At 36.5% G+C, this 284,052-nt stretch overlaps 2 protein-coding genes, 1 long non-coding RNA gene and 3 pseudogenes across 5 annotated transcripts; 5 read left to right on the forward strand and 1 right to left on the reverse strand.

Moving 5' to 3' along the window:
• Positions 1 to 84,648: 84,648 nt before the first annotated feature.
• LOC149783725 (uncharacterized) lies at positions 84,649 to 127,706 on the reverse strand. The gene is made up of 3 exons (XR_016414063.1): positions 127,566 to 127,706; positions 90,949 to 90,979; positions 84,649 to 89,932 (listed from the first exon to the last, which is right to left on the reverse strand). It is a non-coding gene; the product is annotated as an uncharacterized LOC149783725 (long non-coding RNA).
• A 910-nt stretch (positions 127,707 to 128,616) lies between these two features.
• Positions 128,617 to 223,549, forward strand: LOC149783726 (uncharacterized). Of its 3 annotated transcripts, none has more exons than XM_089931975.1 (22): positions 128,617 to 128,826; positions 129,584 to 129,844; positions 147,451 to 147,489; positions 148,956 to 149,071; positions 154,795 to 154,853; positions 164,194 to 164,411; positions 172,740 to 173,129; positions 174,551 to 174,688; positions 177,356 to 177,605; positions 181,499 to 181,788; positions 183,919 to 184,081; positions 186,544 to 186,719; positions 187,951 to 188,088; positions 198,166 to 198,276; positions 200,503 to 200,623; positions 202,037 to 202,144; positions 203,552 to 203,592; positions 205,805 to 205,976; positions 208,153 to 208,448; positions 212,137 to 212,285; positions 221,216 to 221,372; positions 222,086 to 223,549. In XM_089931975.1, the coding sequence occupies exons 2-22, from the start codon at positions 129,679 to 129,681 to the stop codon at positions 222,121 to 222,123; spliced, it is 3,336 nt and encodes a 1,111-aa protein (XP_089788101.1). In that variant the 5' UTR covers positions 128,617 to 128,826; positions 129,584 to 129,678; the 3' UTR covers positions 222,124 to 223,549. The 3 variants fall into 3 exon arrangements, with proteins under 3 accessions (XP_089788101.1, XP_089788099.1, XP_089788100.1); XM_089931973.1 differs by having other exon boundaries at positions 128,618 to 128,826; positions 147,448 to 147,489; XM_089931974.1 differs by lacking the exon at positions 128,617 to 128,826 and having other exon boundaries at positions 129,008 to 129,844; positions 147,448 to 147,489.
• A 41,364-nt stretch (positions 223,550 to 264,913) lies between these two features.
• Positions 264,914 to 268,412, forward strand: LOC149783727 (uncharacterized; annotated as a pseudogene).
• Positions 268,413 to 270,486: 2,074 nt separating this feature from the next.
• LOC149783728 (uncharacterized) lies at positions 270,487 to 274,424 on the forward strand (annotated as a pseudogene).
• A 1,537-nt stretch (positions 274,425 to 275,961) lies between these two features.
• On the forward strand, positions 275,962 to 276,574 carry LOC149783729 (uncharacterized). The gene has a single exon (XM_089932893.1). It carries the CDS (start codon positions 276,026 to 276,028, stop codon positions 276,572 to 276,574), a length of 549 nt encoding a protein of 182 aa, XP_089789019.1. The 5' UTR covers positions 275,962 to 276,025.
• A 359-nt stretch (positions 276,575 to 276,933) lies between these two features.
• On the forward strand, positions 276,934 to 280,436 carry LOC149783730 (uncharacterized; annotated as a pseudogene).
• Positions 280,437 to 284,052: the final 3,616 nt, after the last annotated feature.

Here is a 284,052-nt window from a genome sequence, read left to right on the forward strand (position 1 = left end):
TTTTTCTCTCGCACAGTTCAGTCTCATACCAACTCCGCTCATCCTCACATTAAAAACAATATATTGTACTTTTTTCCATATTGCGTACATTCTTCAAGGTTACGGTTGTGCGGGAAATCATCTTCGTGCTTACTATACCATTATTGTACTACATATATATAGTCACTCTTATTAAGCTAACATCATTTAAAAGTTAGCATTACTCTCGTCCTAACATTGTTATTATTAATTATAGTATGTATACGTATTGTTATTATTATTGTTATTATCATTGTTATTATTATTATTCATATTACTATTATTATTATTAACTTTATTATCATCAATATTATTATTATTATTATTATTATTATTATTAATTATTATTATTATTATTATTATTATTGTTGTTGTTATTATTACTTTATTATTGTTATTACTAGTAGTAATATCAATGTTTTTATTATTAATATTATCATTATTATTATTATTATTATTATTATTATTATTATTATTATTATTGATGAAGTTGAGTTAAAATTGCAAAACATCCTATCGACAAAACCACAGACATAATAAATCATGTCTGAAACACCGAAGCAGGCATTTTTGCATAATTGTTCCTTTTGGTTTTATAATTGTAAGAAAATTGCAAAATAACCATAGGATATTTGATTTTCATGATAGGAGCTAAACAGTTATGAAATAGAGGAGATGGTCATTTTCAATAATAACGTATACAATGCGCTGAGAAGATAATACTGTAAAATCCAGCTATTTACCAAAGAAAGTCTGTGTTGTTTCACACTCAGATAAAAGATGATCATTTAAAGATGTAACTTATACGATGAGTTGACAAGATCGCAATTTAAAGGTTAAGCCTACCGATGCGGCTATTATTCAGATGATGACAATGTTTATCGGTCACATTTTTTATCAAAAGTTGCATCTTGAATATATACGTTAAGCAATAACGACAAAGGGATGGTAGAAAAAGTATATTTTCTTCCCGTCGCGTCTCAACATGTATTGTGTACTTGGTTAGGAATAAGGAAGATTTATCTCAATAACATTTTAAGCTTAATTTTAATTTCATAGTTGAATGAACATTGCCGCCTATTGGTAGTTGTTTTCCTCTGTCTTACATATCTAATTCAGTTACACTCGCCCATCAAGTTTCGTAACAATTGATTCCAAGCCTTGCCAATATTGAAAGCAACATACTTTATATTTACCATATTTATATTTACATGTTCTTTAAGTTTAAGGTTTCCAAACTTTGTGTAAGGTTGCATATTAGTGAGCAGTAATAGGAGCTATTTGTGACGTATACGACGTGCTTCAATCATCATCAACATTGTCGTCAAATATTAGACAGACATTGCTAGAGAAAAGGCGGTTCGAATATAGTGGGCCTATGTGTTGTTTACCATGTATTTTAATTTGTTTCGTGTATGTATCTTAGTCCTAACCTATCCAAAGTTATTATCTGGACGGACCGTATTGAATCTAATTACACTGTACCACAAGCTGGTACACGTCTAGCAAACTGCTACTCATATAGGTCAGTGTGACGTAGCATTTAAAGCTTCAGTAAACCATTTTTACCTCCAAGACGATTTTAAAACACTAGTTGTATGCATTCTGCAAACATGTTTTCGTTCACATGTATTGCTGTTAAATACGTAGCCTTGTGTGTCCTATATGTAATTATTTCAGTGACTGCTATTGTTCATACCACTATCAGTGAAAAATGAAATCCTTTTCAAAGTACGATTTGCTGTTGTTTCTATCAGCACAATATGCTATCATATCAAACAACAAGAAATAGATTGGGCATGTCCATGTAAATAACCATGCATATTCCTGGGTTTCCGTTCGTTTATATAAAAAAAAATATATAAAGCCAAAAATATACGTTATACGTCATAATGGACGACTGCCACTTTAACCAAAACATAATCCTTAAGTGGGTAATATTTACATTTGACATTCAGATGATCCTAATCACTGTTTTCCTAACACTCTTTGAACTTCAAATATAGCAAGATCTATTGAAGTCAAATGACATTATTCCAAATGCAACTATGTGTGTCCTGTATTTTATAATTTTAAACAATTCAAGCGTACCATTTAACAGGAGGAACATTATGAGCATTTTCGGCGGGCGATGATCATAGAATTTAGATAATAATCTGATTTTAGTACAGTTAAATAACGAAATACTGGTTTCATGTTGTTTAGCGTTAGTGAATGTTTGTCAGCACGTACCGTTCTAAGTAAATCCATTCTAAAGATATTACCTCTATTGAATATAAGAATTTGAAACAATTGTTAGTTAACCAATTATTCATTAGTAATGTCCATATATATATATATATATATATATATATATATATATATATATATATATATACATATATATACATATATATATATAGGTATAAACATATATATATATATATATATATATATATATATATATATATATATATATATATATATATATATATATATATATAACCTCAACCAGTTATACTGGTCGCCATGTATATCATTTATTGTGCTGAAAAATTGCGTGTACAAGTTAGACAATAAAACAGTAGCAACCATCTCCACCATGGCATGGTCAGACCCCTCCTCCACTCAATGATCAACCACCAACACCACCAAAAGTTAAAGCAAGCATGATGGAAAATTTACAGAGGAAGGTATTGTCACTAACATGGATTAACAACATATTTCATATTGTCTCGTTTTGGTTGGCTGAAAGAAAACAATTTATGAAACCTGTGCATATTAATCACCCGAAAGTCGTAATGAATGGCTTAAATATACATCCCTCATTTTCCTGTTGCTAACCAGGCCGGCTTTTATATACGCATGCTAGTAAAGCATATGAATAAATGACAAAGAAAAACAACGAACAAAGGATGAAAGCCAGTTTGAAAAATAGAGAGAAGAAAGAAAAAATCAACAGAGGGAAAGGACAATCTGGATCTGAGACACTACATAAGCGCTCTCAAGATCCCCAGGACAAATCACCGGAAGGATCAGCTAGAAGTGGGCATGCCACTCTCGATCTACGTCGCAAAAGTAGACCTTGCCTGTGATCTGTGATTAACTTTCTCCAGATAACATTCTCGCTGACATTGATCGATTGTAAATTTTGACTCATGGATGACGAGCCTGCAATAATTCCTACAAAAGCATTAATGCACGGTTGAACGACTTAGCTGGTGGGCCATCTCTGACAAAACAAGCCGTCGCGATGATCAAACAATATAATAGAAAACCATATAGCGGGTATTGGTCTGGCTTCGTCGTCGGTATTATTGATCGGCGTTAGAACATCGTTCTAGACAGCAGCGAATATAATTAAAATGTTGAAGCGTGTGTCTGATCCCACATTTTACATAGATGCACACATACTCAAAGATGAGTCAATACGTGATCATCAGTATTATTCGTATGAAGGACGAATACGAAGCTACCGTGGCCGAATCGAACTACACGTCCATGATACGGCCAGGTATTGCCTACCCGCCGAGATATTATTAAAGCTCAGGGCAGACTTCATAAATTGGATGGTTATCCATATGGTGCACAACAAGTTAGATTTGGTAAAACCAGATTTGTGGCATTATTTAACAATGCACGACATATTATCCAAGGCCGAGAAATTGCCATAATAACGCTGTCTTTACCGTGACAATATTGGGTCTGGCAAGATATGAGGATGATTATTCATGGTTATCTGGCCCGTCAATGATGTTTGCAATATATACCGTTCATCATGCTGATAGTCAACCTCATACGTCTCGCAAACTTAGAAAAAAAATCGGTAATACAGAAATCACTGGCATTGAAATTGTATAACTTTCAAACGCTGATTTTAATCTAAGATTCGCATCACGTAGAAATCTAATTGATACTTAAGGAAGATTTAGCTGCGCAAACCGCTGTCACATGTCTTTGTATTCTGAAGAAATGTTTAAAACGTTATCATCGGGGTCAAACACACACATGCACTTGTGCAAAAAGCCACGGATGATGATGATATCGGGCACTCTGAAGGAGTTGATCCAGCTGTCTCCAGACACCAGAGACTCGATTACAAGCTCAAAACTGTTGGTACATTTGCATGACAGATCAAATCACAACATCGATTTCAGTACCACGACATGTATTTATAGCTTTTCAGGATATCAGACGACAGTATTCTCAAAGAAGAAATCATATGGTATTTGACTCACTTGGGGCTAGTAAAGTCTCTCTGACGATAACGAGATATCAATGACAATCTGAATAAGTGATGCTGCGTTTTGACAATATTCATGTTGGATGTACGTATCATTGTTTGATGACATTTATACGGTGCGATCAGAATGTTGATTTCAGGTAGCAGATCTCTTTGTGTCATTTCTCAACGTTATATCCGATCTGCTATTTCTCGTTGGAACACCTAGATTTTTTTAGGCAATCTGTCGTTAACATACATTTTCGACCTCTAGTTAGTGCACTGCTATATGATGTTTTATAGTTATAGATCAACCACACTGCTAATATTGGACTAAACAATGCTATTTGAAGGCGTTTCTGGACCAATGAGAATCATTGATACGCCCGTAGACAACATGTTCGGCAAGACACTGAAAAAATGCAAGCGGACAAGGATTGGTACTGTAAAGCCAGTATTCTGCTGATGTGCTATTAAACCTATACATACATATATACATATATACATACATACATACATACATACTTGACTTGTGGGTACGTGAGAAAGATTGCCAGCAGCTTCCCATGGGGACAATGGCTCTTCCTGGGATTTTTTCCAGTTTTTTCCTCCACCAGTTATACTCACAAGTGACCAATGCAAACTTGATGTTCAAATAATCTCTTTTATTGTTTGATAGATAGGGTCATATGTCAGAATGGGTCATCAAGCTCACTGTGGTCATGCTGGCCACCATGTATAGCCACTTATGTGATGAAAAAAAGTTGTTAAACCCAACAACAATAACAACAATAACAACATATGTGACTAAATGTTTCATAATATGATCAGGACATTTCTTTAGTAATCATACAGAGTTAACAACACCATAAGCTTGTGTACTGACCACGACATATCCTGCCTGTGCATTCAGCACTATGTGCTCAACATTTTTTTCTGAGGAGAAGTCTTGTTTGATAAATAGAGTTTGCTCTAGCTTTTTGGCTGAATGTGAATTTAATGCATTAATGCAATACTTTCTGCAAAATACTTGTTCAATGGTGTGTGTGTGTGTGTGTGTGTGTGTGCGTTTGTGTGTGTGTGTGACTCCATGTAATTGTATCCCCAAAATGTCAACTTTTGAGGCTGATGCTTTAGCAGAGAATTAGAGTTTCGTCCTGGGCCAACAACGTTCATTAAATATATCAAAATACGTTCATGAATTTTTATTTTTCAATAAATTTCCTATTGCTTGAATGATACCAATGTAGTTTTTCATAGATCATTCAGCAGACATCAGGGATTAAAATACAGTCATACAACATTAAATTCTTCATACAACAGTCATCAATTAGGATTAAAATATAGTTATAATACATTAAAGTCTTCATACAACAGTCATCAATTAGGATCAAAATATAGTTATAATACATTAAAGTCTTCATACAACAGGCATCAATTAGGATTAAAATATAGTTATAATACATTAAAGTCTTCATTCAACAGTCATCAATTAGGATCAAAATATAGTTATAATACATTAAAGTCTTCATACAACAATCATCAATTAGGATTAAAATATAGTCATAATACATTAAAATCTTCATACAACAGTCATCAATTAGGATCAAAATATAGCTATAATACATTAAAGTATTAAAGTCTTCATACAACAGTCATCAATTAGGATTAAAATATAGTTATAATACGTTAAAGTAATCATACAACAGTCATCAATTAGGATCAAAATATAGCTATAATACATTAAAGTATTAAAGTCTTCATACAAGAGTCATTAATTAGGATCACAATATAGTTATAATACATTAAAGTCTTCATACAACAGTCATCAATTAGGATTAAAATATAGTTATAATACATTAAAGTCTTCATTCAACAGTCATCAATTAGGATTAAAATATAGTTATAATACATTAAAGTCTTCATACAACAGTCATCAATTAGGATTAAAATATAGTTATAATACATTAAAGTCTTCATACAACAGTCATCAATTAGGATTAAAATATAATTATAATACATTAAAGTCTTCATACAACAGTCATCAATTAGGATTGAAATATAGTTATAATACATTAGAGTCTTCATACAACAGTCGTCAATTAGGATTAAAATATAATTAAATGCATTAAAGTCTTTATACAGCAGTCATCAATTAGGATTAAAATACAGTTATAATACATTAAAGTCTTCATACAACAGTCATCAATTAGGATTAAAATATAGTTATAATATGTTAAAGTCTTCATACAACAGTCATCAATTAGGATTAAAATACAGTTATAATACATTAAAGTCTTCATACAACAATTATCAATTAGGATTAAAATATAGTTATAATACATTAAAGTCTTCATACAACAGTCATCAATTAGGATTAAAATATAGTTATAATACATTAAAGTTTTCATACAACAGTCATCAATTAGGATTAAAATATAGTTATAATACCTTACAACAACAACAACCAGCTAATGAGGTGATATTGGGTCTGATTAGCTGAGAACTTTAATAATTATTTTTGATCTAATTTTGATCAAACTTAGTAAACATGCTTATATTATCAAGATATCCAATCAGCATTTTTATGAGCTGTAAAGAAAAGTACCTCAGACCACTCAGAGCCCATTGATTTTAATTGCTTCCTAGATGTATTTCTAAGTTTGAATTTTCACTTCAGTGGCATAATATTGTCAGAACATCCATGTCCTTTGGACACAATTCTAGTCCAGTATTACTGTTATTACCAAGATCATATTTAGTCATGTCACACATTTCACACCAGTATTGATAATGTAGAAAGGAAGGTGAACAATGCTTCATTGTGTATGTAACTGTTACTGTCAATTATCTTTTCCATACATCATACATATGACCACCTTTTCTGCATAGAAATGGCAAATCATTTAATGAATAAGCATTTGGCATATGATCTTTACCTGCAGATGGGTACTAGGTATTGATTTATACCTCAGAAACTATTCATAGCCCCACCCTTCAGTTATATACACTTACTTGGCATTACAAGGGGAGTTAATCTGTTCAGTCAGCAGGGACTGTCCTTATCATCCCATGCAGTCATAAACTGGGAACGAATATCACACCCACCCCCAACTTACTATGGTAACTCAGTTGTTAAGTTGTTGGTATCATTGCCAGAAGGTTGCCAGTTCAATTCCTAACATCAGTTCAGCCTGGATGGATGGACAAGGGTAACATGACATTACCTTATTACTGTCATAGTAGGACATGCCTGACTAAAGGTGTGATAGGCAGATCAACAACATACCCCTAATATTGTTAGAATGAGTCATATAATGCTAATTAAGGTGAGATATATAAAAATATGAACAAGGCAAACACTACATGCCCATATTATTGTTGTGATGGTGTCTAACACACCACATGCAGTGGATTGTTATCTGTAATACATCTACATGTATTTACACTGTGCTTCATGTCCTCAGACACACCTACATTGTCAAGGCAGACATTGATTTAAAGACATTATCTTCCTGAAGTTTGGTTTGCAATTATCTATCTTTACATTCATAGCACTTGAATTTTAATTGGCACAATGCATCCAGTATTGTGTTGACATGCGAGTAAACCCTAGACATACATAAATATAGACATTTTTCCAAAAGCGTAGACATGGTTAGGTTTGATTAAAGAATTTAATTGGCATTTACAGGAGATCAGTGTTCTGTCCAGGTAAGTAAGCTATGACCTTATATACAATAGATCCCCGTGTCCAGTCCAGGTAAGTAAGCTATGGCCTTATATACAAGGGATCTTAGTGTTCTGTCCAGGCAAGTAAGATATGGCCTAGCAGCAAGGAGGGCGAACCGCCTCTAATTGATTCACTCATATTTCGTCAAATTAAGCCTTCCTACAAAACCAACAAAAAATCTTAAAAAAGTGCGTATCCAGCGTAAAAGAACTCTGTTTACCCTTATCGGTGGTATGTTTTTTTCTCTTTGTTGTAACTTCGAAGGAAAAATGCGCGATTGTCGGTGACAATTTGGAGGCATGTCCTCCCTGCTGCTATCCTCCAAAAATCGTATCTAACCCGACTCGATATCGTGTTCGGGGATCATGTAAATGTATTGTTAAAAATCCGTGCGGGGTTGATTGGGCATGACTAAATAAATTTCTAAACTTATTTATATCCATATCACCACTGCACCAAGTCTGATGTATATTTCGTGACGTGTGTGTATCAACACCGTTAAACACTGCAAGAATATTACAGTTATCCCTGATCACTTTCGGTATCTGGGTGTATCGCTGGGTTACATAAATCACATATGTGTTTTTGTGCCTACCTCTGGAAAATATCCTGGCAGGATTTGATTGTTTATCCAACATGACATCATCGTAACAACTAAATTATTAATAAATCCATCAACATCATCAACACTTGGCGCTTCATTAATGTCAGTTATAAATTCAACAACATCATCACCGTCGTTTAATGATTTTGCACTTTCATTAAAATCTTTTAACACTTCGTAGCATCGTTGATCGTCCACATATGGAGCTACCAAATAAAACGTATCCCACTTCATCCACTTCATTATTAAATTAAGTAACAACTGTGTCTTACCACTCCCAGATGGTCCAATTATAATCATACGAAGAAAATTTGGTAGCGCTGCGTGATGCTTAACTGGTTCTCGTTTCCTTGTTGCAGAAAAGTCAGTGATTTCCATTAGAATAATATAAAATAAATATGGATTTATATTGTGTGAAATGCAGGGCGCGCACGCCAACAAGTGATATAACAACCATCACAACAAAAAATAATAATTTTCAGTGGCAAGTCAGCGCAGTCAGCGAAAAAGCGAAAGTCAAAACCAGCGTCAAGTAAAAAAAAAGGAGGTGATATTGCCGCCAAGTTAACAAAATTACCAGGGACTCTCTGGTCTAAATATCCAGGAGAAAAACATCACCCAGGATATAATTACTGTGGTCCTGGAACCAGACTTGATATCAGACTTGATGACCAAGATCAACCAAACCCAGGTGAGTATCCGATAAACGCTACTGATAAAGCATTTCATACGCATGATGTAGCTTATGAAAGTAAAAATCTACAAGATAGGCATCTCGCGGATGTGAAATTAATTCACGCGCTAAATTCCATACTGATAAATCTTTCAAGGAGAGGTTAGCTTGTTGGTTAATAAAATCCGCAATGAAAGGTAAATTAGCGCTAGGTGCTGGTAATTAATTATAATGGAATCGATTTATTATTCCCCAAAAGGATACTGGAAAGGTAGCGCAGCAATTAGTAAACTCGCTGGAGCAGCAAAAGTCACACGTGATACTGCAGCAGATTAGTTATCCCAACAGGTAATATGGCAAATTTATCTTCCGCATCCTAAGAAAATTAATTTTGCACATTTCAATGATAGTGTGCGAAATGAAGTTCATCAAGCTGATATATTATTTCTCCTACATGTTACCGTTCGTCGTCGAACATACAAGTATGCGTTAACTGTAGTTGATGTTGCAAGTAAATAAAAAGATGCAGAACCGTTAGCGACTAAAACAGCATCTGAGGTTGCTTCTGCTTTTGAACGAATTTATCAACGAGGACCTCTACGATGGCCAAATCTATTACAAGTTGATCCTGGCAAAGAATTTCAGGGTACAGTATCATCGCTAATGAAACAACATAATGTCAACATCAGACAAGGGCATACTGAAATTCACCGTGATCAGGCAATTGTTGAACGATTTAATCGAACACTTGCTGGGCGGTTATTTGGATATCAGTACGCGAAGAAATTCATTCAGGACAAGAGATCGCTTGAATGGGTTGCAAGAGTACCAAGCGTGATAACTGCATTAAATAATGAAATAACTCGAACAACCAACATGAAACTTATTAATGCAATTACCAAAAACAAAAATATACACAACGACGTGATTTTTCAGCACAACCAATACTTGGTGATGTCACTGTGAGATATTTATATGAACCAGGTGAACTTGAAGGTGGTAAAAAATGAGCGACTGATCCTATATGGAGCATCAACACACACAAGATATCTTACATAACTTGATCTACTGGTAGACCAGCAATCTACAGGCTGGATTCAACTGCTCCTCAACGTGGATTCACACGTGAACAATTACAAGTAATTCCCGAGGACACACAATTACCGCCCAGATCACTTAACTAGCACCCCGACGTCGATTGCACTCAAGACATGTCAGCATCACATTTTGTCGTGCATGACCGCGATTACTATCTTTTCTGTCTACTGTGAATTGTCTTGGATTATTACTCGAATACTGCCACAACATTATACAATTACAGCTCGCACAGTGATTATTCTGCTGTTGTTTCAGTGTCATGATAAATTCAACATCAAGATCAAAATCGCGATTATTTTTTTGATCACTCTGTTTGTAGCCGGCAAATTTTTTCTTATTATATTGACTTGACATTTATCGTTGTCATCAGCCATTAACTCGTCAAGTAAACTAAGTTTGACCACTCGATTCGATCATCAACGATCCAAACAACTGTATCAGTAATAGTCAGTCCTTGAGAAGAATGAATTGTCATTGCGTATCCTAGCGTCCACGGGGATATATCAGCGCGTAGTGCATCTTCAACAACATTGACATCAACTGTGATAATATCATTGAATACTAAATTCTGTTTTTCGGTCTGTATATCAACGTTAATATTTTGTAGTCGTGTATCAGCTGGAAATTGGAAATTTCTCCCGTTGTAATTGAAATAACTGCTATTGAAGTGTGTCTCTGACTATCTTTTTACTTGCCACTATCAAATCGTTTGGTCTCTACGTTTTCCAAAAGTCGCTCATTGAAGTCTCTGAAATTATTTTACGCATAATTTCACATTTAATTTTAGTCGGTTGTAATCTGATTAATGTTTTAAATTCCTTCAACGTTGCATGAAGAGATCTATAATCATCAGACACTTCTTCATAATAATCAACAAAATCTTTTAACCACAAATGCGGAGATGGACCAACAAAAGGTGGTGGCTGACCGTGATCGCCGCACATAACAACTGCAGTATTTTTTGTTAATAGCCAATCAAGAAATATTTTTAATGTTTCTAACGGCACTGTCTGTACACACTTCATCCCAAATAATAATCCTCGGAATATATTTCTCTCCCATTCGATCTGGAGTCCACACACCACCGCTGTATTTAAAAAAGCTGTGATAAGTAGAAGAATTAACTCCTCGTTGTTTCATCTCCCTGGCGAGTCTGTGTAGGTGTTAGCACAATCATATCTGAATTTCGAAATAATTTGAATCGCCCGAGTTTTCTTACCAGAACCTCCCGCCCCGTTCAAACAAACGGTTTTGTGTCTGGTGATTGGATCATACACAGACGGCGCCAACGACACTTCTGATAATTCTGATTTGCAATAACTATCTTTAACTACAACATCAGCGGATTCACAATAACAATGTAACATTTCCTTTTTATTCTCCATGAACCCTATGATTCATCATTGCTTACAAAACAAGTCAGTGATTCTAAATATTTACTATCGATATAAAATGAATCCGTGGCAACTCTGACTGCAGTGTCAGGAAATCTGTTTATCATCGATAATAAGTTAATGGAAACATAAGCCAGCATCGAAGATGTTAAATGTGTGTACTGAGGCGATTCTCCTTCGATGTAACTAACAATTGTACCAAATCGTTTTCCATCAGACAAGTAAGCGTCTTCACAATTACAAAATATGTTTCTCGCAGTGGTATCAGCATTTATAAAATTTACTTCAGCATCATCCATAATCACTCGTGAGTGATGTCGTTTATGATCATATGAGCCGCCTTGAGTAAACTTGCCAATTATTTTTCTGCCGAGTTTTTTTTACTGAGTCTTCACTGTTGTTGAGTTTAATCTTAAGAATAGTAGGAGCTTCACCGACGATAACATCCATGGTCTGATGAGGACACTCTTATGCATATTCTTCAATGACTTCATCGAGACTGATAGGCTCAGTTGTTGGTAACCAAACCGAAATCTGCGGCCGATATGATATGATCGCTTCACTGACAACCAACGATATTAATATTTTACTGTCAAGCATATATCGTAATAACACTATTGGTGCCCAACGTTTGATCAAGAAGTGACTGCCAAACCAAACATAACAGCACGGATGAAGATTCATAGTAAATTCAAACGATGTCACACGAGCAAATCCGGTCATATCAAAATCGGGTAATGGACCATTAATTGATACTCTAGTCATTTCATGACAAGGATGACCAAATCTTTTAAAATATTCAGCACACTCACCCATCCCTAGAAAACTTCCCGGATAACACGCAGCCATGTCTACGGAAATCATCTCGCTTATATTATACTCGGTGTTCCACAAACCGCCGTATCCGTATTCGATACAACTTAACTGAACATCTTCAAGGAACTCTGCGCGTGTTAGTCTCCATAAATTTCTCTCTCGAGCGGCGTGGGCAGCAACCGACGGAACTGTAAAACAATTAATTAATAATTGCTCAGTGTTTTCTGAATATTTCTGTGCCAGTTTTTTCATTTCTTCATGCAGAAATTCTTTACGATATAATTCGCCGTTAGGTCTTACAAATTGATCATATTCACCATCTTCGGAACTTTTAAACAACCACACCGACACAGGGTCGTTTTTGCTTATCCGGCTGATAGCATCAAACATTCCACCCTCGGACGAGTAATATTTCACAACACGATTTCGTGGAAACATTGTTACTGCGTTAGTCCAAGCGTGAGCGTTATGGTCAATAATTTCAATCGGGGCCCCCTTTGACTTATTCGCTGATAAATATAATACCTCTCCGGTTAATGTTTTCACGGTTATTGGAAACTTTAATTTACTTGATAATTCATCGACATCGTTTATTGACGCTCCTGTATCCTTAACCGATTCAGCCCATTTGTTTATTTTTTCACGTCGCAGATCGGTTAAACCGTTTCCACGCTTCGCATTTGTAAAATATTCCATTACTCGCTCGGCTACACAATTTAGCCTTGACTTTGTCAAGGATGAAAATCTCATTGGGGCAAGTTTATTGATTTTTGTTTTTTTATCGGATAGATTGCATAAATGACCGCTGTTACAGGATACGCTCGAGCGTAATATGGTTTATCAATCCCAGTTAACATTCCTGGTTTGGAATCTTTACTTAACAGAGCGGTTTTTCCATTAGCAAGGACAGGGTCACGTTTGGCACGTATAATCCACGTATCAAAATCTCCTTGCACAATGAACTTTATTCTGAAAAAAATATTTCTGATTATCAAAGAGATAATCGATAACTTTTTTCGCTAGTGCATCATTCATTACAGCATCAATGACTTCGTCAACGTCGCGTATAACTTTGAATGTAGACCATACGTGAGATGCTCCATCATTACGAAATTCTTTTTTGGTATTCCTGATAATATCAAACAGATCAGTCAGGGCTTGTCTCCGCGAGTCAGTGTTAGTCTGTCAAGATCGAATCTAGAAGTTTCCAGGCTTTGATTGCAGATAATCTTTCAAACTCCCCATATTATATTTAAGACAAACATTTAAATAAGAAATATTATATATATATATATATATATATATATATATATATATATATATATATATATATATATATATATATATATATATATATATATATATATATATATATATATATATATATATATATATATATATATATATATATATATATATATATAGATATATATAGATATAGATATAGATATAGATATATATATATATAGATATAGATATAGATATATATATATATATATAGATATAGATATAGATATATATATAGATATATATATATATATATATATATATATATATATATATATATATATATATATATATATATATATATATATATATATATATATATATATATATATATATATATATATATATATATATATATATATAATGAATCAGTGCAAGTGGTTTAAGATGGGATCTGTAACCTTTCGTAATAAATCCTGCAGAAAAGAATTCTGCGGGGAACATTCCCAAAGCATTAGAAGGGGGAGGTTACGACCAATATCATGTCTACGATGTGGTGTTGGGGTCAGGGGTAAAACACAGTTATGTGCAAGACGCGTGGGGAAAAGACACCGTGAACTTAAATGATATAATAACAAAAAAAAAAAAATAACAATGATGCGCTAAAATGTGAGCGCGATTATATAACTAAGTTTTCAGACAAATTATGAATTAGACAAATACATTATTATATAAAATGAATCAAGAATTTGCCCCACATTCTATCATTAAGAATTACGAAGCGAATCCTAATGGAATAGTCAGAAATTGCAGGTTGAAAAAACCAGTTGGTGTTGTTACTAATGCTGGTTATCTTAGATTTACTGTTGGGAAAAAGAAGTATCTCTGTCATCGTTTTGTGTTCGAGGTATTTAACGGAGAGATCAAAGACGATCTGGTGATCGATCACATACACAATATTAAAACCGATAATTCTTTATCCAATCTGAGAATTGTAACACAAAGTCAAAATTGTAAGTCTGGTAATACTGGCTATAGTGATAAAAGAGCCAAAGCATCTTTATCCATAAATTTAGATACGAATGAAGAAATAATATTTTAATCAATAAACGAGGCTGGCAAGTATTTTGATAATTGTGCGCCTTCAGTACGAAAAGTCGCAGAAAACATATACAAATCTACCCTCTCAAAAAATATAAGCAAAGGATTGTTTTTCATTATTGCTACATCTGAGGGTTTTATATAAATTTAAGGGAGATAACTATGTTACGGATATGTCATGCAATTAGTTCCCTCCCCCTTGACTTCGTCAAGGTGATTGTGCAACACCATGGGTAATGATATCCAGCGCGGCAGAGTGGTATACAGTTATTATTTTTTTACAGCCAATTGTAACCGTCTTATTGCATACACACTGCGCCACAGTCTATTTCCGTGTTTGATATTGTCAGTACAGGTAAGTGTTATTTTTTCAAGGGTAATATTTAGAATTAAAATCCAGTTGAGAACTTAAATTTAGTAGTAATGTTTCAAATCCAGTTCAGAACTTAAATTTAGCAGTAATGTTTCAGAACTTGCTAACTGTCTGCCAATAGTTACCCATATGGTAATTTTTAAATCCTGTAATATTAGATAAGACCGTGGTGCAGTTGTAAAGCGTCTGACTCTCGTCCCCGACTCTATCAAATGCCAGCGGTTCGACTCTCGTCACGCACATACTGTCGACGGTCCCAATTTATAGGATTTTATAATAAAATTGGGGGGCTCCAGCAGGGGCCTCGTGTACATATCTCATCCACGTCGAATCGTGGGGGTGTGTTTTTCACCCCTGGGATTTTGATCTCGGGTGGGTATGTACCACAGATAGCCTAACATTTCGTTTCACTTTCGCCTAGGCGTTGCGCCTAGGAGGGTGGAGCCCCCAAAAATAAACAGTAAGCTTGGATGCATAAAGCTCTAAGTCCCAGAAAGAATGCGGCCAAAAAGAAACGGTCACCAGGATTGCCGAGAATCTATAAGAAAAGATCTGTAAGACTGAGATAAAATCTCCAAGATAAAAGTCTCTAGGATAAAAAATCTCGAAATTAAAGTCTGAAAGGACCTCGTGGAGTACACATAGGCCAGTGCATGACCCATGACTGCTAGCCGCTCATCATGATTACTGTTTATTTTTTCTTTTAAATATATATATATATATATAAATTACGGAAATATCAATAATGTGATTGTTGCTATTAAAAAATTATAAGAAAACGGAATTAATATATCCGATAAACTAAGTCCTGAAAAAATCATGTCTGATTAGAAACACTACATGAGGATAAATGCTCAGGGCGTTATATTTTGCCTGCTCAGTACAGATTTATAAAGAAGATCCAGACGGACTTATATAACTCGCTGGCTACAGTAGAAGAAGCACAAATAAATGAATTTGTTTCGTTGTCTGGTGCAATTGAAAAAGTTAGGTTGGAATTAGCCCAAGAAAATGAAAGAAAGAAAATAATAAATACTCGCGTAAAACAACTAAAAAACTTTATGTCAGATTGTGAAGTCAAGTACTCGCCTTGATTTCAGCAAGGAAGTAGAATGTCACTGACGGTAAAAAAATATTTTTTGTTCGCTTCCTTGACGAAGTCAAGGTGACTTTGTCAAGGTGATACAGGATTTCGTCAATCTGATAATATTTCCCTTAGTCGATCTGATTTAATGCAAGAATGCGCGTAATTTAGAATCTGGTCTTTATTACACTTGATCATAGAAATACGTTCTTGCTGTAGTTTATCCAGCTGTGAATGGGTCAAAAAGAAGTCTTCGTTACCGTATACATCAATAACCAAGTCAACTGGGCCGACTATAAACTGTGTAAATATCTTTTTGATGTAGTTTTCAAGTACTTCCTTGTCGTGTATGAAAATTTTTACATGTTGGTACATTATATAATACTCACTTGATTATTTGTCAGTCCACCTTGTGTAGATATTTTTTTTTACCTTCCGAAAATCTTCGATTTGGAAGTGGAAATCTACGATTTCTATGACTTCTACGATTGAAAGTCTTTAAGACTGAAAATCCTGAAAATCTTCGATTTGGAAGTGGAAATCAACGATTTCTATGACTTCTAGGATTGAAAGTCTTTAAGACTTTACAAGTAAATTTAATATTTAATGTTCACCTCGAAAATCAAGAAAGTGACCAGACTGGTCTGTTAGTTTGAAATTTATTCTGGTCAGCCACGGATTATGACATCGTAGATAGCCTGGATTGATCGGCTCATGCACGATTAGAAATCTAGGTGGTATATCTTTCGGAGTAAATGAATAAAGAATAAATCCTTGCTGGACTTGATTTGATACTGTCGTGTCCGTGTTGTAATTGCCATCGATTACATCACACACAAGATTGACCGCGACCACTTCGGTTATATTTACGATTTTCGGGGATACATGTCGGCCTTCTCCGGTTGGGCTATTGTTGTATTTGAGGACAGTTGGATCCGGTTGTGTTTTTTTTTCCACGCTGCGAGTATGTCATCAAAGAACTCATTGAGTATGTCGTTGACGGATTTTCTTAACTCGGCTGCGTTGTGGCCGGGAAGTTTGAAATTCGGCAATTCATCTTCTGTTAGCGAGTATGCAGCTAAAAATTTCCATTTGTTGTCGACGTCATTTCTTGGATTAATTATTGCCTGAATTGCTCGCTGGTTAAGATATTCCATGTCTGAACAAGCTGATTTAATATTTCTACGTGTTTGATGATTTCACTGCGTAGCGATGTATCAAAAAGATGTTCTTGGAAGCTCTGCCGTAGCCGCTCTAGTTGTGTTTTGTGTTCTTGATTAATGATTTTAAAAATATCAATAATATCACTTAGGTCAATGCTGAGATATTTGAGGTCCTCGTTGCTGCGGATTGTCGAGCTGCGATTCAAAAACCACCGAATATTGTCCTTGTCGAGGAAACCAATACTACTATTCCCCGTTGCATTTTTTATATCGTGTAGATGCTGTTTATACGACGGGTCAATTTCGTGATATGATTTATTGTCCGTGACATAGTCAGACTTTTTCGGTTCAGATGGATGCGGTGGTGCTTCCGGTGGAATTTTAGGCCATCCTAACACTGTTCTGATCTAACTATTATATATATCCACGGCGTAGTCTGGAGAGTTTATCTCAATTTCAGAAGACAGTGTTGGCTCATGAACAGTTATTGTTATTTTGGATTCTTTTCCTGTGATATTTTTTATTCGACGTTGTAATTCCTCACTGATTTCTTCGATTTGATAAGACCCGGTTGGTAAGCCAATGACATTCCAGTCGGGAGTGCCATCTTGTTTAATTTTATTTGCAAACACAAACGAATTATTCGCTGGCAATCCACCAAATGATTTTGATCTGATATTGGGCCAGCTGTGATATACTCGTAATTGTGCTAACGCGATCTCGTTTACTGGAATCGCAGTTGGAAAATTAATACCGGATTCTGGTTTAGTCGAAATTATTGTTATCATTGAAGTTTTCACGGGGTTTATATTTGTGGCTATATCGAGCAGAGCTCGATGAAGTAATTCTGTCATTATTTATCTTTTGTCTTTTCAAATGACTGGCGTAGTCTTCGTATATCTTAACCATTAGCGTGAATTCGGAATCTGATATTGCTGTATCGTCGAGACTTGATGATATCAGCGACGATAATTTCGAGTAGGCGCTCGTGGCCGCATGTTTAACTTTATCATATTCGTTTAATTTTGTGCTCGCGCATGAAAATATTTTTTTCGCGATGATGTTAGCAACGCCTGCAATTGTCGTTGATGCTGAAAGTGTAATTGTTACCGCGATTGCAGTTTTCACTGGTGTTAACGCTGATAATACTACTCCAGTAGAAGCAACTATCGCGGATACTGAATACACTAGCGTATCCAACACGATTACACGCCGCTGTATTTTTTTCTTTTATTGTGCATTTGTCAATGGTATTTTTAAACTCTGATTGCCATTCGCGTACTTGATCGTATCTATATTGCGGCGCAGTTGACTGTGACATCGCCATTTTATTACATTACGCAGTAACCTATTGAGGAGTTTCAGCTACAAATTCCAAACACCACCAGTAAGATGTTGCGGTTAATCTCTTATCAGCTGCTTCCAGTATAAATGTTTCTTTGGTTCCCTTGTTTAATATGATAGTCACAACCCCGGAAAACTTGTCGGTGGAATGTCGCCAGGGATAGGTTGTAAATATCTCAAATTTAGCAGCACTGAACACAGACAACCTGTACACGCCAGTGACTGTTGCGGTATATTTGATAGTATTATTTTGTTTAGACCATGTTGCAAATCCAGATGATACCGTGTATACTATGTTGGTAAAATGCCCGGGAGTAACTCCAGATGGGATTTTAATCAAACTGGTTTTGTTAACGATATCAGGAATCTCACTTACGATATCTTGTTGTGTTTGTTTGATCGTGTCAATGTTGGTCATGATATCAGAAAGTTTCATGTCAACGGTGTGCGGAGTGTCAAAGAATTCCTCTCCGGTTTCATTAATTTTTCTAAAGTTTCTGCGAAGATTTGCAAAAGCGTTTACGTGAACATCATAGTCGGCCCGCAACGCGGATAGTTTACCGTCAACGGCGTCAACATACCTTTTTGTTGCGGCATCTTCCGGTAATGTTGGATCTCTTAAAACCACTATTTTGTTACCGTTCATGCTGAGTTCACCTGTCATTTTGTCGCCGATCTTTTTTACGCTTTCCCCTGCAGCTTTTTGCGTATCATCTCTTAACGCCGCATATTAGTGAATCTTTGATTTTTCCGCTGTCAGTGAACACAGGGATGTTACCCGGAGTAGCTCCATTAACCCTACGAATTATTTCATTCCATTTGATATTTTAGTTTTCCGTGTCGGTCCTGAAAAATAACAACCTCATCTGGGTCTATCCCGGATAACGATAAAAGATTGTCGATTTCATCCTTGGTCGCATATTTTGATAAATCTACATCACCGAGTTTTTTTGTCTTTGAGAGAAGAGATCTTCCGTAAATATCAATCATTATTTGCTAGGGAATTGTTTAAATCGACCCGCGGTATACTCGTCCACGACTTTGTGAGGTGGTTTGGTTGATTTTGATATCACGTCAAGTACATTTAATACTTCACGACCACATATCGGAGGATCGGTCAGTGTTTGTGTTGGTAGCGTTGAGTACCAGACTGTGGATGGAGTGTTTTGCACATATTTGAGGAATTCAACTGGTGGTGCTAACCCATACGGATCGAAATAGGTAATTCCACGTGGATCGATCGCGTAAGCAACCCAGAGAGTTCCTGGACCATCGCTGTTATCGAGATTAATAATTCCAGTTTCTGGATTATTGGGTTGTTGCGGTAACTGATCTCTCATAAAGACACCCTTGAAATTTTTTTATATTTAATTGTTTAACAGCATCGAGCAAATCAAAATTTGACATCGGTGTGGTTTTCAAAACCGTCTTGGGTACCATGAAGGCGGAGTTCCTGGAAGTCTTAGACCATGTCCTTTTTTTGTACCCTTTACCTGTGGCTTTCTTTAATGCCATTGCAGCAGCGGTTCCAACAGCTCCTAACGCGGCGGCCTTAGCCACAGCTGGGGCGGCGGCAGCTATCAGTTCTGGTATCGCGGCGAGAAGAGGAAATATACCACCGGTTTTAACCATATCTTTGATGGCTTTTGGAGCGAAATCAAGCTGAGTTCCAGTTTTCGCTTGCTTCGCTTTATTGAAATGTTTTAGTTGGATTTTAGTCAACGATAACTTGTTTGGACCACCATTAGCGATTTGATCTTGTTTTAGTGTTATCGTTGCCCCACATGCGCTCGCGTTTTTCAATTGTAATTTTTTCGTCTGACCAGGAGTCAGAGTGACATTAACGTGATTATATGACATTTATTTAATATGAGAGTGATCTAATTGTCGAAAGTTTTCCACTGGTGCGTCAACGAATCTCATTCGGCCACTAATGCCTTCAATTAACATTGCTTTGTCACTGAGTATGACCGCGATTGCTCTGTAACCAGCGTCGGCACCAGATGGCGGGTCATTAATATGAGCTCGGAAGTGTATATCAACGACAGATTGTTTGGATAACTCAAGATGCTCCAGCGAAAATTAATAAATCGGGTACAAATTTGTAAAATCAAACTGCAATATTAGCGTCCCAGTATCTATATTCATATTACGCGCCAGAAATGTCAGCCAGCGATTATATGCGAGCGCCACATGATTATGTGTAAAACTTAATGATATATCTTCAGACGGTTCTTGTTCTCCGTTTATTCTCAACGAAACATCGGTAACGTTAAATTTGTCAAATATCATATGAGATTGTTTCTGATTATTCAATCGGGTTTGATTTTGCAGCGCAATAAAAATATGTCGTGGCGCAGAAATACCCTGTTGTGATGCTATATGCCAAGCAAATGAAACTCTGACGGTACTTTGGATGGCATCTGTGGTTACTGTTAACCACGACAGCAATGATTTACCATCTTGATTCATAAAAGAGAGTAATCGCTGTTCTTCTGTGACCGATGGAATTAATAGCGGCATCCACAGTGAAAGTTTTGTTATATTTACTCTGCCAGAAAGAGCATCATCACCATCACCATCAGCAACAACACCAGCTCCTCTCCCGATCGCATCATTGTCATCAGTTTTTCTTACGAGCACAACTGTGTGTTTAACTCCAAAGATGACCTTTCTAACATCTCTGCAAAATCCGAAGATGTGAGAGAGCGGAATCGCGCACGAAAAACTGTTATTGTTTCCTGACAACATTGCTCGGCGTGTTGCAAATCCTAAGTTGTGAGTCTCGCTAACTTTTGTAACATTAAAAGCAGCAGCCGGTTTAGCTATGACCTTAATGGGGGCATCAGATGGTCGATCAGCTGCAGAAGTGTCTTTTAATACCACTTCAGTATACTGAATATGATCGGCATTGTCGGTAATATCTTTAGCAAACATCATTGATGGACCAGCTGATCCTGTGTAATCATCGGAATATCTTGCTAGACCAATTATTGTTGTAGCAACATCGACATCCTTCTGAATCGATTCGATATTTCTTCCATCAATCATGTAGATAGCACTATCAAATAATGCCATAATTCCATTTTTGACAAAACCAACTCGTGTATTGAGATTGTCGTTATTACCATCCGCCTTTACAAGTTCGCCTTCTACTTCAATAAACGCCTCAGCGGGCAGGAAATATCCAATTGTATCATGAACTTGAAGTTCGATACGCCCTTGTTGATTTGGGTTTCGTGCGTCATATGAATAAAATTGATAATCACGCACTGAGTTATCTTTTTGAATCGGCGCATCTATGTTAAATGCTGGGTCGGATATGAACATTTTATATAATTGCTTATTTTTGAAATAGTAATCATTATCGTCTCACACGAAGTCTACTTCCTGCTATCAAATTCGCTGTTATATTTCTTTGTGCGTCAGATTCCTGATCTATCAACGCCGCTAGTTTCTGATTTGCAGCTTGATTTATCACCTTACTAACATTCGCGGACATAATTTCTGTGCTTGGTAATTTCACCGGTGGTGGTTTTCGTCGCATTAATCACGCTAGTCTTTCTTTGATTGCCGAGACCGCCTTACCAGCAACATCGACGATTGCACCAGGAGCTTTTTCACCAACAACATTAATGGCTTTCATTGATAATTGTTTTGCAAGAGGACCAATGTTTGGTGCTAACCCCGCAAATAAACCCTGAACCACATCGCCGAGTCCGTCTCCGTAAGTTGCTCTATAGACTGGTAATCGTGAGTTTACTGCTCTGACCTGCACGGGTATATAGTGTCTGTTGTATATGACCATGTTATGTTATTTACTACTGTTTAATCGCTATAATCGTCAACGAGTTCATCAATGAGTTCTTGGTAAATACTAGCATCCATGACATCACCTTGAAATAATCGCCGACAAATATCAGCGGCTTCATTAATTATTTCTTGTGAGTTATTCCCAACTCGTTTTCCTCCTATGAGAACTTCTAACCGCGATACATCATTGAAAATATTATCAGGGCAGGGAAAAAAAAACACTCCCCAAACCTTTGCCGGATGTTTTTTTTTATGCTAGTCGGTTTGTGTTATTATCGGAGGTGTTTTTAGTGGTGCTGACACATCTGCGATCACAACAGGGCTTGCAACTCTTCTTGCTTTAACATCTTTCTTAAATTTGTCAAAATCATCTTTGTATTTTGCCGTGACCCGACTAATATCGTTATGTGTAGTAAACACCAACCGTTCCCATTGGTCATACCTTAACAATGGTGAACCCGGCACCAGGTAGTTTTCATAATTGTCAAATTCACCTACAAGTTCAACCGCGTTTTCGTAATTTTTCATCTTAATATTTTTTGCCGTATCCTCGTTGAGTTTTGCTTTACTAGGTTCGTATTCCGCCGGAGCTTCGGCTCCAAGCAGCGTTTCTGACGCATCTACGAAAACTTCTTCGGGTGGTCTTGTTGCAACTACGCCAGCCGGAAGATCTCGTAAAATCTTTTTTGTTTGTTTGGTTCTCCTCGCAATTTTTTCAGCCTGCGCAGCGGTTTGTTTTAGCACTGGAAGAATACCCTTTCTTCGTTCCTCTTCCTCCTTAATATCATCCTTAGGATCTCCCAATAAATCTCTTTCTGTGATCGCCGCAGCTTTCTCAGTAGCTGTTGTAACGGGTTTAAATAATTGTTCTGCGCCTGTAGCATATTCAACTTGTGCTTGTTGCTCCGATTGCACATTTTTTTTGAAATCTTCCTTTACAGGGATATATTTCTTAAGAGCTTCTTCTCGCTCTCTAGCTAGTCTAGCTGTGTACGATTCCGAATGTGCCATTATTTGGTATAGCAATTTTTAATTTATGACAACAGACGCGCAAATGTTTTTGTTTTTTTGCGTAATCATTTTTTTGTCTGAACATAACAAACATTTAGACAAAACCATATACATATATGAACGACAAAAATTATAGCATCAATCAAAACACACCTTGAAAATGTACACAGTAAATACTGGCTCAATTTGATGTACCCGAAAAAACTAACATGTACGAACGCGTAAAAGAGTTGCGTGACAGTCTTGCAGAAGGAACGCGTGTCTACTACGAGAAAGAGATCGACCATTATGTCTGGAATAGGAGAGAAGGAATTGTTGTGATGAACTTGCAAAATTTTCACAAACTCGAAAATGAAATTTGTGAATCAGAAATGATAGATAAACGTATACGCGATACGAGCCAGCAAATAGAAATCTCAGAGTGGGAAATCATTAAAATGCAGCAGCAGAGGGGGCGGGGGGAACAGACCTTTGCCTGAAAGGCGTCGAAAAGTCGAAAATAAACCTTCCTACGAACGATTGAAAAATAAAAAGCGTCGACAGAGTTTAACAAAGCGTCGACACTTTACTGAGAAAAATCTCTGGAATTTTTCTAATTAATATTACTCCATTGTCGTTGGTGATTTTTTCTAGTTTATTATGCATGTTGTTTACGCAATTACGCCTTCGTTGAGGTCATCACCCCCTCTGCTGCTATAATTAAATCATTATTTTACAATAAAATGGTACATCCGGAATCTCATACTGCAAGAATAGCTCGAGAACGATTAGAAGCAATCAAAAAATTTCTTCCTGTTAGAGATTCATTTAGAAAAAATCTACAAGCGCAACAAGAAGCACAAATTGAGTGCGAAGAAGACACTAAAAAACTGTTTAAGCCCGTTACTGCAGCTACTGAGAAAGTTACAGCAGTCATCAAGGAAGATCTTCTTCCGGTATCAAAACAAACAGCAGAACAAACCGAAAAAATAGCAGCGAGAACTAAAAAAACAAAGAAGATTTTACGAGATCTTCCACCTGACATAGCCAGGGAAATAGCTGCAGCTCAACCTCCACATGTCGGTGAAGAAATACTTGAAGGCATTGGAAAACTTCGTACTGAAGTCGCCGGCGTGAGAAAAGAACTTGCATCTGAACCCAAACCAGTAGAAGAAAACTTAGAATTGATTCCAAGATTTAACGAAGGAATTGTCGAAGATATTAGAAATACTGAAGAAAAAAAATTACCTGGAATGATATTATTTGGTATATTTAATAAATCTAGTATTTTAAAACCACGTCATGAAAAAACAAATGATGATAATTTCATTAAATGGATATATCGCGTATATTACAACAAAAAACAAGCTAGAGGTCCAGAAAACAAAAGTCTTGATAGAGAAGTAAAAAGACTTTATAGAGAGAGACTGGAACAACTAAAACAAGAACAACCCTCCCAGCGGAAACTTCCTCCACCTTTACTTAAAATAATTTCTGCACCGGAAATGACATTTACACCGATAGATTCACCACATGGATTTCGAAGAAGTGACTCCCCGGTCGCCACTGAAGTACTTTCTCCGGTAATGCAACCACCAGTATTTAAAACACCTCAAGATGAACCTAAAACAGGATCTGGTTTATGTCCTGATAATATCATTAATGATGTGTCACGGTTAGAAGTTCTTATAGGGGGAAAACGTGCCGGAAATAATTCACCAGAAATAATTAATGAAGCAGCTGATATTTGTCGGCAATTATTTCAAGGTGGTATCATGGATATTGGCGTTTACCGAGAGCTTATTGATGAGCTCGTTGATGATTAGTCACCGCGATTAGATAAATGGTAAATAAAATAAGATGATCATACACAATAATCATCGTAAATCCGTATCGGTCAGAGCGGTGAACTCACGATTACCAATCTACAGAGCTACTTACGGAGATGGACTTGGTGATGTTATTCAGGGATTATTTACAAGGATAGCTCCAAAAGCAGCACCTATTGCAAAACAATTATTGATGAAAGCTATCGATATTGTTCGTGATAAAGCTCCTGAAGCAATTGTCAATGTTGCTGGTAAGGCATTCTCGGCGATCAAAGAAAGACGAGCACGATTATTGCGACGAAAACAACAACCACCTGTGAAACTGGCAAGTACTGAGGTGATGCCAGCAGACGTAAGTAAAATAATAAATCAAGCTGCAAATCAAAAACTAGCGGAATTATCTGAAGAAGCGGAAAAAAATATAACAGCAAATTTAATAGCAGGAAGCGGGCTTCGTCGACGATGATCATCATTTGGAAAAATGGTAATTATAATAAAAATATTCAGGCGCGAATCAGACCCAGCATTTGATATGGAGGCACCTGTCCTTAAGTATGAATCTATACGTGATTATCAGTTTTATTCTTATGACGCAATACAACCAAATCAGCGGGGGAGAATCGAATTACAGGTTCATGATACAAGTAGATATTTCTTGCCCGCTGAGGCATTTATTGAAGTGGAAGGTAGACTTGTAACGAATGTTGTAGCTAATACGCCATATGCTGCTAATTTGCGTGTTGGTTTTGTCAACAACGGGATTATGGCGTTGTTTGATAGCGCCACATACATGATTGATGGAAAAAATATTGAATCAATTCAGAAGGATGTTGATGTTGCTACAACAATAATTGGTCTAGCGAGATATTCTGATGATTACACAAGATCAGCCGGTCCAACAATGATGTTTGCCAAGGATATTACCAACAACGCTGATCATGTTCAGTATATTAAAATACGGACACCACGAGATACTGCACCTGATCCACAACCGGCTGACTTTGAGCACGCAGACAGACCAGGTGCTGCTTTTGATATTATAGGAAGTGTTAATGCGACTTACAACCTAGGATTTGCAACACGCCGAGCAACGTTGTCAGGAAATGATAGAAATTTTTCATGTGCAATTCCATTATCTCACATCTTTGGATTCTGCAGAAATGTTAGAAAGGTCATCTTTGGAGCTAAACACACAATTGTGCTCGTAAGAAAAGGTGATGATAGTGATGCAGTCTGGCGAGGGGCTGGTGTTGCCGATGGTAAAGTGAATATATCAAAACTTTCACTGTGGATGCCAGTAATGACTCCATCTATTACTGAGGAACAAAAATTACTTTCTTTTATGGATCAAGGCGGTAAATCATTGCTATCATGGTTAACAGTAACCACAGATGCTATTCAAAGTAATGTTAATGGTTTATTTACATGGCATATAGCATCACAACAGGGTGTTTCTTCACCACGACATATTTTTATTGCGCTGCAAAATAATGACCGGACGAATAATCAAGAACATTCACATATGATATTTGACAATCTTGGAGTTAATGAAGTTTTCTTACGGATAAATGGATATCAAGAACCAGCCGAGGATATGTTGTTAAATTTTGATCAAAATCATGTAGCGCGCATATCATCGTTTAATGTTATTCATGGGACGTGATCAAAATATAGATACTGGTTTGCAAATATCACAATTAGATTTTGCAAGTCTATATCCGATTTATTATTTTTCACTAGAACATCTTGATTTATCTAAACAATCTGTCGTTGATATACATTTTCGAGCTCGTGTTACTAACCCACCAGGTGCTGGTGCCTTCTACAGAGCAATCGCGGTCATACTTAGCGATAAAGCCATGTTACTTGAAGGTGATAGTGGTCGAATGAGGGTCGTTGATGCACCGGTGGAAAATATTTAATCGTGTTATTTAGAAAAATATATTTTATATAAAAATGTCGTATGGTCACGTTAATGTTACTCTGACTCCTGGTCAGGTAAAAAAGCTTCAATCAAAAACCACCAACAAATGTGGAACTAAAATATCACTAAAACGAGATCAAATCGGTGGAGGTCCAAACAAATTATCGTTGACAAATAATCAGATTAAACATTTCAATAAAGCCCTGGAATCAAAAACTGGAGTTCAATTTCATCTTTCTCCGAGCGCCATCAAAGACATGGTTAAAACGGGTGGTATATTTCCACTTCTTGCAGCTATTCCAGCGTTAATAGCTGCTGCTGCTCCAGCCGTAGCGAAAGCAGCCGTGTTAGGTGCTGTTGGAACAGCTGCCGGAATGGCTCTAAAGAAAGCAACAGGGCAAGGATACAAAAAAAAGGGACGCGGCTTAAGATTGCCAGGATCTCGTTGGGGAAAGGGTCTGAGGCTTCCACGTTAGACGCTCCAGCATCAAATTTTGATTTACTTGATGCTGCTAAACGATTAAAAATAAAAAACTTCAAAGGTGTTTTCATGCGAGATCAATTACCAAAACAACCAAACAAACTCGAAACAGGTATTATTAATCTCGATGAACGTTCTGGACCTGGTACTCATTGGGTATCATACGCGGTTGATCCACGTGGAATCGTTTATTTTGATTCGTACGGGTTAGCTCCACCTGTTGAATTTATCAAGTATGTCGCACCACTCCACGCGAAAGTTTGGTATTCAACGTTACCCACACAAACAATGACAGATCCGCCAATATGCGGCCGTGAAGTAATTAATGTACTTAACGCTATATCAAAATCATCCAAACCACCACATAAAGTCGTGCATGATTATACAAGCAACCGATTCGTTGCGCGTAAAGCGTTTTAAACAACAGGTCTTATTATAATGGTTGATATTTACGGAAGAAGATCCTCACGTGTTAAGAGAACATCCGGCGATGTTGATTTGTCAAAGTACGCAACTAAAGATGACCTCGCTGACGTTATGAACCTGGCTGGAGTTGACCCAGATGAGGTTGTTATTTTTCAAGATCGACATGGTAAACTAAAAACAAGCAATATCAAATGGAATGATATAATCCGACGAGTACTTGGTGCAGTTACGGATAATATTCCTGTGTTTACTGACAGCGGCAGAATCAGGGATTCAAGTATGTCACTTAAAACCATCAGAGATGAAATTGCAAAAAGTGTTGCTAATCACGTAAAAAATACCGGGGACACAATGACAGGTGAACTTAGCATCAACGGAAATAAAATAGTAGTTTAAGAGATCCAACATCCGACGAAGACGCAGCAACAAAAAAATACGTCGACACCGTAGACGGTAAATTAACCACGTTACGGGCCGAGTATATGTTCACGTAGGCGCTTTTGGAAGATTTCGAAGAAATTTTCAAAAAACCGATGATGCCATAGATTAATTCTTCGGCACTCCGCACGCCATTGACATGAAACTCGTTGATATCAAAACTAACCAAGACACAATCAAACGAACACAGCAAGACATCGTAACGGGGATTCCTGAGATTGTCAATAAAACCAGTCTGATTAAAATTCCAGCTGGAATAACTCCCGGACATATCACAAACATCGTATGCACGGTATCATCGGGATTTGCAACATGGTCCAAACAAAATAATACTATCAAATATACCGCAACAGTCACTGGCGTGTACAGGCTGTCTGTGTTTAGTGCTGCAAAATTTGAAATATTCACGTTTCCATGGCGTCATTCCACCGACAGGTTTTCCGGGGTTGCATCTGTTATATTAAATAACGGAACTGAAGAAATATTTATTCTGGAAGCAGCTGATAAGAAATTAACCGCAACATCTTACTGGTGGTGTTTGGAATTTGTAGCTGAAACACCTCAATTGGTTACTGCATAAAAATATATGGACGGTGCACAATACAGGTACAATCAAGCGCGTGAATGGCAGGCGGCGCTAAAAGATCAAGTCGAACAATATACAGTAAAAGTAAAAAAATACCGACGACGATTAGTTATCGTCGACGTGATTGTTTATTCAGTATCCGCTGTTGTTGCTGAAACCGGTGTAATATTATCAGCGGTGACAATGATGGCACCAGTAGCTGTAACTATTTGTATTTCAGCAGCAACAACGATTGCAGGTGTACTTAATATCATTGCAAAAAAAAATATGTACTTGCACGAACGAAAAATTATCCTACTACATAATAAAATTACACACAGCGACGGTAGCATACTCGAAATTGTCCTCGTTGTTATCAGCAAGTCTCAGTGATGAAATTATATCTGATTTCGAGTTTTCAATGATAACTAAAATATACGACGAAGGTATCGGTATTAAAGATACAAGTATTAATAATGACGGAATTACTCCAGCAGATCGTGACTAACACAACCCCGCACAAGACAACGATGATCTCGGTAAGCTCGATTAATCCTGAATTTAATATCAATTTTCCAACTGCAATTCACACTAATGAAATTGCACTAGCGCAACTACGAGTATATTACAGCTGGCCAAATATCAAATCAAAATCATTTAATGGTACACCAACAAATAATTCGCTCGTATTTGCTAATAAAAACAAACCCGATGGAACACCTGACTGGGTTGTTGTTGGAATACCCACTGGTAGTTATGAGATCGAGGAGATCAATGATGAATTTCAACGTAGAATAAAATCAATAACAGGAAAGGAAGCAAAAATATCGATTAATATTCATGAGCCGACGCTGTCCTCGACGATAGAGATACATTCTCCTGATTATGCCGTTGATATTCATCAATCTTCAATCAGATCCGTACTAGGTTGGCCTGATGTTTCCCCGGTACATGAAGGACCACCAGAACCAAAATTAATTGAATTTCTTACTGACGAAGCTAGTTTTATAACAACTCCAGAATACCGAGGTTCGTATCCATGGGCTCGTAGGGATTTTCGTATTATTAAAGATGGAAAATATTATCCTATGACACCGTTTTCTATCTATGATTTTGATGCAAAAACTTCAACTATCATCGTTTATGAAGCATATCTCAAATTATATGCTAACGATATTAGAATTGAATACACAACTACATTAACGATACTAGCACAGTTGTTTAAAAACTATATCCTGGAGTATCCTAATGACGATCTAAAACATCAGATCATTGCAACGATACAACATTTAAATCAAATTGTATTAGTTCTTAAGTATTTTAATCAGAGCGTTATTGAGATAGTAAATGCTCATGATTATATAGGTATAGGAGGAAAAAATAGTATCAAACAAGCATATATTGATCATTATAAAATAACTGAAGCAGAATTATTAAAATTTACACTACCAGTATTTGAAACCGGCTAGTTGATAAGATCACTCAAAGATCTTATCACGAAAAGTTTTTCTGAAATACTCGATGTGTGGAGAAAACTAGCCCCACCAACAACTGTTCTTAGATATAATAATGATCCACTCGGCGGTGGAAGACACGTATCTCCGGGAATCGTTAATATAACATCGACAATCGCGGTTAATCTAGTTTGTGACGTGATAGAAGGCAGTTATCAAATAGATCTTGGAAAATCAAATCAGGCTCAACAAGGATATATTTTATATACATTTACACCACAAGTTCCCCCTTGGGATTTGATCGTGCAAGTACCAACCAAGCCTGTTTATTTGCGCACGCATAATCAATATTTGTCACGAATAAATTTCAAACTCACAGACCACCTCAATCGCTTAATTGACCTACGTGGAGAAGAGCTTGTGATAAATTTATATGTAAAGTCTTAGATCTTTGATCAAGAATCTTCGATTCTAAATTAATCCAATAAATATTATATAATGTACCAGCACGTGAGGGTTTTTATACATGACAAAGAAGCACTTGAAAACGCCATCAGAACATGGTTTTCACAAAACACAGAACAATTTAACGTTAATATAGTTATTGATGAATACGGACGCGAGGATTTCTTATTAACACAAGAACAGTTAGATGAACTCCGTCGAGAACATATTATCGAGATCATTTGTGACAGAGATCAGGCACACTCCTGTATTAAATTCGATCAAGTTAAAAAAATAATAAATAAATAAAAATATTGGTGCAAAATATATCTAATGAGGTAATTGTGTTGAAAAATTCATCTTTTTTGAATATTTTTTTTTCTGAAAATTTGATTATTTCACATAAATCTGAGTCATCAACTAACACATCAAATTCAGAATAAATAATAATAATTCAGAAATAAATATAATAATTCAGAAAAAATAATAAATCTCTAACCCATCCGAATTATAAATTTGATCATTTCACATAAATCTAAGTACCAACTAACCCATCAAAATTACAAATTTGATCATTTCACATAAGTCTGAGTACCAACTAACCCATCAAAATTACAAATTTGATCATTTCACATAAGTCTGAGTACCAACTAACCCATCAAAATTATGAAATTTATTAGTTTGCATGATTCTGAGTACCAAGCAGCCCATCAAAATTATGAAATAAATAATAATTCAGAATAAATAATAATAATTCAGAATAAATAATAATTCAGAAATAAATATAATAATTCAGAAAAAATAATAATAACTCAGAAATAAATATAATAATTCAGAATAAATAATAATAATTCAGAATAAATAATAATAATTCAGAATAAATAATAAATCTAAGTACCTACTAACCCATCAAAATTATGAAATTTATTAGTTTGCATGATTCTGAGTACCAAGCAGCCCATCAAAATTATGAAATAAATAATAATTCAGAATAAATAATAATAATTCAGAATAAATAATAATAATTCAGAATAAATAATAAATCTAAGTACCAACTAACCCATCAAAATTACAAATTTGATCATTTCACATAAGTCTGAGTACCAACTAACCCATCAGAATTATAAATTTGATTGATTTGCATAAATCTGAGTACCAACTAACCCATCAGAATTATAAATTTGATTGATTTGCATAAATCTGAGTACCAACTAACCCATCAAATTCAGAAATAAATAATAATTCAGAAATAAATATAATAATTCAGAAATAAATAATTCAGAAATAAATATAATAATTCAGAAAAAATAATAATTCAGAAATAAATATAATAATTCAGAAAAATAATAATAATTCAGAAATAAATAATAATTCAGAAATAAATATAATAATTCAGAAAAAATAATAATTCAGAAATAAATATAATAATTCAGAAAAAATAATAATTCAGAATAAATAATAATTCAGAATAAATAATAATGATTCAGAATAAATAATAAATCTAGGTACCAACTAACCCATCAAAATTGCAAAATTGATTGATTTGCATAAATCTGAGTACCAACCAACCCATCAAAATTGTAAAATCGATCATTTTACATAAATCCAAGTACCAACTAACCCATCAAAATTGCAAAATAAATAATAATTCAGAATAAATAATAATTCAGACTAAATGTAATCTCAGAATAAATAGAATCTCAGAATAAATATAATCTCAGAATAAATATAATCTCAGAATAAATATAATCTCAGAATAAATAATAATTCAGAATAAATAATAATTCAGAATAAATATAATCTCAGAATAAATATAATCTCAGAATAAATATAATCTCAGAATAAATATAATCTCAGAATAAATATAATCTCAGAATAAATATAATCTCAGAATAAATATAATCTCAGAATAAATAATAATTCAGAATAAATAATAATTCAGAATAAATATAATCTCAGAATAAATATAATCTCAGAATAAATGTAATCTCAGAATAAATATAATCCAGAATAAATATAATCTCAGAATAAATATAATCTCAGAATAAATGTAATCTCAGAATAAATAATAATTCAGAATAAATATAATCTCAGAATAAATATAATCTCAGAATAAATGTAATCTCAGAATAAATAATAATTCAGAATAAATAATAATTCAGAATAAATATGATCTACACGTGGTAAGGCCAGTCATTTTCATTTTCATTTTGGATCGTTTCACCAACTAGGTTACTCGCTAACATAAGTTTTCTCAATAGTCTTATGCGAGTACTAATTGTTTTCTTTTCCTCGTACTCGTGGGATAACAACGATCTAATTCTTTCTACTGCGGCAGAGAGAGGAATCAATTCCTTCACCTGATTATCTTCTACGGTAGCTAGCGACTGAAACATTGCCGCCTGAATCCGTTTCATGAGCTTGTATTCAGATGATAGTGTGTGTATTCCTTGGTTTTTGCGTTCTTGTAAAATCTCAAAATCAGAAACTATTTTTTCAGGATTTAGTTCATTAGATATATTAACTCCGTTTTCCTCTAGTATTTTGATAGCAACAATTACATCATTGATATTTTCATGGTTCATTATTTAGTATATAAATCTTTAAAATAAAATAAAATTATCCCAGAACCCCTATCGAGTCTTTAGCGAGTTCGTCGGGATGTTTCAAGGACAACAATGAATGAAGAGCTCCTATCGAGTGTATTAGCCAGCTCAGATTATGAATGAAGAGCCCTTATCGAGTGTATTAGCGAGCTCAGATTATGCATTGGACGGCACAAACATATAACTTAATTAAGGAAATGAATATATATAATGATGAATATACAATGAAATGGATATATGCAATGAATGAAGGACGGCACAAACATACGCTCAGCAAAATCCCACCCACAATTAATCCAGTGGGTGATACGAAAATATGTATCAACCACCAGTCAATATTGTGGTTGAATTTTGCTGAGCGGGGGGTTTTTGCGGTTCCCCCATCATTATAAAAATCGCAATTATGCGCACCACCGACAAATTGTCAGCCATGGGGATTCGATCCTGGACCGCGAGCGTCACAGTCCAATACCATACTGTTTGAGCTATCGAACCTTGTTACGAACATATGTTTCGGAAGTTAATATATAGCTAAGGAACCAATACAATTCTGAGTTCAAGAAATACGTTTTCACCAAACAAGTTTTTATAAAAGCTGGATTATTTACTATACCACGCCATCTAACTGTTAGATGTTTTCATCCTTCCTATGGCTATACGAGGTTTTCAATCCTCTCTATCTCTGTTCTATGGAGAAATATATATTACGAGATTTCCCACTCGCAAATCTGTATCGTGGTCAAGGGAGTATTTAGTTGTTAATATTACTCGAACCACACATACGCATAAATACAAACGTACACAATCTCGCATTATATTTCTGCACTGAACAAGGAAAATGCAACTGATTTTTAATTCCAAATACTATATGCACGTATTTCTGTAATCGAGTAAATGCACGCAGGATCCCTGTGCTGTACTGTAGATCTAAAATTTAACCCCACGATCGATACAGACTAGACGCTGGATTCTGCACTCAGTAAGCTGGAATATACATTCGGTTTTCTGTAGGTTAGATGTAATGTTGCTGTCTATGTGTTGTGTTGTTCTAAATGTTTCACGAATAGAACAGAAAAATACACGAACTGTACAGTTTTGTAAGTTAGAAACCGTAGATAATTATGACCATAAAATTACCTCCCTTTCATGAGTCAAAAAATAAGTAGTGTATGGGGGAAATACTATGACAAATTTAAAAAATTAATTCGAGGTGGTGATGATAGTTAACAATACTGAAAGGTGATTTTCTGTTTATATTTTTTCGAGAAAGCAGATCTGGTTATATTTTCTGCTACTTTTTGTACTGAAGACGGATTAATATCAAAGTATTTCGCAGCAGAACACATCGAACGAAATAAAATTTCTTCGCCAGTTTCTCTGTTCGCAGAATTTACCACCCTTCTAGAAACTGTCTTACATCTTACAGTATTACCACGTGCACAGTTTTCGCAATATGTAATAACCTGAAGGTTGGATAAATTATTGTTTTGAGTATCCCCGTCAGTATGATCGATCACAAGACCGTTTTTGATTACTCCAAAGAAACATTCGTAGATGAAACGATGATAATGATAATGTTTTCTCTTCCCAACAGTAAACATTAGATAACCAGCATCAGTAATATAACCAACCGGTTTTTTTAACTTACAGTGTCTAATGACACCGTTAATATTTGATTCGTAGTTTGTTATGACAGGATGTGGGATAAATATATTTTGCTCCATTATAATAATATTATTTATTTAAATCATTGTTTGTCTGAAATCTTGATATATAATCCTCCACGGATTTTATAGCGTTTTCACTATTATTTTTTTTGTCATAATATCTTTTATGCTCTCTGAACCGTTTTCCCCCGCACCTTCCACATAATTTTGTTTTGCCTCGCACTCCAACACAACACTGCAGACACGGTATTGGTCCTAGACTCCCCCGCCGTATGCCCTGTAAGTGCATCCAACAAAATTCACCTCTACAGGATTTATTGCATCGATTTACTGAACCCACCATGAGCCATTTGCATTGAGACATTGTATACATATTCTTTATTTAAATATTTGTTTGATATATATGAACGAATTCGATAGATTATCCCGAATAAAACCCTCAGGTGGAAATAGATTTAATCTTGACAGAATATCTTCTGACTTACCGATGAAATATTTGGTTGATCCGAAAAACAGAGGTTTGATTAATAAAATTCACGACGCCAAGAAAGAATTTCACACAGATGGTGCATCTCATGTCTGGTCAACGTTCAAGATTATACGCAACAAAAATATCATTAACGCTATGATGAACGACAAACGAGCAGCAACTATCATTAACTATCTTGATAATCGCAAGTATCTTTTCAGAATTAAATTCGTCGTGTTGACAGAAACAGATGATTGGATTATCCGTGACAAATATGATCCTGTCCACGGTAATAAAAAAAACTGTCGTACTAAGTAGAAATTCCAAACCAGGCCTATTGACTGGCATTGACAAACCGTATTATGAACGAGCATATCCTGTGACCGCGGCTATTTATGGAATCTATGTGATAAATGAAAAACCCAGCGTTGATAAACTATCACCGATGAAACTTTCAAAAATAAATTGTGTGGCTGAACGAGTAACAGAACATTTTACGAACGCGGCCCGTGGAATCGGCTTAACGGATAAAAGACGTAAAATAATAAACATGTGGGGAGATATGGTTAAAGATACCGGTGCGCCTATCAAAGATGTAGCTGGGTTAGGAAAAATATTAAAATTTCCAATAACCGTAGCGACGGTAACAGGGGAGATTTTGTATGAATCAAAATATAAATCAAAAGGAGCCTCAATTACAATTATTGATCATAACGCACACGCGTGGACCAACGCAGTAATAGTGTTTCCACGAAATCGAACTGTTAAATGTTATCCCGGAGGTATGTTTGATTTTATTAACGAAATAAGTAAAAACGATCCTGTGTCAGTATGGTTATTTCAGAGTTCTAACGACGAATCAGATATGAAATTTGATCAGTTTGTGAGACCAAATGGCGTTATTTATCGAACAGATCTTCTTCACGAGAAAATGAAGAATCTTGCACTGCAATATACTGATGACGCTGACGAATTATTGAGCAGCTGATTTACTGTTCCGTCAGTTGCGGCTCATTTTGCTAAAGAGAAAAATTCGTGGAAACCAACTCAGTTTGATTTTCTCAATGACATAGTATCTAGTTGTGTCGAACATGGACACGGCGGATTGTGGAATACTAAATACGATCACAGAGATGTTATTTCAGTTGATATGGTTGCATGTTATCCCGGAAGTTTTCTTGGATACGGAGATTGTTCTGTGTATTTTGAGCGATTCGGTCATCCGACGCACGAAATGACGCGAGTATCGATAAATGGACCATTACCGGATTGTAACAAGATAACCGGGTGGGATATTTCGGATTAACAGAACACGTTTTGACGACACATATATGGTTTAATGTGGCGATTTATATGAATAGTGGATGATGAAGATGTGTGCGTATTTATAATCCAAATATTGGATCTATTTAACAAAAAAACGCAGTTTCAAAGATGAAAAAAATATACAAATAAATTTAGTTCAGTAACCCTAAAATACAGGATAAATGATTTCACAAATGATTCAATAATGGAAAGATGAATATAGTTCACTCAAATAGTAAACAATGTAAGCGTTTACACATAGTAAAAAAAATGTATTCGCTCAGGTAGCGAAATTATGTCACTAAACAAGAACGGATATACAATCTATCCTTCCAGTCCTGAATAATACACTGGGTCTTACTAACCAAAATTAGCATACAGCTAAAAATACATGTGTGGAGATGCACTCCGTCACCCGTGCACCATATCCGCTCCACAGCTCCTCGGAATCAATTTCACAACCACTATAGACTCCGGACCCTCGGAATACTATGATCACTTGAAACATTAGACCCTCCGGACACTTGAAATATTAGACCCTCCGGACCCCCTGGTCTTTTGACAGCTCTACAGCTGGGTCACCTTAGTCCCTCTGGACACTCCGGACGCTAGACATTAGACGCTCCGGCACCTTAAACGCTCCGGACACACGGACGTTTCTACCCTCGGACAACACCGGACACCCCGGATATTCCTACCATCAAAACCTCACTCACACTCAGCTGAAAATATACCCGATACAGTGTACTACACTTGATACAGACATAACGTAAGGACGTTATACATGGTAAAAAAGATTATATTATTATGGCAATTACAAAACAGAGGTTCAATAGTAAACCTAACCCTGCTTGACAAGACAATAGTAAACAATTCTTTTAAAAAATGTAGCTTTACATTACCAATATAAGTCCTGCACTACATCGCAACAAGAATAAAAAATGCACGCATTATGGTATGTAAAGAAGACTATAACAAACATGCAAAGGCAAATATGGTAATACACTAGTTATCACTTAAAACCCAAAAATTACCTACCCCTACAGCTGGAGTTGTGCGAATCCTTTTAGCAGGCCGCTTGCTGACAAAACCATTAGTATTGTAAATGTCCTTTACATGTAGTAACGTATTTATACCTTTAGAATTTTCGTTATTCTTTATCAAAAGCACCTTGCACGTGTGGCACAGGACGAATCGTACTCACGATTTCGAAATACATAGACCATGTTATAATCACCCTCGGGTATCGTTGTACAGAGAAAAGAAACGAAACCCGAGTACATGTATTTAATTAACAACATTTACACCATTCCGTGACACGGATTTTGACCTAACTGGATTCGCTCGTATCGAATCATTCGAAATGTCTAAAGGACTTCATCCAATTTGTTATGTTTGGTTTGGAAAACATTTTTCAGAAAAAATGTGGACACCAATAGTACTATTACGGTATATGCTCGATTATACAATATTAACACGGTTGATTGTAAGTGATGCAATTATATCATATCGAAAACAAACCGAGGTTTGGTTACCACATTCGGACGAAACCGATTCGAAGGATCTTGGTAGAAAAATAATTGGCAAGTTTACACAAGGAGCAGCATATGATCACAGACGACATTGTGCAAGATTGATTATGGACGATACTGAGTTAGATTTTATAATCGTTGATACAACGAACAAGAACACGTTTATAAGTCGAGAAACAGTTTTCTTGTCAAATGGAAATAAATTAGGTACAATTGTGAGCTACATGGACGGTGAGTCACCTCAGTATACTCATTTAAGATCATCGATGCTCGCGTATGTTTCAATAAATCTATTATCGATGATAAATAAGGTTTCTACGCATGCCGTCAGAGTTGCTACTGATTCGTTTTATATAAATAAAAAACATTCAATACTGTTAGAAGGATTAAACATAGGCACTCATACATCGTGGGGTTCGTGGAGAATAAAAAACGAATATATGCTCGATTATTCCGAATCCGCTGATGTTGCGGTTAAAGATATTTACTGTAAAAAATGTCAAACGTTGACAACTTCGTTGTTACCATCGGTATACGATCCAATAACCAGACACAAAACGGTTTATCTAAACGGACCTGACGGTTCTGGTAAAACCACTCGAGCTATCGAACTATTTCAGAATTCAGATATGATTGTTCTAACACCTACACATAGACTAGCGAGAGAGATGAAACAACGCGGTGTTAATTCCTGTACTTATCACAGCTTTTTCCGATGGAAGGGTGATGCATGGACATCTTTAAGGATGGGAGAGAAATACATTCCAAGGATCATAATATGGGATGAAATATGCACTGTACCGCTAGAAACATTAAAAACATTTCTTGATTGGTTGTTAACAAGAAATACTGCCGTGATAATGTGCGGCGATCATGGTCAACCACCACCCGTAGCTGGACCATCTCCACATGATTGGCTGAAAAATTTCGTTGACCATGCTGAAGAAGTATCTGATGATGATAGAGCACTTGATGCAGCGTTGAAGGAATTTAACAAATTAATCAGACTACAACCGAATAAAATTCAGTGTGAAATAATGCGTGAAATAATTTCAGAAACACCCATGAAAAACTTTCTGCAAACGTGGCGACCAAACGATTTGATAGTTGCAAGCAGAAAGATAGTTCGTGATAAACTTCAACGGGAATTGTTTCAGTTACAACGAGAAAAGTTTCCAACGTTGTCAGTTCCGTTATGTTATCGACCAGCAGATACGCGACGGCAAAATATCGACGTTGATATACCAGGACAGACCGAGAAACAAAATTTAGTGTTAAATGATATTGTTGCAGTTGATGTTGATGTTGTTGAAGATGCTCTACGTGCTGATAAATCCCCGTGGACGCTTGGATACGCGATGACGATTCATTCATCTCAGGGATTAACTATTACTGATACAGTTGTTTGGATCGTTGATGATCACATCGAACGGTCGAACTTGGTTTATCTCGCAGTGTCTCGAGTTAGAAAAATATCTCAATTGAGACGAATCGTCATGAACTCGTCAGTGATTAGTGATGACCTCGATGAATATCGAGGTGATATAATAAGAAAAAAATTATCTGGTTATGAACAGTGTGATAAAAAAAATAAACGCAATTTTGATCTTGATGTTGATTTTATTAATGCGCTGAAACAACAACAGAATAATCATTGCGCAAGTTGTAATTGTATAATGCTATGGCGGTATCCGAAAAATGATCCAAGACAATTTACCGTAGATAGAAAAACTAACAATCTTGGTCATGCACGAGAAAATATAATGTTGACCTGTCTTGAATGTAATCGACGTAGAGGCGCTGGCGCCTTGGGTGCTAGTTAAGTGATCGCGGTGGTAGTTGTGTATCCGTGGGGATTATTTGTAGTTGTTCACGTGTAAATCCACGTTGAGGAGCAGCCGAATCCAGTCTGTAGATTGCGGGTCTACCTGAGGATCTTGTCACGGTGGATATTTTGTGTGTGGTAACACTCCAAATAGGATCAGTCGCTCTCGCTTTACCGCCTTCAAGTTCACCAGGCTCATATAAATACCTGACTGTGACATCACCCAATATTTTCTGTTTTTCAACATCTTTTCGTTGTGTTGGTATATTTTTTTTTTCGTAATTGTGCTAGTGGGTTTCATGTTGGTTGTTCGCGTGATCTCATTATTTAATGCAGCTATCACGTTTGGTAATCTTGCCACCCATTCACGAGATCTCGTATCCTGAATAAATTCCTTCGCGTACTGATATCCAAATAACCGCTCAGCAAGTGTTCGATTAAATCGCTCAACAATTGCCTGATCACGATGAATTGTAGTATGTCCTCGTCGTATTTTGGTATTATATTGTTTCATCAACGATGATACTGGACCAAGAAATTCCTTGCCAGGATCAACCTGTAGCAGCTGTGGCCATCGTAGACCACCTTGTGATCCACCACCTCGTTGATAAATTCGTTTAAACGCGTCGGCTACCTCAGTTGCTGTTTTAGTCGTTAACGGTTCTGCATCTTTATATCTACTTGCAACATCAACGTACAGTATCATGTGGTAAAAACAGAATATCAGCTTGATGAACCTCATTAGGAACACTGACACTAAAATGAGCAAATCGAATTTGCTTAGGACGTGGTAGATAAATTTGCCATATTGCTTGCCTGGATAACCACGCTTTAGCAGTAGAATGTTTAACCGCTGCTGCATCAGCGAGTTTACTAATTGCTGCTTTACCCTTCCAGTATCCGATTGGTGAATAATAAATCGATTCCATTTATATATTACCAGCCCCTAGCGCTAATTTACTCTTCATCGCGGATCTTACTAACCAATTAGCTAATGATTCTGTGATATTTTTATTTTTTTATGGAATTTAATGCATGAATTAATTTCACATCTGCAATATGACTATCTTGTAGATTTTGACTTTTATAAGCTACATCATGAACATGACAAGCTCGATCAATAGCGTTTATTGGTTCCTCGCCTGGTTTTGGTTGATCCTGATTATCAAGCCTGATATCGAGTCGAGTACCAGGACCGCAATAATTATATCCTGGTAGATGTTTTTCTCCGCTGTATTTAGCCCATGGAGCACCTGGAAACTTTGACATCAAATTTGCAATATCACCACCGCGCCTATTAGGTAAAAACGAAAATTTCTTTCTACCGCATATAGAACATTTTCCACCATAAGCTATTTTTTATTTTTTGTTATAACCGTAGCTAAATCAGTAGTTGGAGTTTTAACTTTACAGCGCAAGCAATATAAATTCATAGATATTTTATACAACATGGATATAATTGATTTCTCAGCGACAAGAAAACAAGAACCTGTCAAGCACCATCCTGCGTTACCAAATTCCATCAGAATGATAATAATAGGACCATCTGGAAGTGGAAAGACACAGTTGTTACTTAATCTTATAATGAGATGGTTAAAATGGGATAAATTATATTTGGTAGCCCCGTCAGTTGATGATCAGCGATGTTATAATGTACTTAAGGATTTTAATGAAAACGCTAACGACGTTATCGAGTTTATAACCGATATTGATGAAGCACCATCAGTTGATTCCATAGACGGACTTATTAATAATTTAGTTGTATACGACGATGTGATGCTGGACAAACAATCAAACCCAGCCAGGATTTTTTCTCGAGGTAGACATAAAAATACCGACGTTATTTATGTTACTCAACGATACACACAAATACCAAAAGTGATCAGAGATAACTGTAATATTTTAGTTGTGTTTAATGGCGTAGACACACATACGTTGCGAAATATTCATCAAACCTGGTGCAGCGGTGACATGGATATAATTAAATTCAGAAATTTCTTTTTACGAGCGCAAGCTACTCCGCATGGGTTTATAACAATAAATTTACACGATCCTAGAACAAGATATCGTATTGGACTTGATAAAATATTTGGATAAATTAATAGCAGCAGAGGGGGTGATGACCTCAGCGAAGGCGTAATTGCGTAAACAACATGCATAATAAACTAGAAAAAATCACCAACGACAATGGAGTAATATTAATTAGAAAAATTCCAGAGATTTTTCTCAGTAAAGTGTCGACGCTTTTTTAAACTCTGTCGACGCTTTTTATTTTTCAATCGTTCGTAGGAAGGTTTATTTTCGACGTTTCGACGCCTTTCAGGCAAAGGTCTGTTCCCCCCCTCTGCTGCTAATGCTTACAACACAGTGTGAAATTATAATTGTTAGATATAATCAAATTCACGAGATTGAACCGTTATATAAGATACTCGATACAATCAAACTTAAATTAAGAGATCGTATACGTGTATTTGATAAACTTTTTAAGATTTTTATCGAGAAGGTCAATGCCCTTGAACATTATGGAAAAATTTAGTGGAATGTGATTCTCCAGCACTGATAATTTAAATTTTTAATTTATAGCAGGAAATTTATGGCAGCAGACGCGTAAATAATTTTTTTTCGGACCTCGATAAAGACCTTAGTTTTCGAAAAGGGACGCAGAAAGCAGCAGGGAGGGTATGCCTCCAAATCGTCACCGACAATGGCGCATTTTTCCTTCTAAGTTAAACAAAGAGAAAAAAACATACTAGCGATAAGGGTAAACAGAGTTGTTTTACGCTGGATGCACACATTTTTATGATTTTTTGTGTTTTTATAGGAAGGCTTAATTTGACGAAATATGAGTGAATCAATTAGAGGCGGTTCGCCCTCCCTGCTGCTGGCCTTATATACAGGACATCCCATTGTTCTATCCAGGTAAGTAAACTATGGTTTTATATACTGTAAATCCCAGTGTTCTGTCCAGGTAAGTACACTATGGTCTTATATACTGTAGATCCCTGTGTTCTGTCCAGGTAAGTAAAGTTTGTCCTTATGTACAAGGAGATCCCAGTGTTCTGTCCAGGTAAGTAAGCCATGGCCTTATATACAGGACATCCCACTGGACTATCCAGGTAAGTAAACTATGGCCTTATATACAGGAGATTCTGTTGTTCTGTCCAGGTAAGTAAACTATGGCCTTATATACAGTAGATCACAGTGTTCTGTCCAGGTAAGTAAAATATGGCTTTATGTAACGAAATCCCAGTGTTTTGTTCAGGTAAATAAGCAAAAGCCTTATATATTGTAGAATCCAGTGTTCTGTCCAGGTAAGTAAACTATGGCCTTAAATACTGTAGATCACAGTGTTCTGTCCAGGTAAGTAAAATATGGCTTTATGTAAAGAAAATCCCAGTGTTTTGTCCAGGTAAGTAAGCAAAAGCCTTATATACTGTATTCCCAGTGTTCTATCCGGGTAAGTAAGCTATGGCCTTATATATTTTAGATCTCAATGTTCTATCCAGGTAAGTAAACTATGGTCTTATATAGAGTAGATCCCAGTGTTTTGTCCAGGTAAGTAAGCTATGGCCTTATATACTGTAGATCCCAGTGTTCTGTCCAGGTAAGTAAGCTATGGCCTTATATATTTTAAATCTCAGTGTTCTGTCCAGGTAAGTAAACTATGGCCTTATATACAGTAGATCCCAGTGTTTTGTCTAGTAAAGTAAGCAGAGGCCTTGTACACAGGAGATCCCTGTGTTCTGTCCAGGTATGTAAGCTCACGCAATCGCTGAATTTTCCAAACCAAATTTCTGTAAGCATCAATCTTTTCCTATACGATATTTATCCCAATAGTTACCAATCAGCTACCAAATCCATATTACTTGAGTACTGACTATAACATATACTTCTTTCACACTGATCTTTACATGTGCTACTTACTTACTGATGGATACTCAAAATGTATGTTTATTGACCTCCACAAATACTGTGGGCGGGAAACTCATGTTTCAATAATTGATTTTGTTCCTACTTGGAATGTCTGATGATGAACCTATTTACACAATAAATTATGCATTTCTGTACCATATGTCTGTTTGGCTAAGGTTTCACATTGTTGAAGTCCCAAGAAGGTGGTGTTAAGGTTCTATGTTCTAGAAGTCTGATGAAAGTGGTTATTCAGGTTCCATTTCAGGGGCAGTCATAATCTGATTAGCCCCTGCACCAGGAGTCTCTGATGGGCAAGAGTTAAAGTTCAAACATACAGGAGGAGTGAGAGGTGGTTTAGGAATATTGGCTTAGGAACTTTCACCTCACCTGGAATATTTTGCAGTAAAGATCTGACATGTTCAGTATTAAGACTGATATGTACTCACTAATATGTAGATCGTATGTCTGACTGGCTGAGTTTGTAATGATCACAGAAGACATTTTATTTCTGATTCAAATTTGATACATCTTGGAATATGTGCTTACACCATTAATATTTCAGATAAGGTTCATAATGAGTGAGATCCAATAATATTGATGAGGTGATTTGATTACATGTGCTTGCTAACTCACCTGGCCATAACTGAGTTTATGGTATGCTGCTGTGTCCATCATTTGTTGTCAGTCAACTTTTGCATGTTGTAATTATGTTGGCTACATTATTATCTGATTTGATTACACTGGAATAGAGAGCCATATTATCAGTATCTCTAAAATGAATGAACATAAGTGAGACAGTCAATGCATATTAATGACTTGATCTTAATTTTCATTGGCTGATTTTGTTGCCACTCTGGATGCCATATTTCATATCAGATTTTGAATCAGTCCTGAAATATATCCTGACATTATGAAGATCACAGTGCACATTGATAATAACTTAGATCCATGAGTAAGATGCATGTGTATGTATTAGGTGATCCTGCATCTGATTGGCTGAGCTTGTTACCTTCTAGAAACCATATTTTCAATTCTGACCAAAGTTGAAATATGGCCTCATATCATCATCGTTGCAGACAAGTTTGATAATGAGAAAGATTCATGCATATTAATGAGGTTTTCTTGTGTATGTATTTGATTGACTGAACTTGTTATCAGTCTGGAGATCATATATCTGCAATAAGTTTGGTCAAATGTGAAATATAAACATATACATCTATCATCAAGGTGGGTGAGACAGATGGACAGTAATGTAGTGACCTTGCATCTGATTTGGCAGAGTTTGTTGCCATTCCGGAATCCATATGTTTTGTCTCATTTTGGTCAAACCTTTAAGACAGGCTTGTATGAGGAAGATCTCACTTGAATTCAGTAATATGCAGGATGCAATAAAATAGGTGAAAGTAACATGATATAAAATTTGCTAGATAGTTTACTTAGGTGTCTACATATCCTTTCTTTGTGAATGGTCAACTGTTATGTTAGCAGGTAAATGATATCTGGCCTATTTGGGTCTCTTGTTACTACTGCAAACACCATATTTAGTGTGTGTGTGTCTGTGACTTGAATTTTTAAGGTAGCTTTACTGTCTGCAGTGTGGCAGTTTATAGTGATGTATACGACTGAGTCATCATGCCTTATTTGTGAATGATCAACTGTTAAGCTATGTTAGCAGGTAAATGATATCTGGCCTGCTTGGGTCTCTTGTTACCACTGCATAAACCATATTTATTGTGTGTGTGCGTATGATATGAATTTTTAAGGTAGTTTTTGCTGTCTGCAGTGTGGCAGTTTATAGTTATGTCTAGGACTGAGGAATCATGCCGTAGACATGCAGCACAATGACCCACCCAGTCACATTATCCTGACAGCAGGCCAACCAGTCCTAACACTAACCTCTTAATGCTGAGCACAAAGAGAGGAAGCTGTTAGCACATTCTTTGTAAGTCTTTTATAGGACTTGGCTGGGGTTTGAATCCATGTCCTCCAGCATATAAGACGGACACTCTAACCACTAGTCCACCAGAACAATCAAACCACATTTTGATCCAACTGATCAGAATTGGAATACATACTCAAGACCCAAGTTGAATTTGCAGAGTTGCAGTATAGGCTTATATGATCACCATCTCACTTGAGTTCAGTAATTAGCAAGACCCACATATATTGATGAATCAAATAATTAACAGGAACCACAAATATTAATGAGTCCAGTAATTAGCAAGACCCACAGATATTGATGAGTCCAGTAATTAGCAGGAACCACATATATTAATGAGTCCAATAATTAGCAAGACCCACATATATTAAGTCCATTAATTAGCAGGACCCATAGATATTAAGTCCATTAATTAGCAGGACCCATATATATTAAGTCCAGTAATTAGCAAGTACCACAGATATCAAGTTCAGTAATTAGCAAAAGCCACATATATTGATTAGTCCAGTAATTAGCAAGAGCCACATATACTGACGAGTCCAGTAATTAACAGGAACCACATATAATGAGTCCAGTACTAAATTAGCAAGAGCCACATATATAGACTAGTTCAGTAATTAGCAGGAACCACAGATATTGAGTCCAGTAATTAGCAAGACCCACAGTATTGATGAGTCCAGTAATTAGCAGGAACCACAAATATTAATGAGTCCAGTAATTAGCAATATCCCACAGGTATTAATGAGTCCATTAATTAGCAGAAACCATCTGTATTACTCATTTATCTGTGCAAGGATAAGATTATTCAAATTAGAAAAGTTTTTAGTTTTCAGTGAGTTTTGGCTGAGGGACAGTTGTATTCCATTATGTACCACTTACATATACTACAGTATTTTAGGATGTGTTAGCTGTGAAATTCAATGATATGGTTTAGAACTTTGCATATTACTTTGAATCATGCTTTTAAAAACTGCACTCAATGAAAGTGCACAATAAACTTTTTTGACAAGTACTTCTGAAAGTAGCCAGCCAGTGAAATTATCAAATTTGCAGCATGCAAAAACCATTTTATGCAACAGTTCATAATTAGATACAGTATATGATGGAACAATGGACACAATTTGATTTGTAATCTTTCCCACAGTAACAATAATAAAGGCATGTAGTGTTACCCTTGTCCATCCATCTGACTGTCTGTCACACTTTAGTTAGGTTTTAATGCTTTACTATACAGTAATAAGGGCATGTAGTATTAGCCTAATGTCCATCCATCTCTGTGTCATACTTTAGTTAGGTTTTAATGCCTCATTATAACAGTAATAAGGGCATGTAGTGTTAACCATGTCCATCCATCTGTCTATCACACTTTAGTTAGGTTTTAAAGCCTCATTATAACAGTAATAGGGGCATGTAGTATTTGCCTTGTCCATCTGTCATACCGTGGTTAGGATTTGCATCAAGGTAAATTTTCAAGCACCATGATGGGTCATCCATGTTCTGTGACTACATGCTTTTTCATGTTAAGCCAAGACTAAAGGAGTAGCAAAATAAAGCAGTCACTTTTACAGCAGGTTAGTCATGTTAAGGATTTTGATTTAAGACTTTTTGAGTGAATACAATTTCTATAGCATCTTTTGAGTGAATACAGTTTCTATAGCATCTTTTGAGTGAATACAATTTCTATAGCATCTTTTGAGTGAATACAATTTCTATAGCATCTTTTGAGTGAATACAGTTTCTATAGCATCTTTTGAGTGAATACAATTTATATAGCATCTTTTGAGTGTATGTTGGGAGGAGTTTGTATTTTTAATTCACCTGGTCAAAGATCAAGTGAGCCATACATCCATCTATCCTTGCATCCATCCACATTTGCTTGTGAACTAGAGCTTTCATTTCTGGTAAGATATCATTCAGATATGGCATGTATTAACTTCAATCAGCAAAACATTGGATGAACTTTGGTGCATTTGACTATGAACTACATACATGTATGTTAATGTAGTCATCTTGTATGCTATTAAATAACCTGGTTAAAACAAGTAGCTTAGGTGCCCCAAGTGGCCGAGTGGTCTAAAGTGTTCCCCATTATAGGTCACTGCCATCTCACCTCTGTCTGCATGGGTTCTAGTTTCAGGCTCGGCCAATGTGGGTACATGAGAAAGCTTGCCAGTAACTTCTCGTGGGTTGGTGGCTCTTTTCGGGGTTTTTCCCAGGTTCTTCCTTCACCATTTATACTGGCCGCCATGTATAGCCTATCTTGTGCTAAAAATGGTGTTAAACCCTATAACAACAACAACAACAAAACAAGTAATATTAAATCCATGATGCATCAGTTACATTAGTTAGGTTGCATGTAATGTTAATTCAATGATATAGAACTTACTTACACTTAACAATCTGATACAAATGGATTATAAGTAATGGTAAATCTATAACATCATGTAATCATCATTTCATTTGGAGATGCAAAGTCAATTTGATAAAGGATAGGTTGTAAAGGGGTTCAGATTTTCAAGGTCCTGTTTACTTTTCACTGACTTTCATTTGTGTGACTATTATTGCCATTACTAAAATTGTATAGTCAGTTTTTGTTTCACACTGTTTATAAGATACATTAGTCATTACCACATCCTTTACTGTAAAATCACTGCCAGAGTTTGTAGCAATATGACACACTTAGTGGACAGGTTATGTCATATCAGTGACATCACAATGCAATGACCACATTATTTTGTGTACCGAGGTAAATGTTCATTTATTCACAAGTGGTTATCCTTAATGCAGATGAATTTTTGGGTGATATCAAGGTTACACACATATGCTAATTAAAAAAAGTGACATAACAATAAATTACTTATTACTTGTTAATATATTGCATCCCTTGAGGGACTCTTCTTTGATATATGTAAATGAATATGTAAAGGGCATGTAGACTAGGAGGAATCACAACACATATAGCACTATATATGTTAATCAGTGGGCAGTCAGTCCCCTTAATTAGGTCAAAATAAATATAACACTAATTAATTGTTAATCAGTGGGCAGCCAGTCCCCTTCAGTAAGTCAACAAAAAACTATATCACTAATTGTTAATCAGTGGGCAGTCAGTTCCTTTAAGCAAGTCAAAATGAATATAGCACCATAATTGTTAATCAGTGGGCAGTCAGTCCCTTTAAGTAAGTCAAAATAAATATAGCACTTATTAATTGTAAATCAGTGGGCAGTCAGTCCCTTTAAGTAAGTCAGAATAAATATAGCACTTATTAATTGTAAATCAGTGGGCAGTCAGTCCCTTTAAGTAAGTCAAAATAAATATAGCACTTACTAATTATTAGTCAGTGGGCAATCAGTCCCTTTAAGTAAGTCAAAATAAATATAGCACTATAATTGTTAATCAGTGGGCAGGCAGTCCCTTTAAGTAAGTCAAAATAAATATAGCACTATAATTGTTAATCAGTGGGCAGGCAGTCCCTTTAAGTAAGTCTTGTTTGTTTGATATCAAGGAATAGACAACTGCTAATTAAGAAGAAGAATCAAAAGAATCATGATCATTAATGCACTTTGTAGTTGTCAATCAGTTGAAAGTGAGTCCCATCAAGGGACTCTTGTTTTCTTTGATATCGTAGAATAGAAGCCTGCTAATTAAATTACAAAAAGAAGAACTGGAAGAATTGCAATATTAATGCCTATTATTAAAAATACAAATAAATTAGATCTGTGTGTACAATGCTACTACTACTACTACTACTAATAATAATAATAATAATGTAGTTTATACTATATTATTTACCATTTGTATGAGTTATTGAAGACAGATATAGTAGGAAAGATTTTAATATATATATAAACACTCATTATTAACCAGTAGAGAGTCTGTCCCTTCAAGGGACTTTTCTTTTAATATCCAGAAATAGGTGTCCATAATTAAAAGGCAAAATGATGAATATAATAAATATAAATATCATAAATTGTTTAAACAATAGAGCAATATTCCTTTTGAGGGGCTCTTGTTTGTTCAAAATCAAGGAATATGTATCGGTAATTAAATGGCAAAATATAGCAATTAGTAATTGTTTAAACATCATTCCCCTCTAGGGACTGAGTTGTTCATTTGATATTAAGGAATATGCATCAGTAATTAAAAGAAAAGAAAAAGAATGATAAATGAACCACAATAAATATAGAACATAATTGTCAAATAGTTGAGTGTCAGTCCTAGCATGGGACTCTTTTTTTTTGGTTTGATATTCATCATAAGTATCTGTTATTTAAATGGCAATAAGAAAAATTACAATAAAAATGCCACTTTTAATTGTTTAGCAAGAGTGATTAAATCACTTTGATGGACTCTTGTGTGTTTGATATGCATCCTAAATTTGATATTAAAAAATTGGTACCTGTAATAAAAATGCAACAAGAAGAATAAGTTAAATATAGTCCTTACTAGTTTTTAGCCAGTAGAGCATCATTCCCTTCAAGGGACTCTTGTTCATTTGTTATTAAGGAAAAACTACTTAAAAGACAAGAAGAAGAATCAAAAGAGTCACAAAAATAGAACTTGATTGTCAAACAGTTGAGTGTCAGCACCAGCATCCATCTCTTGTTTCTTTGATATGACATAAGTACATGTATCCTCATTTAAAGTACATGAAGAAGGAACACACTAAACCTGCCACTTTTTAATTGTTAACTGCAATGAAACTTTGTTTTCTGTTTCTTACAGGGTGCAGCAAACATGAACTTAGAGGCAAGAAAGAAAAAAAGAAAAGAACATCTGGGCCATCAGAAAGATATATTTGCATTCCAAGAGGCACCCACTGCCATGCATGTTCTGGAGGTGGGGAAGGGTATGATACAAAGATGCAGTCTTTGAAAGAAAATAATCTGGACTCACATAATTCATTTTCTCAGGGGACATTCCTTTCTATCATACAACAATGTCATAAACCTTGAGATAATGGCACTATACTTCTACCTTCTGTCTTGTAATTTTTGGATAAATAATTATTATGCATGTATATATAATTCTTTTTCTTCTATATATCATTGTTAGGGAAGTTTACATTACAGTCTACATGAGACTTCATTGTCATGGAAGTCTACAATACAGTCCACATCTGGATTTCAAGATGATCTATTGGCTGATAAAGGGAGACAACAGAAAATGTGTATCAGCATAGAATAAACTTGATAGTTCAACCAAGGGACATAACTGCATTAGAATACCATTAACCAATGGACTTCAAAATCAATTGTCTTAAGCAATAGTGCTGCTTCCAAAGGAAATCAGTCTAATAAAGTTCATAGTTCTTCTAACAAAATGTACATAAAAAATATGAAATGTGTTATATTATTTCTTTCTATTTAAGAGGTAATATGATTGTAAATTTCCTATTCAAAACTATTCTCATATGTTATAGTACATAATTATGTACTATAAAATATGAGAATACAAATATATATATATATATATATATATATATATATATATATATATATATATATATATATATATATATATATATATATTGTATGAGTGTAAGGGTGTTTGTGTGTGTGTGACATTGGTATATGGAGATTGTTTCATGGTATGTGTTGTTTTCATGGTTTTGAATTGTTTTCAGATTATCTCCTAAATATCTCACATAGCTTATCCCTCCTCCACAGTTTTCTCCAGTTATGTTCTATGGGTATGTGTATGTGTGTGTGTGTGTGTGTGTTTGTGTGTGTATGTGTGTGTTGTGTGTGTATGTGTGTTTGTGTGGGGCTGAGTAGTCTGTAAAGTGTATCTCTGAAATCAGAGACTACCCAGTGACTTGTATTGATTACACAAACTCCATTGATGTGAGATGACACTGTTACTTTATTAATAACACAAACTCCATAGATGTGAGATGACATTACTTCATTGATTATACAAACTTCATATGATGTGAGATGATGTTACTTTATTGATTATACAAACTCCATTGATGTGAAATGACGTTACTTCATTGATTATACAAACTCAATTGATGTGAGATGATTGATTATACATTCATTATTCATTGATTATACAAACTCCAAGGATGTGAGATGACGTTACTTTATTGATTATACAAATTCCATTGATGTGAGATGATGTTACTTCATTGATTACTCAGACTCTATTGATGTGAGATGACAATGTTACTTTATTAATTACACAAACACTACTGATGTGACATGATGTTACTTTATTGATTATACAAACTCTATTGATATGAGATAAACTCTACTGATGTAAGATGACATTTTTGATTATACAAACTCTGTTGATGTGAGATGACAATGTTACATTTTTGATTATACAAACTCCATTGATGTGATATGACAATGTAAATTTATTGATCATACAAACTCCAATGATGTGAGATGACAATGTTACTTTATTGATTATACAAACTCCATTAATATGAGATGACAATGTTACTTTATTGATTATACAGTTTCCAGGGTGTGTCATGTTAAAGGTCTTTATCTCCAGGGCATGAGATATTAAAGGTCTGATGTTTGCCATGTTTTCGGTTAAGTGAAAGTCCTAGAAATAACAAACAGGACACATACGTAAAAGGGTTTATATCTCCTGGGCTTTGGTTTGGTTTTTCTTTTCTTTTATTTTAAGGAGGAAATTGTTTCCCAACTTACATATTTATCTGTGAAAGAAGACCACTCCAGTGGTCAAGTGGTTAAAGCATCCACCTCGGATGCGGGAGGTCATGGGTTCGATCTCTGGCTGAGTCATATCAAGGACTTATAAAAATGGTCCTAACAGCTGCCTCACTTGGCACTCAGCATTAAGAGGTTAGTGTTAGGACTGGTTGGCCTGGCGTTAGGATAATGTGACTTCGTGGGACATCATACTACATATTTGTGGCATGATGCCCCAGTGCTATTCATCACTATAAACTATCACATTGCAGACATCATATACATTCCATACAAGTCATGCTATTATAGTCTATTATGGGATGCATATACTTTAAAGTAATTGTTTTATACTCCTTGTTAATAGTATGTACATGGGTCATTCTATACATCCTCATGCTATTATAGTCTATTATGGGATGCATATACTTTAAAGTAATTGGTCTACACTCCTTGTTAATAGTATGTACATGGGTCATTCTATACAACCTCATGCTATTATAGTCTATTATGGGATGCATATACTTTAATTGTTCTATACTCCTTGTTAATAGTATGTACATCATGAGTCATTCTATACAACCTCATGCTATTATAGTCTATTATGGGATGCATATACTTTAATTGTTCTATACTCCTTGTTAATAGTATGTACATGGGTCATTCTATACAACCTCATGCTATTATAGTCTATTATGGGATGCATATACTTTAACATAATTGCTTTATACTCCTTGTAATAGTATGTACATTACACATTCTACACCACCTCAGGCTATTTTAGGATGCAGATAATTTGAAGTAATTGTTTCATTTTAATTTACTGGTCTATATTTTTAATTTATTATGGAAATATGTATAGTAACTGGTATGATCCCTGAATCTGGATTGCATATCAGTTTTGGGACATGGATGGTATCAGTTTTGGCATGTGGATGGTATCAACACTTAAGTTATGGTTTACATTTAACTCATTTTATCAGACACAGTTGTGCTTACAGATAGATACATCAAATGAGTTTCAAAGGAATACAAAATCTATATTATTAACAGTTTCTATGATGAAGAAGGCATTGCTAATTGTGAGATCTCTTTTATCTTTATTTAAAGTATCATTTGCAGTCATGGTACACTCATCAGTTACTTATATTTGTTATCCTTTGTCTGTCTGTCTGTCTGTTTGTAATACCTTGCTCAATTATCTCACCCATGAGAATCACATTCTTGGTGGATTTAATGGCCTAAATGTTAATGTTCATGTTGTTTTTATGGGTTTAACACCACTTTTTCAGCACATTATAGGCTATATATGGAGTCAGTACATTAAGTGGAGAAAGAATCCAGGAAAACTGTGGGAAGTACCATTGTGAAGTTGGGAAGCTAGTGTCAGATGAGGCAGTAGGGAAAATACAGGATAGAGAGTATATTTAGTGGAGGAAGAATGCAGGGAAACCCCATGAAGTTGGTCAAGCAAGACTGACAAAAAATAGTGAGTTGGTTTTGTATATGATTGTGTGAAAATATCTTGCTATTTTGGAGAATGTATTTACAAAATTCTTAATACTGACTGTAACCATAAAATGAAAGAAACACAACACTTTGATATATGATTCAATAATTGTATTCATGATGAACTTATTCTGGATCTGACAAATTTTTAAATCAGATGGTTCCCCTGGAGGCAACCAAGAAATGAACCCAAAAGGTCAGCTTGAGTTGAGTAGTCGTTCTGACTTGTATGAGTCATTTCTGTTTATTCTCTGTTGGCAAAGAATATGACCAGATCTAGCCCTGTCTGAATAGTGGAGATGTGTATAGGAATCTCCGTGTCCATACTTCCTTCTAGCACTCAATCTAGTTAGTGCAACTAGGACTACAGTTTTTGTTTGGCATGCCATGTAACTTGGTAAATAATATGGTCATCACCTGAAGATGCACATGTGGTCAAGTTACTTTACTCTGAAACTTTTAGATTGCCTGGCAGTAAGGCTGAGTGAGCTTATGGCATCGCTATGTGTCTGTTGCTTGCTACTCCTCTACAAGCCATGTGTTTGATCCAATTTGGGATCTATGATTTTATCCTGATTATCATTGACAAGTTTTAATATGCGTGAGATATATGCAACTTACTAATGTTGTTTTCCATCTCATTGGTTGTTATCACTGTGATGGCTGAGCCTGTTAACACTGTGATGGCTGAGCCTGTTATCACTGTGATGGCTTAGCCTGTTACCACATTAATTGCCAGAGTTTGTTTTACCACTGTAGAGGCCATATTTTCAATCTAATTTTGATAAAGCTTGGAATATTTGCTTGTACATCATAAAGAATTCAGAGAGGTCCTGACTTAAGAGAGATACATCCCTGTTTATGTCATGATACATGCCTTTTAATGTGGTAATCATGCATCTGATTGAATGAGATTCTGGAAAACATATTTCTGATCCAGTTTTGATCCAGTTTGGAATATATACACTTACAACATGCATACGTTGAATGACTTCACTGAGAAGCAAAATCCAATATATTGCTGAAGCGATCTTGCATCTGATTACATGTACTTGCTAGTTTATTTTAGCTGAAAATGAGATTATTTTATGATCATGTGTCCATCAGTTTGAAATATATATGCTTACAACTACAATAATTCCTGCTTAGTGAGATATAGTCAACTGTTAAGTGATGTAAGCCATGTGAATGATATCAGGCCCACATGGGTCTCATGCTGCTACTTAGGATGACACATTGTTTTATCCAGCCTTAATTGAACTTGGAATTCAGGGTTATATATAATTCAGATCACAAACAAGTTTAATAACAAGCAAGATATATACACATAATAATGAGGTAACTTTGCATCTGATTGGATAATATGTTACCACTAAACAGGTTATTTTTCTGATCTGACTTTCACCAGACCTAGGATATATTGTTATATTATCACGATCATGGCTGGTCTGATAAAGATCAATGCATTTTAATGATGAGATGATCTTGTATCTGACTGGCTGAATATGTTACCACTAAACAGGTTATTTTTCTGATCTGACTTTCATCAGACTTAGAATATATGGTTATATTATCACGATCTTGGATGGTCTGATATAGATCAACGCATGTTAATGATGAGATGATACTTGGCTGTTATTGTAACCAAACCTGGCAGCTATAATCATGATCCAGTTTTGATCAGACTTGTACTAGAGACTTATTTCATCAAGATCTCACTTGAGTTTAGTACTTACCAAAACCCACACATTAATGAATTGATTTTGCATCACATTGTGTCAACTTGTTTTAAGTCGAGATATGGTATTTGTGGTATGATTTATAGCAAAGTCAGTAAAATGCTTAAAATAATCAAGATCTAAGATGAGTTCAGTCTTGTGCAGGATTAGCACATATTGATGAGGTGATACTGGATCTGATTGGCTCAGGTTGTAAGCACTTTGGTGATTATTTATAATTAGATTTGTATCATCAGAATATCCAATTAGCAACCTGTAAATCAAGTGAATTCAGCATATGTAGAACTCAGTTTCTTCTACATAATAATTTGCTTCCTATATTAAATGAATTTCTTCTGTCACTAAGGAAAGAAAGGGAAGAAACCCTTGTATATTGCATATTACAGGCTTATTTACAGTTCTTCCTCTTGCAAGCCATTCATAAAAAAATTCAATGCAAGATGAATACCAACATGCTTTTCACACTTCCTTCATTTACCAAGAGTTAAAAACCATGGCATTAGAAAAGAAAAGTAAATTGTGAATTATAAATTCAGTTTGTGTGAAGTCACATGACTCTTTAGGCTATAAATTAAATATGTGTCTATCTTTGGAAAACAATTGGTATCAGACTGTAGTAAAAATGGAAAATTAACATACTACAAAAGTCAACTGTTAAGTTCTTTAAGCCAGGTGAATGATATGAGGTTCACTTGGGCCTCTTATCTAACAAATATGCTCATCATATTTTTCCTTATTATTCATTTTATTTGCATTCATTCTGCATTCTGCTTGCATTCTTTCTTTATTTGCTCTACATTCAAGATATTTCCATGAGGCTTAATATTTTCTCTGTGTACATTTTTAATATTTATGAAGTTAGTATCGACAAAATTCTGAGCAGTGAAAATTTTCATAGAGTTTGCCTTAAAACATGTTTGCTTCATGTTTGATTTTGATTCTTTTTCCAGCTGCATTACACTGAGATATGTCCCATGCTAACTTAGAATGTTTCACCTTTAATTGGTATCAGATTGTTGGGAGTATCCATGTCTTGTGGAGACATTTATTGTCCTGTGTTGGCTTATTTAGCTATGTGCATAATATTGTAAGTGCCGTAAGTGCAACAGTGATGACAGAAAATGATATGCAGGTGTATTAATGTATGAATATTTACAGTTGAGTGCATGATATCAATGACTTAATGCATTATAAATTATAAATGTTTTTATTGGTTTTTTGTCAGGTTTTGCAGCTGTTGAGTCCTAATTAGACAGCTGTATCAAGATGGGACTGTCATGAGATTTGATCTTTAAAATGGCTGCCTTGACAATGCTGGTATTTAACAGGGTATGGTGCATAACGTAAATAGCTGTCAGTTTCCTGGATGATAATTTACTATATGTGGATTTTTATTCTCCACCAAGACATTAATAGGATCATGCAGTGTTACCCTTGTCCAGCTATCCAACTATTACACTTTGGCTAGATTTTGCATCTAGGTTACTTTTCAGACATTATGATGAAACAGCCATGTTTTATGAGCACATTTGTTTCCTTCTTAAGCCCACACTAAAGGAATAATATATAAAGACATATCAGTCACTTTTCCAAAAGGTTAGTTATGATCAAAGGTTTCGTTGAAATCCTTTTATGGATATGAAGTTCATGTAACAAGTTTTGGCCATCTGTCTTTATAATTTTGCATTTTTTAATAACTTTTTCTTTGATTTTATTTACTTACAAGAAGTTTGGCATTTTATAGTGATGTCTTGCATGGGGGCATCAGGTCACAGACATTTAGCATCATGTCCCACCCAGATACACTATCCTGACACTAGGTCAACCAGTAATAATACTAACCTCTAAATGCCTAGTAAGGCAGCTCTTAAGTACCATTTTTTATAAGTCTTTGGTATGACTCACCTGGGGTTCAAACCACAACCTCCTTCATCCAAGGTAAGTGCTCTAACCACTTAGGCCACTGCAGTGGTCATCCATGATGTAGACAAGAGGTCTAATAGCATATGATGAGTCAGAAGGGAGGGACAAAATCGTATGTGCATGTTGCCGTGGTGACCACATCTAGTACATTGATAGTCCTAAATTAGGATTGGAATTTGAATTTCTTGTGCAAAGTATTTTAAGAATAAATAATCATGAAGCACTTTAACTAAACATCTCAAATTTTAATCCTCACTGTGAGACTGAATATCTTTCCTAATGCAAAGTTGGAAACAATGTTTTACAGAACACTCACAAGGTATCATGGATTAAAATACATGTACAATAATTCCTTGTTAAATTCTCAATGTAAGGGTCTTGTTTTTATCCTCAAGCAAATTTTGAGGACTTGCTCATATTTGAGGAGGTCAGCACTTGTTTTATTTAAGATTAAATGGTTTTTGTGGTGTCCAGTTTTGAAACTAAAGTTATTTTGTGTGTTTTCAACTCACTATCTTTCATAAGAGTGCTGATATTTTCTGATATATCATAACCATGATAATGCAAAATTCCAATTTGAGGTGAAAGTTTTAAAAATTTGTTGAAACTGGGGACTGGTCACAAATTTTACATATATTGAGTTGAGCATGGGTTTTACAAGCAGGAAATGGACTTTCTGAGTTACAAAATCATGCAAAACTGTTATTTATACTAAATTCATATATGCAGGAAATGGACTTCTTGGTTTACAGTATTAAGCTGTTTTTTATAGTAAATTTATCCATAGAGCAAATAGACTTCTTGGTTCACAAAATCAAGCATTACATGTAAAGATAAATATAATATGTGTTTTGTTTGTTCATTTAATTAAGAGGTAATGTAAATTGCAACATTCAGTTGAAATATTTTTTCATCTGTTGTTTTATACATGAGCACTGGTATGTATATTTATGTGTATTTGTATGTATATGATTTTACATCCATATTGGTATTATGTAAATTTGTGTGTGTATTCAGAAATGGTGTATTTCACCTTCGTGTTACGTGCCAACATTTATAGCTTGAATGTGCATATTGTTGTTTGGGAAATTATGTTCATGTTTTAATTGGTGTATGGTGTCTGTTTTTGTATTGGTTTTTAGTGTACTTCATCTTTGTGTTTATAATGGTATATGACATATTTTGTTTGTTTGTGGGTATATTGATGCATGGTGTATTCTGTTTGTATGTGAGTATATTTGTGCATGGTGTATTATGTTTGTGTCTATATAATGATACATGGTCTCTTCTGTTTGCATGTGTATATTGGTGTTGGTATATTCTGTTGGCACTGTTGTATGTGTATATTGGTGTTTGGTGCATTCTGTTGGTAATGTTGTATGAGTATATTGGTGTTTGGTGTATTCTGTTGGTACTGTTGTATGTGGATAATTATGTATGGTTTATTCTTTTTTTGGTATGTATATTTGTTTATATGTATATTTGGTATGTGTATATATTGGTGTACAGTGTATTTTGTTTGTAAATTCATCTTTATATTGTATACCTTTGATGATTGATAGTCCTTTGAGAGTGACAAATCTAATGGTTACATAAAGTATATGCTTGAGAAATGGACACACAACTTTGATGATGTCTAGTCCTTTGAGTGTGACAAGTTTAGTGGTTACATAAAGTATAAGGTTGAGAAATGGACACACAACTTTGATGATGTCTAGTCCTTTGAGTGTGTCAAGTTTAATGGTTACATAAAGTATATGGTTGAGCAATGGACACACAACTTTGATGATGTCTAGTCCTTTGAGTGTGTCAAGTTTAATGGTTACATAAAGTATATGGTTGAGAAATGGACACACAACTTTGATGATGTCTAGTCCTTTGAGTGTGACAAGTTTAGTGGTTACATAAAGTATAAGGTTGAGAAATGGACACACAACTTTGATGATGTCTAGTCCTTTGAGTGTGTCAAGTTTAATGGTTACATACAGTATATGGTTGAGAAATGGACACACAACTTTGATGATGTCTAGTCCTTTAAGTGTGACAAGTTTAGTGGCTACATACAGAATGTATGGTTGAGAAATGGACACACAACTTTGATGATGTCTAGTTCTTTGAGTGTGAAAAGTTTAATGGTTACATAAAGTGTATGGTTGAGAAATGGACACACAACTTTGATGATGTCTAGTCCTTTGAGTGTGACAAGTTTAATGGTTACATAAAGTGTATGGTTGAGAAATGGACACACAGCTTTGATGATGTCTAGTTCTTTGAGTGTGACAAGTTTACTGGTTACATGAAGTATATGGTTGAGAAATGGACACACAGCTTTGATGATGTCTAGTCCTTTAAGTGTGACAAGTTTAGTGGCTACATACAGAATGTATGGCTGAGAAATGGACACACAACTTTGATGATGTCTAGTCCTTTGAGTGTGTCAAGTTTAATGGTTACATAAAGTATATGGTTGAGAAATGGACACACAGCTTTGATGATGTCTAGTTCTTTGAGTGTGACAAGTTTAATGGTTACATAAAGTGTATGGTTGAGAAATGGACACACAACTTTGATGATGTCTAGTCCTTTGAGTGTGACAAGTTTAATGGTTACATAAAGTGTATGGTTGAGAAATGGACACACAGCTTTGATGATGTCTAGTCCTTTAAGTGTGACAAGTTTAGTGGCTACATACAGAATGTATGGTTGAGAAATGGACACACAACTTTGATGATGTCTAGTCTTTTAAGTGTGACAAGTTTAATGGTTACATAAAGTATATGGTTGAGAAATGGACACACAGCTTTGATGATGTCTAGTCCTTTAAGTGTGACAAGTTTAGTGGCTACATACAGAATGTATGGTTGAGAAATGGACACACAACTTTGACGATGTCTAGTCCTTTGAGTGTGACAAGTTTAATGGTTACATAAAGTATATGGTTGAGAAATGGACACACAGCTTTGATGATGTCTAGTTCTTTGAGTGTGACAAGTTTAATGGTTACATAAAGTGTATGGTTGAGAAATGGACACACAACTTTGATGATGTCTAGTCCTTTAAGTGTAACATGTTTAGTGGCTACATACAGAATGTATGGTTGAGAAATGGACACACAACTTTGATGATGTCTAGTCCTTTGAGTGTGTCAAGTTTAATGGTTACATAAAGTATATGGTTGAGAAATGGACACACAACTTTGATGATGTCTAGTCCTTTGAGTGTGACAAGTTTAATGGTTACATAAGTATATGGTTGAGAAATGGACACACAACTTTGATGATGTCTAGTCCTTTGAGTGTGACAAGTTTAATGGTTACATAAAGTATATGGCTGAGAAATGGACACACAGCTTTGATGATGTCTAGTTCTTTGAGTGTGACAAGTTTAATGGTTACATAAAGTATATGGCTGAGAAATGGACACACAGCTTTGATGATGTCTAGTTCTTTGAGTGTGACAAGTTTAATGGTTACATAAAGTGTATGGTTGAGAAATGGACACACAGCTTTGATGATGTCTAGTCCTTTGAGTGTGACAAGTTTAATGGTTACATAATGTGTATGGTTGAGAAATGGACACACAGCTTTGATGATGTCTAGTTCTTTGAGTGTGACAAGTTTACTGGTTACATAAAGTATATGGTTGAGAAATGGACACACAGCTTTGATGATGTCTAGTCCTTTGAGTGTGACAAGTTTAATGGTTACATAAAGTATATGGTTGAGAAATGGACACACAGCTTTGATGATTTCTAGTCCTTTGAGTGTGACAAGTTTAATGGTTACATAACGTGTATGATTGAGAAATGGACATACAACTTTGATTTGGAATCTTGCCATAAGTCATAGCATATTATGTTATAATGTTGTCATTCCATCCTACAAACTGTCTATTACCAGTTTGGTTTGTGCACAGTAAGTTTCCCTCCATCTTCATTTAGCAAATACTGATGATGGCTTGCATTGGGGAAAGGAAGAATACTACTGATTACAGGGTCAAATGTCAGGGTGCTTCAGTAAGAAGAAAAATTGTTTATGTACATTAATACAAGTTCTCCACTATTTACAGTTGCCAGATTTTATGGTTGTCTTGCACTATACATAAGGAATAAATGTGTGTATTTTATGTTCGATAGCTCAAAGATCAAGACCACTGACTGAAATATATTTTTCTGCATAATAACACCAGTTTTCCTTAACTAAGGTTGCCAGCCTTTGTACATGGATTACATTTGGTGTGAGGAAGAACCCATTTGAATTTGGAGTAAAAATGAATGTCAAAGGTTAAGGTCACTGACTGAAAGAAGAGGAAAACTTTAGTTCTACTTGACATACTCATCCAGACATTATGGACTGCTTGCATTTTGGGTCAGGTAGGAGACAAATCATTTAAAATTTTGTAAAGGTCAAAAGCCAAGGTCACTGGATGCAACAATAAGAATGTTTCCACACAATGTTAGTTTCACATTACAGACCTGGCCCAGACTTTGCGGATGGTTTGCATTTGGGAGAGGATGAAAAATCCTCTTAAATTTGTGGTAGAAGAGTCAAGGTCACTCAGACTGGAGCAAGGAAAATAGTTTATGCATATACATTTCAGTTATCAACTTAGACAACTATTAAATATAGACATGTGTATAATGTCTCATTTATGATACTCTTTGTATTTTCCAAATGTCTCCTTTTTTCTTCAATTTTTTTATTTCTAAATGTAACTTTTCACTTGTAGATGGATCTGGCCTACAAATTTATAATGTATTTAAATTCATTGTTACAGTGAATTTTAAGCTTATTTTTGTATGATCTGTAATCCAATTAATGTTTCTTATTTCATCTCTGATCTTTACTTGATGTGATCTTCTCACAGGATCCATCATAAAATGTATGAATGTATTCATTTTTTGTCTCATATAATCTGACACTTATCATATGTTGCACTATGCTTTTTAAATACCTAAATTTCTACTCCATGTACAATTCTGTTACATGATATTTATTTGAATGAATAGGTTACCTCCCCTAGACCATATGTCTGTGGTTAACATCCACATGGTACATAATTTATACATGAATATGTCAGACAAACAGGAAATTAAGAACAACACAAGTCAGACTATTAAAATTACTGCATTTTATTCAAATATCTAAACCTATAATGTGTGGACATGGAAAACATTTATTCTGTTATCTATATCTATATTGTATGAATATGGAAAACATTTATTCTAGACTGTTATCTGTATCTATATTATATGAATATGGAAAACATTTATTCCGTTATCTACATCTATATTGTATGAACATGGAAAACATTTATTCCGTTCTCTATATACTACATCTATATTGTATGAACATGGAAAGTATTTATTCAGTTATATATATACTACCTCTTTATTGTATGAATATGGAAAGTATTTATTCAGTTGTCTACATCTATAATGTATGAACATGGAAAGTATTTATTCTGTTATCTATATACTACATCTTTATTGTATGAACATGGAAAGTATTTATTCTGTTATATATATACTACATCTTTATTGTATGAATATGGAGAGTATTTATTCTGTTATCTATATACTACATCTTTATTGTATGAACATGGAATGTATTTATTCAGTTGTCTACATCTATAATGTATGAACATGGCAAATATTTATACAGTTATCTACATCTATAATGTATGGACATGGGAAACATTTCTTGAAATACATAATTCATTCTTATTATCTGTTGATATTATGTACGTGTCAGTTATTATCAATTTATGTGCCCAAGTTAACATAGTGCATACATGATGTCTAAGGTTATCAATGCATAGAAATGTAAAAAGATTAAATTCAGTATAGGAATTGGACTACTAATTATTTTACAACCAGAGAACCATTTGAATAGAGTACTAAATATTTGAATATGTACCCAGCAACATGTAAATTAATTTAATTTTATGAATTATAAACTGTCAATTTACTACAAGAAAAATTTATTTTCTTTTATTGTAATATTTACTAACATTTATACTGACAAAATAGCATACAATCTCTTGTTTTATTATTAGCTGCATACCAAGTAGTCCCCTTGTTTTAGCAGCATGAGGCTGAAGAAAATGCTCCAAAACACTTGTTTTTCAAAGCTGAAAAACTATATTAAACTCTAATGAATGGAAACTTATGTATTTTGCATGCCAATCCCATAAAGAAATTACTTTTATTTTTTAATATATTAAGATTAGTTTACTGCTCCAGTGGCCTAGTGGTTAGAGCGTCCACCTTGGATGAGGGAGGTCGTTGGTTTCATCCCCGACTGAGTCATAACAAAGGCTTACAAAAATGGTACTAACATCTTCCTTGCTTGGCACTCAGTATTATGAGGTTAGTGTTATGACTGGTCAGCCTGGTGTATACAGACCATGATATTCAACAGTACTGTATACAGACTATGATATTCAACAGTACTGTATACAGCTATGATATTCAACAATACTGTATACAGCTATGATATTCAGCAGTACTATATACAGACTATGATATTCAACAGTACTGTATACAGACTATGATATTCAACAGTACTGTATAAAGCTATGATATTCAGCAATACTGTGTACCGATTATGATATTCAAAATTACTATATACAGACAATGGTATTCAGTGGTACTGTATACAGACCATGATATTCAGAAGGACTGATGTTATACCATATATACCATTATCCTGGTATTATTACCATACATTCCAGTATCCTGCCATTATTACCATATATCTCAGTATCCTGCTATTATTAACATACATCCCAGTATCATACTATTATTACCATAAATACCATTATCCTACTATTATTACCGTACAGACCTGTATCCTGCTATTAATTCCATACATCCCAGTATATGGATATTATATTCATACATCCCAGTATACTGCCATTATTACCATGCATACCAGTATCCTACTATTATTACCATACATCCAAGTATACTGCTTATATTACCATACATACCAGTATCCTGCTATGATTGTTATACATACATGTATCCTGCTATTAATTCCATTACATCCCATTATATTGCTGTTATATTCATACATCTCAGGATCCTGCTATTAATTCCATACATCTGAGTATATCGATATTATTACCATATATCACAGTAGACTGCTATTATTACCATACATTCCACTGTCCTGTTATTTTTACCATAATTCCTATTAAAGAGACAGTTAACAAGATGAAGCCATTCAACTCTTCACAGCACTGGAAAATGTCTCCAGCTTACATAAAAAATTAAAGTTATATTAAAATTTTAATCTACATGTAATTGTTGCTAAACCTAATTTGAAAAAAAAAAGTTTTATTGATGGAAAGATAGATGGCCTTTACATGTGGTACACTGTGGATGATATTTGAACCACTTTTCCATAGGACAAAATCTGTTAGCATTTATAAACAGTTATCTTGTCTTACCTTAAATTCAAAGTAAAATCTTATGAAAGATAAAGTCAATATGAAAGAAAATTAAATATTGTTTATTACATGACTTCTCTGTTAATTAAATATGTAACACATTTAAAAACATAACATGACATCACAAAATATCATAATTTCATGCAATGGAAAGATGTAATGACGTATGTTACAACTCTATGGTCTTAAAATAAGTAATAGAAAAGAGTGAAATCCATCAAGATTATAAAAGTGAAAATTTTTAAGGACTTTACAGTATTGTGAATGAACTCCCAAATATTTTAAAAAGTTTTATAACAAGACAAAAAGTATAAAGTATTCTGCATGAATTCCTGTGGTGTTATGAATGTAGTCCAATACTGAATGTGCTTATGTGCCACTAGCTTCAAATGTGCTAAGGTGTCAACAGTCTTGTTGTATCACAATAATATGATCCAAAATGTCCTTGAACAAATTCACAACAATTCTAAAATATTGCTTTGGTTGCAAATTAATGAGTACTTTGCAATTCCAATGAATAATTTAAATAAATAATTACTCTCAATTATTAAATAAAACACATTCAGTATTGATTCCTCTAAAGACTGATGCTAAAATAGAATGAGTAATTCTAATATAATCAATCTTAATATAAAACCCTAGGGCATAATAACATAACCATGATGATGTGATCATTTTCCCATCAGTGTCATAAACAAGATCCCTTCTAGAAATGTCCAAGGTCAAAAGGCCACATAAACATGTTTACCTCCAAATAGTAAGGATTTTAATATATGACATAAAATCATTGACAAAAAATAGTGATATAATATGTTGTTGATAAAAAAGACATTATTCAGGTAAGCCCAACTCCAGCCCTTAGTTATGAATTAAGATCATTTCCACAATTCAGATTAAATATACCAACAACAGATATACATAACACTTAACATCATGGCATTAAGTCTGACAAACTGATATTAAATTTGACTACCTGGTAAAACATTTTACAACTCGATATTATATTGGACAAAATGGTATTAAATGTGACATACTAGTAATATCCCAAATAGTACAGAAACAAAATGGCTGCCTGATCACATTGGTAGATGTAAAGAAGGGCTGATTTAGCAGCCAAGGCTTCCTTGCAGTCATCAGCATCTGAATATATGTTTTCTACAGAGACTTCAAATATTATATTAATGCATATTAGAAGTCTACTTGGCAAATATGTGGAACGAAAACTGCACAGATAAGCTTTAGAACATTACATCAACATTGGCATCCTTCATATGGAACAAATTGTAGAGACGTGAAGGTATGGTGCCACTTACGTATTGGAAACATATGCCTGACCCATGCTATTGTCCACTATCAATGGAAGACATTTTTGTAAGTGTATCGACTTGGACAGCATAGCAATAGGACACATATACCTGGTCCAAAGCAGTAGGACACACATACCTAGTCCATAGCAGTATGACACACATACCTGGTCCATATCAGTATGACACACATACCTGGTCCATAGCAGAATGACACACATACCTGGTCCATAGCAGTAGGACACATACCTCGTCCATAGCAGTAGTACATACATATGGTCCATATCAGTACGACACACATACCTGGTCCATAGAAGAATGACACACATACCTAGTCCATAGCAGTATCACACACATACCTGGTCCATAGCGGTATGACATAGATACCTGATCCATAGCAGTAGGACATATATATATGGTCCATAGCAGAATGACACACATACCTGGTCCATAGCAGAAGGACACACATATATAGTCCATAGCAATATGACACACAAAGCAACTCTGTACAAAGACCCATTTTCTCTGCAATCTGCAGTTATTAAATATCTAGTCCATAGCAGTAGGACACATACCTGGTCCATAGCAGTAGGACACATATATTGGGAACATAGTAGTAGGACACACATATCTAGTCGATAGCAGAAGGACACACATATCTAGTCAATAGCAGAAGGACACACATATCTAGTCCATATCAGCAGGACACACATACCTGGTCCATAGCAGTATGACACACATACCTGGTCCATATCAGTAGGACATACATATATGGTCCATAGCAGAATGACACACATACATGGTCCATAGCAGAATGACACACATACCTGGTCCATAGCAGAAGGACACACATATCTAATCCATAACAGAATGACACACATACCTGGTCCATAGTAGCATGACACACATACCTGGTCCATAGCAGAAGGACACACATACCTGGTCCATAGCAGAAGGACACACATATCTATTAAATAACAGAAGGACACACATATCTAGTCCATAACAGAAGGACACACATACCTGGTCCATAGTAGTATGACACATATACCTGGTCCATAGCAGTAGGACACACATACCTGGTCCACAGCAGTATGACATACATACCTGGTCCATAGCAGTAGGACATACATGTATGGTCCATAGCAGTATGACACACAAAGCAGTTCTGCACAAAGACCCAATTTCTCTGCAATCTGCATGTATTAAATATCTAGTCCATAGCAGTAGGACGCACATACTTAGTTCATAGCAGTTTGACTCACATATTGGGTTCATAATAGTAGGACACACATATCTAGCATATATCATTAGGACACACATGTCTAGTCCATAGCAGTAGGACACACATTCCTGGTCCAGAGTAGTAGGACACACATATCTAGTCAATAGCAGAAGGACACACATGTCTAGTCCATAGCAGTATGACACACATACCTGGTCTATAGCAGTGTGACACACATACCTGGTCCATAGCAGTATGACACATTCCTGGTCCATAGCAGTAGGACATACATGTATGGTCCATAGCAATATGACACACAAAGCAGTTCTGCACAAAGACCCAATTTCTCTGCAATCTGCAGTTATTAAATATTTAGTCCATAGCAGTAGGACGCACATACCTAGTCCATAACAGTAGGACACACATATTGGGTCCATGATAGTAGGACACACATATCTAGTATATATCATTAGGACACACATGTCTAGTCCATAGCAGTAGGACACACATTCCTGGTCCAGAGTTGTAGGACACACATATCTAGTCGATAGCAGAAGGACACACATACCTTGTCCATAGCAGTATGACACACATACCTGGTCCATAGCAGTAGGATATACATATATGGTCCATAGCAATATGACACACAAAGCAGTTCTACACAAAGACCCAATTTCTCTGCAATCTGCAGTTATCAAATATCTAGTCCATAGCAGTAGGACACACATATCTAGTCCATAGCAGTAGGACGCACATTCCTGGTCCAGAGTAGTAGGACTTACATATCTAGTCCATAGCAGAAGGACACACATACCTGGTCCATAGCAGTAGGCCACACATAGCTGGTCCAGAACAGGAGGACACACATACCTGCTCCATAGCAGTAGGACATACATATATGGTCCATAGCAGTATGACACACAAGGCAGTTCTGCACAAAGACCCAATTTCTCTGCCATCTGCAGTTATTAAATATCCAGTCCATAGCAGTAGGACACATACCTTGTCCATAGCAGTATGACACACATATTGGGTCCATATTAGTAGGACACACATATCTAGTCGATAGCAGAAGGACACACATATCTAGTCCATAGCAGAAGGACACACATATCTAATCCATAGCAGCAGGACACACATACCTGGTCCACAGCAGTAGGACACACATACCTGGTCCATAGCAGTAGGCCACACATAGCTGGTCCAGAACAGGAGGACACACATACCTGGTCCATAGCAGTAGGACATACATATATGGTCCATAGCAGTATGATACACAAAGCAGTTCTGCACAAAGACCCAGTTTCTCTGCAATCTGCAGTTATTAAATATCTAGTCCATAGCAGTAGAACACATACCTTGTACATAGCAGTAGGACACATATATTGGGTCCATAGTAGTAGGACACACATATCTAGTTTATAGCATTAGGACACACATGTCTAGTCCATAGCAGTAGGACACACATTCCTGGTCCAGAGTAGTAGGACACACATAATTAGTCCGTATCAGTAGGACACACATATCAAGTCCATATCAGTAGGGCACACATATCTAGTCCATATCAGTAGGACACACATACGTGGTCCATATCAATAGGACACACATATCTAGGCTATATCAGCAGGACACACATATCTAGTCCATATCAGTAGGACACACAAAGCACATATGTTCTGCACAAAGACCCAGTTTACATCATCCATAGTTAAACAAATGGCTTACACTAAGGGTAAGAAAGAAAGGGTACAAAAGAAGCTTACTTTTTTGTGTGTGTCAAAATGCAAAGTTCATTGTCACTAACTGAAATGAGAAATGGGTTTTTACACAAAACTTTCTTTTACTTATAAAGGAGACCACTAAACACTGAGTTTGGAATATAATCTGCCTTTTACTATACTCTTGCTGCAAACATTACTGACTATTTTACATTTAGGTTTGAATCCTATAATTTGTATGCTGAACAAGCTGTGTACATGATTAAGGTATTTAATTGCAAAACATCGTGTCAGCTTCTACATGTAATTATATTGCCAGAACATCCTCTTAAAATTATTGCATTTCAATGCACAACACACAGACTAAAGGGAATAAAATGAAGTGCATCATATTTGGAACTAAAGTAGCACATTAGGTGGAACACAACAACTAACATTGTTAGGACTGTATGGTCTTAAACTGAATAACAGAAAAAATGAAACCGGCAAGTTCACTAAAATTCAACAAATAATTTTATCTGTAGAATATGAAGTGAAAATTTAAATGGAACTTACAGTATTGACAAATAAATCCCAGATAATCCTAAATGTTATATCAGAAGTCCAAAGTGTTGAGTTTTCTGAATGATTTCCAGTGGTTTTCAAAATGAATTTCAGGTCTTAAATGTACTGACAAACCAATAGTCTTGAATGTTCTGATGTGTCCACAGTCTTGATATGTCACAATGATATAATCAGGAATATCTTTGACCAATCCAAAAGCAATGATGTAGTCCAAAACGTCAATGAGAATTTTGTAATTCGAGTGACAAATTTAAATAAATAATCCCTCTCAAATTATAACTGAACACAATGAAAAAAGATTGATTCCACTAAACAGATGTTAAAATAGGAATAAATATTTATGCTGATCACAACCTTTATTAAAAACATAATGCACAATAAGAGGACCAGGATGTGGGTCCCATTCCCACAAGGTCGGGTCTGTTTACATAAAGTCATCAAATGAACTGACAAGGACCAGGTAGACCATTCCTTTTCTCAAGAGAATAAAACAAATTTCCTTAACTCATATCCTATGTAAACAGATTGCTTATAAATCTCATTATCTTGAAATACATTCTATAATCATGGACACAAACTAGTTATGTATATGTTGTACACAAATTATCTGTGCAATCTACACTCATTGCCACACATTTTGAAAGGCAACATGGCATTGACATTGTCAAACCTGCCACGAGATTAACATTACTTCATTGTCACATGGTTTTAGTTAACCAGCAACATCAGCGATTTGCAAGTAACCATGCACGAGTAATATCAAATATGCATACTAATGAGTAGTCTTACACTACATGATATCATAGTGAAGTGAGCTTCTGGTGTTAAGTAGTATTAAACTGCATGATGTGTATCACAGTGAAGTGAGCTTCTGGTGTTGAATAGTATTAAACTGCATGATGTGGATCGTAGTGAAGTGAGCTTCTGGTGTTGAGTAGTATTAAACTCCATGATATGGATAAGAGTAAAGTGAGCTACTGATATTGAGTAGTATTGAACTACATGATATGGTTCATAGTGAGGTGAGCTTCTGGTATTGAGTAGTGTTAAATCTATTGGTCTATATTATAACAGAAGCGAGCTTCTGATACAGAGTAGTATATACCATATGATCTGTGTCACAGCGGAAGTGAGCTTTTGATATTGAGTTATATTTACTACATGCAATAGTTTAAGAGTAACTGTGATTTCATTGCTATTTCCATTGGGATAGACTAGTGACATGAACAAATGAACATATTTGTTGGTAGAGATTCCCTTATAATATCTCTACTATTATTTTGTATTTTTATTGCATATTGTTTCATCATTTATAGTCTAGTCATGTATTTAAAATTTCTATTTATTCTTAATGTACCTTTTTCAGGTGATATAGCCAATACCAACCATACATGTATGTTCAGGCAGGTACCGTGCTGACCCCTCAGTCAAATGTGACCATGCCTTCTCTTGTCCCAGGCTATACAGTATCAGTGTGAGTTGATGCAAGGCCGGGCCTTGTGTATAAGTATTGTAGCCATATTAGGCTTAGTATTAGTTTGGACCTAAATATGGTTTATTAAAACACACGTAATTGTATCCATGACAACCAGGGGACCTATATACTTAGGGAGCACTGGGGTAGTGCACTCTGTATTCATGTGACAGAACGAGGGTGACAGAACTAGGATGTCAAACCAGTATATTTATAAATTTTGTTTTGTAGTTTGGCTTCTAAATCGGTATATATTTTACCAGCATAAATATTACATTCAAAAAGAGATTGAAACAAAGCAATGCATTTTTCACCATAATATCACCATAATATCTATTCTCATCATACTGAAATAAAACATGAAGTTTTTAACAGGAATGAGATCCAGGTTCTGATGTAAAATGTTACAATATTAATTAATTAATATAAGTCTATATATTTTCAATAATGAAAGACTTGACTCTCTTATAGTTAACTGCAAATATTTATTGTGATTATTAAACTTCAAACATGAAACAGGATCTCGCTCTTTTTGAATCATTTTCCATTGTGCAAAGAATGGACAATGTTCTCTTTGTATCAGCATTGGAATATTGTAATGACAGGACAGCCACACATAGTTTGCAGTGAATTTCTAACTTCATTTTCCTGTTGCTGGGTTTGTGAGGTTGCTAACTGCTCTCCAATACTCCTCCAAACTACTGTACCTCAATGAGGTTGTTCCTAAAGTGGCCTTAGGATTTATTTTTGAGCCTCATCTGGAGGGGCTTTATTGTCATCATAGCGAAGATTCAAGACTCTGCTTGTGAGTTTCATCAATATAAATAAAGGTTTATTTAGAACTGAAATAAATAAAAACAAGTTGTATCAATGCTATTCACAATAAAGAGGCCCAACATTAAAAATAATTATCGTGTGATCTTTGTCTAACTGATATATTGTATCTAGGGTTTATGAAATTCAAAAGATGCATGCCTTTAAGCACAATGTGAACATCAGACCTTTGCTACGCATCGGCACACTTAAACTTTGATGTCTAATCATATTGAACTTGAAATATTTCTTAGCTATTGGTTTTTTAACACTCCAGAAGCACAAAGTTTGGCATGTTTACATGAATTAAAGAAAATATTCAAAAGTGTTATCCTTAAATAGACCCTATTAAAATATCTGTAACAATGCAATAACAATTAAACAAAACAAAAAGAAATACCTCCTCAGTGTGTCTGCTAAAATCATATTTTTATGGTTGTTCTCTCTATTTTATCTTCCCTCTTCCAAAACTCAGCTTATTTTCAAAAAAGACTCAGAAGACATCATGGACTGCCTTTTATCACTTAATTACCTATCAAACCACAGAAAACATCCTGCATATGGCAATATGGCAGTACGCTACCCCAGTTCGAACAATAATTAATCAGTTTAAAGTTTATTGTGTGCACATATTCTCTAACACTTCTATTTCTATCCATCTTCTACATCATCCCACCAGTTGTTGTTCTGGTGGAACATTTCCATTCCCCAGTTATGACTGATCTAGCTAGTTCCTCTAAAATGTTGATAGTGCTTGGGTCTTCTTAGTAATTACTTTTGCATAATTCTTTTTAATTTTTAAAAGTGGTAGTTATCATTTATAAAATAGTAAGTGCATTATATGGCCTTTAATATGGTATTTTTGGCCTATCAGCAGTAGAATCACATGAATGTTCCAAAGCCCAGCTGCTTTAATCCAGCTCGAATACAAAGATTGTCAAAAGGAAGTAGTTTGGATATAATGTCATAATGATAGTTGTCCTTCATTATCATGCTTTCCATGAGAGCCATAGAGCATACCACCTTGTAGAAAGACTGCCTAAGTAATGCTCAAAAACAAGGGACACCATTTAACTACCACTTAATGAATAACAACAATAGTAATAATAATAACCACTTTTTTTGATAAGGGTAACTCAGTTAGTATTTTATACTATTCTTCCCTGAGACCTTTAAGATGAAAAACACAAGAAACATAATCACATATAGTACAAAAACAACAATTATCTATGAAATGCATTAACAGAATAAATTGGAGTACATGTATTGCAATATTAACAATAACAACTACTTGTAATGATGGTATTCATAGGCTTTTGGTTTGAACACAGTGAGGTTTGTTTCTGATCTAATTGCTTTGAGAAGTTCCTTTTATAGAATAGCACTGGAGTAGGGAAATGATTTTTAAAAAGTACTTGTTTTGGGGAATGGTGTATTGCATGGCCATATTTGCTTTAAAACAAGAATTGTATAATAATGAGATCTCTTATAATGTTAACTTTTTTATGTCTTGGTGAATAAAAGCACTATCCAGGCTAAAATAGGTCATTTTTGCATGCAGAGAAGTTATGCAAGTTTGTGTCATGGTGAGTAAAATACTAACCTACCTAAGGCATGCCATTGTTGGCTGCAATTAAATAATGTATTCCTGTATCTTGGTGTTTAAAGCATTTTTCTTACCGAACACATTTTCTAACTCATAGTTTGTTATGATTTATTTCCTATGCCTTTTTTCAGTTCTTAATGCATATTTAATTTCAGTGATCCCTGTAATTCTAAACTGCTTCAATGTACATCGATAGGCAAGTACAATTATTCATTCCTGTCCAGTTTTTAGAGGACTCAAAGTTAAAACTGAAATGGACCCTTTACATACATGGTATGCTAATTACTGATAATTATTAGTGGAATAGTTATGCACTGCAGAACTTATTCACTCTGCAACATTTCTACAATAGTATAATGTCACACTGTGGCATGGTGGACACCTGTATTATTATTATTATTATTATTACTATTATTATTATCATTATTATCTATTAATGTCCAATTTTTACAGGTTTTTAAACTTATTTCCTTTTAGCACAAGACGACATCATCTTGAGCCATTTACCAAAATAAAATCACCATTTGTGTGGCATAAATTGCCCACATATTAAAATATTTTGACCTTTGTTTAAACACACTTGTTCTCCTTTTTGGATTCCCGTTCCATGTTGAATGCTTTGGAAAACCTTGAAAGGGACAATCTGTTGATACCACAAACCCTAGGGAAAAATGATACAATCTAGAGAAAAGTATTCTGTTAAGTTACAGTGTTGTCAATGATCATGAAATCTTTTGCACAATTTTGCTTTAGTCTCTTTTGGTGATATACAAACAAGCATCTTGGATGGACTCATGTCCTCTTGTCCATCATGATCCATCAATCCATTAAGACAATGATGTTATCAGTATTCCTTCTAAACTACTTAAAGGATTGCTATGATAGTCTACACATTATCCTCCAAAAGTTTAATTTTTGTTAAATAAAAAATCGTGCTGAGATGATGTCCCTCATGTCGACCATGGCAGCCATCTTGAATATTATGCTGCTACTCTTCTTGAATTGATGATCACATGAGCATGTGATTTGCAATAGAAGACATTTTATAGTTCAACTTTGAATCCCAAGTCTTCTTATCATGTGTTCCTGGTCCTATATTTAAAATGGTTCTGATATGGCACCTAAGTGTGGCCGCAGCATTAATCATCTAAGAAACATTATGATCACTATTCATCCTGAACTGAAATGAATATAAACATGGTGCTTCCACCAGAAGATTTCTTATTGTGTCCAGGTGGTCATAAAATTAAATTGTGCTAATCTGACATTCAATATAGCCACACAGAAGCCATCTTGAAGATCTTGCTACTGTTGGTACTCCTATGATGAAAGTCACTTTAGATATTCACCAGATGACTGATATTTAGCAGCTCCTAAATAAAAATGGCATCAATCGGATATCAAATATGGCCAAGAAGGAAGCCATTTTTCATTCTTATTAAACTGTTCCCCAAAATCATGTCATATCAACTCCGGGTTTTCACAAGAAGACTGATGATGGTATTGAGTTGGAACTGAATGAAAATGGTTTGGTTTGACCTTTAAGATGACCTACATTTAAGCCGTCTGAAAATCATGCCGCCAGTTCTCCTTCAAATAGAAAGTGATATTAACATGGGGTTTTAACATGAAGACTGATGATTGTACTGAGTTGGAATCAAATGAAAATGGTTTGGTTTGACCTTTAAGATGACCTCTATTTAAGCCATCTGAAAATCATGTTATCAGTACTCCTTCTACATGGAAGTCATATCACCAGAAGGCTATGTATGTTGTCTAGCTGATCATGAATGAAAATGGTGTCAATCTGACATTCAAAATGGCCACCATGATGGTCACCCTACAAACGCTGTAATAGTGAATGTGATTTCAGCAATATATTTTTCATCTTATGTTATTGGTTAAATGAAGATATTGGCAATCTCACAACATAAATGGCTGTCACAGCCATCGTCTTGAAAATCTTTTCGTTAATTTTCTCCTGAATGGATGCTCATATCAGCATAGGCCTTTCAAATAAAGTTTTAATATGATTTACTACATCAGTTATGTCTGCCACACTTTTGAATTTGAAACTACTGTCACTCAAGAATATCAGACATTATTTAAAATCACAGCAGTTAAACAGAAGCAATGCTCTTACCTTGAATTCCTGGAAATTCGTTTGGAATAGTAAAGCACAGGTTTAGCACTATGTTTAATTGGCACTATATGACCATTTTCTTACTGGTGTGCTCTTAAACATTAATATATGCATTTCATTGTCAGCCTATTGTGTGCTTGTGTCCAGTGCTGTGTATTATGCAGGGTCTATATTTGGAAATTCATGAAGGAAATACAGCCTGCTTTTTTCAACTTTGTCCTCTGCCGCTGACATTATCACTAACCTTTCACCTCATAATTGCACGATAGTTTCATCCAGTGTATGGGGCCCCAAGTGGCCGAGTGGTCTAAAACACTCACCGTTATAGATCACTGCCTTCTCACCTCTGTCTGCGTTGGTTCAAGTCTCGGGTTTGGCCATTGTGGGTATGAGAGAAAGCTAGCTAGCTTCTCATGGGTCAGTGGTTCTTTCCGGGGTTGTCCTGGGTTCTTCCTCCTCCAATAATACAGGCCACCGTGTGTAACCTATCTTGTGCTGGGAAATGTTGTTAAACCCTATAACAATAACTATCATCCAGTGAATATTTATCAATAGTTTGTCAAGCCAATTTCTATACAGTCCAAAATGTGTTGAGGAAGAAAAGTCAAACAGATGCTTAATACATGTTCATTTCTTCTAAAATGATGTTGACAACTTTCCTAATTGAGCTGTTAAACATCGTCGAATGTTTAGTTGTGGCCAAAAAGACACTGTGTCGTATTGCAGGAAATGTTCCACATTAATATATGAATGAATATTGAATATCCGAATAAAGAAGCAAATATAATTAATATTTTTGAAATTTATCTCATATAAGCATATTATGATTTTAATATAAATGGAATTATTCGATATAAACTGAGTACATATTATATATGGCTGATTGTCATCTCTTCCTTTGGAAGAGAGACAATGCTATAATATATATGATCAAATGTTATAGGGTGATCATTTCTAATACCCTCAAAACTTTCAAAAGACTCATCAATCAGTTTGGATCATCATAATGCGCACCTGATCAGGCATTGCGAGCTGCATATTCTAGTGTCTTGCTCTATAATGCCTAATTGAAATCTCTCTTATGTCTTGTGTATTTTAACTAAATTCCTCTTATGTCGATAATTTTACCAACAAAACAGCACAGCCACTACCAACACAGTAGCCTCTACCAGAACCACAGCCAGTAGCAGTACCGGTAAGTGTGGAAAATATAACGAGGCCACAACATCCCCGACTTCAAAACAGAAGACAGAGGGAATTCTTCACTATCCCTGGAAGTGAAGGCTGGGAAAGTGAAGCGAACCAACCCCGCTTTGCACTCCCAACAACAAAGATGAATTGGGTGAATGATTGGAGCCGACGTTGTATCTGTGTTGCCCGGCCTGGGAGGTGTCATCACTGACAGGTGTATCTGAAGTTTGAAAAAAAAACTGCCATTTTCAGGGCTAACCAAATCTTTAGAAAAGAGACTATGGTGTAAATGTGGAGTAGTGTGATTATAAACACTCATTCCCTTATCCCTTACTGATGAGATTGTGTGTGTGTGTGTGTGATGATATGAGCTCGCATTCGTTTGTGTAGATAATAGATAATGGTTTTGTTTTTGCTCCTTCCCGTGTGTGGATAATATAGTTGTGTTTTGTTTTTTGCTTCGTACAGTGTGTGTATAGTAATTTGTGTTTTGTTTTTCTTCTACCTCGCGTGTGTGGATAGTATATTTGTGGTTTTTTTTTTGCTCTGTCCAGTGCGTGGATAGTAATTTTTTTTTTTATCCTTCCCGTGTGTGGATAGTATATTTGTGACTTGAAGTTTGCTCATTCCCATGTGTGGATAGTATATAATGTGAGAAGTGAGTGTAAGGGATGTTTTCCTTCACGTCCGTGCTTGACAAATATAAACTCAAGCGTCCGTCATTTGAGCTATTCAACATTTGAATGACCAAAGAAGAAGATGGAAGCAGCCTCACATTTGTTTACCAATTTGAGACAAAGTTATTTCTGGATGATGGATGCCACCTGTGTGGTGGAAATGCTTAATAGGGAATGGAGTTTCCCAGGTATCCTGGACTTTGTGACCAGCCTAAAAGTAGCCAAAGACCTGGTAGTATGTATGATAGAGGATGAAGTGAAGAAATTAAGAAAATTCATTACACTAGAATATGTGTGAGTGGGAAGCTTGAAGGAGGCACTTGATAATGTAATCAAAGGCATGTGCTTTCTAGAAGACTCATTGTATTGGACAGAGTGATCCTATGTAAAGTGGGGACTGGACCAGCTCAAGAAAGCAGAGGAAATGATGAGAAAAGTGCTGGAAGAAGAAGTGAATAAGATTAAAGATACCTCGACAAAGGAGAGAAGGGAACAAGACAACATAAAGTAGAAAGAGGACTTTGACAAACTGAATCAAAACTGGATGAAGGTACAGGAAAAATTTAGAGCCGTGGGATATCGTGACTGACTGGATGCAAGAGACGGAAAAGAAGAAGAAGAAAGAAATCATTGGGAAAGTGAGGACCAGTGGAACAAATGGAGAAATAAAAGAACCCAAAAGCACTTTTCAGGGCCATTCATATGCCTCAAAAAATGTGCGCTTTTGCCTAAATTTGTTTTTAGTCAGTTGTATACGTGTTTGTGACTGTATGTTGTATGTTGCATGTGTTATATGAATATAAGTCCCACTCGTTATCCCCGACTGAGGTCAGCCCGGTGCACACCTGTTGCAACATTGTTTCCAATCTCCCATACGATGATGTCAGACGCTATACAGACCCAACTATCCCTTGTCCGTAAACAGGCCCAATATACATAATATATAGATTCCATGTTATATTCCCATTGTCCGTAATCGTGCCCAGGGTGATTTTTAAACCTTGTCCGTAAACAGCCCCAGAAGGGGTTCGTAGTATATGTTCCCATTGTCTACTATACTACTGGCAGCACTGGGGGGAATGCGTGCGGGGATGCGGACCGAGTGACACCGTCAGAAGGGGTGACACCAAAATGACTGTCTATAAAATGTTTGAATTTATGTGCAGGAAGGAGGTCCATGGGAGTGACACCACAAGTTACCGCACATGACTGTCTATAAACGGTTTGAATTTTCGTCCAGGAAGAATGTCCATGGGGGTGACGCCACGAGTTACCCCATATGACTGTCTTAAAGGTTTCTGAATTTTTGTGGAGGAAGAAGGTCCATGGTGGCGACAAGATGAGTTACCGCACTGGGTGACACCAATCCTAGTGACGCCACTGTGTTTAGAGCATTAACTATAGTTTGACTAAGCCGTCACAGTTCAGAACTTGAAACAAAATTTGGCCCAAAGCTGATAATCACTGGCTAAATCCCGATGTCAAAGAAAAAAATTGTTTTTATCTTTGTTGATACAAAACATTAGCTTGATATTGTCTAAGCCCTTATCGTCCAGAACGTAGCCTAAATTTTGATATATTTCTGGCATTTATGTGAAATTGTTGGCCCGGTAATTGCCGTTATAACAGTCAGTGTGGGGATGGGAACAGTCACCAAACGCCTATGGGTGTAATAAAAAATTAAACCTTATTAAGAAGGTTGTTGCAATAATTTCTAAGCATTTTAGCAAAATTTAAACAAGGTACAGACTGAATAGGTAGTTAGGACACAATAAACGTGGATTTCATCAATTTAGCATCAATCATCTTTTTCTGAAATTTAAGAAAACCATGTCTTCTCGATTATGTAGTGCCTCGATGTTGAATGGCAACACTAATTTGACTTGAATTTAAACGATCAATGTGACATTTTACAATCGGTATATTTTCTTGTTGCCCAGGAAACAAATGTGGTTTAAATTAATTATCTTTGAATGTATCTAACAAATCCTTACTATCGTTAATTCACATTTTAATATGTAAATCATTTGCAAGTGAGTTTTATATATGAAAAAGAATAAATTGAAGGTGTTCCGATTTTCTGTGATACCTTCACATGTATGTCGTTCTCCAATCACATGCTAATGCACTATTCTTAGCGTACTGCACCCATATGCCACAGAGGTGTGTCCTGAGTGGATTTCAGTGTAATAAAGGTTGTAGTTTCAAAAATTATTTGCCCGTATTTTAAATAATACTCAAACTGTATAGAATGAAAGCAGTTTGCATCGTGAATTATTCTCTTATAAAAGCCTGGGGTGGTGTTTTTCTTTAAAATATTTTAATTAGATCATATGATTCTCAGTTTGTAGCATTATGTCAGAGGTGGGATGTGAGGTCCCCACTCATTATGCTACTTTGGTTAACGTTATCTAGGAGATGATCAGCAACAGATCGATTGAACAATAAAATAAAATCTGAAATAAATTGATAGAACAACAGAGGTCTGAGCAATACTAGAGAATAAAAACAACACGAGCCCCGGTATGCTAAATATAACCATATAATCAATTACATAAAATGAAATTAAATATGACAATTGAATGATTCACTTTCTCTAAGAAATAAAGTAACAAAATTGATGTGAAATTAAATTAGCCGTTCTGTTATACTGACAAAAGAAATTTCGTCTTGAAATCGAGTGTATGATCAAACTCAATTTGCCGGCATGTCCGCATAACCTGGTTCCTTTCGGTCTTTTCCAATCACCGTTTGGGACAGGTCAGCGTCGTAGTATTTCTTTTTCTTCTCTCTTTCTTTTTCTCCCGCCTCCTCGGGTTATCAACCGTCTTGGTTGAAGACTGCTTTTTTTCCTCTGTACAGTACAGGCATTGAACTATAATTTCTTATCTTTTAATATGCAGCCTCTGGTTCTGGGACTCTCAAATTCTTTCGGAACCATGTACCTTCGACAATTAATTTAACGAGAAAAATTACTTGTTAATTACGTCGGAGTCTCTTAGAATTCCCTTTCGGCATAACATCTTGGACTGGCTAATTTCGAAAGGGAGTTTGCTTAAAATATTAAATCTCGTATCTCGTATGGAACACTCTATTGTTTAGATTAGCCAATCAGGTTTAACATTCTCTAACCCCCACAATTTTAACCCTCCCATCAAAATCTGATTATTTCTCGCCTTTATTAATAACTATTCTGGAAAATATCATTTTATGACACCTATTGCAAATAGTCGTAGACTTAAAAAAAAAAAAAAAACATTTCTCTCTGGCTTGTCTCAACATGTCGTTTGCTGCTTAATCTTACGTCAATATATCTATCTTACAGTGGTCCGAACTTACTCTAATTAAAATTCACGCATGCTTCCAGGCAAGTGAAATTGACCATTACAAGCTACCAATCAATTGCAAATCAAGCCCATACTTTCATCTCAATGTTAAGGAGGTTAGTTATACAGGAATGTTATTGTCATGTTCAGCAGGCGTGAAATAACGTTAACGTGGAGTCTTGTATGTCTTGTGATATTGAAAGCAATTGGCCTTTTAAGGACTTAGGGAATTATTATATCATCAAATGTTATTGTGCAAAATAGATTTCCTCTATAATTAAACATTTTACATGTAGTCAATTTCTTTGAAAATGCGTGGGCCTTTGGTAAGTTATTATGTTTCCTATAGTCCTCATTCATGAGTGACAAAATATATCTTTTTATAGAATACCACTATGTCTAGAATGATGATAAGTGGTCACCGTGTTTTAGTGCACTGATAACTATTTCTTCTGCTATTCCACTTTATTACTCCATATGCACTTCACAGTCTATTACAGGAATGGATGTGGACATTTTTTATTTAAAATGACGTGTTAAAGGGATCTCCAATATAGATCTATACGATTCCAAACATTTCAAGAGGACAAAACGTCATTTAAGTAATGCACGTTATATATTTTTCTCTTTACCAATTAGATTAGTATAGAAAACAATGAAGAAACTAAGATATAAGAACACATTTTAAATTTTATTTTTATAATTTGTATTTTAAATATCGTAACTGATAAGACTGAATAAATAAAAATTGTTCTGTGATACATGCATTCAAGCAGGTTAATAGTATCACAAGTTGTTTCCCTTGCACCCAGATCGCTCACACCATGCCTAATGCCGGACGATTTTATTTATTACCAAATTAATCAGAAGCAAAATATGCAAATTTAACGGTATTAAGAATTATGATTCTTAAGTGTCCTTTTAATTGCTGAGTGCAGCGTGCATTGACATACAATGGTGTCATTATTGCCCTCGGCAGCATATCATCCCTACCGTTGTGTACTAAAATACCCACGTAACAATTTCCACCTGTTTTGTTCTAGAAGCAATGCTATCCGGTAATATAGACTTTCCCATTGCTGAATCAGCATCTCAGAGATCTGAGATAAGGCTGACAGATAGGGTGCTTGATGTAGGTCTGACAAGCAAGTCATCTATAGTTTGTATGCTATGGAATAAACATGGGTTTGTAGAAACAGGTGTTTTCCTCTCTCATTACAGAACCCAAACATTACACCTGCGAATTGCGACTGAGACAATTTTAGCCAGCTAAAAGTATCATAAGAAGAACATGCATGCTTCGCCTGCACCATCAATAACTGAATGCTGTCCCGGTGTGTTTTATCACTGGGTGCCTTTTGTACATTGATTTCAAGTATATATGTCTCAAAATGACTAGCATTGTTTCCAAAATATATAATCTTCACGCCTTCACGTGATCTAATCAGAAAAGATAACCTAACTGAGCTATATTTTTTAATGTTCCTTTTGTCAATTAGTCGCTTCACGTGACCTTACACTTTATCTTTGTGTCTGCACGCAACCTTGTATTAACTCCTGCATGGGAGATAAACAGTGTTTTTGTTTCTAGTGCACACATTACTGGATTGAATACAATCTTTCTTGAGTGAGGCTTTAATATATCAGAGTATGTTTTTTCTTTAATTCAACAGTTTACTGGATTAAAGAAAAAATGCGCGCACTTTTCTAAGAGATGATTATATAAAAGGTGTATTTTATTTGACTGTATATTGTTATTGTTGCTGCCATTTAATCAGTACCAACATGTTACAAATCTCTGTCTCTGTCACCTTCCCCTTCACTCTCTATCTCTTACTCTCTCTCTCTCTCTCTCTTCCTATGAGCAGACGACACAAACAATCCTACCGGTATGAAATCAGCAGACAGTAAGGTTAAGGCACAATGAACAAGATATAGATCGTTTCAAACCAAACGGTAATGTTCTCTCCGCTCAGTTTAAAGTCGTGAACACAGTAGTATAATGTTATATATATATATATATATATATATATATATATATATATATATATATATATATATATAATAAAGTAAACCATTATGTTCAGAAATCAGAGCTGTTTTCAAGAACTGACACGGGGAAGGCTTACATTTGGTAAATAAGAAGCTTTAAGAAATTGAGGAAACGGTGTTATATGCAAATGGCAAATATATTTCTTAATGCAGCTATAACCAGGTTATGATACCAAACAACAAACACACATGCAAATATATGTTCATGCAAATATCAGCTTTTCTAATGAAGGAAAGCTGTTGATTGCAGTTGCAAATTTCGGTGCTAAATAGCTCCGCTGCTATGTGCACACACTATAGGCTTTGATGCATATATTAAATTATTCTGTCTCTCTGAATTCAATATGTACTAATAGAATATGAGGCTTAAGAGAAAAAACAAAAAGAATTTAAAACAATGTATCAAGTCCATATCAAATTCCTCGGGTCACTGCTTCCATTTGTTCAGTGGCCCATGTGTTTTTGGACTGAGACGTTGTTCGTCATGGTACACATTTATTTACACTTGAAAATAGTCACGTGCTTAGGTGTATCATGTGTGCAAAGTGGCTGTCTTCTTTAGATCTCCATCATAAAGTTTGATGAAATAAATATACATTCTGTCCTACCATGTCGTTCGTATCACACACAGTCTTAGAGAGTAATATTAAATGGAGACGAGTACATATAAAAGTTATAAGTACTCTGCAGCATTGAAGAGATAGAACTCTGTCGAAACTAGGCAAAGGTAAGATATGTATTGTCACAGAAGATATTGTCACTGACGTGTATCAGTTGTGTTGAAAATGAGTCATTACAAATGCAAAACAGTCGAAACGATAATTATTTTAATGTCATATGTAAGCACTAGACCAAGCCTTTCTAAGTTATAGAAATTAAAAAGAATTATATAACTGCATGATACCATATTATTGTATAAATACAAAGAGTTTCACAAATAGATAGCTTTATTATACCTTATTGCATTATAAATAAAAATGTAACAGTAACATGTTTGCAATAATGTTACTGTATTTTAGTATAAATAAAAATGCATCAGTAACATTTTTGCAAAGATATAACGCTATTAAACCATATTCTATTATTAAAAAAATGTAACTGGAACATTTTCGCAAAGATGTAAGTTTATTATATCGTATTATATTATACATAAGAAATGTAACAGTAACATTTTGACAAAGACAATTTAAATATGCTGCTAAAGATGCCACTTTGCTGTCAACCTAATGCAGACCAAAACGAGAAAAAAGAAGGAGACTATATCATCTCAGTCAGCATGGATATCTCACTAGAAATGTTTAACTTTTGAAATGTTAACAAGAAGTAAAATTTCTGCAGTTGACACGTTAATTCTCAAACCTGATTTGGTAATTTTCATTGTCATATGTGCAACAAATATACAGTTCAATGACATTCGTAACAGAATGGAGTTTCCTTTGTGATATATGCCAGAAATAGCACTTGAATTAAGACAAAACTTGTAAAAGATGTTAATTACCTATGACTCAAGCACAATAATGCTTCATTATTGAAAAAGAAACAGGTTTATATGTAGTTATCAATATAAACATAATGAAATGTATTTAAAAATCGTCATTAAAATATTAACATAGATTTACATATATAATCATAATCAACTCAGTTCATCAGTGCACAAATCAATCGTCAGATCAAATATTCGCACAAAAAGACATTTACAAAGATTTAAATAGATTATACATTTATTTATTGTTTACACATTTAACCTTACGTGCCTAAATTGGCATTTGATTCAGCTGTTCAATTTATGAGTCTGTATCGTACTTTGTGTATCGTACAATGTGCAGTATTGGTATTGCACACCCAGCCTGGTAAAACCTTTGCCACTTTAAATTGTCAGCAATGATCTACTTATAAAATATAAGAAACGGCAAGAAAGACTCTGGAAGTCATGAACAACGTTAGCGCATGGTTAGAAATGTCCTCACTTTTACATTTTCGATATGTCCCCTGTCGACGTAGATACTTATATAGGTGCCTACATTAGCACTTTAATAAAACCGGACAGTTCGTGCTATGAACCAGGTACACTTACTAGTTTCCATAGAGCAATAGATAAATATATAAGAGAAAATAACTATAGCTACACAATTTTGTCTCCGGTGAATTTGCTACCAGGTACAAAGTTCTAAATTATTGCCGCAAATATAGTAAACTAAAATAACTAGGAAATCGCCCAAATAAAGCTATACCTATCACAAGAAACAAAGAAGAAATTTTCTGGAATTCTGGTCAACTTGGCATAGTAGTGAAAAATAAATATGTAAAAAAAAGTTTACTCACGTTATACATCCACAGTGGTTTTAAAGCACCGTGAAAACCAGTACGACAATTTTTTAAAGTTGGCTGCGGGACTTAAATTCCTCAAACTAATTTTTTGAATAAGGGTTACGTATCTGATCCATTGCAGTTCAGTTGAAAGTGACGCTAATTACAATTCAGTTAATTCAGTTAACTGCGCATTTGCAAGCCACAACCAATGATTGGAAAATGAAACCCATGTAACCACTAAGGGGCTATTCAGATGGCCCTGTCTGGCTCAGCTCATTATTATAACCCTGTACGGTAAAAATTAGACACAACCTCATTCATTACACCATCCATAAATGTACTTAAGCAAGCGTAAGTAGTTATATATATATATATATATATATATATATATATATATATATATATATATATATATATAGACTTAAAGTGTTAATCCTCTCAAACAGTCCATATAATTAAAATTTGCTTTTCAATTATCCTGTACATCTTATATAGTCGTTCATATAATTTATCACAATATGTGCCTATTTGTCTGCTATTACCTATCCCTCAGGCAACAGAGATCTCCAACATTGTGTACCTTCTATTTACAATCTGATCATTCTTTTATTGATCATCAAACAAGAATTACAGCAGCTGTAAATTCTCTGTGCGAACATTACTCCTTCTAAAAATCTTTTCTCGACAGGTAGTCGGCAGTTCCATGTATTGCTCCCTCTATATGCTGTATTTCAAAATGATATTGAGCTAGTACTACCAGCCAGCTTGTTATTGGTCTGTAAAATAAATGTGTGATCTTAGCATAATATCTGAACTGTATGATATCAATTTAGACAGCTGACAATTCTCTCTTTGTTATACTGTAACGTTGCTGATGTCTGTCTAGTTTCTTTATTCCATATGCAATCACTTGTGTTTTCTTATCCTGTATATGTAATCTTGATTTTTGATGTTTCTTTGTGAGCAAAGTAGTTGACCTTTCTTTGGGACATACCAATGTGAGTTTATTATTGTCTCTTTCAACGTCTTTGTTCCCTTTTTAATAATCTTCATACTATTTGAATCGACGTTTCTTCTTGTCTGCATGCTTATAGGCGATGAACTTGCGCTTAAACCTTTGATAAAACGGCACAAACATCGCTGTGCTCGTGGAGACACTTGAAATGGTATCGGAATATTTCTTTGACATTTGTACAGGTACAGGTCACGAATGTTCTGTGGTAAAACATATTTTAGCCCCATCTCCGCTATTATCTCTAGCTTCTACAAAAGTGTCTTTAGAACATTCATCTGGAACGTCTTCTTTTCCCATCTCATTTTTATGAATACTATGGTGTAGATCACCAAGTAAAAATCCCTTCTTCGGTATTGCAAGGGACTTTGTCAAGTTCAAGACATTGCAAGGGACTTTGTCAAGTTCAAGACATTGAATGGGATTTTTTTTCCCAACAGGATTAACTACTGCCCTTGCCACTATCGGTATGCGTTTACCTTCAATTGTTGGTTGAAACTCTGAAAACCAATTACTACTGAATCTCTCCACATCAAGGTCGCACTCAAACGTGACCATGTTCTCCGATTTTGATGGAACTGTCACATTCTTTTAATTAAAACTTTAGAGAGTGTATCGTGATTCACAGTAAATCAATAACTCTTCAACATCAAGACCTCTCATTGTGTTCACCGTGATATCTTTTTCGCCTATACTATTACATCCTAGGAAAAGATCGTCTCTTGTTGGATCAACATAAAAATACCATGCACATTATAGACTCCCAGTATTACAATCGACCCTCACAAGTCGTTGTTTTACTCATTTTAGACTCCTCCTCAACTGGACTTCTTGATTGTGTAATCACTGGTCACATCTCTTAAGGATACGACTTGCGTAACCGATCACTAATCACAGTGACCTCTGCCCCTGTATCAATAGCGGCCGTTACCTATCATTTCAATACACGCACATTCACATTCTTGGTCGCTGGACTGAGTCATTCAGTTACAATTTGACTTTCTTCCTGAAGTATTATCATCACTAGATCAAAGTCTTTGACATGACTTGTTTCACAGCCTTAATCATCCGATAACTCTCTTAATACAATCTCTCAAACCTGATAGTAGTAAGTCCAAGCCCTGAGTACTTTCAACTTCTGCCTTTCCTGTTTTTTTTTCTTTAACGTTTCTCTGGATATACTCGTAATGTCCTGAAAAGCCTTGACGTCACTGGAATCCTCAGAATATTTCAGTTCTTTTAACTGACATCAGTGCTCTAATCTACATATAAATGATTAGAGCTAACATATACATATGGTCCCCTTATCATGCTATCAATCAAGTACATTGACTACATCACTAAAATGATTTAAAGTATGGACTGGAGTTAGGCCGATATTCACAGCTCGTTCTAGTCTTACTTCTTGATGATAGAGGCCATATGTAAAGATTATGCCATATTTTTTGTTAGAGTTCTCATTCTTGGTTCTGCGAGGATAGTCGCTGTTGTTGTTCCTTTCTCTTTGCATGTTTAACAAACAACATTTACTGACGTTGTTATGGATTCTTCACTGTCATCTTCGACTGTCGAGCTTCTTTTCTCAAACATTTCATCTATCACTTTTTTTCGTAACGTCTCCTGCTTTCTTATTCTCTAGAGACGTGTTTGAAGCGCTCTTACATATCTATTTTCATTTACTCAGCTGATTTCAGATTCAAAACCATTCAATCCCTCTTCATTCCATTTCTAGTTTTCGAATAGTCGTTTTTTTTCTGCTAACTCCACCCTTGCAACATTCATGCCGCAATACCATGTATTTCGTGTCTTCTACTAAACAAGGTTACCTTCTCATCACATCGTAAGCATGGTTATGATGTGGCACACCTTTCAGAAGATGCTTAGTTATTAAGTGGTATATTTTCTAGACACGAAAATGCTTTGCTCACTTGGGTCTTCATTCGGAGATCATATTCCTATATGCTCTCTTTCTATAGTTTCTCAGATTGTAAATTTGTACTAAACGTTTCTGGCAATACATGACCTTTGTAACGGTGCTACATCGCTGAATGGAAAAATGATATGTTGTTTCTCGTTTCTGATGATAATTACACATCGATGGTCAATGCGACATATCCGAGGCAAACATAAACTGTTCACACCTTTTTTATTCCTCAGTCTGTTGCATCTAGCAATCAGATTAAATTGGATCTAAAGCGGTTCCTTGCTGCCCAAGACGGGTAACATCGGTTTTGGCTCAAGGGGCCTAATTCTTTCGGGAAATGGGATTTCTTCCACTTTGTGAGCAGCAGTCCTTCCTGTGTCATCCCTTTAGATTCAGAGTCGCTTCTATTGTGATAATCAAACAAATCGTTTAGTTGTGGGTTTCGATCTTTTGACGCGGCCTGTCGATTATATTGATATCATCATGGGGGTCATACAAATTACCATTCAGGGATTCATTCTCGTCGGGCGGTTGAAATTGGAAGCTTGGCTGTATTGTGCATTTACCTTGGGAACAACAAAGACTGTCTTTGTTATTTTGACCTGTGTGTGAGAGTACTAGACGCTAGGCGACGGAAGTGTTGACATACTGGGATTCATTGTCAATGGCACAGAGAACATACCCTCTAGCTTTCTATACGGGATGGTTTGGTATCGAACTACGGAACCATGCCCTAGTTTGCGTGTGGTCTCGATCTGTATTCAGTAAAAGAATGTTGGTGCATTCTATATTCACAGAGCTCCTGACCAGGGTATTTCTGACCGGTGAAACTCCATTAGTACTGCTTGATCTATGAGAAAGACAAGGATATGTGATTGTTTTAAACCATAGCCTCACTAGTATCTTTCAATCCAAATAAAATATATGACCTAGCTAGCTCTATACCTTATATGCAATTCCTAAAATATAAATACTAAAGACGTCGTTTAAGACTGGTTACACTTTAATCAATAACACTTCTGACACCAATTATAGAGTAAGTTTTCTTCAGTTGACCATATTGTCACAAGTTCTCCTGCAAATTAAATGTGAAACGAATTTGCCTTGAATAGTCAACCGTAATCAACAAAATGGGGATTTTAACCTATATATTTAGTGCATCTAAAATTATTAACCAAACATATCAACAATACACATCAACAGCAAAACACTGTATTTTCTTCATCAAAATATCATTGATGTTCACAAAATGAATCAATATACACAAAACTTCACGAAAAAATAATTTATGATTAACGAAAAATAAAATTAAAAAAATTTGCAATGGCTTTCATTGAAACTTTTTTATCATACGCATATGGAGAAACGACTGCATTAAACTTACAACGCAACATCTAATAGTCACATTTTCAAATAATAATGTCTCAAAAACCAATATTAATCTAGAAATTATTTTAAGGGATATAATTAGCATTACCCTATTTTTAGCATCCCCAACATACGCTAACCGAATAAGAATATATAGATTTATTCCGAGACATGGAGGAAGTTAGGATTTAGAATTTAATAAGATGATGAATGTTTTTAGCATTTCGCTATTTATTTAACGGATTAACCGAAATTTAGAGGTATGAGAACAACATATAAATTGCTACACCAAATTAAAAAACACATATGGTTTAAAGTGTACATAATATGTTCCTCCGTGTATATATGGCATAATAACATCTTCTGAAAGTCTGATACATGACCAGCAGCGAGAATACATGAAAACAACACGATTCGAAATAATTGTTTTAATTGAAGAGTGAATATCTCTTCTAGTTAATTTACATGACTGTTATTTTATAATACTATTTTTCTCACCTATAATGAATGTGTTACGTCGAGGATGAATCTAGAGGGAATAAAATAGAAAACGTATTATATTAATGAATTGATTATACATATTATGCCATTACAATGTCCAAAATAGTCTGGGAATTAAAAAAAAATAGGATGGCCTTTCACCATATTAAAAAGCCAATATCCCAGAAAATAACACTAAAATCGAAATATATTTATACAATATAAACTTTGCTTACTTGAAATGATACAAATGAATTTAAAATGGTAGTATGCCAATTACGAGACCATGTGTTCTCTTTTACCCATGATTCGAGTAGTCTTGTAAAAGGGGGATTCAGACCCAAACCCCTATATTTTACTAGGACGACTACATGATTTTCACCCCCTATTTCACCCTCTGACTTGTCTAAACAAAAACGAAAATGATTTTGTTGAGGCAACATAGCTGATTTCATTCACTATTACCCAACTAGAATACCTATCAAGGAAAAGTATCATTGTCGTCAAATAAAATAGGGTTGGCTCAGACAGTATCCATTTACAAGGCTACTAAGATTTTTTATTTTATATTTCACAAAAAGATTTCACTGTTACTATTTTTGACAATCACAAACAATTTACTGCAATAACCAAACTAAAAAAAATCCACCTTGCTAAAGTCAATGTCAGATTTGTTTATCCTAACGCAAATATACTGATCCCATTAGAGTAGTATCTTTTGTCCACAAAATTACACAGACCAGATTTTATGATTACATCAGTCTCAATATTATAACAATTTGATCGTGTTGCCATCATCTCAACATAACCCGAAAATCCGTCTAAAGCAGCCTTATAATTATCGAATTGTAATTACCTTATTAACTACATTTACTTTGATTCCTTTAGCTCGTTTTTTAACTTTGTTATCTGACAGCTTTAAACAATACATCTTACGTCACAGTCCTATAAACTCAACGATAGGAACAAAATTTGTTTCATTCTTAAACATTCCGATGACATTTATGTTATTGTCACAGTGAAATCCGCTGTATGTTTGGAATCTCTGAAAGATCGAATAGTTCTCGGCTATCATAATGTTATTAATAAATATCATCAGATTATATATTGTACATTAGCGAGTCAGTGTCTGTCAATAACAACTCTGCATTAGGCCACTTAACCACATTAAGATCTTAGTGGAATCAGTACATTAACTTTTTTGATATCTCATGTACTGCCATACCGACATAAACTGGCTTGTCCGACTTGAAGTTTGTTTTTCTTTTATGAACGGCTCCTATATTTTCATTGAATATTTTCATACTAACACAATCATCAGATATAACAAGTTTATTACGACGTTCCACGTTATGAACGATCTCAATATTGACCAACGTTTTGATATTTTCCATAGTATTGCCGAAGACGAGCTTGAAAAAGTTTTTTCTTCTTTCCGAATTCCGTTTAAGCAACGGCTCTTAACGTCGATATAATCTTATTCCAACTTGACTGATATTTAATCTTTTAGACCAACTGCTTGTTTCAGACTTTTATAGTGCAAAATATATCACCCTTTGTCAAGTAGATTAGGAACAAGTTTATGAACAACAAAACTGTTCGAGATAGATTTACCCTGTGAATAATTACTCTGTTTATGAGATAAACTGTAATCTATCAACATTGGCTCTGGACAAAATGGATAATAATTATGCTTATCATGAAGGTCAACGGTATAGTCATGATAAACTCCAACAAAATAACTAATATCTAATGTAACAATTTTATCAGTTTCATCAAAAAACTGTTTTTCACTGAACCAACTGAAACCACCAACCGGCATAGTCTCAAACATGGCATATTCGTAAAGATTGTTACTATCGAGATAGGTTATCAAACAGTATGGCGCTGTACTATCATAGCAGTGCAAATATTTATTGTTGGCGGTAGCATATTCTTTTGTTATGACACTTATTCCGCCTCTGATTTCCCGCTCGATGAAACAGAACATAGGTGGGACTGTTAACAATTCCAGATAGGTGGGTCTTTTAACAATCCCAATTTTATCTTGCTATGTTTCAGTAATGCATCCCAGCTTAGTCCCGGTACACAATAGTACCAGGCTGGGTCAAGTCCGTAGTTATCGGCGCTGACATCTCTGAAATGGTTAGATATATCTGTGAGAAACAGCGCATCTGTGATAAGATATAAGTCCCATATCGATTTAGCATAAGCATAATCAGCATCACTCATGCGCTCAAGATTTAGCCTAGAATAAAACTTATCTTTGTCAGGTAAACCTGTTCCATCAAATTTATCCCAATTATCAAGATAGTCATAAGGAAAAATTTCTTTTCGTGTCAACAAGCTTGACTTACCCCAAAAATGGTCTGTCACATTATTCAACTTGCTACCGCCTTTTGCTAGCTCGTCTAGCGACGCTGCCATAAGCTGCAAACTATCAATATATCTTATCTTACCTAGTGTAGCAGACATACACTTTTCTGTGTTATTAGGGATGCATTTTATTGTATCGTTGTTGTTAATCCGTAAGCCTAACGCTTCAACCATAATATGATAATTATAACCATGAAAATTGTGAAAGACAACAGGAACAAAATTTAGTGCGATATATTTTAAAATTAAATTTGTCGTGTGCTGGATAGCGATATTTTCCAGTAATGTGACAGTGATCTTTTACACGATATTGAGGTGCTAGCACAGGGGTAAATGCCTGCTTACAAATATGACATATTTCTGCTGCAGAAAAATCAGCTTCTTGTTTTTTTGTGAGCGGTTTCATGGCTGCTGTCTTAGAGAGTAACATCAGGATTAAACGAATCACACTGATAATATGTTTCAAAAACCAAACAGCAGGATCCTATCCACGATAAAGTGTTTTTGATTTTGCTAAACATTTATCAACAGCTGACAACTTTAAATGCTACTCCACAAGAAATATGCTCTCGTATTTTTCTTGTCAAAGAGTTATCAGGGTTATTTTTTTCTGCTCCTAGCACTGGCAGTAATATAGACTCGAAATCAGCATAAATTAAAGGCAATTTCATCTTGTGTCTGTAGTTTGTAAATTGTAATATATTTTCGTCTTCGCCAGATATAGATATATTCTGTACATTAGAGCAATACTCGATATGTCGATGAAGCTCCTCCTGAGACTCACAATAATATAAGCATCTGACAAAGAAATATGTCTTTTTCTATGCTTACTACGTTGACCTCCGACTAGTCTGTTAAAGACCGTTATCAGAACGTTATAATGTTTTATAAAATAGCAAATGTGTTGTTGCTTGTGATGCTTGATCGCTGACATATCTTGGACAGATCTTTTGTGATTCATCAACTCCAAATATATTAATAATTCCTGTTAACAGGAAATATTTTCCACTCTCAAAGTTTGGAATTTGATTCTCAGCAACATGAAAGTCAATTTTGTAAAAGTTTAAATTGTTAACATGACAAATATAATTAGATACCCTACAAGGATAATCTCGTGCTGCAAAACTAACGCTTATTATATTTCCCATTAAAACACATGTCGTCGCTCTTTTGAATATTTATTCGCCATTTTAAGGGTTTTTTTTGTAGTTGACAGTTCGAGATAAGGTCTACCTCGCAGAGGATGGTATTTCATAACGTGAAAGAACATTTATGTTATTTCATCAAATCTATAACCTGATACTGATGTTGTTTACTCATCGATTTTTTCCCATTATTCCTGATGTATTTCATCTAGCAACGACATTAAAGTTGTCCCAGTTAAAAGTCGAGGTGATCTTGATACGATATAACCATCAGCAAATTATTTATGTGGTTGAGACGCCTGCTTTGCAGCAGGTTGCTGTGATTCTTGAATCTCCGCATAAATATCTTTTAGTTTTGAAAAACGAATATGAAACTGTAAAATAAGTTTAAGACATTGTGCGCAGCTAGCTCATGTTTTACAGTTGGCAGAGGCATATAATATAAGGTTGTGACGGGGACGTTTGCTACTAAACATTTGTTATCAAATTTCCATCTTTTATCAAAACCTGCAAATACAGTTGCATTTATGTTTTAGGCTGGTAGCCTGTTATATGCACCAAACCTCCTTTTGCTATATCGGCGAGTTTTAACATTGCTATATTTACTGTTTAATTTTCTTTAATTGAAAATGATATGAAAATGTTAATTAGAGATTAAAGAAACCTGTATAATATAATGGCACAAAATTTTTACCAAATGCTGTTGATAACAATCGATCTTGCTAAACTTCAGGAAATATTCTGGACACATCTAAATTATAACATTTTTGCTGGTAAAGAACTTGAAGTGAAATGTGATGAAGATGCAGAGCATAAAGAAATATTCTTACACGAATCGATTTATACTTTATTTTGTGTGGAGATTCCAAATGGGATGCAAGTGTATCATGTGAACGGTCATGTTAATGATAATAAGATCACAAATGTGTCATTGCAAGATGAATTTAAACCACATCCGATTTATGATAAGTATAAAGCTAACGATAGAGGAATTATTAGGAATGTTAGAACAGGGAAACTTGTTGGAAATTTTGATAAGTTAGGTTATTTGCAAATTGTAATTCAAGGAACTAATAAAAATTATGTTTGTTACCGATCACAAAGGTTGGAACTATTGATAAGTTTAGTGATTTGCAAATTGTAATTCGAGGAACTGATACAAATTATGTTTGTTAAAGATCAGAAAGGTTTGTTTATGGAGTGTTTCATGGTGTTATTCCTAATGGTTTAGTCATATGTCGGAGGAACGGAATTAAAACTGATACTCGATTTAAAAATCTCAATCTTATTACTAAGAAATAAATCAGCAGGTGAGGTAATGCTGGAAATGCTAAAACTTTACAAATCTTAGATATAATGTATCAATTAGCTCTGTCAAAAGAAAAGAAATATTATTTTCATCAATCTTCAGCAGCAAGACAATATAACATAAACCAGCATCAGTCAGACATGTTGCTGATTGCACTACACAATTGTATTTCGTTGTTTACCTGCTATTTAAAATAGTTGCTACCTTTCTTTTTGTCAAACAACAATTTACATATGTATTTAATGATTTTTTGTATTCGAAAGAGTTCCTGCTGTATTTCAAGATATGATCATGTTCTAGATTGCTTAACAAAATCAAATTATGTTCTTCCGTCCTACTTTAAAATGAGCGACAACACTGCTGTTGCCACGGAACAAATTCCTCATAGCTTCTTCTAGCTGTCAGTGATTCACCACATTAGCTCGAGCAAAAACTCTTTCCAAGCTATTTAATAATCGACACAAAATTAGGGTGCTTTGCACTCACTGCTAACAGTTTATTCACAGATCAACTTAAGACAATTTTATATCTTGCTCTGTCAGAACATTGGGTCAATTTCATCACAGTGTCTCTCTCTTATCTAACACACTTTTTTATATTTCGATCCCACAGAATATAACAGTTACACGCTAAATGCTGGATACCGATCATATGCAACTATACTTTTTGATCCGGTTTTTTCATTAATAAAACATATTTTAACAGCCTCTAGCAGCAGGTTCATATTTAAAATTTAGCTCTGACGATGTTTCTTATTTCGTCCGGCATTGTATTACATTAATTAGTTACAAGACTTGTGTATACGTCGTTGATAAAAAGATTAGAAGATCTTCGAGCTGACATTGACAATGGGATCTCAGTTCAATGCAATCAGCTACCATCACAGAATCAGAGTGCAAAGCACTCAGAGTTCGATCTTGAAATTTATCTAATTCCTGTCTTCAAGGATAAATTTACTGATAAAACAGGTATAGTAAAAGAAGTCGAACAAGGTTATACAGCAACAAAATCACGGTACAATGTATAATATCACCTCGCTAAAAAGTTCAAAAAATAAATTTTACTGTTTCTGAGTATCAGATATTTTGGAGATGTTAAGACTGTTTATGAAACATGGACAGCTAGAAGCTTATGGTCGTCAAAAAATATAAAATTTGGTTGTCTGTTAAGATTTTTAACCTGATGGGCAAGTGCGAGCACTAGACGATGACAACAATTCGAAGACAACATTTGATACCATTGTGTAGGCCAGTCAAATGCAAGTCTTTCCTTTTGAAATATGACAATGTTTACTGTGATCTGATTCTAACTCCGTCACTGATCTTAAATTTTTGTCTTCAGTACATATTCTCATTCACCAGTATCGGGTTGTTAAATGCTTAGTTGGGAGACATTCCAAATATTTCAAATTTAGTGTTATAATATCCAATTCAATCTTTGGCAGATCATCAACATACATGTTAGGACTTTTAGATGTGAGATGCCTGTAGACCTTTTCTTTTAACGTGCGATTAAATCTCTCCACATTAACGCTTTTCCCCTCATTTCCGATGACGTACATGATCATGTTATTTTGTTCTAGGAACTGCTCGAATTGTTTATTGAAAAAATCCCCACCCGGTAATCAGTCCAAATTTTATTTGGTTTTCTTTCTGTACTGACAATAATATCTCTGAATATGTTAGATATAATTTTTACTGTTTTATCTGCAACTGAATGATAAACGCGTATTTACTGGAAATACCAACTATTTTCATCACGTACCTTTTATTGTACTTTTGTTGTCCTTGTACTGGGCAATGTTTGACACATCTTCACGATCTATCGCCCAAATATCATCAACTGCGTTGCATACAACCTTTCGTCGAAGAAACCTTTTTTTTGGTTTGTGCAGTTGAGACGCCAGGCCCAAGTTTATATTTTGTTCCAATGATACCTTGCACTAGCCTACGATCAATTCGTTCCCGTGTTCCGTTTGGTTGCATATCTCTTAGTTCGTCACGCATAACACGATCAGAACCAGGTGTATCGTTGTTGTTGTCGCGGTAACATAAGTCATCACTTAATGCAATAGCATCGACCTTATTATAAGGATTTTCTTGCTAAATTCGGTTGTCATTTTCATCAACTTCTTTATCGAGCTGATTCGAAGGACCAGTATACTTATGACGTGGCAATGTCCATCCTTTGCTGGGTATAGGCAATTTGCCATTTGACTTGAATATCTACGCTGCATCCGATTACAGTTAGACAAAATTTGTAATGGCTATGTGATCGTTTTCTGCAATAGGTCGTTGAGTAAATTATACGAATTTTGGAAAATCACACGCCGTTAGCTTTGCACTCGTGGCTGTTTGTTTGATAGACATAACAATACTATCCACAAGTTTCAGTTACAGCTGGCTGAAGTTGATTAGAAGAATAATTTATTTTTTGTACTTTTTCGATGATAGCAAGTACTGTTTGATAACATCACTAGGTTGAAGCCCAGACGAATCACCATATTGCTTTTATAAAGAGCTACGCAATGCGTGCCTGGTCCGTCGTTAAAATTTGGAATATGTATTACAGAGCTTACTGCAACTGTTGGCAGAGATCAAAACTATCCGGGGTGTGTTGCTAACTCGTCTTTAGAAAATACTCTGATAAATCCATCGACATCTTCTAGCTTATCTAAGATCTGAAAGGTGCTCAACGGCGAATACCGGGCAGCATCAGGCCTTGCCTACGCACTGTAGCAGATTCGGAGGTAAACGTCCCGCTATTCCGGTTAGCAGTGGACCTATGGATCTATCTTGTTTTGTCTTTGATACACTTTGATTCCTCTTTTTTATTTTAGTTGGTGTTTAACGTTTCGATGCTGTTATACGTTTCCCAGCACTTTGTGTTTCAGAATTTTTGTATTACTCTTGTTAGAAAAGAGTGAAATGCTTTGCATTTTATACAAGTTCTTTGATTCCGTCTACAGACACAGCCATTTGTTTTCGCACCGGATATGGCGCCTGATGCTGAAGCTGTTCATAATGTTCCTAGTATCGGCAATAATTCCGGTAGTACCGCCTTTGCAATAGTTCCTAGTGCAGGTTCCAGAAATCCTCCACGTATTTCTTTACATATTTCTTTACTTCGAGCAATTGCAGTAACGTGTGCTGCTACAAATTTAAAATAAATCGCGTGAGCAATCGCTCGCGATCGTGTATTTTATTGATTTGTCATTTTTTAGCATCAGACTTGCTGGTAGAACGCCTTGCGTTCCTAAATCTATCTTCAATAAAAAAAAAACATTGTCGTTTAACAATAGCTTGTGCAAGTTTTCTAACTTGTCCCGGCGATAAGTTTATTTCGTGTATAAGATATTTCATCGTATTTTATTTTCCTTTCGTTGAATCAAATTATGCCGCTTTCTGTAAAAGCACCTCACACCTGGATAGTAATTCTTGCTTGAAAATCAATACATTCCGCACCTTGCTAGAAAATAAATAAAACGCCTGCTGTAAACCTCAAGGCACTTCAAGTTCAGAGCACCTCACACACACATGTTTACACTTGGATAGTTATTCTGCCTTTTCTAGAATCGATTGTATTGAATCTAACAGTAACAATTGGCGCATATGCATCATAAGTAACAGATGAACAAATTAAAGCTAGGATATATTGTGTCTATATAACCTCAATATTAGTTGTTCATCCAATATCTCGTTCTGAATGTTTTGATGCGTCTTCAAATGCAGATACTATGTAATAATTTCGTTATTGCGATTTAACTGTCGCCCTGATTGTCCAGTCAGCGTCATTGTGATATAAAGTATTTGATTTTCGACACTAACATGATAGTAGATTATTTGCCGTGGAGTTATTTGCGTCAGCAATTCCGAAGGAACATCAGGAGAAAAACTAGATAACAGTTTACTAAAATCGTATTTATTTTTGTTATATCCACTTGTAGTTCGCCCTCGTATGACACTGAAGTACTTTCCAATCTAGAACCGTACTGCTGTCGAGCAAACCCTACGAACGAGCTATAAGCTTCCTTAGCATCATCGACTGTTTTGGCTTTATAAACATTTTTAAAAAATAATCAGATTCTTCTGGTAGTTTTTGATGGTTTTCAAACTTGTTATTTTTATCAGGTTTCCAATGTTTAAGGATTTTATGATGATATAATTTATTTTTGATAAATTGTTAGCATATATACTCAATATCATTAACACGATCCTGAAAATTTCTGATCTGTTGCTGTTCAATTTCTTCTTTCTGTTCTTGCACAATATATTTTATATATTTTTCTTCTTGCTCTTGAGGTAATCGCTTCTGCTCTTCAAGTGTTCGCATATTCGCAGCTTCTTGTGCAGCTGAGTCTCCTATTTGCGCAGCAATTTGTTTTGCAACATTTATTCTGTAGTTCTTCAACTAGACAATGTGATCCTTTCTCCAATATTTTTTTGCGATCTTCTGGTGATACCGAAGTAATATCTGGCTGTTTGCCAATCACAACTTCGGTTACTGGTTTAAAATGTCTAGCAGTTTCTGTTGCTGTTTGTAGTTGCCCGCGAGGTTCCTATTCAACGTTTTTCTTTAATGCGGCTCTCGTTGCAACAAGTTTCTTTAGAACTTCTATTCGTTTCGCGTCAGTATCTGTTAGATTAATTTTACAATCTAAAACCTTGTCTATTCCACATCTCAACATGTGATTTCGATCTCGTGCTAGATTATCAGATTACAATAAAATGTGCTTTCCCTGGGACGCTAGAGTCCTGCCAGTAGCGTCATGATAAAGTTCATCAAATTTGTCTTGTGTTACACCTAGGCAATGTTCTAGTGCTATATGTTGTACACCAATGTTGTCGAGTCCAGCGCATAATGCAAAACAACCCGTATTTCGCCTGACAAATCGATCGACTGTATAGAAATCCTGTGCTAGATAAATTGCATTACATTTTCTGTTGCGCGACACTAAATATGAAGATTTTATTTTACCGATGTCGGCGTTGCTGTGCGGGTTGTCATCAAACACACGTATTTTATGCTCAGCAACTGGAATTAGATGTTCCGGTTGTTTTATGATAGAAATATCATCACCAGCACCAAGTTGTTTTTGTTTTCGCTTTTCGCTGTACTCACTAATGCGTTCGTCCTGCTGTGGATTTATTGTGTAGATAAAAAATCGGTCGTAGTTGAACATGTCATAAAGTAACAGATTCATCAGCAGGTTAGTTTTGACTGATCCAGTTCGTCCTAATATCAGATAATGACAGTCTGGTAGGCCGTTGTTTTGTTGATGTTTGATTAATTGCTCCGTGTCAGAGTTAATTCTGCTCATTCTATACTAGGTATTCACAAAAATTTATCAGGCGGTCAAAGTTACATTTGTATAGCGCGGTAATAATGATAATGAACTATTACACAAAATTCGGCACGTTAATTGGCCGCTCCACAGAAGAAAAAAGTACAACCACTACAACTGGTGCAGATTTAACAAACGATATAAAAAATCTAGAGATACAATGACATGTAATTTAAGTATGTCAGGTCAGCGAGCGTTAGACATTGAAACAACCTATCCACCTTTCAACGTAGATAAAACACAAGCAGTAAGGTATTCTCAGCTAACGACGATCGATAATAGTAAGTTATTGTTGAGAGGCGGAACGATGACTGGATCGATAAGCATGGCAGTTAATACAGTAGTAAAAAGGGAAGCTGAATACCCTCCTGCTGACATAAATAACACAAACAGTAAGTTATTCACCGATTAGCGCCGTATAAAATGACAAGTTGTCACTAATTGGTGGAACAATGATTGCAAATACATATATGGGCGGAAAATTAATACTGAATACTCAAATCGATAATATAACTTTGACCAGCAAAGAATTTGTAACAAATGTGAAGTTTATAACGGATAATGTTGTGATAAAATCCGTAGATACGATGACAGGCGCGTTAGATATGGGAGTAAATTAATTAACTACTACATATTATCCAACCGCTGCATCTGATATAAGAACCAAATCTTATGTTGACTTGAGATCAATTCCTGCAAGAAATAATGCTTTGGATATGTCAAGTACAGCTGCTGATGCAGTTTACGTTAAGCAAACCGGTGGCACAATCGCATGTGCGATCGACATGGTTGCTAATAAGATAACTTCTACTTATGTACATGTTGCTTAATCCGCTCTTGTGAGTAAACAGTACGTGGACAGTGTTGGTCACATTCCACATTTCGCTGATGCTGTAAATACTCGTTAGGGTTTTATTGCAATTGCATCAAGTCATTATCCGGGAAATGATCCAAGTTATGCGTTTGCGTTTAACAGACCTGTTGTAGGGTTAAAGTTGATCACAAACGGAGAAATAAGTGAATATATGATCAAAATACAATGTCCAGCGGTCGCAGCAATATGAACATTTCAACTACGAGGTCGATTCAGTTATAGCTTGGGATCTAGTTTTACCTGGAAATTAGAAGGATCGAATAATTACTCGACATGGACTACGCTGTATAGTACATTAATGGGTGATTTTAGTCTTTTCCGTCAAATTACACTTGATCCAGAAGTAACCACAAACAAGTACTTGTGTTTCCTTATTTATGTTTCCAGAGCTAAAGGTCATTATCCTGGATTAAGTATGTTTCAGATATATACTGTAATATATAATGTCTTTGATCCTTCATCGATCAGAATCGCAACATAATTTTATAATTTTATACAAAACCCTAAAATAAAGATCGAAACAGCTGATGTTGATTCGCTAAACCCAGAAAGTACTGAGAAAGCAAGAGGGGTAAATATAATTGCTCGAATAGAAAAAAAAATTCACCCGGTTCAAATGAGAACAATGACAACTTTGTTAGCGCTGCTGGAATAAGAGACCTCAACTAAAATATGCAATCAGTGACTTTTATATAATTGACAATACTGTCCTGTAAGTGACTGTCAGGAATAGCGATTATAGGTTGAAAAGTTCCTGTTAAATACGTTGCTTGAGCTAAATGAGAAAATCTTTTGACGATCGACATATATAACCTTGTTATAACAAATTATCATGGTGGTAAAAAGCTATAACAAAAACGACTGTCAAAGACTCGCGAACAGCTTTTCAAACTATCTGAAACAATAAAACATAAACACGGATTATTATTTTAAAAAGACGTTGTTGGATATGGTATATAATAGTGTTGATACTAACCTGCTAACAACAACATATCTAGTTGTAATAGACTCTCCCACCGGTGATAAAAAGGTATAACGCATATCATATTAATGCAGCACTGAACCATTATCAGAAACTGAGCGTAGCAATAAATCATATGATGTTGAACGAGACATATTTTATCAGGAGCTTAACTATATTACAACTGTAGAACCTGGTAGTGATGAAGACAAGAACTATGACGCGCTTCATACTTTGAAAACGGTTTCGTTGAAAAACAATAAAAAAAGGAAACTAGGAAGTTACTGAGAAAATCAAAATACTGAAATATCATGAAGAGTTCATTGCTGGATACCTAAACCTATCCGTCAATGACATAAATTTAAAAAAGCAGATATTCGCGGTGTTTTGAGTCTTGTAACAGCATATGCAATTATCAGGCAATATCTAGTTCTTAAATTTTTATAACTGCGACAGTTATGTTATGTTGTTTGCTATATGGATAAAGCAGAAGATAGTTTTCCTGGTAGAGGCAATAATATTACTGAAGTTCCAACAAATTTTGATACACCATTTTCGTCCTCAGATAGTAAAGTTTTAACAGATAACATAAGTAATGATAAGTAAATAGATTTCCTTGCTGATGCTGTTAATAGTAAATTTAGTGCTCTGGTTGATAACGCTAGAGCTGAGAATACCTTTACTACGTCAATTGAAATAATACCTGCAACAATTTCGTAATGACAAAAAATAAATTATTGCTTTCAATACAACCTTATCAGGACTCATTGACAGCGACAGAGACGAGCTGATCAAATACTACAAATAATATCATTGAACATTTTACTGTGTCCGATGTGCGAGGAAATATTACAGCAAACTAATAGGCGCGCTAAACTACATTCCAAAGTTACTTACAATTGGAATATCATCAGCATTAGGGACATCAAAATCCATTGCTCCTAATAGTTTCAGGGGCAGGTATTGTATTATCAGTAGGAAACAAAAGAATCGAGCCAAATTATAAGAACAAAAATACTTCGTGTAAAATAGCAATAGCAACCTATAGTCAAATTCTTAATTAACTTTGAGCCTATCTCAGAGGTGAAAAGTTTATTATGTTAGATCTGATACAGGAGCTATGTGTCAAAGACGATTTGCTGGTTGATATGCTGCCAAACAAAGTAGTAACATGAAAAAAATATTCAGTAATTTTTGTGTGAAATATGAAATATTGAAGATGTTACAGTACATGATACAGCGTTAAAGATGAAAATAATACTTTTACGCGGTAAGCATATAACATATATGTTTGACAATGAAAAGTAAAGCACGTATTTCAAAAGCAGAAATAAGATAAAGTTGTCTCTGGTTCGCGAGGAGAATTTATTTTAGTAAGCTTGCTTGGGTTACAGACTCACCTTCTGATGCTCTTGATAATGTTTACAATCCAATATCACAAGACTAATACACAAAGATCATAGTCGATGACGAACTAAAAAGAAGTTATGTCAATAAATCAATGGAAACTTTATCAAAATGATAAAACCTGGTTCTCTTATCAGCGGTAAGATTGATTTGTACTTTTTGTCATGATGATGAGAGCTATATAATAGCAAAATTTGAGACTTTAAAAATATCTCGTCTAGTGGCTGTGTAGTATTTTGTGTGAACGTCAAAAATAAGGATCGTACAATTTTGTGTGGAATATAAAATAACAGCAGCAGTAGTCTATTTTGTTCGACGACGATGATAATTTTCCCTGATAGATCCTCGAGTTAAGTAATTGATAATGAAATCGACGCTGTGTCTCAACAAAGTCGTTTTCGTATTTGCTTAGAATAACCAGGTGGAGAAGTAGTGGGGTAAAAATCATGCTGTCGTCCAAGTACATACTATGGGTTAGGCTCATAAACCCCTTTCATCAACACTACTATTCCATCTGTGCTCTGCATTTCGCTGTTGTTTTCTCCTATGGTTTTTCACATGGTGATTGTTTTTATACATGGGCTATGTGTACAATATAATCTTCTTTGTTTCTTTACAAGGATAAAAAGTAACTCCTCTGCTCTGAAGACAATCTAATAATAATATTTCTTTTGCATGACGTAATGTCGATAAATCAATCGGAAAGAGTCTCGACCAATACGATGTAACCAATATGGCTGATCCCAGCAAAATACAGCTGTACACATATAGTGAATCAACGAAATTATATAAGTCACCCTAAGCCAAACTCTTCGAAGTATCTGCATCTATCAAATTATTGCAGGTTTATAATGGATATGTTAACATGTCAGTCTGTAAAATACTGCATACAACATACCCATGGTATAAATATTTTGTGTAGAAGTTTAAAAGATTTATTTATTTTCTCATTTTCGCAAATATATATTGTGACGAGACGAGAATCTACTGTATCTATTCAGAGACATATACGGCTGCGATTTGTGAAAGATATAGTAGGCTTCCACCAGCCATAAAGAAGGCGAGTAATTACAAGACTGAATGGAATAGATGCGACTGTTTTGTGTCTTTTATGGAGAAGTGGCTAATGCTACTATCCTGAAAAATCTACAAAACAAAAGCGAAAGAGAGACAGAGAGAGCGAGAGAGAGAAAAAAAAATACAGGCATATTGCGTATAGATGTTTGAGAAAGAGTGTAAAGAGGTGTAGGGTTTTCACCAGAAGTCTACCACGTCTGGATTATTGACGTTTCAACTTTTTTGAAATTTCCGGTGTGTGAGGAGAAATATATCGATCAAACTTTTATTGAAATTTAATATTAATTTGTGCCGAATATTGACAATTATTAAGACAATTATTCATTTTTTGCTTTATTGTCTTTTCTAAATTCACTCCACTTCACGCCAGCTCTCAAGAATGTCACGTATCATTAATAAACACTTTGACTGTAGGGATGCGACCTGACAGCAGACCGCCGATCGAGGGTTATATACTATGACCCAATCCTTAACTCCATTTAACTGTGACGTCACTAATGTGAAACACATGCTCCAAAATATTATGGGATACGCTCAGTTGATATATATATATATATATATATATATATATATATATATATATATATATATATATATATATATATATATATATATATCGAGAAAGAAAGTGGAGATATAAATAGAGAGAGAGAGAGAGAGAGAGATGGAGGGAGAGAGAGAAAGGACATATAAATAATGATGGATATATATAGTGTCCATCTAAGTTCTCTTGAAATCATAATTTTACTCACACGAGGCTATTTTCGCTTTAAGCGGAAATGATTTTAATTTATATACTGTGACGGTATAATCCTACGGGAAGAACTAATATCTACTATTTAGCACATGAATAAATTGGGCCTGAGAATGGCCATAGCCGATATCGAATACATGGAATCCTTTAGTGGCCGATGTTTATAATTTAGAATGATCCAATTACGACTCTAGGGCTTAAACATTGCAACATAAAGAAGTGAAACTAACAATTTACGTAAAATCGGATAGCTCTTTATTTCTCTACAAAACGAATTGGCAATTCAAGACACATTTTAAGTATTCTGAATTAAATCCTAAACATTCTATGAAAAGTCGAGATATAAAGAATAGTTCAAATGAATTCCAATGGTTTTGAATGTCCTTAAAAACACAATTTCGAAATCCAGAATGTCTCTGAATGATCACAAAAATCAAAAAGTCAATGGGCACTTTAATAATTCCAATGAATATGTTAAATAATTAAGTCTTCTCGAGCAATATTTGCACAAAAGAACAACATACTCTTACAAAGGATCCTCACAGGCTAATATGGAACAGGAATTATTTATTTGTTTAGTACCTATTTATACATATTTTAACTGGACCTGTAAAATAATAGACTGTGAAGATTTCCAACGGAAGAAAAGCCTAGTCTAACTGTAAACAAGACTAACCTTGAATTAAATCAAAACACGTTAACAAGCTAAATTGATTATAACAAAGCGCGTTGGGAGCTTGGAGCAAAGGTGAGCCTGTGCACTTATTTACAGCTTAATTTAAAGATGATTTAGCATAGTAATTCCTATGCCACGTGTAAACTCACACACCAGTCTATTTGTCGGCCTGGCAACTCCCCTATTTCACAGTGACGGATTTAATAACAATTCCAACTCATCCTGCATGAAATGAATAAGCACCATGTAGCCCGACACTTCAGTCACTAAGTGGGTCGGCCCGTTCCCCTTTATCGAAGTAAGAAAAACATTCCTTTCGACCCTGTTTTGAATAGGGGTGTATCTGTATAAATCTTAAATCTGAAACCTGTTATTTCAGTTCCTTGCATGACTTAACAATTGTTTAAGTTGGTCGCGACTCTGTGGTATGTCGTAAATAGCTACTTGTTACTTAAAATTAGAAACCTTTCCATGTACGTGTAGATTCACCTGAGATATATAACGTTTTTTACATGATTTAATTTTTAAGAATGGATATATTTAAATGAGGAGTGATCTTATTTTTCACTTTTCTAAAGTTACCCAGCATAGACAGTATAGAATTACGGGAATAACAACTTTGTGTTGTACCAGTCATATAATTATAAATATAAGAACTAGTGTACTTGTGTTTGCCTAAAACGAGGGAAACATACTTTAAAGTTTTGTGACACTTAACAAAATGCAAACTATCTGTCTAAAAATTTGCTCTCCCTCACACTTTTGGCACAATAATTGCTCTCTCTAAGCATAAAATGAGTGGGTTCAATACTGATCGACTACGTCAAACGAAATCCGATATAATGATATAACCTGCACAGATAAATACAATCTTTTGTTCCGAACTCCTGGGAGTAGTTAAGTGGGATACTATAGGGACAATGGAACTTAGCATTAAAAAGACCCCTGGGACACTTTAGGGACAATGGAAATTTAACATGGAGAAAAATCGTGGGTCACTTTAGGGACAATGGGAATTTAACATAGACTTTGGGTCTGTCTAGGGACAAGGGAAATTAACATGGGAATAGAGTTTGGGTTTGTCTAGGGACAAGGGGAATTGAATATGGGATTTTTTTTTTTTTTAAGTTTTTTTTAAATTTAAATTTAAATTTAAATTTAGAAAAGGGGTAAGCAATGGAAAGGCTATCTCTTTTCGAGAAATATGGCTGGCCCTGAAAAGGGCCTTTGGGTTTATGTTAATATTAATATTAACATAGATGGCATCTGTCACATCTTCTTCTTCTTCTTCTTCTTAAACTCCTTCTAACTACCGGTCCATACACAAGTACCCTCTTGAGACATCCTTGTCTTTCTATGTAAACTCTCCTCATCCATTGACTAGTATCTGTCCTATCAACAACAGTCCACTTGGACCTGACATACATGAGCATGTCCGTCCTAAACATCATGGAAGACACAAGGGTGGATGACTCAACTGTGGTCCACATCTTGAAGCGACGAGAATAGGTGAATCAATGCAGTGAACTGTGCTTATTTATAGGTACAGGAAGGATTGAAACGGATTGAATTCATTCACCAATCCGAACACGCGTTACAAAATTCAGTCAGCTCGCATCCAATCCGAAGAGAGCAGTCTGTGACGTCACGTGGTCTATATAGATTCGTTAGCGCTTGTGTGCAGTCAATCTATGCGACAGTGATTCAACATGACGGAAACTCAGAAAACGATCCATTGGGGTGCACCAGCAGGGGAGACTGCCCAAGGGAACCCGGACTTACTTTCAGAAGAGGTGCACTGGGATTTTGTGGATTTTCTTACCTCGCAAGAATTTGTTCCAGAACCTTCGTTACCTTCTTCATTACCGCAAGTGGAGAATTTTAGACAGAGACAGAAAGAAGAATTGGAGAAATTTATGCAACGACAAAAGGAAGCGGAACAAGCTTTTCTCCTACAGCAACAGCAACAGCAACAAGAAGAGGTAAGAAAAAAACAACAGCAACAACAGCAAGAAGAAGTAGCAGCAAAGAAACAAGAGGGTGAAAATCAAACGGCTACGGTACTGTTGGACATTTTAGCGGAGTTAAGAAGTCTGAAACAAATGTATCAGACTTCTTTATCACGACCGAAGAGAATACGACATTCCCGAGCTAAACACGCCAACCCTGTGACTAAGCCTGTCGTACCACCCTTAGTGATTTGAACCCAATCATCAGATGTAGGCCTTGGCCGTGGCAAAGGCTTAAGGCAGTTAAAGTTGATTGGTTAAACTCACTCCTACACCAAAATAAAAAGGCCCTTTTCAGGGTCACCCACATTTCTCGAAAAGAAATACAATTTCAATTTGCCAATAACTCAAAAATAAACCCCACCCATTTTACCCTTATAGTACGTGTCTGTGTATGAGTGCGTGAGTGTAGCTTCTTATTTTAAAATCAAAACTCAAAGACACTTACCTTATATCATTCATGTATTCTTTTATCCATTTTTTTACAATCCAATTCACAATTCACCACAGAACATTTTAATTAAAAGTTCATTGACTTCTTCTTTCTCCTTGTTTAGTCTCTCTGTTTTTTGAATTTCTTCACCGTTTTTACCTCATTTTCTTCCCTTCTTCTTTTCTTCTCCTGTTTCTTTGCTTCTTTTAAATAGAATTGTCTTCTTTCTTCCTCTTCTTCCTCTGAAGAATCCCTCTCTTCTTCCGAAGAATCCCTCTCTTCTTTTGAAGAATCCTTCTTTTCTTCTGACTCCTCTTGTTTCTTTTTTGGGCAATCTGGAGACCAATGTCCTTTTTCTTTACAATAATAACAGGTATCTTGACTTTTGTCTCTTTTAGTCCCTGTTTTTGTTCTTTTTTGACGGTCTGGACACTCTGAAGACCAATGCCCTTTCTTCTGACAGATATAGCAAGTATCTTGACTTTTATCTCGAAAGGAAGGAGAGTAGTCCGTCGGCTGGTCTGAAGAGAATTTTCTAATGACCCCTCGCAAAGCTCTGACGAAACGTTCCATCTGGGTAGTCTCTTCCATCGTTGTGCTCAGCTTGAGAGTGAAATGAATAGTGAAAGGACAAGACATACACCCTTTTTATATACGCTGGTTTGCCAAGACTATAAATTAGTCTGTGGTGTTTAAACTTGAGTCATTTGACGTTTTGCACTCAAGATGAAACGATCCCATTCATTCGAGAAGAAAGAAGAAGAAGAAAGTAAGAGGCAGAAACGTGATCTATCGCCTCGTACCAGGGCTGAAATCTTGGCACAAATTCATGCCAGTGATTTTTGAAGAGGACATGAGTGAACCAGAATCCGAACCCTCTAAACCAAGTTCACCACCCTTAGTCAACCCTGAAAAGTACTATTCCATTCGAGAGACGGAAAAGCGCTCCTCTAGAAAATTTAGAACCACGGCTTACACCTACACGGTGAAGTTTAAAGATTTCAAGGCTGACGTACCCTTGGAGAAAGCAGAAGGGTTTATCACCGAGATGTGGGATTCTTTGCTCATCTCACTCAAGCGACAATGTCAACCCAAAGAAGACGATCGCTTGACACTATCCATAGATCACGACGGTTTGAAATCCCCTGTTTGGATCGAGTTTAGCAGACCTGCAGAACTAACCCCTTCCAAAGTCATGGACAAGATTCAACACGTACAACAATCTAATGACCAGTTTGACATCACCGATGGTAAAGCCACACTGAAAATGGCTCACGTCTCTCTTCCTCAAGGGACAGGACGCAAAAAGATGTTATTGGTGGACGACCTTCGCAACATTAAGCGTAGTCTTGTCCGAATTAACAACCCTCAAGACCAGATGTGCTTAGCCCGTGCCATCGTGGTGGGACGAACCTATGCCAACAAGAACGACACGGTAGAATGGAAAAGAACCTGCGAGAACATTCGAAAATCGAACCGAACCAAACAACGAAACGAAGCAGAACTCCTGTTGCAACAAGCTGGCCTGTCCAAAGACACACCCTGTGGCATTCCTGAGATGCAAAAATTGCAAGATGCCCTAGCTCCACGCTACACCTTGAAAGTGCACCCTCAAGAAATGCGCGGGTCTCTGTTGTTTCGAGGCCAAGACTTTAAGGACGGAAAATACATTCATGTCTATCATCACGATGACCATTTCGATACCATTACCAGTATCACTGGATTCCTGGGATACGGTTGTTATTGCGAGAAATGTGATTATGGTTATAACAATCGAGAGCAACACAAGCATTGTGGATTGAAATGCCCAGGATGTTTGGCCTCTCCACCCTGTCTGAGCGAAGAACCAGTGCCTTGTTCAACTTGTCTGCGTACGTTTGTCAGCCCTGCCTGTTACCAGCAACATCTGAAGACGCAAGGTTCACAGCAGAAATGTGCTTGTCAACTCTTGAGATTGTGCCCTACCTGTGGACAAGGCATACTTACCAACAATGCCAAGGCACACGTATGTCGAGGAAACAAAAAAATGTCACATTTGTCACCACATCGTGGACTTGGAACACGAATGCTACGTGCAAAAATACCAACCCCCACCAGAGAAAGAGGACGGTCACAAGAAGAAAGGCAATTTCATCTTTTTCGATTTCGAATGCATGCAGGAGACTGGCATTCACATCCCTAATTTCTGCGTGGCTCATCGAGCGTGCGAGAAGTGCATTCAAGAACCTATCTTCAGTCATTGCCCTCACTGCAGCAAGATTCCTGGAGGGCGTGAAAAAATCTTTCGGGGACCAAACACGTTAGCCGATTTTGCCCAATGGGTCTTAGACCCCATCGACAAGACGTGGAGCCAAGATGACATCGAACGTTACGGAGATTGTCATCGTCATGCCACGGTGATGGCTCACAATTTCTCCGGATACGATGGACAGTTTCTTTTGAGGTACTATACGGAACATGGCACCGAACGTCCTAAAGTGATTTTGAACGGAGCCAAAATCATTTTCATGCAAGTGGGACAAGTACAGTTTAAAGATTCGATGAGTTACTTGGCCATGCCTTTGAGCCGAATGCCTAAAACGTTTGAAATGACAGAAATGGCTAAAGGGTACTTTCCACACTTTTTCAATACGGAAGCCAATCAACATGCTGTTCTACCCCATTTGCCTGAGGCTCACTATTACGACCCCGACAACATGCGTACCGAACAACGAGAAGCTTTCTACGCTTGGTACCAGGCTCACGCCTCGGACCCTTTCGACTTTCAGGAAGAAATGTTAAAGCATTGTCGTTCCGACGTGGACATTTTACGGCGTTGCTGTGGAAAATTTCGAGAACTGTTCATGGAACACGGAGGGGTCGATCCTTTGAAAGAAGCTTGCACCATTGCCAAAGCGTGTTCCTTAGTGTACCGCCAACGATTCATGCCTGAAAACACCGTGGCTGTTATCAGTCCTCAAACGACCCACTATGTCAAGCGTCAATACTCGGTCAAAGCCCTACATTGGTTACATTGCTTGTGCGACAAGGAAGACAAATGGATTCAGCATGCCCGCAACGGAGGAGGCGAAAAGACCATCGGAACGTATTCGGTAGATGGCTGGGACTTAGAAAACCCCAAGATCGTGTACGAGTTTAACGGTTGCTTATTTCACGGATGTCCCGTCTGTTACCCTGACCGTGGCACTAAAAATCAGTTTTTGCAACGAACCATGGAAGACTTGTACCAGGACACTTGTCAGCGAGGCCTAAAGTTAGAACAGCAAGGATACCAAGTGGTGGAAATGTGGGAACACGAGTACGATCACCGTTTGAAAACCGATCCCGAGCTTAAACGCCTCGTGGAAAGTTACCAGTTCATGGACCCGCTGAACCCGAGGGATAGTTTGTACGGAGGAAGGACCAATGCCACCTGTTTGCTGTACCAAGCCGACGAAGAGAAAGGAGAAGAAATCAAATACTTGGACGTGTGTTCGCTGTATCCCTACATGTGCAAATATTGTCGCTTTCCTGTAGGGCACCCGCAATTGTTCACGGAACACATCGACCTGAAAAACATTCGACAATACGAAGGCTTGATCAAGTGTAAAGTTTTGCCTCCCACGAACCTATACCATCCCGTCTTACCTCACCATTGTCAAGGCAAACTGATGTTTCCCTTGTGCCCTACTTGTGCCGAAACGTGCAACCGGGACCAACCTTGCCATCACAGCCAGGAAGAACGTGCCTTGACGGGAACCTGGGTCAGCGTGGAATTGTTCAAAGCTCTGGACATGGGATACCAACTGTTAGAAGTGTACGAAATTTGCCACTTTCCCAAGACACAACAGTACCACAAGGGTGACCCTACTCAGAAAGGCATTTTCGCTGACTACGTGGATGCCTTTTTGAAACTGAAACAAGAAGCCAGCGGCTATCCTTCCTGGTGTCACACTCCCGAAGACCAAATACAATTCAAAGAGAAATACCACGCACAAGAAGGCATCTCTTTAGACCACATCGAAAAAAACGAAGGCAGGCGATCGTTTGCCAAAGTGATGTTAAATTGCTTGTGGGGTAAAATGGCACAACGACCGTGTTTACCCAAGACGGAATATTTGACAGAACCTTCCCGCTACTTCCAGATGATTCACGACAAAACCAAATACATGAAACACGTGGACGTCGTTCGAGAGGATTTGATCTTGGTCAATTACGAAGAAGATCTGGACTTTGTACAAGACGACCCTTTTGGAAACGTCATCATTGCGGCTTACGTGACAGCTCATGCTCGCTTAAAATTGTACGAAGCTTTAGAACTGTTAGAAGAACGCGTCCTGTACTTTGACACGGACAGTTGCATTTACATCCATCACCCGATTCAACAGCACCCTGACATCGAAGGAGACCGTTTAGGAGCCTGGACAGACGAGCATCCCGACGACAAGATTCTAAGTTTCGTCAGTGGTGGTCCCAAAAATTACGGCTACGAATACCGTGACAAACAAGGAGAAGTGCACACGACGTGCAAAGTGAAAGGACTGACTCTGAATCATCGTACCAGTCGAGTGGTCAACTTTGGGGTATTGAAAGAAGCCTTGCAATCGGGAGAGGATGGAAACTTTAAAGTGACCACCTATCAACCGAACAAGATTGTACGTTTACCCACTCACCACATCGTCAGTCGACCCTTGGAAAAAGTCTATCAAATTGTATACCAGAAGCGAGTGCGACTTCCCAATCACTTCACCTTACCGTACGGTCACGTTGGTATTGGTCTGTATATGAAAAGGAACCCTAGGCAAGATCGATAGTTCATTGTTCATTGAAGTAACTTACCATGTCGTTGACGAAGAAGAAACCAGATTGGTTAGGAGTCAAATGTTGGACATCACCGAGACCAGGGTTTTGAGGCTTGGACACAAGAGGTGGCTCAGTATGCACGAGAGTTATTCAAGGAAAAAAGTTACTTTTCAACCTGTGTTAGTGACGGTGCCAGAAGAACCCGTCACCCAGGACAGGACTGTCGTGGACAGGTCTGAAAGACCCTTTCGGGAGGACACTTGTGTGACCTTACCCCTACTATAGAACTGGTTAGAACTTTACCCAAAACATGTTGTACAGACACTTGTGTTTATTCCACGTTCATGGTTATCATGTGCCTTTTATTCTTGTACTTAAGCCTTTGGCTTTTATGCATTTTTGTCTTTCGTATTCATGTTTGAAACATTCAATAAACGTGTTCTGAAAAAGTATATAAACTCTTGTCTTGTTTGTTTTTCGTGTCACAAGTGACATTTCTCACACCATGGCTACCTCTGCTGTCTCTGCTCCCTCTTCCTTTACTGTCAAAGTCATCGACGAACACTTAGATCGTGCCAGTTGGGAGGCTTTGTATCTTCGCCATCCCTTTAACATGCTCATTGCTGGACCTAGCGGTTCAGGCAAAACCGAATTCGTCAAACGTTTGATCGAACATAAACATCATTTGATCGATCGACCCCCTCAACGAATCGTGTGGTGTTACAAAGAGTGGCAATCGGCGTACAGCCTCTTGCGAGAAAGTCAAGGCGATTCCATCGTTTTTGTGGAAGGCATTCCTAAAGAAGACGATGGCATCGTCTCTGACTCCCGTCTAACCCATTTGGTCATTTTCGACGACATGTTAGGAGAAGACGAAGAAGAAATTAAACTGTGGTTCACGCGCAAAGGGCATCACCGTAATGCCAGTGTCGTTTACATCACTCAAAATTTGTTTCAACAAAGTAAAGCCCATCGCACCATCAGTCTCAATGCGCATTACGTGGTCTTGTTTAAAAGCCCTCGAGATAAATCGCAAGTACAAGTCTTAGCCAAACAGTTAGGAACGCCTTGGCTGGCTCAGGCGTACGACGATGCCACTCAAACGCCACACGCCTATTTACTCGTCGATTTGAAACCTACGACTCCCGAGGATTTGCGATTTCGTACCCACTTGTTTCACCACTGGTGCCAAGACGGAGGGCCTGTCCTGTACACGTCTCCGTCCTCGACTTCATTTCACTCCCCATAAAAAAGTCTATAAAACCTCAGACCCTTTTTCGTCTGTCTCACTCTCAGTGCGAACATGACGTCCCTTCAGTCGCATCTTCCCGTCAAATTGATTCGTGCCTTGTATGGCATCAGTCGAGAAAAAGATCCACAAACACGAGCTCGTGTCTTAGAAGCTAGTCTCAAAGAAGTCGTACGATGGTTCACGGTGACGGCACGTCAATTACTCCAAGGAATCATTCAGATTCCTCATCAAACCAAACGCTTTTTCGATCGAAACAAAGTCGCTTTGGTCCAACTGGCCGATCCCCGCATCGACACTCAAACCAAAAAACAAATCATTTTGAAACCTGGAGGGAGCGGTACTCTAGGAGGGGTCATCATTCGCTCACTCTTAAGATGGGATCCTAATGCCCCCAAAGTTATCCCCAAGACAAAAGTCCAACGAAGCCCCAAGAAGAAAAAGACCAGGTCCCCAAGGAGAACTTCTCCAGTGGCAGGACCCTCCTCTGACCAGACACCACCACCACCCCGGAAAAAGAAAAGAAGCCCCCAGAAAAAGAAAAGTCCACAGAAAACTAGTCGCAAGAGAGGCACTTCGGCCAGGACGCAACCTTACACTCGCAAACCACGACCTGCCACGGCGGTGACTGCGTCTCCGGCAGCTTCACGTTTGTCCACTTCTCCGTTAATGACACCCAGAACTGAAGAGTACTTGGAGACGTTGATCACACCAAGAACTTCTCCGTTGATGACCCCCAAAAGAACTTCCCCAGTGGCAGGACCTTCCAATTTAGTGGCAGTGGCTGTTGCTCACAAAGTACCTTCTCCCAAAATCAAAGTTCAAGAAAGATCGGGCATGTTACAAAGTTTACTGGATTTGTCCAAGCAAGAACTGGCTCGATTTAGTCCGTTACGTACCCCTGCACGACGTGTCATACCTGTCCTCAAACTGATACGACGTAAAGACAATCAGTGGCGACGCGTTCCAGTATAAAAAAGGCCTGTGACCAAGTCGGGTATCAGTGTTTTTTTGGTGCTCTTGAAGACTCAAAGATGTCACCCTCCAGAAAACCCCAAGGAAAGAAAAGGAAAGGACTGCCACCACGTTTAGCCAAACATGGGGACATGTTATCTGTCCTGTCCAAAGCTTCTCCACCCCTACGAAAAAAACTCATTCAAACAGCCTCCAAAGAGGTCATCGATACCGTGTGCGAATGTTGTTTGAACGTTTTGAAAGGCACGATCCCTTTGTCCAAACACCAGAAACAATGCTTAGGCAAACATCGTCACGTTCTTCGCCAAATGGTTCAAAAGAAAATTCCCATTCGTCAAAAAAAGAAGATGTTAGTGCAACGTGGAGGTATTTTACCTCTCTTGTTAGGCCCCATACTGAAAGGAGTCTTGGTAACCATGTTGGGAGGACTGGTGGGAGCAAGATAAAAAGGCCTCGGAAGTTCCAAGATCTCAGAATCGACCCCTGACAACCCCATGGAAGGACGAAAACTAGCTTTAGTGCCTTACAAACGATGGATGGAATACCATCGGTGGCAAGAACAACACACCCCGCATTTACCTCCCAATCCCCATTTGAGCGAGATATCCCAGTTACAACACGAATTGCAGTCCTTAATGGATCGCCAAGATTTGTCCGAAACAGAAAAATCGCAAAAGTACGGTCAACTCTTGCAACGACTGCAACTCTTTCACCAGAAAGCTTTAGACGAAACAGCTCTACCCACTCTGAAAGATTTTAAGACCTTGATGAAAAGTCCAGCACCATCACCAGTACCAGTACCAGTACCAGTACCACCAGTACCCGTGACCAAGACAGAAAAAGGAGAAGAAGAGGAAGGGTTTCAAACTCCACCAGAAAAAGTACGCAAGTTAACAACACCACCTACCTCCAGAATTGGGTGGATTAAAAAGATGATGGTCACCCCTTCTTCATCACAAGAGAAAAAGAAAGTGAAGACAGAAGTGAAGACAGAAGTGAAACAAGAACCGATATCCCCCGCTCAGACATCCTTCTCCTCTTCGACACCTATTGCTGGCCGCACACGCAAAGCATTGCAATCCAAGAAAATACCCCAAGATAAAAAGAGTAGCATCCTCCAAGAGTGGGTGTCTTATTAACACACCAACCAACACAAAAAATGGAAAAAGTCTTAGCCAGCATTTACTACGATCCCTCCCATCCTGCAGGTTACGCAGGAGTTCAAAAATAGTATCGTGCTGCCAAAACGCGACTGAAAAGTCTCCGTTTACCTCAAGTGCAACGATGGTTACAAGAACAAGCTACCTACACTTTACACAAACCCATTCGACGCAAGTTTGCCAGAAGTCGCACCCGAGTGGAAGGCATCGATCATCAAAGGCAAGCCGATTTAGCCGATGTCTCTCATTTGGTCAGCTACAATCGTGGCTACAAATATTTGTTTTGTGTCATCGACGTCTTTTCCAAATTTGCTTGGGTCGTACCCTTGACTTCCAAATCGAGCAGCGAGTTAGTGCGAGCCCTGCAACGGGTGTTGAAACAAAGCGGTCGTCACCCTCTTCGATGGCAAACGGACAAAGGCACCGAATTTCTGAACCAAGCTTTCCAAAAAGCATTAAAGAAACGTGACATTCATTTTTTTACCACCAAAAATCCCGAAACCAAAGCCAGCATCGTGGAACGTTTTCAACGCACTTTGAAAGAACGCATGTGGAAATATATTACGCATCACCACACTCTGAAGTACATCGACATCGTGCCGCACCTGGTGCAAGCGTACAACCAATCTTACCATCGAAGCATCGGATGTGCCCCGCAAGACGTGACTCCCGACAACGAAGTGTTGGTGTTTGAGCGCCTGTTTGGTACGTCCCCGACGAGGGCTGTCCCCGAGAAAAGTGGAATGTTGGCCGTAGGAGATTGGGTACGCATTGGCAAAACCAAACGCACTTTCGACAAAGGTTACTTACATAACTGGACGACCGAATTGTTTCGCGTCACTGGACGAGTGCATGGCCGTCATCCTGCCGTCTATAAATTGGAAGACATGAACGGAGAAGTGCTCAAAGGAACGTTTTATTTGTCCGAGTTACAACGTGTCACCAAAAAAGAAGACGACGTGTACGACATCGAAAGCATTCTCGAACGCAGAACCCTTAAAGTGGGCAAACCACGTGTCAATGAAGTCAAAGTACGTTGGAAAGGATATCCCCCAGTTTCGATTCTTCGACTATAAAAAGAAGTGACCATCATGCCCTTTCACACAGCAGACGCAGCTACGTCGACCACTCGTCCTTCACCTAGTTCTTCTGTGCAAGATTTACAAAAACAACCCTTGTGGATGTGGTGTGGAGAACGTGTGCCTAAAACGCAAATCGTCTTTTTCTGCCAAATGTTCGTGGTGTATTGTGTCATCGGGGCAGCCATCGCCAATTTGAGTTTGCAACAAGGAGACAAACAATTGTGGACCATTTTATTGAGCAGTTGCATCGGTTACCTGCTTCCTAATCCCTCCCTGAAATTCACCTCGAACGGGAACCCGGGAACCTTGTGTCCAGTGCCAGTGCCAGTCACCACTTCAATCACAACCAGAACCCCATTTTAGAAGGAGACACGCCTCTGACGTCCACTAACCCCTCGGACAGCCACAGAACTCTGGAATTATGAGTCACCAAAACCAATTTTACTTAACCTTACCCAGTGACAGTTCCATGGAGGTGTTTCCCAAGAACACGTTGTGCTGTTACACGGCCAAATTACCTCAAGCCATCCCCTTAGATCACGAAGCCCATTGGGAAGTGGCTTTAATAGAAATGATTCACCCGACTCAAGTCCTCAATGTCCTTCCCAATCAAAATTTTTTGATGTGGAAGTTCATGACGAACAATTGCAACAGTGGATAGATAGCAATGTCAAATATGACAAGAAAACCCGTACACAAAAGTACACCACCTATCACTTGTTCATTTCCCCGGGCTAATATTTTAGTGGTCAACATTTGGTCAGCACCATAGCCTCCAGGTTTAATGCCGTGTTTCTGAAAGCTTTGGAGCATGTTAACAAAAGTGTCACCATGGAGTACCACAAAACAGCTCGTCGCTTCTTGATGAAATTTGAACGGAGTAAAATCCTGTCCATTTTATTTTGTCCTGAATTGTATGACATGTTGGGCGGAGACATGAACCTGAGAATGAGCATGATGAAGAAAAGCGAATTACCCATCGTTTACGACAACGAGTCTTTTAGCAAGTTATTTCGTGCCCCGGTAGAACTGAACCAAGGACTGAATTTGATGTTTGTGTACTCCGATGTGGTGGAGTATAACGTGGTGGGACACACCTCCGTACCGTTACTGCGTGTCATTCCTTTCAAAGTGGATTCTGCCACGAACACTGACGAGGAAGGTGGAAACACTTACCACGTCCACCGCGAATTTGTACATCCTCACTATTTGCCTGTCAGTAAGTCGTATTTGGACACGGTCAACATTACTATAAAAGGAGATTTGGGACAAAATATTCCATTCACCAAAGGAAAAGTCACGGTGAAACTCCATTTTCGAAAACGGTTTTCTCACGATTCGTAAGTCATGTATCCAGTGTACCGAGGCGTTGCTCGACAGCGAGGACACGGTTTAGGAGATATGTTAAAATCGGCCTTTCGTTCGGTGGCCCCGGTCTTGAAACCGATGGTGACACGCGGATTGCACGCCTTGAAAGATGCGGCACTGACGCAAGGCAAAGAATTTCTCCAAAATGTCATCATCGACAAACAAAACCCTAAAGAAGCCTTCATGAGGGCAGGCAAAAATGTCTTGCTGCAAACGGGCAAAGACATTTTAGGCCAACGAGAAACACCTATAAATGCCCTGCACGCTACCGAGTCAGGCATTCAGCAAGGACAAGGCAGAAAGAGACGACGAAGAAAACACCCTTTCACCAGACTTCAAGCGAGAAAGGCCAAGAAAAGAAGAACCGTTGGAGACTTAGACGTTTTCGATTATTGAGAAAAGAGACCAAAAAAATGATGCATCGAGAATCTTGCGCTTGTTCCAAGACGGAACTGGATCTGTTTGCCATGCCCCCCACGATGATGACGATGCAAGAATCCCAGTGGATGGAATTTCACCCCGTCTCCTCACTGACCGATTCCGCTCCCATCGAGTTTGAAATCAAAGGACAGCCCGAAGATTACATCGATCTGAATAGCAGTTACTTGTACCTGAAAGTCAAAATTCTAGATAAGACTGGAGGTGCTATAGACGATGAAGCAGTAGTTCCCGTCAACAATTTCATGCATTCCTTGTTCAGTGGAGTGGACTTGTACTTGAATAACAAACTGGTCAGTAGCAGCATGGATACTTACCCTTATCGTACCTACCTGGAAAATCTCTTGACGTACGGAATAGATGCCAAGAACACTCATCTCAATGCCTGTGTGGTATTGGAAGCTGACGAACCTACCAAGTTTGAAATATTGGAAACTGATGAAAAGAAAGACAACAATGATGGATTTGTAGAACGAAGAAAGAGAATCACGGGAGCCGACACAAGTTTAGAACTGATGGATCGTTTGCATTTGGACTTGTGGTTGCAAGAAAAGTATTTGCTGAACGGGGTGGATGTCCGTCTGAGACTGAATCGTAGCAGTGCCGCTTTCCATTTGATGGCTGATAGTGACGGTTACAAAACCAAAATCCTAGAAGCCAGACTCTACGTACGCCGTGTGGAAGTGTTACCTAAAGTGGGAAACGACATCAGTCAGACGTTGAGCAGAACGACCGCCAAGTATCCCATACGACGCGTGGAAGTGAAAACCTTCACCATTCCCAAGGGACAGCGATCCATGATCGAAGATCATCTGTTCCAAGGACAGTTACCCAAACGTTTGATCGTTGGTATCGTCGAGAATACAGCCTTCAACGGAGCTGCCGAAAAAAATCCTTTCTACTTTCAACACTTTGGCGTGTCCAAAATCGAAGTCAGTCGCGATGGCAAGACCTTGTGTACCCGACCTTTCGAACCTGACTTTACCAAGAAGAATTACTTGAGATCGTACTTGTCCCTGTACGAAGCCACCGGACAGTTAGGAACCAATACCAGTCACGGTATTACGTACGAGGATTATGCAGGATGCTACGCTTTGTGGGCTTTCGATTTCACTCCGGACCAAGGCAGCGACGAGGGACATTTCCACCCTATAAAATCCGGCCAGATTCGTGTGGAAATTCAGTTTAAAGACCGAGACCCTGATGAAACGGTGAACGTCATCCTGTATGCAGAATTCGATAATACCATAGAAATCAACAGTTTGAGAGAAGTCATCCTAGATTACTAGAAACCATGGAAGACTGTTATCCCTCTTTACCTAGTGGAGAAACTTTTAGTGTTGCATTGTTGTTAAAAAATGTTAGAGTTGTTGTTTAGTGTTAAGTGATTTTTGAATAAAAAATGTTGTGTTTTGAAAAAAATGCCTTTATCTTTTGTTTAGCTATAAGAATGTTGGATTGGTGCTCTTTCATTTCTTACTATCCCTCTCATGACACTCACTAAACGTTGCGACTCAAAAACCGTGTGGGGGATGTTTTCCTTCACGTCCGCGCTTTGACTTTAAGAACCGGGTTGTTTCCAGTCTAACCATCCATTGTCGACTCATCCTCCTAAGAAGATGTGCTCCAAACTAGCTAAACTCAACGAAGCCTACGTGAATTTGCATAGGGTCAGACACAGTCTGATACCGAAGCCAGAAGAAATAGAGAATGTGAGAATGTTAAAAATCGCTGAAGACCTGATAGAAGAGCTCTTCAGAGAAGAAATGAACAGGGAGAAAGAAGAATGGACAGAGAAGTACAGACTTCAGAGACAGCAGCTACAGCAGCAACAACAGCAGCAGCAGCAGCAACCTGAACCTGACAGAGGCTTTGTCGATTGCCGTGTCGACACCAAAGAGTTCTTCTTTTCTTTCCAAAGAAGCAGACCTATCGCCAGAAGGTCTATCCTCAGAGGACATCGCATTCTTAGAAACTAAAAAAAAATGCCATAGCAAACAAAAAAAACAGCCCTTTTCAGGGCTACCCCAATACTCTAGAAAAGAAATAACGATCGATTTGCCAATGTGTGTAGGTAGAGTAGTGTGAAAATAAACACTAACTCTTTTTTAAAAAATGTGAGGGCATGTGTTTGTGTGTTAGTAAGTGCTTAAGTAAGTTGGTATGAATAGTAGATTAAAATCATGTTTTTTTGGTGTTTGAGGTGTATATTTGGAGTTAGATTGGATTGCTTTGCGTATGTGGATAGTCTATTGAAGTGATTTATAAAAAATTTTAAAATAGTGATGGGTAGCATAAAAAAGTGAGTGAGTGTTTCTTTTAGGTCCGCGCGTTGTTGTTTTTGGTCATGATGTAGGCAACATCAATTTTATGTTTTTTTAAGGGGATGTTTTCCTTCACGTCCGCGCTTTCACTATAAATTGAAACTCGCTGGGCAGTCTAGCTACCCTTGTTGATTGATCAACACCAAAAATGAACACGAGACTGTCTAACCTGTTGGAACTTCATGTGCATCTGGAATATGCCAGGCGCCTGTTGAATGAACTCGCCGCGGAAGCCATTGTGGAGGAGGGAAGGATAAGAGAGGAGGAGGAAAGAAGAAAAAAAGAAGAGGAGGAGAGAAGATATAAAGAAGAAGAAGAGGAAAGAAGATACAAAGAGGAGGAGAGAAGAAACAAAGAAGAGGAGGAGGAGAAGGAAAAGAAGAGAAGAAGAATAAATTTCAGAATCCCAGAGAGCGAAAATTGGGATTCTGAAGCGACATATCCTGCCTCTGCTCTCTCCCCCAAAAAAGTAAAAAGTAACTGGGGGATAAGATGTGTATGTGGCGCCAGGCCTGGAAGGTGCCACCATTAACCAGGTGTCCATGAAGTTCCAAAAACAACAGCCCTTTTCAGGGCTACCCAATACTCTAGAAAAGAAATAACCATCAATTTGCCAATGTGTAGGTAGAGTAGTGTGAATATAAACACTAACTCTTTTTTAAGATAGTGTGAGGGTATGTGTTTGTGTGTCTGTGTTTGTGTGTTTGTGTTTGTACCCGCTCACTTACGATTGTGTGGATAGTAGATTATGGATTTGTTTATCGTTTCTTAGCGTATGTGTTTGTGTGTTTGTGTTTGTGTGTTTGTGTTTGTACCCGCTCACGTAAGATTGTGTGGATAGTAGATTATGGATTTGTTTATCGTTTCTTAGCGTATGTGTTTGTGTGTTTGTGTTTGTGTGTTTGTGTTTGTACCCGCTCACGTAAGATTGTGTGGATAGTAGATTATGGATTTGTTTATTGTTTCTTAGCGTATGTGTTTGTGTATTTGTGTTTGTGTGTTTGTGTTTGTACCCGCTCACGTACAATTGTGTGGATAGTAGATTATGGATTTGTTTATTGTTTCTTAGCGTGTGTGTTTGTGTGTTTGTGTTTGTACCCGCTCACGTACGATTGTGTGGATAGTAGATTATGGATTTGTTTATTGTTTCTTAGCGTATGCGTTTGTGTGCTTGTGTTTGTGTGTTTGTGTTTGTACCAGCTCACGTACGATTGTGTGGATAGTAGATTATGGATTTGTTTATTGTTTCTTAGCGTATGTGTTTGTGTATTTGTGTTTGTGTGTTTGTGTTTGTGTGTTTGTGTTTGTACCCGCTCACGTACGATTGTGTGGATAGTAGATTATGGATTTGTTTATTGTTTCTTAGCGTATGTGTTTGTGTATTTGTGTTTGTGTGTTTGTGTTTGTGTGTTTGTGTTTGTACCCGCTCATTGAGTCATCCACCCTTGTGTCTTCCATGATGTTTAGGACGGACATGCTCATGTATGTCAGGTCCAAGTGGACTGTTGTTGATAGGACAGATACTAGTCAATGGATGAGGAGAGTTTACATAGAAAGACAAGGATGTCTCAAGAGGGTACTTGTGTATGGACCGGTAGTTAGAAGGAGTTTAAGAAGAAGAAGAAGAAGAAGAAGAAGATGTGACAGATGCCATCTATGTTAATATTAATATTAACATAAACCCAAAGGCCCTTTTCAGGGTCAGCCATATTTCTCGAAAAGAGATAGCCTTTCCATTGCTTACCCCTTTTCTAAATTTAAATTTAAATTTAAATTTAAAGAAAACTTTTTAAAAAAAATAAAAAATAAAATCCCATATTCAATTCCCCTTGTCCCTAGACAAACCCAAACTCTATTCCCATGTTAATTTCCCTTGTCCCTAGACAGACCCAAAGTCTATGTTAAATTCCCATTGTCCCTAAAGTGACCCACGATTTTTCTCCATGTTAAATTTCCATTGTCCCTAAAGTGTCACAGGGGTCTTTTTAATGCTAAGTCCCATTGTCCCTATAGTATCCCACTTAACTACTCCTGGGGAACTCAACAAACCTTGTACTTTACCCAAACCAAACAAATGGCTTAACATAAAGTTTTACATTATCGCTCAACTTATTATATCAAATGAATAATTAAGTCCCATTTGTAATTTTAACGCGTACCACGGACTGCAGCCATATCCAATTTATCTATGTGAAAACTATAAGTGATCCCTTTTAACAAGGATATTTGCATTTAAAATGTAGGCACGGTGTCATATTGCAATCATTGATAAAAAGAGCATTTAACATTTACCTAAACTAGCTGGGGAATGATTTAACAGCGAGTAAATAAATGATCAAAATAGTTAAATGTATGACTATTAAGGCGTGCGTGCTATTAACCATTTATTGCACGCTTTCTAATATTATTCCCGTCATAATGGATTTATTTGTTTCGCTGAGTAGTTCTAGCTAATTGTATCCATTATCGCCGGAAGCCAGTCCGGATAAAAGCATATTTAACACGAATAATAGTTACAGAAATTAAGAGACTATACAAATGTATCAATCTTTCATAGTCAAGAAATATACAACAAAAAGTTAAAGATAAATGAAGTTACCTTTAAAACAATATGTAAACACATACTTCATCTTCAACTTCCTACTATTAGTATTAATATTATTATCTGCTAATGAACGTTTATAAATCGAAGACATCTGATTTATACAACTGTATATCCAAAATGGAAAAAAAAACAACAACAATATGTCTTCTTAAAATATCCTAAATATTTGTAACACGCTGACACATGAGTGATTCCCATGCTGAGAAATGCTTCATACAGATGAAGCCGAAAATAAGATAAATTGGCTTTGGTGCTAAAAGTAGATGGTCCACAGAAACCAATTTCACCTGTTTCTGTTTGGTTATGGCTGATGTACCTACTATGACAAAAACTTTGAGACAAAGCTTTTCCGCAGACTTTAATATCGTTAATGCTACCGTCGCTTTCAAAGCCAGAATTAACAGTATTTATACTGAATTACCAGTAGAACAATGTTAATCTGAAGTTATATTTTTTCTTTTTAATTCGTTGCAAAGAAATTCGAACAACAAGTCATGCAGTCTTTTCCAATGAGCCAGCCGTGCCTAAGATATATATATATATATATATATATATATATATATATATATATATATATATATATATATATATATATATATATATATATATATATATATATATATATATATATATATATATATATATATAATTCACATCTAAGTTTGAAAAAAGAAAAAGATGGTCAGAAAAAATATGCTTAATTTATTTCTCAGCAGACAGGATAAGTATATAATAATAGAATATATACAATACGCCTGATATATTTACAGTACCCTCCAGAAAACGTTCCAATCCATATGGCTCTAATGGGAGCATACTTATCAGCAATAACCCATACCTGCCAAGTTTTGTAATATTAAAGTTGCAATTAAATTCTGAAGCAATAGTGTACTGTAAACATTTATAAAGTGCCTTCTAACTGAATGTTTTCTGCTCATGGTTATTTAGAAGCTCTACTTGGTAAATATTGAAGTTAGCTGGCCTGCTGCCATAGGCCTGAATAAGTTATTAATTACCTAAGCAAGGAAAGACAAGAATTGTTTTAACTTTTCCAAATGGTTTCAAATTAAGAGAAGATCTATCTCTTCGTTGTGATGTCAACCACACTCCTTGTTAATTACTGTAAACTCTAAAGCAAAATATAAAATTAAAACACCGCAAGAAAGCACACACTTGAGTGTGTTCATTCATTATGTGCCAAAGGCAAACACTTTCATGATGAATCACATTGTAACTGAACATATTAAATAAGACATTTGTTTTTTGTAACATCTAGTCCAACAAGAGCGAAGTAGAGTGCATTGGGGGACCGGAAAAGGTGCCATACTCTGTATGAATGCCGGTGAAAAGGCTTACTGTAGAAGGGCCCTTAACTCTCTAAGGTTGAAGGCCGGCGAAGACTCGCCACACAGAGGTGACTCATACCACAACGAGATAAAAGTTTCATTTGAGATATATATTGCGTAGCATATACCAACATGACGAAGTTGCACACATTGTGAGTGGCTGCTGCTGGGAAGAGCAAGAGCTATACGATGTGCCGTGTGTCACGAAATAACGCAGGTTGTACAATAAATGCTTGAGAAAGGGGTACGCGCTACCAGTGCCGTACCGAACAATTGGACAAAGAGACACATGCAAAGACCCCGCTTAGTCGGGTGTGTGGTAACGACAAATTTAGATTCAAGCTGCATCATAATGAAACATGTCATACAGCAGTTTTAAAAGGTGCTTCACTATGCTCACACTAGGAAAGTAAAAGTTCTTTTTTTGTACGGGAAAAGAAGCAATGCGACATAAGCTATAGCTATTTAGAGCTACTCTGCATAAAGCATACAGTATATAAAACAAGATATGTCACAGACGCAACGATCGGGTTCATGGGATTAATATGGGGATTAGCGAGGGTCCGGCTACCTTACCTCAGGAATCACAAAGAAATGCAGAAACATTGGGGACAGTTTGACCTCCTGTGGCGGCTTGTGCGGCAGAACGACACATGCCAGGCAAAAGACGTCAAATGGACATTGGACGCAAACAGCACAGCGACTATGCGGCACGAACAATAGGCTGGCCAAGTTATCTCAAGATCCTCCAATCTATACAGCATATACTCACCGATTGGCCGCCGCCGTTGGAGGAAAACGGGCAGCCGGGAAAAAGCGGCTGCATTTGGCGATGCTAATAAATAGCTTTTTTTATATATCAAACTAACATAATATTATATCCATTGTATTATCTGGTAATAATGAATTGTGTTGGGATAAATGCAAATAAAATATCTTACCTCCAAAAAACATTGCAACTCCAACCAAATTAAATGATCAGTACATTTTCGTAGGTTAGTTGTCATCTAAAACACGTACAGTAGGGAGATCACGCTTACACTATAGCTGATACATGGTGAAAGGCATTATGCTGATATTAGAGAGCTTGTTAAAAAAAAAAGTGTTGACACTGAAGCCTAAAATATACTAGCTACTCTACTGGTATAACAGGCAGGGAAAGTTTGAGCAGAATGCCAACATCCGGGCAAGATATTTATAAGAGAGGCTAGTAAACGATCTCACACTGACACAACACAGAAAACATTTAGTGGTCTTGCTAAATTACGCAAATTGAAAAAATTGAACAACTGCTCTCCTCAGAGTATTAACATGATTCTCAGTCTTACAAAGGAATACTAAACACATTAACGTACGCTAGTAAACAACAAATTAAAGTATATTTGTTAAATTCCTGATATTTTCCAAAAGGTGAAAATTCCCTGACCTTATTTCACATTTGGTCACCTTGAGAGGACAAGTGACATATTCATGTATTTAATTAAAGGATCATAAATATAGTTATAATTGTTATATTTTTAAAAAATGTGACTAATAAATACTACTGTTTTCCAAAAATAAATACTAATCTTTTCAATTATTTGTCACAATATTTAAACAATGAAAACAAGATGTTATTATCATTGAATTCGCAACAAAATTAATTGACAATCTGCGTAAATTCAACACTGCCGGTAAGAACGAAGTACCGGTACAATGAAAAAAGTACCTTGATATTTATCACCGGACAAGATCGGCGCTAAACAAGTATACCGGTAATGCAACTTCTAGGTACAAACATATAATACCTGACACAAGAGAACATTCAAAATGAAGTTTATTCAGAGAGTAGAGTAAATTTTATCTTAAATTGAAACGAGCACAAATATATATATATATATATATATATATATATATATATATATATATATATATATATATATATATATATATATATATATATATATGGACAATTCGGATATTGTTAAGAATTTCATAATGAACAGCACATGTATAATGCACAACTCGGCGCAAGGTGAACCAACACATATTCAGTTCTACAAAGCCAGGTGTTATGTTACTAATGCTATAACATTACTTAAATGCTAATGATTGAACGAGCAAGAGGTCCAAATTGGTGTTCGTAGTGAGCTGGAAATTCAGTTCAACCTTTGATATAGGATTTAGTTTGTTTCAAGACATTTACATTGAGGAAAATACCAGGTTAGTACTCTAATCAACGTTAATATGGAGATATAATGTTATCTTATTTATTCTAAGATCAATAACCATAATCATGTCTCTGATCTTTTGAGCTAGGTAAAAGCTAAATTCATCACGCAGGGAGCACATATCAACGCAGTAGTCACGCGATATAAAAAGCCGCGCTAACACGTAGTGACTTTTTAAAAATATTTTCGAATTTGTCATACGGGAAAATAGGAAAGTGCATATTCTTGGTATTACCTAATTATATTGGGCCTCTGATGTTATGCACACGTAGGTCGCAATATTTGAAGAGTCATATGACTAGCAATGCTAAATGGAGATGACCATGTCCATTGATGTCAACGCTCTAGTTTCGCCTGGTCTGTTAACGCATTTAATATATTACGAATGTTATTCTAAAAATTTGAGCGTACATATTATTCATATTAACAGCATGCAGATGACGAAAGGTCTATACAGTGTGTGCGACCATGTAGTAAGCGACATTCCTGTGTCGACACCCCTGGTTGTTTGCGAATTCCATCTTTACAATTGTGAATGCGCTTTAAATTCATACCTCAGTATAACTGTGAACAAACAAATTAAAATGGGGTGGAAAATGTTTTGAGGAAACCTTAATACCAACACTGAAACGTGTAAAATACTTTCTTTAAGTTGTGAATAATTGTCGCTCAACTAATTACAGTACATAAAGCTAAAAGTTTAATTTATATTTGGAATGATATATATATAACATATCGCCTTCTTCAAGAACCAGTAAACCAGCCGTTGCACGGAGAGTGATACTACGATACCCCAGACTACTTTCTAAGAAAACCTCCAGAACTTCGATTTTTCTATCCCGCCATGGGAAGACGCAGTTTTGACTTATCATCCACCACCCTGGACCAGCTGGACTCGAGGCAATGTTCATCTATCAGCAACAATAGGATAGCCATAATTGTTGCAGTTGTTCTTGTGGCAGGTGCAGTAATTGCTGGAATAGTAGTAGCAGTATATTTTACAAATATACGTAAGTAATTCTGTGATTATCAAAGTGTCGGTCTAATTGTCTGTTTTCCGTCCTTGTTTATATCAATATAATATTGAATATAGCTGCAAATATAAGCAATCATGACTAACGTGGCAACACGCATATATCCAAAACTGTTTGTTAAAGGTGTTAAGATTCTGGTTAAAGATATATATATATATATATATATATATATATATATATATATATATATATATATATATATATATATATATATTTGATAAATGTCAATAAGTGGACTAATATGAAATAGGTTGGTAAGTTCCCATTATAACTGACATCAAGCTAATAACACAATTACAGTAGTTTATGTTCGCGCCTCTTTTTCCTATTGGTCCTGGTCTCAGTTACATAAAATTTGACTTAAGGTTTTCGTTAATGTTGTTTTCATTTCCTAATATTTCTTAACCCGATGATGTCAATAAAGTAGGCGGGACCGATAACTAACATCCCACGCCTGAGCTAGTAGGTTCGAGACATGGGCTCTGCCAACGTGGGTATGTGCGTAAGTTTCTTAGCAGCTTTCCGTGGGTCAGTTGTTCATTCCGTGCTTCTCTCAGGTTAATTCTCCATCAGTTATAATATCCGTCATGTATAACCTATCATGTGTGGCAAATGGTATTTAACCCATAAACTCGTCATACTTCTCAAAAATGATTATAGAACTTATCGTTAATGAATCTTTAGCTGACTCAGATAAGGCTGTATGTCAGAAGCCAATACAGTTTATTCTAAGATACACTTAATGGCCTCTATGACAATAAAATCAAGGTATCAGTAGTATAGCGATCTGCATCACGGTTTAGGTTAAAGTGTTTTCAATTACTAAAATTAAGTTAATAAAGTTAAATGAGATGCTCTCTTAGTCTTTTGTCCTTGGGGTCAATGTTTTACAGTAATACTGTCATCATAGGCTCGACATACTAGCCCTTGCCCTTGGAAGATCAATCATGTACCATTCAATATATACAATGCAATGTGTTATGTCCATCAACAGAAGATACTGTGCACACAATGTTTTATGAGGACGACCTGAATTATGATACTAAAGATGACTAGGCTTTAGAAAAACACAAAACAAAAATGGTTGTCATAGTGCGTATAACTACAATGTTGAATCTTTGTGAAAGCGTGAATGCTCTTCATTATATGCCACAGACTAGTGGATGGGTTCAGCTTGGAGCAACGAACCAGGTACTGTATTCGATATACTCCTGTACCTGATTATACACTGTAGCTAAATTTTCGATAGCGCACACTAAGTGGAATATTATGAAATCAAAATATTTTATAATTTCCGTTATATATTGTCTATTGCTATAAAGAACTTCCATAATACACTATATATGACATAACACTGACATGGTCATGATTGCCATCACAGTGGTTAAATTTCCCTTCCCATTTAATGCACCTCATTATAATGTAGCTTAGCACGTAACATGATACACTTGTATGTCATCTACCCCAATCAGTGTACAGTGATATAGTGAATGAGAATACTATATTTAAATACCAATATCTGGTAACTATTCTCAATTAAGGTCCTATCAGTGTAAGAACTAGACTTTTCAGGATACGAACTATTTATTCTTTCATATGAAACTTGATAATATATTTCAAGGATTTTTAAAAACGTTTCATTGGTACACTTGTTAAAAGAATGTTATCATGTTTCCGTTTATTTTAAAGGGAATATATTCTGAAACATACAGTTTTTAAATTCTACAGAACTTAAATCGTATTCAGGTATATATAAGCAAGTTTTAGCTGATATGCAAGCATATATACCTATGACAGACGCACATTTTCACATACTCAGGAGACATGCAACGGAGAGTTTGAATATCTATACAGGTGAATGAGCTTCCCGTATTACAAATTAAAATAAGAAATAAGAAACATAAGGCAGCGCCCAACTCTAGCTAATTAATTAAGTAAAATATATTCACTAAACTATGTTTCACACGATTGATTTGATTATGCATTATGCCTCCCCAGCGATCTTGAGCACGGAAAAAGACCGACAGTTGTCAGAGTAGACTGATCATGTAATCCTTTTTGCTCTTAGACTAGATAAATAATAATGTTCTTGAACGTGTTTGATAGAGTGATATACATGTGAACAATGGAAGTTCTATTTTGAAGTACACATGTTCCCGTTATCATTATTATGTATGCCTTTCTATGAAACATTTTCCTTTCATACATCCGTTATAGCAGCCTCAGAAGCATGTTATGTAGTAATGAGAATAAATAGATCCAGTCTACACCAAGGAAACACCTTAGTTTTGTTGGTACTATGAAACCTTCTTAAATGATCCTGTCAATATAAAGGACGCCTGCTAGTAGAGAACAACACTTTTCGTCTCACCTTGTACATTCATGATCTTGTCAGTTTTATCCTCCGTATTTATAATACCTTTCCTCAAGAAAACATTTTTTATGGATCTTTGTTTTATAGACAGTTGCCATTCTGTTGGTCACATTCACTGTAAATCATAATATCCTAGCACCATTTTCGGGTACATCAGCACGCTAGTGGCTATATAGGGCAGAACATGTTTAGTCCGCATGTGTTAGTTAAGCGTGTGAAACAAATATTGTTAAATAAAAGTGTTGCTATAGTAGATATTGTTTCAAAAGGATAGTTCATGAAAATGTGCTGTCACTTGGTTTAGTCTTCAAGTTATTGTGATTGGAAAAACCGAATCAATTGGTAGATAATGACGGAAACATAACAGACAAAACATTTGATTTTGTAAGATTATAGATGATATGAAAACTACAACTTTGGCCTTCCGTTGGTTCTTTTACAATTTCTGTTGGTTTGCCAATTAATGAAATACTGTATAAGTTCGCGTAGAAGGCAAATTCAAATGCAAATAAATTAAGAGTCCCCTAAACGGATGGATGCTCTACAGGCTGACACTAATTTCCTAAACCAGGATAATATCTTTTCTTCTTGATAAATGTTGAATATTCAGACCATCGTTGGTTATGTATGATGTAAGATCGGCACTATTTGCACTTAGGGTCAAATACACGTAATACAAATATTTTAGTGAGATCAATATATCACGATAGCTATCAATCCAGAAGAGGAAGCGACCCCGCAATTTAAATGCGGCTATATTGGAGGTAACATCGGCATCATTTCCATTAAGGACCAACAAGACATCACAGGAAGTCTTCCAGTGAAAACGTTACGTCGATATGATTATTCAGTTAGGAATAGCCGCCAAATGCGTATATGTGTAGTTAGGAGGCATATCGGCACATAATTTAGGAGGAGATTCGACACAAACGATGTGGCTAGCTATGACGTACACTAAACCTCGGACACAATATTATTGCATTAGAAAAAATACTGTGTTCTGCAATAGCCATGATAAGCCTGCAGAAAAGGGCAACCTTGTTAATTTGAATGAATTGTCTTAAACTAAATGGACCCAAATCTGGCCGCCTAGTTGGATTTGACCTATCGGCCAGTATATACGGTGCATATTGGATAAGACAATTTACATTTAGTTGAGAGACGACTCTTATGTTCGTCCATTATGTCATATATAGTTTGGAAGGCGTTTCAAATCAGCCCATATTTGCAACCAATTGTCAGGGAAGGGACACTAATGCACATAGATTTATTGCAAAGTAACGTCATATTTACACAGCCATGGGTGTTACACGATTAACTATCTTTGCTTCTCGCAGTTGATATATATTGTCCCTTAAAATTGCTTTTAGCTCGCTTATTATTACATTTCTCCATGGACCGTCCCCTAATCTGAACTCGAGTGTATATGTGAGTAACAAGAAACAGGACGAGTGCTTGATCGTCATATATTGCAAATGTTAGTTTCCACATGAATACATCATAACAATATAGATTTTATGAATGCGCGGCTGTTAAACAGTGGTTGTGCTTGTCATTGACACATTAAATGCATTTGGCTGAAAATAGCTTAGCCGTTTATAAAAAAAAAAAAAAATAAAAAACTCACGTGTCAAGTCCATTTGAATTTGATCAATATGTTTTAAGTAGGCAGCGTTTAGGATTTGAGTACGGCAATGTACAAACATAAAACCTGACTACACCTAGTATACATTGCTATCTAGCAATCACAGGCTTCACTATAAATGTGTTATATTCCAGAATTGGCTATCTAGCAACTTTAAGTATTCATCCATAATTAAACAATGTGTAATTTAAAACCTCTTCCATGCTCAGCCCCTCTCTTCCTGTTATGTCATTTTGATTTTTGGCGCTTGGTATTTACATATATTAAATAACAGATCCTGCAAATTTTGGAGTGTTCTCGTCTCTCTCATGGCTCAAATGTGAATGTTATTAGGTCATTTGACTTTCATTTAACTTGCACGTAAACTGGAAAAATCTGGAAATCACAATCCAAAATATGTTTGTCCTCCTCATTGTGATTAGTATAAATCGTCGTTCGGATGCGTGATTCGAAAAGCAGCAAGGGTGGGGGGAGGGAGCGACCGAAAAAAAGGGCGGCCAAATTTTTTGGGGAGCCTCTCACCATGGTACGTTGTGCAAAAATGTTGTTTTAGGCCTAAAAGTGTTGAGTTTTTAAACTATCCAAAGGCCAATCCGAGTACGCTACAGATTTTCTTTGGTGGGGGTGAGAACAAAAAAAAAATAAATGGCGGCCGACAAATTTACCTGACCTAAAAAAATAGCATAAGGAAGTACCTGGGACCCGATTAAATGACATTGGATATTTCTTAAATCTTAAAGAATTGTTATATTTCTCTTTTTTCGAATGCAATTGTTGGATCGCGGAGTACGAAATTGTAGAGATTCGGAGGTTTTTCTTTTTCCATATTTCTTTTCCTATTGCAAATGTTGGCTTGTTAATTTATAATCCACCCCACCCCCAGTGATCCCTGGGTGCATTATAGTTAACACCCCTTTTGGGGCTCGGAGAACTCATGCAAGTTGGACCTAGGTTAGATTTTGCAATTTTACAATTACCAATTTACGTATATTTCGTCTTTTTTTCTATGCTTCGCGGGTTCCCGCCACTATAATATCATCTATCGCTGACGATGACAATATGTTTATCGCGTTTTTCATTTTTTTTACTCGAACCCATGAAGTTGTTTCCACTAGTCGATCGAAAGTTTGCTTGTACTCCTTGACCACTTCAACCACTGTCTTAGTTAAGAATATACAATAATATAATTTATATGAGCATACACGCTTATTGACCAGACAGACACAAATTAAAGATATACGCGTATTTAGATAGTATAATTTATCAATATTATTTATATCATTGTAACAGGTAGATTTCTCTACAGAGTGCACAATAATCAATTTTACTTTGTAAATACCAGCGATTTATAGCGCATTCAACCACGTGACCTCATTTGGGAAACCCTTCGTGTTGTTAATAGAGTACAGGTACTTTTAGTGCAAACGCGTGGCCGCGTCAATGTCAAAATTCTGAGTATAATTGCGATTCCGGCAATTCGCTGTTGCTGACAACATACTTTACGCTACTGTATCACAGCAAAACTTTGCTTATCAGCTGACTTAGTGATCTGTAATTAAATCGTTGTTGTAATAATAATAATGAACGATTCTCTGCTTACTATGGAATATCCTGCGGCAAAATTAGCTTGACAACGACTAGATGCAACTAAGAAGTATCTTCCAGTCGTTAATTTTGTAAAACAACAACTACAAGAAGTCCAGGGAAACTCATGTGGAAATCAAAGAGGGAACAGAACAGTTATTTAAACAAATTGTAGAACCAATCCCAAATAATGTTGCTGCAACTGACGCGACACAAAATCTTTTGAGACATTACCTGATGATATTGTTGGCCGTCTTCTACCCCCACCACCGGTTCAGCCACCACCCGAAGTTCAGCAACCACCACCATCAAGAGTTTACACAGGCATGATAGATAAATGTAATGAGGAAGGGATTGGAGCTATCAAGGATCCAGACCAAATGCTTGACATTGCCGGTGTAGCAGGCCAAATTAACCCCTGTCAAGTTTTCCACAGAAAGCTAAAATTTTTGTGCATTGACACTACCACGATAGTGTACCACATGATTAACACTGCCTCTGGACATGAAAAGTATATATATATATATATATATATATATATATATATATATATATATATATATATATATATATAATCTTATCTTGCATGTATATACCTGGACAGACTACGAGTACGACTGAAACATGTTACTTAACTTACCTGACAAAGCTGAATCCTCAAAAATAAATGTTGAAAAATTAAGTAATTCTTGTGTATATGGCTCAACACTATTGATATCATGGAGGTATTATTTGGCCTGAGGGGTATGACTTGGCCTAGGCCATAATATACCCCAGGGTATGAATTAGCCTAGGCCATAATATGCCCTAGGGGTATAAATTGGCCCAGGCCATAATATACCCGGGTATAATCTAGCCTAGGCCGTTTTAACCCCAGGTATACTCCGTACTGGGGGTATACTATTGCCTGTTACACCGAGATTGGGTGGAATGAAAAATAAAATCTGTGAAACCCGAAGATATTAAATATGTAGTTCGTTCTGATTGGCGTAAACACACATATGACATTCATTTCGGTGTTCAACAGGTCAGAGGTGATGATGAATACGTTTGAATTTTAACTGGGTGGTAGATGATCATGTTGAACCATTTAAACAGAAAAGGGAAGAGGAACCAAACAATGAAGTGTGGCCTTGAAAAAGCGAGAGAAGAAAGAAGTAAAACTTGATCCAAAACAAGGAAGGAAAAGAGAAATTGAAGTTACATCGATGAATGAAAATTTCAGCTTAGGATTCGCAACACGTGTATCAGTGTTAAACGGCGATGAAAAATAAATTGTCTTGTGTAATTCCGCTGTCACATATATTTGATTCTGAAGACATGTTAGATATTTTTTTTTTTTTTGGGGGGGGGCCAAACACACAATGGTACCAAAAATGTATTTAATATGGCGACTCAATACGGTTGATGCTGGTAAAGCGATACTGACAATAATTTCATTGAGGATGCCAACGATGACGCCAGCAGTCGGTGAAGAATATCAGCTGCTTTCATTCAATGTCAACGGCGGAAAGTCAACACTGTCATGGTTGACTATGACAACCGACAGTGTCCAGAGTAATGTTCCTGGGTTATATACATGACAGATAACATCACAACAGGGAGTGTCGGCGCCACGTCATATATGTATAGCGGTTTAGGAAAACGTCAGCGTAGACTCACAAGAGACAATCCCCAATAGTATTTGATAATCTCGGAGTTAGTGAAGTTTCTCTGAGAATAAATGGACATCAATAACCATCCGAAGAAATGTTATTGAATTTTGAAAACAATCATGTTGTACGTGCGTATCATCGGTTGATATCATTCACGGGGCGATATCAGAATGTTGATTCTGGTTTGCAGATATATCCTAGCGGTTTATCAACGCTGTGTCCTATCTATTTTATTCTCACAGGAACACTTGAATTTGTTTAGGCAATTTTCCGTCGACATACACTTCTGATTTCGTGTAGCATGATAGCCAGCTGGTACTTACAGAGCAATCGCTGTTATTCTGTCAAATAATTTATATCTCACGTGTTGTTTTACCAGAATCACCTGGACCATTCAGATATACCTTGCTATGTCTCGTGAGTGGATCGTATACCGACGGTGATGATGAAATCTGTGATAAATTATCATTACGATAATAAAGCTCAGGTGCTTTAACGTCAGCTCGCTTGAGATATTTGCTCATTTTTTCACGTTTTATTAACCACGAATAACAACCGGAATCGCTATAATTAATTACCGATAAATTATTTCACAAGATTCATTTTACAACGACTAATATAAAAATAATCTGTGGCGACTCTACCAAAGTCACTGGGAAATCTGTTGATGATCGACATGAAATTTATTGACGAGTATACCAATATGGATGATCGCAAATGAGTAAACTGTGTAGAATTGCCGTCGCAGTAGCTAATGATCCTGCCAATACTTATTCCATATCACGTGGTTGTATTTCTTCATAACACCAATATACCTTTTGTATCTGTGTCCTTGAGGACAAAATCTAGTTCTGCTTGATCCAAAATTAATCTTGTACAACGAAGTGATGAATACTGTGTAATTTTGCTAATAATGTTTCTGCATATTTCTTTGTGATGTTGCTGTAACCACACTTGTTTTCCAGTTTTGTACGAAATTATCGCAGAGGCTACAATCAACGATGTGAGATTCATAGCATTGAGCATGTTTGGTAATATCACTATTGGAGCCCAACCACACTGATTGTTTTTCGCAGCAGTCGTTGAGAATGATGTTTGTACGTGGTTAATAACGTGTCTACCAAACCAGATTGGTATACCCGGATGACTACTCGCTGAAAATTTGAATGATTCAATCTAGATTAAATAGTAAGATAGATTTTTGGTAGTGGCCCGTTTATTGCAACTCGTGTTCGGTGCCCGAATCGTTCAAAATAAAGAGTCTCGCCAAATCCAAGAAAATCCACCTGACAAGCTGCGATATTGTGGACAGAAATCATATCGGAGGAATTATATTTTGTGTTCCAAAGACTGACATAAGATTGTGATACATGATCGAGAATTATTTTGAAGTTAGTCGCCAAGATGTTTTTTGTTGGGTGAAGCACAGAAGAGCGGAGGACGCCGTAAAACAGTTTTTGAGTAATTCATCGTTGCCTATGTTATATTACAGCAAAATATTTTTCATATTTTGTTGAAGTGACTCCTTGCCATAAATAATTACAAATGGTAATATCATCTGATCAAATGTTGATTCATCTCCATGAAATAACCAGACTGAGAGAGTTTTTCCATTGTGCTATCTTATTTTTCTTGATTCTGTAATTTATATTTCCAAGTTTTGAGTTTACAAAATGCTGCACTATACGTTAAGCAACACAATTTAGCGAGCCTGTATTCATCGGAGCATGAGCATTCATATCTTGTTCATTTAAACAATAAATTGCGTAAACATCTGTGGAAATTGGATTAGAGCTATTATAGTATTGTTTGTTTAATCCAGAAAAAATAATTGGTTCAGAATAGTTGTTTATCGTGACGACATTAGTATGTCTACGTGATTCTTTAACAGATTCGAGTTGTTCACCCATAATCCAAGTCGGACCATCCTCGCTGATATGTTAGACAATAAATTGTATCCTGAATATGTACTTGTTTGAATTATTCATAGTAGTTGCCACTCATTTGTCATCCATTTGTCATCCATTGTGGAACCGAAAAATGTTCCATCGCCATCAATCTGAAGTGATGAAAAAACATGAGACGCATCATCGTTGATAAATTCTTTCTTTGCTTGTTTGATAAAATCATGCAGCTGTAGTTCAAATGGTATCTGTTTCTTTTCTTGCTTAATCTATATAGATCAAATCTAGTAGTGAGTTGTGGTTCAATCACCGATTATCTTTACATTCTTGTTCAAAAAACTTGTCTCTGCTCTATTCTGTTTTTTGTTTTTTTTTGTTAATCTCTCAATTTTACACGCGGGTAATAACGATTTTATATCATTTCGTATTTGCAATTGTCGACCTTGAGAAAGCTGGTTTTGTCCCGGTTATAATAAAATACTGTCCTTGCAGTTCTTTTGCATCAGTAAAACTGGTTAGTTTTATATATAAGAAAATCATTTTCTTCAATTGGACGATATCAAATAATATATTATGCATCTGGCCAAATATAGTTTTCGATGGCTCATGATCGGATCAGTCATACCTTGTGGAAAAAACTGTCATGGAGAGTACTGTAGAAATTAAAAGTCCTAGTGTTCGAAATGGAGTACTGGGTCACAACCATTTCTGAAGTGTGGGGTCGGGGTCAAGGGAAAGACCCAGGTATGTGTTTCTTACACCAGACGAAAATATCTATATTACGAGAAGAAAAAACCCACTTCATGACGATATAAAGGTAAAAGACGCCAAAGATTATCCCAAGAAGTATTCTTCTGCTGAAAAATAATGTTATATTAGAAGAAGAAAATATTATATCAACGGACCAAATTGAGAAAGATATTGATCTTGATGAATTTGTGAGGCATCAGAACTATGATAAATATGAAGCTAGCAGAGCTGGGATCATCAGAAACTGTCGTTGTGAAAAACCTCTTGCAAATGTCAGTAACATGGGTTACATGATGATCAGTATCAGAATTACCACTGTGACAAAATAAAGAACTATCATTCACACAGATTTATTTACGAATGCCGCAATGGTATGATAGACGAGTTTTGTTATCGACCGTTATAACTCCGATAGAAAAAACAACCATCTTGGAAATCTTCCAGCAATCGCACAAAGTGAGAATAGTAAACGTGGAAAAAACGTAAAACATAAAATTACACCTAAGCCAATTTAATCAATTTATCTAGCAACCGGTGAAATAAACGAATTTAAAAATATTACAGATGCTGAAAATTATTTTCATATTCACCCCTACTCAGTACAGCTTTCCGTAAATTGTGTAGCTAACTTAGCTACATCAAAATTGTTTAATGGAAAAATAAAAATTTCAGTATGTCTGATAACGTAACGTAAATTTTCAGCAACAGGGAATTGCCGGAATTTCAATTATACTCACTATTTAGACATTGTCATGGTCATGTTTTTGTGCTAAAAATGCATGTCACGTGGTTGATTGCACTATAACTTGCTGATATTCACAAATTAAAATTGATTATCTTACAATCTGTAGAGAAATCATCCTATTACATTAAATGTAAATGCTTGATACATTAGTTATACTATCTAATAACGTCTGTATGTTTGATGTCTCTCTGTCTGTCTGTTCAGTAAGCCGGTATGATCAAATACATTTGTTTATCATATAGTCTTTACTTAGGCAGTGGCCGAAGTTATTAAGGAGTAGAGATGAACTTTCGATCGACTGGTGGAAACGGTTTCATAGGTTCGAATCCAAAAACGAAAAACGCGATAGACATTTTGTCAGCGTTGGCGATAAATGCTATTATAGTGGCGGGAACCCGTGACGCATTGAAAAAAAGGTAGGACTTGCCTGCGACCCCGAGCCCCAAAAAGGGTAATTATAAACCAACCGGGGTTCATTTGGAGTGGAGTTAGTGTGCTTGATAATAAATTAACAAACCAAAAACACTCTTTCGTACTTAGAGATCAAATAAGTGCAACCAAAAAAAAAAAAAAAAATATTGGAAAATAACAAATCCTCTCAATCTCTAAAATTTGGCATTTAGCGATGCAACAATTGTAATGGAAACGAAAAATGTAACTATTACCCAATATTTAAGATCATTCAACCTGGTCGCTGGCAGTTCTTTTTTCCATTTTTTCATAGTTCAAATAAATTAGTCGGCCGCCATTTTTATTGATGCCTCCCCCAGAAAATGTCGGTAGCGTACTCGTATTGGCCATTAGATAGTTTAACGAGTCAACACTACTTGGCTAAAACAACAATTTTTAAGACCTTCATTTTGCAAAACGGTCCTTGGTGAGGTGCTCACCCGCAAAATATCAGCCGCCATTTTGTCTCGGTCTGCTTTGCTTAACCGTCATGTGATGTGGTGCAACGTTGAACATCATGTAGTGGAGGGAACGAATGACATCTGTGATTATGTAGTTACATTAACAGTTGTTAAACAACATCTTACAAGTGCCAAGCAGCTTGGAGAAAATGACTAAGCAATGGTACACATGTGATTGAGAATGATCATTAAAGAAAAACATTGTTAATTAAGGATTAAACTATATTAGTCATAGTTATGGACTCCTTACTGCATTTTTTGTATTTAGTTTATCTTTAAAATAACTAATGTTTGAATCAGATATATTGGGAGCGCGCTATTGGACTGGTTATAAACGACTTGCAAAATCACTATACCAAGACAATTGAGAGAGTTAGATTATATGTGCTTGAGGAGACATAGCTATATATCATTAGATGACTAATCAGTTATGTGAATAAGGATTCCTTAGCTAAATCTCATAAAGTAGGTCTTTTGTGATATTTGCCTCCGTTGTTGTTTAGTTTTAATAGTAAGTACTACCTAAGTTTCATTGTATATTGCTACCGTTTCTTACATGTGAGACCGCTTTAACAGTTTTATTGAGAAGTTAAAAGTCAACGATGTTTTAATACAGATTATGAGTTATATGCGAATATATCTCATTAACTAGGATCTTTAACTTACAAACACATAGTTGAATTACGGAGGAGAAAAAGATGATAATTTGTGTATACAGAGTCACATCTTTTAAATAAGGAGTTGAATAAGCAATGGCGTTAGTAACTGGTTCTTTGCTGTCTTGGATATGAGCCACGTGTTTTACATATATATTCACTACCTGGTTAACCAGTCTAATTCACTTATTTGCCTCTGGTTTCTGATTTTGTTTGGAAGGGGAGGTAAATAGGCGCAGGAAATGTGTTTTATGTTAAGCATGATTTCCGCACCTTGATAACTTAACAAATCTAGCCTCGATTTGAACTGTGGAGAACATAAAACAACTTAGTATATATAATATATTAGGTGAAAAGAGGTATCTTAATTAAAAAGAAAGATTTTCTCTGATGAAACGAAAACCTCTTTATTATGGATTTACAATAGCCATCAATTCCTTCGCAGCAAAGTGACAAAAATGCGAAAATGGGAGAGAACTTTCATGCCGAGACAGACATAATTCTAGATAGACAAATATAGTTTGCTTGATAGACTAGACCAAAACTATAGAATGATCGGAATGAAGTTATATAGTCCTTAATATTCTGATGACATCATGATCTAATATAATGATATACTTGAATGCTATGACGTACCAATAGTATTGAATGCCAATCAAAAATTACTTTGCATGAGTTCTCATTAATCCCAAAGTAATGATTTAGCTTAGTAATCAACGAGCACTTTGAAATTCCATTGAAAAATTTAATTAAATATAATTATACCTTATTAATAGTGCTGTGTATATTTAATTTTAATGTTTGTTTTTATTTTTGTTATTTCATTTATGTACATAACTAATAATAGCTTCATTATTCTATATGTGTATGAAATCATTATCAGTATTATTATTCAAGTAAACAAGAAGACGAAAACCTGTTGATCAGGGTCAGGGTTTAGGAGATTCCTAAGTGAATTTTGTAACCTATTTTGTGTTGTAAACTTTCCCTCAATTTTGATATTTAAAAAAAATATATAGTTAGTACCCTCTTTTATGGAAAAAGAAGTAGATCCATATTTGGTTTATTTTGAGAAAATTGCTGAAATTTTGAAGTGGCCAAGCGAGTACTGGACTCTATTATTACAATGTGAACTTACTGGTAAAGCTCGTGATATTTACATTCACTGTCACTACAGCAGAATTCTGATTATGATGTGGTTATGGACTATATCATAAATGATTATGATACGGTACCCAAGGCTTATCGACAATTATTTTAAGAATTCTAGAAAATCAACTGACCAGATATATGTCGAATTTACATGGGAAATATTACGACAATTTGATATATGGTGCTCTTCGAAAACAGTTAAACAAATTACGAAAATCTCAAACAACTCATACTAGTTGAAGAGTTCAAAAACTGTGTCCATAGTGACATTAAGATTTATCTTGATGAGCATCAAGTCGAAACTTTAGGAAAAGCTGCTCGTACTGCTGACAAGTATTCCTTAGCTCACGAAGTATTTTGTTAAAGTAAGTCTTCCACTCAGCAGTCTATTGGTCAAAACAAATTTCAGCCAAATAAGAGCCCTTCTGTATTTCAATATGGCACACCATTTATAAATCTATCTTCTGATAAGATTGACCAGAAATCATTATTTCTTCCTACGTGTACCTATTGCCAGAAGAAAGGACACGTTATTTCTGATTGATATAAATTGAAAACTAAGCACCATAATTAAGACAGACCTATTCCAAATTCTCTTAATGGAGACCTCCCGATGTACCTGCTGAAGATCCAAATTGTTTTGTTTCTAAGAAGGACAAGATCATGTATTGAAAGCAATATATGTGCTGCATCTATTAAACCCCAGTCTAATTATATTATTGAAAATTATAAGCCATTCGTATATAGGGATTCTATATCACTCATGAGTAATTCAGCCAATCACATCCCTATTAAAATTTTAAGAGACACACGAGTTTCTCAGAGTCATTATTAGCATGTACTTTGCCTTTTTCTGATGAAAGTGTTCTTATTCAGGGAGTAGAGTATGACTTTGTTAATGTTCCTCTAAATTGTGCAAATTTGTCATCAGACTTAGTCTCAAGACCCGTGACAGTTTGAAGATTGTACGCTTTTCCCATTGATGGGCATACATTTATTACTTGGCAATTACCTAGCTGGAGATAAGGTTGTGGTTAATCCACTTGTAACTTACAAGACTTGTTAGGATTAGAAAGACGATCCTATTGAAAATGTATTCCCTGATTTATATCCAGCCTGTGTAGTTATTAGAGCTATGGCAAAGAAAGCTCTTGAGAATGATGTAGATAAGGAAAATAGTCCCTTAGCTGACACATGCATTGGTAAGGTTTTTGATGAGGTCACTTTAATTCCTTGTTTGGGTTAATCAAATGATATCAATCACAGTGATCCTCTTTTGACTACCCATTCTCTTTATTCTAATCATGGTGACAAACGACAATTATTTGTCGTCGAACAGGAAAATGATCCTGAGATTTCCTGTTTGTTTCAAAGGGCCATTAGTGAAACTGAAGCTACTGAAGTTCCTGTCTGTTATTTCATTCAAAATGGAATTCTTATGAGACAATGGAAACCTCCCGATGTACCTGCTGATGACGAATTGTCAGACAACTATGAAATTATAGTTCCAAAACCTTACATACAATAATTACTTAATCGTGCCCAAGAAACTCCATTGGCTAGTCATTTAAGGATCAATAAAACTTATCACAAGATCTTAACTCACTTATATTGACCAAAAATCAAAAGTGATGTTAGTAAATACTATACATCGTGTCATACATGTCAAAGGGTAGGACAACCCAATCAGAAAATACCTAAGGCTCATCTACAGCCTTTGATGAACCATTTAGTAGAATTATGGTAGACCGTGTTGTTGCCTTACCTAAGACCCTGCCAGGTAACCGATACCTGTTAACCATTATGTGCGCGTCGACAAGGTTTTCAGAGGCAATTCCTTTGCGGAATATAAAATCTAAAGCAATAGTGAAGGCTTTAATATAGTTTTTTTTTTACCCAAATGGTCCTTCCCAAATCTGTCCAGTCTGATAAAGGCTCAAATTTCATATCTGGAATTTTTGCAGCAAGTTATATACGACCTAGGCATCCAATAATTCAAATCTTCTGCCTATCACCCTGAGAGCCAAGGAGCATTAGAAAGATTCCATCAGACTTTGAAAAGCAAGAACTGTAGTCTTCAACACCTTACAGATTACAGCATACGTCATCCTCTTCCATCTTGGATTCTTCGTCGGGACTAGAACTTGAAGTTATTAGAACATTTTATTATTAGGACTTCTAAAAAATTTATTCTTGGATTATTCTTGGATTATTTTTGGATTTGATTCTTAAAACCGCAAGTTCATATTTTTTCATTTTTACAGACTTTTTCAGGGAAATCAACTATTATATTTTTTAAATCTTGTTGTTTTCTCTCTTTCTTTTGTTACTGTTTATTCGAACCTAAACGAGTAACATACGAAGAAATTATTTAGAAGACAGTATTTTCCTTTTCTTCGCGCAACTTCTCATATACGTTTATTCATGGCTATGAAAGATCCAGTATATGCACGTACTGTACGGAATTTTTATCGAGTTGAAGCTCCTACCATGGTGTGACTTCTATAATACAATTTATTTTCTCAGTCCATCTTAGAACTCCCCAACGAAGTGTAATTAATCTTGTTCCATCCAGTCTACTGTTGCAGTATTATTTGTGATGGCTGCCAAGCAATGATGAGTCTTGCATATCAAGAAGTGTTAAACCTAGCAGCAATACGATCAATCGTGAATTTTAGCATTATATTCAAAACAGTCATGAAACAACTTTCTGTACAAGCCTCACTCTCATGATCACACCAATTTCGATAGACTCAGGTGTTAGTATCAACAACATTCATATTTTTCTCATTGATGCCAATACAACAATTTAGTTCATCGGACGTTATTTAAAGTGGAAATACAATTAAATAACAATGCTAATGCCATAAATCTTTAACAAGTAGCTGAAAAATATTGATATACCGAACTTACCTGCCTTATTACTGTAAATGTATTTAAATTCCTATTCATGCCACATGAACAAAATACAAAATCAATCCCACTTGAGTCTCATGTTGTTTTAGTGGTACTTTTAAACTGATTCTCAATATCTAAAAAAAAAAAACTAGGCACAATAATAATATCACATATTTTATAATTTCAGTTCTTATCCATTAAATAGTTTATTCCTGCTTTAAAATAATTTTATATTTACATGAGTTAATTTTAAATAAATAGTATCCATTAAATCAATTTATAAAGAGTATGTGAGCAAACCAGTTTTTCATTTGAGCCAATAGTTAGTGTCACATAACCAACCAAATGATATTGTCAACATTATTGACATTTAATGTTTGGTCTGCACGGTACACACACACACACACATACACACACACACACACACACACACACACACACACACACACACACACATATATAAACATGTGTATAAGTTTGAACTAATTTTCGAAAGTGTAAACATACGCTTTAAAATAAGTGAAACAAAAAAGCAGATATCGAGCCAAAAATATCAATATTTGCCAAAATATAGCTGTATGTTTCACAACATCCATCATCCAAGTCATTGATTTCTTTTTTAATTCATTATGTTGTTATCAAAAGAGCGTGTTTATATATATATATATATATATATATATATATATATATATATATATATATATAAGGATTAAAGCAATTGGGTGATGGTTGGGATCAGTCCGTCATACAAATGAACGTTAGAGGTGTTCGCAAACTAGTGAGCAATGCATTCACCTCACCACTTTTGTTAATAAAACTTTAAATAACTGGTTTGTTCCATTGAATGCACTTTACCCATGCAAATTAACAAATGCGATTTCACATTGAAACGACTCTTAGAAAGTATGTCATTAGCTATTTTTTCTCTTATGGATTTTTACAAGGAGAGTTGTTTATTTGTTACCATCTTATACTTATAATCATCTAGATGACAATCTACTGGATAAACTGCCTCAGGTGATATAAGTTTTCCAAGACAATATTAAACATGACTGATAGTTATTTATAGAAGCTATGGGTTGCGGAAATGTATCCATGTGTCAAGTAAAGTACATGCCCATTTATATTTTTCCGCTAAAAGTACTGTGAATTGTGTTTTGCCTGCTGAGTGAGGGGGAGGGGCATTACACATAGTAGTTTGTGAGGTCGCGTAGGGATGATGTTTTAAAATTGATACCACTGAAGCCTATTATAATATCGATGAACCATGATACAAAAGTGTGATTGTAGTTTCTTCTGTTGCAGCAGCTTCACAAGGCAAGTCAGATGCGAGTACAAGGCTTGAAAGTAAGTTTAAATACTAAATTCGAATCACTCTATCTAAAAGTACTAATTATGTATCATATAACTTAATTTAACATCGATAGAAAAACCTCTCCTTGCTTCAATAGCGACATATAAGTCTCCCATGAGATCATTACCCTGCCGTTACTGATGATAAGGCCCCCTCTCTCACTTTGTAACGCCCATTATCATGTATTTATCTAGAAACTTGTCCTTTATGTTATAACGTCGTAACCCCACTTTAGGATATATGCCTGTAGTTATGCAACATTAATATGTTCATAATGAAACTGTATTTTAAATAAAGTTTCATAAATTTTAAAACTGAAATAATGCTAAAATACCGTATCAAAATAGTGACAGATAGAAAGAACGTTTTGTTGTCCATTCACAGTTGGATACTGTTCTTCCTGTGTTAAGTGCAGATACAGTGAAATCTATTTTTCTGTAAGAGTTTATATGCATTTTGTTTGTTGTCTGATACACAAATACTTCATACAATTGTTACATTATGTAATTTTATTGTAGCAAATATTATATTGCAAAAATTAGTTTCTTTCATTTTTACTCATATATTATCTTAAATAAGGTAATGGGTACAAATATTTTCTCACTTGCACTGATAACATCAGTAACATCATCATTAAGGTTTTTCAGCGACCGAATTGCACAGTTATTCTTTTGTTTATTGGACTAGAATACTAGAAGTCTGTTACGCTAGAGTGAAACTTCAACAATCGAAACAATCGAAACTCTGCTTAAAGCCTATTCAACTTTGCACAATGAATTTAATGCAACTGCTTAAACACTATCAAAGCATAGAGATTATCATTGAAATACTACAATGTTTCTACATGTAATATATATTTGCAACTTAACTCACTGGGTGATATCAGTCTGAGAAATACTTTTATCTTAGGCTACATAGATACTATACTGGGGCAGATAGTGTATCGCCAATGCAGAGAGAGGAAGCTAATCAGTTCAGTATGGTCATATACATCATTGAGACATTGTATATTAATTGTCACTGTGCGCATAACCATGAGGTTGAAGTTACACAAATCTACCAGAATGATAATCCATTAAGTTCATAGCATGGCATTCTATGAACTCATTACATATACTTGTGTGTGAGAGGAAATATATCAGATCACACTAAATTATGTGGAGAAAATTAATAACCTCTGTCAAGTAAAAACTTCATCAACTTCCAAATGTAGTTTTATCACAAAATTATTATTATGAGATGCTTCGTCTTATTGCTATACGCCTAGAGTTTATACCGTTATGCACATGGCATTTATGTTGTGTTAGAAACCACACACAATAGAAAACGAATGATTTGTGTCATCCAACACATACAGATAATACAGTTTTAATTGCCATTGGTTTTATTTTATTTTGTATGTTTATCTAAATTACGAAGAGTGGTCATAGTTTAATGTATTTTATGTTCTCGTTAACAGTTTCCAAGATGAAAACATTCCAGGGAGAAGTTAGGATAGAACAGGAATGGAACGAAATCCTTAAAGATCCGAACTCAGATTTATCAAAAGAGAAGGTCCACAACTTTACCTCTGCTGTGAGATTTTTTGACATTTTATTAATTCTTCCCAATTTGTGTTTTATGGCGCGATTTAGACGTCACAGTTCGAGCAGTGACATTAGATCCAATAAATTCTAGGACAAAACCGAAAGGTTTATTCTATTATTGAAACATATGAGAACATCAAAAAGCAGGATGAGACTTTCTGAATAAACACAATAGTGTAGATAAAGATAGGGATGGAAAATATGTTTTATGATATTTGGACTTACTTGTAAGCACATTTCAGGAAATAATCACCAGTTTTACAAAGACTCGATGTAGTTACTAGTCCGTTCCTGAAATCTGCTCTCAAATACGTCCGTTTTAACCTGACCAACTGTCTGTACCAGATCGTTCAGGCAAAAGTTGTTTTCCGTGTACAGTGGTCACTACGTATAATTATATTCAGTTTACCACTGCATTTCATATGATACAGATGTGGTCATGATCAAACTAAATTGCTTTCCTGATACCTTGTACACAACGTGATCCGTGCACATAGACCATACCATAACCGAGGAACGAGTTCCACAGGTGCTCTCTATATCTTAGGCTAGTTATATTCGTTGATTGTTAGAACGGATAGAGGAGCTGACACACTAATTCACTTCCCTTTAAATGACTGTGATAGTAATAAACTCAACAATAACAAGTGTGTTGCTAGCGGAGTTGTACTATTTTATGTATAGATTGCAATGATATTATTGTAGTTGCTGTTTTAGGTTAATATGTTTCAACACATGATATACTATGCCTAGTTGACAGTATGTTTGTTGGATCAAGTATTACTTTGTTTAAGAAAGATATAAAAAAACGTCGATCTATGTCACTACTGTGCTGATGATGTGACATTCTTTTCAGTATTCCTACAATGCTTACCCTATCTTGAAAAAATTAATGAGTACCTTTGAAGTTTAAGTTCATTGTAAGTTTGGGACCTCTGTTCTTCATAATGATCAATAACAATGAATATTAGCATTTCGTGCACCCAGTATGGTATTACTTTATGCCCCTTCTGTCAATGATTGTATTTTGAATTGATTAGGATAGAAACTTATTGATGTAATATGCTTTACAGATTGATGCTCATATAAAAATATTTGAAACTGTCAATTGAAATAAATTGACCTAACCTTCGACTCACACTACTATCTCTTAGGAGTGTTATGGTTCACATACTTTTTGACAATTTTCTTTTAGCAGAGAAGCGGACATAGCATGTTCACAATTATTACGTTGAGACATTATTAATCTATAAAAACTAACAGCGAATGTTTATTTATAATCCTTGCTTTACTAGCATGTATTTCTTAGAATATTGTCACTTGTATGTTATTTCATATATTTGCATTGATCAATATTTTGTTGTAAGGAACAGTTGACAACATCGATGACTTCTTATCAAAAGCTGAGGATTAGAATATTCCAAACTTCGGGTAAAAATGCCAAATTGCAGATGAACACATTTGCGATATATTCGTTTTATTCACCAGGTTTCATATCAGTTTTGGACATATTCAGCGAAACAATCTTTTCCATTTTTATGAGACAAAAGCGAGATCCACACATGCCCTTGCGTTATACTTGAGTACACACTTTATCCAGTCACGCAAACAGAGGGGAGCAGTGGAATAATCTCTATATGATTTATTTCATGTTAAAATTAGTTGTTTGCTGAAGAGAAGCAATGATAATGCTGTATCACGTCATAAAATACCCTTTTTTCGGTTGTTAAATACTATTCGTGAGGTCATGTTAATGCACCGTTATGACACATGTTTTGTGTAACATCATTTATTATGACATGAACAATATTGAAATGTGGAAGCAGTATATCATATGGCGATCATATTGAAAGACCGGCTTATGGGAAGAGTTTACTACCAGGAGGAGACGTTTCCCAAGACATATCAAAATCTTGTTTTCTGGTCTTATATTCGTCTATAATAATGGTAATATGATCTTGTAAAATTAATGATATACCATATAATAATACAATAAACGGAGTTTACATGTAAACACTTTTACACTGCTGGCGACGAGTTAATCTGAATTCAGTTTGATTTGTTATATATATTTATTTATTTATTTATTTATTTATATATATATAGCAAATATATATATAGTAGTTCATATCCGAAAATGTGTGTTTCGTTAGCATGTCACCTATATCGTCACCACATTCAGAATGCATCAGAGGTTGGCTTGTCAAGTGATAGAAGAGACACAAGAGTATCTGAATATGGAGAAAAAGCAATTATTTTTGTCTGCTAAATTAAGTAGACGAGGAAGACTAAATCATAGCTTCCTGAAGGGAAAGTGCACAAGGTTGCATTTCAGATTATTGGTGCTCTGAAAAATCTTTAAACAAAATCAGCTGTTACATAGCCAAAAATTTGCTGTTCAGTTTAACTAGCGTTTCTCGTCATTGGAAACTTAACGGCCAAACTCACTATACTTGATAATGCTGAATATATTATACAAATGTCTAACCGTAGGTTTACACCAGCTTATTAACAAGATACAGGACTCATGAAATTCAAAACTTGTTTTCTACTTCACTCTACAGTTAAGAGCGTCTCGTTTGTACCACAGGAAGAAATATTGACTGATTTGTATTTTATACAATTGAATACAATTCGCAAAGTACAGCATCAAATTAAAATCAAGCAAAAAAGGAGCCAGATTTCCGAGGCTCGACTAGCTTGCGCTGTTATTCTATAGATTATGCATTCTGGGATTCTCAGCCTGATCTGCATCAAACAGGGATGTTGCTATTTATTTCAGAGTCTGATTCCAGAAAGTTGAAATGAAGAGAACATTTTGACGTTCCAGGCCCTTAAGCAACAAAGCTGCTATTGCAACGAATCTAAAGTGTTATTTGCTGTCTGATCTCGTAATCCCGGAAGTGTAAGGCAATAAATCCGCAGTAATGTACGTGTAAAACTCTAGCTCGACAGACACATTAGTTAATGCGTATTCAGCACTTAATATGTAAAGATATATGAAAGTTATGTAATGCCTAATCAGTTCTTATTTCGCAGGACAATTTCTAGGTATTCACTATATTTATGATGCTAGTGAAAAAATTGTAATACAGCTTGAAAACATGTGACAAAACGTCAGCGTGCTTCATCCGAGCTACTATTTCTTAACAAAACCTGGATTGCGAACACATATTATTCAGGAGTTAAATTATGAAACTAATTCCTTTTCAGTAAAATGTGTTTTTTGTTGTTGTTTGGGTTAGAGAACAGCAAATCATTTAGTGTTATATTGCACAACATTAAGTAACAATGTCTAACCTGAAGGCACAACTGATAAGGTGATTTAATGATGATAATTAAATCAGCACCCTTTCGGTCACGAGTCTACAGCGTAGGTTCCATGCCTTACAACTACTGCCCTAGCATCCACATTTATCCACATTTTGTTCCATGTCACATTTTTGCAATTTTACGAAGACAATTGTGGTCCTAATTAATCAAACTCTTTCCAAGATAATGAATCTAGTGTCTCCTTCCCAATGACCTTTCAAAGCCCTCATTCCCAAACAGCAAGCAAAGTCTAATTTACAGCCACCATCCAAGGCACTTTCTCATACACGCAAGACATTGTTCTTGAACAATTGTGAATTACTTTTCTTCTTATATTTATTGTACCCTCTCTTTTGTAACTAATCATAATGTATAATAATCCGATAAATTGTATTAGTTTCAATATGTTATACCGACAACCTCCTTTACTGAAAATTCGCAAGTTGTGCTAGGTCTCAATGGCTTAATTATAAATACGTTTTTTATTATCTAGCGATTGTCAAACGTGAACAAAAATAGTTTGCATAAACATAGGCCCCATTACAACAGCTAGCTATGTAAACCTTATTCATTTTTGTATCGATATCCAATGTGCTTCAGCAGAATGTTATTATTGCGGCTCCTAAATGTTTGGGATGATTACCAAGCATCTACCGAGACACATTTATCCCAGACTTGGATACCTGACATTAAATTGGTTTCACTTGAATATACTTATAATCGTATTGACATGATTTATCACTTAAGATTTCCAATAGTATCAAGTCGGTCCTAATTGTGCAAATTTGTTATCCAGTTTAGATATGAAATAGCCATCTTTAGAAAGTTGTTATGGCCACTTTTCATGATCACTGATCTTTTTAACATGTGGTTTTTAGCAAAGACCACTCATGATTTCTTGTCATGGTCTAAGTGAAACTGGTTCCTATCCAGCATCAAATAGAGCCACCGCAATGCCACCTCAAAACTCGTGTTTTTCTGCACCCCCAGGGATGGATGTTCACATCGACATGGTTCTTTCACAAAATATTTCTCATGTAGCCAAGTTGATCAAAATGCTTCATACATTCACCATGTTCGCCACGTGGATTCAATACAGCTTTAAATATTACATGTCCTGTAATTTTTCGAATACTTATTTTTAAAAGCAACAACTCTTTCAGCATGAACACCCACTGTACAACTTTCTGTCGCATCTTCTTTTGAGAGACCCACATAAGGTGGCACTTTTTCAGTGACAACAAGATCAGTGACGCCGTTGTCAACATTGTTAGGTTCTTGTAAGTTGGATACACAGCGACACAGATGCATGTGAAATAGCAAGTCCTGCAGACCATTTATCCCAATATTTCTGGTGAAGGATGTGCATGTTAGACCCTACGAAGAGGAATATAGTTTTTATATTTATAGAATTGTACATTTATCAGTCCAGTAATTCAACGTTTGCTTTAACAGTAATAATACTAATACCTGTTTTCAATAATTGAGGCCACCGGCCCATATTATAAAATACAATGCAAGTAAATATTATGTGCTCTATGGTTTAGCGAAGTCAAATATGGTGTTCATAGATACATAATGTCCAATAGTCGGTGCATTATTTTATAACTCTAAGTATATTATTCATGATTCGTTGAGTAATCAAAGATTGTCTAAGACAAGAGGCCAATTGATGTAGTAAGAAAGATTTCTAATAATTACTGTATTGTTATGACTCTTTAGGGTTACATATTTTTCTACAGACGGAAAGAGATAATAAACTTTACTGATGTATTTCTGTCTTATAAGGTCATAAGCTGGACAAACACAGACAAAATGGAATTCATCTTTTACCAAATAATCATTAATTTTCCTGCAAAGTTCACAATACCTGTCATACCTCTTAAGCCTGCTATGCCTTCATATCTCTAGTTTCAACGTATGCGCTGTGCATCTAAATTTAGCAACTAATTTCCTAAGAAGATACGATAATCCACATGAAATTTATTTTCCGGTCCTAATTCGGTTTTATACATGCTATAATACAAACATTTATGTAAGTTGTTAATATTACTTTGCCAGTTTTGTTGTGTTGAATCCTTAAATCTTTGGTAGAATAGTGCGAACAATTGTTTTTCGTCTCCAGCATCTTGATTTAGCCAAATATGCATACAACCGAAACGAAATAATATCTCTTTAACGTTGGTAACCCAGGTGACACGGTTAGTTTCATCTAATAGTTTCAACATTAAATAACATTCGTGTAGGTATCAAGTTGAAGGCATTCTTACGACCTTCAACAAGTTTTGAATGGAACGTACACAATACGAGGTATAAAATGATATCTTCCGCACTCCCCTAAAATTCGTATTGCGTTAATGCACATACTTTTTATTTTGCCTTCTTTGCTTTATACTTAAGATGGGAGCGGTATGTAGAAACAGTCCAGGATACAACTGCACAGTTGTGGATGGCTTCAGGTAAGTGCGATTATTTCAGTAGTGTTCTTGAATATATACATACATATTCAAACACATGCACACACACACACACACACACACACACACACACACACACACACACACATTTATCGATATATGTATGCGCACAATGGGATGTTGTGACACAATAACCTTTCAAATACATACTCCATTTCTTTGTGCTGAATGAATTCATACGATTCATGGCTCACCAAAGCTCCTTTTCATTGGAAACAAGGAGTATTATTTTTCAAGCTGTTTGAAAACAAAATATGAACAATTTCAATATGATACCAAAAAACCTTTAAAAAAGAGGGAGTACACATATTTTCTGCTAGTAAATGTATTTACAGTATAGTTATAGGTATAAAGTGCAGCTGAGTGCATCAGTTACTTTCCAGACATTATAGTCATGATTAGTATTACACGGCACATTGAAATTCATCTTCTTGATGTGAAGGTTAAGGTAATTGAAACAAAACATAGTATTAATTAGCTTTACACAAACATAACAATGTACAATTGTTTTAGGTTTGGTCCAGGAAGCTGCATTGTTATTGTCGTTTTAAATTCTGATTATGGGAAAGAGAGCATTAATTTAACCTCCTAAATCATTGCGTTCTGAGCAACTATATCCCACATACCCAAGCACGACTGAGATTTCTTAAAATTACGAATTAACAAAAATTAAACGGGGGAGGAGAGGGTGTAATATTGTTTCGAGCACGTCCTTAGAAGCGTTCTTTGTTTTTCTCAAAGAACAAAAGCCAATTTTGAGATTCGTTACTTATTTCTGCTTTCAGCAACGTATAAACAAGCAGGAAAGAGATTTTCTCGTAAAATTTGCTCAGTACAATTCACTCATAATCAGTTGCTGCAATTTAAATTAGATCCTGGTGGTAAATTTTGAGCCCTTCTGGGGAAGTAAATGAAGATGATCGGAATGAAATGTTATCAATATTATGACTAATATGATTTCTAACATAGCCGCTGTAGTGATCAATTTTGCTAAACGTACTGCGGCTTAAACAGGGGGCTTTAAAGAAAATAGGAAGTGAGTTGCGAAATGACCGTATGAAAATAGTGTATATTTCATGTCTCACATGTGATCATTTTGTGAAGCCTGCTATTTCAACTCCTCAGTCACGGAGTACCGTATTGCCATTAATGTCGCAATGAGTTTGCTATAATGATGCATAGTTTGTATAAAAGTAAAATGAGTTGTGACCTACGCATCAACATGGCCACAGCTAAAATAGAAAACCTTCTTGTTGATATGCCGCCTGAACCAGGCGACCATTTGAATACGTGCAATTAACTTGAAGACTTCTATATCAATGGTTCTTGATAAATTAATATGATTGATTCGGTGTTTCTCTTAAACAAGTAAAAGTTATTCTTATGGTGTTCATGTACATTTACGGATATGTGTGAGACACAAAACTCAGATATTTGCAGCGACCAGTCCACAGTAACAAACAATTAGGATAATTGCTTTAGCTGAAACTCTTGGCAATTTCATGGGCCATTGGTATAATAACTAAATCGTTCGTTTGAAGTGCTGGAAACCGCAGTCATTACCAGTTGTTTTTTTTTTCTGTGTGGACCTGCTTACTGACGCAAATTGCGATCCCACATGTTTCTTAACATGAATAGTGTTGCAAACAACGGAATATATTGTGAATGTCTGCAAGTCTATTTATAGCATCTAACCTATAAACCATTTAAATATGAGCCAAGTTCACATTAAAAATAATATAGAAACCGGAACTCTCAATATATTTCGAGCATTCCTCTAAATTTCCGATGAGGGAAATCACATGGATTAAATTATAAATTTGATCATGGAATACTATTAATTGTTATGCTTATGTATCTCTGGTGGGGCACATCGTGATCCTTGTGTTCACCCATCTTTATGTTCATCCTTCCGTCCATCCTCTCATCTGGCGGTCATTAGCACAACTAGTCTTGCAGCTTAGCTTTACTGGTATTTGAACATAATAGTGTATGTGATGGCGTGTTGTCCATCATCGTAAAAAGATAACCGGCTTGGATTTCGGATTTATAACAGAACACTTTTGATGGTAATGCAAATACAATGTTTAATGATGAATGACTTGAATGAGAAAAGAATTATGATTAATATTGCGTGTATAAGATCCAAATATTGGACAAATTAACTTAATCCGCGCTAACTTAATAATGCAACAAGTTAAACTGCAAATACATTAAATTATACAGTACAAAGACAAAAAGTGAATGATTGACAGTAATTTCACGCGACGAAATGAATGGCGTGTTTTACTCAAATAGTATAAATGAATTCACTCAAATAGTGAAAAATGAGGCATTTTACTCAAATAGTAAAATGTTGAAAACAAAAGGACAGATATCGTTCAAAATATCTGTACGATTCCAAAACCCTGGGTATTACAAACCCACAAATTAGCCCAGAGGTAAAAGATTACATGTATGGTATTACACGCTCCGTCACCTGCACACTTGTCTACCAGTCACACTGGTCAATCAGGCAGTCAGTACCAGCAGTACTGTTCACCCAGCTTTACGGCTGCTTTGGTTCAGCTTTACAGCTGCTATGGTTAACTTCTATGGTTAGCTCTACAGCAGGTACCACGTCGACTCCGATCAGCTGAAAATGCATCTAACACCGTGTACTATGCATGACACGGCATATACGATAAAACCTAATGACGTTATATACGGTAAGCTATACAGATTACATTATCGGCACAATAATTACAAAACAATAAACTGGTTTATAAGTGAACCTACCCGTGCCAGATAAGAATCCTACGGTCCTAAACGTTTCTTAAAAATACAACTTGATATTGCTAATATAATTATCTTGCTAAATCACAAACAAGAATAGAAAATATTTTCATTATACTAGGTAAGCCAAGGTCACATAGAAAATATAAAAAAATAAATATGATAGTATAACATTTATAACGTATACATAATACATTAATAAATAAATTACATACCTCTACAGCTGAAGTTTTGCAAGTCCTTGAGTAGACCGCTCACTGACAAGACGTTCCGTAATGTGTAGATTTAGTCTTATGGAGAGGCATTTATACACAGATGATGCAGCCATACATCATCTGTGCGCTGGAAGTATTCGGTTTTTACACATCGCACGTGCGACATAGGATGAACCAAACGCACTATTTGGAAATATTGTACAATGTACATAAATCACCCTCGGGTTTTGTTGTACACAACAAATGTATGGTACATGTATTTAATAAATAAAGGGATTGATACAATTCCGTGACAATTCCTTCCCGCTTAAAAAAAGTTGTAACACTTTTGGGAAAATCACGGAACACGAACTTAAACAATTATTAAAACATTCAATTTTGAATACTGAGCGAACATCATCTGTACATCCTACTTAAAAAATCAGCAACCACATTTTCTGACCCTCGAATCACCTCGATTCGGAAACTATACGGTTCAAAAGACAAGGACTTATGCAAAAACCTTGCGTTGGCAACCTTTGCTTTATTCAAGTACCAGAGCGGACGATGTTCAGTTTGTAAGGTAAACTCCCTCCATAAAATATATGTATGGAATTTGCCTAGCCCCCATACTACGGCTAGGACTTCTTCTCAATCTCGGAGTAGTTTTGCTTCCTAGCGAGCAATTTCCTAATTGTATATGCAATGGGCAATTTCATCCCCTCTTGCTCCTGTATCAAAACAGCTCCAAGTCTCGTATCGAACGCATCAGTCATCAACACAAACGTTTTGTTCAATTCTGGCAAAGTTAAGATTCTGTTTTAAAGGGTATAACGCTTTTTTTCTATCACAAACCTCAGGGAACTTTATTCGGTTGCCCTTTCCTAGTCCAGTCTGTAATGGGCTTACTGTAGCCACACAATTGGGAAAAAGTTTCTTGTGAAACTCAATCAAACTTAGAAAATATCTTACCTGTTTCTTAGCTTTTGGTCTAGGTGCATCTCTGATTGCTCCTATTCGGTCTGGGTGAGGTTTCACTGGCCTAGTCCACTTACAAGATGGCCCAAACATACTAGGTTCAATATCCTATAATACATTTAAAGGACAGAGCTGTAAGATCGGCAGTGTGAAGTGTGTCGAACAGATCCCATAATACCTTAGCATGTTCATCCCATTTTTAAGTAAAAACAAAGATATCATCTACAAAACTGTTGAAATGTTCCATACCGTTTAACAGTTTGCGTATGAGACGAATGCACACAACACCTGGCTTTGACTAAACCAAAAGGCATGACTTTAAATTGATAAAGACATTTGGGAGTCGCGAATGCCGTTAACTCGCGGACATCATCAGCGATCGGTACCTGTCAATATGCCTTGGTAAGTTCTAACTTGGAAATATGTTGATGACCTTCCAATTTTGAAAATAAGTTTTCTATGTCTGGCATTGGTTCTGTATCGAATACGGTGATTTTGTTCAGTTGCCGAAGTTCAATGCAAACATTGTTAGTCCCGTCTTTCTTTCTGAATAACACCACAAGGGACGAATACGTGGAACTGGAAAAATCGATCACTCCCTGGGCTAACAATTTCCCACTTCTTCTTTGATTGTCTCAGGCGCATTAAAGCTATTTGGATATACTTTAACTTGATCTCGTGTTGAATCAATCCAGTACAGCCTGGTTTGTCCGTAAACACGTCTAGATATTGGGACAAAATCTGCTACATCTGCGTACGCTGACCCTCGGATAAATCCACGCATACATTGATCTGGTCTATACCTTCTTTCCCAAATTTTATGGAGAAGTCAAGGGTCATTTCGGTACTGGAGACAACCTATCCTCTATCACAACTATACATACTACATTGAAGACCCCTTTATCAATTGTTTGACTAGGTCTTTCTACGTAGAGTTTCAGTGAAATATCTTAGACTTACCTTCCATGTAAATGACGTAGTCCATTTTGTCTTTCACTTGTTTTCCATTGGACTAGCAGCTTGTTTTTATTCGTAGAGAGAAGCACCAAGACTTGTTCGCATACATAAAACTTCTTGTCCCGCGTTCCTCAGTTGTAGTACTTCGCGTACTTACGACTCCATTTCGCGAGTTCGTCTAGCGCCATTCGACATGTACTCTCTACCCTTTCGCGCAAATCTGCCACTATTGATACCTGGTCTTAATTTCTTCGTTTGCGACCTCGTCTGACCACATTTCGCGTAGAATACGCATAGGATCACGAACTGTCCTTCCATACAATAGTTCAAACGCGGAGACGCCTAAACTTTATTGTGTAATCTCACGATATGTGAACAGAATTGCGTTCAGGTGCCTATCCCAATCCTTAGGCTTTTCCTCAACATTCCGACGCAACATTGGCTTCAATGTCCCGTTGAACTGCTCTACCAACCCATTGCACATAGGTTAGTAAGGTGTTGTTGTCCTGTTTAAGAGACAACAACTACTAATTTCTGCCATGTGATCTAAGGTGAATTGCGCTCCAAATGTGGAAGAACCTCTTCGGGCACTCCGACATTTCTGAACATGTCGACAATCTTTTCGGCTTCATGTTCGGTTTCGATCGATGGCAAAGATATGGCGTAGGGGTATCTATTGAGTACTCTACCAGTGTCGAGATGTATCGGTTTTTCTGATCTGTATTGGAAATATAGGTCCTAGAAAATGAATGGCCACTCATTTAAACGGAATATATATCAGGCGTCTGACCTAACGGTAATCTAGTTATCCTTCCCTTAGAGACCGTCTTCTAGCAAACATCGCTCGAACGACAAAACTGCGCTGCATCGCTATTGACACCAGGTCAATAGATTTCTCGTAATACACTTTCTGTTGTTTTTTCATACCTAAATGACCCACCACACTCGACCCGTGCCCGATATTGAGTACATGCGACCTGTATTTCTTGGGAACCACTAGTTGCAAGAACTACCTATCAAGTGAAGAGTATTTGCTGCACATTAAACCTTTTCGGAGTATGGGTTGAGGGAACCCCCATTCTTACACTTTCTTACGGTACCCATTAACGCTTTCACCGCTGTTGCGCGTAAAGACGCGTTACTTTTTTGATCATTCGAAAATTCTTCACCGGAGATATTAGTAAAGGCTTCCGGTACTTTTAATTTACGCAGGAGTTTGTTGTCCTCTGAGCTCTGGTTTGCACTACTTGGATCATCGGTAATCGGAAGTCGGACATTGTTTGGAGTCTAGATCCCTGTACATTGCCAATCGTAAGTTCATAGATCGGGTTGGCTATGCACAACGCTTCCATGGTTCCGGTCAAGAAAGGTGTTTCGATACCTATCCTTGCGAGAGGAACGTGGTCGATTGTTTGGTCCAGCAGTATACCAGGCGATTTAAACCCAAGGAATTGGTCACCGCTAACGAGGCTCCGTTTCATGACTAGACTAGTGCACCCTGTGTCTTGTAAAACGGTCACCCTTTCCTCGGGGAAAAGACACGTATCGATCGATTGGATAAAACAGCGACAGATCTCTGCACGCACGAAACATCTAATTGTCCCTCTACCAACCATCTGCCTTCAATAGCCACCGTGACTCTCTGGACTTTTTGCAAGTGAAACATTGCTTGTCCTTATGCCTTCTCTTATTATCCCAACAAGGTTTTTCAGGTTCCCTGGGTTTTTGAGCCTTGACCTGATTTATACGTTTGTTGTCTTGCGAGATGACATTTTGTGAACCTCCCCGAGCTTCTGCGAATAAATCCTGGTGTGTGGTCATGTTATATATATATTTATGAAGAACTTTTCCCTCATGAACAACCATAACTACTTACCATAAGTTGTCGATAGTTGGTCCCGAAGAAAGAAATCGATAAGGCCCTCAAATGTCTTAACGACTTTTCCACATTCTACCCATCGCTGCAAGTAATTGCATGTCCTACTGATGAACTGTGTGAATGTCTCGCCTCTCTCGAGTTCGCTATACTTAAACGTTTTGCAAAACCCTTGCTCGGTTAGCTCGTATGTCTTCAGAAGTGTTTCATTCAACGCGAGGTAATTTAGTGAATCGGCCGCGGATAAACTAGAATAGACATATAATGCCTTACCTTTTAGAAAAGCGCTACGTCTGTTTTCCATTTTTGTACTGTGGCGTACCTTTAGAACCTGTTTAGATATATATCCATGTCATCTTTATCGTCTTCAATAGCGAGCAATTTCGGACCTCTCAGTTTAAAATCATGCTCACCGTCCCTTTTGGTTTATACAATTCCGTGACAATCGTTAGCAAACATTTGTTATGGCAATTAGCTTCAAAATTACTTGGAAGATTGGTAGTCATACTTTTAGCTCATATCCTAACGGACGAAGCTAAGAGGCAGTCACCAAAAAGGCGACATGGTTTCGTATTAACGCTTTGTCGTACAGTACATACATGAACTTAGAAGTATATTGACCAAGTTAATGCTGTCATACCAAGGCGCCTTCAAGATTGCGTGAATGGATATTTCACCACTGTGAAGCGCTTGACCTTATTGCCTCACGTTATATCGCGTTTCGTTGCCTAAGCTACATAACAAGCTTAAAACTTATTCCACTATGGCGTGTTTTTAATTGAACAAATGTGTTTTTCTGTCAGATCTACTAGTAATCATATCGACAAGAGAAGAACTGTATATCAATACCTTAGTGAGTTTTACTTTATATGTATTAACTTTCCTATAAAGGTAAGTGATGTTGCCATGTCTCTACTTCGATGAGCATTAGCGTAGAAGTCAGACCACGCGCAACTGACGTTTTCTGGCTCAGATACATGTCTTATAATGGTTCAGCAGAGAAGAGCAAATACGTCCCGATAAAAGACCTTAACCATAGTGTTTAAAGGCAAAGCAAACATATTATGAAGACACTTTTAGTTTTGGCATCCGAACTGGAATGCCACACTAACGACTGCCGCCATATAAGCAATATGTTATCGCGAGTGTCATTATCGATTGAAGGCAACCCAGGTCCCATAGATGCCTTTCACTGAAGTCATTGTTAAACGCTTATTCCATAAGTTAGAGGAAGGCCTTGCCAACTAGATTTAAACAATGCACAGAAAACTACTGACATGATACCATGCTACATATTTGTTTACTGTGATAGGGCATCCAATGAGCTAATTTGATACCGAAGTTATGGTGTTGTTTCCATATTAATATAGAGTATCGATCCGGATTTAGAAGAGATCCAAAAATTCCGCGGTTATTGTGTTGACCGAATAGGCCTAGAGCAATTTTCAGGAAGTAGTAGATTGCCACTTCTGTGTCGGAAAGTTGGGAGTGGACATGGAGAAAGATTACTCAAATAGGACTTGAAAATGGAAGCAATACAGGTCACTGTAAGGATTAATTATCTGACAGGCTACATCAGCAAAATGGAGAAATGTCAACTTCGAGACAATGAATGCCAGCCAGCATATGTATGCTGGCTTGTCACCAGACGACAAAGCAGTTTTCCATGGGCTTTGATGCGTTAGTCTCGCTTTGCAAGGGCATCTACTCAAATAAATCCATTAAAACCCTCTAAGCGACTCAACAGAACTCAACTTCCTCCATAGACCTTATACAGGTCACTCAGCCGCAGCCATTAAATGAACAACATCAAAACAAAATAACCACAAAAAGTAAGTAAACTATAAACATTACATCAGCCTGTATATAGCCTATAGCTGCAAAACCTTGTGCACATATTACGACCCTTGCAAATTGGCAGATCTGTTTCTGTTAGCATATTTGTTTGAAGCATTACATAACCCATCTCAAAATTATAGTTCGCCTTGTATGAGCTCTGGTACCCTTTTGAAGATGGCTTGTGGCGAGTTTCGAGCTGCTGATATGCATCGAAATGCTCATGTTTTTAAAAAAAAGGCCTCATTGGTGGCATTTCGTTCTTGAGCCACCTTTTTGCGAACTCGAATGCTGGGACCAACGTATACACACACACACACACAGACACAGACACAGACACACACACACACATATATATATATAGACTTATCCCCCGGTATGGACAAGGTCAAAAATCGTTCTTAAAGAGCTTTGCTGCATAACATAGTGAATACCAAGATGTATTTATTTATTCGCTTTGAAAAGACGTAATTGATATTAATTATTAAACTTTGGTATTCCTTCTAGAGTTCACTAGGAAGTTTTCCCTGAATGTGTCAAATTTGTTCTACTTTGGGGCCTTGTTCTGTATCAAAATAAGTACTAGGTTTCATTGATTGGAATGGTAAATTATTCGTCCTTATATTTCTATTTCACTTATCATTAATGCTAGTGTCCATGTGTCGCTCCATACATGCATTCCTTATACTTCAGTATTTTTATATAGGAATGGCAGCATCGTTGTCAGCTACAGAATCCTTTGGGTTGCCAAATATATCAAAGAAATTGACACCTCAGCAGCAGTTACTGAAAATGGGCAACAGGGGCATGTAATCAGTGAAATTGAAATGAACCCAGTGGACACTGCTAAGCTGATAAAGCTGATAAAGGATGAGCTGCCAAAACATCTTGGTACAGTTGTGACTCATGTATCAGAATTAGAAGGTAATGTTTTCTTGTATCGTGAATAACTCAAAGCTTTTTCAAACGAGTTAAAAGTTAGATGTGAAGAATCTCCATCTGTGTGTGAGCTTAAACATTTTTAGCTGAAATGTCCAATTCCCAAATCAGAGACAACAATGCCCTATAATTATTTTAGCACTTTGAATAAAATAAAAGATTTCTCTGAATGTTTCCATTTTATCAAAGGGTATTGTTTCGTTCAGAATGAATATGCCAAGAAATGATTGTGTTGGGTTTTGGTAGAGTTTGGTTGGGTTGTTCCCAATATATTATTTAGATTACTATGGAAGTCCCACTCAGGCTCGATGTTGTAGAAAGTGGAATTAACGATAGAGAGATGTAAAGCTCTGAGCCCCAAGTCAGCAATGCCAAAAGTTAAATTATTGAAAACACAAAGGTGAAATTCAAAGATACAACAATTTAATACAATTCAATATTCGTATGATACTAATTTCACAGTCACTCTTCTTCCTCTCGACCAAGTGATAGCCTATTGCATCCTGTGATTTATAATGTGATATCGCTTTCCACCTGTCCTTGTTTTCTACTCATCTGTATCTCTCCTATCCCGCCAATTCCTTCTCTCCTTCCGACTTTCCTCCCAACTGCATCTCCTTGACTGCTCCTTCTCCAATTTATCCTCCTCAACTCCTTCTCCTTGACTCTGCTCTCCGACTAGCCTTCGATTCACAATCGACTTCTCCACTAGTCTCTATTCCATCTCTCTCCAAGAGACTCGAAACCAGAAGTATGTCCCCTAAAAGTTTCCTGTGAAAACACAAGGACGTTAGCACATTTCCTTAGGCATCTCGTCTCACACTAAGAGGACAATCAATCATGAGATAATGGCTGTTACATTTTTCGGTCACGCATTCGTGCACATTGAAATACCCATACGGTCTTGTATGGTAATTAACGTCGTAGTCAAAGCACGGTATCAACTACTTATCATACATACATCAATAATTGCGTCAAATCCGTATATATATCTCAGTATACTGAACAACAACAAATCATTCAGACGCATCTCTGTACACTACACTCCCACAAGTGTACACACATATACAAATATCCATATTAACTAATTTTACACATTGCAACCATTTTCTAAAGTTACAATTGAATTCAACAGTTGCAAAATCTAGTATATCACATGAATAAATGCATTAGTTTACTACGAATTAACCAAATAGGACTTACGTTATTAATTCTAACTACGAGCTAGCAGTCTTCATAATTCTTTACATAATCATAGCTCATTTCTCAAATACGCATGTAAATACAACACCAGAAAAGTAATTCTAAGTACTAACAATTCTAGTAATGAAGCATACATACTGCACATAATTACAATTACAATGCTGTAATATTCTGCAACAATCGAGCAAATAACTCACTGACATTTGCGAAGCTTTCTCTTTCCATAGAATTCCCTAAATTTTCCCGCCAATTCACGAGTTTCCTCCAGGAGTTATTGTTACAACTTCTAAGCAAAATGTTTCACAATCACTGGGGTTTCTAATCTACCGTACTCAGATAAATTCGGGTTGAAATGGTGACCACACCTTCTCTCCATTCAGACTGGATATCGATTCTACCCTGTTCTATTCATCTTAGCATACAATGCTCGGGCCGTCTGTCAGCGTGGTGAGATTTACGAGGTCAATAAGGGTCCTTTGTTCTTGAACAAAACTTTCATCGTCCACATGTGATTTTTGACACCCAACAAACTGGGCTCTCGCAGCAATTCCGAACAGAATTATTATAGACACGGGGTCTAACATAAATACATGGCTACTAACTAATTCCTTTTTTCTTGATGTAATCGCGGGCAGGCAACGTGACAGTGAAGAACGATACTGAATATTTTTACAGTTTGAATTGGCACATGCTAGAACGTGGTATCATGAATGTTTGCAAACAGATAGAAATGGTTGACATAAGCATATTCCCTACAAAATACTGACGTTGAATCTCTAGCCTTACTTAAAATTGTGTAATGCTGTGCTTTTATAGCACATATTTACATTGCAATACACAGTTAGTAGTGCCTATCCATGTCGACGTGGTATTTTACCATTTAAATGTTGCTTTCCAAAAATCGAATAAAACCATCAAGGATCATATCATTATATTCTAGTAACCTCATAATTACATGCCAGTGGAAGTCTGTTTTACGACATTAGTATCATGGTGGGAGTGTTTCATTCACGAGGGCATGCATCAATGGCAATGTTTTTTCGGATTGGGTGATCGATTGGAATGCGTATCAAACCATGCTTTGTATACCAGAAGACTTACACGTACCGGCCTTGTTTATACAGAAATTCGGCATTCACATTTCGGGGGTATGGCCTTATCATACTGAACCCAATGAGTAAAGGCGACGGAAGAGAGTTGCATGGTTATTTATCCTTGATAAACATCACATTAATACATTAAAAACTTGTTAAAATGTATTACAGCAAATACCACTTGCTGCAAGAAAAGGTGCTGAAACTGAAATATAAAAGTTGGCAGAATATGGCATTGATGCAAAATATTAATAAAACCACTCAGTGATCCCTTTCAAGGTTTGTCTTAACCAGACTGCTCAGTAAGGTTATACTCTTTCAAATCTTTTTCCAGATAGATGATATTAGTAAACATTTATATGGAACCAAAATGTATCGATTAGAAATCAGGCTAATGGTACATTTTAATTAAATAAAGAAATATGCTTGAACCATATTTTCAATAGCCCAGTGTAATGTGTAGCAGCGGCACTTATTAGTTCATAGGACTCTACAATGCAAAAGTGACGGTTGCATTGTGCTGTTCCTTGGAGATAACATATCCTTTCATGAAACAAAATGTTATTCACAAGCTTATGACGTTTTCCGACATTCTAAAATATAATTTGGCAAATGTTAATTTGAAGCTCAATTGTAACAAATACAACTTGGTTCGAAAACTGGTTCAATTTCTAGGACCCACTATAAATGAAGCTGGCGTTGTCACATACATATCACAAAGTAAAGCAGACAAAGTTTGTCAAACTCATAAAATTGTGTCAGAAGCAAGAGGTTTCGCTGATTTAGCAAGTTACTACCGATGGTAAGCTTCTTGAATGGCTTTAACTATTTATGAACTACCTGAAAATGGAGAAAACATGCAAGGGTTGTGGAATGTGGGCAGACATTCAATGATATAAAACTTATACTGATAAATGCACAAATCTTGGCATTTCCAGCAGAAACAAAATGCATTCAACTTAATCTCTAATGCCACAACATTTGGTTATGGATCAGCACTCTGTCAGATCAAGAATGGCAATGAAAACCTAGTTATCTACCTTATTAAATGATTCATGAACACTAACATACAGAATAAAGAATCCCCCAGTGGTAAATTCAGTCACTAATGCTCACTATAATCATTATGGACAGAGGTTCATAGCAAGGACTGTTCTCAGAACTCTAATATAGCTAATGAATTGTTTAAAACAATGGCATAAGATCACTTGGGTGAGTTTTCCAAATCTATCAGAGAGTTGGTAGACTGAGCATAGAGGCCTTATGAAGACGTCTATGTGTCAATATAAACTGCAAAAAAAAAAAATAAAATAAAATAGAGATAAACAGTCATACATATAATTATATTGTTATAAAGGATATACAATATATCAATTTAAGTTATACAATTTTATATAGTGCATTGACATTAAGTCGATTAGAATATAAAGTATCTAACTTACGAATCCAGTAAGTTTATTTTATGAGTCTATTCATGTCACCATGCACAATATCTATTGGCATGAAATAAAAATCGAGTAGAGAGTGATTATTGGTGTAAAGTGTGCTGAAATATTAGAGGCAAACTGAGGATCTATATAGAAAGTGATGATTATTCATTCTTATAGAAACTTGTTGAAGTGTTTGTCCAACATATTGCATGCTACATTTTTTTACATGTTATTAAATAAATCACATAATTTGATATGCAGTTAGTGTTATCACCTAGAGAAAATACCTCTTTTGTATTAGCACTACTGAAATAAGTATTTTCTCTTATGTTTGCACATTGAGAGCACTGGTGTCTGTTAAGTTTAGATGACAAAAAGTGTCTTTTTTATTGTCTATATGTTTAGTTCTAATTATAAAAATCTCGCAAATTCTTGCGTCTTCTATAAGCGTCTTGTTTTGTTTTTTATCACAAATATAAATTGCAGATATTGTAAGAAAATTACATTGAACGTGAAGCAAATCGAGAACTTGTAGCAGGTGTGTTTACGCTGCAGAAACAAAACAAACATTATCTATTCCACCCAAAGTAAATTAAAACAATGAAATACTCATGGAGGAATTTATGAGGAATAATATAGCGCCATATATCACATTATTTAGACCCTACTTAGTTAATAACAAACACTATTTATGTAATGTTTATTTTGTTTTGTGTACATGTAGCCTGGTATGGGGATAATCGTTCTTACAACTATGCCCTAGTTTATCACAGAGATTTTACAAGGTAAAATATAACAAAAGGTGTTGTCAAGGGATCGGGTTATAACACGAAGTGTTGCATTTCTAAAATTTGTTATGTAAGCAAAGAAATTAAGGAATAGATGTCCATACTCCTGACCCTAGCTTAACTACAGAGAAAACGGTCACATCACAATCAAAACAGGATATGGTCGAATATAATATATACCAAATGCCTCATTTGCAAAACAACGATCCATTTCCAATTAACGTAAAGGAGATGCATGGTGACAAGTGAAATTAAACTTTAATGGGAAAATTCCTTCGCTGTAATAAAGTACTTCTTTAAAGGTGCTGATTTGTTCTAGTGTAATATGATATTTTATAAAGGAAATTGTAACGCGTTGATGTCACAGTCACCAGAATTTAAAAAGAGAATCATGCTGAAATGGCAAAAATTACAGAAACAAAGGTGCACACTTGTGAATAGCTAACATTCAAACAAGGTGCGATATGTGAATTATGATGCCCAAATTGCGTTTAAGTAAGTTATGCATAACCAGTAGAAACTATATCCTTTCAAATCAAAAGCACCTATGCAAACCTATAACGTAGGTGCTCCAATGAAAAAGTTAGATATTGGATGTATTGGTTCAATCCCCAATAGGGACACAGGGAATTACTTTATCAAAAGGATAAGATAAACTCAATGAAAAGCTAGTTGCAAAATACATCTAAAGAAACGATCGAAACTTTTATCGCAATATTTGGAGTATTCAGTCTTGTACAAACAACGTAACGTACAAATATCGAGTCAACAATTTTGACAGAGAAATCGGACGTACCTGGATTCTGAGAAAAATAAGATCTTATTTTGCTTGTTCCCGACATGAAGCATTGGCATACAAAACCAACAGTACCATATGTAATATTTCTTCCGATGTTGTATTTTCACATTAATCTTTGAAAGTTGTGACGAAATTGCTCGAAGTATGATGGCATTTGGTCATGATATAACCTTTCAACCCGATGTAGAAAACATACAGTAAATGTGGATAATTACAAAATATACTAGACAAAATATACAAGGGATCTAGGAAATAAAATGGGTGAAGAACACATGTTTGTACAAACAAGGCTAAATTTGCTTTGTAAATGCTTGAACAACTTACGGGGAGAAAAATATATGCATATAGAGTGTGATGTTGATTGGTATTAGAATCCAACTAGAAAAGTTGAGTTCAACTTGACATCGCAAACATTGTTGAAAGACCCATATATAATCGTAATTAAAGTAAACGATTCATTTTAGAGGATACAAAAGGTCTTAAACAGAAACTAAACGTTGTACGCCATGATCATAATTTGACTTTATGAAGGTACATGTTTACCGCAGAGGCTTTCTCAAATGTAAAGGGTAAACAACATGAATGCAATTCTTCATTGAGATTACATTAAAATGTTTTGCAATGACACAAATATACATCAATGAAAGGAATTAAGACAAATAAAATGTAAAATTGAGAAGTTGTTAATATGTTCGATTTAGTGCACTGAAGGAAGTTTGCAGACTGAGTATCAAATGTACCAATACAAAGATAACCAGTGGAAGTGATCAAGTTAACCATTTGAGACAAATGATGAAAAATAGTTCGAAACATATTACTGCGATATTAAATTATTGCAGAGCTGATAACTTCCATTGTGCTTCATTTGGATACTTTTCACAAATAATTTTTTTTATTAATTATGTAAATCGAATTAAAGTTTCCATAATTATGATGATTTTGAGCTGTTTAGAAGGTACAAATCAGGATGGTGACCAGCGAAATCAAGTAATATTTTGCAATGAGTAAAAACAGGTGGACACAATCATTTTTTTTGTTGATTGGCGATATTTGGAGGAAGCATAGCATCCTGAATGCATTAGACTTCTACTACCATTTGGTAGTGTCAATAATGATGGGAGGTGTTATCGATTACTGCAGAATGTTTTACCTAAATTAACAGTTTTTAGATAGTCATTGCTAAAATTTATCGTAAAAGCAGCAATTAAACTCCAGGATGTTTAAAAAACCTCCTGTCAACACATACTGTTTTCATCAGTTATGGATTAAGCCCTTAAACATAGCCAATGACTATAAACCTGGTTGAAAAAGCACCCCGTGGGATTTCATTTCTGTCCATAGATCTTGACAAACTTGCATCCATAATCAATTCGGATGAATTGTGGTGCAATAAATGCGCGTGCGGTAATGGTTTGTGTTGACAAGAATGGAGTGTACACACTGATGGGTTAGTTTGAGTCTTGATATTGTCAGGGGCTGATACAAGTCCAATCCTCGGCGGATTATGTTACATATTCGTATAAGATTTATTTTATGATGTTCTGCTTCATCAACTTTTTGAGACAACTATGCCTTTCAGACAACCATTTTGGAGACGACTTTTGTCACGGCATCATATATAGTAAAACTGGAGCATCAACGAACCTTGCCATGTTTGCACAGACTAGCTCAGCTTCTGATATATTATTATGCTATTGCCTTATAAACCACACATAGCCCCACTTGAGAGTTTTCAGTATTCAGTCAAAAATTGAAGCCACCTTTGCCTAACATTTGTTGCTAGGTAGCTTTTGGCGGCTTTGTCAGTTGCTGCTTACTGGATAAATTGAGGTTCGAAATGATCAAACGAGAGGAACATGAGTCACTTCTATCGAAGGTATTCGACCTCATATGTTGGAAGCGATCAAATAGTGGGGCAGATACTGTGAATTCATATTTCATCACGGTTATCACTGTGTGATTGTTGTTAGAAAACAATCACCTTTCTCTTTATATTTTAAATCGTGGTTTAAGGAGAGCAGACTTTTGTTTCCACTGAGGGACTATTATTTTGTTCGGTATTTCAAATCGTAGTTTGTCTAAACTATGAAATCAAAGAAAATTGGTACCTAATGGAGAATGGTGTATGAGTATTGTTTAGACAAAACTTCTTTATCGACTAATACCATGTTGTTGCAAGAATGTTTGTGACAATTTCTTTCAATCAGACATATCGTACACGAAAGTTACTTGCTATTTATGAAGCACAAGTATGATTGACGAATCGTAAAAGACATGTATCCGATATTATTCTCTAATTATATCTTAATCACTAACACAGTTTTGATACTTGGAATGAAAGGGTTCATGGAAAGCGTTTGGAAAATGAGATTATTTGTTTTATCTCAGATTATCTTTTCATCTTCGCATTTAACAATGACTATATTCTTTAATTTATATATAATTAGTCTTGAAGTACTTACTGAACACATTTTGATGTTATACAAGACATTCCAAACCAGTGTCCAATATAGTTCATACTAGCCTGTTTAGTCACGTAACTTCCTTGGTAATCGGATTAAGTGTTATTTTTCCCTACATATAGTCCTGCTTATTGTCCCCACGAACTAACTAAATATATATGTATATTCTGTCTTGATAAAATTTGTATCCCCAGTCATGAGTATAACTCCTTCATTTTTCAGGTAGTACGCTACTTGACGTTTCTGTCACATGATCACCTCCAAATTCATAATTGTCTTCTCTCACAATGTCAGAGATGCCAACATATACATATGCAACCTTACTCTGACATAAACTTCCAGGTTAAAAGTCTCGGATCAGTTGAAATGATCATTTGTTGACAAAAGGTTATCAACTAACACCACGGTAATGTAGTTATTTCAGTTACAATACAAGTTTTGTATTTTACATGAATAAGTATATGTATGTATAAAATAGAAGGACGGAATGCCGTTTATTTATTTTATTATGCATTGAAATGTTTGTTTTGTTCATAGAGGTGACTGCATCCACATCAGTTGCATCAAGTACTACTGTTACAGTATCTACAAGCACAACAACAACCACAACTATTAATCAACCAGCCACTGCTACCGTAACCACGTCTAGTAATCGTAGGCTAACAACGAACACTATCACGTCTACAGTTCCTTTATTTCAATCAACATTCACCACCACAAGTCGGATCAACACACCAGAGACAATAACTTCAAATATCACCAGAGATCCAACTACTTCAAACTCTACAATAATGTCATCCATACATAAACCTATGACAACCGATACATTGGCAAGCACTACTACCACAAGTATCACGATATCGCCAGAACCTAACACATCCACCAAACATAGGCTGATGACAACACCGAATCCATGCCAGGAGGCTGGTGAGTGTTGCAGATCCAGTGTTACAGAAGAATTTTACATTATTTAAAATGTACAAGTTTATATCATTACACTTGGTTGATGTGTTTGCTTCATATATCTGGAAACATGTATTCCTCTATATCGTAAGGAAAAGTGTATAAATTTGTCGTATTAATTGGGTTCTCAACATTAAAGTATGGACTTTGGAAAATTTTATCACACCATACAAACAATGCAAGCAAACAAATGAGAATATATCTTAAATATTTTTCTGAAAGAGCAACCTACCTGATCATTGTATCTAACTTTTAGGCAAATTATGACCTGACAAGTCGTGTATGTTTCTGAGTCAGGCAGTATGTCGTAGTTTAGTTAATTTCAGAGCACAATTAGTCTTTTAAACATTTGTGTGTGTGTGTGTTTTAATCATGATTTTACACATTTGTATTTTCAATATAACAATTATTACAAACATATTTTTTCATTATATCAAATGAGGAGTCTGCACACTTCTTTTTTTCAGGACGATGAGGTCTTTTTTACACTTTTACTTTGAGATACTAATTATAGTTTAATTTAATTAACAATGAAAATTCAGAAATGTACTATCTTCTGAATAAGACAAAGAAGAGAAAGCAATATCGTAGTTTAGGTGTTTTGTGGGTGATGCAGGATAGAAATTCATTGCAAAGAATAAAAATGACTAGACATGATGCTGATACGATCACTACGATAGTACTAAGCCATATGTTAACCTTGATAATAATCAAAAGACTGTTGTACCGGTCAGGTTCAGTAAAACGGAATCCCACTGAAAACCAGCACTACTCATTGGCATGTATTCTATAACTAGGAATATTTTTTTGTCACAATATTATCTAAGGTGATAAACACAGCTATCACAAATATTCACGAATGTATTTTAATGCAATTGTTTTTAAATTTGCTTTCATTTGCTAAATGAAGTATTTGATTTTAAAGCTAATACCATTTATACCACAACACCATTGCTTAGACCTAAGACCATATTTGTCTTTAAGGCATCATAGAACGTTGTTTTTGTTTTTCAAACACCCATCACTGAATTCAGTCACATACAATTACTTTTCTGTTTATTGATACAAACTGGCTCGTTCTTATTTAACGTGTTTCAAAATAAGTGTTGAAAATAATATGTACAGTTCCTGTCCGTAACAACATTCAAGGGTGAGCCAAAATATTGGATAAAGACACAAGTCTCATCTACGTAGGTTTACTAGTAAAATGAATTTCAAGTATTGCATGGCGATTATTATTTTCTCAGCAGTGTCGATTTGTTGCTCCTAATGTTTAATTATTTTGATGAGTCTTCTCACCGATATCCTATCTGCATCTAATAATTTCAAACATGACCTAAATCTCTATAAGAAATTATATTTTAATTTGTTTAATTCTCTTACAGCTGTAACACTGGCATGTAATTTTGAGGACAGTTGCCTATGTGGGTATAGAAATGTCCGAAATGACACTTTATGGTATCAAAGGTCTGGTCATTACTTCAAATTGCCACGATATGACCATACATATGGCAGTAATACAGGTAGTATATCTTATTATATTTCAGTGTCATTGAAGTTAATATATCGTTACCTAACTCTTGGGACAGACAGATTTGTCTTTTTGGCAGTACAAATTTACTAACTTATTAGAGTGCCACTTTTTTAAATAACTAATGAAGTTACAATGGAAGTATATTTCAGTGTTGTCAAAAGGATTGATGCGAAACAGAGCGACCTATTTGACTGAGTAGTTGGCACCTACATGCATCGCGCATTTATAATTTATAGCGTGAGGCAATTATCGTGGAATGAATATTTTTTGAATTTAGACACGCTAAGATGACATTTAACATTTACATGGTAAATCTGGAATGGTATATTTTCGAACTCAACACCATATTAAATGAATTTCAGGGTTTTCTATGTCGAATAATGTGTTCGGTCCACTGCAGTAAAATAATAATTAATTGATATTAAAACGTCTTCCTGGTTAATTAATGTAGATTCATGCCATCCTTTTCAGACATTTCATTGATTTCGTGTGTAAATTCGTGTGAAAAACAACATCATTGCCCTATCGTGATCAGAAAACTTTAATGGTAGATAATAATAATAATTATACTACTACTAATACTAATAATAACATTAATCATACAAAGAAAAGTAGTAACAAACTGAATGTATAAGTACTGTTTTAAACGATGCAACTATACGAAGTCATTTGAAGCCATTCATATTTATTATGAAATAGGGTTATCCATAATTTCTTTGAGCATCGGTACTAATCCAATTCAAACAAGGATCACCATCATGACGTTCCTTAATTTGACTCCACCTGGAGAAACAAATAGAACGTACAATTGTGAAAGCGTGCCTTATTTGAATAATTTTTATATTATAAAAAAGCTATGTATATGTGTGTTACAGATAAGGGGGCTCGCAATTAACGTAGATCCGTTATCCCCTGGTTACGGATTTTGCCGACGGTTCACTATAACCCAAACATGACTCATCCTTTGGATAAGTGAACATTTACGCCAGTCACCAGCATACATGTTAAAAAGCGTTCATAAGTCAACATTTTCTATGATAGTCAATAAATCTGTCTATCATGTTAAATGAGTACATGACAAGTTCCTGCACTTGAGGTAAAATAATAGGACGCGGCGCAAATGACCACGTGTTAAAACACTCATCTACTCATTAAGATAATTAATGTAATCATTGTCAAAACAGGTTTATCGGAGGTGGAACTCGCTTGGTGTACAGACCCCAAGTACTGATTTAATTACTGATGATAACAAACAGTATATGGTCTTAGGCTAGAAACGAGCAGTTGGTACAGATCCTGTTTCACCGACGCAAATAAGAATCAAACATTAAGCACAAAATATATTATAATATTAATATCGTTGCTGTAAAACATTCAGTGCATTTTGCGGTTGCAGTTGTAAAATGTGAAAGTATTTTTAGGATGCGAAACAGCCATTGATACAGCAGCGATGAATTGAGAGCAACAAAGAACGAAATCACCAATTTGATCAAGAGAAGTGATTAAGAAAGTGCCGTGAGTGTTAAGAAAATTAGAACACATGGCTGAAGTATGAAACAGAAGAGATTATGATGTTGGGCACTTTCTATACTGAATATTTGGAAAAATATTAAAAATGTGCAGAGTACATACTTCCTATGTCTTATTTGCTTAATACGGCTGTTATTGCTTTGAGTTAATTTTAATGAAAAGCATATGTTCATCTGGACACTGGGCTGGCGTTGGTTTGATTTAACATGATGAATGAAAGCTGGCCACGATCATTAAATTTTGTTTTTGGTGAACCTGTGGGTATATAAAACTATTATGTTTTCGAGCGCTGCAGATAGCCTAGTGCAAATAGTGTAAAAACATGTCTGCTAATGGAGCGTTGATATTTTATACGATGGACCTTATTAGAACGTTGCTCCTGAAATAAGTTCAGCTTTGCTTTAGCCTAACTTGGTCCATGCTATAAAGCAGTCGGACCATCTACTGCAAACAGGGTTTACACTCTTTTCACTAAATTATAATTATAACAGACAGTATATATTAAAATTTGCCAACACATACTTGTTGACAGACCTGCGTATCGGTTTGCCTCAATGTAGACAAGTGTATTTCATAATTTTATAACCATCATAATAAGATATACTAAGCTATACAAATGACAAACGTGTTGGTGTATGTTGACATTCATAACTGGTCAGTATTTGTCGTGAAAAGTCGTTCTGCTTAGACAAGCTTTGAACCCATGCAAGTCCCTACAGATTTATGTTTATGTACAAGTTCCAATTGCATTTGGCAATGAGTCAACTTGCAACCAGTCCGAATATTTGTCTGATTTTGTGCATAACCAACGCTAGATCTTAGATTACACACAAGGTCATATGCGTATCAAAATGAATGAAAGAAATACAAATCATGGATGAAACTATAAATCATGTGTGTTAAAGATACTTTGGTTATATGATTTATTGTTATTTGATTTGAAATTAAACATTTGGGTCATGTCTGCTTTGATGGACACTATACGCCTTTTCGATGACTTTCAAACATTATACGTATAACTAAATTTATCTTCGCGATTATTCTGGCAAATATAGTAGGTAATGATACATCTGCCTTCATACTGCCTGCAACTGAATGCAACTTTTAATATTTATTTCTCTTGCAGGGCAATTCATGATCGCCTACAACACTTCTGACTTGGCCGAATATTATAATACACTGAAACATTCTGTACCTGGCTTCCCATACAGGCTTGAGTATTCAAATTCGACGTTGATTTCACCAAGAGTAAACTTGACAACTGAAGCTTGCGTATATTTTTACTATTATCTTAATGGTACTGCTGTAAGACCAAACCCCCTCTCAGCTCAACTCTTTGTTTATGTCAATGGTAATAATGGAAGAAAACTGGCCTGGTAATTAAATCATTTTTGTATCATCATCTTCACTTTTGATAATAACAATGATTACTACTAGTATACTAGTATAAAGAGGACAATTTAACTGCTAAAAAACTAGTCTTTTTCAAAGCTGTCAACAATGACTAACAAAACAAAACAAAACAAAACAAGAAATATTGAACATAATCCTACCCACAAACACTGCGAAACATATCCATTCACAAATTAACTATTTTCTATCACATGCGTATGAGGTAGAAAATTACAGATGAAATAAAACAACAGCATACACTATTTTAAAAGAAAATATTGAATTGCAAATGCAATAGCAGCCATGGTGGCTTGAACACTAGATCTTTGTGAAACAATAACGTCGTATATTTATATTACATATTGCTGAAATTTCACATACACACGATAATTTACACAACTGCAAAATTGGACTCATCCATAATATTTTAAAATTTACATATATACGATTTAACTACAAAGTTATCGGAGCACATCATCAATGCTGAATTAAATCTACTGTATTTAATTCCACTTTTACTTTAAAATATTGTAGATAAAATATGAACAATATCTTGAACACATCAGTGAATCTGATTCACGAAGTTATCATATGCCTGCCAACGGTCGCAGTGTATACCAGTATGGCATTGCCCATCCGTTTATAAATCAATCCGTCTATAAATCCATGCGTATGTTCCCTTTTCATTTACAAACAAACAGCCTCAGTGGATAACATGCACATGTGATAACTAGGAGGCTGTTGATTGCAGCCTGAAAGGTTAAAACTTATTGAAAGAAAAAAAAACGGTTTACACATAATGCCATTTGTTCTATATTACAAACTGAGACTCAACTTTGTGGATCACTTGAACTTGGATTACCGAAGAAGGCCGTATAATCTGGGGTAAAAAGGTGAAGGTTATTGTCACTGTGACTGCTAGAAAAGTGATCTCTCTATAACAGCATTAGCTCTACTTCACTAAACGTGTGGTTCAAGTATATGACTCTTCTATAACTATTTCTAAAGCACTTACAAACTGTCATTCACAAAGGCCGATATGAAACATAAATACATAATTCTTCACCAGATCTCTTTATATACAAATGTCACTTGACTGTGACATAATAGATTACCTACTTAAAAACCCATTCCTTGTAAACACGGCCATGTCTTGTGGTTTTTCTAGAATCGTGACCAAACGTCAAGCAGGTAGAACCATTAATCACGGACAGAAGTTAAGCACACAATATGGATATTCGTAACTTCATTTTGGGGACAAAATGTCAAAAAGTCATAAGACCACATGTTTCATACTTCGGAACATTGATCACTAAATGCCCCCATGTGGCTTCACTAAAGTTTGTGGATGGCTTACACGTTTGCTAGGAATGTAGCGTATTGATTGTTGTGTCCTACGGTCAATATCACTGTGACAGAAATAGTAGAACTATTGTGTGCATAAGGAATATTGGGTCACTCACCTTGACCAAAGTGGATGGAAGACTTTCACTTAAGGAAAAGCTGTGGCTTGTCCGGACTTTGTTTTACTTTTCATTTGCAGTAAAATTTGTGTGATTGTGACTCAGACGAAGAGTAAGTGTAAGTTCCTTGACCAAGCTTTGTGGATAGCTTGCACTTAGGGTAAGACAGTAACATATACACTTTGGGGTCGACAACGCAAAAGGCATGGTCATGTTAGTCTAAGGAATAACAAGAATAGTCTGTGCTCAGTAAGTTTCGATCAAGACTGAACACCCAGATGAAATACCAAAGTCATTTTGACCCATTAGTCAATAATATCTAAAGCCAACCATGTTCTCATAGTGCCTGTATAAGCTGCTAAAACACATGAAATTAATTTAATCTATTGTTTACAGATTTTGTTTTGTTAACCATATCTTTATTCGCGTCATAAAAAGATTCATCACTAAAGCCAATAACATAATACATTTAAATAAATAAACTAATGACAAAGTTGGTCGTTATTAGAAGAACATTCCGTATAAGCCTGATGGTTCAGAACAAGTTCCAACATATTCAATTGTCGTTCCATCTAAGCAAGACAAAAAAATAGAAGCTAAGTTATGTGTCCTAACTTAAAATTAAATATATGAAACAACTTTAATTGTTTTCGTCACTTTGCAGATTTTGCAAGAGAAAGATTGTAGTCGTTTATAAAGCTTGAAACATTATCTTTTTCTGAACATAATATAAATGAAATATTATGGTGTATTATATGCAGTACATTAACAATAACCCATCATTGCACCTGATACATAGAGGGTATCTGGCTAATTTTAATTTGTGAATTTTGATACAATATTGCGCGCATACGAGAATTGAGCCAGAAACCTCTTGATTTCAGTATCAAATCCATAAATCCCATTGATCTTTACAAAATTAAATGTGACGGTGACAGAAAGTTTTCAATGACCCAATACTTTACTAAGTTTTGTTTATTAAAACTTGTGTGTATAATATATTTATATCAATACAAGTGTCATGTAAATAATGGTATTAGGAGCCCTATGCTAATATTTCAAGAAAAACCAACAACATTACACTTTAATACAATTAAACAATTATTAAAAAACAGATATTTTCTTCAATCTGATTATTTTGGAGTTGAATCTGCCGTTACATTTGACGCTGATGTTGTAAACATTATATTCAACGTTACGCTGTATAAACATCTTATTGAAGTAAACCATTGTATATACATGGTATTCAATTTAACAATGTATACACTGTTTCAATAGTCTAATTGGTCACTGTGCATGAAACGCTGAGTGCTACATTTCAGTTCCTTTTTGCCCATAGTTCATTAAGAATTTCTATAAATAGTTTTTGCGCCGTCTCAAACAGTATTATGATGTGAGGTCAATACACATTAAATCTACCATATGTAGTCAACAAAATAGAGTAAAGGAACTTAGATATAATTTGCAAAGCCAGAACAGATTCCCGCCTCATTAATTGGAAATTTCATGCAGGCAAGGTCACGCGATACCCGGTGCACACTTGTATATATTTACTGTGGATTAAATATATATCGCATTTGGAGCTGCTGTAAGGTACATCGACTAAGCATGAATGAAATTGTATTACCCTGCAAGCAAAACTCATAATAGGGGATGAGATGAAATAAACATAATTAACAATTTCTCTGGATCAACACACGTATCTGAACAGGTACAGGTTTGTTTGCATTACGTCATCAAGTTGGTTCCAGAAGAATTAAAGCACAGCCTACTGTTTTTTGTTTCTCACCTTATGAGTTATTAGATATTTGACTTGTGTGTTCTAATGGATAGGATATATCTAATTGCTTCTCAACATCAGTGCCTCTTCATAATCAATAACGAATACTGTATGACCATAACTGGGTAAAGAAGGGATTGGGGAGCAATAAATGTATAAATATGGATTTATCAGCACGAGTTATTGAATCATGTAGTTTTCATTCTTGTAAAACAAAATCATCAATGCACTTGTTGACTCCAGATAACATCATTACAAGGATGCCAAATTACCCATAAGAACCCTTGAGATACCATAGTTTTATCAAACATTGTTGATCTGGTTTATCACTAATTGGAGATCTTTATTTTCTAAATATAATTTTGTCAGCTTTTTTTGTACGATTGTATTACGCTTATTATGGTGACTGGAGTTAACTGGAGTTAACAGCAACAACAAAACAATAGTATTTCATCCCCAGCTACCATGAAATTCCTTTTTTAACTAAATTGATTTCAATACGTTTCACCTCGTTAATATAACTGTTAATAACTCGTTAAAATATGATAGTTATTACAAACAGTATGCATGATCAAATAAACGCAACTGTCGATAGCTGGTTACATGTATTTCATGTATTATTTATTTACAATAGGTATGACCACATAAACAGAACTGTCAGTGACTGGTTGAAGGGCTGGGTACCTGTTCAGTCAGGATTTGCAGAGGTCATCTTCGTAGCAAAGACCATTACTTCTACAACATTATGGCCAGGAGTTGTGGCCCTTGATGATGTGTCTGTCATACATAGCCCTTGTCCTGCCAGCCCATACTGTGGTCCTGACACGTTACAATGTAATACAACCCGAGTTTGCATATCAGTCTACCTGCAGTGTGATGGTATTAATGACTGTATAGATGGTTCAGATGAGGAAAATTGCATTAGTGAGTTATTTACGTTTCCTCTTTCTCTTTCTATATATATATATATATATATATATATATATATATATATATATATATATATATATATATATATATATATATATTATTTTTACAAGTTCTAGTTTCTTTTTACGAAAATTATTAACCTGGCTAATTAATATACGACGGATGCGAAATATGTATGAAGGAATGAGTACATACAACATTCATACAAAATTTAGAAATAAACCTGTGCAAGGCATTGCAGATAAGTATGCGAAAATGTGTTGTTCTATGAATGGTAATTAAACAAAATAATGCAAATAATTGATCTGTTTCGAGAACCTGCGATTGATTAATTTGGCTAATAATAAGCAAAATGTTATCAATGATGCTCAGAATACTTTGTTATTTTGCCATGTTCTGTTAAGATGGCTCTTAAAGTGGTTTATTAATATAACGATCTATAAACAATCAAACCAGATGTAATACAGTTAAGGTCAAATATGCCATTAAATTGGCCTGATTGGCGTGTGTCATTGCATTAAACATTATGTTATTTGTTTATCATTTTGTTTGGAATTGCCTTATTTTTGTTGTCTTATGCATTAATGTTTTCTCCTATTTTAAAGTTATTGTGCATTGGCATAATCAGGTGGCTTTGAATGATTTGATTGGTTATGGAGATTATATATCATGTAGTTGATAATGTCACTTCAGTGATCTGGGTGCCAATACAACCAAACGTCAAAAATGCCCATTGATTTGCTATTATATGTGATCTTTTTTAAGGTCGTTTCGTAGTTGTATTTGCAAATCGCTTATCGTACGCTACATGGAGAGGAAGTTAATGAGGTTTTAATCATATAAAATAACAAGAATGTAAATAGTTTCAGTGGCAATGTCTGCCCATCCATGTGTCTCTTACATATTTCATTTTTGTACTTTAGTTCAAGTTTTCCAATATATATGGCTACGACATCTGACAGAAACCTTTGATTTGGAGTTTAACTATCAAAAGTCATTCCGATTTGACAGAATAGACGAAGCATTGTTTATATACAACAACGTTAGTACTAGGCCACTTAACTTGCTAATCAAACGCACAAGGAGTAAGAAAGAGCCGCACGGCTTTGGATCAAAAAATGGCGATCCAGAAGACTGCAACTGAATGAAGAACACTATTATTTGCATAAAGGTCCCAAGTTTACGCTATCTAATGAAAAAAAAAAAACGTTTGTAGGCAAGTTTAATTTAATATATTAGTGAGACTATTGGTTCTGTTGTCCATATTTAAATGCCATTATTGTTTCAACTAATGTCTTTTGCTATTTATTATTAGTTCCAGAGTAAGGCGCTTGCCGATTCCATGTAGTATGCTTGCTAATGTTGGTCTGCATAAACATGATATAAAATGTGGGGTCTACAATCCGGAATCACAGTCGTGATATGCATGATAAGAAAACGATGGTTTATGCATTGCAAGTTTAGTTTGAGACCAATTTCTTAATAAATGGTTACGGTCGTTAAGACCCGTTACAAAGTCCCGACTTAGCTATTTTCCACCATTACCTTGATATACGCCTATTAAACGTTTGGGTGGATATGAATGTGTTAGTCAGGGTTCGTTTGGTGCGGAATAATATCGTTGCTGTTTCAATTAGAACTTTAAAATGCTTTGAACATTCAAAAAAAAAAACTCCCAAGGCTAGTTAACTCTGAACTTGATTATCTTATAGCAATATGAATTACAATAGTTAATGTTATACATTGATTTAATATATTGACAAATGCAGGAAACAGAAGTAATAGGTGTGTCCTTCCTGACATTTGGATTGCAAATTTCCACTTCAGTGTTTTTGATACTTGAAACATGCCCAGTAATATAAGACGGCTATGTGTATGTACTTCCTGATGGGACTCATTATGCATGCACTATTTGTTGTGTATGGACTATGTCTTGAGAGGTTTTATAGAACGGGATGCACATTTTTGATCCTTAAAAAGACCTAGAGGCAAAAATTTAAAGTTACTGTTAGAAAGTTCATATTTATCTTTTGTCTAATGATCTTGGAGTTCATGAACTTGCACCATAATTCTGTCACACAGTGAAACTAAGGTGTGATTTATGCCTTTTTATCAATTATACAGGTAAACCAGACTATCAGGTTAAGCTAATCAATGGAGATGGTTCATATGGCAGTATTGCTATTTTCTACCAGGGTCTTTGGAGGCCAGTGTGCATGCCTAAATACAGTTTGACGGAAGGCAACAACAACATTGTTCAGCTCACTTGTAAACATGTCGGTTACACGTAAGAATGTCTTCGTCATCATTCAAAGAGTATTAAAAATACGTCAACATTGGACAGATGTACAACCTATTTTCACATTTACGATGTTTGGGTATAGCCAGAGAACATACCGTATGGTACATACTCCCTCGTGAATTTTCCTCGTGAATTTTCCATTGCGCATCATCCGTTAACAAAATTAAATAGAAAATTCAAAAACTCAAAATTCAAAAACTAAAACCATTTTCATACGAAATTACAGCGATCATTATTATTCAATAGATGAGATTCATCATCCAGCATGGCAAACTTCCTAATGTATACAGCCAAATTTAAAAGAAAACTCTGTGCCAGAACGGTCTTTCAAATTTTTTCAGTGATGATAATCCACCATCACACATGGCCACTTTACAAAAGATTGAAAATAAACATTTAAACACTTACATCTTGCACACTGCATGACATAAATAATGATACAAGTATCTAACATATGAAAACCTTTAAGTAACGCTTATCAAGTTATCAACAATTATGAGCAATTCTCAAAAGAGTTCAACAAATACTGACTTAACGCGATGAAATAATGTCCTTTCACATTTGTTTACATGTTGCATATCCACCATTAAATATGGCCACCATTACTAAATTTAAAAAAAAAATCGTTGAAATAATCTCGTTCTTGAAACTGCTGAAGACAGTTTACAAAAAGCATTCTAAAATGGCAAAATGAAATTAGGGGAAAACATTTACGCTACTTAATAGCCGAACTCAATTTGATCAGTTTTGTTTCATAGCGTCCTGGCACTGGATCATTTCAATATAGAACAAGTGATGATGACGCGATATCAAATATGGATCGAACTATAACACCAGCTAGAGAAATATTGGATTTTTTAATGTATTAAATACTTTTTACACATGTAATAAACATTAACATTATAATATTATTCAAAACAAAGTGTGATATTAAATTAGATTGTCAAACATTTAATGGCTTTGGCTTTTAGGGTCAAACTTCAGCAGATATAGATAATATTTACGTGGAACACATACCATCCAGGCGACGAACACAACTACTTCTGAACCATAGCTCCCAAAAAATAATTATGGAAAGCCCTTGTAATATTCGCTCCATCGAACATGCTGCACAATGCCTACTCTATACATTTTCTATGCTTCTCAAACTGGTTTAACCAGTATTGTTCATCTAAGTAAAGTAATAATTAACCTAATCTCCGAGTTACATAACAATCGACTACTCCTTATAGCAACTAAGATATGCAAAACCACATTTGTGTAAGAGATTATACATCTTTTTTAATGCACGTACAGTGTTATTCATTAATCATGGGTACATATTGAACTGACTTTGCTACACATTTATTTCTTCTTGAATAATAGAAACTGTGTGATATCATTATTAAAACAATGCCATTCGTACATATATTTGTACACGAACAGATTACTTGCAAAGGACACGCCACAGACAGACAGGAAGGTATAGAACCTTTGTGCCATCTCCATGAGTTAAACAGTGTTTTCATTCTAATCAGTGAAACCATTAACCCTAATATCATTGACACACAACCCATTGGAATTGGACGCCTCCTAGGGACATACAAAAAGTGCAATAACTAAGCTATGCTATACATGATACACCCTTAAGTGCATATACAGTAATATACTTTACGCGTGCGTGCTCATGAACATGCTTTGATAAAAGTCTCTTTTATAACAACGATTTGATTGAATTATTATTGTTATTACTAAGGTTGTAGAAGATTTGTCGACGAAAAGAAAAATCGCACTTGATTATAAATCCAGTGTGTACAACAATAACTGAATTAATCATGTCTTTTTAGCTATGTTATCTCTAACCTAAAACAGACTATTTGATAGCAAGGCATTATGTGCCAAAATTCTGATTTTCTAGAACACTTAAAATAAGTAACTGACACATTTAGTATCTTAAACGATTCCATATCATCGTATGGACAGCAGGCAAAAATGTTCTTCGTTTTTGCATATATTTCTTGAAGTAAAGAGTTCGCCCGCAAAATAGACATACTCGTGACAAGACACAGCTGAATTGTCTTGCTACAGAGACATTTACAACTATGGGTCCTATGAATATGGTCAATGACATGACAAGGAATGGTATAATCTCTCTTCCAGAGTGTAGGTGAGTGAATAGAAGTCACTATTTTGTAATCGGCTCTGCTAACGTGACGCTGTATTCGGTAATAAAACGAATCTGCACTTATTTTCATATATGAAACATAGGTATTTATACAGCTACAATTCATTGCCATTAGTGTCAGTCACTCTCTTCTAATTATAGGAAGGAATAATATTAACACTAATACTAATACTGATAACAAATAACACTAATAATAATAATAATAATAATAATAATAATAATAATAATAATAATAATATTAACAATAATAATAATAATAAAAAATTTAACAATCAATTTTCAGTGGAAGATACCAAGGTACATTTGTCAATTCATGGCACCAGCCAGTACAGCATGCCGTTGAAATATCTTGTAGCTCTGACAGTGCTGATATCTCCAACTGTAGCATGCACTTAACCCAGACCAATGAAAATACCAGCTCTTGCTACTACTACCAGGCTGCTATTTGTAGTAATGATGGTAAGAATTCTGCACACCATGTTCAGGTAATTGATGTGCAACAGTTGTTTTAATACTGGATCTTTTCATAAAGGTGAACAAAATTATTGCTCATATCATGAACACAACTGGGAATAGCGTGACCCTAGCTCTTCTGTCTGAGTCTACCATGTTTTTGACTTTTCTAACGATTTCAAACAAATATAATAGGTTAAATTAATTTATTTAATTTACAAGTATATCTGGGTCTACCCTGTTGGTTGTGCTCATGTTTTCACGCCAACAAAATAGTTCCAGCTACGTGGATGCATTATGCAAAGGCAAATCTGACCCTATGCTTATGCTGTTTTGCTTATGCTGTAAAGAGCATAACTTTCGGCAATAAACGTGGGATATTAATACGCGTGTTGTACCAGACAAGGTTAATATTTATCTATTTATATACATACATATATATATATATATATATATATATATATATATATATATATATATATATATATATATATATATATATATATATATATATATACTGAAAAATATCATGATGTCGCAACTTGGAGATAATTTTGAATGAAAATGGAACTAACCCAGCAGCCTCTGAATAATGAATTTGTTATGCTTATTGTTTTATACATTTCTAGGTAATACTTTGCTATTGATAATACTTTATTATCCCAAAAATCTCTTGCATACGATTCTAGATTGGTCATTCTGTGCTACCGGTATTCTGGGAAAGGTAACTACATTGAAACAATCATGTCTGCTTTGTGCATAGTGGGACTTAATTTAGATTTACTCAGCAACTGAGTGCACATATAAAGACTGTATAAATTATTCGGAAATGAACATGGAACAACGTATTTATAACATCTCTTATATTTAGTTACAATCTCATTTACATTAGAATATTGACACATTTTTACTTTGTGTCAATATGTCATATCACACAGAACAATAATTTTAGAGAGTTCCCTACATTCAACTCTGCTTATATTGTGGTAACTTTTTTGACTTGGCGTATATAAATCTAACTCAAATCCCAAAGTCCTAATGCTAAAGCAGTTTTAATTGAACCGACATTTGCTTCCAATAAGTCTTTATCCTCCGATACCTCGGGTTAGATGTTGAAGTAAGGAGGATATATTTTTCTTTACAAGCACAACATATTGGTTGTGTATTTGTGAATAGTCATTCATTTCAGTGCACAAGTGAATAAGCCGTTTAAACAGTCTCAATTTTTTTATTTCAGAATGTTTCTCGGGTGAAAGGTTATGCCCTCTGAACTACACTTATTCCAACTATCCTTCCATTTCAAAGTGTGTATCATACCAATACTTCTGTGACGGGATTCACGACTGCCCAGGGGACACAGATGAACTAAATTGCGGTATATATATATATATATATATATATATATATATATATATATATATATATATATATATATATATATATATATATATATATATATATATATATATATATATATATATATATATATATATATATCTATATATATATATATATATATATATATATATATATATATATATATATATATATATATATATATATATATATATATATATATATATATATATATATATTACAAATATTAAATCGTGATTTCGCTTATTGAAAGATCTGTCAACAGGGTAAAATGGATATTTTATGACTTCTCAATCCTGAGTATCTTGACAACTTAATTCTCTTAAAGATTATGTCCGAAACTAAAAACGTAAACTATGACAATCTCGTGAGATAAAGAGTGAAAAGTCATTATGTCATATCTTGCAAACAAACTCAGTTTCTGGATGTCAGTGAGTGAAGTAATCGAAATGAAAATTTCACCAGTGATAGCAAATGTAGTAATGGTCAATTAACTTAGAAATATACTTTAAGAATGTATATACGTTTCATGCACATTAGACTTTCAACTACCGCATAAAACTGCGGGCACTGGGGAATTTATTATAATGTGTTGCCAAAACCATGAAGACAAACTTTAGCCAAAATTTAAAATCACCCACCACGTTTGACACTGTAGCAGATATTCTTAAAAGATCTTGCAGGATTCAAAACCGTCTTGTACTTGGTAACAGTCATTTTTGCTGATATATATATATATATATATATATATATATATATATATATATATATATATATATATATAAGTCATGTCGAGAATAACAGTCCATTCAAGTGTACTGGAACCAGCAAGGGATCAAGTGTGTAAGCTATTGATTAAGATAAATGCAATAAACTGATAATGATAAATGCAAAATTGGTACCTAATTAGCCTAAGCGCTGTCGACTCTCAGTGAGTCTATTTCAAATGCAAATACAAAACATAGACAATACATACAAATAAAATACAAAAACCGCTGTGTTTGCAAAACGTTACTTGACTGTTTCTACAGGAATTAAACAGTTAAATCTATTATGTTTCAACTAGTTTATTTTAACTTGTTGCAGATGCTAAATAATATTTTTATTGGCGTAGAAATCGATGAACCGTAATATGTTATTTTATATAAATTTATGTAAAGACAAATGATATCCGGGATCATTCAGTAGTAATAGTAGTAATTCAGTTCGGGTTGTGAGCAATTGCAATAAGTATTATTTTACTGAAAGTGTCGCGAGGGGAGGAGAAATGTTCTGCGACCGGGCTTCTGTATAGCGTCTTTGTCATCCAATCAGATCTATGAAGGTTGATCCATTTGTGTAGTTTTGCAGTCTCTCCGACATACTGAAGGCTACAGATCTTACTTGTGATGAGATAAATTACATTCTCTGTTTTGCACGTTTTGTTATGACCTTGTATGTTTAGTTTTTCTCTCGTCACTGTTCTTGAAACTGTCCTGGTCTCTATCAAATGTTGACAGGTTTTGCACCTTTGATAGCCAGAGAGGCCATATTGACTAGGGTGGTCTTGATTAGTGATTAGCGTTAGCTTTGCCCTGACTAAGATGTCCTTGAGTTTTTTGCGTTTGGTCTCCGTTAGGCTACTACAGGTGTATTTGGCAGGAGTAGCGTTAGTACGTCCGACGATCCCACGATGCGTCAATGTTTTTCCCGATGATTTCACCTACTTTGGGGTTGTCTGGATGGTAGGTCAGGATAAATGATATCCTATCAGCCTTTTCATTCTTTCCATATTTTAGTAGGTCATCGCGGTTTGTTTGTTTAGCCCTTTGGGTTAACTCCGCATTCAGCTCTTTGTTGTAAGTGTTTAGACAACTCTTGAAACCTCTTTAGGAATGATTCTTCGTCGGAGCAAATTCTGCCTATCCTCGGTGTCTGGCTGTATATGATGTTCCTAATGCTGCGTTTTGGATGACAGCTGGTTGGGAGTAGATACTGGTGTTTATTGGTTGGTTTCGAGTAGATGTATGTATGTATTAATTCAAATGTTCCTACGACAGCGGTTACTATCTTTAGTTAGATACTAGTTTTGCACTGTTCGTTGACGGTTTATTGCATTTATATGTCTATATATATATTTCTATATATATGTATGTGCGGTGTGTGTGTGGGTGTGGGTGTGAAAGTGTGAGTCTGTATGTTCGACTTTGCATCAAATGAGGAATATTATTTGTTTGCTAGTAGTATTGCTCGAATGAAAACTGAACAAACCTAGAATTGTAGAAACAAGTAACGATGTCAAGGCCCTGGAGTAAAAGGATACAGCCAGGATTGATTTGATGGCAGTTTCTTACCGTTGTAATGTAAAAAGTTGCAAAATATTTAATTAAACATTGATTGATCCTTACGTGAGCATACCGACCATGAACCAGCTAACGCAACTGACATGGCAACATGGGAAAATGATTACCTGCGGTAAGGCAGATATAGATGCGATATTTGGATTGTATAGAATCGCTTGGCGATATAGCAGCAGCGTATTATTTTAAGTTTTCTCAGAAAGTCGAGCGGTATGTAGTTATATAAGGATTGACGAGAACAAAATCATCACTGCAGTATCGCATTTATTATCATCACTTATGCTATCTTAGAATGCGACAATTGCACGTTTCTGGCTCTTTGTTACATAAATGACGTGGCTATTAGCAAGATTATCTGATAATTTTTACGATCAAAATACGAGTCAGGGAAAGACACTGCGAGTATTATACATGTGTTCAGAAAACTAAATTACAGCATGTAGGCAACTCCACGTTTAATATGAATATTGTTTATCATTTGCAGTAGATTATTTTCTTTATCACTTTGAATTATGATACATTAAAAATTGGTCGCCTGTTGATTCTTTGTAATGCATTTGTAATCTTAAACCCCAAGGACTCAAGGATTGTCAATAATGAAATTGATAAAGTTTTGAGAGTATTCTAGAGAGAATTAAAACAAATTGGTCTGATGTGTGGAAGGTCAGATGCACATTTCCCCATTAACGGGTTTACGCGGGTTGATTATCACCAAACAGCACCTTGTATTCCGCATTTATTTTGACAATATATGTTTTGAATGAGCAATCCTTTCCACGATGTGTCCCACAAGCAATAATAAAGACGACCTAAAAATAAAAACAATACAGGTGCGAAATTAAGTTTGGAAACTCCACATTTCCTAAACAAATTACCTACATCAGCGACATTGAACTCTTTAAGCCTGACAACGTGGCAAATGTATTTATTTTAGACAAAGGCCAGCAAACGAATAGACTCTCCATCATGAGAAATGCACATTAAAATATTGTTTTATTATTGTTGCACGGTCAAGAGTCGCGATATCTTTGTGCAGAACTAAACTATTTTACACGAATGGTATACCGGCACAGTAAGTAGAAGAGTAACAATTTCTACTCAGATGTTGTATATATTTAGCATCCAACTATTGCTCTCGGATTATGGCTTGTATTCTGGCGAAAATCAGCTTAACGCTTGTTATCATGCCATAGCCTGGATAGGATTTATTGCCCTACAACTCAGCATGGAAATTCCGCACGTTATGGACGCAGGCCAAATTTTGAATATTTCCGTGGAATCAAAAGTGGTTCAGTTCAAATACCGCACACGGAGCAGCACGTGTTACACGAGAGACCTTTGATATTTTTGTCAGACATAACGGAGCGAATGAGCCTCCAATGATTTATCATGGGCAGGCAATTGATGTGGTTACGACACGAAGTTATGTCTGGATGCAACACCTCAGCTCACCACAGACATGATATCATCAACGATGACATGGAAGAGCTTTATGTGGCCGTATATAGGCGCCAAACGCAGCGCATTCAATCTACATTTGTGAATTACCAAAGTCAAACATATATCCATGTGGTCCCTCATAATCTGCGTGGGTACGATGGTCACCTGATGATGCTTGGAATCGCAGAATCATCGAAGGTACCAACACAATGATCTGCAGCAAAAGAGAAAGAAAATCGCAACATTTAGGCTTGCTGATCTGCAGATCATTTATCGCTCTTTGCTTCTAGTCAAGACAACCTTGGAATTGATTCTTAACAATCACTTACTGGGACGACATTGCCAACAATGGAGCGTCTATCTTACTCACTCCCAAACGGTTGTCTCCTTATGAATACATGAGTAGATGGAAAAAGTATGCTGAAGCTCAATTTACATCGATCAAGGACTTCCCTTCCTTGATGTCTTGCAAAGTTATATTTGCCAACGACTACGCAGATGAAAACAGTGTTTGTTCTTCGTTTCATTGACAAAACTTTGTCGAATATAATGATGTGTTGCTGCTCGCGGATGTTCTTGAGATATTCGTGGTACAGACATGGGTGTATGATTTCTCGAGCCAGAACAATGGTTTGTGTTTCAACAGAAATGGCATGCAACACGCCGTTGTAATAAACCAAGTTCCAATTGGAACTGCTCACTGATTTTGTTCAGTACCTGCTTGTGGAACGTTGTTCCCACGACGATTGTATATGGGCGAGTCATCGCTACTCTCGCGAGATAAATCCGCCTGTGGATACATGCGAAAGATCATCCACAACAAGAATCTGTTGATAGGTTCAAGGATGTATGCTCGTGTAAGTCTGTCTGGCATAAACATTAAACTTGCAAAAGTCTTGACATGTATAAGTATCCACAAAAAGGATCCGAAGGCATGATAAGCCTGTGGAATGTGTGCAGCAATGACGTTAATTCGCAAACACAACAAATCTGATCCGGTATAAAGACATTAGATGCGTGTGCGTTGTTGCACTAAAGTAAGCTTTATCCCCGCTTTACATCGACCGATGACTTTTCCCTTATGAGATCACTAGTTTCGCTTGCGGATACACGCAGATCCCAATAAGAGCTTTGATGTTTGCATCTGGATAGCACTTGAAACTGCGATTGTATAAATGCCCAATTCGGAGGCGTTTCCGTCCGAATACATTGTCATGCCAAATGTAACGTAATGATTCCCTCGGAGTATAAATCCGGTCTGAGATTGTAAATGCATTGATGGACCACACTGGTTCAGTGGACGTGTGTAAATACGTTTAAGTGCATCTGATTCACTTGTTGATTCTTTAGACATCTGCGGTTCCTCAGTATTGTATCTGCAAGCATTATCTGCAATGATTAATTTGTATGTATATGTACGTCGTCGTGCACGAGCATGCAGAAGAAACACAAGATCCGGCATAACGTTGAGGCACACATATATCACTTTGTGTTTAGGATGCGATATCATGTCCGAAACATACGGTTGTCGATTGTTAGAACTAAGTTGTGTGTCCCGCTATGTTCAAGAGGCACAGTGATTGTATTCACGAATATACTTTTAAATATGATTATTGGGCCACGGTACCTTTGTTTGCTTCGCTAACGCAGCAGCGACGTCACATCCGCCAAGTTTAAACCCGCTGTTTCCACTGGGCCCGTTCAGGAACATTAACTTCTTTGCTCAATATCTTACACAAATTCTCAAGATTCCTCCTCTACCACTGCGTATTGGATCTATAGCTATATTTGTGGTACGAGAGTTTGAGCGACGTCGTTCAGATTATCGAGGTATAATCGTATTATCGGAAAAATTATATTTATCATGGCATGACGAAAAAAAAAAAATTGAAATTGCTATCACCACAATAAATTTATCTGCGCTGGAAAAACCTAATTTACCCAAGCACAGTGGCATGTTTAAAAACTCGAATCGAGCACTGATAATGTGACCTGATCGATCTGAGAAAACTCAAATATTATTCAATCTGATTAGCGAGATGATCAACATTTATATGTACTTACACCTTGTGTATGACTAACCATGTCATGATGTACTCAGTAACTTTACTGAAGCGCTTCAATCCTCAAATATGTCATCATTATCCACTAATGATTAAACAATTTGCAGATCTGGTCAAACCAAACCAAGTAAGTAATAATGAAAGTTTCTAAAACCCGCCGCGGCGATGGTGAGAAAGAAAGATCATAGTCCATGCCATTGAACCAGCCCAGATTGCGATAATTCAACATCACCCAGAATATGATGCAGGCCCAGGGTCTGCTTGCAAAATCACTGATTCGCCCAAGCGCAGATCAGAGATAGCACAGATTGGACTATGTATTGATCTTAATCGCCAAGCTATTCAAACGAATATTGTTGCACTTAACGCTTCTTTTCCCAGAGTATTAAATAAAATTTGTAAACTTAATTTACAAGATTTGTTCCAAAAGGGACCGTCTTATAAGTGCGTTGGGTGGTTATATGTCAAAAGATTTAGTCAGCAATTGGCTAAGTGTTAAGAGGAGAAGGAATCTGAAGGTGAAGTCCAAACGTACACAATTCTACTCAGGGGCATGCAAGAGGTTGTTGTCAGCCCGTATCCTGAAGAAGATGTCTATGGTGAATTTATGAGTATTTATTAATTGCTGCACTTATGGACAGATAGGACATGATCATATGGATGGTTTCGGTTTACGCTGGCAACAGTGTGTTATATTTCACAACTGAGAATTCATCAAATGTATCAGCAGTTGCTCATCAATAAAATGATGGACTCGGTGACGTTTCATTGAAGGCGCCAATTATGTGTATATCATCGCTAATGAGACCTCAAGCCTCTTACCTGTTTGACGAAATCAATGTGTTGTTGCTTATCGTTGCAGGTACAATCCCGAGCGGCACTTCAATGATTATAATCTGATGAGTGAAGTCACAATAGTAAGTAGTCTTTCCTATGCCAATTACAGGGAGGCAATCCCTACAGTGCAGATCGGATTAGCGTTGTTGGGCGTTTATCACAGTTGGGCTAATATCTGAATGCGGCCGTGTTTGAGATCCAACGTGAAAAAGTCGCTTGTGTTGTCAGCAGAGGGTGGCCCAGAAGGTACCCTGTATTGACGTTGTACTCATCATGCGCGTGTCTGATATTGAATCAATCAATAAGGACCGTTAACTGCGGATTTCGTTAGTGGCCGGAATGGACTCAAATAAGTTCATACGCGTACACTAGGTGACACTAAGCTCTGTCATAACGATCTAATCTACATAGAATGGGTATGTCAATTGCACAGGGAACGTTTGGTTTGACCTGAGATTACAGAGGACAAATAAATCGTACGCATCCTATTTACTATATATATACATTGTCAGGCTTATCGCAAGGATTCAGGGTAATCTGATTTGAGGGCGCCTTTAGAGCAGGTACGAAATCAAAGATTCCACAATAGTACCCTTTGGGGGATACATTCTGAATTCGACCTAAATGTGGTCTAAGGTAATCGGATCTCAATTAGCATCGTGATATGTATGAGTCTTGTATCAATCCCCGGTTAACTAACCTTTATGTTACCACTATGAAACGGGCCAGGTAGGAGCTGAACCTAGGTGGGGAGACTCTCACGGTACAACTGCACATTAGAGATAGACCTACATAATGCAAAGACATTTGCACAGTCGTACGTGGACGTGTAAGGCTCGTGATTATTATTGCCTCCAGAATACCCACTTACGTGACATATGCACCGATCACGAAATAGGTGGGTGATAAGATCAAAAACTCAGATGAGGGTCGGTTAGAAAATCTAGGATTACTGGTGGTGTAATCAAGTAAAGACGAACTACCACGATTAGCGACTCGAGCACCACTAAAATCTGTTGTACTCCCATTGCTAGCGAATGTCAGCCCAAGTCTGTAAAATCATCAGAGATGCCGCTCAACCAATTCGATCACTGCAAATCTGATAATATGGAGAGGACTAATGACTTCTGGTAACATGTATCAGACGTAACTATTACTGTGTCAGGTTTGATATGGACGCCCCGTGATAGAAGCGTTCAACATTATCAGTGTGACGCGTTGATAGCAGGGTGCTAGAGCTTGAAAGTCAGCATAATTCTTGGATAAGGACTCTTATTGGCATGTTCTCTCTGACAAGTCTCTGTTGTTGCAGGGCTTGATTACCTTAATGAAGCTCATTACGCACAAGTCAGAAAACGCATATACTCGTAATAGTTGAAACTGGACCTATTAATGTGTAAGTAAAATGTTACATCTGTGTAAATTTTATAGGAAAGAAGTGTTATAAAATCAATAAGCCATATTCTTTCGAAATGTCTTCTTTGAAAAACCTTAATCCAAAGATACTTAAGAGTCACAATTAATGTTGATCTAAAATGAAAACAAATTTAAAATCAAAGATCGACATACTTTAGGTATATTAATACCCAACTTACCATCTTATCCACAACACCAATATTCTTGTGCTTTAGATAAAGACATGGATTAAATTTAAAAATAAGTAGCAACATTTGTTATATAGTTACGACTATATCCTAGGAAGCATAACCTCAGTGTTGAATAAGTTGTCATGGAAAACGATAGACAATTATGACTGCAAAATGCATTAGGTCTTTTATATCTATGATATACAGTATAATCGATAGTTTGGAACACAGCCTTTTCCATCAAATAACGGATGATTGAAACAAGTTCACAAAACTTCTGATAGTAACTGCTTTCCTTTTCGAAATTAGTAAGGACACATGTTTGTTCTTGTTGTAATTGTTGACGCTGTAAAATGTCATAACGAAAGCAATCAATACCATTATGAAAATCATGGTGTATTGCAGTGTGCTCTCCTAGCAAGAAAATATCCAAGAATATATATATATATATATATATATATATATATATATATATATATATATATATATATATATATATATATATGTGTGTATATATATATATATATATATATATATATATATATATATATATATATATATATATATATATATATATATATATATCACTATGTTTATAGCCACCACACATGGACATATACTACATATACCAATATGTACTTTCTTCTTAAACCACATTTTAAAAACTGCAACTAAATTTGACAGAAAGCATCATGCCCTGGGGTTTTTCAAGTCTGCACAGTTGTAGTCAATCTGTTCACAAATATTTTTTTAAAAGAATTTCTTTGAAACCGTACAATTCGAAATTGATCCCATGCACTCATATTTACCCTGAAAGGATTTGAAAAGTTATTCACATCAATAACTGCACAACATAGTTTAATCCAATTCATTTAAATCATCATTGAAAGAAACTGTTTTCAGATGTTTATGCAATATGCCAAGCCACCATCATGCACGACTCCAGTTTCTAAAATTAAAACAACTTCTTCTCACAATCCACCAAACACAAGTGTTTAACTAAATTTTGATAAGAGCCATCCTTACACAAATTGCTTTTCCATATATGCAGATTATGTTGATCCACCATTGACTTGGCTTCTATTTATAATACCCGATAGATGAGAACGATAAAGAGCTTAAAGAATTCTTAAAGAAAGACTTGATTTAATTGACATAAATTCGACTACAACACATTCTCACAAGTGATTTCAGGTTTGCAAATACTGACTAACTTCAAGTTTCAGCTTAGAACACTTGTTTCACTGGCCAGCAAGCCAGCTTATATTGGGATCAACTGTCGCTGCAGACAATCGACTAGCCGTCCAAAAGTATTACCAGGGTAGAAAGCAGTGTCCAAAACATGCTTGACATAAACAATTCAAATCACCTGGCGTTGGAAGTTAATGTGCGATGAAACTCTCATTTATTATCATTTTTGTTTTATAAGGACTTCAGAAAACGCGTATAGCAACGCTATTTTTTATATATTTATAATAACTAGCTCATTTTGTAATTCATAGAGCATTGTTTAGGGGCCAGTGGATGAAATTGACCACTGATATCTGTCATGCATTTGCTTGCTGTTACATATATGATAAAACCAAAAACAAATACCACTAAAGAGATTTGACAAACGTTCACCTAGTATAATGGTTTTTAAAATTGGTATAAGCAAATCCACTACACCGTCATATATAATTCAGTTGGAAAATTCATATCCGGTTGAGCCTTTCATTTGTATCGAATGCATCTGCTACCCGTTTTCTCTCTCTTGTCATCAAAAATGCAACCCTGTCCTGTGAAATTACAGTTACTTCTATATTTTCAGGTAACTGTTCCACCAGTGAGTTTGAATGCACTAACCATAAATGTATTCCTGTATCCCATCGATGTGATGGCACTCAGCACTGTGGAGACAAGTCGGATGAATATGGCTGTGGTTAGACGATATTGTTTATTTTACAACCAGTCTACTCTATTTTCTGCACATGATGTATTATTCTCTCTGTCCCTGTCACACACACACGATTTTGTTATCATAAAGGTGCTTTATACGAGCTAACATAAAATACCCATTATGCTTGTATTCCAGTTTGTGTTGTCATAAACCGATATATCCATATATTATCAATTTGGCTTTCAAGCAGATGACTTTTCTGGGAACTAGTCGAGTGTAGCACTATTTGATAGGCATCATTATAGTAACGAACCTTGAAATAAACTAATTTACCTCTTGACCTGTAATAACTTAAAGCAGTTGTTCCTCATAGCTCCCTGTCTTTCCTCTTAATGTTAATGTATGTTACTTTACCTTTCCAAAGAGTGTTTGATTTCAGCCAAATTTGGCATGCAGAGCTATATCACTGAGTTATAAGTGCAGTTTAATTGTATGGAATCTCTGACATCACTTGGAGTTCGTTTACCTCCTGACTGAGCATAGTTCGGACTTCAGCTTACATGAACATGATTTCAGATTTTATTATATTGTGGCGAAGTTGGGCATTCATGTTTAAATTGATTGCATCTGGTTTATGCTACACTAAATTAACAACATTGATGAATATCAATCAATTATGATCAGTAGCATGGTATGGAAGAGATCTGCTTAGTTTCAGGCACTCTATAAAATAACTTATATATGTTTTTTGCATAATACCCTCCCTACAAAATCTGATTGTGTGGCCTCGAATTCGGATTCTACATCATTACTTTACCAACGATTACTGTATGCCAATACGTTGTGACATGAAACTTTAGATTGGTATCACACTGATATATATGGTATTATGCATTTCATTATGTCACCTAGTTATGACCTTTTCTTTTCAGAGGTTCTGTTTTTGAACGTTTTTATACGATAGTTATGAAAAAGAACTATTTGTTTCTGCGCAACTAGTTCAGCTGTCGACTGTCTTCATTAAAATTTGTGAATTACTCACATGCTTAGTGAGAACGCAGCCTGTTGATCCCAAAGACAACCAATGAAAAACCAGCCTTACTCTTACTGAAAGAAGAACATTGGCTATCTTTCTTGACAACAAACATTGACATAAGTTTATAACGCGTTTGCACTTAATTAATTGAAAAAGTGAAGCATCATTAATGTGCAGCATAACGTGTTGTTAATAGACGAAAGAGATCTAACCTGCAGGCAGGCCTCGCAAGGTATGCAGTAAACACAGCACAATACGTCTTGCATAGGAAGTTGTAGTGTAGGTAAATAATTTGGACCCAGTAATATAGCACTACAATACAAGTGACACATGTAATCGCTGGTTTTAAAATCAAAACAATTAAATGACCGCACCCTTTCTGTTGTTAAATTGAGTTTTCTTCTTTGGAGAAATTCTAATATGACATTAGGTTACCTTGCGAAAGATACGCTATGTTCCTATATGTATAATGATATATAATTATTATTTCCTATGTGCATATTGAGATGACAATTTGTAATTTGCATTATAATACAAAATTCAATTTTCTAATGCTATTGATGCTACATGCTGCATTGTATAACCTTCACATCCAGACATGACAATATGCTGAAATGTATATAAGAGGAGATCATTGCAATTTATAATCTGTTGAATCAGATACGATTATATTTTCCAATGGGAAAACGAGATATAATTACATGTTTATGCTCTCATTGCAATTGTAGTTGGTAAAACCTTTTTTGTTGTTTTTGTTGTTACATCCACAAGTCTAATTTGTCTTTACATCATTTACGTTTACAGCCAATTAAAGTTTATACGTAAATGACCTGTTTGAAATTTAAAGTTATTGGGAAACAGGAATTCAGTATTTTCAAATTATGAAACGTTTTAACTTTTCTTGTTACCGAGAGAATCATTATTAACACGACTTAGTATACTCCATTCAAGGTAAACAAATGTGACTTTTGAATGCGTATGTTTGTAGGTATGTGAAGACGACGTAAACATTTTATGCCATAACAGAAATTCAAATCATATTTATTCAATATCTGGAATTTTGATCGCTTGTGTTAATCTGCAATGCTAGACATGCATCCTAATCTACTAATATTATAATTACGCACAAATAAATCTTTATTCCGAACACATTTTGAAATAAGTTTCAGGCAGACACTTGATAATAACTGTTGACCTGCACACATTACTTACGAGTATTTTCTCATTTGTAGTGATTATTGCTAACAACGTGTCACAGATCTACCATTCACACTTGTCAGCATATCTACCGGTGTGTTACGACAGCTTTAACGACACACTGGCCAACATTCTGTGTTCGTTATGTGGAAAAGGGTGAGTAGACGTGATACGATAATAGTTTGTAAAGTTCACGTTTAATAGTGTAATATCCGAGAGAGCGGGCCTCAATTACTACAGTGGAATTGTCAACGGATGTCTTATAATTTTTAAAGGTTATTGATCTGAGAATGGGCGTAAAATTCAAATTCCGACCAATGTATCCTCGCCGTGCACATGAGGTTAGAGAGAGTCTGATCCTACTGATACCATTCTCACAAGCACAATAGTCTAGTTCACTGGAAAGCAAAAAATGATTTCAATACAATAACAATTATCCACAAGTATCCACAGTTACCAATCATTGTTGATGGCCTATACCTGGGGGAAGGAAGGAGACTGTGAATGTTAGGCTTAAAAGATTAAATGTCAAGATCACACAGAGATACATAAAACGAATTTTTTGGGGGTTTGTTTTGCACAATAACTGCAGTTATGTTGATAACGCTCTTTGGGGTTAGTTTACTATGAGGCTAAGGTCTAGGTCACTATGACTGAAATAAGAAACATGGTTTCTGCTCAGTCAGATATTTACACGGGTGGCTATTATTAACGGGCTGTAAAATTTGCCTTCCGTGCATTGTTTGTTTTGTTTTTAAACAAGACTGTGTTTTTTTCCATTAGTATTTAATCATATATTTTGGATGCTGATCAGGCTGTTAAAATGATCAGAGTTTTTAATTGTAAACAGTGTTTGCACCATTGTGTCAGCTGCTAATAAAAGTGCCATTAAAAATAATATTTTGTAGCACATGGACCAGTATGAAGAGATTGAAGTGCAACTCATTTTAACTGAAGTAGCTACATCCTGTTAAACAACTAACACGAGCACATATGACAAAATCAGGATGGCATTGCCTTGCACAACCAACTCATGATATTACCACCAGTTCAGCGTATCAGTGCTTTAGATAGTCAACATATCAATTCTTTATAGGTTACCATACTTGAATGTCATTAATTGTGCATTTCCATTCAATATCATACGTTGTGGATCATCATATCTATCATCGCGGAAACGAGTTTCTTATACTGAATAGTATTAATCTACATGATATGTTTCAATGTGAAGGTGAGCATACGTAACTGAGCAGCAGTAAACTACATGATGTATATCATAGTGGAAGTGAGTTCTGATATTAAACTATATATTATATATCATTGTGGAACTGGGCTTCTGACGCAAAGCTTTAAAGAACTTCATGATCTGGGGAAAAAAGATGGAAAGTGGTTTCTTTGCTGTTGCCAATGAAATGGAAAAGGAACATGAAATATAAACTCATTGATTTGTATTAATTGTCCATATACTAACCATCATTATTTTGCATTCCAATTTTCATTTCATCTTATCTAATTTGTTCGTTGTATTTTCTCTTTTTGTTTGCATATTTATTAATGTACCTTTTCCAGGGTATCTATATATTACCAGCAACACAAGTATGTTCCAGAGGGTACAATGCTGATCTCTCAGTCAAATTCTACCACCTCTTCGCTTGTCCCAGGGTACGCAGTATCAATGTGAGTTGACACAACGACAGTCAAAGGGAGATAGTTTCGACATAATGCCATATGCGGCCATAATTATAGAAGTCCATCATTATAATGCTTTTCTATGGGAGCAAGTATACCACCTTAAAATGAAACTGCCTAATTATAATGTTTACGTACATGTTGCATATAATGGAATCCGTTACTGTAGTCACCATATAAGGTGAACCATACAATAATAAAAGGCCATTTCTTGAGGGTAGTGTTTACTATCATTTTATTTCCTGTATGCCATGAGTTGGATCATACTTTCATAACAATGGAATGTAAAAAATGCTATCTTGGAGTATTGATTGGTTACATCAAAGATGTTTCTCAAGATAAAATACGGCATAATTATATCATGAATGTACATATTAAAAAAAACAGAAAAATGTTGTTTTCTTTTCTGACCTATCCTACAATATTAAATTATTATTACAACTCCTTTGAACAATTATTTGAGATATGTTCGACCTTATTGGTCAGCAATCTAGTTTAAGTTTACAGTGATGTCAATTGGATGACAGCTCGTGGCGTACACTGTAAACGTTGATTTGTGTAAATTCTTCCTAATAGTTTCATAAAACTGTAGATCAATGTGTTTATTGTAATCAGATAATCGGACGCTTTTGGCATTATACACTTTAAGCTTTGTGTATAATAGCCTTGGTGAGAAATTAAGTGCCAACATACACTATGATTTCTTGAGTCGGTGGATTAAGTTAAATTCGTGGTTAAGCCATTTGTTCTGACGTATTTGTCCGCATTGGCCGTCCTGTCAAGCAATAGGACATTGTTGGCTGTATTTTCGTAGGGCAACTATGTGGGCGTGTGGACGTGAGTAAAACACCATCCTACATAAAAATAGTTTCGTGTTAGCATTGGATGTAGGCAATGATGCCTTGTCCTGATGAACTAAACTCTACGTGTAGGTCATACTCGTCTGCAGTAGAGAATATCTGAGTCTTGGTGAGTAAAAGACAACATTACGAAAGTAGGTCATAGCTGGCTCCATTGAAGAAATGCAACTTTTACTTGGTTAATGAAACAATTTGCTAACATAAGTAAGTATCTGTTGGATATACAATTTTAATGCGGCTTTTCCAATATCTTGGTGAGCAAAACATTGTCATAACAAATATAATTTGTATATGGTTGCACTGAAATAATGCAGTTGGATGTGTGTCTTGTTCAGTTAATAAACACCATCTTACCAAGAGGAGGTTATTTTGCTTGGTAAAGTAAATAGGTCATTGTTTGCTGTAGCAAAATAGTGACATCCTTATCCTTATGTTTTCATACAATTTAACTGTATGAATATACTTTAATTAATGTTGTTGCCATTAATTCTGTTCCAAATCTGTATTGTAGTTCTGAAATTATGTTTGATTTCAGTGAACCCTGTTTTTCGGCATTGCTTCAGTGTGCATCGTTTGGTAAGTACAATTATTAAATTACATTAGTAGCTGAATTTATCTGCACTGCGAAACTTTTCATCTTACTTTTTTACAGTTTTATATTTCTAATTACATTCTGTTAGACACTAGTATTATAGCTATTACATTCTTCGATGCAAGCCTTTACAGCCAATACATTTGTATCTAGCCTTATTTCATCTTAACACGATCTTAAGTCGATTGGCAGATATATCCTATTTTAACTATATTTACAGGAATATTCAAATCGTTGAATTGCATTAACATAAATGTCTTTATCTTTCTAGACTCCCTTTCCATATTGAATGCTTAAGTTGTACAGAATCATACAATATAGGAAAGGTATTATGTACCGAAGTTGATCTAGTTAAATGGGTATCCAGTTAGAGAAATGACAGATAATGCAACAAAGCTAGCAGCAGCTCACTATTTCCCAATGGATGCTTCCATTTACTGACTTCAGCTATTATATAGTTGCTTCTAACCATTCGTTGCAGCTATGTGGTATTATTGAATTACTCGCATGCATCCCATCTGTAACAGATATGTGCATACTATCTCAAGGGTGAACCTCAACCAGAGAGAACACCATGGCGACTGTCTACTTCTTCTGTCTCGAAATCCACCTTTGTATAAACAATTTATTACGTGAACTGTATTAAAACTTGTATTGCTGATTTTCCACCACAAAGGAGGAATTGTGGTTTAAATAGCATTTCCAAATCCTACACTTCAAAGATTTATAATTTTGTTTTCTGTTGGGCGTCTTTATCTTTACTCCTTTATTTAGTAGTACAATATATTCACATTAATTTAAATTGATTTAAATTAATTTCGGTAGGGTTTATCTTCTTAATTGTTTTGATTCATTGTTAGGGGTTTTACTTTATCTCTACCGGCAATAGATCAAAACGATCTTCTGGGATGTCATGTCCATAATCCATTTATCTTTTAACGCGAGGATATCATCGTCGCTACTCCAACTATGCTTCTTGGCGGATCGCTATAAACTTTTACACATAGATTCTTCCAAGGGTATGTTTGTTTCTAATTGAAAATGAAACTGATGTGATGTTTATTATAACTACCTTGCCAGCCATATTGTGTACCTTCTTATCCATATTCCTGCTGAACGAAATCATATAACCATAGCGCTTTCAACATAGATTAAAGTGGTCACCGTAAGCATTATCAAAACATTTTATTACTACTCCCTTTGAAACGAGGGTCCAATCAACATAGGGTCCTGAATGAAAATTGTTCCAATCTGACACCAACTGTAGCAGGCACGTTAGCCTAATAAATATTGCTATCTCTATTCATGCTCAAATGAAAGTCAGATTGGTATATGCATTTTTAAGCAGAAGAATTCTTATTGTCTCCGATTGGTCTTAAAACAAGAATCTGGTATTCAAATTGAGAGCATATCGACCATCTAAACTATTGTTGCTATGTTTGTTCTAAGAAGAAAGTCATATCAACATTTGATATTCAGAGGACTGTTTATGATTCTGTGCTGCTCCTAATGTGAGTGGTTCCAATCTGTGACATTGGATTTTACAATACATAAAATACAACCAACCACTTATACCTTTTTGTGGATAGATACAAACTTGCAATGTTGAAACACTTTGAAAGAGAACATTAAAAATATATCTCGAAAGCATGAAATTCTCGTTTGCAATGTTACAGTGCATTTCACATATTTAGACTCATTGCAATTTATATTGTGAAACTATGACATTGTTTTAATTTGCTTAAATATAAATACTGTATTTAAAGTTAGTACGTTACAAATAGAAAACCAAATATTAAAACCATTTTGAGATTAACGCCTGAAAAGGTACTTTGCTCTTAACTTGTGCAGAAACCCTCCTCCTGTGAATTAAGAATAAAAAAATATCCGTCTTCTTCAAATTTCAAAGTCCCGTTCACCCTCATTCTGAAACAGAAATTTTCGCCTTGCGAAATTAGGCCTCAGTCAGAAATGGGATTGAAATTACATCTTGTGCTCATTTCCGCTTGGAATATTTACATTCTTGGTGGAAACCAAGTGATCGTACTTGGCTCTACATTTCGCGCAGGATATGTTATAATTGGCTAAGACGTTAATTATTCAACTGAAACTTTTCTAGTGAAACATTTTACTACTTGAGGTTGAAGATTAATGGAATCTGTGCACATTTTGCTCTATATTTCATTGTATTCTTAGAATGTGGCACTATCATATTTGATGATAGCAGATTGGCAAAAATTCTTTTCGGTCGAGACGCATTACTTGGACAACTGCCATGGCATATTGGACTCTACATAAATGGAGAATGCTGCTGTGGTGGTTCCATTATACATCCCAACTGGGTCATCACAGCTGCTCACTGCACAATGTAAGTATAATGATACTGCAGCTAGTGATACTGTGAAAGGTGAGAAAATTTTCACTCTTAGGATAGCAACAACATTAAAGGTGTCATTAGTGAAAAGAATGCTATAATTTGTTGCCAAAGTGTATGCAGTTCATTTATAGGCTATATTATTTGCTTCATTCAAGTAAAACGCTGTTGTAATATGAACAGATATATAGACTTTCATCTTGATATAGAATACAGTTGTATCCATCTTGTTTAAGCAGAAAGCTGTATAATCATTACCAACGTCGTACATTATACTCTTCAGAACAATTGCTTTCGATGCATTTGCTAATTTTCATGTGTTGAAAATGTCCTTGCTATATTTATGACGCAACTATTACTAAGCTGTATGGTATTAGCAAGCTTCATACTATTGCTATGTTGTTACTCTACATATTATGCCAGTTCAAAACTAATATAATATTCTACGTTACATAATAAAGAGTGAACACAGACTGCTATGGTTTATAAGAAATATAACCTATAAAGTGGGAAACCAAACCCAAACCAGCATCAACATGCACCTATGCTGACACCCATTAATGCTGAAAATGCATGCTAATTTCATGATAACTGAGTAAAATTATCAGAGCAATTCCGTTTTCCGCGATGAACAGATGTCAAACGGAATTTGCAAGCTGCAGTCATGGGGAAATGATTTTGATAAATTCACAACAATTCGACATCCAAGACTGTACAGCCATAATGCTGAAAGAACATACTGCATTCATAACATATATACGTCCGTATGCACGACAGGGAATAATTAACCAATACTGCATACTGTATCATTTCAATCTTGAATACATATTTTTTTTGGTATTTGCTTTAATATGAAATGTTAAAGATACTAAAACTGAAAAGGAAACAGAAGTTATAGTTTTCTTAAAATTTACTAATATATCCATATAAACTATAATCATTAATTACAAAAAGAAATAGAATTGTCCTCGTACACTGAGATATCAGAACTATCCAATTCTAAGTCTTTCAAATACTAACCTCACGCGAATACATGTTTAGGTAGCTGCACGAACAGTCCAATCTTGTGACATTCTGATATATGCTTTTAAACTGATCTGCGATTTATTGTAATATCCTGTTTTATAATAAGTCATACACATCTGCTAGTAATATATTTAGGTTTGGAAACTAAAACAAAAAATTATCATTTTCATCAGCAGAATAGCTATTAAGAAATGTATGCAACATTAGTAGCCTAATCTGAAGACATACTAAATTGATTCAGGTAGGACTATGTTACTAAATGAATGTTTAGTACAGTACACATGCTTACTTATATTCTGAATATCTTTATTGAACTATTAGATACTCTGCTAATAACAGTAAATCCACTTGTATACATAATATTACCATATTTATTATACCTTTTTAATAGTGGCAAGTATCAGAATTTTCACAATACTAATATTAGGACTACGACTAGTAATACTAGTAATACTAGTAATAATGATGATAATAATAATAATAATAATAATAATAATAATAATAATTCCATTATGATTGGATCAAGGGAAAATAAATGCACGTGATATTTCCTGTATTATAAATTTTACGATACAATACTTCCACTATCTTTTACCTCAAAATGCAGGAAAAAGTAAACAGTAAACATTATTTCTAAAACTCAATGATTCAATGTTTTTGCTTCTTAGCGTCAGATGTTATATATGTCACTGTCATTATTAATGAAAGTGTTGTTATAATTGTGAAAAATGTGAAATAGTGTTATTATTATTATTATTATTATTATTATTATTGTGTTCGTCATTTCGGAAATCACATTGCAAGTAATACCAATACACATGTAATAGGTGCTGCACAGTTTTGCCTCCACTGTTTTAAATACGTCAAAAAAAAGATGACCTTAAACGTTGCTCCAGATACTCACTGACACATTCATTTGCAGATCATTTAATGCTGCAATTTGTTTACTAAAATGACCGAACAAATGCGTAAATAAGCATAATGGAGAGATGTGAATAGCTAATCATTGGTATAATCACTATATCATTGATCTTCTTGACTGACTAAAACACAAACCGTTTTATAATCTTAGGTTTTATACTGGGAAGATACCCAGGCTGCTGTTGACTCTCCATATGTTTGTAGTATGTTTATGTTTTGCCAGATATAATGATTCCTACACTATCATTGTTGGAGCTGTAGAAGCTGGATTAACTAATGCAATAAGCTATGAAGGACAGTTATACAACTCATCGCGGATATACAAGAATCCATTCTACAACAGCGATTATGACAATGACAACAGTCTGCTATACTTCCATCAACCAATTGTCTTCAGCAACTATGTGAGACCCATTTGCATTGCATCCAGAAGAACTGTTGATGAAATGATAAAAGCGGGCTACAATGCAGAATGCTATGTTAGTGGATGGGGACGTTCTCAGAATGTTATCAACAGAGGTAATATGCTTAATAAAACGGATACATTACTTTGAGAAAACCTTTCTGAATTTGAGATTTGAGTTATGTTTCAATAATAACACAAGTTATGACACCTAATTTGATAGGCTGAAAATGGCTTTGCCATCATGGAAGTGATGACAATCGGAGTGCAAAAACAAACTACTAAACCTTTATGGGAACTAGCCATATGTAACAGGAATATATTGATATTTGACCTAGAATTAATGAAAATAACATAGATGTAAATGATTGAATTACTGCAAAGTTAACAAATTGTATGACGTAACTCAGCAATAACTTGTACACTATTGGTGTCTAATATACATATCTTCCATAAGAGAATTTGTAAAACATTTGTTGCAAACTTCTAAATAATATATAAGACTTCCCCTCTACTAAAAACCCAAATAAAATGTACTTATATATCGTATTAAATGCAGTGCCTCATGCATACCATATATGCAGACTTTAAACTGAATACTTGCATGACTGAACCATGACTCGTATGACTCGCCAGATTTAGCAAGACTGTTCAAAAGAGACCACCCGTCACGCTTTACAATCCCTTTTCATGTCGCTTTGCAATCACTCTATCCAATCCATGCCAACATAGAACGCACTAAAATGACAAAACAAACATAGTATGGATCTGTCTGACAAAGAGCATGGTACTAGCTATGGTGATCAATGTCGAAATAACTGATAGAGAATCTCGGAACTAGATGTCAGCCAGACCCACATTACAGCACCTCCTTCTCCAGAGGTAATAAGACCAAAAAAAACAAGACTGGCTTCGGTGACTGGGTATGATGATATGTTTTTTTAGTCACATTCAGACTGAAGACGCCGAGAGCACCTAGCTCCTGGTCATGTCACATCAAATGCTGGCTGTGTCACCGACGCATAGTACAATCATCATCAGATTCATCGAACAATTCGCCAATAATATCCATTACCATATATATCAAGGGAATGCAAAAATGTACTGGACGGAGCCATTGCCTGCCAAACAATGCTTGAGCTAATGTGATCAATCAAATACAAAATAGCTAATTTATTGATATTTGTTTCAAAATTGATCATCAGTATTAAATTAGAAATCAATATTTTCTACAGGTAGACGTGTTAGAAACGTCAAAATAGTTTCACTTTAATAATAACTACAGGAACTTGAGATGAACCACTCGTGACAACAAATTTGAACTTACCTGGCGAAAAGGACAAATGATGATATGATATGGTCCCATGTCCATCAGTTTCCAGATCATCTTTCATTGGTGATCTTGCATTTCATAGGCGAAGATTTCTACCACATTGAATGTCATATTCTCTATCGGATTTGTATTGAGGTTCGACTTCGAGCCTTTGTCATCAGTATCTTAAGAAATATAACTAGCACACTAGGACCATTAATATGAATGACATCGTATTGCATCTGACTGATCAAGCTTGGCAATACACTAGCATCGGATTCTGATCAAATTTGTCCTTAATTAGAATAAAATAGTTCCGATGACTTTTGATACAGAGCAAGAGCCATACATATTTAGTAAGAGTGTTCAAAAACGTCCACCCCTCACACTCTACAATCCCTATGCTTGTAGCTTTGTAATCAGTCTATCCAAGCCATGCCAACATAGAACGCACTAAAATGACAAAACAGACATAGTATGGGCCTGTCCTAAATGGTCATTGGCATACAAATACATGGTACTGGCTATTGTGATCAATGTCGAAATAACTGATAGAGAATCCCGGAACTAGATGTCAGCCAGACCTCTATCGCAGCACCTCCTTCTCCAGAACTAATAAGACCAATGACCAACAAAATCAGACTGGCGTTGGTGGCTGGGTATGATGATCTGTCTTTCAGGCACATTCAGACTGAAGACGCATGCACATTCAGACTGAAGACGCAGAGAGCACTTAGCTCCTGTCATGCCACATCAAATGCTTGTTGTGTCACCGACGCTTAGTATAATCATCGTCAGATTCATCGAACAATTCGTCAATAATTTCCAATACCAAACATATGAAGGGAATGCAGACAAGTACTGGATAGAGCTATTGCCTGCCATACAATGTTTAAGCTAATGTGATGAATCAAATACAAAATAGCTAATTTATTGATATATGTCTCACAATTGATCGTCACTATTAAACGAGAAATCTATATTTGTTCCAGGTAGACATGTTAGAAACATCACAATGAGTCTACATGAACTTGAGATGAACAACTCGTGATAACAAATTCGATCTTACCCGGCGAAAAGGCCAAATGACGATATGATATGGTCCCATGCCCATCAGTTTCCAGATCATCTATTATTGGTGATTTTGCATTTCATAGGCGAAGATTTCTACCACATTGAATGTCATAGTCTCTATCGGATTTGTATCTCAAGAAATAAAACTAGCACACTTGGACCATTACTATGAATGATATCATATTGGATCCGACTGACCAAGCTTGGCAATACACTAGCGTACATATCTAGCAATATATTCGGATCAAATGTGTCCTTAATTAGTATAAAATAGTTATGATGACTTTTGATACAGAGCAAGAGCCATACATATTTTTGAGGCATAAGTAAAATTTGCATCCACCACAAAACATACAACAACTGAAAATGATACTGTTTTGGCTTTTTATCTTCGATTTGCATAAGCCTTTCTTGGATATGTTTAATCTTACCTAGTGTTAAATAGTACTACATAGCCATGATTGTCGGTATTTACCATTGTTCTTACAATTTCGTACATACAAAGTTTACATGTAACTTTATCTTAATGAGTTGTTAAATGCATAAATGCAGCATGACATCATCAACCAACATCTAAAAGAGTTATGATCCATGAATACCCACTTCCATACTTTGCTGTACCAGCAGAAAATCTTCTGTTTAATGCTTTGCTTAGCAAGTCACTTCTTTCGGTTATTACTTAATTTTTTTCATTTTTTTGTAAGAGTGTTCTTATATTTCCGACTTTCATCACGTACTCAACAAAAATATTCCATAATTTTAACATTATAATGTGTGAATATTGGGTTTTCAATTAGTTTTGTCCTTTTTTAAACTAGATTCATATTTTGTCATTATCCTACTTTTATTTTTATTTTATGAGAGGAAACCAGACAAACTCAATGGGTCCATAAATGTTATCGCAGTATACGCGGATATGCAAGACATATGGATATAGCTTAATTAGGATGTGGTATTGCTAGGTATATATGAATATAAATAAACTGTTGTATTGTGGACTATCAATACCAGTACGAATATGAAGACCAAACAATCAGAGTCACAGCGTAAAGTTAGTGGAAACTAAATTTGCAATGTATGTTCATGGATATACATTAGACTTTTAATCGTATTCATCAATGTTCATAGTGTATCATTTGGATTGTAGAATCCTGTGAGCAAAGGTCAAGGGACTTTGTTTCAGGTTGATTGTTAACTGCTGTATGCATTATATAACATTTGTACATGTGTTGTTATTGCATATGTTATCTTATTTGATCAACTGAGTAAATAAAACGGCAATTGGTTTAGATTACTGGGTGTCTTATGTGACACTTTGTTTCCTCGTCAGATCATTACAGATTAAACAGCCGATCATTGTATTTCTATCTTGCGACTTTTGACTCTGTTATACGATTGAAAACTATTATTAATAACAGTGATGTGGCTTGGCAAGCTCCAGATGGTGCGTGTTTATTTGTATAACAAAGACGAATGTAACCAGATCTACTATGATGTATTCGAGTCATATCCTCAGAATACTACTATATGTGTGGATAATCAGAATCTTGGGTCTCCGGCTTGTTTGGTAAGTATTAAATCCACACACTGCTATGTTTTCCTATTTATTAATTTTCACACACTTTTCCACCTACTATAGCATGTAGCAGAAACATTGCAGATTTAAAATTTAGAAATATTGTGAAAAGAAAAATAGGGTCTTTATATATTGCTTGTTTATACTATATATAACGCTTGTAAATTTTTGACAAGATCTGTGTTCGCGACGGATATTGATAATTATATATATATATATATATATATATATATATATATATATATATATATATATATATATATATATATATATATATACACATGAAACATAAAAATACCTTTATGTATACACATTGGTTAGTTACAAAACTAGTTAGTAGCTGCCATTGCTCCTCCCAACTTTCCCTTCATTGTACTTAATTCATCTGCCCTTGATGTGGAATACAATTATGCCATATATAAGTCTAGATATTTATATAATTCGACTTGTCATTCACAAGCAGCAGTAAATTGAAGAGCAATTATTAATTTTGCAAGTACATATGTAATATTTATATGAATTTAGCATATAGTAATGCTTTCCAATTTCGGAGATGTCTTAATGCAAATAGTTTTGCATCTTCTGCTCAATCTATTTCAATAAGACATCTAAGAAACGAACTAGAATTTACCAACACGGTTTTTACAAAGTGTCATGAAAGTAAATGAGTATAGTATTTCCCATGAGAAGTAATTAGTGATGCATCTTTTACATCAACATTCAGGACATAGATGGGTCGCGAATTATTCAGATTAATCTTTTATTTTCGTTCGTAATTAATTGTGTCCAACCGTTAGACTATGGTTTTCATCAGCATAATGTAGTGTTTCACCTAGGTCAATATAGAACTCAGCTTTAAGATAATCTTAGCCATGTGATTTGCAATTATTCATCTTGTCGAGTTTATGTAGAAATTTATCCATTGATATATGTCGTTCAGGTGCTTCACTCATATCTGCGAATATGTTGTGAATACAAATATTTGAAGATTGAAGAAAATGTATTGAAATGAGTGATCGATTTGAGAACGTAAAATTATCGTTATTAAATAAACAGTTTAATTTAGATTCAGTCTCTCTCCAGCTGGCTGGTTTGTATATCATAAGCGATTAATAAAAAATAGTTTTTTCCTGTATCATTAGTTTCAACGTTACCCAAAATGATTTATGTTAAATTTAATCATGACTGTTTATACCAATATTTATTTTATGCTGATCAACAGTAATATTAGAGAATGAGCGTAAACTCTGTCTCGCCTGCCATCTGCTATCGCATTTGACAGATGGACCAAAATCGTTATGACGATTGCTTCGGCTATGTAGCGGACTTCCTTTTGCGTTTTCCCTTTCATGGTAAGGTGACGAACATAAACCATACTGCTATTTAAATTGATGTATGCCCATAGCAGTTATTTGAAGGATGAGGGTAACAGCAATTATTGCATGGGTGTGAATTCACAACGGTACACAAAACAACGGAAAATCGAGATAGTGCGGCTTGAACTCTACCCGCCTCGGGCAGTAACGTTAGTAGAAACTTCTATGCCATTCACAAAGACCTTTTCAGGCTTCCATATTGTTGTAAGCACACGTGTTGCAGATCGTCGGAAATTTGGGTACAGTGAGATCTACATGTTCTCGATAATCAATCTGATTTGAACGTTTCATTGGCCTAGATGGCTGGTTATCTTGTAACTCCTCTGCAGATGAAAAAACAAATCAGTTTGTTTGGTAAGTTAGATACAGTTGCCTGCATGTATGCCTCCACTCACACCAAGATTGTTAATTGCATTGCCTTCTATTTGCATTCTAGCAAATGCTAGTGTTTGTGCGGGCTGATCGTTGAAATGCGATATAGCATATCTTGTTGGAAGCTCACATGGTCTTTCAGTTGTTGAGTTGAAGCAGACATAACATTACACTTCACGAATGATACTTTATCGCGTAGAGGTCTTTTCGGCTAAATTCTGTGTCAGTATTATATATATAATCTTAAACTTGATCACCCTAGGACAATATTTTCACTGTTCTGATAGCGAAAACACGGTAACAAATAACTCACTTTAGGGCTGGCTTGGGGTGCTCAGGGTGACCTACTTGTCATTCTCATTGAATGCCAAATTCAATGCCAGGATGGAATATACACTCTTGCACCAGTAATTTATATTCTTTCTCAATAAGAGGCATTTGTTTCACGAGCAAGCATCATTAATAATTGGTATTCCTTGACTATTTGCTCTTCCATAACTTTGTTCTAAGTTATGATAATTATAATTAGGGAAGTCAAATATTGATACTGTGATTAAGAGTCCCATTGGCATTGTATTGATTTTGAGACCGTGGCGCCCTATTGGTGTCTCCACTGGCAGTTGTATTCTTAAAATTAGTTGCAATGGTTTCTTGTGAAGCCTTAGCCTGTCCTTCATGTGCCATGAAGTCTCCGTTTATACAGAATGAAAGCAACGACAACGTTTCGTTACCTTACAACCATCGCTACACCAGTTTAGGTTAATTAAGTAAACACCTGCTCCTAAAACTATGATTCTGTCGTTTTGGTTTAGGTATTGGGCTTGGATATGGTACAATATCAATCCAGCCGGTGACTGCAAACATGATTGTGCTATGAGTATTCCGAATGCCGACAGAATTTATGGTAACCATGATGCATTGCGCGCGAATGAGGATTTTCAGTCGCTCGGCGATGGTTGTATCATGATAGTCTTGCCTTGCGTCCTGTCAAGTGACATTTTTATGCTCAGGGTTTTATTGCATTGGGATTTTGACATGTTCCATTGTAAACGCTATTTTGAACTCTGCATATTTGGATCACGATATTGCGAGCATATGTATATCTATCATTGTTCTTTTGTAATATGATATCACTTCTCAAGCTAGATAATTCGTTCTTCCGCCGAATGTCGCTCTATTTTTATATCTGACGCTCTGAAAAATGTAGCCTTCCATGGTTTCTTTAATGTTGATTTGGCAAAACATTATCTTAAGCCTATTTTGCATCATAAAATGATCGAGGTTTAATCCTACTTTACTGTGTTGGCACGGTCTTACTTAGCAATACACGAGACTGACTTTTCATAAAATACCAGATAATTGTAAAGTACCTCATAGTCGGGTAAGAACTGTTTTACTGTATTTGAGGACAGATCCTAGCACTTCTGTTTGGCTAGGAAGTAGTTGACACTGGTACGCGAAAAGGTATTTATTTGGTATCACTTCTCACTCATTGGTTGCTGTATAAATTAGAACCATCTGTATATTTCTCGTATTAACGGTCAAAACCTCTAATAGCACTACAGACATATTCATAATCTTTACCCATTCCGCTTACCTCACTGAATGCTTGGTGTAAAGGAGTCTCACAACACCATTGCTGTGATTTTTAACCTAAATTACCATAGAACAAAATCAGATGATCATTGTTCGATTTTCCAAACCTCGATAACACCTGATAAGGTTAGGCTGTTATTATCAATTTCTCAGAGAATAACCACATCATAATCATGTGTCAACCATACATTCGTAAACATACTTAAAGATAGGCCCAACTTTTGTGTTGGCGCTGGTGAAACCGTTCGTAAAACCTAATCCCATGCGTCTATTGCCGCTCGATTTGGAGCTGCTAAATTAGCTGATGGGATATTACTAGTACAGGCCTCATCTTCGAAATAACGTCTAGCAACTACGACAATATTATCCAAAGCAGCAACAAGGGGGCAAGCTATTCGATCAACCGTATGTATCTGGTGTAAAACATTGGGACTCAAATGCTTCTTTTTACAACCTGATTGCTGAGCCATCTTAAGGTTGTGATGCAAAAAAGTGACAAACCTTAGGAATCCACCGATATGCACCAGCGAATATCATGAAGGCAATACACATTATGTTTAAGGACAAGACACGACACCAAGTAGTTATACGACCACGTTACCTACTAGATGACGTTGAATATTGAGGACGCACGCTGTCCACATCAGATCTAGGCCCTTAGTCTGGTACAATTCCATATTTTTGACGAGACCATAAACACAGCGATGAAAGAGTCTCGGAAGGATTATTATTTGTGCTCTCTAATAAAAGAGGTTGTCCTCATTATCGATATGAAATCAACGGAAGACCACATGCTTCAATGCTCCTGATAGAGCTTCGAAAACGCGAGCAAAGGCCTAACACCTCAATCAAGAAAGCACGGTCCAGGCTGCAGGCACATTTCATTATACGCCATCAGTGACGTGTAGATCCGGTACAACCAGCTTTAGGTGGACATTGATGAGTGTGATTGCATTACAGGCCGCTTAATGAACGTGGTAGCATTGCTAATAGGTACATCGAAGATTAGACCAGTGGGTAGTTTATGCTTTTACCCACATTATGTAAAACTTAAAAAGAGTAGTTCACATAATTTGCTTCAAGGTCTAACTAGACAGGTTGTTTAAGCAATGTAGATAATCCGGTCCTTTTGCTAATTCGATTTCGTAGTCCCAGCATATTGGGTTGACAGCTTTTACGGTGCGATGACTGAACATATAAACACATCTCTGATTCAATTATCGATACATACGGGCATGTGGATGCATATAAGCAGCTCTAGCTTGGCGGATCTATTGTTAGAAGCGAATCCCAGCTCATTCCTGTTGAGTTGGGTTTAGCAGTAGTTATTGGCGCACTGCTAAAACTCATTTCAAACAAGTAGTCCTGAATAAGCTCATCGGTCACTGCAAAAGGATCACGACTGTCTCCACGGTTTTCCTTTGTACGCGCCTTCCACACAAACTTTGCTTGCACTTAGCCTTTCCCGTCGATTCTTTCTCTATGAAATTAGGTACAGAAGGCCTTCATTGGCGGAAGCAGTGTTCTTTAAACCTTTAACAATCTCTCGTCATGTATTATTGCTAAAAGCACAATGTTTGGCGCGAAGGTCAACATCGCGCTGCTATGTATTTCGCTCCATAACACGAAACGGTTACAAATGAATTGTGTTGATAGCTACTTGATGCTACTGTTCATAAACTGGATGATGTCAGTAAACAGTTATTATCCATACTGATTCAAATGGCGCTCATGCTTTCCGTCAAGGCTGTTCCGATTGTGTCCATGAAAAGTCGATCGTTTGGATCACATATGGATCTTGTTTTTCCTGGGTAGATACGCAGATTAGGTTACATGCATATCAACCCAGAAATAACAGATTAAGTTACATGCTTTCGAGAAGCACTGCAGTACATGCTTGTACAATGACCTTCACCTGGTATGTTTAGTGACACATTGTCAGCATGGATTATGTGTGGGATATGTATCTGGATGTGGCGATTCTGAACTGCCAGGATACGCTTACATGGAACTGGCAAAGACACGCATTCATGGATTTATTGTATGCGGCAGCCTTTCGGCAGTACGGTAGCTTGATCACCAATATAGTATGCCTCAATGTATGATGTCCATCTCAGATTTGTCGTCATGTATATATATATATATATATATATATATATATATATATATATATATATATATATATATATATATATATATATATATATATATATATATATATATATATATATCTACATATATATATATATATATATATATATATATATATATATATATATATATATATATATATATATATATATATATATATATATATATATATATATATATATATATATATATGTATACAGTAATAGCCTGGAAAGGTGTTCTCACGCTATTTCATTGACACAAGGTTATAAGTCCACTGGAAAGGATCCAGAGAGTCTTTGGCGTCATATCAATAAGAACTGCCAAAGCGTCTGAATCAAGCTTGTAATTTCCTTGCACACTGGCGCAATAACCTTTTATAATATAGCTGGCTCTGCACTGACAATTTTGCAGAGCGCTCAGCCTAAACCTAATAGCAGAAACTTGCCGCTGTGTTGGAAAAGGAGGCTAAACCCTCGCAATGGGACCGGCATAGGGGCTTGGAACCGGAACTGGTTAAGGGACTGGTTAAACATCCCCGGTCTCATATATCACGAGCTGCATGTCATTGTCGGCGTGGTTATTTGCCGTGTCTAGAGCGGACATATTGCTGTTTCGTAATCAAAATTCATTTCATCGGAATTTGCATCGTGAATTGTGATATGCCTTGAATATAGTTCACATAGAACATTATTACAAAGACTTCTTGCATTATTTTCTACTCTCTTCAGATCTCCTGATGTGGGAGTAACATTGCAGCTCGCACATATATTATAATAGGTCCATTTCTTGGTGCCATACTTCGAGCAACATGGGTAGTCTCTACATACTTTTCTAACTTCCGCAGGTGTATTACCACATTACTAGCCAGCACATATGTTCCTGCACATATCTTTATTTCATAGTTTCAACCAGCTCACATCTTTAGACTCCAAACACTATTTGTGATTGAAGTGTTATCCACTTCTGCTCATATTTGTTTATAAAAATACCATGTTGATGAACTAATTTGGGACAGACATACATATACCTCACTTTTACACTACTACTATATAGTTCTAGTTAGGAATGAATACTCTACAGCGAAGGATAATCCACATACTGCCTGCTGGGTTGCAAACATTCTGTAGAATCAGTTGTTCCAATATGTTTTCTATTTTTGTACAGAGTGGACTATTTACGCTATACAGGTGCCAAAAATGAAATCGGACATCTCACAATATAATTTGATCGAACCTCTAAAGCCGACAATAATAAGTATGATTTAATAACTGAATTATAGCAGTTTCAAATTCAGAATTGTTTCAAAAAGGATTCTCCGATAAGATCTCATTGAAAAGTAGAAATAATTGGGGAGATCAACAACCACAACTAAAAAGAATGATTATGTATTGTCAAGTATTTTTCAGAACAATCTCCGAAGCCTGTTGACCGTCTTTGCAGGTTCCGAAATAAACTTGTGCGCATATGTTCTTGTTTATGAAACAATCTCAGTATATGGCCAAATGCAATAGCATTAATAAATGAATCATAAGGAACTAAATTACACTTTATCAGCAGTCTTCAACACTACTTGTCATTTGTGTTAGTGCAATATATGATTGGGCAGTTCTAATCCAGTGATGCAAAGTGGCTTGTAATGAACGGAAACATTTATTTTGACAAATATAGCAAGTTTATGTTCGAGAAAACAAATCAACAATGACAGCCGGTGTTCAATAATTTAATGTTTGAAGGGGTTTGGGGTGGGTGAGTGGGGTTGGCCGCAGTACCCTGAACAGTGTTTGAACCCATATAATGTTCGAAAGCAATAATCACTACGCGAATTCAATCAGCATTTTAAAATGCAACTTGATTGCGACAAGTCAGCGCAAACTATTTTAACAATTTAAAATATATCTACGAGAGAGTAATTGTCTTGCCAAGCTTCTAAGAGGACAAAACACACGAAGCAAAATCAAACCTCTGAATAGCTAAAGCCATCACAGGCTCCATAAATTAAATGTATTGCGTATATATAGCAAACTAATAAATATAGCTTGAAATAAAGCAATTATGAAACCAGCTTGAGCTAAGTGGATGGTTTGATACCAAGCGGACGATAAACATTGACAAGAGGCATATGCATGATTGTTTCGTCTTTATTAGGAGTATAAGGTATTGCTTGTTTAAACATTGTCGCCATTAACAAATGTAATCACTAAATATTGCTTTATCACATTTAGTGTTTGCACCTTGGTTTGTACAACAATAATCTAACCATTTTGTTCTTTGTTTCCGTTTCCTTGTTTTGTTTGGACTTGAATCCTCTTTTGGAATAAAGGCTGATTTGTAGCCACGGATGGATCATATGGTATACTCTAGTTAATCGTTGTTTGTTGGGTGTGTACATTTCGTGATTGGTAGCTCTAACTGCAGTCATAGTACTGGTTTTCGCACATATTACAATAGTGAATTTGCATAATGTACAATTTTAAAAAAGAAACAAGATGTAATTCAAACAACTATCAAGTAACTTAAACTATATATAGTAGATCATTTATACTTGAAATGTAAGAATTGCGTTGGTATTATGCCCCCGTTTTTTTTTCTAGTGATCTGGATATCTTCATCCATTCTGAGACAGTTGTTAGCAAGATTGCATAAGCACACTCAACATGGACAACATACATTTTCATATTTGTGCTCATGTGATGACTTATTTTGTTTTTCAAAAAATTATGGCAACTGCTGTTTTCTGGTTTTTACACATTTTGCACTTAGCCTTTTTTGGCACAGTACGTGACGAGTTTTTCAATATCAGTGCAGCGATATTTGAAACATATTTCATCATGTTTATTTGTGTTAGCTTCTGAAAAGAATGTATTAGTACGATGTTGCAATGAGCTTCTGAAGGTTGACAAAGGAATATATTGATCATGTTTTTATTAATCTGTATACGTGATTAGATTTTCAAGCCAGTGCAGCAATTTTCTTTTTTTTCCATAAGTGTAACCTTTGGTAATTTGTTATTATTGACGCGGTTAGCACGGTTACGCAAACCTCCTTGAGGCAGAAAGATGAAATAAGTTTGTTAGTTAAGGTTTAATGCCATTTCTCAGCACAAGATAGGATATATATGGTGGCTAGTAAAATTGATGAAGGATGACCCCAAGATAGCCCTTTGTAAGAACAATCGACACATTGGGAGCTGATGGAAGATTTCTTTTATACCCAAATTGGCCTAGAATAAGACTTAAAACCTCGCGGACAGATGTGAATTGTTATTGATCGGCAAAGGCGAGCGTTATAGACCACTCAGCCACACGTGGCTCATGAAATTAGCTTGGCCTCCTTGATTGTATATGTTTACAAGTTTGTGTTATCATACCAGTATTACACACAGTTTTATTTGGTACGTTTTCTTACAAACACAAATCGAGTTTCATTGTAAATTGTGAATTACAGGGTGACTCGGGAGGCTCATTAATCTGCCGTAACAAGTATGGACGATTTGAATTATTGGGAACATTAAGTTGGGGATACAATAGCTGCTTTAAAGACGGTTTTCCAGATATTTACCAACTTTCCTACCCTCATGCAAGCTGGATTGAGCAGACTACAGGTAATTTCGTGGATAATTGTTGTTGTAGAATGGTCCATATTTTGCAAGAATATCTGAATACTCCTTTTTAGATTGAAACTGTGCACCTTAATGGTTACAACTCTGGATATACTTAGTCTTATTTATTGATTTTCGATTAGTCACCTTCAAGATCAATTCCTATGTACTCCCACCGTTCTATTTGTAGAATCCAACAAAGATGAAACTCGAATTTCCAACATTTCGTCTGCTCAAGGTTTATATTCAAAGAGTCAAATCACTATATATTAGGCATAACAAATAGATCTATTTAATTGACAGAAATTACTATAGTATTCATTTGTTCATGAGTGCGTGCGTCAGTGTGCATGTATTTATGTCTGCATGTATATAGGAATGTATGTATGTCTGTCTGTCGGCATGGGTGTTATTGCCTATGTGTATGTATGTATGTATGTATGTATGTATGTATGTATGTATGCATGTATGTATGTATGGATGGATGGATGTGTGTGTGCGTGCGTGCGTGCGTGCGTGCGTGAATGTATGTATGTATGTATGTATGCATGCATGCATGCATGCATGTATGTATGTATGTATGTATGTATGTATGTATGTATGTATGTATGTAATGCGAAATCCATATCTTGAATTAAGATAAGCTAAATACGTAAATTATATTTGTTGCTTTCAATCATCTTTGCATTATTGGCATTAAGATTCAACATTTTCAGGTCTGCATTTCTCGGATCTCACTATGGATGTGGCTTAGAAATACAAAGGACAAGTGCACAGAAGCAGAAAGAAATTATATATTATTTACGTTTGCCAATTGTATTGTATATCCTGACTGTATGAATGAATATGCTACCATTCTTGCATCTATGTAACATAATTAATCTTTCTTAAACATATTTTACAAATGGAGTACAAATGAAATATAATTTAGCACCTAGGCAAAGAATTCTAATAACTGGATATTGGTATCGTCCTTAAACATAAATAAATTATTGAATTGTATGTAGCAAAAGTCTGCAACTGTACACATAATTGTACTGTTTTATATTAATTAAATGTTGATTAAAATAGAAAACTGTCTTGTCTAACATACATAAATTAGACAAAACCCATGCTTGTGTTATGCTTTCTAAATTTACATATAATAGCAAATTAAATCCATTAGGACACTTAGTGTGTTCAGTATTAAGAATCAAAACAATTTTGGACTTTGCTTACTATGTTTATTAAACCATTATTAGCAGGAATAAGTATGAAAGTTTTGACACATTTTATAGAGCTCTTACGTAATCTTTCGAAACCAACTTTGTCATCGTATTTAGAAAAATTACATAACGTTTATATCGAGATATAAAGCAAGCTTGGTAAATGAAATGACCATATAAAATGTCTCTGATTAATGTTTTATTACTATGTAAATAACGTTTTGACCATCACTTTGTGAGGTCACGACATCTGATTAATGGTAAAATGTTAAGATATGATTAATTTGTATGGCTTACGTTCACTTTGATACATTTTCATGCCATGAAACATTACGTTTACATTTAAAAGGAATCATATGATTTATCTAGTGTTGAGAATTAGACTGTATATTCCAGCATATTTCAGGTCTTCAGATCAGAAAACGTTATATCTCATAGCATCAATTCCCTGTGCACGACATACGATCCAAACTGCGTAAAATGTGTAAAGGCTGACATTTGTTGAATTAGTGGAAGGCATCTGAGCAACATTCACTAATTGTCTTATACGACGGTCGATGGTAAATGCAATCTTATAATAATCACACTCCTAAGACATATTTTGCGCATGCTAACCAAAACGAGTAAATGCGTATAGAATGACAAGGATGAATCTTAAAGTAATGGTTTGATTTAATTACTAGTATATTATTCTTTGGCTCAGTAAATTTATTTTCTCAAATAGGTTTTCTAATTTCTTAAAACTTAAAATGTTCATACAAGTCTGTCTAGAGATTGTTGGAGATCTATGTCATATATGTGGAACATTATGACATGATAGTTTTCAATAAATGAGTATATGGTGTGTATCAAAGTCATATTGTCTCCATACTGTTTTGAATTACCGTTGTATCCACTGTTTCCTTTCTGTTCTTGCTTCTTTTATAGTTATATTTTAAATCTTTTATGATTAAACATACAATATGTATTTTTAAAGCTCGTTTGTTTTAAGTTAGAAAAGGCAGATGCATTACTTTTTCCAAAGTAAATGAAAAATGAAGTTGAAAATATCCAGTACCAAGGTATTGAATTACACAGATAGTGAGGTTACAATGCTGAAATAATATACAAGATACAGTGGACTCTCAATATAAATCTCTTCAATGTATTGCTGCCCCTGTCAAGGTGTGATTATGATCATGAATTCCAGTAAATTAGGCTAATTAATGTATTCTAATTGCTACTGAAGTATTTATAAAGTTCGAGTATTAAAACCGCTCTTTTTATGGTTTTTGCATTTCACTACCTTTTAGTAATGTTATGCAGTGTCGAGACACATACTTTTGTATCCTGTTTTAGTATAAGGTAGCCTCATTATGACGCCTGACAATTCAAACCTCGTGAACAAAACTGTGTATTAGGAGCTCTGTATTAATTATAAGTTATGCCACGTGGTGTGGGAATAAGAACAATATTTGATTCGTTAAAAAGGACTGGTCCTACATTTTTCATACATGAAATCAACTGATACTTACCACATATAATAATTATATCATATAGCTACGATGTCTGCAGTGTAACAGTTTATAGTGGGGTCTAGCACTGGAGCACCATACTGAAGATATGTAGGCCAACCAGTCCTAACACTAATGATGAGCGCCTAGCAAGGCAGCTGTTAGTACCATGTTTTAAGTCTTTGGTATGACTTGGCCGAGGATTCGAACCCGCGACGTACCGCGTCCGAGCAGGAAGCTCTAACCGCAAGGCAAATGGAAGGTCATTATCAGTATTATTATTGTTGTTATTCTTCTTCTTCTTCTTCTTCTTCTTATTATTATTATTATTATTATTATTATTATCATTATTATTATCATCATCATTATTATTATTATTACTATTATTATTATTGTTATTATTAGTATTATTATAATTATTAGTAGTTGTAGTTGTAGTAGTAGTAGTAGTTGTTGTAGTAGTAATAGCAGCAGCAGTAGTAGAAGCATTAGGAGGAATATTTGTAGTAGTAGTATTAATATGCACTCATATATTATTGTTATTCGCTCAGCTTAAAGATAACTAACTTAAAATCTAGAACAGTCATGAAAGATTTCCTGTATCCCTTATATACATATTTTTTTCAAAAATATGGCAATTTTTCTTTAAATATACTGCCATGAAGTAACATAATCGGTTTTGGTAATTGATAATTGTAACAAAATCAGAGTAATCAACTGACTGTTTTGTAATATAGTAATGTAAATATGACATGTATTTATGTCTGAAACACTTCTCATAGATTGAAACATGATTCATAAATATTGTATATATTTCGGCTCTTTGGTCTAAAACTTAGTAACAGCACAAGATCGAAAATTATCAGGTTTCTAAAATTCAGTGCACAATTTATTTCCTTAGAATAACAATTGAAAATTAAAAGGAACTTACATTATTGTGAGTTAAAATCCCACGTAGCCCTAAAACTTCTATATCAGGTCAAAATGAATTAATTTAAAATCGAAATCCATGTTGTTAAAAATAAATTCAGACATTGAATATATTGAAGTACCTCTAGTCTCGAAGGTAGTAATATGTCAAAGACCAGGGGTATTGCAATGTACTGACAGTCTTTAGATGTACCACAATAATATAATACAAAACGTTCTTGTCTAAATCACTGTAATTCTAAATTAACGTTCCAGTCCAAGAATATTATTAAGACATATGAATTTCCAGTGAATAGTAGATTGAATAAATAGGCTCAGCCCACATTAAAAAATGAATACAACAATATGAATAATTATGCTGCAGATGAAGTTTTAATCTTAAACAAGATTATATGCCCATGTACTTTACCTAGGTCGCAATTACCATTTTGAGAAAATACCAATTTAATGCATCTTTAACTCAAAATGAAGTAGACAAGTTTTTCGATAATAATAACCTGAATATTTAATCAATCAAAAATAAATGTATAGGTATGTATTATGTTGTTTAAGAATTGACCGTTACTTGATTTTGAACATGGTCAAGTATAGAATACAGATGTGCATAACTTATAGTTCTTAAGTTAGACAACCACCTCCACCACCAGCAATACAAAATAATACAAATTAAATATACACCTCTATAGTATGAACCTTTTCCTGAAAGAGATATTTGCTAAAGTACAATAGTCAGGTAAATGCCCCTCTGAAGAGAAAGTACATAATGAAGTCCATTACATGCACAAAAAGCTCCACTAGACTAAAATACAATAGGCAGTACATTGCATGCGCAGTAAGTCTCTATCAAACTCCGATAAAGAGGGAATTTATTTGGCAAGAAATTGATCAGGAACAGACTTTAACATTGATGTTGATATGCTGTGTGCACATTTTCAAATCAAACACTAGGTGGCAGGATTAAATAGAGTCAAACTGAATAGAGTTATTATTGTCTCAATGTATCAAAACCATTTTTGAAGGCAACATTTTCTCAGAGAGGGTGCAACGATCTGATTTGACAGCAAATTGGGTATATGTCATTCTACTGATCTCCCACAAGGCATGTGCTTATGTTTGATATGCAAATATCATTGCAAATTGTCAGCTGTATCACGAGATATATATGGGGATGATTGTCGTGCCATCAAGCTTTATCTTTCTGATCACTTATGTCAGTCAGAGATTTTAAAAAGCCTGTCGCAGAATAGAAACCGAGTGGGTCTTTGGACTAAATGAATAAGACAAACACAATGTGAGAAAGATGGAAATTTACGAAATGAATTAATAAAGAAAAATATATGATGTAAAAATACAATGATTCTCTCAAGCTCTCAACATACGATTGACTCAAATCACTCTACAAACATTTACACATTGAAAATAAACCAAAATATTAAATCAATATGAAGTACAAAATCCAAGAAACCTCATGGACTGCAGATAGACTTCAAACAGTATTTTACACTATAAGAGAGATTCACATAATCTCGAATATGAACTATATTAGGATTCAAAATAATCTTATGAACACAACTAAGATTGAAAATAATCTTATGAACACAACTAAGATTCAAAATAAACGTATCAACACAACTAAGATTCAAAATAATCTTATGAACACAGCTAAGGTTCAAAATAACCTTATGAATATAAAAATGTTGGAAGAACAATTGATCCAGACGTATGCTTCTAGACTCCTTGTACAGTCACACGATTCTTTGGGTTGGCCCACACTCTTACCGGCCGCTCGCACCCTTTATGGATCCAACATGTGTACAGTCATACGTATACACACGTACAGACAGCATACAGCACCCTTTTTAATTTGCTACGTCTATATCCGTGGCACAGACATACGTACATACATACATACATATCGACAGCACGCAGCCTTAAATACTCTGGAAACTCCAGACAGCTCTAAACAACTTTAGACAGCTTCAGACAGCTTCAGACATCTCTAGTCATATTCACAGTCATATTGACAATTACACTTCACAGCAGCAGACACAATCACAGCGACAGACACAATCAGCTACAATAAAACCAAATTGGTCATAATAACAATTTCTGTATAATCTCTAGATATATGATAATACTTTAACCTCTAATAGTGACTCGTAATTCAAAGTTCAAATCTGCGTTGTAATAAATGCATTATTACGCGATAAGACATTACAATCCGAATAAGCTTCGCATATCAAATAAAAATGTAAATTTAACACTTACCCCTATGGCTGGAGAACAATGGAGAGCGTACACTCCTTGACGTGATCCAAAACGACCAGTGTCGGTTTTAGATCGTACTTTAATCCATAGGAGAGTGAGCACAAGTCAGGGTAGAATACCCGTGTATATCATATTAGTAATGTTACTTCGTCACAAGCAATCTCTGGCGAGTTACATGTTAATACAGTCACTTACCTGGGAAAACACGTATTCACCCTAGATAACGTTGTACGCATGTACAAAGAGAAATAGTCGAATAGTTCTAAGGCAAAACCATATATGTCATAGTTCCAGAACTTATGGCGCCATAAAGATCTAATAGTTGTATCCAGGAAAAACGTCTGTGATCAACTTCAGCGTAAATTAGTTGAGGTTTGCAAATGAAAATATCCTGATCAAATGGTTACATTATGGTATCGAGCAATACATACAGGCGAAATATACTTGATAATATTTCGGCCGAGGAAAAAAGACACGTTCTTAATGATATCGTCGAGGTTCCAGTAGAGGCTATACAACATGGATTGTCGCTCAACCGATCGTGCTGGACTCTGGGATATGCAGTGACAATTATTCGTCTAAGGGATCAGCGTCACAAACAAAAATAGCGTCAACAGGAATTTTAAGCGGAAGAAAAAATGTATAAATAATGCAGGAGATGAAGAAATAAAACAGTGCCAGTTTGATCTGGTTGTGGAGTGTATTGAGCTGCCGAAACAACGACAAAATAACCTCAGCGCCTGATGTAACACTCATTTTGTGGCATTATTTTCCTAATGTAAGATATTCTACCGTGTACAAAATCGATAGTGGTCTTGGTTACACACGCGAAAATGTTTCTCTGATACGTCTTGAATGCAGCAGACATGGTGGAGCTTCTTTCCTCAATTCGTGTGACTCTTGTTAGCATTTTTTATTGTCGAGTATTCAACAAAATAGGACAAACTTGATTTAGTAGAAACCATCCGTGTATGACTAATGACAGTATAATGTTCTCAAGGAATTTATTGAATCTGCAGCGGCAGAGGACAATGTTATTAAATGTATCAACAACATCTATGAAGCGCCTTCCATCGAGGATCTTAACTGGAATATAAAACAATCTAGTGGTTTATTATGATGTCCTGCTTGACAAACACACGTCTCGAGCAGACATAAACACAAAGATATAATTTACTTCACTCAGAGATACAGTCTGATTCCTAAAGTAATTAGAGATAATTGCAATTTGTTAGTTTTTTAATGGGTTGATACACATACGTTTCGAAATAGTCATCAGACATGGTGTCCCGGCGACATGGAATTAAACAAATCTAAAAACTTGTTCTCCCATGCTCAGAAAACCCCGCATGGATTCATTACGATAAGTTTACATGATCCAGCAATACGTTATCGAATTTGTCTCGATAACATCTTTCATTTAGAAAATGCATTTCTTATATAATGAACCACGAACTATTAACGAGATTATCTCTACGATTGAACAAAAGCAGCAAGATGGTTTCGCGGTTCATCTCGATGTTGAAAAAAATCAAAGACGAGTTTGAGATGATACAGCAGCGACGTGAGTAAGGCATATATTCACTAACGGTAGAGTACAAATTTATCAAATTAGTCCAACGCGAAATGGAATTATCATTGGAAAGATTAACACTAACAACATGATACAGCTAAATTAGTTTCATTGGCAAGTGCCATTGAGAAAATACAAAATACAATCAGATTTGTTTCGACAATATGAAACAAGAGCGGCTGTAAGTGCTCGTGCAAGGCCGCTAAAAGATACTCGTATTGGAATATATTAGAATTTTTGCAGAATCAGCCAAGGAGGAAAAATCCAAAGGACAAAAATATTAACGACAAAACAAACATTATTGACCAAAAAATGTCGTTCTGAATGGGCTTTTTCACGGTGGACCATTTTATGGTCTATCACGCACATACAAACTAACATTCAATTCTTAACTACGTTTGTCCCATAAATTACAGACTTGGTAGGTCAGACGAAAACGTATTCGTGACAGCGATGGGTTATGACATCGTAATCAAACAGGATTTTTGGACACCGACACAATCAAAAGCTGAAAAGAACATATCCATGCTGAGGATGCCCTTGTTATGCTTGAACCGGAGATGGTATACCTACCGTCGACTGCGTCACAGATTAGATTTACATAAATCGTCCATGTGATATTGCAAAACATCTGGCGACACATGACGACCCTTATCGGTTGTATCATAGTCATGTCGAAGAACATCTGGCCTCGTAACTTCTCCCATGGGGCAAAAATCTTTGGAAAATATTCTTCAGCTATATCATTGATAGCCTGATTCATCTTATCATAATCAAACCCTCGTCGTTTAAACGCATCAGTTTGGTCTTTTTCAGTGATCTTGAAAGATTCATACAATAATTTTCGTTGCGCTGGATACTTTTCAAATCTGGCTACTACATAAATATGTGATGCTAAACGTGAATCATGGTGATTCAGACCTTCTAGATGTCAACTTATAGTACTGATACTTGTTCTAATAAATTCATTAGGATATTGAAGTATATACTTTTGAAACTTCTCTCTTAATTTTCGCTGTTCTCGTTCTTGCAATCTAGTGATCTCGCTGAATATTTTTCCACCTTGAAGAAGTTTATGATTCAGACGTTGGAAATTATTGAATAGGTCATCATACTCTGTAACTAACATGCAGCGAGGACATAACAATGTCAGATCGCGGCGGACGTTGTGGTTTAATAACAGCTGGTGCTGCCAGCTGCCATCCAAAGACGGTTCTGATTGACAATTTGTATATGTCAACGGCATAATCAGGCGTCGATATTTCAGTTGTGGCACTCAGAGTTGGCTCATGCACATTGATAACGCTCTTTAATTCTTGTTCAGTTATTGATTCGATTCTACGTTGAAAATCATCGTTTATTATTTAGGTTCGATATGATCCTGCTGGTACTCTGACAACGTTTCAGATTGGGACTGGCTCTGCAGTTCCTGCAGTGGTGGTTTTATGTGAAAATACCATGTAATTATAAGCGCCTAATCTACCAAATGATTTTTATCATATATTTGGCCAACTATATTAAAGTCGTACTTATTCCAGTGCTATCTCAAGTGAACGAACATTAGGAGCTTTTATCGGTGTTGAAAAACCAATATCGAATTCGGGGTGTGTTGAAGTTGCTGATATCATTGTGATCATCGGAGCCGTTGTGTTAGCGATGATCTGTCTCAGTCGTGTCGTTATTTATGCGGTCATTATTATCTATACGGCTTATTCAAAATGTGGCGCTGGCATCGTCGGCAACATTTTTGCCCTCACTGGTATGCTTGCGTTCTTGTGGTACCGATACTAAATATCCATAATTACATCAAATTCATTGTCTGATATTGCAATTCGTTTAACCCCGCTGAAATCTCAGCTTATGATATTTCTGTGTGCTAATGCAATTTTTTACTGGCACATGTAGATATATTTTCGCAATAATATTGAGTATACCAGCAACATCGAAAATAACAGAGACACCCATTCGAACCACAGGCGGTATCACATGCGTCGCTGATAATGTGTCGATTAACGTCGTTGTTCAAGCAGGAAACACATAAACATCATGGTCTGTCACGATGATTCGCTTGCGATATTTCATTTAGTTTTGTTTTGTCATATGCTCGTCGATGATTTCTTCAAGCGATGCATTTCACGCACATGCTTGATTATCACGAAAGGATTGTGTGTGATTCAATATGGTGTATACTAATTAATCAATTAAGATATGTTCGCGACGAATTCCAGACACCACCAGTAATCCACTGATGTTAAGGTATTATCCATTGATTCCAGTTTGAATATTGCTTCATTATTCTGTTCTATCACTAATGTCATTTTTCCGGAAGAAGAAGAAATGTGTGCGCCATGTAGCGAAGGAAATGATGGAATTATCCTAATATTGCACAACTCTAAACATGGGTAACATGTACACCCCAGCAACAATGTTTGATGGATTTGTGATCTTTTATCCACGTTGCTGATCCAGACGCTGCTCTGTATATCATGTTGATCAGAGGAGTCGAGTGAATTACGCCATTGGCAATCTTTCTGATTTTATCGAGTTCATTGTTTATCGAGTTAATGTTGGTGAGCTCATTGTTAATAATTTCAATTGTTGTTTTAAAATTGACTCGATCAACAGGTTTTGTGTGAAATTCAGAGAGCTTGTTGTTGCTAACCGTTTTATTTCCGAAAGAGATTATTCATTATTCTATTGATATTTCTGCGAAAATTTTCATACGCAATTGCATGATTAGTATATTCAGATCAGAATGTGGTCATTCCATCATTGATTTTCATTAACGAGGGTGCTCTATGGTCGGTAACAGCAGCTGGCTACTCGATCTCGAAAATGTATGTCAAGGACAAAATGACTAAACAATTCTAGGTGTTCCTGCGAAAGATTTTAGATAGGATATAGCGTTGAGATATCAGCAAACCATAATAAACATTCAGATCGTGCCCCTAAATGTCACCAGACCATGATACGCACATGCAACAGATGGTGCTTGATGTCCGTTTATCCTCAGGGAGACGTCATTGACCCCAAAAAGAGTCAAATACCATATGATTTTGTATTTTAGAATTCTTTCGTCTGACATAAAGAAAAGCTATAAATACATGTCATGGGGCTGAAATTCCCTGCTGTGATGCAATCTGCCAATCAAATGTACCACCATTTGTACTTGCAATCGTGTCTGTGGTCATCGTCAACCATGAAGACATTGATGTGATGGCGTCATTTTTGGCATCCACAACGAAAGCTTTGTCAGCGTCACAACTGTGCGATTGGTACGGAAGATAACACTTAATTCATGCGTTAAATTCCATAAAAATAAAACGCTCAAAGAATCATTAGCTAATTGGTTGGTAAGATCTGCAATGAAATGTAAATTAGTATTAGGGGCCAGTAATTAATCAACCTATTATTATTATATTGGAATCGATTTATTATAGCCGAAGAGGATATTGGAAAGGTAGAGCAGCGATTAGTAAGCTCGCCAATGCGGCAAATGTTACACGTGTTGCTGCTGAAAGATGATTAGCACGACATGCAACATGGCAAATTTATCTACACCTCCTAAACAAATTCACTTTGCACATTTTGATGTAAGCGTGCTAAATAAAGTTCATCAGGCGGATATATTATTTCTACCACATGATACTATTAAAATTGGAAGACGTCAGTTAACATACAAATACTGTCGTTGCAAGAAGTTTAAAGGAAGCAGAGTCGCTATTAACTAAAACAGCAACTGAAGTAGCTTCTGTGTTTTAACGAATTTATCAACGTAGTGGTCTACGATAGCCACAGCTGCTACAAGTTGATCCTGGTAAAGAATTTCATGGTACAGTATCAACGTTGATGAAGCAACATAACTTCAAAATACGACGAGGACATATTGCAATACATCGCGATCTGGCAATTGTTGAACAATTTAATCGAACACATGCTGAGCGGTTATTTGGATATCAATACGCAAAGGAAATATTTCAAGATACGAGATCTCGCGAATTGGTTACAAGATTACCAAGTGTGATAGCTGCATTAGATAATGAAATTACTCGTTCAACTTCTATGAAACATATTAATGCAATTACAAAAAAAAACATATACATGTACAACGACATGAATTTTCAAAACAACCAGTGTTAGGTAATCTTACTGTAAGATATTTATATGAACCCGGTGAACTTGATGGTAGTAAAAAAGAGCGACTTATCCTATCTGGAGTATTACAACGCATAACATTTCTAGCGTAGTAAGATCCACGGGTAGACTCGCAATCTACAGATTAGATTCAACTGCTCCTCAACGTGGATTTACACGTGAACAATTACAAGTAATTCCTGAAGACACACAATTATCACAGCGATCAGTTAACTAGCACCTCTACGCCGATTACACTCAAGACAGGTCAGCAGCATATTTTCGCGCGTATGACCAAGGCTACAATCTTTTCTATTGACGGTAGATTGACTTGGATCATTATTTGAATACCGCCACAACATTAAAATGTTACAGCTCGCACAATGATTATTTTGTTGTATTCTTAATGTCATGATAAATTCAGCATCGAGATCAAAGTCGCCTTTGATTTTTTTTGTTTGTCACATTGTTTATAACCAACTAATTGTGTTCTTACTACGTCACTGTCTGTAACATCATCACCAGTTTATGTAGCGTCTATGACATTTCTTCGCAGATGAGATATTCTTCTGACTCGAGACACTGCGAGATAAACTAAGTTTGACCATTCGATACGATCATCGACGATCCAAACAACTGTATCAGAAATATTTAACCGCTGAGATGAATGAATTGTATATGCGTATCGCAGCGTCCATGGAGTCTTGTTCGCGCGCAGCGCATCCTCAACAACACTGACACCAACTACGACAACATCATTTAATAATAGATACTGTTTCTCGGTCTGTCCTGGTATATCAATATCGATATTCTGTCGTCGTGTATCAGCTGGTCTATAACACAATGGTACACATAGATCTGAAAACTTTTCTTTATGCAACTGAAATAACCGCTGTTGAAGTGTTTCACGAACTATCTTTCTAATTGGCACTATTAAATCATTTGGTCTCCACACTTGCAGAAAATCGTTCGTAGACATTTCTGAAATTATTTTTCGCATTATTTGACATTGAATTTTATTCGGTTATAGTCTAATCAATTTTTTTATATCCCTTAATTATGGATCAAGAGATCTATGATCTATGATCTGTTACTTCTTCATAATAATCTACAAAATTATTTAGCCATTCGTGTGGAGATAACCCAACAAACGGCGGTGGTTGACCATGATCGCCGCACATTGTCACAGCTGTATTTTTCAATAACAGCAAATCAAGAAACATTTTTAAAGTATCTTTAGATAAGGTGCATACTTCATCCCAAATGATGATTCTTGGAATATAGTTCTCACCAATTCGATCAGAACTCTATGTGTCTCGCTTCCATCGGAAGATTACATGATTTTGCTTGTTGTTTTATTTCTCTTGCGAGTCTGTGTAGGTGTTAAAACAACCATATATTTCGAACTCTTCCGAAATAATTCAATAACTCGAGTTGTTTTACCAGAACATCCAAGTCCGTTTAGTTAAACAGTCTTGTGTCTAGACTATACAGATGCCGCAGACGATAATTTTGATATTTGATTATCTTTGTAATAATTATTGAATGTTTATTAAACAATAATTGCTTAAATACGTTTTCTGACTGGATTACCGCTTGTATCATATTTCGATGTATAAATTCAAAATCAAATACAGTTTGATTTAATTTTTCTATATGTTTGATAATCTCAGAGGTCTGATGAAGAAGAAACTCAGTAAACTTCTGACGTAATTGTTCTCGTTGTTGTTCATGTTCGTGAGAATAGCATTAAAAACATCTACTAATGCTTCTTCGTTAGTAATTCTGGTACTTGGAACGCCATAAGGTTCGATATATTTAAATACCACTTCATTTCATTATTGCTGAATCATATTTTGCCACCAGACAGGGATTTTATTATTACTTTATGTAAGCTGTCATAATTTCCAATATAATGATAACTTAGACGAACTCCATGGTACGAATAATTTGTCGATGTAAAATCAGCCCGTATAGGTTCAGGTATCTGTGCAGGTGCCGGTGGAACAACTTCGGGTCATTCTTGTACGGACCTGATCGACGACTGATATATATCAACGGCGTAATCCGGTGAATATATTTATATCGCGGGTGATAATCTTGTTTCGTGTACTGTTATGGCTATTTTGGATTCTCGTTCCGTCACTGATTTTATTCTACGCTGAAATGTATAATTGATTTGTTCGTTTTGATAACTGCCGGTCGGTATTCTAACAACCTGCCAGTCAGGTGTTCCATCGTCTTTATTCTTATTCGCAAATACCAACGAAGTGGTCGTTTGTAGCCCACCAAACGATCTTGACCTGATATAAGGCCAACTGTAGTCTACTCGCAACTGCGCAAGAGCTATTTCTTTTACTGGAATCACGGTTGGAAAAACAAGATTGAATTTGTTGATATCAGTGTGGTTTTCATCGGCCTTGTTTTAACGACTATCTGCTGTCATTATTCAAACTACCATTTTTCAAATGGTGGCTTTCTAAATCATTTACTTCATTGTATGTCTTATTGTGTCAAATTCAGAATCTGATATCGTTTCATCGTAAAGGCTTGATGATATCAAGAACGATATTTTAGAATATGCGTTTGTTGCTGTGTGTAATTTTAGAGTCATCGTGCATTTTTGTGCTCATGCACGTGGATATCTTTTTCGCGACAATATTAAAAACCCCAACAATCGTTGCTGATGATGAAACACATATTGTCACTGCTACTGCTACCTTTAATGGTGTTTGCGCTGATAATACTACGCCAGTACTAGCAGTGATATCAGATACCAGGTATACAAAAACATCAATGAGAACCACACGTCTTCGATATTTTTTTACTTTTGTTTTATACTTGTCAGTTGGTTTTTAGCGCTGTTTGCCATTCACGTGCTTGATCATATCTAATTTTATGAACGCTTGACTCTGTTTAGGCCATTATTGTATTTTACACAGTGACCAATTGAGTCATTTCAGCAACAAATTCCAGACACCACTAGTAAGATGCTACGGTTAATTTCTTATCAGCTGATTCTAGTATAAACGTTTTTTCGTCTCCTCTATTTATCACAATAGACACAATCCCAGAAAACGTATCGGTTGAATGATGCCAGGGATACGTAGCGTATATACTAAATGTTGCAGCGCTGAATCCAGATAGTCTGTGCACACCAGTGACTTCCTCGGTATGCTTGATAGTATTATTTTGCTTTGACCATGTTGAGAATTCCGATGGCACTGTGTATACTACGTTGATCTGTTTTTGGGGAATTTAATTATGACATCTTCTAGTGTTTTATTAATCGTTTCAATATTCGTCTTAATATCAGAGAGATTCACGCCAGCATTCAACGGGATTCCAAAGAAAGCAGCGGCGATTTCATTGACTTTTTGAAAGTTTCTACGTGTGTTCATGAACATATTTACGTTAATGTCATACTCGTCCCGCAACGTGGATAATTTAGTGTCTAAGGTGCTGTAGTTAAAATCCACGTATTTGTTTGTAGCGGCATCTTCGTCGGATGTTAGATCTCTTAACACGACTATTTTATTTCCGTTCATGCTGAGTCCACCTGTCACTGTTTTTTTTTTCTTCAGACGATCGGCGGCGCTTCTTGCAATTTCAGTTCTGATAATCGCGATTGATATACTTGAGTCTCTGATCTTATCGTCGCTGGTAAATACTGGAATATTATCCGTGGTAACACCAAGAACTCTACGAACTATGTCATTCCACTTGACATTACTCGTTTTTAAAACGCCGTATTTTTCCTGAAAAACAACAACTTCATCTCGGTCAACTCCAGTGAGATTCATACTATCAGCGAGTTCTGCCTTTGTCGCGTAATTTGACAAATCTATTTCGTCGATTTTTTTTATAACTCTTAGTAGTATTGCCGCGTGATCTTCCTTAAATATCTACCATTATTCGATATAACGACCACTTGTATAATTGTACACGACTTTGTGAGGTGGCAACGCTGATTTTGAAATATCATCGAGTACAGCAATTACTTCACGGCCGCATATTTGTGGATCGGTTAGTGTTTGTGTTGGCAGCGTTGAATACCAAACCGGGATTTTGTGAGGTGTGACATAGTTGATAAATTACTGCGATGGAGCTAATCCATATGAATCGAAATAAATAATTCCACGCGGATCAATCGCGTATGCTACCCAATGAGTTCCTACACCGGTACTAGTATGAAGAATAATAATACCTGTCTCCGTGGTGTTTGGTCGTTGTGGTAATTGATCGCGCATAAAAGCACATCTAAAATATTTGATATTTAGTTTTTATAGCAGCATCAAGTAAATCAAACTTTGACATAGGTGAAACCAGCGAAGTGTTCCTGGAAGTCTTAGACCCTTTTCCTTTGTTCCTGGAAGTCATATACCATTTCCTGTTGCATTTTAAAATGCCATTCCAGCAGCTGTTCCAACAGCACCTAACTCAGCTGCATTTGCAACGGCCTGAGATGCGGCGGCTATCAGCGGTGGTATCGCCACGAGAAGTGAAAATATGCCACCTGTCTTATCAGTATCCTTAATGGCACAGGCAGAAAATTCAAGTCTTATTCCAGTCTTAGATTCTTTGGCTTTATTAAAATGTTCAAGTTTACGTTCTGTCAACGACAATTTATTTTGACCACCTGTAATCTGACTGTTTTTTAGAGTTATTGTGGTTCCGGATTTTTTTTACTGATGTGGATTGTAGCTTTTTAAACTGACCAGGAGTCAGGCTAACATTGACGTGATGGTATGATGACATTTATGATAATACTCGTATTTTTAAATCACCGTGTGATTACATATTCAGAACACTACGCGCTATTAAAAGCAATGTTACATGTTTTCCTCTGGTGCATCAACGATTCTCATTCGGTCACCATCACCTTCAAACATCACTGCTTTGTCGCTGAATATAACCGCAATTGCTTTGTAATCACCACCAACTGTATTATTCACGCTGGCTCGAAAGTGAATATCAACAACAGATTGTCTAGATAAAGCAAGATGATCCAGCGAAAAATAATAAATCGGATACAGAATTTTAAAATCTAGTTTGCAAACCAGTGTCTACGTTTTGATCGCGTCCCATAAATGTCATTATACGATTTCCGTCGGTTCTTGTTGTCCGTTTATTCGTAAAGAAACATCGGTAACACCAAGTTTGTCAAATATCTTCTGGCTACGAGTTTGCGAGTTTAATCGCTCAGATCTCTGAAACGCAACAAAAATATATACCAAGGTGCAGAAACACCTTGCTGTGATGCTATATGCCACGTAAATGACCTGTTCATGTTAGTTTGCGTACTATCCGTGGTTACTGTCAACCACGACAGCAATGATTTACCACCTTGATCCGTAAAAGACAATAGTCGTTGTTCTTCGACGATCTTTTTTTGTCATTACCGGCATCTACAACGAATATTTTGTCAGTGCTACTTTACCAGCATCACCCATAGGTCTCCATATAACGTTGTCGGTAAATTTTCTCACAAAAGTAATTGTGTGTTTAGCTGCAAAGATACCTTTTCTAACACCTCTACAAAATCCAAAGATATGTAACGGCGGAATTGCGCATGAAAAAGCTCTATGGACATTCTTAGGCGCGTTGTAAATCCTAGGTTGAAGTCTAATTTAGCACCATGAACCACCGGCTCTACATCTGCATCATCGGTGGCGACGGTTACATTTTTGGTCGTCTTATATTATACTGGATGTCGCTAGGATAGTCGGAAGTGTCCTTGGCAAACATCATTGTGGGACCGGCGGATCTTATAAAGTCATCAGAGTATCTTGCTAAACCTATTATTGCTGTAACAACGTCAAAGTCATTCTGGATTACCTAGATGTTTTTTCCATCAATCGAATATGTAGCCCATAGCAAACAACGCCATGATACCGTTGTTGACAAAAAAAACAAAAAACATTCTAACATCATCTGCGTATACAGTATCGTCTGTTTTTATAATTTCACCTTCTAGCTCAATACAATCATCAGCGTGTAGAAAATATTTACTTTTGTTATGGACTTGTAAATCAATCTTTCCATGTTGATCTGGTTTTTGTGCGTCATACGAATAAAATTGATAATCACGTACAGATTCATCCATGGGAACTGGTGCGTCCATGTCAAATGCGGTGTTGGACACGCGCCTGAACATTTTATTATAACCGCGTTGATCTAAAGCATGGTCGCGTAGACCTGCAAAACGCATAAGAATTCCGGAATATCCGCTTCCTGCTATCAAACTTGAAGCAATCATTTTTTCTGCTTCACCAGCCAACTCTTCTAGTTTTTGATTTGCGGCTTGATTTATTATTTTACTGACATTTGCAGGCATAGCTTCGGTGGATAGTAATTTCACTGGTTGTGGTTTTCGTCGTATTAATCGTGCTATTCTGTCTTTGATTGCCGAGTAAGTTTTAATTGCAACGTCGCTGATTGCATCAGGAGCTTTATCACGAATAACGTCGATTGCTTTACTTGTTTTGCGATTGGTGCTGCTTTTGGAGCCATCCTTCTGAATAATCCCTGAATAACATTACCGAGTCCATCTCCGTAAAACGCTTTGTAAACTGGTAATCGTCAATTTACTACTCTGACCATTACGGGTATGTGTTGAAAGTTGTGTATGATCATCTGATTTGTTATTCATTTATCTAATCACTGTGATAGTCATCAATGATTTCATTGATAAGTTCTCGGTAAATAAAAATATGCATGATACCTCCTGTAAACAATCTTTGACAAATATCAGCTGATTCATTGATAATTTCTTGAGAATTATTACCAACTCGTTTTCCACCTAAGAGAACTTCTTGTCGCTGCACATCATCGAGAATATTGTTAGGATATGGCTTAAGACAATTTACTTTTGTAAAAAGGCTGCTTCCAGTAGGTGCGTGCATCGTAAAATTGTTCTGAAGATTGTGGTCGAGAAGGTTGTTTTTGTTCTAGATGGGTTTTTTCTTCTTCTTTCTTTTACTTGCTGTTTAAATTCATTGTATACTGGATCTTGTAGATTAATCGGTGAATCTTTAGTAGCAAAATATACCACATGAGTCCAACTCACATATTATTTTACTCGTTTATTAAGTTTTAAGTATTGGTCTCGGGATTCCTATCCACTTGCAGCAATATCGATTACATCATTCATATCTTTAAAATACTCAAGAGCTACATCAGTAAACATAACTCTAGGTCGTTTACCTTCTTTGATTCGCTTTTATTGTTGTTGCGATGGAGAAGGTTTTTGTTCAGATTGAGGCTGAGGAGATTGTTTTCGAAATTGAGTACCTAGAACATATTTATATATTTCATCTAAATACGCTAGATAAATTATATCACCATTTGAGATTCGATCTTTTTCAAATTGTATGCGAAATATCCATTTATACAAAGTATCCCTACTTACGGGTTTATCATGCTCAGGTTTTAAATATCTATCTCTGCAATTAAAACCCGAAGCTGCAAACGTACCTATTTGGGAAATATCATCGTACACCTCTATTTGCTTAATAGTTTAGTTTTATGAAAAAATTTATCAAACAGTTTACTCTGCTCTTCCGGTTCCGCTTCTTCCCGTGGTTTTAATTTAGGCGCAAGTCCTCTTTTTTTTTTGCACAGATGCCTTCAATTATTTAATCAACCCTGACAGGGTCAGGAGGAGGTTGCGCGGCAGCTGTCTTAGTTGGAAGTTATCGGAAAATCTTTTTTGGTTTTTTTTAGCTCTTTCTACTATGTTTGCAGTTTGCTCAGCAGTTTGTTTTGATACAGGAAGAAGATTCTCCTAAATAGCCGTTGTGACTCCGTCAGTAACTTTTGCAACAGGTCTAAATAGCTGTTCTGCGCTTTCTGCAAATTCAACTTGAGATTCTTGACGTTCTTGTAGTTTTTTTCCTGACAGAATCTCTCACGGGATAATATGTTTTAATTGCTTCTAGTCGCTCTCGAGCTAATCTAGCTGTATAAGACTCCAACACTAGGGCCATTATTTGTTATAATTTTATTTAATTGACAGCATCAGGGAGGGTACGACCTCAGTGAGACGTGAACCCAGAAAAACGCGCGTGCATACTTGCTAAAAAACGACGACGCGATAAAAAGTAACCCCCGGAGCTACACTCTTTGAAAGAATCTCGGAAAGTTAGAAGCTTCGGTTTCACTTTATCGGCGTACTTTTCTTCATTTTCGTAAAAGGCTAAGTTTTTCAAAATGACGCTTCTAAAATGTAGTATGTTTTCCCCTTCTGCTGCTTGTTGGCACTCCAACTAATTCTTTCAACCTCTCATTTGCACCTTGATTTATTATTTTGGTTACACTTGATGGCATTACTTCGGTACGAGGCACTTTTACTGGAGTGTTTAAATCGTTGCTGTGCAGTTTTGCTGGAATGAATGCTTGCTCTGCAATGCTTCGTATTATGATGTGGTTTTCGTTGTACTTCTCGTGGAAGTCTATATTTGATCGCTGAGAATGCTTTACCAGCAACATTATTAACAGTGCTAATAGCTTTATCACGAACAAATTCGATGGCGTTAAGACCTAATTATTTTGCAATCGGGATAGCTTTTGGGACTATCCTTCTGAAGAAGAAAAAACCTTGAACACCATTGCGTTGTCCATTTCCTTAGATCATGTTATAAATCTGTAGTCGTGAATTTATCACCCTCACGCTTTTAGGTCTACTTTGGGCATAGTGTATATTCATGTTACTTTGTTATCGCCGGTTTAAGTGTGATTAAACAAGAACACTTACTTCAGCAATTTTATCACCAACGTGATCGATACCCTCTATTGATTACTATATTTCTTCCTGTAATTGTGGTTGAGCAGTAGTTATCCCAGCTAGAAGCTGTTTGATAATCTATTTGGAATTTTGTTAAGGTTTTGTTTCTTTGTTGCTATTTTTTATTGATTTAGCGGTTTGTTCCGTTGATTTAGTTGTTTGTTCCAACATCGAAAGAAGATCGTTGTTGGATTTTGTGACTGGTTTAAATAACAGCTCTGTACCTTCTGTAAATTCCACATGAGCGTTCTGGAGTTGTTTCAGCTACTGTTTTACAGAATCACGGACTGGAAGATACTTCTTGATTGCATCTAATCGTTGTCGAGTTAATTTTGCCGTAGGAGATTCCATAGTAAGCGCTGATTCACTCATTATCATTATTAAAACAACGATTTAATTACTGATTATTAAGTCAGCAGATATAGAAGGTTTTACTGTATTATAGCATTGTGACATATTTGTTTCCAATTACAATGAATTACCTGATCCCAATTTACTCATACATTAGTCATTGCCCTGGTCACGTGATTGCGGGAAATAATACCTATCAGCTATTAATAACTCGTATGGTTTTGCACAACACGGTCACGTGGTTGACGGTACTAATTACCTCTGCGCTATAAATCGTTGGTAGTTACACTTCAACCACAAATTGGTTATTGTACATTCTGTAGAGAAATATGTACCTACTGCATTCAACCTAAATTTTAAAATAGTAGAATACTTGATAAATAAATTATACGATCTAAATACTTGTACACGTCTGACTTATGATATACTTGTGTATATGTTTGTTCACAAATATAATATACTGATATATTCTCCTTGAAAACCACCTATTTTGCAGGAGGATATTTGAGGATATTTAGGAACATTCTTAAGTATGGTGATAGCAGACCTTTCTCGCTTGACTAACTCTACATGTAGACTACATATACGAGTACGAAGTTACATATATGATTTATTTTTAGTAAATAACACTATTTATACTGATATATTCTCTGTAAAATCCACCCTCAGACTGTTTAGGAACATTCTTCAGTATTATGGTAACGTCGTTGGATTCCCAAACAATTACTAGTATAATTCTTGGGTTCGAATTCCGGATTCGGCATATTTCTGGCGGTTAAACCATAAGTTATTCAAGCGGAGTGCTCAAGACCATGCGGTCGAAAGTCTACAGGAAAACGCACTGATAGCTGACAATTTAAGTATATCCAATCGAAACAGATGGTGGTTCAGTTTTAAACGATCTCGGGTTCGCCAGGGGGTGGGTATGCAAAAAATTGTCAGAAATCAGTACGTGTCCCGTTGACCCTAGAACCATGAGCTGCGCGAAATTTATGGACAAAAATCTGAATTTCTAGTATGTCGTCTCGTATCTAAAAATTCACTGGGTGTATATCGGTGTTACCAAAATGGGGAAACACCTTTCCCCCACATCTTTATGGTAAAAATAGACCGTAGAGGTAAAGAGCCCAAAATATTCAGAAATAAATATAGCCAGAAATGCATGGTAAATCCAAACAGTGAAATTCGATCTCAATGAAGGGTACACCATGAAGAGACCCCATAAATGGATATAAACTGGCACAAACAAAGATAACTGGCAATACATTGGCAAATAGACTGGCACAGGCAAATTGATCAGCCTCTGCAATCTAGTTTTGCTTTTGCTGCTTAAAATAATATAATATTAAACTATATAAAACAATTCTTACAGCGATTGGTTACTGAAACAGGACCTTGTATTTTTTATTTGCGTCATTTTCACCCTTTTTGTCCCCCCACTGCTATCTTGTTCATATTCTGACTAAAAGGTAACATAAAAAAACTCACGTAAAACATCTTGATGTATCATATATAGCTTATATTACTATTCGCTGGTCATTCCAACGGTTCAATATTGGCGTCATTTTTTCATCTTATCTGGCAGCCATAGTCCTTTATTCCCCACCTGGTATGTCATGATTTGTTCATAGTTTGACTATAAAAATCTAATACAAATAATCACATTTTATGGCACATAAAAAAAACACCATGATGTGGATGCTAATATTCATTTGTCATTCCATAGGTTCCATGTTGTTATTTTGCGTCATTTTTTTCCACCTATGTCTGACGCCCCTTAGATCGGTTGTCCCCGTGTGCAATTCAAAAAGAACTATCATTTCAAAATAACGTTCCACAAACGAAATAAAGTAAATTACACTAATGTACCCTTACATCTATTGCAATTACAATTAAATATTCTCTGACAAATATCTAGGCTGTGTGGCGCACACAACCACTCTTCCCTTAAAACCGCTTATCGCTGCTCCCTTCTACTTAGCATTTTTGTCATCATTTTTACGTCGAGAGAGCATGAATCATATTTGGTGGTATATATAAAGGGTTTCCTATAATTTGGATGCTAGTCCCAGGTATATATTTTTCACCGCGTTTCACATTACATTCTATGTTGGTGTCCCTTGCTGTAAATCATGAAAACCCTAATTCACCCTATTCGGTGTGGCATGATTTTCTCTAATCACGTTATTACAAATCGTACCAATGTGGCAATCGATTGCATCATTTGTTCATTAAAATCTTATTCTTTGGTTCATTTCAAAATGCCATTCGCAGCCGGCGGATCAATTTAAGGCATTATAACGATCTTATATTTCAGTGCATTAAGCGCTGTTATCTGATAACAATCTACATTGCACGCATTTCAGCGTGTTTTATTCTGCGTTCGTATTAGGCATACGTCGGTATGCTCTACTGCAGTAATATAAATATGGATACATATAAGCTATTACAAAAAAAAACGCATCCATCTAGATGTTATATATATCCATAATAGGTGCCTGAGGTGCCTTATCTACTAAGCTGTAATTACTGTATCATGGCTACCACCCTTTTGTAGGTATATTCTCCCATTTTAGATTTAGTTCATCACTTTCAAAATCTGTCACCTTTTGAGATGCGCGATATTGTATTCGTGACCAGAGCGGATTATCTATATGCATGTCGTTGACCTAGGTTTTCTGACATGACTTATGCTGTTCAAATAGGGACCATACCTACATTTTCACACATAAAATGCCGTTTTGTACTATAAATGACCTCAATTAATGATCATACACAAGTGATGCTAAGAAAAGGCACAAGATCATAAAATATTGTACAAGATACGTCATACGATACGAAATAAATGAACACCAGTATAGTTGATTCCCCATTTTTCATCATAGTATATAATGTTGGTATTTAAAACTCAAGTGAACTGTCGACTTTTAACAACTCTGTGTGTGTGTGTGTGTGTGAGTTTGATTTTTAACGTAGCTTTAACAGTTTTTCAGTCATATCGCTACGATGTCTACAGTGTGGCACTTTATATTGATATCTAGCACTGGGGCATCATGCCACAAACATGTAGCTTCATGTCCCACCCAGTCACATTATCCTAACCTCTAATTTCTGAGCACCTAGCAAAGAAGCTGTTAGTACCATTTTTATAAGACTTTAGGATGACTCGAACCCACGACCTCCCGCATCCGAGGCGTACGCTGTAACCACTAGGCCTTACCAGCACTATTTTGTCTACTATATATATATATATATATATATATATATATATATATATATATATATATATATATATATATATATATATATAGATAGATAGATAGATAGATAGATAGATAGATAGATAGATAGATAGATAACAATGGTAGCCAGTAATTACAAAATAAGCCAACAATTCAAGAGAGTGAATTATCTGTTTTGCAACTTTAGAATCAAAGAGAAACGTTATCCCCAATCCCACTGCATTATTACCGCTGAATATATATATATATATATATATATATATATATATATATATATATATATATATATATATATATATATATATATATATATATATATATATATATATATATATATATATATATTCATAGCCCCATGCAAGTTTCCAGAGGCGCGCACTAACATTTGCAAAGTGCGATTCATGCCGGTATCTGTCTTTTTCTCACCCAATATCTTGATAATCTTGAGCCTCTTTTAGTTTTCCAGAGTTATTTGATATTTAATTTCCTATAGTAATTACATTTTGACTCATTATTGTTCGACAACATGTGGTTTCACACAAAGCGAAAAAAAAAATAGAAGAAAGAAGACCGACGATGGTTAAAGGATTAAGTAATAAATGAGGTTTAGTACGGAATGGTCCACACCCAGAACTTAGAAACTGTGTATGAGGAAAATACATACCTTGGATAAAAAACAAGACATCCTCATTTACAGCGTATTTACACGCAGCAGTAAATGCAACATATTATGTCTTATGGTACGAAATTCATTTGCAAGAGGTAAATCTTTATAGTGATTATAATTCTATCACGAATGAGTGATGGTTAATAGCTGACGGTATAATATACTACAAGCCAGATACACGTAACTAGGGACAATAAATACCAAGGAAAAAATGATTAAAAAAACGTTTTTCTGAGATGGATAGTTCATTTCTGATTATATTTGTATATTTATTTTTGGAATTATATGCTTAAACAATCAAGCCACCTCGATGTTGCAGTTGAAGCTCAATTCATCCAGCAGTTTATGCACATGTAAGATCCTTGGTTACCTTTATCGGGTTCCAGTTCTTCAGTATCATTTTTTTCTTCATTACAAGTTCCCTCATAACTCTGATTCTTAATTGCACTGTGATAATATTTAGTCCCAATGCACCTTTGTTTTTCCTTGTCAATCTATGAACGCTCAATATGTCGTCTAGGGATATATATGATAGTTTGTGACTTTAACATACTACATGTAACGAAGTGTGCAGTAATTTCCCCTTTTGTATGGTCATTACAAATGACTTTATGCTGCTTCTGAGAGAATAATGTTCATTCATATTGTCATATTTTGTCGCAATTGAGGCTTTAATTTGCAGAAGTTTGATTACCTCGGACATATTTGATAATTTATTTTCAATAACATTGACACAGGTTTTCAGATTTTCCCACTGGTTCACAATATTTCGAATACAAGTTCCGTACTGTTTTGACATGTGTATTACATTGTTCTTGATTGCTGCTTCAAGAATCCTCTAAAGGTGTTCATCACTGTCTCCATCAGTTTCGATGTATTTTGAAGGATGGTAATTTTGATGATACGACATACAAAGTCACTAATTGGTTCATAACCTTAATGAACGTAAAATTGTTACTTTTAAACGTCATATCTTTAGAGTATATAGCAGCTATATACATGATTAGCAACATTTCCCCCACAAATCGGTGCTTACCTTTGGTAAGTGAATAGTTTCAAGTATGTTAATTCTACAGTTAGAAATTGGAAAAATAACACTCACACAAGTATCGGAGTTCTTTTTAAGATTTACTTTCATGGTCATATTCGTTATCACTTAGCTGTATTGTACTTGAAATAAATCTGACCTCACTGTATGGATAATTGTCAATGTTTATCTCCACTAGTCATATATCATACAATTTTATGAGATGGCACGTTGTCCATCGTATTTCGGTCAGTTAGAAAAAGAGATTTTGTATCGCTTCTCATCCTAAGGTAGATATACGCTCGTGCTACGTCTAGTTGGCCCACAATGAAGGTGGTGCTGGTTGGACATCCAATAGGACTACAACATTTAACCATCCAGACAATTTTGTTGTCCTTACTCATCCTGAATAGATGGGCAAATCAAGACTAGGCTTTAAGTCAAAAACAGCTGATATCTAGTTAGTTCTCAATGATCACGTTGGCTATATGACATGTTCTTTTATCTACTATTACTGAACGGAACGTCATATCAACATGATATTTTCACTGCATTCAGCCTGCTATCATTTTGATCTTAATAAAAATAACGCCGCTGTGATATTCAATACGTCCACTGTGACCATATTGCAAAATATTGGTATTGTTATTTCTCCTAAACAGATCGTATCACCATTTGGGTTGTAAATATACTTAATTTGATCTCTAGTTTGTCATAAATTAAAAAGGTGTTGATTTGATATTAAATACGGCCATCGTGATACCCATCTTGAAAAATTGTTATCGTTACCGCTCCTAAACGAAACGTCATATTGACAAGGATTCTCCACTAGGACACTAATTATGAACCATTGTTAGTCCTGGATGAAAAGAGTGCAATCTGATCTCTAGTATGGCTGCCACGGCATCTATCTGGCAAATCGTATTGTCTTTACTCCTTTTTAATAGAAATGCAAACCGAAAGCATTAATTCTGAACAAAAAATATACCGATTTGACATCCAGTATGTCGGTTATCCTATATGTTATGATAAGGTTTGTATCATAACCTTCTTCTCATTTCTTGCTATGAGAAGGGATTACTCATAAGTTAAGAAATGTCTTTGTCCTTTGTTAGAGAGAGAGAGAGAGAGAGAGAAGAGAGAGAGAGAGAGAGAGAGAGAGAGAGAGAGAGAGAGAGAGAGAGAGAGAGAGAGAGAGAGAGAGAGAAGGAGTTCAGGGTCTCTTAACAAGGGTGTCACCCATAACGGTGTAGATACGGCTACATCTTGGGGAATGAGGTACGGAATCGCTGTAAGGATAAGAAAGAGCTGTTCTGGCTCGAAGAACAAATTAATTCTGCATACGTCTGGTCTCTATTTATATACAGTTTTTGTTTTCGCTCATTTCCATTCGGATCAAGGCTCTCGTCCTTTCTTTCGAAAATTGTGTGAATCATCTTGCTTAACTCATCAATTATTGATTTAATAATTTGCCTGTTCAGCAGCTTCCCACAAAATCTAAATTGCTAATCTTTAGATCCAAGAGAAATGTATTTTATGAATGTCTGCACCTGGTCGTAAAGCGCGCTCTTTATAAAATAGCATGCACTTGTATGAAACAAATAAATAAAATTAATCTCAATATAGTTTAGTGGAAAATTACTTTCAATATAATTTAATGAAACATTACTTCTAATTCAATTTAGAGAAAATTTCAGTCTTAATACTTTTACTCAAACTTCTGTCTAATAATACCCTCCGGGTCATTTGATCCGAGTCATCGAGGCTCGATACAGAAAAAAAAATACATTCATAAAGGAAGGTAAAAGGTGAAAGATCAAAAATGCAATGATAATAACCATGATTAAAGAGTCGGTAAAATTCAAAATGTTCAATGAAAAAACATTCCTAGACATTTAACGAAGTTCAATAATGCAATAAGAAAAACTGTAAAGTACTGAGTAAAATGCAACACAAAAAATACAATGAAAAATACATTGCGAATTATTTAGTAAAATTCCCCAAAAATAGAATGGAAAGAACACTTCACGACATTCAATAAATTCAAAATTACACGGAAAAATCATGGCACGACACTAAATAAAAATTGAAAGGATACAATGACAAAAAAGATGTTTTACAACATTTCAAAAAATATTCTACTTTGTCTACTTTTACGACTAGGCTTGTCAAATAATTATAACACTATTATTATCATGATGTTCTTGTTTTTTTTATTTTTCTTTTGATATGATAGTTTACTCTTTTTTTTGTTAACTTCTTTATTTGTATAACATCACATAACATATTTAACGGTTACTATTGTCATTATTTTGCTTCTGCCAAGTTTGGTGAAATGAATTCCCATTCTTCGGGATACTGCTAGTGAGTCGATATTGAGTTTATCTTCCTATTGCATACATAATATCAACACCCAAATACCAGTAACATTGAAGCAAAAATGTTTGAGAAGCGAACGGAGTAAGAATTTAGTATTAACCAAGAGCAAGGAAAGTGAAAATGTTAGTGTTGTGTTAGTCCTACTCTAATAACCATGACGTCTGTTCGATACAATCTAATGACGACCTACGCGTGTATGAAATATAACTTGCTTTTAAACCAACCGAAGAGTAATAAATGAAAATATCATTATAATCATAAAACTGGTTCGGTGAGGTCCAGTGCAACTTTGAAATGGGCGTGTATTGCAAGCATTACCTTTGACGTGTGAAAGAGAATGTATCGCCGTTATCGTTTCGAAAAACATGACTCACAAGTTGGCCGTATATAGGACAATAGCTGCTCATGTCTTCTGAGAGCCATGCAACACACATACAACTAGGTGTCGAGCAATCGCTATGACCCTTTGACTATTTTAGCATTTCAGCATACATATATACATATATAATAATAAACACGACAACATTGCTTGATGTTGAAACACCATGGAAGGAAGCACAACTTATGACTGGTTTGAAGGCATTAGAGCCGTTTCTATGGCGTTATCGCCGAGACACAATAAGGTACAGATTCATACGATTCCTAAGAAAAAGTGAGCGAGAAACCTCAGTAACATTATCGAATCCCATTGGGCTGACAAAACAAACAGCATCTGCATCAATATGTCCGAGACGGCTAGGCGGAAATTACAATTCTCCCTAATATAGGCAAATACGGTAAGACCTTGTTATGTATGTAGGCAGCGAAACATGTATACACTGGTTTCAAATTTCAGTACGAACAGGTTTGATGTAAAAACGTAGCCTATGGAATGCAAGTTAAAGTCAGTAGGTTCATTCACATTATCTGTAGTAGACACCTTTGCATGCGCGATGAATGTTACTGAAGTAGGTATTCAAAAAGTTATTGGTACTAAATAAGAAATTAATAACAGCATAAATTATATCATTTTTGGAAATATTTTGAAATTAACGCACTTACCTTGCAATTTTGTATTTCAAGAAACAAAATACAGTATAGTAAAATATACATGTGTGAGAATTATCACAGTCCAGAAATATTCTTTCTATAAACGAATTTTATAATAAATGAATAGTAAATAATACAGGTTTTGTCTGTAATATAGAAAGTGTTCAAATTGAAAAAGTTAAAGTCACTATCACTGGAAACTGTCAATGCTTCTGTCGTTAACTCAGGGCATGGTGGTTATGTTGCTGTTAAATCCATATAATTCTCTATTTATGGCATGGATATATGTATATCAGCCTGTGTTATAGGTATCTCACATTCGGGCTGGACTAGAGTATGCGTTCGACGTTGCTACTGCAAGAAGAAATTTCACCGGCGATTTATACATTTTATGCTGGAAATCGTCTCAGTAATTGTGTTCGTTCCCGTTGTGATGTAGCTAGTGCTGATGCTTCAGAATAGACCCTTCCTGTGGGCAAAAAGTACGACAATCACAGACGAGTTGTCCAGTCGTCCCAGATTTGATGCAGCATAGCTGGGAGGCGTGAGGTCTGATGGTTGCAAGACTTTCGGTTCGAGTCTGTTACGTAGATTGTTACGTAGATCATAATTATGCGTGCTAAGTGACACCTTTATTTATGACATTCTCCAATAAATGTTTATTCTCCAAAAACTGCTATGATAAGGTTGTAACATACCAATATTCTCATTTATTGCTATAAGGGATTACTTATGAGTTTAAAATGTCTTTGCCCATGGTTAGAGAGAGAGATAGATAAATATATATACATATACATACATATATATATATATATATATATATATATATATATATATAGAGAGAGAGAGAGAGAGAGAGAGAGAGAGAGAGAGAGAGAGAGAGAGAGAAGGAGTTCAGGCTCTCTTAACAAGGGTGTCACCAATAATGGTGTAGATACGACCGCATCATGGGGAATGAGGTACGAAATCGCTGTAAGGAAAATAAAGACCTGTTTTGACTCGATGAACAACGTTTTATTTAAATAATTGATAATACTACAGTCTAGAGATTCATCTATTAAGCATTTGTATTTAAAATGTAAGAAATACATGTTAGATTACACTTTTCTTTTGAGCTTACCAACTTCACACATATGTAATATTTCTGCCTTTTAGAAAGTAATACAGATAGTTAAATCCCGATTAACTTCATGATAGCCAATGAGTATAAACTGCAATAGTTGCGATTAATGCAACAATCATTTTGAAGAAATGTATTTTACTAAATTCAAAATAGAATTCTAATTTGTAATAGGTCACTAAACATTACTCATTATTACTTAAAGAATCTGTAATTTCCAAATTAAATCTAAAGAAGAAGTTGGTAGCGAATTCATCTTTTCCAACACTTGCCACAAATGCAATTAAAAATTTCATTATATTTTAATATAAAATAAAAAGAACTCACGAAAATGTAGGAAAATATGAAATTTACCGTTAAAATATCAGATATTAAAAAGTGTCCATTCTTTAAAGAGGTTTGCGAACACAGACGATTCTTGCCTGTAAGGAAAATACAGAGCTGCTCTGACTCGAGGAACGAACTGATTCTGCGTAAGCCTGCGTCTCTATTTATAAGCAGTTTTTGTTTAGCTCATTTCAGATCAGAACAAGGCTCATCGTGTAAATCGTCTCGCTTAATTCATCCATTATTGATTTAATAATTTGCCTGTTCAGCAGCTTCCCACCAAATCTAAATTTAGATACAAAGTAAATGTATTTTAATGATTTTTGCACCTGCTCGAGAAGCACGATCTTTATAAAATATCATACGGTCTTATTACACAAACAGATACAATTAATCTCAACATATTTTAGTGGAAAATTACTTTCAATACTATTTAATGAAAAATTACATTTAATACAACTTAGAGAAAAGAAAATTTCAATTTTAATACTTTTACTCAAACATTCAGTCCTAATATATCCATTAAGAAACGTCATTTAACAAGCTTCCGGTTATATCGAAATGATCATGAAAGCAAATTTTACCTATTTCCTATCTAATATGGTTGCGACGACGGCAATATTGAACATTATGTTTATGCTAACCGATATTCGTCTTGGCGTTCTTGTTTTTACCTAATGTCTTCAGATTATATCTAGTTTGTCCCAAAAAAATGATGGTTCCGACCAAATAGTATTGATGCCGCCACAGCGGTTATTTTTTAAATCTTCCTGCTGATGAATATTGGAGACGATTTCAGTTCTTTTAAAAGATTATGAGATTGCTTTGTACAATGAAGTGTGCATAACCATAATACATTATATTGATTATTGCTGTCCTAAAGGGGGAATTTGTTGTGCAATACAGAGTGGATACATCTCTTGTCATCCGTCCGTGTTCGAAGACGATGGCGTAGTTTCCGATTGGGTGTCCTATCTGCACCTTCGGGAGTGGCTTAACAGTCCCACCCTAGAGTGAAATTCTCTGTTGCACTTGCAGGTGAACTTCGATGCCTGTTGAGGCTGTTCTTGTTTCGCCTTCCACCTAGGCGCCAGTTGAAACTGTATTCAGCACAGCTCTCACAGTAGTTAACGTAGATGCTGGCCGTATTCATGTCATTCTTGCCGACATCTTTGTAACTCAGTCGTAGCATTCAAGTCAGTCGTGCTCCTTCTGCTAAGTCGCTGTATAGCAGGATCATGGGAATGCGGCCTGCTCCGTTGTCTTGACATGGCCGAGCTAGAGAAGGCGCCTCTCTCTGAGGATGGAGAACATTCTGTTCATGTTGTCGCGTTCCAGAACCTATGTCTTGAGTACTTCGTAATGCCACAAGATGTGCAGAATGTGCGCCAAAGGCATCTCCGGCGGAAGCTGTCGACTTTCTTCTCTTGGATTGCTGATACCTTTGCGATCCTGCAGTTCATCTCAACATCAATAAAGAGCGAGCCGGAGATGGTCAGCCAGAGGTATGTGAAGTTCTGAACAAAATCCAGGTTGTACCCATCGATGGCGATGGTGGGACTTGAGTCTGCATCCTGCGGCATGACGTTCGTTTTCTTCAGACCAATGGTTAGTCCAAACTCCTTACAGGCGTGGGAGAGGAGGCATACCATCTGCTGAAGTCTATCTTCCGTGTGTGATGTCAAGGCTGCACCGTCGGCGAAGAGCAACTCGCGGCTTAAAATTTATATGACTTTAGTCTTAGCACGGAGAAGGGCGATATTGAACAGCTTGCCGTTAGCCCTATTATGGATGTACATTCTCTCGGTACAGTCATTGAAGGCGTACTAGAGTAGGCTCGAGAAGAAGATGAGAAAGAGCGTCGGCACGAGGACGCAACCATGTTTCACGCCGCTGCTGACTGGGAAGGCCTCTGATGTTGCGCCATTGAATCACACTGTGCTTTGCATGTTCTCGTGGAACGACGTGACGACAGCGAACAGTCATGGGGGAAAGCGATCTTCTGCAGGAGCCTGAAGAGTACGCTTCGACTGACCAGGTTAAACGCCTGCAACAGGTCTATGACGGCGATGTAGAGAGGCATCTTCTGCTAACGACACATCTCCTGCAGCTGGCGTAGTGAAAAGGTCTTATATACAGTTGACCGACCGGCTAAGAAACCACACTGGTTAGACGCGAGAGGCTTGGATCTGCAAGTGCTCCAGGGTGACACGGGTCAAAGCCTTTCCGACGATGATGAGAAGGGAGATGCCGTGGTTGTTGTTGCAGTCGTTACGGTCTTCTTTGTTTTTGGTACAAAGTGATGATGTTGGCATTCCGCATGTCCTGGGGAATGTGTCCCTGTTCTCAGCAGCGGAAGAGGAGTACATGTAGTGGCTGCAGCAGTGCTGAGTTCCTGATCGTGATGACTTCATGCGGGATACCGTCGCTCCCAGGAGCCTTGCCACCAACTAGGCAATCGATGGCTTTTACGAGCCCTTCCAGGGTGGGCGTTGTTTCTAGTTCATCCATGACTGGCAGGTCTGGGATGGCGTCCAGGGCGATGTAGGTGACGACGTTTTGGGTTGCAAACAGCTCGAAATAGTGCTCAACCCATCGCTGCAACTGATTCTCCTTGTCTGTGATGACTTCGCCTGTCTTGGACTTCGGAGAATTGGCTTCAAGGTAGGGGCCTGCCGACTACTTGATTGTCTTGCACATGCCTCTTGGATCCCCGGTGGCGGCAGCTGTCTCTATCCTGGTGCAAAGGTTGAGCCAATAGGCGTTTGCTCAGCGGCGGACGCTTTGTTCCAGGCAGTCCTTGTATGCCAAGAGGTTTTTATTTTCTCCTCAGTCACGGGCTCCATCTACTCCCTGTTGGCCTGATACCAGTAGGTATTTTTGCGCTCCTTGTTCCTGTAGGCAGTGATGGCTGAATTGTACACAGCGTCACGTAGTTGGGACCACTTGGAGTTGATAATGTGATCAGGTGTCTCTTTGGTGAGAACTTCCTGCTGTTTGTTGATGACATGATGTGTCTTCTCTGGGTTGTTTGCACAACAGGTGTTGATGCGCGGAGGACCCGTCTTCTTGGCGTGGTCCAACGTCTTGGATGTTATTCGGGGGCAACCTATTGCGCCAAGCTCCACTTCAATCGAATTTTAACTTAGAAACGGTAATTTGCTGCTTTCCGTGTTGTAACGACGCCTCAGACTACGCTAAATTGTCCTTTCCAGTTGAGATATGAAGCCTGAATAGGATGATATAGAGAATCAGCTGTTGCCTATGCATCAGATCCCCTCTCTCCACGCAGCTGGTGGACCCAAGGGAACGACGAATGTCGATATAGCTTGGCACCAACGGCGTCGCAGGAGTTTCTAAAATGACGTTGAAGTCATTTTCATAGCGCCTTAGGGGGCTCCGTCTCCTCATTTTCTGTCGGGATTTACTTGCTTAGCCTTTCCTGTGAGTGGGTATAGCCACAAGGCAGCCGAGGCATGGAATCGGAGTTGTCCTTCTCGTAGATGAGCTACGATCCAAGGTTTACGAGTCCCATCTAACTGAATCGACTGGCTTTAAGGCGCAATGGCCCGCCTTCACTCTTTCTCCTGTTAGTGGAAACATGGTCCGCCGCATTTAAAAGCTAAGCCAGGAGCTGGATTTTAGTAGACAGAGTCGATCAGACAGGCAAGCCATATACGACATTTCTGGAGGAATGCGGCGCTTTTGTCCCACTCCCACCCCGGCGAAGTCAATTTCGGACCACAGATTGGATACAATAACAACAAATACCCATTATCGTTATTTACTCGTCTAGTAATTCAATAACTGAGTCAAACAGGAGTTGTCGGTACTTTTATAAACAAAAATGTTCTTTGAGAATACTGTACATTTTATATATCTCGGCAGTCGGACCTATTATTTTCTATAAATAGAGTATCAAAATTTCTACCTGACTCAGAAAACAAAGCAAAGCGGTATTGTTTAATGTAAGTGGCTAACCTTGTATTTTAGTATTGGTACTCGTGCTATAGCAATTCATGTTTTATATTCACATTAATACACCATTATATTAATCAATATTGATCCTAACATATGTTTTGAAACGCAGCAAATGCTAACATAATAAGAATAGCTTACCAAACTTCCGGTGGCATCAATTCTACATTTTATTTTCAGTTATTTTAAAGCATTTTTTGACCGACTCTCATGAAATGAAACTATCATAACTATATCAGAACAAAATTGATTACATGTATTGTTTGTTTGTTTGTTTGTGGGCATGATTGCACCGGCAATTGTTTATCTTCACATGTCACTTTTAAAAAAAATCTTTTTCTTTAAAACATAGTCAACTTTAGAATTAAAACTGCGCTGTTACTGCTACTGATGCTGCTGCTTCTACCACTACAACTGCGACTACTACCTATAATAATACTACAACTAATAATTATAATGATAATAATAATAATAATAATAATAATAATTAGTAATATTAATAATGCTAAAAATGACATATATATTGCATATAAAACATAGTTGGTATTAATATAAATCGACGAAATGGTTATAATTAGAACGTATATGCACAATACAAGTGTACTTGCATCAAGTAAAAACGTAGCTATTGTCTTCAGTCATGATATAAAATAATAGACGATGTTACCAATGTTGTAAATGTCACAGAATTAGGCAAAGAAATAACTTGGTTTTGCCTGAAAACAATTAGAATATTTCTCGTTGTACATGCGTACAACGTTATAGAGGGTGAATGTGTTTTTCCAGGTAAGCGACTGTATTAACATGTACCTAGCCACAGATTACATGTCGGGTATCATGACTAACATGAGGTGCACGGGTATTCTATCCCGACTTGTACTCACTCTCTTATGGATTTAAGTAAGACGAATCCCGAAAAACCAGACTGGTCATTTTTGGATCACGTCAAGGAGTATACACTCTCCTTTATTCTCCAGCTATAGGGGTAAGTGTTAAATTTACATTCTATTTATTTGATAGGCGAAGCTTGTTCGGTTTGTACTGTGTTTTCGCGTAATAATGTTTATTACAACGCAGATTTTTAAAAGTACTATCATATATATAAAAATTATGCATAAACTATTATGTCCTATTTGGTTTTATTATAGCTGCGTATGTGAATCTGTAGCTGCGTCTGCGTCTGTGCGTCTGTGTGTCTGTGTTGGCAGCTGTGTCTGTGTTGGAAGCTGTGACTGTGTTGGAAGCTGTTTCTGACTGTGTTTGAAGATGATTCTGAATGTTTGTAGCTGACTGTTATAGCAGCTGTCTATTATGGTAGCTGACCGTGTCTGTAGCCGTGAATGTATATGAAATGTTATTGTGAATATAACTAGAGCGGTCCGAAGCTGTACGAAGCAGTGTATAGTTTCTTGGAGTCATCTGGAGCTTCCAGAACAACGCTGTCTGTTGTGATAAGATTATTGTGAATCTTAGTCGTGATAAGAGTATTGTGAATCTTAGTCGTGATAAGATTATTGCGAATCTTAGTCGCGATAAGGTTGTTTTGAATCTTTAGTTGTGTCAAAGATTATTGTGAATCTTTTGTTGTATCAAGATTATTTTGAATCTTGAGGTGTGTTAAGAGTATTTTGAATCGTGTGTAAGATTATTTTTGAATCTTTATAATTGTGTTCTTGTTGAACAACATACTGTTCAAGGGGTATGTGCAGCCCATGAGGGTTCTTGGATCTGCACTTCATTTTATTCAATATTTGTTTTGTTTATTTTCAATTGTATTTTTACATCATATATTTATCATTATTAACTGATTCATAAATTTCCATCTTTCTTACATTGTGTTTGGCTTCTTGATTTCGTCGAAAAACCCACTTGGTTACAATTCTGCGACAATGGTGTCAGAAGTGGTATATTTGGATTAAGTGAACCGTCATCACAGTGGTTGTGAAAGTAAACTCTGATCGTTTATATTCGTGTGTGACCTTCTTGAGAAGACAATCAAGTAGGTGTTCCTTTTGTTTAGTAGTTCTAGGTGTGTGTGTCTAGTATAAATACTTATTCATTTTTGTTTTGAGTTGCCTTCATTAGGAATAGTTTCTTTTGTTAAATTAAATTTTTGTTAATATTAATCATATCATCCCTTAAGGACTTGGTCGCCATAGGCAAAGAACGTGGGTATGAGGGAGAAAGTTTAAGGGAATTTATTAAGGAAGAACAAGCCAGGGAGAGGGATGAAAGGGTTAGGGCGAGGGAATTAGAAAGGGAGGAACAAGCCCGGGAGTGGGATGAAAGGGTAAAGGAGATGGAAATGACCAAACAAATTGAAAGGGAAAAAAGGGAAACAGAGGAAAGGCGGGCAGAATTAGAGAAGGAAAAGATAGAACTAGAAAAACAGGCCGAAAAGGAAAGGATAGAATAGGAAAGGGGAGCTGAGAGGGAGAAAATAGAGTCAGAAAAACAAGCAAGGTTAGAAGCGTTGGAGGTAGAAGAAAGATTAAGGCAACGAGATAATGAACGTAAGGTAGAGTTGGCAACAGCTAGAAAAGGAGAACACGATTCTGCCTCTAGTAAATTAAAGGGTCCCAAACTAAGCCCCTTAAACGATGAGAAAGATAACATGGATAGTTATCTTCATCGGTTTGAGCGGTATACCAAGAAACCAGAAGTGGAGTCGGAATGACTGGACACTGCATCTCAGTGCTTTATTAAAATGTAAAGCGCTGGATGTGTACTCGCGACTTCCTAGAGACGATATGTTTAAATACGACGTTCTGAAGGAAGCACTTCTAAAAAGGTACGAGCTGACTGAACAGGGTTTTCGTAAAAAGTTCAGGAGTAGCAAGCCCGAGAAGGGAGAAACCTTTGATCAGTTCATCGTTAGAATAGCGAACTATTTTCAGCGGTGGATTGAATGCGGCAAAGCGGTGAAAAAGTTTGAAAGGTTGACTGGTTTCTTGCTCAGAGATCAACTGTTGAACACAGTGGGGCGGGAACTAGGTCAGTCTCTGAAAGAGAAAGTCTATTCAAACGTTCAGCATATGGCTAAACTAGCCGATTTCTATGCCGAGGCTCATGGGGGAACCCAGAACGTGGTTTCAAAAGATTTTTAGTCTGGAAACCAGTCTACGAGACCGATGCCTAGGGAGCTTGTGAAATCAGCTGAGGCAAGTAGGTCAGTTAGGGACACAGGTCGTCAGGGTGTACAATGTTTCTTGTGTAAGGAATGGGGTCATATTCAAGTAAAATGTCCCAAAAGAAAGGGATTTATGTATAAGGTAGCCGTGGCTATACAGAATAAAAGTGTATCTGGTAATATGGTGCAGATAGAACCAAGTATTCACACACTTGGCACGTGTCTTTTTCCCGAAGCGCGAGTACCAACCGCGAGAGGTTTCGTGAACGGTCGAGAAATCGTAGCATTACGTGACACTGGTTGCACGGCTGTAGTGATCAAACGCAGTCTCGTGCAGGATAACCAAATGCTAGGGTATGAGTCCCCATGCATGCTACTCGATCAAACGATCGGTCGCATCCCCGTAGCAAGGATCACGGTAGAAACACCTTTCTTGACCGGAACTGTAGATGCCCTTTGTATGGAAAACCCTATTTACGACTGACGATCGGTAATGTTGAAGGTTCCCGTCTTCCAACCATGGCAGATTTCAGGACCCCTTTGGCCCAGGCAGTCGAAACGCGAGCGCAAACCCGGCGAGAGAAAAACTCGTTTCAGAAATTAATAGTACCTGAATCGATCTCCGGAATTTCGCGTGATGAATTCAAACGAGAACAAGAACGTGATGAATCCATCAAGATTGTCATTGAGAAAATCGCGTCCGGCGCAATTAGACACTGCAAGGGTGGGGGCAGCTCGAGATTCGTTCGTAGGAACGGGCTAATTCATAGGGAGTTTATCACTCCGGAGGGTAAGAGGTATTGGCAAGTGGTCGTACCCCAGAGATACAGATCTCAAGTACTTAGGGTGGCCCATGAGTCTAGCATGCCAGGACACCTAGGTAAGGCGAAGACCACCAGTAGACTAGTCGCTGAATTCTACTGGCCTGGTGTTAATGACGGTGTCACACGGTTCTGTAGGCCTTGTGACGTATGCCAGAAAACCGTATATAAGGGAAGGGTTACAAGGGTACCCTTGGGACAGATGCCATTAATAGATACACCGTTTAAAAGAGTGGCGGTGGATATTGTAGGCCCAATACAACCAGTTACCGAAAGGAAGAACCGGTATATTCTTACTCCTGTGGATTACGCAACCAGATCTCCCGAAGCTGTAGCGTTACCAACTATTGAAACAGAACGGGTGGCTGAAGCATCGGTTGACATCTTCAGTAGGGTAGGGGTGCCAGAAGAAATCCTTACGGATTGTGGTGCCCAATTCACCTCCGACCTCATGGGTGAAATAAGTAGACTGTTATCAATCAAACAGCTAAACACTACCACATACCATCCGATGTGCAATGGACTGGTAGAGAAATTTAATGGAACCCTTAAAAGTATGCTACGAAAGATGTGCGCGGAACGTCCGCAAGACTGGGACCGTTATTTGAACGCAGTTCTGTTCGCGTACCGTGAAGTACCGCAAGAAAGTTTAGGATTTTCACCCTTCGAATTGCTGTACGGAAGAACAGTTCGAGGCCCGATGCGGATACTACGCGAACTGTGGACAGGTGACGTCGCGAGTGAGGAAATAAAAACTACATACCAGTACGTGCTAGATCTGCGAGAGAAACTGGAAAGCACGTGCCAGATGGCACGCGACGAATTAATGAAATCGGGACGTAGATATGCCAAGTATTATAACCGCAGAGCGCGAAATAGGAAATTTCTTGTTGGAGATCAGGTTTTATTGCTTCTTCCTACCAGCACAAATAAATTACTAGTCCAGTGGAAAGGTCCCTACGATGTTAAGGAGGTCAAGAATGACATGGACTACAAAATTGACATAGACGGCAATTTAAAGACATTCCATGCTAACATGCTTAAGTTGTACATCAAGAGACAGAGCGACAAAGTAGAAAAAGGAGTCTTGAATGTCGTTTGTACGGCAGTCATCGACGACGACTTGGGAGAATCAGAACACGAGGTTCCCCTTGAGTGTCCCTTGGGTGTTGCAAGGGAAGGGGTAGATCAAGTCGATGTGAGTGCAGAGTTGACCAATGACCAGCGTCAACAAATTAATGCGCTTTTGGTTAAATACTCTGATGTATTCACCGACAGACCAGGTTGTACAACCTTAGTAGACCTCAAAATTAAACTGAATACATCTGACCCCATTAGAATCAAAGGTTACCCGGTACCATACAACGCACGAGAAGCTGTGGACGAAGAGGTGAGTAAAATGTTAGATCTGGGGGTGATTGAACCCTCCAACTCACCATATTCTTCTCCCTTAGTGCCAGTCAGAAAAAAAGATGGGACGAACCGATTCTGTATCGACTTTCGACAATTAAATAAAATCACGGTGTTCGATGTAGAACCAATGCCAGATATGGAGGGTCTATTTGCGAAGTTGTCGGGCAACCGATGGATTTCCAAATTAGATCTGTCCAAGGGATATTGGCAGGTTCCCATTGTTCAAGAGTCCCGTACATTGACAGCATTTGCGACCCAGAAAGGATTATATCAATTCAAGGTAATGCCATTCGGGTTAGTAGGTGCCAGTGCCACCTGTTGTCGTTTGATGCGCAAGTTGCTAAGGGCTTTAGAAGGCGTTGATAGCTTTGTAGATGACATATTTGTGTACACGAATACTTGGAGTGAGCACGTGTCCGTCTTGGGGGAACTCTTCGATAGACTCCGCAGAGCGAACCTCACAGTCAGACCCACTAAATGCAGTATTGGCTTTACAGATTTAGATTGTCTGGGTCATAGGGTCAGTGGTTTGGGTCAGTTGAAACCTCACCCCAAGCAAGTGGAAGCGATTGGAAACGCACCTAAACCGGACAACATAACGCAAGTTCGTTCGTTTCTAGGTCTAGTAGGGTTTTATAGAAAGTTTATACCAAACTTTGCAGCCATTGCTAGCCCACTGTCTGATCAGACAAAGAAGGGGCAACCCAACAAAGTAGAGTGGGGACCACCACAGGATATAGCTTTTTCCACGCTTAAAGAAAAATTCATCAGTGCACCTATATTAATATTGCCAGATATTAGCAAACCTTTCATTTTAAGAACAGATGCCTCTGAAAATGGGTTGGGAGCAGTTTTACTGCAAGAGCAAGATAACAATAAGTTACCCGTAGCTTACTCGAGTAGAAAATTGCTACCCAGGGAGAAAAACTATTCAGTTATTGAGAAAGAGTGTTTGACCGTAGTGTGGGGATTTGGGAAGAATCATGCATATCTTTTTGGGAGAGATTTTGTTCTCGAAACTGATCACCAACCCCTATTGTATTTAAACAAGGCCAAGGTTGCTAACGCTCGATTGATGCGTTGGGCGCTGACACTACAACCATATCGCTTCCGTATAGAGGCAATAAGAGAGGTTGAGAATATAGGGGCAGACTACTTGAGTAGGACATGATTAAAAATTTGGATAATTTTGCTTTTTAATATAGAAAATCCAAATTGCGGTATTACCGGTGTAAATATCGAAAGTAGTTATTTTTCTTTTATTCTGTGAGGGTTTTTATAAAAAAAAATGTGTGCATTTTCTTCTTCTGGGGGGGTGGAGGTGTTGTCACAGAATTAGGCAAAGAAATTACTTGGTTTTGCCTGAAAAAAATTAGACTATTTCTCGTTGTACATGCGTACATCGTTATGTAGGGTGAATGTGTTTTTCCAGGTAAGCGACTGTATTAACATGTACCTAGCCACATATTACTTGTGTCGGGTATCATGACTAACATGAGGTGCACGGGTATTCTACCCCGACTTGTACTCACTCTCCTATGGATTTAAGTAAGACGAATCCCGAAAAACCAGACTGGTCATTTTTGGATCACGTCAAGGAGTATACACTCTCCTTTATTCTCCAGCCATAGGGGTAAGTGTTAAATTTACATTCTATTTATTTGATAGGCGAAGCTTATTCGGTTTGTACTGTGTTATCGCGTAATAATGTTTATTACAACGCAGATTTTTAAAAGTACTATCATATATATAGAAATTATGCATAAACTATTATGTCCCATTTGGTTTTATTATAGCTGCGTATGTGAATCTGCAGCTGCGTCTGCGTCTGTGCGTCTGTGTGTCTGTGTTGGCCGCTGTGTCTGTGTTGGAAGCTGTGACTGTGTTGGAAGCTGTTTCTGACTGTGTTTGAAGATGATTCTGACTGTTTGTAGCTGACTGTTATAGCAGCTGTCTATTATGGTAGCTGACCGTGTCTGTAGCCGTGAATGTATATGAAATGTTATTGTGAACATAACTAGAGCGGTCCGAAGCAGTGTAAAGTTTCTTGGAGTCATCTGGAGCTTCCAGAACAACGCTGTCTGTTGTGATAAGATTATTGTGAATCTTAGTCGTGATAAGATTATTGTGAATCTTAGTCGTGATAAGATTATTGCGAATCTTAGTCGATATAAGTTGTTTTGAATCTTTAGCTGTGTCAAAGATTATTGTGAATCTTTTGTTGTATCAAGATTATTTTGAATCTTGAGGTGTGTTAAGAGTATTTTGAATCGTGTGTAAGATTATTTTTGAATCTTTATAATTGTGTTCTTGTTGAACAGCATACTGTTTAAGGGGTATGTGCAGCCCATGAGGGTTCTTGGATCTGCACTTCATTTTATTCAATATTTGTTTTGTTTATTTTCAATTGTATTTCTACATCATATATTTATCATTATTAACTCATTCATAAATTTCCATCTTTCTTACATTGTGTTTGGCTTCTTGATTTCGTCGAAAAACCCACTTGGTTACAATTCTGCGACAATGGTGTCAGAAGTGGGATATTTGGATTAAGTGAACCGTCATCATAGTGGTTGTGAAAGTAAACTCTGATCGTTTATATTCGTGTGTGACCTTCTTGAGAAGACAATCAAGTAGGTGTTCATTTTGTTTAGTAGTTCTAGGTGTGTGGGTCTAGTATAAATACTTATTCATTTTTGTTTTGAGTTGCCTTCATTAGGAATAGTTTCTTTTGTTAAATTAAATTTTTGTTAATATTAATCATGTCATCCCTTAAGGACTTGGTCACCTTAGGCAAAGAACATGGGTATGAGGGAGAACGTTTAAGGGAATTTATTAAGGAAGAACAAGCCAGGGAGAGGGATGAAAAGGTTAGGGCGAGGGAATTAGAAAGGGAAGAACAAGCCCGGGAGAGGGACGAAAGGGTAAAGGAGATGGAAATGACCAAACAACTTGAAAGGGAAAAAAGGAAAACAGAGGAAAGGCGGGCAGAATTAGAGAAGGAAAAGATAGAACTAGAAAAACAGGCCGAAAAGGAAAGGAGAGAATGGGAAAGGGGAGCTGAGAGGGAGAAAATAGAGTTAGAAAAACAAGCAAGGTTAGAAGCGTTGAAGGTAGAAGAAAGATTAAGGCAACGAGATCATGAACGTAAGGTAGAGTTGGCAACAGCTAGAAAAGGAGAACACGATTCTGCCTCTAGTAAATTAAAGGGTCCCAAACTAAGCCCCTTTGACGATGAGAAAGATAACATGGATAGTTATCTTCATCGGTTAGAGCTGTATACCGAGAAACCAGAAGTGGAGTCGGAATGACTGGGCACTGCATCTCAGTGCTTTATTAAATGGTAAAGCGCTGGATGTGTACTCGCGACTTCCTAGAGACGATGTGTTTAAATACGTCGTTCTGAAGGAAGCACTTCTAAAAAGGTACGAGCTGACTGAACAGGGTTCTCGTAAACAGTTCAGGAGTAGCAAGCCCGAGAAGGGAGAAACCTTTGATCAGTTCATCGTTAGAATAGCGAACTATTTTCAGCGGTGGATTGAATGCGGCAAAGCGGTGAAAACGTTTGAAGGGTTGACTGATTTCTTGCTCAGAGATCGACTGTTGAACACAGTCGGGCGGGAACTAGGTAAGTTTCTGAAAGCTAAAGTCTATTCAAACGTTCAGGATATGGCTAAACTAGCCGATTTCTATGCCGAGGCTCATGGGGGAACCCAGAACATGGTTTCAGAAGATTTTAAGTCTGGAAACCAGTCTACGAGACCGATGCCTAGGGAGCTTGTGAAATCAGCTGAGGCAAGTAGGTCAGTTAGGGACACAGGTCGTCAGGGTGTACAATGTTTCTTGTGTAAGGAATGGGGTCATATTCAAGTAAAATGTCCTAAAAGAAAGGGATTTATGCATAAGGTAGCCGTGGCTATACATAATAAAAGTGTATCTGGTAATATGGTGCAGGTAGAACCAGGTATTCACACACTTGGCACGTGTCTTTTTCCCGAAGCGCGAGTACCAACCGCGAGAGGTTTCGTGAACGGTCGAGAAATCGTAGCATTACGTGACACTGGTTGCACGGCTGTAGTGATCAAACGCAGTCTCGTTCAGGATAACCAAATGCTCGGGTGGGAGTCCCCATGCATGCTACTCGATGAAACGATCGGTCGCATCCCCGTAGTAAGGATCACGGTAGAAACACCTTTCTTGACCGGAACTGTAGATGCCCTTTGTATGGAAAACCCTATTTACGACTGACGATCGGTAATGTTGAAGGTTCCCGTCTTCCAACCATGGCAGATTTCAGGACCCCTTTGGCCCAGGCAGTCGAAACGCGAGCGCAAACCCGGCGAGAGAAAAACTCGTTTCAGAAATTAATAGTACCTGAATCGATCTCCGGAATTTCGCGTGATGAATTCAAACGAGAACAAGAACGTGATGAATCCATCAAGATTGTCATTGAGAAAATCGCGTCCGGCGCAATTAGACACTGCAAGGGTGGGGGCAGCTCGAGATTCGTTCGTAGGAACGGGCTAATTCATAGGGAGTTTATCACTCTGGAGGGTAAGAGGTATTGGCAAGTGGTCGTACCCCAGAGATACAGATCTCAAGTACTTAGGGTGGCCCATGAGTCTAGCATGCCAGGACACCTAGGTAAGGCGAAGACCACCAGTAGAGTAGTCGCTGAATTCTACTGGCCTGGTGTTAATGACGGTGTCACACGGTTATGTAGGTCTTGTGACGTATGCCAGAAAACCGTATATAAGGGAAGGGTTACAAGGGTACCCTTGGGACAGATGTCATTAATAGATACACCGTTTAAAAGAGTGGCGGTGGATATTGTAGGCCCAATACAACCAGTTACCGAAAGGAAGAACCGGTATAATCTTACTCTTGTGGATTACGCAACCAGATCTCCCGAAGCTGTAGATTTACCAACTATTGAAACAGAATGGGTGGCTGAAGCATCGGTTGACATCTTCAGTAGGGTAGGGGTGCCAGAAGAAATCCTTACGGATTGTGGTGCCCAATTCACCTCCGACCTCATGGGTGAAATAAGTAGACTGTTATCAATCAAACAGCTAAACACTACCCCATACCATCCGATGTGCAATGGACTGGTAGAGAAATTTAATGGAACCCTTAAAAGTATGCTACGAAAGATGTGCGCGGAACGTCCGCAAGACTGGGACCGTTATTTGAACGTAGTTCTGTTCGCGTACCGTGAAGTACCGCAAGAAAGTTTAGGATTTTCACCCTTCGAATTGCTGTACGGAAGAACAGTTCGAGGCCCGATGCGGATACTACGCGAACTGTGGACAGGTGACGTCGCGAGCGAGGAAATAAAAACTACATACCAGTACGTGCTAGGTCTGCGAGAGAAACTGGAAAGTACATGCCAGATGGCACGCGACGAATTAATGAAATCGGGACGTAGATATGCCAAGTATTATAACCGCAGAGCGCTAAATAGGAAATTTCTTGTTGGAGATCAGGTTTTATTGCTTCTTCCTACCAGCACAAATAAATTACTAGTCCAGTGGAAAGGTCCCTACGATGTTAAGGAGGTCAAGAATGACATGGACTACAAAATTGACATAGACGGCAATTTAAAGACATTCCATGCTAACATGCTTAAGTTGTACACCAAGAGACAGAGCGACAAAGTAGAAAAAGGAGTCTTGAATGTCGTTTGTACGGCAGTCATCGACGACGACTTGGGAGAATCAGAACGCGAGGTTCCCCTTGAGTGTCCCTTGGGTGTTGCAAGGGAAGGGGTAGATCAAGTCGATGTGAGTGCAGAGTTGACCAATGACCAGCGTCAACAAATTAATGCGCTTTTGGTTAAATACTCTGATGTATTCACCGACAGACCAGGTTGTACAACCTTAGTAGACCTCAAAATTAAACTGAATACATCTGACCCCATTAGAATCAAAGGTTATCCAGTACCATACAACGCACGAGAAGCTGTGGACGAAGAGGTGAGTAAAATGTTAGATCTGGGTGTGATTGAACCCTCCAACTCACCATATTCTTCTCCCTCAGTGCCAGTCAGAAAAAAAGATGGGACGAACCGATTCTGTATCGACTTTCGACAATTAAATAAAATCACGGTGTTCGATGCAGAACCAATGCCAGATATGGAGGGTCTATTTGCGAAGTTGTCGGGCAACCGATGGATTTCCAAATTAGATCTGTCCAAGGGATATTGGCAGGTTCCCATTGTTCAAGAGTCCCGTACATTGACAGCATTTGCGACCCAGAAAGGATTATATCAATTCAAGGTAATGCCATTCGGGTTAGTAGGTGCCAGTGCCACCTGTTGTCGTTTGATGCGCGAGTTGCTAAGGGCTTTAGAAGGCGTTGATAGCTTTGTAGATGACATATTTGTGTACACGAATACTTGGAGTGAGCACGTGTCCGTCTTGGGGGAACTCTTCGATAGACTCCGCAGAGCGAACCTCACAGTCAGACCCACTAAATGCAGTATTGGCTTTACAGATTTAGATTGTCTGGGTCATAGGGTCAGTGGTTTGGGTCAGTTGAAACCTCACCCCAAGCAAGTGGAAGCGATTGGAAACGCACATAAACCGGACAACAAAACGCAAGTTCGTTCGTTTCTAGGTCTAGTAGGGTTTTATAGAAAGTTTATACCAAACTTTGCAGCCATTGCTAGCCCACTGTCTGATCTGACAAAGAAGGGGCAACCCAACAAAGTAGAGTGGGGACCACCACAGGATATAACTATTTCCACGCTTAAAGAAAAATTCATCAGTGCACCTATATTAATATTGCCAGATATTAGCAAACCCTTCATTTTAAGAACAGATGCCTCTGTAAATGGGTTGGGAGCAATTTTACTGCAAGAGAAAGATAACAATAAGTTACCCGTAGCTTACTCGAGTAGAAAATTGCTACCCAGGGAGAAAAACTATTCAGTTATTGAGAAAGAGTGTTTGACCGTAGTGTGGGGATTTGGGAAGTATCATGCATATCTTTTTGGGAGAGATTTTGTTCTCGAAACGGATCACCACCCCCATTGTATTTAAACAAGGCCAAGGTTGCTAACGCTCGATTGATGCGTTGGGCGCTGACACTACAACCATATCGCTTCCGTGTAGAGGCAATAAGAGAGGTTGAGAATATAGGGGCAGACTACCTGAGTAGGACATGATTAAAAATTTGGATAATTTTGCTTTTTAATATAGAAAATCCAAATTGCGGTATTACCGGTGTAAACATCGCAAGTAGTTATTTTTCTTTTATTCTGTGAGGGTTTTTATAAAAAAAAATGTGTGCATTTTTTTCTTCTGGGGGGGGAGGTGTTGTCACAGAATTAGGCAAAGAAATTACTTGGTTTTGCCTGAAAACAATTAGACTATTTTTCGTTGTACATGCGTACAGCGTTATATAGGGTGAATGTGTTTTTCCAGGTAAGCGACTGTATTTACATGTACCTAGCCACATATTACTTGTGTCGGGTATCATGACTAACATGAGGTGCACGGGTATTCTACCCCGACTTGTACTCACTCTCCTATGGATTTAAGTAAGACGAATCCCGAAAAACCAGACTGGTCATTTTTGGATCACGTCAAGGAGTATACACTCTCCTTTATTCTCCAGCCATAGGGGTAAGTGTTAAATGTACATTCTATTTATTTGATAGGCGAAGCTTATTCGGTTTGTACTGTGTTATCGCGTAATAATGTTTATTACAACGCAGATTTTTAAAAGTACTATCATATATATAGAAATTATGCATAAACTATTATGTCCCATTTGGTTTTATTATAGCTGCGTATGTGAATCTGCAGCTGCGTCTGCGTCTGTGCGTCTGTATGTCTGTGTTGGCCGCTGTGTCTGTGTTGGAAGCTGTGACTGTGTTGGAAGCTGTTTCTGACTGTGTTTGAAGATGATTCTGACTGTTTGTAGCTGACTGTTATAGCAGCTGTCTATTATGGTAGCTGACCGTGTCTGTAGCCGTGAATGTATATGAAATGTTCTTGTGAACATAACTAGAGCGGTCCGAAGCTGTACGAAGCAGTGTAAAGTTTCTTGGAGTCATCTGGAGCTTCCAGAACAACGCTGTCTGTTGTGATAAGATTATTGTGAATCTTAGTCGTGATAAGATTATTGTGAATCTTAGTCGTGATAAGATTATTGCGAATCTTAGTCGATATAAGTTGTTTTGAATCTTTAGCTGTGTCAAAGATTATTGTGAATCTTCTGTTGTATCAAGATTATTTTGAATCTTGAGGTGTGTTAAGAGTATTTTGAATCGTGTGTAAGATTATTTTTGAATCTTTATAATTGTGTTCTTGTTGAACAGCATACTGTTTAAGGGGTATGTGCAGCCCATGAGGGTTCTTGGATCTGCACTTCATTTTATTCAATATTTGTTTTGTTTATTTTCAATTGTATTTCTACATCATATATTTATCATTATTAACTCATTCATAAATTTCCATCTTTCTTACATTGTGTTTGGCTTCTTGATTTCGTCGAAAAACCCACTTGGTTACAATTCTGCGACAATGGTGTCAGAAGTGGGATATTTGGATTAAGTGAACCGTCATCACAGTGGTTGTGAAAGTAAACTCTGATCGTTTATATTCGTGTGTGACCTTCTTGAGAAGACAATCAAGTAGGTGTTCATTTTGTTTAGTAGTTCTAGGTGCGTGGGTCTAGTATAAATACTTATTCATTTTTGTTTTGAGTTGCCTTCATTAGGAATAGTTTCTTTTGTTAAATTAAATTTTTGTTAATATTAATCATGTCATCCCTTAAGGACTTGGTCACCTTAGGCAAAGAACATGGGTATGAGGGAGAACGTTTAAGGGAATTTATTAAGGAAGAACAAGCCAGGGAGAGGGATGAAAAGGTTAGGGCGAGGGAATTACAAAGGGAAGAATAAGCCCGGGAGAGGGACGAAAGGGTAAAGGAGATGGAATTGACCAAACAACTTGAAAGGGAAAAAAGGAAAACAGAGGAAAGGCGGGCAGAATTAGAGAAGGAAAAGATAGAACTAGAAAAACAGGCCGAAAAGGAAAGGATAGAATGGGAAAGGGGAGCTGAGAGGGAGAAAATAGAGTTAGAAAAACAAGCAAGGTTAGAAGCGTTGAAGGTAGAAGAAAGATTAAGGCAACGAGATCATGAACGTAAGGTAGAGTTGGCAACAGCTAGAAAAGGAGAACACGATTCTGCCTCTAGTAAATTAAAGGGTCCCAAACTAAGCCCCTTTGACGATGAGAAAGATAACATGGATAGTTATCTTCATCGGTTTGAGCGGTATACCGAGAAACCAGAAGTGGAGTCGGAATGACTGGGCACTGCATCTCAGTGCTTTATTAAAAGGTAAAGCGCTGGATGTGTACTCGCGACTTCCTAGAGACGATGTGTTTAAATACGACGTTCTGAAGGAAGCACTTCTAAAAAGGTACGAGCTGACAAAACAGGGTTTTCGTAAAAAGTTCAGGAGTAGCAAGCCCGAGAAGGGAGAAACCTTTGATCAGTTCATCGTTAGAATAGCGAACTATTTTCAGCGGTGGATTGAATGCGGCAAAGCGGTGAAAACTTTTGAAGGGTTGACTGATTTCTTGCTCAGAGATCAACTGTTGAACACAGTGGGGCGGGAACTAGGTCAGTTTCTGAAAGAGAAAGTCTATTCAAACGTTCAGGGTATGGCTAAACTAGCCGATTTCTATGCCGAGGCTCAGGGGGGAACCCAGAACATGGTTTCAAAAGATTTTAAGTCTGGAAACCAGTCTACGAGACCGATGCCTAGGGAGCTTGTGAAATCAGCTGAGGCAAGTAGGTCAGTTAGGGACACAGGTCGTCAGGGTGTACAATGTTTCTTGTGTAAGGAATGGGGTCATATTCAAGAAAAATGTCCTAAAAGAAAGGGATTTATGCATAAGGTAGCCGTGGCTATACATAATAAAAGTGTATCTGGTAATATGGTGCAGGTAGAACCAGGTATTCACACACTTGGCACGTGTCTTTTTCCCGAAGCGCGAGTACCAACCGCGAGAGGTTTCGTGAACGGTCGAGAAATCGTAGCATTACGTGACACTGGTTGCACGGCTGTAGTGATCAAACGCAGTCTCGTGCAGAATAACCAAATGCTCAGGTGGGAGTCCCCATGCATGCTACTCGATGAAACGATCGGTCGCATCCCCGTAGTAAGGATCACGGTAGAAACACCTTTCTTGACCGGAACTGTAGATGCCCTTTGTATGGAAAACCCTATTTACGTCTGACGATCGGTAATGTTGAAGGTTCCCGTCTTCCAACCATGGCAGATTTCAGGACCCCTTTGGCCCAGGCAGTCGAAACGCGAGCGCAAACCAGGAGAGAGAAAAACTCGTTTCAGAAATTAATAGTACCGGAATCGTTCTCCGGAATTTCGCGTGATGAATTCAAACGAGAACAAGAACGTGATGAATCCATCAAGATTGTCATTGAGAAAAATATCGCGTCCGGCGCAATTAGACACTGCAAGGGTGGGGGCAGCTCGAGATTCGTTCGTAGGAACGGGCTAATTCATAGGGAGTTTATCACTCTGGAGGGTAAGAGGTATTGGCAAGTGGTTGTACCCCAGAGACACAGATCTCAAGTACTTAGGGTGGCCCATGAGTCTAGCATGGCAGGACACCTAGGTAAGGCGAAGACCACCAATAGAATAGTCGCTGAATTCTACTGGCCTGGTGTTAATGACGATGTCACACGGTTCTGTATTTCTTGTGACGTATGCCAGAAAACCGTATATAAGGGAAGGGTTACAAGGGTACCCTTGGGACAGATGCCATTAATAGATACACCGTTTAAAAGAGTGGCGGTGGATATTGTAGGCCCAATACAACCAGTTACCGAAAGGAAGAACCGGTATATTCTTACTCTTGTGGATTACGCAACCAGATCTCCCGAAGCTGTAGCGTTACCAACTATTGAAACAGAACGGGTGGCTGAAGCATCGGTTGACATCTTCAGTAGGGTAGGGGTGCCAGAAGAAATCCTTACGGATTATGGTGCCCAATTCACCTCCGACCTCATGGGTGAAATAAGTAGACTGTTATCAATCAAACAGCTAAACACTACCCCATACCATCCGATGTGCAATGGACTGGTAGAGAAATTTAATGGAACCCTTAAAAGTATGCTACGAAAGATGTGCGCGGAACGTCCGCAAGACTGGAACCGTTATTTGAACGCAGTTCTGTTCGCGTACCGTGAAGTACCGCAAGAAAGTTTAGGATTTTCACCCTTCGAATTGCTGTACGGAAGAACAGTTCGAGGCCCGATGCGGATACTACGCGAACTGTGGACAGGTGACGTCGCGAGCGAGGAAATAAAAACTACATACCAGTACGTGCTAGGTCTGCGAGAGAAACTGGAAAGTACATGCCAGATGGCACGCGACGAATTAATGAAATCGGGACGTAGATATGCCAAGTATTCTAACCGCAGAGCGCAAAATAGGAAATTTCTTGTAGGAGATCGGGTTTTATTGCTTCTTCCTACCAGCACAAATAAATTACTAGTCCAGTGGAAAGGTCCCTACGATGTTAAGGAGGTCAAGAATGACATGGACTACAAAATTGACATAGACGGCAATTTAAAGACATTCCATGCTAACATGCTTAAGTTGTACATCAAGAGACAGAGCGACAAAGTAGAACAAGGAGTCTTGAATGTCGTTTGTACGGCAGTCATCGACGACGACTTGGGAGAATCAGAACACGAGGTTCCCTTTGAGTGTCCCTTGGGTGTTGCAAGGGAAGGGGTAGATCAAGTCGATGTGAGTGCAGAGTTGACCAATGACCAGCGTCAACAAATTAATGCGCTTTTGGTTAAATACTCTGATGTATTCACCGACAGACCAGGTTGTACAACCTTAGTAGACCTCAAAATTAAACTGAATACATCTGACCCAATTAGAATCAAAGGTTATCCGGTACCATACAACGCACGAGAAGCTGTGGACGAAGAGGTGAGTAAAATGTTAGATCTGGGGGTGATTGAACCCTCCAACTCACCATATTCTTCTCCCTTAGTGCCAGTCAGAAAAAAAGATGGGACGAACCGATTCTGTATCGACTTTCAACAGTTAAAGAAAATCACGGTGTTCGATGCAGAACCAATGCCAGATATGGAGGGTCTATTTGCAAAGTTGTCGGGCAACCGATGGATTTCCAAATTAGATCTGTCCAAGGGATATTGGCAGGTTCCCATTGTTCAAGAGTCCCGTACATTGACAGCATTTGCGACCCAGAAAGGATTATATCAATTCAAGGTAATGCCATTCGGGTTAGTAGGTGCCAGTGCCACCTGTTGTCGTTTGATGCGCAAGTTGCTAAGGGCTTTAGAAGGCGTTGATAGCTTTGTAGATGACATATTTGTGTACACGAATACTTGGAGTGAGCACGTGTCCGTCTTGGGGGAACTCTTCGATAGACTCCGCAGAGCGAACCTCACAGTCAGACCCACTAAATGCAGTATTGGCTATAGAGATTTAGATTGTCTGGGTCATAGGGTCAGTGGTTTGGGTCAGTTGAAACCTCACCCCAAATCAAGTGGAAGCGATTGGAAACGCACCTAAACCGGACAACATAACGCAAGTTCGTTCGTTTCTAGGTCTAGTAGGGTTTTATAGAAAGTTTATACCAAACTTTGCAGCCATTGCTAGCCCACTGTCTGATCTGACAAAGAAGGGGCAACTCAACAAAGTAGAGTGGGGACCACCACAGGATATAGCGTTTTCCACGCTTAAAGAAAAATTCATCAGTGCACCTATATTAATATTGCCAGATATTAGCAAACCCTTCATTTTAAGAACAGATGCCTCTGAAAATGGGTTGGGAGCAGTTTTACTGCAAGAGCAAGATAACAATAAGTTACCCGTAGCTTACTCGAGTAGAAAATTGCTACCCAGGGAGAAAAACTATTCAGTTATTGAGAAAGAGTGTTTGACCGTAGTGTGGGGATTTGGGAAGTATCATGCATATCTTTTTGGGAGAGATTTTGTTCTCGAAACTGATCACCAACCCCATTGTATTTAAACAAGGCCAAGGTTGCTAACGCTCGATTGATGCGTTGGGCGCTGACACTACAACCATATCGCTTCCGTGTAGAGGCAATAAGAGAGGTTGAGAATATAGGGGCAGACTACTTGAGTAGGACATGATTAAAACTTTGGATAATTTTGCTTTTTAATATAGAAAATCCAAATTGCGGTATTACCGGTGTAAATATCGAAAGTAGTTATTTTTCTTTTATTCTGTGAGGGTTTTTATAAAAAAAATGTGTGCATTTTTTTCTTCTGGGGGGGGAGGTGTTGTCACAGAATTAGGCAAAGAAATTACTTGGTTTTGCCTGAAAACAATTAGACTATTTCTCGTTGTGCATGCGTACAGCGTTATGTAGGGTGAATGTGTTTTTCCAGGTAAGCGACTGTATTAACATGTACCTAGCCACATATTACTTGTGTCGGGTATCATGACTAACATGAGGTGCACGGGTATTCTACCCCGACTTGTACTCACTCTCCTATGGATTTAAGTAAGACGAATCCCGAAAAACCAGACTGGTCATTTTTGGATCACGTCAAGGAGTATACACTCTCCTTTATTCTCCAGCCATAGGGGTAAGTGTTAAATTTACATTCTATTTATTTGATAGGCGAAGCTTATTCGGTTTGTACTGTGTTATCGCGTAATAATGTTTATTACAACGCAGATTTTTAAAAGTACTATCATATATATAGAAATTATGCATAAACTATTATGTCCCATTTGGTTTTATTATAGCTGCGTATGTGAATCTGCAGCTGCGTCTGCGTCTGTGCGTCTGTGTGTCTGTGTTGGCCGCTGTGTCTGTGTTGGAAGCTGTGACTGTGTTGGAAGCTGTTTCTGACTGTGTTTGAAGATGATTCTGACTGTTTGTAGCTGACTGTTATAGCAGCTGTCTATTATGGTAGCTGACCGTGTCTGTAGCCGTGAATGTATATGAAATGTTCTTGTGAACATAACTAGAGCGGTCCGAAGCTGTACGAAGCAGTGTAAAGTTTCTTGGAGTCATCTGGAGCTTCCAGAACAACGCTGTCTGTTGTGATAAGATTATTGTGAATCTTAGTCGTGATAAGATTATTGTGAATTTTAGTCGTGATAAGATTATTGCGAATCTTAGTCGATATAAGTTGTTTTGAATCTTTAGCTGTGTCAAAGATTATTGTGAATCTTTTGTTGTATCAAGATTATTTTGAATCTTGAGGTGTGTTAAGAGTATTTTGAATCGTGTGTAAGATTATTTTTGAATCTTTATAATTGTGTTCTTGTTGAACAGCATACTGTTTAAGGGGTATGTGCAGCCCATGAGGGTTCTTGGATCTGCACTTCATTTTATTCAATATTTGTTTTGTTTATTTTCAATTGTATTTCTACATCATATATTTATCATTATTAACTCATTCATAAATTTCCATCTTTCTTACATTGTGTTTGGCTTCTTGATTTCGTCGAAAAACCCAGTTGGTTACAATTCTGCGACAATGGTGTCAGAAGTGGGATATTTGGATTAAGTGAACCGTCATCACAGTGGTTGTGAAAGTAAACTCTGATCGTTTATATTCGTGTGTGACCTTCTTGAGAAGACAATCAAGTAGGTGTTCATTTTGTTTAGTAGTTCTAGGTGTGTGGGTCTAGTATAAATACTTATTCATTTTTGTTTTGAGTTGCCTTCATTAGGAATAGTTTCTTTTGTTAAATTAAATTTTTGTTAATATTAATCATGTCATCCCTTAAGGACTTGGTCACCTTAGGCAAAGAACATGGGTATGAGGGAGAACGTTTAAGGGAATTTATTAAGGAAGAACAAGCCAGGGAGAGGGATGAAAAGGTTAGGGCGAGGGAATTAGAAAGGGAAGAACAAGCCCGGGAGAGGGACGAAAGGGTAAAGGAGATGGAAATGACCAAACAACTTGAAAGGGAAAAAAGGAAAACAGAGGAAAGGCGGGCAGAATTAGAGAAGGAAAAGATAGAACTAGAAAAACAGGCCGAAAAGGAAAGGAGAGAATGGGAACGGGGAGCTGAGAGGGAGAAAATAGAGTTAGAAAAACAAGCAAGGTTAGAAGCGTTGGAGGTAGAAGAAAGATTAAGGCAACGAGATCATGAAGGTAAGGTAGAGTTGGCAACAGCTAGAAAAGGAGAACACGATTCTGCCTCTAGTAAATCAAAGGGTCCCAAACTAAGCTCCTTTGACGATGAGAAAGATAACATGGATAGTTATCTTCATCGGTTTGAGCGGTATACCAAGAAACCAGAAGTGGAGTCGGAATGACTGGGCACTGCATCTCAGTGCTTTATTAAAAGGTAAAGCGCTGGATGTGTACTCGCGACTTCCTAGAGACGATGTGTTTAAATACGACGTTCTGAAGGAAGCACTTCTAAAAAGGTACGAGCTGACAAAACAGGGTTTTCGTAAAAAGTTCAGGAGTAGCAAGCCCGAGAAGGGAGAAACCTTTGATCAGTTCATCGTTAGAATAGCTAACTATTTTCAGCGGTGGATTGAATGCGGCAAAGCGGTGAAAACTTTTGAAGGGTTGACTGATTTCTTGCTCAGAGATCAACTGTTGAACACAGTGGGGCGGGAACTAGGTCAGTTTTCTGAAAGAGAAAGTCTATTCAAACGTTCAGGGTATGGCTAAACTAGCCGATTTCTATGCCGAGGCTCAGGGGGGAACCCAGAACATGGTTTCAAAAGATTTTAAGTCTGGAAACCAGTCTACGAGACCGATGCCTAGGGAGCTTGTGAAATCAGCTGAGGCAAGTAGGTCAGTTAGGGACACAGGTCGTCAGGGTGTACAATGTTTCTTGTGTAAGGAATGGGGTCATATTCAAGAAAAATGTCCTAAAAGAAAGGGATTTATGCATAAGGTAGCCGTGGCTATACATAATAAAAGTGTATCTGGTAATATGGTGCAGGTAGAACCAGGTATTCACACACTTGGCACGTGTCTTTTTCCCGAAGCGCGAGTACCAACCGCGAGAGGTTTCGTGAACGGTCGAGAAATCGTAGCATTACGTGACACTGGTTGCACGGCTGTAGTGATCAAACGCAGTCTCGTGCAGAATAACCAAATGCTCAGGTGGGAGTCCCCATGCATGCTACTCGATGAAACGATCGGTCGCATCCCCGTAGTAAGGATCACGGTAGAAACACCTTTCTTGACCGGAACTGTAGATGCCCTTTGTATGGAAAACCCTATTTACGTCTGACGATCGGTAATGTTGAAGGTTCCCGTCTTCCAACCATGGCAGATTTCAGGACCCCTTTGGCCCAGGCAGTCGAAACGCGAGCGCAAACCAGGAGAGAGAAAAACTCGTTTCAGAAATTAATAGTACCGGAATCGTTCTCCGGAATTTCGCGTGATGAATTCAAACGAGAACAAGAACGTGATGAATCCATCAAGATTGTCATTGAGAAAAATATCGCGTCCGGCGCAATTAGACACTGCAAGGGTGGGGGCAGCTCGAGATTCGTTCGTAGGAACGGGCTAATTCATAGGGAGTTTATCACTCTGGAGGGTAAGAGGTATTGGCAAGTGGTTGTACCCCAGAGACACAGATCTCAAGTACTTAGGGTGGCCCATGAGTCTAGCATGGCAGGACACCTAGGTAAGGCGAAGACCACCAATAGAATAGTCGCTGAATTCTACTGGCCTGGTGTTAATGACGATGTCACACGGTTCTGTATTTCTTGTGACGTATGCCAGAAAACCGTATATAAGGGAAGGGTTACAAGGGTACCCTTGGGACAGATGCCATTAATAGATACACCGTTTAAAAGAGTGGCGGTGGATATTGTAGGCCCAATACAACCAGTTACCGAAAGGAAGAACCGGTATATTCTTACTCTTGTGGATTACGCAACCAGATCTCCCGAAGCTGTAGCGTTACCAACTATTGAAACAGAACGGGTGGCTGAAGCATCGGTTGACATCTTCAGTAGGGTAGGGGTGCCAGAAGAAATCCTTACGGATTATGGTGCCCAATTCACCTCCGACCTCATGGGTGAAATAAGTAGACTGTTATCAATCAAACAGCTAAACACTACCCCATACCATCCGATGTGCAATGGACTGGTAGAGAAATTTAATGGAACCCTTAAAAGTATGCTACGAAAGATGTGCGCGGAACGTCCGCAAGACTGGAACCGTTATTTGAACGCAGTTCTGTTCGCGTACCGTGAAGTACCGCAAGAAAGTTTAGGATTTTCACCCTTCGAATTGCTGTACGGAAGAACAGTTCGAGGCCCGATGCGGATACTACGCGAACTGTGGACAGGTGACGTCGCGAGCGAGGAAATAAAAACTACATACCAGTACGTGCTAGGTCTGCGAGAGAAACTGGAAAGTACATGCCAGATGGCACGCGACGAATTAATGAAATCGGGACGTAGATATGCCAAGTATTCTAACCGCAGAGCGCAAAATAGGAAATTTCTTGTAGGAGATCGGGTTTTATTGCTTCTTCCTACCAGCACAAATAAATTACTAGTCCAGTGGAAAGGTCCCTACGATGTTAAGGAGGTCAAGAATGACATGGACTACAAAATTGACATAGACGGCAATTTAAAGACATTCCATGCTAACATGCTTAAGTTGTACATCAAGAGACAGAGCGACAAAGTAGAACAAGGAGTCTTGAATGTCGTTTGTACGGCAGTCATCGACGACGACTTGGGAGAATCAGAACACGAGGTTCCCTTTGAGTGTCCCTTGGGTGTTGCAAGGGAAGGGGTAGATCAAGTCGATGTGAGTGCAGAGTTGACCAATGACCAGCGTCAACAAATTAATGCGCTTTTGGTTAAATACTCTGATGTATTCACCGACAGACCAGGTTGTACAACCTTAGTAGACCTCAAAATTAAACTGAATACATCTGACCCAATTAGAATCAAAGGTTATCCGGTACCATACAACGCACGAGAAGCTGTGGACGAAGAGGTGAGTAAAATGTTAGATCTGGGGGTGATTGAACCCTCCAACTCACCATATTCTTCTCCCTTAGTGCCAGTCAGAAAAAAAGATGGGACGAACCGATTCTGTATCGACTTTCAACAGTTAAAGAAAATCACGGTGTTCGATGCAGAACCAATGCCAGATATGGAGGGTCTATTTGCAAAGTTGTCGGGCAACCGATGGATTTCCAAATTAGATCTGTCCAAGGGATATTGGCAGGTTCCCATTGTTCAAGAGTCCCGTACATTGACAGCATTTGCGACCCAGAAAGGATTATATCAATTCAAGGTAATGCCATTCGGGTTAGTAGGTGCCAGTGCCACCTGTTGTCGTTTGATGCGCAAGTTGCTAAGGGCTTTAGAAGGCGTTGATAGCTTTGTAGATGACATATTTGTGTACACGAATACTTGGAGTGAGCACGTGTCCGTCTTGGGGGAACTCTTCGATAGACTCCGCAGAGCGAACCTCACAGTCAGACCCACTAAATGCAGTATTGGCTATAGAGATTTAGATTGTCTGGGTCATAGGGTCAGTGGTTTGGGTCAGTTGAAACCTCACCCCAAATCAAGTGGAAGCGATTGGAAACGCACCTAAACCGGACAACATAACGCAAGTTCGTTCGTTTCTAGGTCTAGTAGGGTTTTATAGAAAGTTTATACCAAACTTTGCAGCCATTGCTAGCCCACTGTCTGATCTGACAAAGAAGGGGCAACTCAACAAAGTAGAGTGGGGACCACCACAGGATATAGCGTTTTCCACGCTTAAAGAAAAATTCATCAGTGCACCTATATTAATATTGCCAGATATTAGCAAACCCTTCATTTTAAGAACAGATGCCTCTGAAAATGGGTTGGGAGCAGTTTTACTGCAAGAGCAAGATAACAATAAGTTACCCGTAGCTTACTCGAGTAGAAAATTGCTACCCAGGGAGAAAAACTATTCAGTTATTGAGAAAGAGTGTTTGACCGTAGTGTGGGGATTTGGGAAGTATCATGCATATCTTTTTGGGAGAGATTTTGTTCTCGAAACTGATCACCAACCCCATTGTATTTAAACAAGGCCAAGGTTGCTAACGCTCGATTGATGCGTTGGGCGCTGACACTACAACCATATCGCTTCCGTGTAGAGGCAATAAGAGAGGTTGAGAATATAGGGGCAGACTACTTGAGTAGGACATGATTAAAACTTTGGATAATTTTGCTTTTTAATATAGAAAATCCAAATTGCGGTATTACCGGTGTAAATATCGAAAGTAGTTATTTTTCTTTTATTCTGTGAGGGTTTTTATAAAAAAAATGTGTGCATTTTTTTCTTCTGGGGGGGGAGGTGTTGTCACAGAATTAGGCAAAGAAATTACTTGGTTTTGCCTGAAAACAATTAGACTATTTCTCGTTGTGCATGCGTACAGCGTTATGTAGGGTGAATGTGTTTTTCCAGGTAAGCGACTGTATTAACATGTACCTAGCCACATATTACTTGTGTCGGGTATCATGACTAACATGAGGTGCACGGGTATTCTACCCCGACTTGTACTCACTCTCCTATGGATTTAAGTAAGACGAATCCCGAAAAACCAGACTGGTCATTTTTGGATCACGTCAAGGAGTATACACTCTCCTTTATTCTCCAGCCATAGGGGTAAGTGTTTAAATTTACATTCTATTTATTTGATAGGCGAAGCTTATTCGGTTTGTACTGTGTTATCGCGTAATAATGTTTATTACAACGCAGATTTTTAAAAGTACTATCATATATATAGAAATTATGCATAAACTATTATGTCCCATTTGGTTTTATTATAGCTGCGTATGTGAATCTGCAGCTGCGTCTGCGTCTGTGCGTCTGTGTGTCTGTGTTGGCCGCTGTGTCTGTGTTGGAAGCTGTGACTGTGTTGGAAGCTGTTTCTGACTGTGTTTGAAGATGATTCTGACTGTTTGTAGCTGACTGTTATAGCAGCTGTCTATTATGGTAGCTGACCGTGTCTGTAGCCGTGAATGTATATGAAATGTTCTTGTGAACATAACTAGAGCGGTCCGAAGCTGTACGAAGCAGTGTAAAGTTTCTTGGAGTCATCTGGAGCTTCCAGAACAACGCTGTCTGTTGTGATAAGATTATTGTGAATCTTAGTCGTGATAAGATTATTGTGAATTTTAGTCGTGATAAGATTATTGCGAATCTTAGTCGATATAAGTTGTTTTGAATCTTTAGCTGTGTCAAAGATTATTGTGAATCTTTTGTTGTATCAAGATTATTTTGAATCTTGAGGTGTGTTAAGAGTATTTTGAATCGTGTGTAAGATTATTTTTGAATCTTTATAATTGTGTTCTTGTTGAACAGCATACTGTTTAAGGGGTATGTGCAGCCCATGAGGGTTCTTGGATCTGCACTTCATTTTATTCAATATTTGTTTTGTTTATTTTCAATTGTATTTCTACATCATATATTTATCATTATTAACTCATTCATAAATTTCCATCTTTCTTACATTGTGTTTGGCTTCTTGATTTCGTCGAAAAACCCAGTTGGTTACAATTCTGCGACAATGGTGTCAGAAGTGGGATATTTGGATTAAGTGAACCGTCATCACAGTGGTTGTGAAAGTAAACTCTGATCGTTTATATTCGTGTGTGACCTTCTTGAGAAGACAATCAAGTAGGTGTTCATTTTGTTTAGTAGTTCTAGGTGTGTGGGTCTAGTATAAATACTTATTCATTTTTGTTTTGAGTTGCCTTCATTAGGAATAGTTTCTTTTGTTAAATTAAATTTTTGTTAATATTAATCATGTCATCCCTTAAGGACTTGGTCACCTTAGGCAAAGAACATGGGTATGAGGGAGAACGTTTAAGGGAATTTATTAAGGAAGAACAAGCCAGGGAGAGGGATGAAAAGGTTAGGGCGAGGGAATTAGAAAGGGAAGAACAAGCCCGGGAGAGGGACGAAAGGGTAAAGGAGATGGAAATGACCAAACAACTTGAAAGGGAAAAAAGGAAAACAGAGGAAAGGCGGGCAGAATTAGAGAAGGAAAAGATAGAACTAGAAAAACAGGCCGAAAAGGAAAGGAGAGAATGGGAACGGGGAGCTGAGAGGGAGAAAATAGAGTTAGAAAAACAAGCAAGGTTAGAAGCGTTGGAGGTAGAAGAAAGATTAAGGCAACGAGATCATGAAGGTAAGGTAGAGTTGGCAACAGCTAGAAAAGGAGAACACGATTCTGCCTCTAGTAAATCAAAGGGTCCCAAACTAAGCTCCTTTGACGATGAGAAAGATAACATGGATAGTTATCTTCATCGGTTTGAGCGGTATACCAAGAAACCAGAAGTGGAGTCGGAATGACTGGGCACTGCATCTCAGTGCTTTATTAAAAGGTAAAGCGCTGGATGTGTACTCGCGACTTCCTAGAGACGATGTGTTTAAATACGACGTTCTGAAGGAAGCACTTCTAAAAAGGTACGAGCTGACAAAACAGGGTTTTCGTAAAAAGTTCAGGAGTAGCAAGCCCGAGAAGGGAGAAACCTTTGATCAGTTCATCGTTAGAATAGCGAACTATTTTCAGCGGTGGATTGAATGCGGCAAAGCGGTGAAAACTTTTGAAGGGTTGACTGATTTCTTGCTCAGAGATCAACTGTTGAACACAGTGGGGCGGGAACTAGGTCAGTTTCTGAAAGAGAAAGTCTATTCAAACGTTCAGGGTATGGCTAAACTAGCCGATTTCTATGCCGAGGCTCAGGGGGGAACCCAGAACATGGTTTCAAAAGATTTTAAGTCTGGAAACCAGTCTACGAGACCGATGCCTAGGGAGCTTGTGAAATCAGCTGAGGCAAGTAGGTCAGTTAGGGACACAGGTCGTCAGGGTGTACAATGTTTCTTGTGTAAGGAATGGGGTCATATTCAAGAAAAATGTCCTAAAAGAAAGGGATTTATGCATAAGGTAGCCGTGGCTATACATAATAAAAGTGTATCTGGTAATATGGTGCAGGTAGAACCAGGTATTCACACACTTGGCACGTGTCTTTTTCCCGAAGCGCGAGTACCAACCGCGAGAGGTTTCGTGAACGGTCGAGAAATCGTAGCATTACGTGACACTGGTTGCACGGCTGTAGTGATCAAACGCAGTCTCGTGCAGAATAACCAAATGCTCAGGTGGGAGTCCCCATGCATGCTACTCGATGAAACGATCGGTCGCATCCCCGTAGTAAGGATCACGGTAGAAACACCTTTCTTGACCGGAACTGTAGATGCCCTTTGTATGGAAAACCCTATTTACGTCTGACGATCGGTAATGTTGAAGGTTCCCGTCTTCCAACCATGGCAGATTTCAGGACCCCTTTGGCCCAGGCAGTCGAAACGCGAGCGCAAACCAGGAGAGAGAAAAACTCGTTTCAGAAATTAATAGTACCGGAATCGTTCTCCGGAATTTCGCGTGATGAATTCAAACGAGAACAAGAACGTGATGAATCCATCAAGATTGTCATTGAGAAAAATATCGCGTCCGGCGCAATTAGACACTGCAAGGGTGGGGGCAGCTCGAGATTCGTTCGTAGGAACGGGCTAATTCATAGGGAGTTTATCACTCTGGAGGGTAAGAGGTATTGGCAAGTGGTTGTACCCCAGAGACACAGATCTCAAGTACTTAGGGTGGCCCATGAGTCTAGCATGGCAGGACACCTAGGTAAGGCGAAGACCACCAATAGAATAGTCGCTGAATTCTACTGGCCTGGTGTTAATGACGATGTCACACGGTTCTGTATTTCTTGTGACGTATGCCAGAAAACCGTATATAAGGGAAGGGTTACAAGGA

The sequence above is a fragment of the Sinohyriopsis cumingii genome, chromosome 14 (assembly GCF_028554795.1).
Source record: "Sinohyriopsis cumingii isolate HCF-2022 chromosome 14, ASM2855479v2, whole genome shotgun sequence".
Lineage (NCBI taxonomy): Eukaryota > Metazoa > Mollusca > Bivalvia > Unionida > Unionidae > Sinohyriopsis > Sinohyriopsis cumingii.

Coding starts and splice junctions, on each gene's coding strand:
- LOC149783726 (XM_089931973.1), top strand. CDS start 129,679: ATGGGAAGACGCAGTTTTGACTTATCATCCACCACCCTGGACCAGCTG. Junction 203,593..205,804: donor GCTTCAGTGTGCATCGTTTG/GTAAGTACAATT, acceptor TTGTATTCTTAG/AATGTGGCACTATCATATTT. Junction 208,449..212,136: donor TCAGAATGTTATCAACAGAG/GTAATATGCTTA, acceptor TATTAATAACAG/TGATGTGGCTTGGCAAGCTC.
- LOC149783729 (XM_089932893.1), top strand. CDS start 276,026: ATGTCATCCCTTAAGGACTTGGTCACCTTAGGCAAAGAACATGGGTAT.